At 35.1% G+C, this 230,968-nt stretch overlaps 1 protein-coding gene and 1 pseudogene across 1 annotated transcript; one reads left to right on the forward strand and one right to left on the reverse strand.

Annotated features, from left to right (window-relative positions):
- The first annotated feature begins 26,365 nt into the window (after positions 1-26,365).
- Positions 26,366-223,626, forward strand: SLC4A10 (solute carrier family 4 member 10). Its single transcript, XM_046658900.1, has 26 exons — positions 26,366-26,446; positions 52,451-52,532; positions 79,050-79,196; positions 91,876-92,014; positions 102,629-102,789; positions 110,084-110,272; positions 119,539-119,630; positions 120,607-120,696; positions 125,728-125,885; positions 128,933-129,020; positions 138,400-138,546; positions 143,436-143,536; positions 147,052-147,226; positions 147,815-147,948; positions 148,355-148,600; positions 183,174-183,279; positions 188,427-188,588; positions 190,047-190,160; positions 191,225-191,386; positions 198,829-199,080; positions 200,315-200,383; positions 205,712-205,885; positions 206,641-206,763; positions 214,936-215,003; positions 217,456-217,572; positions 223,273-223,626. Exons 1-26 carry the CDS (start codon positions 26,366-26,368, stop codon positions 223,337-223,339), a joined length of 3,444 nt encoding a protein of 1,147 aa, XP_046514856.1. The 3' UTR covers positions 223,340-223,626.
- Positions 169,813-170,454, reverse strand: LOC124238213 (ribulose-phosphate 3-epimerase-like; annotated as a pseudogene).
- Positions 223,627-230,968: the final 7,342 nt, after the last annotated feature.

Below are 230,968 nucleotides of genomic sequence, written 5' to 3' on the forward strand. Positions count from 1 at the left end.
GTTAGCTATGTGACTTCAGGAGAGGCTCCTAATCTCTTTGGTTTTCCCTTTTCCTTGTCTATAAAGTAAGAGGACTTGACTAGATCTTTTCTAAGCTCCTTCTTAACTCCCAAAGAATTCTATACTTCTATAACTTCATGGACTCTTTTTTCTTATATTTTATTTTACATTTCTGCATTTTGTTTATTTAAACATAAAATAGTGATTTTTCTGTTCCAGTTCACTTTTACCAAAAATTATGAAAAATGTATAAAGCATGTGCTGTTTATTTAAAAAATTTATTTCAAAATAAACACCATGTATCTTGGCTTTGCTGTCCTATGCTTGTATGCTTATTTTTTTTATTATTATTGAGTCAACATTGGTTCAAAACATATAGATTTCAGGTGTACATCATTATAATTCGACTTCTGTTTAGACTGCATTATATTCACCACCAGTAGTCTAGTTTCCATCTTCCCCATATAAATGACCCCATTCGATGCCTATTTTTTTGGTCACAAGTATTTGAATCCCTCTGTGAAACAATGTATTTTTTTAGAATTTTTATTCAAAATTAGAATTCTGCTTTTTAAGTAAACAGTCTGAGAAAACACCCTTTGTGCTAAACCTCTAGACTAGAACCTGAGGGCCAGAGAGATTTCAAGAGTTCCATGAATCACTTGAAATTGTAAGCACAACACTTTGTGGATGTATGTGCCTTGTATACTTGTGTGGTCAGGGAGCTCTCAGATTGATCAAAGGAGCCCATAATCCCCGCAAATTTAAGAACTACTTACTACATTAGGTAGATCAGCAAAAAGGTGTTAGTTTAAGATTCTTGGTAGCCTTTATGATATAGCCGTGGGATCAGGGTAGATAGGAATGATCAGCCATGTCTCCTCTGAGAAGGGTATGGGCTCTGTCATTAACCATGGATGCAAATACTGACATGCCGTTTAAAACATGTCATTCATATTCATATTGCCTTTTTGTTGGTCTTTTGTTGGTTTATATGTCAAACCTCTTATTTCCTTATTTTCTACTTTAAGTGTTATGTCAAATACACACATATGGTGATGTTGGGTTATCTTTGCTATCTAAGAAATTTACTTTGCAGCTGATACAGATTTTTAAAACCATGTTATAAATTAAATGAAATTGTTTAATATAGAAGCTAAAGCATTTAAGTTTTATGAAGAACTGTATTGAAATAAATTGAGTGTAACAAAATGGGATGGGCTGTTTCTCTACTTTGGAGGGCTTAATTATATCTATAAATATTGATGTGTGTATATATATATATATATGTGATATAGTATATATTTTATTTAAAATACTGGTATATGAAATTGACCTTAATTCAAAATTTCTGATGATTAGTTGTACCTTGGGTTGCTTCACAGAAAAATATTCTGATATGTTTGAAAAATGCAGGACTGCTGTGTTTTTGCACTCATGTTTGTAGTTTTATGTAAATGGTGCCCTCTGGAGTTGTGCTGTATGATGACCCTGGGTAAATGTTATATATGTCTCCTTTTAGCCTATTAAAGCCTGTGAGAAGCCCTGCAGTAGCAGTTTTAATTTTCTTTATTTGATTGGACAACTTAAAAAAGTCATATCTTAAAATTTGGTAAAGCCAGTGCTCTGCAGAACACCAGGAAATCAATACAAATGGATTTAACCAGATATCTTATTCTTGAGATACAGAATGTTACATAACTTGAAATATTCTGTTCAGTTTAAATGGTATGGGCAGACACCCAGACACTTTCCCCTGAGTCACTGTAAAGTTTTGGTCAAGTAGTGGTAGGTAACATTTATTGAGCACTTACAGTGTACAAGTGACTATCCTAGATATGTCATAGATGCTATTACTAAGTTTATTTTATATATGACTTTATTTTATATATATATATAAACTGATAAACAGAGAAATCAGGTGACTTGACAAGATTTGGTACGGTTAGCTAATGCTAGAGTCATAAATGAACGTGGGTGGTTTCACTATTGAACATGCAACATAATCCATTTGTTTTGTCCCCCAAATCTTTGGTTCTTATCATGGTAATAGACTGCTACTTTTAGAAGAGGTCACAATGCAGGGAGGGCAAAGAGTATGTCCTGAAATCCCATAGTCCTCCCTTTCCTCCATTTGCCCTACACATGGGATCTCTCAATTTCCAAGAGTTTAGATGGGAGGTCTTTTTGTTTGTTATCTTCACCCATCTCATTTTCTTGGTTTTCTCTTTTCCACTGTGCATTTTAAAATATTAACTTCTGACAGATTCATCTTTCCTTATAATCTGATTTCCTTTCAGCCCAACTGAATTCCTTTGAGGACCCAAATCTGTTCTAATCTGGATGATTGGCTTGGGTAATGAATCTGGAGAAGTTGGGAAGTGACTGAGTACAAAATGGAAATAGAGCATTTCATTCAAGCTCTGAATACTTCTGAATACCTTCTAAGATATGGAGAAAGTAGTTTACTATTTAAAAACTTGCTCATTTTGCCATTTATAGAGAGGAAATACTGTACACATGCAGCCAGATGCTCATCAGTTCCCCTCAGATGTGACTTTAAATCAATGTAGAAAAAGTTGTTTTGATTAGTGCCAAAATGAAGGATTACACAGACATTTAAAAAATTTTTATTGAGGTATACACACAATAAAGTGTATGAATCTTGAGTACAAAAGGTGAATGTCCAGCATATACATCCTGAGTAACCACCACTCTGATGAAGATATACAACTTTCCCAACACCCAAGAAGATTCCCTTATGCCCCTTCCCAGTCAGTGCCCTCTCCTACCCAGAAGTACCCATTATTCCAATATAATCACCATAGATTAGTTTTACCTGATCTTAAGCTTCATATGTGTTGAGTCATATGACATCATATATATGAACTCTTTAGTGTCTTCATATTTATGAACTCTTTGGTGTCTGACTTCTTTTGCTTATCAGGTATGTGAGATTCTTCCATGTTCTTGCGTGTAGCAGTTCACTCTTTTTTTTTCTTTGCAGTATTCCATTATATGAATATACCACAATTTATTTATTTATATTATTATTGATGAACATTGGATTATTTCAATTTTGGCTATTATGAGTAATACTGATGTGAATATTCTTACACATTTCTTTTTTATAGACATATAAAGTTCTTTCTCTTGGGTATATAATTAAGAGTGAAATCGTTGGGTCATAGAGTATGCATACATTTTGCTTTAGTACTTATTACCCAACAATTTTCCAAAGTGATTTCATCAGTTTGCATTCCCACCAGTAGTATATGAGAGTTCTAATTGCTCAACATACTCATTAACTCTTGGTATTTTCAGTCTTAAATTTTAGCCATTCTGGTGAGTGTTTACTGACATAGATATTTCATGCACAGGGAAGAATTCAAGACTTGTCTATCTTTAGTTTCTTTTGCTGTTCAACAAATATTTGTTTCAAGCTTATTCACAGTGCTCAAATGTACTTAGTTCAAGCTCACAGTATGAAGTAAGTCATGTTTTGCTTAATGGAGCATAAAATCGTTTATTCAGTACATATTTACTAACACTTGCTAAATACTTAGCTGTGTGCTGAGTTCTGGGAAGGATCAAAATGTAAAAGTAAATGCTTAGTCCTTACCTTAATGATTATGAAGTCTGTGTAGGGGGGTAAAAACAATGCACATAAAATGAAAAATCCAAATGACATGACGCCATTGTAAGTGCTAAATTGAATGTGGTAGACTGTAAGTAGTATAGGAAGAAGGAATTGATATTGGTGTTTCTTAGGTTACCTTTAAAAGCTCTCTTCTTCCTCAGCTTCCCATGTTAAATCTATCACTAAGTGCTATCAGTTCTGCTTTCTATCTATCTGGAATCTCTTTGCTTATTCTACTCTAACTGCAGGTCAACATTTTTATTTGTTTCTGTGTATTATATTAAAACTGCCTTGTAAGTGGTCTCTCCACCTTCATTTCGAGTCCTCTTTTATCCATTCTCCTATTAGAATGTTCTTCCTAAAGACTGGGTCTTATCACTTGAAGTCACTCTCCCACTTAAGATTCTTTAATGGTTTTCTGTTGGTTTTTGGGCAAAATCAGAACTCTTTAGCATCTCACCTAAGACTGTATCATACTCTAGCCCTGGCCAATATTTCAAGCCTCATATATTGCCACCTCTCTCAGGTATACATGCAAATTTCATATGCCCATTTTTCTGAACCCACTAGGATATTTTGTGCTTTTGCCTTTGGTGTTTCCCTTTGTCTTTCTTTTCCTTAAAGATTTGGGTAAAGGTTCACTTCTCCTAGAAAGTCGTTTATGATCTACCATCTATGTCTGGCTTAAATGCCCCTTCTCTGTGCTCTATGCATTTATAACTTCATGCATTCTGCTCACAGAGTATTGTAATTACTGGTTCATTTATTCATTTTATCTACTAGACCGTGACCTACTTGAGAGCAAGGCTGTTGTTGTTCATATTTAATAGATGGTCAGTAAATAAGTAGATCAGCTGGAAATTTGGCCACTTATGGTATAGGATTTTTATAGATGAATGAGATGGGATAAAGTATTTCCAAGAGGTGGAACATATTGCAAAAGCGTGGAGATAAGAATTAACATTGTGTTTGGGGGGATAGGAGAAATAAGTGGAGGGGTATATAGGAAATATGGCCTGTTTTGGAAGTATTTGACTAGAGTGGATAGTTTACGTTGAAAGATACTGGAATAGAGGCTGAAAAGGTGCGATGAGGTCCGATATGGAGGGCCTTGAGAGTCTGGTAGAGAGGTTTAAGTTTGATATGGATGCAAGAGGGAGTAATTATAGGTTTTTGCATGGGGAAAAATATGATGAAAGCAAGTTTTAAAGAATATTATTTTAAGAGCAATTAAACTTTCAGAGGATTTTTTAGATTTTTAGAGGAGAGATTAGAGCCAGGGAGATCAAATAGAAGGCTTTCAGGGTAACCTAGATGAGATGATGAAAACTTAGACAATGGTATGGCTGTGTAGATACAGAGGAAGAGACAGATACAAGCAATATATATATATTTTTAAAGATTTTATTTTTCCTTTTTCTCCCAAAGCCCCCCGGTACATAGTTGTGTATTTTTAGTTGTGGGTCCCTTCTAGTTGTGGCATGTGGGATGCCGTCTCAGCGTGGCTTAATGAGCAGTGCCATGTCTGTGCCCAGGATTCGAACTGGCAAAACCCTGGGCTGCCAAAGCAGAGTGCACAAACTTAAACACTCGGCCACGGGGCCAGCCCCGATACAAGTAATATTTTAAAGGACAAATTGATATGAGTAAAATAGACTGGGACATAACTTCATTTCTCTTTAGCTCTCCTTAGTTCTGTAGGAAGCCAGGAGTATTGACTTACTCATTTTTTTTCTTTTTTCCCAAGGAAGGTTCACCCTGAGCTAACATCTGTTGTCAATCTTCCTCTTTCTGCTTGAGGAAGATTTGCCCTGAGCTGACACGTGTGCCAGTCTTCCTCTATTTTCCATGTGGGTAGCCACCACAGTATGGTCACTAGTGAGTGGTGTAGGTCCTTGCCTGGGAACCGAACCCGGGCGGCCAGAGTGGAGCATGCTGAACTTAACCAATAGGCCATGGGGCCAGACCAGGCTTACTCAGTTTTACTTAAAGAATATAAAATTGCAGCCTTCTCTCTCCCTCATCTTGTTTGAAGTCAATGCTACTTATATCAAGTCCTCATTATCATTTACTAACCACCCAAATCCCTTTATAACTATCATAGAGAACATATCGGTCTCACAATCTTCCTTTCCTACAGTTGGCTGCTAACATTCATGCTCATGACTCATATTCCTTATTGTCATCACTTCACATTAGCCATGCACTGTTAAAGACTTAATCATCATGTGGCATTAATCCACTGAGAATTAGAGGTTCATAGAATTCTGAAACTGGAAAGGACCATACGGTTCCTATTCATTTTGGGGTTGAGAATCTGAGGCCAGAAATATTAAGTGACTTATCTAGTGTGACACAACTAGTTAGTCCTAAGTCTTCTGAATTTTAATCCAGTATGCTTTCCATTAATTATATCATAATGTATTTTCTAACCCCAAATTTCTGTGTTCTAAAACATGGTTAGCTTTTTCTTAGATCAAAAGCCTGGTTACTTTGCTCCTTGTATTCCTATGCTCACTCAATAAGCTCCTCATCTTTAGCTGGATTCCTGTCTTCAGGAGCTACTTTGCTCCATTAAACACCTTCTCACTACGTATGACTGCTTGGTTTTGGTCTGGAGCACATTTATAGCTATTTTAATACTCTCCTTACTAAGCTTTCTCATTTTGAAAATCTTTTGATATGATCACTGTGGCTCTTTCTTTGTCTTCTTAATTTTTGTGTTTCTATTTCTGGAATGATGAACTAATTGGTGAAAAAAGATTATGGAAATATGCTGACATGAACCACTACAATTTCATACCATTGGTTCTTAGTGTTGTCATACCCATCACTATCTCTACTTTGAGCTGATCTTTCTATTTTTCTCTCTTTTTATTAAAGTATAGTATACACATAGAAAAATATGCTTTTGCTTTTGACTTTTGAGAAAATGAAGAGCTTCAGGAACAATCAGACTTGTCCTTTTTTCTTGACCTTATATGTTACCTTGTCCTTTGTCCATTTTCCCAAAATGTATTTTGTAAAAAACTAGTCCTACTAAATAGTCTGTGGAAAACAGAATTCCACGTCAAATATATTTTGGAAGTATTCGTTTTATATTCTTTTCTTGAATTTAACAAGCTCGATAACAAAGTCTCTAACCAATCTAATAGCAAAGACAGTTTTATAATTTTATTTAATCCAGTGATTTTCAAACTTGTCTATGGAACCATTTTTGTTCTAACATTTATTAATGTCCTCAGTCCTAGTGTATCATAATGTGAGTGGGTGTAGACGGTGTTTTTAGAGCTCTGTACTTGTAAGAATGGTAGGTACTATAGGGAAAAGTAAATTGTTAAAAGGATCTTGAATGGGAAGACAAATGAATTCAGTTTTTAGTTTTTAAGATTGAGACGACATATGCATGAAACTTTACAGGATTTAAGTTCAGTGAGATGCTGTTTTGCTCATCTAATTCTGCTTACAAACCACCCAAAAATTAATGGCTTAAGCCAACAATCATTTTATTTGCTCATGATTCTGCAATCTGTACTGGGCTCATCTGGATGGCTCTTCAGCTGTTTTTGAGGGTTCTCATCTGCAGTTGGTTAGGGCTTGGGCTCAACTAAGACGCTGGTGGCTGTGTTCTTTTCTCTTTCTCCGTGTAGTCTTAGGACATCTCTGCTTCCACACAGTGTATCCTGTAGGGTGGACAGACTTTTTACATGGCAGTTTGTTGGTTCCCAATAGTGCAAAAGTGGAAGTTGCCAGGACTACTGAAGGTGTCGGCTCAGAATTGGCACAGCGTAATTTATGCTGCATTTTATCGCTTAAAGGAAATCACATCCCCAGCTCAGATTCAAGGTGAGGAGACTACAGAAAGATGTGAATACAGAGTGATATGTTTGATTGGGGGCCAACAGGCAGCAGAGACCACAGATACCATGTAGCAAATGGGATAGAAAGTAGATCCACTTGAGAAAGAGGTTTTAAATTTTCCTATCCAGTTGTCTGTTTCCCACACTAGAATATTGAGACAAGGACTGTACTTGGTTTACTATTACGTTCCTAGCCCTTTGTACTGTGTGAGGTACTTAGGAGGAATTCAATAAACTTTTGTTTAATAAATGAATATATATAAAGAGAAAAGCAGAGGATTGAATACTGAACCTACAGAGATGATTCACAGCGTGGGGTATATATGGAGACTAATCAGAGAACCAGCCAAAGGGAGGGTTTCAAAGGAAAGGATGGTAGATGGTAATATTCATTGTAGCAGAGAAGTCAAGGAGAATTAAGGTAGAGAAAAGCCTCTAGGCTTTTATTAGCATTCCTTGAAGCTGCAAATATCATTCTTTATTCTGTCTTCTTTTGTTGGTTGGTCAAAATGTTTCAGAGATTTCTCAGGTTTTTAAATCTCTAATTTAACCAAATTTTATGCTTTTTTAAAGCACTTTACAGTATAATGGTTCCAGTGAATCTGTTATGGTAATTAGGCTGAAAGAGGAATAATGCTTGACAAGTAACTAAAACATTTTGTGAATTGTTATCATTTTGTAAAATCTTTAATAATACGTAGGGAAAATAAGAACTTGTAAAATCAGAAAAGAATAGACTCTACAGTTACAATCAGAAGTAGAAAAGCACATCCATTTTTTTTATTGTGGTAAAATATACATAAGATAAAATGTAACTCCTCATTTTTCCCTCCTCACCTCAATCCTTGGTAGTCACCATTCTACTTTCTTTCTTTATAAATTTGACTACTCTAGGTTCCTCGTATAAGTGGAATCATACAGTGTTCTTCCCTTTGTGTTTGGCTTATTTGATTTAGCATAGTGTTTTTCAAGGTTTGCCAGTGTTGAAGAATGTATCAGAACTCCATTTCTTTATAAGGCTGAGTAGTATTCCATAGTATGTATATACCACAGCTTGTTTATACATTCGCCTGTTGGTATACATTTGGATTGTTTCCACCTGTTGGTTATTGTGGCTTTTTTTTCTGCATGAAAATAGTAATTTTGCATTTTTTTCCTTCCTGGAAGTCTGAGTTCTCCATATTCTCTTTTCTAGTTCTGCTCATTCAGAAAATTTTCTGGAAAAGTGCCCTGGAGAGAACAGTGAAAGACATAGTCCCAGTGGTAGGTAGAAAGCAGGGCCATGCTTTCCCATGATTGGAGAAAGGCTTGAACAAACACTTGAAAGAAGAGGGTGGTGTTTGTTTGAGCATAGGGTTTTTGTTTTTTTTTTTGAGGAAGATCAGCCCTGAACTAATATCTGCTGCCAATCTTCCTCTTTTTGCTGAGGAAGATTGGCCCCGAGCTAACATGTCTGCCCATCTTCCTCCATTTTGTATGTGGGACGCCTTCCATAGCATGGCTTGATAAGCAGTGTATAGGTCTGCACCTGGCATCTGAACCAGGCTGCCCAAGTGGAGTGTGGGAACTTATCCACTACGCCACTGACCAGGCCCCTGGGATAGGGTTTTTATAAAAGGAAGGGGAAAGAATTTTGGCCCTTAGGTAGCTGTGTGACCTTGGACAATGTACTTAATCTATCAGAGCCTCGGTTTCCTCAACTGTAAATTATAGAAATAATATCCATCTCACAGGTTTGTTGCAGGGATTGAATGGAAGTACTTGACTCATAAGAGGTTAATAAGTAAAATGAAATTTTACTTAGTAAGTTCTATATGTGTGTCTTTGTTCTCACATCATGGATGTGGATTTTCACAAATATAGGCCAAAAGCCTGTGATGATATAACTTAAAATATGGGTTTGTTGTCTAATAATTAAGGGGGCTGGGTAAAGTGTAGCCAGAAATGGGTAGTCATCTTCCAGAGATGCTGATTCTGAGGTCCCAAAAGAGGCCAGTTAAGGAGTCACATGCTATGCATGTTAAAATGCTGTAGGAAGAGAAGATAAGCAATAGGTTCACATATGGACCCCATAGAAAGGCATAAGGGGAGACAGCCTAATTGCAGGCATTGACTTGCAACTGAGCTGCTTATCACCTGGGCAACTCAATTTTGCTAGATCCAGGGCGATTACCAGCAGAAGTTTATTTATTCAGTTATGGTTAATGATTCTTCTAAGCAACACTGGGTAGGTCAGTTAAAAACTAATAATAGCTACCATTTATTGAGTGTTTACTATGTTCAAGACTCTGTGTGAAGTGTGTTACCTATGCAATCTCATATAATCCTCGCAATTATTCTGTGAGGTATGTACCATTACCAATCCTATTTTATAGATGATGAAATTGAGGTTTGGGGAGATTAAGTAGTTTGTCCAAGATTACACAACTAGTGAATGGTGAAGTTGGTATTTGATCTCAAGCATTTTGACTTAACTGTGCTTTTAAATACTACACAAAAATTAATTTTTCCTTTTCTTTTTATATCCTGATAACCATCATTCAAGGTTATTTGAATTAATTCCAATTACATTTACACAGAATTTATCAAGAACTTTCTCAGTTACTATTGTAAAAGGTATAATCAAGAAAGTTAAAATGAGAGAAGAATCAATATTTTACTTAATGTTAATTTTCTCTTTGACTAGGAAAACTAGTTTAAAGAACTTTCTACATTTCTACCAAGAGAGGCACTATACATCAGAATGATTCAAGGTCAAAGATGTTGCCTGGAGACAATGTTATGAAGTCATTAAATATTGTATTTTTCAAGTAATGCTTTTATTATTAAGAAGTTTCTTTTGCTGGAAATTGCACCAGAGCAAAGATATTTTCTTCCGTTTCATTCATCCAGTAAATCTTTATTAAATATCTACTGGAGATTATGTACTGTAAAGGTTTGCAGTATTAAGACAGGCACAGTCTTGCCTTCATGGAGGTCGTAGTCTGGTGGTGAGAGTGAACAAGCAGTACTATAGATAGTAAAGTACAAGGTCCTGGGGGCAGAGCAGTTAGCCCCCAACAGGAAGGTGGAGAAAGGAACTCTAGAGGAGAGAGAATGCACTTGAAGCTGAACTGCCAAAGGTTCAGTGGGTAATGATTAAAAATAGAATAAATATAATTAAAAACCAAATGACAAACTTGGAAAAAGATTTACAGCATATATGATACTCAAGGGTTCATATTTTTAGTATATAAACCACTTTTACAAACAATCTTAAAATCAAACCCCTTAGACTAGGATTTGAGAGAGGAAGTTTACAAAGCATGTTGTCCATGTCCTTGTGGAAGAATAAAGAATGAAGGCAATATTCAGAAGAATTGCAAGTGGCCTCAGTAGTAAGAGAAGTAACATTTAGTATAAAATTGAGATATATTTTTCAAATATGAATTTATTAAAGATTGAAAGATTGATAATAACCAGTATTGATAAGGCAAGGATAAGGAAAAGACACACTACCATTTACTTACAGGTAGAGATTAAATAGTTTCATTCTTCTTAGAGGACACTTTGACAACATGTATTGGGAGCGTTAATTTCTTCTGTCAGAGAAATTTTGCTTCCAGTAGTTCACTTAAAGGAAACAAATAATTAGAAGTCTGAGCAAAGTTGTATGTAGGAGCAATATTGCAGCACTGTGTATAGTAGCAAAATACCAGAAATCATGTTGGTTAATTAATTAGGTACATCCTTGTGATAGATTGATGTCTTGCCATTAGCGTTAGGTTGTAGAAGACTTTTTTTTTTTAAGAGTAAATTTTTTTTTTTTAAGATTTTATTTTTTCCTTTTTCTCCCCAAAGCCCCCCAGTACATAGTTGTATATTCTTCGTTGTGGGTCCTTCTAGTTGTGGTATGTGGGACGCTGCCTCAGCGTGGCTTGATGAGCAGTGCCATGTCCGCGCCCAGGATTCGAACCAACGAAACACTGGGCTGCCTGCAGCGGAGCCCGTGAACTTAACCACTCGGCCACGGGGCCAGCCCCAGGTTGTAAAAGACTTTTTAAAAAAACATGAGAAAATGTGCATGATGAATTCTTAAGTGAAAAAAACGGTTACGAAAATATGTATATATTTTGATTCTCTGTGTGTATTTAAATATTGGAGGGATATACATCAAAATATTTGCAATGGCTGTTCTCAATGTGTCAAAACTGCAGGTAAATGTTTCTTCTCTGTGCTCTTTTGTTTCCCATGTTTTCTCTAAAAAACAAGTATATTTTAGCAATTAGGAAAAAATAAACAGTAATGTTTTTAAAATAATATCTTGGATTTATAAATTGGAATGATCATATTAAACCAATTTAGCAAGTGTCATTTCACTTAGGTAATTAAGTGAATTATAATAATTTAAAACTTTAATATAGCCTTTCATGATTTCACTGGTTTTTCTTTCTAATCTATACTTTTTCCAAAGAAAATGTCTTGTAGACGTTTGTTAAACAATGTCTACATGTTAAGAATTACGGTAAGCAGTGTTCATCTTTCCCCCAATGTAATTATCTTTTATTGTTCATAAAAAAAAACAGAGTAATTATATTTTATTCAGTGATCAGAATAAAAAGAAATGGGCTTAAATTATAGTAAGAGAATTATTTATAAACAAACTTTTGAAAATTTTTGTGTTCAAAGTACACACTAAACAGTGTTACCAAGGAAAAGCTCTCTATTCTCTATCTTGTCTAAAAATACAATAGGAAAAATCATCTGTTTTGGGAGGCTTAGCTGTTAATCTTCACTGAGGCAGATTAATTTTGTAATTTTACAGTCTTGAAGAAAGAATATGTTCTTCATTTTTTTGTATCTAGAATAATGAAAAGTATATCCCAAAATAATGATTATAAAGTAATTGACCTAAATAGAGTCTCTAAGGACATCTCTTGTGTAGAGTCTGAAATGCATTGTTACTCACAGAGGTTTGATAGTTAAGACTACAACTATTACGTTATTTCACTTATTTTTCTAAATTTATGAGGTAAAACTTTTATAATCAAAACTATATTTCAAAAAATTGTGATTTGGAACTATTTCTTTAATGTTAAGGAAAATAATTTTTTTATTGGATAGGAACTGACTAAAGTATCTCTTTTGGTGCTTTTATGTCTTTTCTTTAGTCTTCTACTCACAACTAAAGAATAACTTGTATTCACAATGTTGTTAATGTAATTTAGTAGTTGGCTTCATAATCAGGAATGAACAAAGGGAAAATTATGAAAATAAGTAAAGTGCCGTCCTACCAGAGAGTGTTGATTTTAGAGTAATTAAGATTTAGAAATCATAGTCTTTTAAAAGCAAGATCTTTCCAGATGTTATTGTCTATTTTTTATCAATATTTTTGGGCACCAAAGTTTTCTGCTAGTTAAGTCAACTCTTTAAAACAAGTCAACTATGCAGTAAGTACAGCAGGCCCTTGGGAAAACCGTACAGTAAAACACATCTTTGGACCTTTCACCTTTTCTTTTGGTGCATTTCCACTGAGATTCTTGCTTCAGATTCTTTTTGGCATGCTCTGCCCTGAGAACCCCATGGTCCCAGACTACTTAAAACTTTCTTGTTCTCCAAAGAAAGTAGTGGATTCATGGCATATATTAATATTCAAAATGAATTTAAAAGTTCCATCTAAGTAACATAATTTCTTAATCCAGTAAAATACGGAATGATAGCTGATGCTGAGAATTTCAGGCACTGTTTGCATCCATCTTGTTCTAATCCATCTTGCTCTGTCCCCAAGACTAGGTGTCCTTTTATACTATGGCAGGTGCTATTTATACACTAAAAGGTCTGAGATCAACACTATAGAATAAATTTCCTTAAACTGGAATTTGGAAGAGGTGATGACCACATTAACATAGATATTAACTTTATTTTCCTCTGAATATTGACTATATATATGTGTGTATGTGTATGGAGAAACTATATAAAATATCTTTTAAATTGTGCTTTATTTTCTGTAATCAGATATGATACAATGAGATAGAAGTATAAACTTTCACTGTACCTAGAACAAATAAAAAGCACATTTATACAGATTTAACCCAACAGTTTATTCCTTTAAAAAAAGAGAAAATTTTGAATTTGTTAAAGCAAATTAGAGACTATGTTCCTATGGATATATAATTAATATTGTCATGACTTGAAAAAAATAAATATTTTAGAGCACTTATGCACTCACTTCTATGATTTTAAAGAATCATAAAATATGTTTCCAGCCGTCAGAAGGTTTATAATCTCAGTGAGGAGAAAGCCTTTCATTCTTGCGTTCAGCAAATAATTATTGAATATTTATATATACAAATTAAAAATCTTTTGAGAAGTTTACAGGCTTAGGAGAGATAAAACGTGTACATGAGTATTATGAAACAAGTTGAGAAATGGTGAACTGGCATAATGGGAGTTCAAATAAAATGTCATGTGTTTGGAGGCCACATGTGTAAAAGAAAGCTGTCAATGTGAAGCAGCATATACTAAATGCCAAATGACTGAGATTAATGACACAGAGCTTTGGAAGAAGGAATAGTCACCGAGGTACAGGACAGTTAAGGAAAATTTCCCTTATGGGGTATGTCAGAAGTGACTAAAGTGGAGCCATTTTAAATGGAGTCGGAGCTGCCTTTCCAGAGAAACTGGCTTTGCTGTCTTGAACCTTGTTCTGGGTCAAACCTTTGGACTGGGCCAAAATGACAACTGTTTTATAAGAATTGTTTGAGAAGTCAGCAGGAGAACAAACATCCTGGTCATAAACGCTGAGGATTATGGACTTTCTGAAGACAGAACCAATAGTCAATCAATGTTTAGCCAAGACTAACTGCCTCCAACTCCAATTAAAATTCTCTGCAATACAACCTCGCTTCTTTGCCCTTAAAAGCCCCTGACTTTTACTCCCTGGCGGGACACTATTTGGGTTTCTGCCAGATTCTCTGCTCCCTGAATTGCAATTCTTTGATCTTAAATAAATGCTTTGCCGCTTAAACTGGTTTCTGTTTTTGTAGGTTGGCAGGTAAGACTTAAATTCTCTTTAAAAAAAATAAAAAATCTATGTGGAGCCTGTAGAGAGGACACTCCAGAAGAGTGTAACATTGTAAACATGTGGTTCCACACATTGAAATGCAATTTTGCCTTTTCATAAATTAGCGTTTTTCAGACACTTTAAAAAATTTCATGTAGGTATGTAGAACTATAAAATTATATAATTATTCAAAGGAAAATATGTAAGAATAATAAAATATTGTGGTACATTTTCCTATGGGCTAAAATTTTGCACATTGAACATATTTGACTCCTTTCATTGTGAGAAAAATATTCCTTGTCTGTATTATGATAGAATTTTATTATAGCACTTTGCACCCCGAGTAGTTGAATATAAGGTAGTGAGAGTGTCCTATGAGAATTAAACCTTAAAGCCAACACTTAATACATAAAGATATGAAATATTGTGTTAAGGGGACCAAAGAACTCCCAAACCTGAAAAAGTTTATTAAAACCATTTTGAGTATTACCATTGCTAAAGAAAGACTGTTCAATCAGAAGGAGGAATAGTCAGCAGCTAGGAGAGCATGGACAGAGGAAGGTCATTGGGGCAAATGCTGATAATATCCGTCAAGTCCAGTGTAGGAAGTTGAGTGCTCAACTTATCTGACACCTCTAATGACCTATCTAGATATAGTTGGGATATCTTTACTTTAAGCAATCAAATATTTGAATCTTGTAACTAACTCATTTAGATTGGATGGTATACTCACTAAACAAACTTCTAATTACAAGTTGGCTTTCCATGGTGATGTACTGAAGAGACAGTACCTCAGCATTCATTTATAATAAATTAATAAAAATCTGTAAACAAACAAAATTGTGTTTCTTAGCGTGCAAGTTCAAGAGAAATACTCAAAACTTGACACATTCACTAAGGTAATGCCAATCTTTGAGGACTCTTGAGAGACAGCTAGTTTTTCTGGGTGGGTGACAGCCCCTTCCTTTTATTATTCACTGTGATTTTGTGATTTAAAATAAGAAATATATGTTTGGTTTCCTTCGCTATTTATGGCACAGAGCTTCTAAAGCCCTTGGAATTTCCTAAGTGAGGAGAGCCAGGAAGATGTCTTTTGTTATGTCAATGAGGTATCTGTTGGATCCCACATAAGGGTGGGGGCTGGTTTGCCAGGAGAACCAACCACGTGATTAGAGGGTTGGAACTTTCATGCCAACCCACCATGACCACCAGGGAGGGGAGAGGGGCTGGAGGTTGAATCAGTCTCTGATGGCCAGTGATTTAATCAATCAGAACTACATAATGAAGCCCCTAGAAAAACTGCAAAGAATGGGGTTCAGAGAACTTTTGGGTTGGTGAAAATGTGGAGATTTAGAGAGTGGTGCACCTGGAGACGGCATGGAAGCTCCGCACCCTTTCCCCATACCTTGCTCTATGCATCCCTTCCATCTGGCTGTTCCTGAGTTATATCCTTTTAAAATAAACCAGTAGTCTAGTAAGTTAAATGTTTCTCTGAGCTCTGTGAGCCACTCTAGCAGGTGAATCAAATCCAAGGAGAGGGTTGTAGGATCTTCTGATTTATAGCCAGTCCGTCAGAAGCACAGGTGGCAACCTGGACTGGAGATTGTAGGCTGAAGCAGGGGGTGGATGTGGGGGGTGGGGGGCTGAGGAGGGCAATCTTGTTGGACTGAACACTTAACCTGTGGAATCCGATGCTATCTCCAGGTGGATAGTGTCACAACTAAGTGGAATCGTAGGATACCCAGTTGGTCTTTGAGAATTGTTTGATGAGATGTGGAAACCACCCCTTCCCCCACATCGGAATGGGTGCTTGAAACCCCTTACTCATTTTTCTATGTTCTTCCATAGTTTCGCTTAGAATGCGTGCGACTTTGAGACACGTCATTTATTACATATGACCTGATATCATAGCTGCTTAGTATGAATAAATAAATCAAAATCGTGGGGTTGGGGGAACATTGAATTTAGAAATTAACTGTGAAAAACTTCCACAAGGGTTCAGACTGCTCAACTTCCATGAAACTTATATGTACAACTCATAGGTTTGCACTATTCTTATGTGTGCACAGGTTTTTTTTTCCCCGAACATATTTCAATTTGCCTAAGGTCAGAGACCATATTTTACCTCTTATAGACCTAGTAGGTTAAAGCAGCACAGCAAAAAAATGAATAAAATTCAGAAACTACATTTGCATTTAAGGAATAGAGCCTTTCTGTTTCTGTGTATACTTTTTTATAGAAAGGTATTTATATTAAAAGGAAAAGAAACAAAAACATCGGAAGGACAAAGGCTTTAATGGAGAAATACAGAGGCGTAGCAAGCTGTTTTGTTTGTGGCTGTGGCCAGATTAATTCAGATTCTTGTTTATGTTCTGTGAAAGAAGTATGTTTGATATGAGTTTCCTAGTTCACCTAATTAATTTAAAACAGGATTTAAAATCTTCTTAACCTAATTTAAAACTTGAAAGGTAACCATCAGTCAAGAGAAAATGTTTGCAGAATTTTCTTTGAAAGGAATATTAACATCTTGTTCTGTCAGTATTTTATGCTTCTAATACAGGTAATTATTTTAGTTTAAAATTACTGCCAGATGTAAATGATATTGAAATAGATTATTTAAAAGATCTTAGTATGTCGACATTGAATAATTTTTATGTCTCTGTGTGCTGTACTCAAAGTCGTTATGGTCTTTACACTAGATTTTAATAATCCATTTAATTCTCCATGTGTCTATACACAAAAAGGAGCGAATGTGAAATTATGAGTAAGCAAAAATATTTGTGTGTATGAATATGATGTAGCAATTACTTTCTGTTCTCAAAATAATGACATATCTGGAGTTCAATAAAATAAAGACAATAAATATTCTAACTTTCAAATACAGAGAAATTAAGAATCCTAAGGTCAATTGAGTAGAGAAGAGATTGTTTTTCTTCCTTCCCTTATTTCTGTGTTTCTGAAGTTGTCTGTCCTGTACCACAGAGTGAAATTAATTTTTATCACACCTGTACTCAGCATTTCTTTTGAATATTATTTACAAAATGACTCTTGTTGCTGATGTTTCATTTATACCGCTTAATTTACTCTTATATACAGTGGTTGTTCTTGGAGAGAAAAAGAGTAGTGTCAGTGATTTTTAAATTTTGTTTTCTTGATGTTTTGTGTCTAGTCTCATTTTCATCCTCTAGGAGGTATGATTTGGAGACAAATCCTCTTTGGTTATCCCCTCAAGCTAAAATCCCAGTGATAATAACTGTTAGCAATTTAATGTGGTTCCTTGAAGACTTTTGCCTACACATTTATAACCATTTTTGTTTAAAAAACACTTATTTTAACATTTAGAATTTTTCCAATATTTTGCTATTATAAAGATTTTTGCTATAAACACTATTGCGCTTATATCTTTTTACTCTCCTTTTTTAGGACATTTTTATAGAATATGTTCCCGAGTTAATATTTTTAAAATTATTACAGCTCTATTTATAGTCAGATTTGAGGAGTACTCTTTCATTAAATCTAAGAGCTTCTTAATAGGCTAATTCCTGTATTCTACAACCATAAACACTAAAGAGAACAGGAATTCAACAGAACAAATATTCTGTAACAGCAAATTAGATGGCCACTTGACATTTATCTTATTTCCCTTATTTGAGTCATCTTTGAACTTCTCTTCTATTTGCCATAAGAGTACCAGTTTTGAAACAACCATCCCAGAAAGAAAGGTGTATTTTGCTGGCCTGAAAAATAACAGTTGGACTTGATTCTTGCATTGATTCCATAAATATTTTCAAGTGCATATTAAGTTCAGGGAATTGTATTAGGTGCAATGTGAAAATGAATCATACACAGGTTTTTGTCTTAAGGAGGTTAATAATTGAGAATGAGAGATAAGGCCATGTGTAACTCTAAAAGAAAGCCCTAGTGTTTCAGAGAAGTCAGGAAGGAAAGTTGAGGATTAAAGAGCCGTGAGAGAGGTAAGACCAAAAGCATGTGATCAGGGCAAGTTTCGTGGAGGATGTGTTTTATTAAATTTTGATAGATAGATAGGATCTCTATGGAGATGAGGGAGAAAGGCATGCATTCTAACAACAACAACATTTGTTCAGTACTTACTAGGTTCTAGGTAGGCACTGTGTGAATTAAGCACTTTATATTTTTAATTCATCTAATCCTCAAGGAACACTATGTAGATAGGTGGTGTAATTATCTCCACTTTACTAATAGGGAAACTGAGGTCCATAGAAGTTTTGTAACTTGTAAAATATTCTACAGTTAATGAGTGACAGTACCAAGATTGGAACCGCGATCAATATGTAATAGTGTGAGCAAAGCTAAAGGCCGGAATAATCGTACAGAATGATCATTGGGAATGGTGAGCTTTTGGGTTTAGGCAGAGTATCAGACAACTGAAGGAGAGTATTATAGTTAATAAGAATGGAAAGGTCTGTCGGGGTTGGACCATGGAAGTCATCAAACACTAGAGTAGGACATTTGTAGAGAGTTTTTGACTAGGTGATAACACAGTAGTTTCAGATAGGTTGAAAATAATAAAGACTAAGAAGTGGTAGGTTGAAAATAATAAAGACTAAAAAGTGGTTGCTGGATTTGGTAACTAGCTGGGCATTAATATAGCAATCACATTTCTTCAGGATTCTGAGACAATTGCTGCCAAAATTGGGAATAATGAGGACAGAGAGATGACCTTGGAAGTAGTAAAGGGAAAGGAACTGGTCATCTTCCATTATGTACTTTCCCCCCTACCTTTAGCTTATCAACTTTTTAAATTATCCATTGATTCTTCTCTCCACTGGGCCAATAATAATAATAATAATAATAAATCTTATTTATTGAGCTTATATATTGATACACTGTGGTGATTGCCTTATGCGTATTCTCTTATTTAACCTTCAAAATAACTTTATGAGATAGGTAACATTGTTAACTGTATTTTACCGTGAGGAAACTGAGTAAAGAAGCTTAAGCAACTTGCTCGTGGTCACTAATTGGTGAATCCAAGATTTCATCAAAGTTTGTCTGATTCTAAAGCAGCTGTGATATGAAAGTTGTGTTATATACCTGAATTTTTTTTAAACATATTCTGCTCAACTAGATCTGGAGTATCTACATTACCATCCTCAGATCTTGAAAACTCTGCTTAATTATGTAATTATTTCTGATTGTTTCATAATCTTATTTTATACAGTTGTTTTTCCTTTAATCTTTTTATTTTTGGGTACAATAACAAGCCCATAACTATATTTTTCTTGTAATGACAGTAGCAAATATTTCTCCAGTAATTACTCTCTGCCTGGCACTGCTTTAACTGCTTCACATGTATTAATTACATTTAATCCTTGCAACAATTCTAGGAGGATTATCATCATTTTACATATAAGGAAACTGAGGCAGAGGGCACGTAGAGATCCCAAGGTCAGAGAACCAGGATTTGAACTCGATAGTCTGCCTCCATAGCCAGTGCTTTCAGCCAGGGACCTGAGTCCTTCTGACAAATAAAGGATAAGTTTTGAGGAGTTTTTATTTTCTTGTAGTCTTTTTTTTGCTGTTAAAAATCATATTTATTTATGATCTGTGACCCTGTCTACATTAGAATTTAAAAGGACAAACCTGTTTGCAGTTTTCCTTAACTATCACTTTAAATACAATTTTAGCATTGCCAAAATTGCATTTTAATAATAGCTGAATCTATCAGAAAACTTCACGCAATAGATCATTATATGAATGATTTTTTTAACAGTGAAAACTTTTAAAGATCAAGCACATTGCAAATTTTTGTGTCCCCCCCGCCCCCATTTACTTAGCCCTGGAATGAATGGTGCTTGAAGAAAACAAATTTACACAAAAAATATTGTCTTTACACATGGCATTTTGAAGCCTTAGTGGTCCTCCTTGGTTGAAGGTATATCTGATAACTATTTGAAAGATTTCCTCAAGCTCAAAAATCTGTCTTTCTGTTTGTATATTTGTGTATTTCATATTTTGTATGAGTAAAGTAGCATTGTGATGGGTGAGTGATTTGCTTCTCTAGGTTCATTCATTCCACAGATGTCACAGAGAAAAAATAAAGACTAAGTTCACATTTACAATTACATTGGTTTTAAATTAGTCTCCTTTGCCATTGTTTAGTAATTTCTATTCAAAATGTTGTTTTGTTTTACAATCCTAGGTGTATTTTTTAAGGAACAGTGTCATAACTTTGTCAATAAACATAGAAACAAGGAAAGTATTTATTCTAGGTTTTTGCTATTGTTGTTGTTAGAAAACTTATAAAGATAACTCTGGTTTAATTATCCTTAATTTAAACCTTCGTCTTAATCAATTTTCCTTTATTTTCATATTAATTTATTGTGACTTTATTCGACATAAAGTCTGTGTGATAATACTTGTTTTTTGTCAAGACAGTGAAGAAACTATTTCTTCTGGAGAATGGAAATGGATATAACCCTTCTGTAGGGTAATTTGGCAGTTCTTACCCAAAGGCTCCAAAATGTTCATATCCTTTGAACCAGTAAGTCTACTTATTGGACTTTATCCTAAGGAAATACTGGAGGATATGTGTAAGGCTGTGTGCACAAAGATGTTTATTACACTATTATTTATAATATTTAAAAATGAAAAAACTGAAATGTCTAAGAATAGAGGGTTAGTTAAAGTATGGTACCTCTATTTGATAGAATACCACCATTTGTCCACTAAACGTTGTTACAGAAAATACTTATTGACTTAGGGAAATGTTCATAGTATAATACTAGGTATAGATGAATAGTTTAATATAATTTTTAAGTGTATATTGATTAAAAACTAGAAGTGAAATATCAGTAATTGTTTCTCTGTATAATGAAATTTCATGAGCGATCCCCCCACCTTGTTGATCTTGTGGTTTTCTTCTAAGTTGTCTGTATAGATATGAAGTACTTTTGTAATTGGTATAATTATTATTATTTTTTTTAAAGATTTTATTTTTCCTTTTCCTCCCCACAACCCCCCAGTACATAGTTGTATATTTTAGTTGTGAGTCCTTCTAGTTGTGGCATGTGGGATGCTGCCTCAGCATGGCTTGATGAGTGTTGATGGGTCCACACGCGCCCAGGATCTGAACCAGCGAAATCCTGGGCCACTGAAGTGGAGTGTGCGAACTTAACCACTCGGCCATGGGGCTGCCCTTGGTATAATTATTAAAATACAAAATCAGCATTAGCTAATAAATTGCTACATGTTTTATTTCCCTCTATTGTGTGATTCACTGTACAGATTTGCTAATAGAACTAGCAGAATGATGATGAAATTAGAAAAAATGCAATTTATTAATAACTTGAGGGAAAAAGACATATTATGCAACTCTAGTGTTTATACAGATAAAGGTGCTTTTTTAATGTACAAATGCTTCATCTGAACTGACCCTTTGTGTTGTGGCTCTCCACATCATATACCCTATCTGGCAGCAGTGAGTATCAAAATAGCTAGGATTTCAGTGGGAATGGTCAGTTTCCTCACCATCTTGCTCTATATACTTAGTGACCTATGCTCTCAAGTTCAAGCAATGTTCCTTGTAAAAGTGAAATAAGACAGTTTTCACGACTTCTCAAAAAAGAGAAGCGGTAGGTACTCTGCAGTGCTCTCAGTGATTCCCATTGTCCTGTGGTTTATAGAAATTAGTTTAGATCAAACCACAATGACTAGTTAGACAAATAGTGATACAAAGTCATGTCATACAAATTCTTTCGTTTTTTTCATATAACATTGAATGGTATGAGAGCTAATTTGCCAAAAACAATCTGTACCAGTGTTAACCCAATATAAATAGTGTGAAAATAAACAATTACACACATATAATTAATGATATGCAAGACACATAAAGAATTATTTTTTAAAGTATAGATAATCTAATAAAAGTAGATTTGAGTATTTTTGTGAAATTAGAGCAAAAATATGAATAAAACAGACTGAAATTTGAGGCATAATTTTTAGTACAAAGAAGCAGCACATGAAAAACAGGTGTAGTTGTTCAACTCTTAAAATATTCCTCAGAAACTATTTCCTATTTTTATTAGAAAAACATGAACTCTGAAGGTATATGTTTGTAAGATAAGTCATATTGGGGGCCATCTTTTAAAATTTAATAGTTTGTTTATTTTTTCAGTGTATATTTTACATAGTTGAGATTGTACTACATAAATATATTGGGATCTTATTTTTCACTTAATATTCTATTATGATATACATTTTCCTTTGTCGTTAACATCTTTCACTCATAATATTCAGTGGTTACGTGGTGTTCCATATTTGTTGTATCATAATTTAATTAACCTTTCTCTTACTCCTATTTTTTCTTTTCTAATAATATAGCACCAAACATTTTTGTGTATAAACCTTAATCCTTTTGACAAATTCTCCAAACTAGAAATACTGGAAAGGATTGAATATTTTTAAGGGTCTTAATATATACTGCCAAATTACTTTGAAAAGTTGAACTGATTTACACTTTTTAAAGCAGTAGTATATAAGACAAAGTTATACACATTGTGAGAGGATACAGAAGGAATGTAAGATGAGTCTTCTCACACTTTTATGGCTATTTTATAAAAACTAAGCATATGCACATGAAAAGGATAAATAACAATACCACAGAGCATGTGATGAAAATATGTTGATTGTCAAAAAGAAATCTGTAGTAATGTAGGAGGTTAGGAATCAATCTTGATATTTCTCTCTCCCTTACTTCTTACATTCAATCCCCAAACCCTATCCCTTTTAAGGAAAAAAATGTATCTGGAATCTATCCATTTCTCTCCATTCTACTGCCACCATTTTGGTTCCAGGCCACCATTATCCCCTGCCCAAAATTATATAACTTGTCTATCTTCTTCCAGTTTTGTTATACTCAATTGATTCTCCACGGTAGCCAGTATAATCTAAAGCTGCAAAACTGAGGGGCCAGCCCAGTGGTGTAGTGGTTAAGTTCATGCACTCCACTTCAGCAGCCCAGGATTCATATGTTCAGATCCCGGGCATGGCCCTACACACTGCTCATCAAGCCATGCTGTTGTGGTGTCCCACATACAAAGTAGAGGAAGATTGGCACAGGTGATAGCTCAAGGTCAATCTTCCTCAAGCAAAAAGAGGAGGATTGGCAACAGATGTTAGCTCAGGGCCAATCTTCCTCACAAAAAAGACAGAAAAAAACTCCTGCAAAACTGATTATGTTGATGGCTTCTCATTCCCCTAAAGATGAAGCTCAAAATCTTTAAATGGCTTCTGAGGCTTCCTGTAGTTGGACTTTGGTTTACTCTTCTAGCCTCATCTCTCCACTCTGTCCTACTTTCGCTTTATGGTCTAACCATGCTATATTTACCATTCCTTGAATGTGACCTACTCAGGATCTTCTCAGTTTTAACAATAAGTCCTTAGGGCGATCCCTTCTGATTCTGCGATTAGGGTCAGATGCCCTGTTATCACTCTCATATCTCCTCTTAATTCTTCTGTCATAACAAAACATTCTTGTCTAATTATCCACTTTTGTGATAGCATATTTTGTATTGTCATGGAATCTCTAGCACCTATACAGTATCTGACACATAGAAGATGTTTAATATTTTATACATGAAAGAATGAATATAGAAAGGGAGACAGTGTAGTTTAGGAGGGCTTTATTAAGAAACAGGTCTTCAGGAATGAGCACCTATTTTGATTACAATAAGAGTAGATACTGCATAGATAAATCGTATTTCCCTACATATGATTTTTCATCCTTTGTGTCTTTGTTTGTGTACAGCCAAAATACCCAACCCTTTGTCTGAACTTCTGCAGTTAGAGGCAGTAATTTCTTTAAAGGGATAGTGTGGATCAGGCCCTTAAACAAGCCCAATTTCTTATTTTATTTTTTACAAATAAAAATTGTATATTTTTAAGGTGTAATAACTTTTTTTCAAAACCCTATGAATAGCAGTAAGCATTGTCCGACATAGTACCAGAAGGTGAGAGGGTGATGCAAAAAGACCAGGTAGGGTTCTGCTCTGCTGTACACAGGGTCGCTAGGAGAGGGAAGTGACTCAACAGCACTAACAACAAAAACTTTTCCCCCAGATTTCTTGAGATATAATTTAGGATGTACAATGTGTTGGTTTGATACACTTACAACAAAATGATTATCAGTGTAGCACAACTTTCAAGTATATAATACAATATTATTAACTGTAATCACTATGCTGTACGTTAGATCTCCAAAACATATTCATCTTATAACTGGATGTTTGTACTTTTTGAGCAACATCTTCTCTTTTCCCCGACCCACCCAGCTTCTTAAAGAAGACCCATCTTTAAGACTCATTTTGACTAGTCTTCATGGCAATACATATTATGCTCATCAAATGTTGTGAGTGGGAGAAGAGAAATTATACTGATTTGTTATTAGTCTACATTTATCTAAAACATTTTGTGTATAGCACTTTAGCTATCATTAAATTTCATTTAGTTTATTTCACAGGTATATAAATAAAGTGTTCATAGGTTTTTAAATAAAGTGTTCATTAATTCATGCTCTACATAATGTAAGGACTGTCTTAAGGTAATGTGTTGCACTTGCTGTCCTAATTTTGAATTCAATTAAATTGATTATAATTTTAGTCTATTTTTGTTTTATTTCTAAAATACAATTTTTTGTCACATGGTGAAGAGAAACTATTTCCATTTATAATTTTAGAGGATATTTATTCTCTATTACTAGACTACTTTATCAGTCTTAAAATTTACTGATTCTACTATGTTGTGGTAAAAGAAAGCATTATAAGAACCTTGATGAACACAAATAAGACAATGAAAATCACAATAAAATGCCAATAACTTACATAGGTTTCATTCCTATATTGAACCGTGCAGTTTTGGAATTTGTTAATAGCACATTATCTTTTTGCATGTTAAACTCTTTAGAAGAAGATATTAAATAGAAATATAAAATGTATTTTGATTTGAAGAATATTGGTCTGAAGAATATAAAATAAAAATGAAGTTCCATGGGGCCAGCTTGGTGGTGTAGTGGTTAGGTTCATGCATTCTGCTTCAGTGGCCCAGGGTTCCCAGGTTCGGATCCCAGGCGCGGAGCTACACACTGCTCATCAAGCCATGCTGTGGCAGCATCCCACATACAAAATTATATGCATTTACCTATTTATCTATCTACTGTTAGACACAATTATCAAAGATTTCCAGAATAAAAATTCTTCATTTTTAGGGACTTCTAATTTTTGATGGGTTGGATGTGTGATGATACACATCATTTGGAGGGAAGATTCCTTTAAAAGAGAATACAATTTTGCTTGTTAAGTCATTATACTAAAGCTTAGTCATGTATGCAGAAAACTGCCTAATAATTAAGAGTTGACATTTTAACATGGTATTTGCAACAGACACATTGGATGCTTAATTAAACAGAACATTGCTTATTTTTAAAAGACTGAGAAAAAAACCCCAAACTGTCCTTGGCAAGTGAAATCTTTATAGTAGCAGAAGAGGTAAACCTAAAGGATGTGGCTCATTCTCTGTTTGGATGATGCAGACTTGCTCTAAGCAGTAAGCTTACTGTTTTCAGACAGCATTAGCAGCTTCAGCAAATATAACTGTGTCATCCTCCCTTAATACAGGGTGTTTGTCACTGCAAAGGGGAGATGATAAACAGTATATGAGATTTGATATCCACATGATGGCTTAAACAGATACTGATGGACAGATCTGCTGTTTGATGTTTTCTTCACTACCCTTGAAGATGCTGAGACATAGAGATGGCTGTGATTATCTTTTGTAAGACAGGAAATGCAATCTTTAGGGGTTTCTGGAAATAGGAAGGTCATGCAGTCTGGAACCTGTGAGCCTTTTCAATCTCTAAGTCATCAGGTATGACCTCATAAATTATGATGATACTGTGATTGTAGAGTTATTGCTTTTTCTAGTTCTTAGTCATTTAGAATATATTAATCAACGTAATGATTTATTATCAGATTTCCTTCGGATGTTTGAACAAGTAATATGTATAGTAACAGACACTAGCTAAACAATATGAATTTTAGAAATGTATATGTGTGTGTGTTTGAGTTTGCATTGACTTCAGTTTTTTGTTGGGGGAGGAAGTGGGGAGTAAGGAAAGAGATTCTTTGTATGTGATTAAAAGCAAGGTTTAGAGCTCTACGGATTTTTTTTCAGATTAAGTCTGAATACAGTCAAACTGCATCTTTTATTTTGAATGATAAAAATAGCATAAATTGTTCAAACTGATAAGGGTACATCATAGCTAGCTGCTTATAGATAGTGACATATTAAAAAAAATTTTATCTGGAATTTCTTAAGCATAAAAATAGATGTTGCTACCATTATAGTGTGCAACCACACAGCAATGCAAGTTTGATGGGTACAATCTTGTTTATCAGCCTGAGCTATAAGCTAATTTCCTGAAATTTATATTTCAATATCTGAACTGTTTTAAAGGCATTAGTTTTAGTCACTTCTTATCCATTGCAGTAATGATGCTCTTGGTCGTCTTAATGTAGATATCTGCTAAGGCAATGCTTTTAAGATGAAAGCAGACAATAAATCTGTTTGTTTGATCTTTTACATAGAAAGCTTGTGACATTTAAGCTTGTTTAAGGTTTTTTGACCCGTAGATACTCCTCATTTGCTTACTTTCATTTTCAAAATGAAAAGACTTGACTACATTATACATGTTAATTACAAAGAGGAGAGAATCATCACAGCAAAGAATTTGAATTTATATATCCATTTTATCCTAAAACTCTGGATTTATTTTAAACCATTTTTACCTATCAAATTGTAATGCATTTAACTTCGGTTTGTTATATGTATCCTCAGAGTTACATGCTTGAGTAAGAAACTGTGCCTGTGTTTGACATTCAGGTTTTGAAGGAAATATATTTTATTTTATTTTTTTATATTGCACATATTTCTGCCTCAATTTTAGAGGACAGATACTTGACCAGGGATTCCATATTAAATGAGCAAAAAGAGATAAAATATTGCAGCATTTCTCCACAGAAAGATAGTTTTGTCTTCATGATTCTGTAGCATGATAAGGATTTAATGCCTCATCAGGGTGAAAGGATACAGTAATAAAAATAAATATGTTTATCAAAAGGCTGAAGTGGAAGTCTGAAACAGTGATTTAATTCAGTTAAGGGGTCAGTTTCTCCTTTTTAATTAAAAACACGTTGAAAAAATTATACCTACTGATATTGGCTATAATTTATATGTTATTCAGGCTACTTAGCCAGCTTATATTCTTATTAGTAGGGAAGATTGCCATATTCTTAAGCTTGCTTAGTTTTGGAATGATTTGAATATACCTTTTAGTTGCTACAAAACCTGTTTAATCTGTTAGAATTTATTTCCAGTATTTGCATGTATTAGTCACCATGAGTACATTCTGTTTCTTGGCATTGCTTTGGGATTCCTCTAGGTATTGGTTTCACAGCGTTCTGCTATTTTTCACTGTATTTATGACCTTTCAAAAGAACCAAACCATAAAGATTTTAGTGACACTTAAATGAAGATCTCTCAATAATTTTGTAAGGTGGAAAAATTTACTCTCTTAGGATTGTCATTTCTTTACAAATTGGAGAGAAATTTCTCTCTGTTGCTGTGTCAGAATACATTACATTAAAAAGTAAAGATTGGTTAGAATGTTGCAGACATTTAAATGTAATATCAACCTTTTTTCCTGTGTAGCAAGATGGTTTTGACCTTTTGAATGGTGAAATTGATTATTTATCTGCCCAGTAACAATTGGTCATCTTCTTTTTACAATGGTTGCCTCTGTCTGTACTATTTTACACATGTATTTCATTATACTTCATAAAGGTTTCTAAAGGTAAGCTGTTTATAAGCAACTATTTGAGTAATTGTTCTATTTAGTAAGCATTATGTGAAAGCTGATCATTTGCATGATACTGTAATTGGTGTTGTGAGGAATATGGAAAAGAAAAAGTTGTTTTCTGCTTTTAAGGAGATTATGAGAAAATGTGCATAATAAGCTGTGCTCATATTTTGAGTTGACTTTTCAACCAGTTTTAACTTAATTTACAAACTGATGAATCCTAGGACGAGTTACATGTAACTTTTTCTTCTCATGTAGATTTCTTGGTATTAGAGAAATAAAAGGTTGAGTCAAACTGTATAATCGAGCATTTCATAATTATGACAACTGCATTAAATTCTTTTATAATGCATAATTTGTTGTACTAGGGCATTATATACTGTGAATCAATATAATAACTTTGTTGTATAAGCCATAATTGCCAATTTATTTTGAGAGTGAAGGTGGATGTAGGCCATTGGCCGGAGGCAGAGCAGGGACCTCAAGAATCAGCTCAGAGCAGAGATGTGACCAATCTAGTCTTATTCCAGGTTAGACGTAGGTAATTATGTATTATGGAAGGGGGTTTTGTCTTCATAGGGATTGAACTTTGGAAATAAGACTATAGCAAGTTTGGAAGTGTTTGAGGCTGACTAGGTCATTTGGGGAGTCCTTTAGGGGAATAGCATTCACCTCAGGCTCTGAGACAGGGAGCAACTAACATGGAAATAAGCCTTAGCCAGCTGGCTGTTGGATATCCAGGCACTACACTCTTCTCTTTCATAGCAGCCTGCTGGCTGAAAGCAGCCAGGAGGTGGGTAGAGTCAACGCAAAACCCTTGTCTCCCCAGAATCCTAGTCTGTTGCATGCTGCCCAATAGTGCCTCCAAAGTGCATGTTTTCTTGTAGTAAATCAAGAGGAAACTGGTTTTCAAAAGCTGGCTGCAGTAAGAGGTATACAGTATAGTGGTTAAGTGTCTGGACTGCCGCATTCAAGGGGTTCATATTAGCTATATCACTTATCAGATAGAAAGTCCTGGGCAAGTTATTTAAGCTTTCTGGGTATCAGGTTCCTCATTTGTAATATGTGGATAATAATTGTGCCTACGTCAAAAAGTGGTTGTGAAGATCAAATGAGTTAATGTATATAAAGTATTTGTAAGAGTACCTGGTATATACCAAGCACATTAGTGTCAACATTATTTGTTGATGGACATTGTTAGACACATTCTAAGACCTAGGATGGGCTATTGGCAGGTGTTTGTAATGGTAATCATATAGTTTAGTTTTGTTCCCTCTCCCTCATTCTCCTTATCAACTAAGAAATTCAGTCAAAAACATATGGCACACTGAAATAAAGATGGGTATAAAAATGCAAAGAAAAAACTTGCTACATCCAATTAAAGTCTAATATTTACTGACTATTGGAATTGTGACTTGATGAAAAATTCTGTGTTTAAAGTTTTGCATCTGCTTAGTAGGCTGATTTAAACTTCTATTAGGATTCCATGTGTATAGATCCTTTGCTTCCGAATGTTATACCAGCTACTTCATTCATGACAGAAAGGTTACTGGGCCTTTGGGCAAATTTAACAGTAATGTCAGGTCTTTTTTATTTATAATTGAAGATTAAAGTTAAGGAGTAAAACTCAAGTTTTAAATAAAATGATAAAGACAAGATACATAGCTTAGATTTAATGATCTATTTTTTTAATCGTTAGAAACATTCAGGACAAAAAACTTCGCTGAAAGTTAAACACAACTTGTTTTAATAATTTTATTTATTAATTAATATTTTTATTCTCAATGAAAGACTAAAGTGAAATATATTCATAACACAATAATGTATGTGAATAGAACAATTCAAGTTCGTATTTGAGAGAATATAATATTTTGCATCACTGGTGATTATTTAATGTAAAAACATCTATTTGCTTAAAAATTGTCAAGCTCCTAAATACGAGGAGTAATCTGACATCTGGATGAAATATAAATGCTTAAGCGTTACATTTTGTGACATCTTTGCATTTTAGTTCTCTTGAGCAGTTTTCTCCTTGTGCAGCTGATTCTCAAAAGTTGGCATGGGGTCAATCAAATCTCAGCATAGTGCAATTTGTTAAAACAACATATGAGCAAACATACAAAACCCTACATTGTTCTAGCAAGCACAGTACAGGCTAAGGATATAAAGACCAATAGGTCCTTGCCTTCAGGAAGTTGCAGGTGGTAAGTCATAACCACTAAAAGCAAGTAACTATAATAGAATGTGAAAGGTAGTGAGTGCTATTGAGATTCAAAAGGGATGTGAAAGTAGCATAAATTTTCTGCTGTGAGTTCAGCGGGCACAATATTTCAAGCTGAGTGGGAAGAGGAGAGAAGAGGCTAGATGGGGAGTTAAGGAAGTATGGAAAAGCTAGCATTGAGGTAGACTTTGAAAGCTGGCCTGGACAGGGGAAAGATCATTTCGGGTAGAGGAAACAATGTGAGCAAAGGCAAGGAGGCAGAAAGCAAATAATATGTTTGACTGGTAAGGAATAATAGTTCATTCTGGCTATAGTCTAGTGGGGTAGTTCAGACTATCATAGGAAAGGTTTGTTGGGACCAGATAGTGTAGAGTCTTCAATGTTAGATTATGATTTCTAACTGAGAACATTTCTGTGCTGATCTCCTTATTCTTGGGAGAAAATAAAATCAAAACAAAAGAGCAGTACCTATATTTTGCAGTCATTTTCAGAGCTCTAACCCTCTTGAGACTTTGAAAATGAAAATTAAATTCCTGAGTAGATTTACTAGTTAGTTGACAAGGTAGGGGGTAGAAGCAAAATGAAGGATTTTAATAAAATTCTCTATCAAAATTGCACGTGAGAGCATTTCTCAGTCTATCCACAACCACTCAAAAGTCCCAGATTTCAGATCCTAGGAGACCTCCTGCTTGTCCCTGATGTAAACTCTATTTTATTGGTAGGTAATCTGATTTAGCTTTGCCTTTGTTTTTGACATTTCCTAGACCAAGGACAATCTAGAGGGATCATTTTAATACAATGAATACGCATGCCACTGTGGTGAATATTTGGATAATAAGAACTTTGTCTTAGGGAAAATTGGAAATAGAAATTGCTATTTATAATCATGGAAGTCGCAAAGTTATTTTAGCTTTGCTCTTTGTTCATTTAGAAATGAGAAAATAAATTGTCATTGCTAATACTTTTAATATCACCTTTAAATCTTCTCCTTTGTGTACTGGAAGCATTTCAGTATTGCCTGGGGTTAGGAAAAAAGCTGGGTAACATCCAAGAGCAGACTTCTATTAGATATGACAGCTGGGATGTGACTTTTGTTATCCAACCCAGGAAGATGATAATAGTGCATGGGAATTGTGAAAACATTCTAATTGAGTACTCTCATTTAGTATATCATCGATATAAAGTATGTCGGAAGTAAAACTCATGGAATTCCACAAGTGTGAGTAGAAATGAAGCCAGACACAGTTGCTCTTCTGGCTCTATATTTAGGGCAATAGCAGACCCATATAGTTGAGAATACTCTGTTTCTTCCTGTAGAAGTCTGCAGTATTTGAAAACTCTCTTTTCTGTAAGTTCTTGTGAGGTTGCTCTTATTAATCCTTGTGACTCTACGTTGTCTTGGAAGGTGCCATACATATGGTAGGGGCCCAACAAATTTTCAGCACTTATTTTAGAATCATAGATCTATTTCTGGAAGAAACCTTGAAAGCCATTGGGCTTTGGGTTGCTTTAAGACTTTTAAACATTTTTTTTCTCAAAAAGCAGCTAAAAGACATTTAGTGAAGTGATCTTTTGCCCCACCCCACACCTTTTGTTTTATTTTATTTTATTTTTATTCTTTTTAGATTGGCAACTGAGTTAACAACTCTTGCCAATCTTCTTCTTCTTTTTTTTCCCTTTTCTTCTTCTTTTTCCCAAAGCTCCCCAGTACATAGTTGTAGGTCCTTCTTGTGCTATGTGAGATGCTGCCTAAGCATGACTTGATGAGCAGTGCCATGTTCGCGCCCAGGATCCCAGCCAGTGAAACCCTGGGCCGCCGAAGCCGAGTGCATGAACTTAACCACTTGGCCAAGGGGCCGGCACCCCTCCCCTTTTAAAAAATAATACGGGAATATAAATAAGAATAAGTTAAAAAGATTGAATATTCCTTTATCAAACTCCTCTTTTTAAAAGGCAACGGACCCTGGTTTCTTTTTCTTTTTTTTTTTTTTTTTGAGGAAGATTAGCTCTGAACTAACTAGTGCCAATCCTCCTCTTTTTGCTGAGGAAGACTGGCCCTGAGTTAACATCCATGCCCATCTTCCTCTACTTTATACGTGGGATGCCTACCACAGCATGGTGTGCCAAGCCGTGCCATGTCAGCACCTGGGATCCGAACTGGCGAACTTCAGGCCGCCAAGAAGTGGAAAGTGCGCCCTTAACCGCTGCACCACCAGGCCAGCCCAAAACCCTGGTTTCAATGAAGTACCTTGCAAAATGTGCTGCATATAAATGTATACCATTTATACCTATCCATTTCTTTTCCTTTTTTTTCAAATTTAATTCAATCTCATAAGAATTTGTTGAGTCTATTATATTGTTTGGAGGGAGGTAGTATAGCACAATAGTTAAGAGCTAGAGTTTTAGAGTTGGACTCCCTTGTTAGGCTCCCGTATCTTCCATTTTACTGCTGTGTTGATTTTAGGAACGTTATGTAATCTCTCTTTTCCTCATTATTGTCATCTGTAAAATGGGGATGCTAAAATACTAATCTCTAGAGTTGTAATGAGAATCAATTAAATTAATGAATTAATACAAGTAAGGTATTTGAAACAGTGCCATATAGTATATTCTAAATGCCAAATTGAGACAAAAGACATCAAGGTAAACTGAAAGTGCTGTGGAAGACTTCATTGACGAGGTGTGACTTGACTTTCATTTTGTTCCTTCTTTCTGGTTTCTCTTCCATTACAAAAAATATACGTAAATTTATTAGTGCAGTTCCTGCCATAGGTGCTCAATAAATTATAGTTATTATTATTATCATAATCTTTCTGATAGTTTTTTCTCAGTCTCTTCTAATTAATGCAATGTACTGTTTGAAAACCATGAATCTAATCTATACTCGTGACTTAAATTACCCACCAATGATTCTTAATTGTGACTATGCATCAAAATCGAATGTTTACCTTTTTTTTTGAGGAAGATTTGCCCTGAGCTAACATCTGTGCCTGTCTTCCTCTATTATATACTTGGGATGTTGCCACAGCATGGCTTGATGAGCGGTGTGTACGTCCACTCCCGGGATCTGAACCTGCAAACCCTGGGCTGCTGAAGTGGAAGGTGCAAAATTAACTACTACACCCCCAGGCCAGCCCCATGTTTAGCTTTTTAAAAACATTGATGCCCCAAGTATCTTAGAGGTACTAAATGGAGCCTCTGGAGGTACTAAAAGCCTGTTGAGATAGAACCCAGGAATCTATATTTACAGAAAGCTTCCCAAGTGAATCTGATGGGCAACCAAAATTGAGAACTTCTGCTTTACATAGGGATGAATTCCAAAATCTATAGCTCAAATCTGTATCTTAACCACTGTCTAGTGTTCCAGACATTGCATCTTGTTAGACACCTCTGCTCATTATCTTATAAATGTCTCAAACTTGCTATGTCCCAAAATAAACTTCTTATTTACTCTTCAAAACCTCTGTGTCTTTCCTAGCATGATGACCTGATAATCATTTTCAATTTTTTTTATCCCAAACTTAGATCCAATTATCACCAAGTTATATAAATTTCTTTATCCTAAGGAGTCTAAATTTTACCCTTCTTTCCATTCCCCATTGTATTGACTTCCTGTGAGTACACCTTAATTTTTCACCTGGACTTTTGTAATCATTTCTTAATTGGTATTTTTCTTCCCATCCGCTATCCCCAAAGCAACCTACTCACCACTCAGCTGCCACAGTACTCTTTCTAAAATGTAAACCAGGAACAGGCATATTTGCCTACTTGAACTCATTCCAAGGTTGTCCATTACCTTTAAATAAGATAATTTTCTGAGTTCCCATGAGTGAGAACATACAGTATTTGTCTTGTTCTGTCTGACTCATTTCACTTAGCTTAAGCCCTCAAGGTCCATCCACGTTGTCACAAATGGTAGGATTTCTTTCTTTCTCATGGCTGAATAATATTCCCTTGTGTTTGTTTTATTTTCGTCCATTGACAGACACTTGAGTTGTTTCCATGTCTTGGATATTGTGAATAATGTGGCAGTGAACATGAGAGTGCAGATGTCTCTTTGAGATAGTGATTTTATTTCCTTTGGATATATACCCAGAAGTGGTATTGCTGGATCATATGGTAGTTTTATTTTAATTTTTTGAGGAATGAGGAAGTGACATTTAAACTTAACTATCTTTAGTCAAACTTAATCTAAATTTTACTAGTCAGAGAGAGACAGGCTTTCTCAAATCTTTTAAAATGCTGTTCTCTGTGCCTATAATGCCTTTGGCCCCTCATTTCTCTTTGTTTTTGCCTGGCTAACTCTTTCTTATGCCTCCAGATTTATTTAGATTAAGCATGGCCTCCTTTTGAAACATTCCCTTATCCCTTCAGAGTGAATTAGGTGTCTTTTCCTTATGTTCTTCCGATTCTTACCTTAACTGAAGCACAATACATGCTGTATTGTAGTCTTTGATTTTCCTGTCTTGACTATGAACTGTTTAAAGGCAAAGGCAGTGTCTTTTATTTCTTTAAAGCCAGCACTAATACAATGCCTGGCACATGGTAACTACTTAATACATTTTTGTTGAATAAAAAAATGGAGAATGAGTATGAAATATTCATGTAAAAATATGGCCTAGGTCACTTTGGATACCATGAAGAATTCATATTAGCTGAGGTGTATAAGTAGGGTTGGACCAGACTCTGAACTGTTTTAGAGCTAAATTAAGGAATTTTATTCTATTTATTCATTTATTTCTTTATTAATTAATTTATTTTTTTGGTGAAGAAGATTGGCCCTGAGCTAACATCTGTTGCCAATCTTCTTCTTTTTGCTTGAGAAAGATTGTCGCTGAGCTCACATCTGTGCCAGTCTTCCTCTATTTTGTATGTGGGATGCCACCACAGCATGGCTTGATGAGCAGTGTGTAGGTCCACACCTGGGATCTGAACCTGGGAACCCTGGGTCATCAAAGCAGAGCACATGAACCCAACCACTATGCCACTGGGCCTGCCCCAAGGAATTTTAGATTTTTAAGCTTACCTAATATACCTTTGCAGTGTAGCATATTGATTAAGAGCATTAACATGCCTTCAAGCCCGGTCTCCACCTCATAGTAGCTGAGGGTTACTGGGAAAGTTTCTTAGCCTCTTTAAGTCTCAGAATACTCATGTTTTTTGAAGATTTTTAATGAGTAAATGTGTGTGAAGTTCTAGCACTGTGCCTGGCACATTGTAAGCCTTACAATGAATATTAGTTCTTATTACTGCAATTATACGCAACACTCAGAAAAATCAGACTAACAGTTTCAGAATGTAGAGTTAGAGTTGTCCAATGATTGGCTGTTCAGATGGCAATCAGAAAACCAAAATTTTAGTTCTAGTTCTAGCTCTACTATTGGCTTATTGTAAAGTTCGAATGTATCTTAATTTCCTCATACAAAAAATTACAGTGAAAGTAGTAGTGCTAATGAGTTCCTCATCAAGATGTTGTAATCATTTGAGCTATCTTAAAAAAAAACTATCAAGTTAAAAAGAATGGGAATTTATTTCCTTTGAAGTCACTGATACCACCATGCTTTTGTACAGCTATGCCATTTGCCTAGAATGCTCTTCTTCTTATTTACCTTGGTAATCCCATTTGCCCTTTAAGACTCAGTGAAGCATCAGTTAGTGGGATTGGGTGGTTATTTATATATCCCTTAGAATACTAAACCTACTTCTGGTATGACATTCACCACGTATAACATTTGAAAAGATACATGTATATTTTCCCTCTTAGAATGTGAAATCCTAGAAGGGAAGTGTGTCTTTTAATTTAGTACCCCCACTGCCTAGTACAGATTCTGACACATGTTAAGATTAGTAAATATTGACTCAATAAATAGATTATGTTATAGAAATTTAAGAGTGCTGAAGTATGCTTTAGAGCAACAAAAGAACTGGAGATTAGAAAAATGTGTTGACAATTATAGTGGACTATAATAACAACAGAATAAATATTAGTAATAAAATAGTAGTAATAAGAATATATTACTCTGGTTGATATGCTGTGAAAATATACTACAGTTAAAGATGAAATAAAATCAGGAGACATTAGTTAAAACTATCAGGTAGAATACAAACAGCTATTTTTCCTTTCTCCCAAAATCCTATTAAAAAGACAATTAAGGGTATTTTTTAACCTTTTTTCTCTACCAAAACTAAAGGAAGGTGTGAAGAATAGGAGAGGAAAAAGACAGTGATAAAATTTTCTGAGCAAAAAGCAGAGGAAAATGTCAAGTGACTTGGCTGAGAAAACGGAATTGTAAACTGGCAGTGGCAAAAGCTGAGAACGAACCCAATTTATACTGGAGGATCCTGAAAGGCATCAGGTATCTCTGAAAGAGAAAATCAAGCTACTAAAGTAACGAGGACTGTGTTAAAATTCAATCACATTTCCGGATCCTCTTCCTCCTTCACTTCAGCCAATCAGGCAAATATCCTACCTTTACTCCAGCAGTAGACTGGAGTTTTAGTCTCTGGAGAGGGTTGAACAGAATCTCTTTGGACTGAGTAAACCAGCTATGGTTGAAGTCAGAAAGCACCATATTAAAAACAGCCCGATTCAGTGAGAATGCTGTGGTCCCAACTTTCTTCCTCCATTTTGCTCCCATAAAGCTGGCAGCCAGACCTTCATCCACCAGACAGGATACTGGAGGATCCAACTGGAATCTAACAAGCTCAAAAGGAACTTACTGGACATATTGACATCAGAGTTCTCCAAAGAAACTGTCAAACCAAATTACTTTACAGTATGCTCAAAGTTGACAAGCCCTATCCACATAGTCAGGATTTCTGGTTAGTTTTTTAGTTTCATATTCTTACGTATGAGTACTTGACCAAAATCATGTGACTTCTGAGGGAACCTTCTAACACAGAAGAGGCCAACTATTTTTTGGATTTGACATCAAATCAAAGGCAACAGAAGAGAAAATAAACAAATGGGGCTACATCAACTAAAAGCTTCTGCACAGCAGAGGAAACCATCACCAAAATGAAAAAGCAACCTACTGAATGGGGGAAAATATTTGCAAATCATATATCTGATACAGGGTTAATATACAAAATACATAAAGAGCTCCTATAACTCAATAGCAAGAACTCAAACAACCCAATTAAAAAATGGGCAGAGGCTCTGAACAGACGTTTTTCCAAAGAAGATATACAGATGGCCAACAGACATGAAAAGATACTCAACATCACTAATTATCAGGGAAATGCAAATTGAATCACACTGAGATATCACCTCACACATGTTAGAATGGCTATTATCAAAGTGTTGGCGAAGTTGTGGAGAAAAGGGAACCCTTGTGCACTCTTGGCAGGACCGTAAATCAGTGCAGTCCCTATGGAAAACAGTATAGAGGTTCCTCGAAAAATTAAAAATAGAACTACTATATGATCCAGCAATTCCTTTTCTGGGTATTTATCTGAAGAAAACCAAAACACTAACTCGAAAAGGTATATGCACCACCTTGTTCACTGTAGCATAGCCAAGATATGGAAAAAACATAAGTGTTTATCAACAGATGAATGGATAAAGAAAATGTGATACACACACACACACACACACACACACACACACACAGAGGAATATTATTCAGCCATAAAAAAGAATGAAATCTTGCCATTTGCAACAATATAGGTTGACTTTGAGGACATTATGGTAAGTGAAAGAAGTCAAACAGAGAAAGACATATAATCTCACTTAATATGTGGAAACTAAACAGAAAAACAAACAAAAGACCAAGTTCATAGATAGGGAGAACAAAGAATAGATTGGTGGTTGCCAGGGGTGGGGGGTGGAAGAAATGAATGAAGAGAATCAAAAGATACAAATTTCTAGTTATAAAATAAATGTCACAGGATGTAATGTGTAGAATGGCGATATAGTTAATAATACTGTACTGCATATTTGAAAGTTACTAAAGAGTAGATCTTAAAAGTTCTCATCACAAGAAAAGGAAATTCTGCAACTAAGTGTACTGACAAATGTTAACTAGACTTATTGTAGTGATCATTTTGCAATATATACCAGTATCGAATCATTATGTTGTATACTTGAACTATTGGGAGCAAAGAGCATAATGGGAAAAGAAAACTTTGCAAATTCTATTATTAATAATTTTAGAGAGATAAGATCAGATATTTCACCCATTAAACAAAATGATGGTGCTATTATACAGGAATATTGAGAGAACAAATAAGAGTTCTTGGAAATTAAAAATATGATAGCAGAAATGAAAAACTAAACAGAAAATATGAAACATAAAGATGAAATAATCTTTAAGAAAATTGAGAGGAAAGTAGAAAACAGGACAGAAAGAATACGAAAGTTAGAAGACACAAGGTCTGATATCTGAGATAGTTCTAGAAAGAGAGAACAGGAAAAAAGAGAGGAGAAGAAATAGTTCAAAATAACTTTTAAATACTATGAAACGAGGACATGTGTTTCAAGATTTAAAGGGCACACCAAGTCCTCAGCATAATAAATAAGAGTAGTCACACTGAGGAACATCATCATAAAATTTCCGAGACTGAGATTAAAGAGATCCCCAAAGCTTTCAGAAAGAGAATCAACAAATGTCTGTTAAGAATGACAAAGAAAAATAGAGAGAAGACAGAAATTACCAATATTAGGGATGAAAGAGGGAATGTTATTATAAACCCTTCAGACATTTTAAGGTTGATAAGAGAATACTAGGAAAAACTCTGCGTGGGTAAATTTGTCAACTTAGAAGAAATGGATCAATTCTATGAAAATAACATATTACCAAAACTCACCCAGAATGAAATAGATCAACTAAATAATCCTATAACATTTAAATAAATTGAATTTATAGTTAGAAACATTTCAAAGGTAGAAATAATACAGGCTCAGATGTTTTCACTGGAGAATTCTACAAAAAAATTAAGGAAGAAGTGATAATTTCTTCCAGAAAACAGAAGTGGGAGGAACACTTTCCAACACATTTTATGAAGGCACAATTACCATACTGCCAAAATCATACAAAGGCAGAACAAGAAAAGAAAATGTACAGACCAATATCTCTCATGAACATAGATGCAGATATCCTCAACAAAACATTATCAAATTGAGCCCATCAATTTATAAAAAGAATACTACATCATGACCAAATGGATTTTATCCTGAAAGTGCAAGGCTGGTTTAATATTTTCAAACCAATCAAAGTAATCCACAACATTAACAGTTCAAATAAGGTAAACCACACGATCATTTCATTGATGCAGAAAAAGCATTTGACAAAATTCCACATTCATCCTGCAAAAAAAACCTTGCAGAAAACTAGGAAGAGAAGGAAACTTCTTCAACCTGAAAGGGCATCACTCAAAACCTGCAGTTAACATGATACTTAATTGTGAGAGACTGAATGCTCTACCCTTAAGATGAGGAACGGAGCAAAGATGTGAAGTCTCACCACTTCTATTCAATGTTGTACTACAAGACCTAGCAAATGCAAGAGGCGTGAAAAGAAAGAAAACCATACAGACTGAAAAAGAAGAAATAAAACTGTCCCTATGCACAGACATGATTGTTTATTTAGAAAATCCCAAAAACTCTAATCAACAAACAAAACTCATAAAACTAATTACTTTGGCAAGGTTTCTGGAAACAAACTCAACACATAGATATCAACACGCAAAACAGCGTGGTTAAAAAGGGATAGTATAAAGGAGTTTCTTGGAAAAATGGAACTATTCTGTATTTTGATTGTGGTAGTGGCTCCAGGATCTAAATATGTGATTAAACTCAAAGAACTATACCCCCAATTTTTATTTTTTTATTTTTATTTTGTGTGTGTATGTGCGGAAGACTGGCCCTGAGCTAAACAATTTCTTTAAAATTATTAAATTGTAGAACACTTCATAATCTTTACTTACGTGGTGCAAAATATGTGAGTCACACAAAGATCTTTGTTGTGCAGGTGAACCCTCACTTTCCAGCTTCATTTTTATACTTTCAGTGGGTACCTTGTGCTCTAATAATCATATCAAACAATTGGAATTTCCTAATTAACACTAACTTTTTCCTATGCCTTTGTGTGTGCTCATCTCCCTGCCTCATTTCCCATCCTCCTCACTGTTTCAAAAACCTTATTCTTCAAAACTTAGCCTGGCTCAGCTTCTCTCTGAAGATTTACTGAAGCAAGAAACATGAGTTTTTGAATTAAACAGATCAAAGTCGAAATCCTGTTTCTGCACTTTACTAGTTCTATAGTTTTGGGAAAATTAGTTAATTATGAAGCCTCAGTTTCCCATTTGTGAAGTGGGGATAATATGCTGTAGAGTCTAGTGAGATGACGTTTGAAAAGCACCTAACATTGTCCATGGCTGTTATTGTTAGTAACCGTCTTAGTCTGTTTGGGCAACTGAAGGCTGATTATTTGCCTAAAATGAGAAAAGCTTATCTTCAACGTCATATTAATTCTTTTCTTGATATGGTGTGTGTTTTCCAAACTTAGACTGTTTGCTTTCACGAACTTCAGAAGGTGGAGGAATCTGAAGTAGAGAAGAAATGGAAGCTGTGTTGTGTGATTAATTGAGATTTTGGCTTAATCTTTTAGGATCTGAGTTTTCTCACCTTTAAAATAAGGATCATAGATTAGATGATTTTAAGGAGTCCTCTCAGCAGCCATATGCGAAGTCCAATATTCTAATATTTCTATTTTTAAAATTTTAAGCCATTATCATTCTCTCTTTTTTCACATACTAACAAATAGCTATCGGTGGCATATACCTGTTTTTCTCATTCTATTTTCTCTCATAATGTTGATCCTGTCTTTTAAACATTTTTAACCTGTTTTTCTCACAGGTCCAATATCTTCATCCCTTCTCATTTTTAAATCTCTGCTCTTGTGTAGCTATTTCTGCATCAAAGTCTATCTTCTTTAGCCTGTTGTCTTAACTTCTTCCTTTAAGATTTCTTTATTTCATTAGAAAAGTATGTTCTACCATTCAATTGCATTTTACACGAGTACTTTTAAATACGTAGTCAGTTGTATCCAGTGTTTGATGCAGTAGGAACCAAAGATAGTAATTTATTTATCCTCTATATGCTTCTGTTAAATTTTCTAACATGTAATCTTTATAAATACAGCTATTGAAAAATTATTTGTATTAGTGAGAAATTAGATAAAAATCTAAGTGGCCAATACTACGGGAAGCATTAAGCAAACTATATAAGATCCAACTGGATGAAATATTATGTAACAATTAGAAAGTATAATTTTGAGAAGTATAAATATAAAAATGTTTGTTTTCTCCCTAGTCAGGATAGACTAAGGTATGCTGCAGCAATAACTCCAAAATCTCAGTGGCTTAATAGAATGAACATTTATTTCTTGTTCATACTGCATTTCTAGAGTGGGTCAGGGCTGAAATTGGGAAATTCTGTTCCACACAGTCGCTCAGGAATTCAAACTGACAGCGGCTCGATGATTTTATAGCTGCACCACCTGGACACCTGATTTTGGTCACTGCACTTGGGAAGAGAGGAGTCCGGAGCAAAGCCATTCTTCTGTACTTTGGCCCTGATGTGACACACGATATTACTTTTGCTTAGAACCTTTTGGTCAACACTAGTTACTGCAAGAGTCTGGGAAACGTATAATACTCTTCTTGTAGTCCAGGAAAAGATAGAGGACCACATGATATTGTAAGCACTAGTAATAACCACACTTTAAGATTAAAAGAATCAAAATACATAACTATGTTCACATATATTCTTATTGACATGGATTAGAGGAAAATATAGGAAATTCTAAGGTTTCAGAAAGAGGGCTTGAATGTCATTTAATGTTTTCTATATAAAATTTCTGTTATTGTTAATGTTATATATGCAACATGTAAAAATTGGGAGAAAAATGGCTAAGTTTTTGAGAAAATGAGGCAGTATGTGACACAGTAGAAAGAAACGTGAATTTTAAATTCGTATAACATTTGATTCCCATCCTAATCCTGCCTAATGTTAGTTGAGCAAATTATACTCGTGAACAAATCGTTTAGCCTTTCTTAACTGAGCTTTAAATTCCTCATCCTTGAAGTGGAGATAAATATGTCTACTTTCTAGAACTGTTGAGAGGATTATATAAGATAAAGTATATTTACTTGACTAACACTAATATAGAACTCCTAGGTACTGTTCTAAACACATTAACAACATGTAACTCATTTAATGTTCATAATAACCATATGAAGTAAATAAAATAATTCCCATTTTGCATATGAGGAAATTGAGGCACAAAGAGTTTGCTCAAAGTCGCAGGGCTAAGTAAGTAGTAAGTGTCTGAACTGGATATGAACCCAAGTAAGTAGTAAGTGTCTGAACTGGATATGAACCCAAGCGGTCTGGTTTCACAGATTTTCTTAGCCACCACTCTGCTTCCTCTCATAGACCTTAGCTCTGTGCCTATTGATAGTATGAATTTAAAAAATGAGAGCTATTTATAGCTGTGATGCAAAGTATAAATTAGTTTTGTCTGTTTCAGTTAAATATAAGTAGAGAAGCAGATTAATTACATATATTTCTAATAATTGGAGCTTGGTTCTTCAAAGAAGTAGAAGAAATCCTCACATCTCAATTATACACAAATTTAATTTAAATAATAGATAGTCTTTGGGCTTGTGCAGGGACTAAATAATTGAGGAAATTTAAGAAGTTATGCATCAGGAGAGTTATATATGTTTTTATTCATCCCTTTCTTTTTTCTCATTTCCCATTTCAAATCCAATTCCATTTTTTTCCATGTTTAGGGTAGTCTTTATTTTATTTTTCTTTATCCCTTGGATTTTGAGACAATTAGAAAATTTAAGAGCACAGTTTTTTTTTGTTTGTTTGGTTTTATTCTTTTTTAGATTTAAAGGGGAAAGTAAATACAATGGCCCTTCTCCACTCACTCTCCCACATTTTTGGCATTTGTGCAATTCGGAAAATCGTTGGCGTAAAGTTGGTATTAAATGCAATAGTCAATTTTTTAGTAAATTGCTTGGCTACTCAGATTTCTACTACTTTATCAGTAATATGATAAAACATCAGTAATAAGCAATCATTAAAGTTAAAGAAAAAAATCACTGAACTTGTTGCTTACTTTACTTTTTAAATTAATATTTAAACACTACAGTTTTCATACCTCATGTGTATACCTGAAATGTCTCTTTTCACTACTTGTTTACTCATCATTGAAGTTCATCTTCTAATGTTTTATTTTTCTTCCTCCTCAATACCGTTTTAGTTATTTAAAAACATTTTGGAATTTTCCTACTTATTTAATCAATAATGTCTTATAAATATTATTTTATTATTTGCCCTAACTGGTTTGATTTGTTGGTTTTAGTTATATCAGGAAAATTCTTTCTATCTTCAGTTTGCAAATTATTGAATGTTCAAATCCAATTCACCTATAACTCATACAGACACTATGGGTTTATTTCAGTTTAAATAATTTATATAATTGACTGCTGTGTATGTAGGCCAACTCAGAGCTGTCCTAATTTGTGATGAGAAGGCTAAATACTTGGACAGTACTCTAATTTTCTAGATTCTTACAAAGTTGCAAAGAAGAAACCTTTATTCCTGATGGAAAAGGTAGAAATCACTAAATTTATTTTAAAATATTTTTGCAAACTTCTGTCCCCTTTCTGTAATTGATACTTATGTCTCCTACAAGTTTAAATTGTATTAGTAAAAATATCAAGATTTTGAGTGGAGATATTAGTAAAAAATCAAGATTTTGAATGGAGAACGGTATTGATATACGGGGGGATTATAAATGTTATTATCTTAGACTAAAGCACAGATGGATCCTTGAATACAGGCAAAGAATGACCCTTACACTGAAGTAGAAAAAAACTTAATATAAGAAAAATTTAAGTATTGTACAACTAGAAAAGATCTTAGGGATCATGAAGTTGATTTGTAAACTCATCTTATTTTTATTTTACTTATATTTGTTTATATCCTCTGTTTCTTGGCTCAGCATTCCTTCTGCATCTCAGACATCCTTTGTGGGATCTTTTTATTTCTTCCTGAAGTACATACTTAGAAATTCATTTAGGAAGGATGGCTTGGTGATAAATGCTCTCAGTTTCTGTTTGGCAAAAATGTCTTCCTTGAGTGATAGCTTTGCTGGGTATATACTTCTAACAATTGTTTTTCCTTAGTATCCTGAAGATGTTTTACTGTTTCCTGGCTTCTATTTTTATTTTATCATTCCTTTATACGTAATCTTTTTTTTCCTTGCTGCTTTAAAATATGTCATTCTGTAGTTTCACATGATATGTGTGGGTGTGAATTATCTTTTAATTATCCTGTTTGTGACTCACTGTGATTCTTGAATCCAAGGATTCATCTCTACTATCAATTGCAGAAATTTTTCACCTGTTATTTTCAAACAGTACTTCTCCCTTGTTCTCTCTATTCTCAGCTTCTATAACTTCAATTACGTATATGTTAGACTTTCTCTTATTATCTTCCATTTTTTAAATGATCTGTTTCATACTTTTCATGTCCTTGTTGTTCTGTGCTACATTCTGTGCAATTTTTCCAGATCTTGTTCTCAGTTTCCTAATTCTTATATCTTCTGTCTAGTCTACTGTTTCACCCATCTATAGAGTGTTTAATTTAAAAAATAATCTCTCCCTCTCTCTCTATTTTTTCTAATTCCTAGAAGTTCTACTTTTTCACATCAAGATTTTTTATCTTGTCTAAGATTTGAGGAGAATTTTTCCCCAGCCATTTGGATTGTAAGGAGAGTCAAATGAGTAGCTTGACAGTTTAGCATCAAGTCAATCTTGCTCCAGCTTCCAGGCTTCCACTAATGTCTTTCACCCTTATTCAAAAAGCTAGGTTTTTGTCTTGATACTTATGACCAAACTACCACTTTGTCCCCTTGTCTGCCTGGCCAGGATATATTGATCTTTTAAAAATCAGGTCATGTGTCTCTTTTAATGGAGTCTTTACTGAGTTTTTTGGAGAAAAATAATAATCTTTATAGTTGAGTGTTACCTGTATGAATTTCTTTCACAATACCATTGTGTGTTGTACTTAACATGAATTCTATAAGCTTGTTGAGAGAAGGAACCATGTCTTATTGATTTTTGTGGTTCCAATACTGCAAATAATAATATAAATAGCAATAATAATAATTGGCATTTATTGAGAACTTAGTACATGCCTGGGAATTTTGAGAACTTACACGTCTTAGTCAGTCACTCAAGACACAGAGAGATTACATAAAATGCCAAAGTCACACAGCTAGGGATTAATTGAAACAGGGCTTGAATCCGGGTGGTACATGGCCCCCTAGAGAAACTTTCAGCGTCTATCCAACACTGCCTTTCTGTTGACCTCCTAAATGGAGCATCAGCAGGAGAGCGATAGGTCATACTGGCAAGAACTTGGACTTGAGCACCAAACAAGCTCATGGGGATGTGGCAGATGCTTAGTGAAGGACACAGTGGGACAAATCAAGGAAAACCGACAAGACAGATGGAGCCTTGTATGGCATTTATGAGAAAGCAGCGTGAAGACAGTAAAGACAGCCTGAGGCATGTAAGGAAATCTAGCAGTAGTTAATACCATTGTCTGGGTACACAATTGGGTTCGTGGGCAGAACTGAGGCTTTAGAAGGACTCTTAAGAACCAGGTAGGAATCAAGTCTGGAGTTCAAAACAAACAGACAAATCTGGAAGATCAGGTAGGGAAACAAGGTGATAACTCAATCACGCAGGTATCACTACTGTTTAAAATACTTTTGGCTAATTAAAACTGTTTTTAACTTCTCACGTTTTAAACCATCAGATGTTGGACCCACTAGGAGAGATAGTATTCTTTAGTCACTGTGGCAGTAATAAGTACAATACTGTTTGTTGTGATGAAATTAATTCTGAGCCAGAAATAGCCTAGCCTTGGAAGACTTTCACTCCTGAACCTGACTCTGGACTATTTCATTTCAACAGATGAACTTCCCAGACCTAACTGTGTAGTCTCTCAAGTGGTCTTTAATGTTTGCATGGGCGGAGTTTTCCAAGTAAATGAATAAGAAAAATCTTGAAATTTTTACAGAACGATTTAGTTTATGCGTTCTTAGCCCTGTTCCTTTGACAGAGGATTTTCCTCTCCAATTCTTATTCTCAGTTCTATTTTTTTCTTATATGTGTAAAGATGCAATAACACATTTACTTTACATAAGTAAATGAAACCTAATTGCCGCCTCCCCGATTAGATACTTTAGAAAGGAAGTTGACTGCTTCTTTAATAAAAATACATAGAGAAGGAGAAAGAGTGATTTACTGGGCTATTTTAGAATAAATATGTTTCATATAATTTAATTAAAACAGTATATAAGATAGATTTAGTTCATATTACCATGAGATGGTATAGTCTATATTTTAGAGTAGATACTAGATTTTAAATACCTAATTTCAAAGTATATGCTAGTAAAATTAGATGGGTTCATTTATTTTATGAAAATATGATATGATAAGTGAAATTTAAAGTTAAGCTTCACTTGTGCTTAGATTCCAGTTCAGCTAGTATTTATTGAACTCTTTTGTGTTAATCTCTGAGCTGATGCTTTCACATATATTATCCTATTTAATACAGCATAATACAATTAGAGATTAAACAGTTTACCTTTTTATATTTGTGTCATACTTTAGCTTACATGGTAATGAAAGAAATTAAATGCCCCCAGAGTAAATACAGATGCATATGTTGAAAATTAACATTGGATCTAAATGTTAATGTTCAATTTTCTTTATATCATAATTTAAGAAAACCAAGACGTTAAAATTTTGCATCTGTTATTTAATGAAACAATTGCAACACATTATTAAAGAAGAGTATGAAAATAATATGATATGTGAGATGTTGCAAGTTTGGAAAATACATGTTTTAATGTTAGTGAAGAGAGTAAAATCAACCTTAGTTTTCTGTGAAGACTTTTAACATTAATGAGGATTGACAAGTTTTGAGCCTATGGAAATAATAAACACTTAGAAAACTAGCTCTCTGGTCATGTTTATAAAACATATGTGTCTATATATTTCTATTACTCCTTAAAACAACTAGAAAACGTTTCATTCATATTAACCAAGAGAGACCTTGTACACTGAATTGAAGGGTCACTTCTGCATGGAGCTTCGTGAGTAAAAATATACACATACATTCCTTGAGTTATGGGGAATATTCTTTGCAAGTCTTAAATATTTATATTTGATTGCTCTTCACTCCCTTTCACATATCCAGAAGTTTATTCTATACCTTCTTTTTCATGTCTTTCAGAAACTAATCGTTCTTGAGTTAATCATGCTATTGAGAGTTCTTTGATGAACTCTCTTCCCTACCATTTTTTTCTCTTCTCTTCATTCAACAGTATTTTAAAAAATATTTATTTTGTATATTTTAGGTTTATTTTTATTTCCCCCATTCCAATGTGGTTTATTTTCATTTTTTAATTTTTTTGGTGAGGAAGATTGTCCCTGACCTAACATCTGTGCCAATCTCCCTCTATTTTGTATGTGGGACACCACCACAGCGTGGCTTGATGAGTGGTGTATAGGTCCACGCCTGGCGATCCGAATCTGTGAACCTTGGGCCACCAATGCAGAGCGTGTGAACTTAACCACTACACCACTGGACTGGCCCCTCAGCAATATTTTTATGATAGATATTTCTTAGTCAAAGTCATGTGTGTAGGTTCCCATTTGAATTATATGCCCATCTCCAAAAAATTTGATGTCATGGATTTTTAGTCATTAAAACAAATGTGACACATATGTGTGGATTAGGGTCGCAGCAGGAAACAGATGGTCACTCTACAAAGATGACAGAAAGAGCTTAATGAAGGGACTATTTTAAAAATGTAGGCAAGATAAAGGGATATCAATTAGCTTTAGTGAAATCCCAGGAAACTGCAACAGTCAGAAACTGTCACTCCTCCTAGGCCTAAAGGATCAAGGTGTAGGAACAGTTAATGCAAAGTGGCAAGACCTATAGCCCTAGAAGAGTCACATGACAAGAGCTCTGATCTTTGATAGAGAACACAGCCATTCCCAAACTACGACCCAACAGGGCCCATGTCTCCTACTTTCTGGTCCTCTGTCATTATCTCTCATTGGCTGAACTCAGTTGGACGCTAGAAGACAAAGGAATGTGGTGATGCAGACCACAAAGACAGAACATGGTGGAGAAGAGTGGAAAGTGGATCTGTAAGGGCTAGTGGAGAATATACAACACATGATACTATTCTAATACCTAATAAAAAAGACATTAAAAGTGGTTGCTTTTTAAAAAATTTATATGATAAATAGTTCTAGGGAAGAAAGAATTCTAAATTGGAAATGAACTGTTTTCTCCTCTATTAATCTATTCTCAAATGATATGAGAATTATCAAAAAGACATGAAAAAGTTTGAATTTTCCTACTTATGGAAATAGTGTTAGATTTTGGTTTGTATAACTAGAAAAGTTTATTTCACTGAAGTCTGTATTCAAGAGTTATGATAAATGAAAAAAATACGTTATTTACATATTCATAGAGAGCTTAATTGTATTTATAAACAATTCTAGAAGAAATTGTTGATATTTTTATTTGAGTATTTTAACACTTACATGTGCTGGCCCATATTAGTTGCTCTTTCATAAAAGAGTATATTGGTTCAAGGTCACTTCAAACATGAGAACTGAGCTAGAAAGCTCTTTTTTCTGCTATTTCTTTTTAATAAGTTTAGTAAAATAAAACAACAAAACTCTTCCTTTCAAAAACTTTTTTTGGAGGTAGATATACTCCCAATTTACATTTATATACATTTGTATCCAAAACACAAATGTCTAAATGTTTAGAAGTAATCAAATTGTAGAAAACCATAGAATGCATTTGGGTTATGCCAATTGCATGGAGTTTCCCTTTAAAATAACTGAATACAAATCAGTTTAGTCATATGCAGGGGTTAACTAGAGAGGATCATAGATAATAGTATTTTTTCGTTCCTTCCTGGAAAGGCATGGGAGATATGTGCTTCAGTGGAACTAGGAAGAGCAAACCATTACTCTCCTGGTGGAAGGAAGAACAAACCCATTTTTTAGCCTGAAGTAAATTTAATGGATAGTGACTAGCATTTTAAATGAAATAGAATACCCTAGAACAGAAAATATTAGAATGCATTGCTTATAGTAAGGGTAAATTTTGGTTTGTGAAACTTTTGTTTTGATTACATATATATGAATATGTGACTTCTTGGGATATAGAATATATTTCTTACTATGGGTCATATCCCCCCAAATTTTAAAACATTGTCCTTTGCTATTTAATGGAATCAATCATTTTATGAATGTTTACTCAATGAGGTGGCAAGGGTAAATTGTATTGGGAGGCAATGTAGTATATTTATATGTTTTCTCCCTACACAGTGATAAAATTTGTTCCTAAATGGTAATTAAGGCACATTAATGTATAGAATAAAATGTATAATAAAAACCTTACCAGTCTATTTGGAATTACCACATAGACTGGCACCTAGTCCCATATGTCCCTCTGCATTCCCTTCATCACATCCCGTGTTTACTTGCTCTTGGTAATAAGGAGGAAGGGAAATACTCCATTAAAAAGTCTTCAAAAATATTGAAATGATCTTTTGAACTATAATCAAAGTAGAGGAATTTCAGTATGTGTATTAGTATTAATTTTTATCTCGGGCATTTTCAGATTGAGAGATCATACATTTGATGTCTTTATGGAATATCCAGAGAGTATTTAAAGAGGATAATGTATATGAAACCTGAAAATTGGTCACTTACATTGAATCACATTTGCATTCTAGCTTCTAGTTCTTTTTTCTTTCAAAGCAACGTTCAAACTAGGTCACTTCTGTTTGCAACTTGTATAGTAATTAAATAATCAACTATTTCCTATTTAAATTCCGCTTCTACTTCTGCTGCAAAATTTTGTTTTATCTCAATATCTTAACATTAGCTATTCAATACAATTATCTTTTGTTTATGGACAGTATACATGCTTTTTAAAAATAAGCAGATAAGCCATTTTATATAAGTTGAAAATTGATTCAGGTCCTTGAAATCAAAATTAAATATTATATAGGAGAATACAGCTTATATTCTATATAAAGTTTTCCATTTTGCATTTGTTTTGAAAGACTACCATTGTGAGATATAGTGGAATAGTGCTCCTTCTGGCCTTTGAACATGGATGCATGACTTAGCCTTGGGCATTCCTCCTAACAACACCCCTGAGGGCAGAGATACATTCCAATGTGACACATATTTGAATGTATTTGCATACAGGATAGATTTGACTTGTAAATGTATCAAGAACAGACTCTAAATAGGCTGAAACTTGGATTTTTTTGGTTTAGGGAAATTATATAAATCCCATCTTTAGTTTTTTCTATTGTTATTATTGCTCAAACCAACAGATTTTTAAAACTGCCCAACAGAAGAGCAATGAACTCTGAATCCTGTATTCACTTTCATTTTTTTCTCTCATTCATAGTGTAGATTTCTTTAACTCTGATTTCAAACACTTTGCCCTGACCTGACTCAGCACATGTTCTCAGAAAGACACAGGACTACAGACTATAAAACATGTCCTTCTTCTGTATGTTTTGCTGCATGTGAAGCACATGACAGCCAGTCTTTCTAGGTTGAAGTATGTCTCTAATCCTGCAGTTGAAATTACTGATTTTTAAAACATGGAGACTAAATCTTTATCGTGATTATGTTCAGGAATTAAAAAGCTTTCAAAGAAGACACAAATCTTTTACTTTTTTAAAGTCTTATACTAGAATAGGCTTAGAAATAGATCTTGGAAGACTCATTCATCTTTAGTCTACCTTCCCATTTCTCCTTTTGTGCTCAGTGTTCACTTTTAAGGCAATTTTTATGTATGTGTTAACAATCAGATAAAAGTTGGAAATAATTTGTATTTCCCTTCATTCAGTATTTTGTGTTTTGTCTATTTCTGCATAGTAAATGGATTATACTCACCCCTTCCCCCATTGTCTTATTGAGTACCAAATCAGTCAGTGTATTGTTTTGAGCATGTAGGATGTCCAGAAGACAACGTCTGCCCAGCCATTCCAAATAGGTAAAAAAGTGTATGTGTATATATATATAGCAGTTTATGTATATATATACAAACTGAATGAAGGTTTAATGCACATGATTGTAATTTATAGTTTAGTTTGAATAAAATGCATTATACTGAAGCAAAGTAATTAGAGTTGTAGTTTACCTAATAATTGTTACTAATTGCTATCAGGAGATTAGATCCCCCCCCGCCCCATTTTTAATGGAGTGGAATTATTTCACCCTGCCATAGCATTAGTGGTGTTAATGCTAATGATTTTCATATTTTCCTTGTGTAGTTCAAAATGTTATCTTGTTAACAAGAATTCTCTATCAGAGATAAGAATGCGTGTTACTAAATTGACAGGATAACTGTTTGTTTTCTGTTTTTCCTCTCACCAACAAATGATGCCAACTGGAATGTTTGACTGCCTTCCATTTCATGGAAAATCAAATGACATTCCTCCACTGAATAAGTGGTCAAATTAATTTTAGTCTCCTCCTTTTTAAACTAACACTTGATAATCATATAGAATAATCATGTACAAATAGGTTGAAGTGGCTGAATTAAACCCCTAAACTATTAGATCCTATTAAAGTTTAGTTTCTGAAATTAAGAGAATAAATGTGCTATCATGTCATCTTCTTTCTTCCCATTCTACAGAGAAACGATGAAGAGGCAGTTGTGGATAGAGGTGGAACTCGTTCTATTCTCAAAACACACTTTGAGAAAGAAGATTTAGAAGGTAAGACATTTTTTCCTCTGGGATAGCTGTTGGTATGCTTTTCTAAAGCATTTCAAAGAGAAATACAAAATTTGTCACGATGTGGAGAATTGCAGAAGCTGATATTAGAGTAATGATGGTGGTGATGGGTGGTGGAAATGATTGTTTTGGTGCAGTCCAGAATGCCAAAGGGCAGGCCTAAGCAATGAGAAGTGGTCATTCATCCAACAGACATCTATTGAACCTCTGCTATATTCCAGGCACTGTGTTGTGTGCCAGTCTTTCAATAACCCTTGCTTCAAGGAATTATTATTGATTGGGGAATGCAAAGAAAAAAATTATAACAGACCAGCATCTTAGGTACTATGTGAGAGAGGAGACTAGACAGGAGGGGCATCTAAGCCAGCCTATATTGTCAGAGTAGGATGTCACTGGAAGAGAGTTAAAGATAATTGGTGTTCTAGTTCTACTCAGATATATATGAGAGAGAGGTGGAGGCACCATTTGTCTGTGTTCTCTTCAATAGGAAGAAGGTCAGATAATTCAACAGGGAGGTAGTATGGTCTAGTAGTTAAGTGCACAGGCTCTCAAACCAAACTGTACTGAGTTCAAATACCAGTTCTGCCCCTTATTTGCTACAGAAACTTCAGCCAGTTAGTTAACTTCTCTGCACCTCAGTTTTCTCAACTGTTAAAATAAGTATAATAATTGAATATATTTCCTAAAGATTTTATGAAAATGAAGGGAAAAATACTTAGAATAGTAGCTGGCATAAGAATTACAAAAGTATTGACAATTATTATTACACCAAAGTTTAATGTACACACACTACTAGTTCATTTTTATTTTATTTATTTATTATTTATTTGTTTATTTTTTGGTGAGGAAGATTGGCCCTGAGCTAGCATCTCTGTTGCCAATCTTCCTCTTTTTGTTTGAGGAAGATTGTCACTGAGCTAACATCTGTGCCAGTCTTTCTCTATTTTGTATGTGGGACGCTGCCTCAGCATGGCTTGGTGAGCTGTGCTTAGGTCCGTGCCCAGGATCCAAACCTGCGAACCCTGGGCCACAGAAGGAGAGCATGTGAACTTAGCCACTACATCACTGGGCCAGCCCCTCATTTTTATTTTTTAACCAGAAATTATTACTAGTGAGACACAAGATATATGAAATTTTCATCTTTTGAGTGAAAAGAGAAACCTAAGTAGTCTTAAGTAAAACTAATCAGATAGCTCCCAATAATCTACTGAAACTGAGAAGTAAGGATTTATTCCCCTTAGGAATTGTATTGTAACTGCTTAAATTACAATTAAATTCATTGTGCTTAGGTCTTGTCTTTAGCTAAAACAATTAAATAACAGGAGAATTAATATAATATTTAGAGATGACTTTCAACAACTATACCTACTCTGTTTGTGCCTGACATTTTGCTTGGTGCAGAGAAAATACCAAGATCTGGAAAGGTACTTATTGGGTGGGCGTAGTGACTCACTGTGCTATCCATATTCATTACACAAATTGAAGGGAGCACAAACTTGAAACACGTAATTGATAATGGATAATATAGAGATGATTTCCTCTTGGGTTTGAAATGCCATTATATTACTCTTTTCTTCAGCAGTATATTTAACCTTCCTTCTCGTGTTGGGCCATGACTTAAGCTATGCTTGTATTTATTAAACACACACGAGAAAACCTAATAAATCTAGAAGTTAGCCTAAAAATAGACTCAATTCCAGGGAAAAGCCATGTTGGGTTTAAAGATTATGATAGTTGATCCAGACACAGATAATTGGAAGTTAACTGTTAATAATTTATAAATAATTACAGCAAAATATTGAGTGGTCCCTTTGGATGGAAAATATGTAATACAAAAATAAGATTTAATAAGGTCATTTTAATTATATATCAACATGTATGACATATATTTTCTTTTACTGGGCGTGGTTGGGGAATATGGGTGACAGTGTATGATGCTATTTAAAAGACATTTCTGATTGGCAAAACACAGTCGGTTAAGCCAGATTTTGTTCTGTTTTTTGATGTTATAGTGGGTATTTTAATTCCAGAAGTGAATAATTGTGGCTAAATCACTGGTGATTGAAATTAACGTCATAGAATGCAAATGTAACATTACATTTTAGTTTTTTGTTTAGTTTTTTTTTTGGTGAGAAAGATTGTCCCTGAGCTAACATCTGTGCCAATCTTCCTCTATTTTGTATGTGGGATGCTGCCACAACATGGCTTGATGAGTGGTGTGTAGGTCCGAGCCCAGGATCCAAAACCAAAAACCCTGGGCTGCTGAAGTGGAGTTCGTGAACTTAACAACTATGTCCCTGGGCTGGCCCCTACATTTTAGAATTCTGAAGGGAAATAGGAAAATTCTTATTTATATTGACTTTCTAAATGTTTGTTTTGCTCCCAGATCATGCTAAGTAGATAAACATCCTAACATTTGAGGATGCTATGGAGGATTCTGCTGTGATGGATGCAAAGAATTAATAGATCTATTAGTGGTTTCCAGATTGATTACTCTGACTCAGAAAATAATGCAGGGGCCATGTGATGGATGTCATGGTTCAGGAACAATCAACTGGCAGCAGAATATAAAATGAATAAGTGGGGGAGCACCAGTTGGAAAGATAACATTACTGAGAGTAATGGCGGTGGTAATTTCTCCTTTTATTTAATTAAAGGAAAAGACCAGGGCTCTACTTTTTAAGAGCTTCTTTAGTAATGCAGATAAGACACACCAATAGATATTTATTTTAAATGAAATAGAGTCGGGAATTGATATTGAAGACAAACACACATTTTATAAACTCTTCTTTCAATTAAAATTTTAAATTTGAAAACTATTGTTTCTCAGGACTTATGTGTATATACTTAGCTAGTAGAATTACTGGTATAATTTAACATCCTGAGTACAGCTTATAGAAATGCCAGGTGGTTATAGTTAGTCTACCTCAGGATTCTGAGTAGAGCAAAAATTGTGAGGTTAACCAGTTTTTATTTATGGAGTCCCACATCCACGTGGGATTAGTACTATCTTAAGTATAAGATTATAAAAGGAGAAATGCATTAATACCTTTGAAATTCTTTATTCTACTTGCCCTTTAATATATGTGTAGTGGATAGAGTGGCCAGATAAAATACACAATGCTCAGTTATATTTGAATTTTAGATAAATGATGAATAACTTTTTAGTATAGGTATGCCATGCAATATTTTATTTATCATTTTTTATTTGCTAAATCTGGCAACCCTAGTAGTGGGTGTTCCAATGAACCACCAATAGCCCCTCTTAAGGACTGAGGCACTTATTTCTCCATTTCTCCAGTCGCCATGGGTGTTGCCTCTGTTGTCTCACCCCTGAGTTCTTCCCTAGAAATTACCTTTAGCTGGAGGGAGCTGCCTCTTGCCTATGGGAGTTACCTCCCCTGTGGCATATTGAATTCAATGAACGATCAGTGAAGGAATATAAAGGCTCAGTCCTCTTGCTTCAGTTTGGTACAAACCTGAAGGGCTGTCTCAGCTTCAAAACCTCCTGTGGAGTCACCTGAGGCCTTTATTGCAACTGTACCGTAATTCAACTTCTTCCTCTGCCAAATGCTGCTGCCTGTATTTCCTCAAAGGTGTTATTCTGACAGCTTTCTCCAACAAATCTCAGAGTGTGTTTCCTGGGGAATCTCACCCACTCATTGATCATTTTGCTGGTCCCTGAGCAGTACCAATAGACATACTTGGTAACTGGCCAGACCTTCACGTTGATTTCTTAAGCTCTGCAGTTAAGAACCATTGTAGTGGGTGAGAAGGCTCTGAAACTACTTGCCCTGGCCATAATGGTGAATGAAATCAGTATTGCATCTGACAGGAAATGGCAGAGATTAGTGCCCTTTAAAGACCTGAAGTATGCACCAATCTGGCCACTTGTCAAATTCTAAAGGATGGTAATGGTCTACGGCAAACTCAGCCAAATGGTAGGGTAGATTGCAGCTGCTGTATCAGATGTGGAGTTTTTTAGAGCAGGTTGACACGGCCTCAGGTACATGTTATGCAGCTCTTGATCTGGCAAATGCATTTTTTTCTGTTACTTTCAAGAAGGAGTACCAGAAGTCAACATTCCTTTGGGGAGTACAGCAAGGTACGTTTATGGTCTTGCTCCAGTGCTGTTTAACTCTCCTACCCTCTGTCCCAGGGTAGAGTCCGAAGGGATTTGGACTGGATGGATGTTCTGCAGAACATCACATTGTTTCACTACTGTGAATAAATGAACAAGGAGTGGCAAGTATTAGGTTTGGCCTGCTGGTGCAGTGGTTAAATTCGCAGGCTCTTCCGCGGCCCAGGGTTTGCTGGTTCTGATCCTGGGTGTGGACCTACACACTGCTTATCAAGCCATGCTGTGGCGGGCGTCCCACATATAAAGTAGACGAAGATGGGCATGGATGTTAGCTCAGGGCCAGTCTTCCTTAGCAAAAAAAGAGGATTGGCAGTGGATGTTAGCTCAGGGGTAATCTTCCTCAAAAAAAAAAAAAAAAAAGAAGTGGCAAGTATGTTGGAGGTCATGATAAGACAGATGCATTTCAGAGTCTGTTTCCCGATAAATCTGATAAAAAGAACATGAAAGAGTGTGCAATGCTGTACTGAGTCTAAACTCTAGGGTGGGATCAGTTTCCACATGGGCCCAATAAAATAACCAAGTGCCCCTTGAGTTATTCTTATTCACCTTGATTCTCTCTTCATTGTTCACCCTTGTTCAGTTTTTCTCAGAATGGATGCCTGTACTTTAAAATTTAATGAATTTTTTCAGATATGACCATTGTATCTTCTGCAGGTGTAAGAGTAAATTAATGACAAGTCACTAAAAATAGGAGGTCCTATTAATAATTAGATGATAATAAAGAGAAGAAAATTCAATGGCTAAATATGATATGCTATTATTTTAGCTATTTTGACTGAACTGATCAATTTCCAGTCAAGGAAATACTCTCAAACAACTGAATTGTTTTTTGCTAAAATTTTGTTTAAACACTTTTTTTTGTGATACAAAATGCATAACATAAAATCTGCCATATTAACCATTTCTGAGCATACAGTTCAGTAGTGTTAAGTATGTTCTCATTGTTGTGTAACCAACCTCCAGAACTTTTTCATCTTTGAAAAATGAAACTCTGTACACATTAAACAACAACTGTCCATTTCCTCCTCCCCCTAGGCCCTAGCAACCACCATTCTACCTTCTGTTTCTATGAATTTGGCTATGCTAGATACCTCATATAAGTGGAAGCTTGCAGTATTTTTCTTCTTCGGACTGGCTTATTTCACTTAGCATAATGTCCTCAAGTTTCATCCATTTTGTAGCATGTGTTAGAATTTCCTTTTTAAGGCTGACTTCCATTGTATGTATATACTACATTTTGTTTATCCATTCATCTGTCGATGGACATAGTGCTTCCATCTCTTGGTTATTGCAAATAGTATCATTATGAACATGGGTGTGCAAATATCTCTTCGAAATCCTGCTTTCAATTCTCTTGAATATTTCCCATAGGTGGAATTGCTGGATCATAAGGAAATCCTATTTTTAATTTTTAGAGGAACTGCCATACTGTTTTCCAGAGACGATGCGCAATTTTACATTCTCACCAACAGTGCACAAGCATCTCAATTTCTCCACATCCTCACCAACACTTGTGATTTTTTTTTAATAGTAGCCATCCTAATGGATGTGAAGTGATATCTCATTGTGGTTTTGATTTGTGTTTTCCTAATAATTAGCAATGTTAACTCTCATATGCTTTTTGGCCATTTGGGTATCATCTTTGGAGAAATGTCTATGCAAGTCCTCTGCCTGTTGTTTAATTGGTTGTGTTGTTGTTGTTATTGAGTTGTAGGAGTTCTTTATATATTCTGGATATTGACCCCTTATCAGGTGTATGATTTGCATATATTTTCTCCACACTCATAGCTTGCCTTTTCACTCTGTTGATTGTGTCTTTTGATACACAGAAAATGTTAATTTTGATGTAGTACAATTTGTTTAGTTTTACTTGTGTTGCCTGTGCTTTTGGTGTCATATCCAGGAAATCCTTGCCAAATCCAATGTGTTAAAGTGTTCCCTGTGTTTCCTTCTAATTTATAGTTTTGATTCTTATGTTTAGGTCTTTGATCCTTTCTGAGTTAATTTTTGCAGTGTGGTATAGAATGCTTGCACTTTTACCCTTCATACCCCTTTGTTGCCTAACCTTACACGTGTGATAGCTGACATTCCTCCCTGCCAGTTAAATTTCTCCCCAATCACTGATTTAGGGAGAGAGGGATTGTTATTTTCCATGTTTTTAGCAAGTATTTCTAACGTAATACCTGCTAGTTTTCTACAGTCTGAGAACATAGAAGAAGCAATAAAACCTCAGGAATATTATTAAAGACTTTCTGTTTAAAACCTTTTAGATTGCCGCATTCCAGATTGCTGCCATCTCATCTCTTCCACTTGCTGGTGTTTTCCCTCCACACAGAAATAGAATGCCCCTTCTGCCCATTCATTAGCATAAACTGATCCCTCCTGGCAGAAAAATTATCTTCTTCCTCAACACCTTTCTTTCTGAGTTTACATCTTTTCTTATATTTTTGTTACATATGTATTTTCTTATCTTTTTTATTTGATTATAAGCTTGTTGAGGGACAAAGCTTCATCGGACACCTATTTGCATTCTCCCATGATATCCAACACTTTTTTTTAAACTAGATAGGTACTAAAAAATGTGTTGCATTAAATCTCACATATATAATTCAATAATATGTCACTAATCATGTAAGAAGTTAAATTTTTATAGTGTGATTAGGTTCATAATTAATAGTCATCAAATATTTAATTACCTGTCAAATATTTAACATGTAAATACAGGAGTTTCTAATTACGTTGCACTGTATTCAGATAAATAAATCTAGTTACATTTTAATCTGATTTTCAGGAATTCATAAATTTAAAACTTTAATGGAAAAGTTAAACTAATGTTTAAATCTTGGCCTACAAATTAAATAAAAAAGACATTTCTTTTGTCTTTTATTGCTTTTAGCAGATAGTAAAATGCTTTTAAGTCAAGAATTAAATAGAGAAAATTATACCTCAATCTCGATATTCTTTTGCTCATTCCATTTTAGAAAAAAAATTGGTTTACTAGTTTATTTCCTTTAGGGGTGACTTAATATATTATGGACCCAAAGTCCAAAAATAATGTAAATAAAGCACCTAGCATAAAGCTATCATATGACATAATTCTATCAATGATAGTACCCTCCCACACCTCAGTCAAAAATGTTTTTCAGTAAAAAACCATAGATAATGAGTGCTGATCCTATAATTATGATACAATATTCTGTAACCAAAGTAAAAAATAATTTGAAAAAAATAAAGACAATAAAAAGCAAAAAATTAGGCCTAGATCTTTTCTTTGTAATCTTTTATCTCCAAAAATTGGCATTAGAAGGAAAAAGTGAATTCTTCTGGCAGAAACCAAGGTTTGCTTCATAGAGCCAGATATGGGCTTTGAAGGGTGAGTGGCAGTTCTGAAGGCCGAGAAGGCAGGATCTGATATATTCTGGAATGACAAATATGGTGTGGCTAAAGCACGGGTGGTAAAGAGTGACTGGAGATGAAGTTTAAATAATAGCATGAGGTAGATCAGATAGTGGAGAATGAACTAATCCTAGAAGTTACTCAGTGAGGTAAGTACTATTATTATCTCCATTTTATAGATAAAGAAACTAAAGCACAAAAGATTGACTTGCCCAGGGCGCATGACTAGCAAGTGGGAGAGCAGGGATTCAAACCCACAAGGGTCTGGGCTTTTAACAACTGTATTATAGAATTAAAGATAATGCTGAACCTTGTTTTTAAGGTGACTGAATGGGGCAAGATGATTAGTAACTGGAAGACTTGGACATATGTACTCACTTGATCATGACTATTTAAAAAAAGTTGACACTGTCCTATTATGAAGCAATAAGCAATTCCATAATTAGTACCCATATCACAATAGTTTTCCAAATGATTTTGCAAAAATTTGAGAAATTTCTAGTTAGCAAATTCCCATTAGACAGACTCATTCCCACAAATAGGAAAGCCTCTTTCCCACTGGAGACTAGTTTTGTTAAAACTTCATGTTCTCTTATTTTAAATTCTCATCTCCACTGCATCAAAAAATGAATAATTTTATTGTTTCCTTATTCCAAATGTCTTTTCTTTGATAAGGAATCATTTTTTCTGCTATGGTTGGTTGACTAACTTTTGTGCAATTTAGTATTGTTGATATAGGCTCAGTGTCAATTAATGAGGCAATTCTAGGTGGTATTTGGCCTGTTGGTAATAATTAGTGGAGTTAATTAGTTATACAAGATCCATTTGAAATTGTACATTTTGCTTGCCAAACAGTTGACATATCTGAGGATGGGAATTAGGCAGATAGACTAACACTGAAGATTTCAGAAAAAAATAGCTGATAGTAAATTTCATTCCCTTATTGAGCTATCTTTGCCACCTGTGCACATTTCATAATGAACTGTTCTGTTTTTCCTTGGGTATCCTAAGAACCAAATAAGAGAATATTCTTTTAAAGTCTTTAGTAGTGGAATTTACTTTTATTCCTAAAATTAACTCTCAGGTGAGCTATACATCATGTTCCGTATTTCCTTATTTTAACTGTGTCCCTTAATTTTTGTGTGTGAGCTATATAAATTTATTTTGATATATAATTTACTTATGATATTTTGTCTATTTGAAGTGAGTGGTAACTTGATAGTTATTTATATTGTAATTATATTTTATTTATATTGTAATTTCAAAGTGAATTTGAAAGATCTAAAGTATTTTTCTAAATTTGGTCATGGTTTGTTAAATCAATTGTAAGTAGTTATAGACATGTGTTTGCATGACGATAGTAATATATATTCTAATGTGTATCTGTGCCTAAGAAAGCCTACAAATTTATGGTTTCGTAATTTAGGGGTCCTGTTTATACATTTTGCATCCCTAGCTTAGGATGTCAGTTTTTTAGGCAGCCAATTTTAGAACAAGAACCTGTATTATTCATTTCCCTTAGCCATTCCTTATAAGTCAGGCTCCATTTAATACTATTCTCTACCTATCAAAGCCACAGAACAGTAGAGTATTTAGGGTATTTGCTCTTTAATGTAACTTAAGACGTGTTCTCTGTGAAAACTGTGTTTGAGTGTGTATGTATACATCACATTTTCAATCAATAACTATTTCAGAGATATAATAGATGAAAAGAAATTCCTTTTCATTACATTAAATGTAATCCTATAAATATTAAAAGAGGGAATTTGACAGCAAAGAAATTATTCCTTTAATCCTTAAATTTCTTGAAACATATTTAATACTATGAAGACAAACCACAAATGACCAAAGCTGCTATGTACTACATAGGTTTATATTAATGTTATACTTTTGTTTTGAGTTTTCCAGATATCTTAGACTTAAGTGTGTTCATTATTTAGTTATACAGTTTAATAGTCTGAGAGTAGTACTATGAAGGTGACATTATGAAGGAGATCAATTTCGTCTACTACTTGATTCAATTCTTAGATCTCTATTTCAGCTGCTGATCTTCCCCCCTAGAGCTACCCTACTTTAACGCTCCTGGGCTGCGTGTGATCATAGCCTCCACAGGTTATCACCTTTCTACAGGATCCTCTCACAATATAAGCAGGGGTAGGCTAACAGTTAATTAGGACTTTTCTCGGGAAGTTGTCATCATTTATCAAAATTTAATTAAGTGCTAATGGGGTACAAGCAGTCAGCCAGTTTCTGTTTTATGCTCTTCATTCTTGAAGGAGGTTTAGATACTGGAGCTGTCAATAGGGCTCTTGAGTTCTAGATCCCGTTGGGAAAAAATTACAGTGGCCACTTTGAACGTAAATATTTACATTTAGAATATCAATTGATATAAATACTGATAATAATGGATAAATGTTAGATAATAATCGAAAGAAATGATGTTCTTAACTTTTTGGGTAGTACACACTATAGTTTTAGCCTTATTAGTACCACTGGAACCTTAATAGAATTAACTCCTTTTTGAGCACCAGTATTCTGCGACTACTTTTCTGAATGTTCTCTTTTATATTTTCTCCCATAGACCTTGTTTACTCCCCCATTCTGCTTCCCTCTTTGCTGTCTATCTAGTCATTCCTACTCCCATAGTGGGTCAGAACTGCTAAAAGCACAATGAAAAAACTCAGATTCTCTTTCCTTCCTTTCTCTATCATTTCCACCCTTTAGTGAGCTTCAGGTGGAAAGATAATAAAGGAAACCAAAATGATTGAAATCAAGATTAGAAGAAAGTAAAATTTTAATTTTCTGCTTGTAAATTAAGCTTTCGTCTCTGCAGCAGGAAGATTATGAATACATTCTTTTTGACTACTTTCAAAACTGCTTCTGAATTACCTTAGGAGCATTTGTAATAAAAGTGTTACAGTCTTATTAGCAAAAGGATTTCAAATTTCCAGCTAAATTATTTAGAATTATACCTATTTTTTTCTCTGCATAACTCAATCTTTTCTTGTAATGATAAATTGCCATGATTTAATTCAATGATAATATAGCACAAAAGCATTTTTTTGACATCATCGTGATTAATACAAAACTAGTGTCAGCAACACCAGTGCAGTTAATAAGTATATCAATCATGAAAATGAAAGTCAAGTTTAGTAAGTTGAGATATTGACTGTTAATGCAAATGGCTTATTTTTCTCATGCTATCTCACTTTAATTTTCTCTTAAGGTTTTTAATCTACATTCTGTCTATTAAAACAGTACTGTTAACTGCTAACTACAGTGGCCCTCTGTCCTCAGCCCTTTTGAAACTTTTGACTATGCCTTAGTTTGTGGATTGCTCTTCTTTCATCTTTCTTTGATCATGTCTTCTTTCTTTTTTTTCTATTTTATCCACTCGCCCCTCTTATTCTGCCTGACATTTCCATATTTTCCCCCAAATAAAGTAGTTTTATTGTCTTAAAAATTATTAAAATAACGTGAATTCAGATAGAAAAGTCCAATAGAAAAAGCATAAAGAAGGCAAACAAAACAACAACCCCCAAAATCCAGCACCTACAAGTAATACTATTAATATTCTGAATAGAATAATAGTGGAATTAATATTATGAACAGAATGTTATTTGTGTGTCATAGACACATGATTATAATTAAATCACATATAGTAAATGGGATTATGGTACATTTTTATTCTTTAACTATTCTATTTTCATCGAAAAATTAATATAATTCCATGTAAATATAGATATTATTTGTTTTAATTGCTGCTTAGCATGTCATTGCATGGTTGTACCATGCTTTATTTAACGAATCTCTTATCAATGGACATTTTGATTATTTCTCACTTTTCTCTTTTAAACAAAACTGCTATGAACATTACTTTATATGTATCTCTGTCCACTTGACCTTCCTAATGTAATTCTCAGAAAGAGAATCACTGGATCAAAAGGTTATAAAGTTAGAATTTTGATACATGTTTTTAAATATAAAAACAGAATGATTGTACCAAAATACATCCCCATTAATATAACATGAGAAGTTGCAGCTGTTTCTTAAACCTTTGAAAATTCTCATCTATCTTTTATTATTTGTTTATTTATTTATTTTAAAGATTGGCACCTGAGCTCACATCTGCTGGCAATCTTCTTTTTTCTTCTTCTTCTTCTTCTTCTCCCAAAGCCCCGCATTACGTTTTTGTATATTCTAGTTGTGAGTGCCTCTGGTTGTGCTACATGGGATGCCGCTTTAGCATGGCCTGATGAGCAGTGCCATGTCCATGCCCAGGATCCGAACTAGGGAAACCATGCGCCGCCAAAGCAAGCATGCAAACTTAACCACTCAGCCGCGGGGCCGGCCCCTCATCTATCTTTTAAATATTGGTTCCTCTTTATAGCTGTACTTGATTTTTTTTTTCCTTCTTATTATTCACAATCTCCCTAGATGATTCACTTCCTGGAATGTTATTTCCATCTATAAGTGCTGTGGGAGTTGGTATGGATGTTCTCAAATACTCCAGACGTGTCCTGCGGACCTTCACACATTGAATGTAGCAAAGGTAGACACACTGAAGAAGAAGGATGTGATCTCAGTAGACATACAAATATTAGTTGAGGAAAATGCTGAGGGAATACTTAGAAAGAAGATGACTGCTGACTTACAGTGTTTGAAAGATTGTTATACAGAAGATGAAATATACTATCATTTATGTTACATGGAAATAGTAGAGTTTCATATGAGGAAAAAAGAAGTATTAAGTTGTTAAAATTGCCCTATTAGATATGGCTACATAGCAATGTTAAGTTTTAGAAATGTTGAGTTAACTTCAACTCCTGTTTATTTCACATGTTAAAATGAGGGGTTTCAATCAAGTGATCTCTAAAGAAATTTCCATCTCTAAATTCTATGGTCTTTAGATGAACTTCTAGAGTATGTTTTAAAATACAAAGTCTTTGTTAACTGCTTAATATTTAAATACCTTGACGTTTTTCAGTTCTCTGACTGACAAGAAAAGTTCATTAGTTTTAAATTTGAAAAGGGCTGCTCATTCTTTATAAATGAAAGATTTAAAAAATGTCCCATAAATTATTCATACCTCTTGAAAACCACAGAAACTTATTCTATAGCTTTCTTGAGGAATAAAGCAATTTTAGGTAGAGATGTGGCAAAAAATACCATCAAATATAAAATTCTTTTTGTGGAAAGGCCATGTCTGATTTCATCATCTTGAGGTGTAAATTAGGTCATATTTGGTTAATATTCAAAATATAATCACTCAGAGGTAGTACCTGGGTGGATATACTGGAAGTATGGTATTTCTCCTGCAATTCTCCTCTCAAGCTTCCCTAGGTTTATTTAGACTAAATGGTCGAATCAATCCTTAATATCTCTAGCTCATTGCCACCCACAGTGAGAATGAATGGGACTTCATATTCATTCATTCCTCCAACTCCCTATTGAGTGCCTATTTTTAAGTGCTAGACGCTATTCCGTGTACTAGTAACACAGCAGTGAAAAAAAAAGACACTTTATCACCTTTTTCTAGATTTCCCAGTCATACAAGATATGCCCCTCAAGTTTAATCTCAACAAATGTTTAACACTAGACAGCCTAGCTTATCTGTCTCAGTTTCTTCTACCACCAGTACAAGTCTGGTGGCATCCAGGGAGTTGAGGCGATGCAAGTTGCACTCGAGTTATGTGACTGCTCACCATCATTTGGTGTAAGGCCCTGTCCACTAACGCTGTGGATCCTTCCTGGGTTATCTGTACAGTCTTGTCAAGTTAGCCACACAACCTCCTCCTCCGCATACACGTATTCCAAAACCTGCCTAGAGCCTTAAGTGTTATACTTCTCAGTGACCCAAGTCTTTCATTTTCCTCAGTGTAAGGGCACACATGCGAACCCTTTCCTCCATCAAGGTAGGTTCCTTGTACCTAAGGGATTTTGTTAGAAAGGCCTTTAGTATCAGTCACGACATGGGCCTAGAACCAGCCAGACACACACATGCATGCACACATACATGCATGCATGCTGTAATCTAGTGGCTGCTGTTGAGTTTGGGAAATGGGCCAAACTCTCCTGGAAATATCGCCCAGCAATGATGTTTCCTCTCAATGGGCATTAGTAGTAGGGGGCTGTGATCCATTCCTGCTTGTCCTCATTTAGGGCACTATATTCCTTCAGAAATGGTTTAATGACTTTAAATCTCAAAGTAAAGGGATTTGGGTTCAGCATCCCTTCTTCCTGAAAGGCTCTTTGGATTCTATGTAAATCTGAGGAGGAAAATGGGTGCAGGAGAGAGGATGACCCTAATTTCACTTTTCAACATCATTTTAGCTCTATGCTTTTGCCTCACCCAAAAGAATTATTTCACTCTCTTCACTCAGAGGTGAGTACTTACTCAATATCCACATGGTGACAGAACTACACAAGTGGGTCTTTCTAGAAAGTGAAGTCAGCCTTATTAAGGTAAATTGATCAGATTACTTCTGAGTATAGAGAATTGTCAGCAACTTAAAACAAAAAAGAAATGAAAATTAGGAACGCCTATCTTTTTGTCTCCACCAGGCACCAAGCAGTGGTGTTCTGATAACCCTGCTGCTTTCCTCCCTGATCATCATAGCCTTGATTTGTAGCATCTGCAAATTTTTATGGTTAAATACTTTCTCTATGGCTGATTTCACATCGTCTAGGTGTTTCCACTGTACACAGAGTTAGGAAGAGATGTGTACAACTGGCTCTGGTGAACTGTGTAAGCTTGCTCTGGCACACCACTGCTGCCAAGTTATATATGGCAGAATACGAGTCATTGTTTTCACCTAACATTTCCTGTAAAAAAAGCTGAAAAATAAGAAACATAGCTTCTATATGTTTGTATAAATCCATGTTTATTATGAGTGTTTGAGGAATTAACAGTTCTGTTTACTTCCTGATAAAAACAGGTTAAGTATGCCAGCATTTGTCTCTGGACACTGTGTTCCTGTGACTCTTTACAAGGCGTGCTATCTATTTTTTACTTGCCAATACAAATCCTAGCTTCCTTAAGTTTCTCTCTCCTTCTGTCAGCCAGTTTTTAAAATTTTCTAGTTTACTACAGCATAAAATGCCACGAAAAAGGGTCTGGATTTGTTGTCATTCATTTATTTATGCAAGATATAGTTCTTGAGCTTTCAATATACCAGGTACTGAGAATATAAACATGATTAGACAGACCACATTACTGCCTTATAGAGCCTATCATAGGCATTATATATTTTATTTTACAATTAGTTATTTAATTGAAATATTGAAAAGTTTTATAAGGAAGTATAAGGTGCTAAGAGAGTGTATACTGGTGGTTATATGTGATAAAATTAGGCAGATGTGGTAGATCTGATTACGTTGTGGTATAGGAGTTCCCAGAGGCAATAGAGGGAAAAACCAATGCACAAGCACTCTCCAAGCCTTTGTTTGTGTGACATTTGCTAATGTCCTATAGGTCAAAACAAGTCACATGGCCAAGCCCAGATTCAAGGGTTGGAGGGATAGATTCCACCTCCTGGTGGGAGAAGCTGCTAAAATATTGTGGCCATTATAAAAAATCTACCGTATTATCTGTTTCTTATTTGTAAACATTTATACAGAAATGCCAAGTGTTTTTTATCTTTGCTTTCAGATGTTTCAGTTGTTTTATATCAGTTTCATAGTTGAATTCCTTCAACTTTCATCATGGAAGTCACCTGTTTTTCTTCTCAACAAATCTTCAGTTTTTTCAAGCAAGCCGTTCTGTTCTTAATTCTCAGAATGAGCCACTTTCCACATGTGCATACATCTTTCAGATTAATACAATACATAACTAAATCTGGAAAACTTTATAGTTTTACATTTTTGCTCATTTCCTAACCTAGCTTCCTGAAGCAAAGTGGCAGGGCTGTTCAGAAATCATAATTTAATTAAAATGGGTTAGGCAGATGGGGAGTAATACCTTCTTTTTTGCATTCATTTTTTAAGTATCCCAGAACATATGTAGATTTATTTTCTCCCTCTTCCTTGCAAAATAAAACAATAAAACATGTTTTTTTAAAAATAATAGTGAAATTCAAGCTTTTGTGGTTATAAAAATACATGCTCTAGCTCACCTTATTTTTTCCCCTGCTCTAAGATGCACCTCACCTTATCTCCCAAAATTCCTCTTCTGTTTCTGTGCATTTTTTCTCCTTTTTCTAGATTTCCCACTCATCTGCGAATCCAAAATCTACTTATTGTTTAAGACTCAAGTCAAGTCCTACCTTCTCCACGGCACTTTCCCTGATTACGGTTATCCTTGATTTCACTCTCCTGTGAACTTCTACAGCATTTAATGGCTGGTACCAAACAAAAACATTAGTTTTACTATAGATTGGTATTGTTTGTTGCTTTTTATTTGTATTCTAATTTGTATTATTGGCTACTGTTTTCTTTGTTGGACTTGAGTCCTCAACAGTTGGACGGTTACCTTTTTAAGTGCAGGGATCATTTCCTATAAGCATTCCTTATTATCCTGTTTCTTGACTGATCTGAACACGGTAAACACCTTTGAGCACTGTAAACACCCAACACCAAGCTGTCTTACAGACAATCAATCAAAATTGGGACGTCTCCAGTCTTTTTTTTTAGAAAAATGCATGTTTTTAGGATTCATTCATCTATTCAAGAAATGTTGAGGCTTAAACATGTTGAGACTTTTTATGTTCCAAGATGAAAAATAACACTGCTATCTCAAGATACAAAGTAATTTGGTTGCTATGTTTTGCTCAAGACAGTGTTATAAACATATAAGAAACAGTATTTTTGAAAATATGCCACAGTACCTTTTAACCTAGTAAATCTCAGACTATGGCTGTTTTGATGAGCAGCATTAGCACTTTCAAGATTTCTATTTTCTGTCTGGAATAGTCACAGTCAGGTGGCCCTGTGATTCGTGATGATTACAAATAAAGCCCTAGGGTCGGGCGACTGTGACCAGCACTGGTTTGACACTTTGTTTTCCTTTCAGCAAAACAACACAAGAAACAACAGTGCAGTAGCCTAATAGTATCTCTTTGCTACACACACACTCTCACTCATGCCCTCTTGGTCTCTTTTCTTTCTCTGTATTGCTCTCCCTCAGCAGAGAATTTCTGTTGGACCTAGAGTTCTTTGATATATTATGATAAATGATAACTTGTGTTTTCTGACTCTGTTAGAGTCTCCATGGAATTAAAGATCACATGCTTATTCAGCTTAATGTACTTGACCTTTTCCCATGATTGACACATCTAAATGGCTGTAGCAACTCAGTAATTATGCACCAGCTGTGTTATATTCGTTTCAGGGAAAAAACACACAATTCTCTTCAAGAGTAGATACCTTGACCCCTTCCCTGCCAACTAAATAAAGGAGAGTAGTTTATTAGTATTATTATTAATCATAGTAGGATTCCTTTCTATCCCAAATGCATCTCTTTCTTCCCTACATTCTGTAAACATCAGTATAGTATGACCACAGCCACATCAAGAGTTGTTTTAGTACTGGTACCTCTTACAGAATGAAAATGCTTACAATAATTCTGGACCTGCTCAACAAGATAGTATCTACACAATTTAAGTGCCAAAAATCCAGGATTTGTTAGCAAGATTTATAATCAGAAAGCAATGTTACCTTTAATGAACCATTTGTTTTCCTAATGGAGAAATTGTGTTTTCTCTTGACTGATGTACAGGTAAATTCTGAATAAATTCTTACATTCTGTGCTTATCTCAAAAACGTCTTTTTTTAATAGCACTGTTCTATTCTCACTAATATTTTGAAAATATATTCATATATAAATGGTTCTGTATTTTTATTAATTTGGTGGGGAGGGCATTGTTTTTGTTTTTTGTTCTTTTGCTGAGGAAGATTCACCCTGAGCTAACATCTGTTGCCAATCTTCCTCTATTTTGTATGTGAGCCACCATCACAGCATGGCCCCTGATGGATGAATGGTGTAGGTCTGCACCCAGGAACTGAAGCCAGGCCGCTGAAGTGAAGTGTGCTGAACTTAACCACTAGGCTACCAGCGCTGGCACAATTTTGGGTTTTTTAACATGATATAAAGTTAATTCTTGTTGACCATTTTGACTAATTTAAGAAATGTCCATTTGAAAAGATTCTGTCTTTTAACTAAATTTTTGGCCTTTATTTATCATAAAATAATATTATCCCCTTTGTAATATTAAAAAATAATTCAGATTAGATTTAATAATTGTGAAGTCATTTCAGAACAAAGACATTTATCATTAAGTTTCTGAATTCTTTGTCTCCTTAAGTGATGTCTGCCAGGATGGAAAATTAAATTTTGGAAATAATATTGTAGGAAAAATTTATGGTAATATTAACCTGGAAATGTTATTTGTTGTTTTCCACAGGATCTGAGGTGCTTCTCTAGTTCCTTATGCCAGGCTTATTATAGTTGGGACTAGAAAAGATAGCAATATAGAGAGAAGCAGGAAAACAATGAAATGGGACAGGAAAATTTTATTTTGCTTTCTATTCCTTTAAGCCACTGTAGGTGAGCAGTAGGAAAGAGAAAGGGAACTAACAAGTATGAGTCTGTATAACAGGAATGACATTCAAAATTTTATATCTATTATATTATCTCATATAATCTTTGTAGAAAATCTCCTAAATCCATTGATAAGTTTTTAATATCTACATTTATTTATTTTGTTCTACAAGCAAACATGAGGTTTCTGGATTGGGGCAGGCTATTATTATCACTTACAGCAATAACCACATTGGCTCTCCATGCCCCATTCCTCCCCTTCGGGATAATGCTGAGAACTAGATGGCTATATGCACTTGAGGGGAGCCCTAAAACTATGATTTGGGAGTTTATATAGGAATTACTATACAATGGTCTTCTCTCCTCCTGAGAGAGAGAGGGAAATCTTATTTCCTTTATATATGCAAATCTCAGGGAAGAGAAGGGGAAGGTCCCTTGTTTAAACCCTTTGGAATACAAACCAGTAAGTATCTCTGAGCCATTATTATCTTTTGGAATGTAAACACATAAATCTGGAGATAAGTGTCTACATCTCTTTGAAGGTCTCTACCCATTTAGTCAAGTTCAACTTCCAAAGCTCGTCTTTTAACACGGATTTCGATTTTCTTAGCTTTAGAAGTTGCTAACCATACAGAAACATAAAAATATTTTCTCTGTAGTTCCATAGTCACAAATTGTGGCAGTTTCAGTGCTATTGCTATGAAATTTGTGGCTATAGCTTTGTTTCCATTCTTAAGTTTCTTTCTTTTTTTATTTTTTTTTGAGGAAGATTAGCCCTGAGCTAACTGCTGCCAGTCCTCCTCTTTTTGCTGAGGAAGACTGGCCCTGAGCTAACATTCATTTCTATCTTTCTCTACTCTCTATGTGGGACGCCACCACAGCATGGCTTGCAAGCAGTGCCATGTCTACACCCTGGATCCAAACAGGTGAACCCCGGGCTGCCGAAGCAGAATGTGTGCACTTAACTGCTGCACCACTGGGCCGGCCCCCATTCTTAAGTTTCTTAATGCCTTTAGTAGCATAATGTATTATTATGTCTGTTATCTATATACTTTACTTAAAACTATCATCTCTATTTATGCAGAAGATTTATATACTCAGTAAAAGTTTATTGAGCACCAAGAACTATCAAGCACTGTTCTAAATACTTGGAATACATCAATGAGAAAATCACAGACCCCCGCTCTTTTTAAATTTAAAAACTTCTGGGAGAAACTAAAAATTAAATGCTAAACATAATAAGTAGATTATGTGGTATGTAAGTGCTATAGAAAAAATAAAATTAGAGGTGAATGAGGGGTATGAAAGGTCAGAGAAGGTAGGATATAACATTAAATAGGTATTTATTGTAGGTTCCCTGAAAAGGTGGAATATGAGCAAAGACTTGAAGGAGGTCAGGAATTATCCAAGCTGGAGGAATATTTCAGGCAGTGACAAAAGACAGTGGAAAGTTCCCAGGGTGGCAGTGAGAATAGCAAGGAGGCCAGTGTGGCCAGAGTGAGGTGGAGTGAAGGGAGATCAGCAGGAGAGGAGATCAGAGAGCCAACAGGAATGGGGTGTGCAGATCACAGGGTGCCTTGTAGAGCATTGGAAAAACCTTGGCCTCTTCTCTGAGTGAAATGGGATAACATCAGATGGTTCAGCTGAGGAATGATATGATCTAACTTGTGTTTTAAGAGGACTACACTGCTGCTGTGTTTAGAGCAGACTGTAGAGTCTAAAGGTAAACTCAAGAAGGCGTGTTTAGGACGCTATTGCGGTAATGCAGCCTGGGTGTGGTGTAGCCAGCCCTGATCAGAGGGATGAGGTGAAATAATAAGTGGACAAATTCTGGATATATTTTGAAAGTCGTCACAACAGATTTCCTGATGAATTGGTTGTGGGCTTAAGAGAAAGAGAGGAGTCTAAAATGATTCCAAGGTTTTTGATCTGAGCAACTAGACAAATGTTTTGTCATCAACTGAGATGAATAAGATTGTGGGGGAGCAGTTTATTGGAGGGGGTTGGGTTGGGGAAGGTTACAACATGTTGATTTTGAGACGTCTTTTAGACATGCAGTAGAGCTATCAGGTAAGCAGTTGGATATCTCAGTTTGGAATGTGGGAAAGAAGTTAGAGCTGGAGAGACAAAATAGGGATCTGTCCACACATAGCTGGTATTCGGGTAACATTTAGGTTTTGTGGGGCCTGAAGCTTATGCAGTTTTGAGGGTTCTGTAAGAAAAAGAATTCAAAATTTAAATAAAAATTAGGTACAAAGGTGAATATTTATTTAGAATGAGAAAAAATCAAAACAAGTACTTATTTGGAAGCTAAAAAATAGCACAAAATCATAACATTTAGACAAATAGCATACTATTTTTAATTAACTGCCTGACATAGCTCTGTAATATGTTTTTCCCTACATTTTGACCTCTAATGTCAAAGATTTTAAAAATATCTTCTGTTGAGAATATGGAAAATTAACTCAGTCTTTATCATGATTAATTAAAATTTATTTTTATTAATGGTAATCTAGAAAGATTTCTTTCATCTTTACAACTTATTTATAATTTCATGAACATTTTCAGGGTTGTTTTAAAATTTAAACAAACTTCTATCAAGCTTCTTGCATATATGACCTGTAAGATCTGGAAGAATTTTCCAGAGATGAACTGGCTCTATACAATTGAAACCTTGCTTCTTCTCCACTTCCTACATACTTCCAATGCTAGGCAGATGGTGATGCCTCTGCATGCTGTGACACCACTTCAGCCCTGAACCTTTGTGCCACAATGTCAGGTGAGTTTGTCACAGTGGGTACTAGGAGTATTCCCAGAAGCTATTCCAACTCCAGGATAGCTAACAATAACTTGCTCACATATGGAAGTGCCTGTGAATCACATAAATATGTTCCATTAAACCCAACCTAAATGTATCTCCAACTCTAGTTACTCTGAATTTCCCAAAATATCCACAGACCCTCAAGTGCCCCCATCATGAAGGTATCTTACATTCACAAATTTTCCTAAAATATGGGAACACAGTGCTAGCCCTCTCCCCACTCACAGGTAATCTGCTCACTGGCACAAATACTCCCTTATTTGCTTATACTTTTGCTTCTGCTTCCTCATAAAAGAAATTTCTCCATAGCTACTTAGTGCTATGAGTAGCTATGAGTCTTAAGTTTTTTTAAAAATTAAAAGACTTTATTTTTTAGAACAGTTTTAGGTTTGCAGAAATTGCACAGAAAGCACAGAGAGTTCCCGTATGCCCCCTCCTCCCTGTACACAGTTTCCCCTATTATTAACATTTTGCATCACTGCAGTACATTTTTTATAATTGGTGAACAAATATTAATAGATTATTATTAAGTAAAGTTCACAGTTTACATTAGGGTTCACTCTTTGTTGTGTATCTTTCTATGGGTTTTGACAAATGTATAATATTACATGTCCACCATCACAGCATCATACAGGATAGTATCATTTCTCTGAAAATGCTCTGTGCTCCATCTATTCATCCCTCCCCCCTGCCCCTGAACCCCTGGCAACGTTTGATGTTTTTACTGTCTCTATAGTTTTACCGTTTCCAGAATGTCGTATAGTTGGAATCTTGTAGTAGCTTTTTTAGTGGCTTCTTCCACTTAGCAATATGCATTTAAGTTTCCTCCATGTCTTTCCATGGTTGATATCTCATTTCTTTTTATTGTTGAATATTACTCCATTGTATGGATGTACCACAGTTTGTTCATTTATCTGTTAAAGGACATCTTGATTGTTTCCCATTTTTTGACAATTGTGACTAAAGTTGCTATAAACATTTGTGTGCAGGTTTTAGTATGAATATTGGTTTTCAACTCATTGGAGCAAAAACCTAGTGAGTGAATTAGGTATTTATAATACATCCAGATGCATACCTTACACCTTTCATAAAAATTAACTCAGAATGGATCATTGACCTGAATGTAAAACACAGGAGATAACCTAGCAGAAAATCTAGGTGACCTTGAGTTTGGTGATGACTTTTTAGATACAATACCAAAAAACATAGCCCATGAAAGAAAAATTGATAAATTGGACTTCTTTAAAATTAAAACTTCTGCTCTGTGAAAGACACTGTCACAAGAATGAAAAGACAAGCTAAAGAGTGGGAGAAAATTCTTCAAAACACCTATCTGATGAAGGACTTATATCCAAAATATATAAAGAAGACCTAAAATTCAACAATAAGAAAACAAACAATCCAAATACAAAATAAGAAAAAAATATGGACACTTCACCAAAGAAGATAGACAGATGATAAATAAGCATATGAAAAGATGCTGCACATCAAATATAATCAGGAAATTGTAAATTAAAACAATGAGATACCACTACATACCCATTACAGTGGCTAAAATCCAAAACACTGACAATAGCAAATGTTGACAAGGATATAGAGCAACAGGAACTCTCATTCATTGCTGGTTGAAATGCAAAATGGTACAGCCACTTTGGGAGACAGTCTGGCAGTTTCTTACAAAGGTAAACATAAGCTTACCATATGATCCCGTAATTAAACTCATAGTTATTTACCCAAATGAGTCTTGACTTTTTAACCATCCCTGGAAGATTCTGCCTCAGGAACTTCCTTCAGCTTGGTCTTTCTTGTATTTAACGTCCTCAAGACATCAGTTCAACTGTGTGTCTTGGCATCTTTTCTCATCTGATGATGTTTGGATATAGTTTCAGATTGTTTATTTTAGCCTTGATTTGGCAGCTTCTTAGGATGTTACTTCTGGCAATTGCCCATCAGATCCACATTCTACAAACAAAGGCAATATTCATTATACCCAGCCAGGTCCTCTGGACTTGCCAGCCAGGTCCATCATGCCCCTTTGTCCATCTGGGAAAGCTTATCTTAATCAGTAATTGTTAGAAAGCTTTGCAATCTTTAAGGTTTAGTTCAAGTACCACTTCTCTGTAAAGCCTTTATTTGCAACTCTAGAACATATTCACTGTCTAAACTTGCTCGTTTTTTATTCATTGCCCCATCCACTGAAAATGCTCTCAAGAAGGTGACAGATAAGTATTAACTTCCAACTGTGATGGCTAATTTTTAGTCTTAATCTTGTTTGACTCCTTTATCACATATAAACTAGTAACTGCCCCCTTTTTGAAACTCTCCTCCTTTGGTTTCTTTTTTAATAATTTTGATTGTGAAATGAAGCATACATTCAGAAAAGTGCAGAAAGCTTATATAAAAAGTTTAATAAATATTTCTAAAGCAAAAACTTGTATCAAGAAACAGAGCATTTCTAGCATCCTGGAAGCTCCTCATGTGCTTTTCCCCAATCACAGCTCCTACTCTCCTTTATTCCAGAGGTAAAAACTATCTGACTTTCATATTGATCTGTTCCTGTGTATGCATCCCTGAACAATACATTTTAGTTTTTCTGTTTTTAAAGCTTTATAAAGGGAAGTATACTTTTTTCCTGCTTAATAGTATGTTTGTGAGGTTCACCCATGTTGTTGTGCATATCTGTAGTTTTTTCACGGTTGTTGTGTATGTCCCATTGTGTGAATGCAACCTACTTCATTTATACATTCTGTTGATGGATTTTGGGGTTGTTTCCAATGTTTTGTTTTTATAAGCAGTGCTGCTGTAGACATTCTTATATACGTTTCATGCATATATACATCTGCATGTATTTCTTTAGGGTCTAGGGAAACTGCTGGGTCATAAAGTATGTATATTTTCAATTTCGCTAGAAAAGGCCCCACTGTTTCAAAGGAGCTCCCCTAGTAGTATACTCCTACTAGTACTGCATGAGAAACTGGTCAGCGTCACACAAAGACACAGAATTGTCAACCATTTCAATTGTTGCTGAGGTGGTGGGAATATAGAGATATCTCATGGTTTGAATTTCCATTTCCCTGAGACTAATGGAATCGAGGACAAATGTTTCCTACACTTATTAGCCATTTGGATTTTTGCTTTTACTAAGTGCCTGTTCAAGTTTGCCTATTTTCCTATTCGGTTTTCATCTTTTTTCTTAGGACTTGTAGGATTTCTTTTTATATTTACTTTATTGGTCCTTTGTTTGTTGTATGTGTTGCAAATATATTTTCATGCTTTGTGGCGCCCCCCCCCCCACTCTTTCATAATGAAGAGAAGTTCCTGATTTCAATGTAATAAAATTTATTAATCATTTACTTTATGGTTATTGCTGTTTAAGAAATTGTTTCCTAACTTGGCATTAAGAAGACAGTCTCCAGAGAGAGTAGAGATAAGAAGCAGTTGTTTAATCTCTCATGTTTAATTGGAAGTCTGTGACTTCATTTTTTTATTGTTGTTAAGCCTTTGGTTTCTCTTTTTCTGACTCTTAAATGCTAGTTTTATGCAAGGCTCCATCTCAGTTATCTTTCTTGCTCTGCATATTCTCTGATTGCTAGCCTTCAACATATTAGAGTAGAAGATTGCAATTTGAATTCTCCCTCCTTGAGCTTTCTCAAAAATTTATTGGTTATTTTTCTTTCAGGTTTTTCCTCGTACATTTTAGAGTGTTTGTTCAAGTTCTGTTGAAATAATGATGTTGGAAATTTGCGATTATGTTGATGCATAAGTCAATGCATGTCTGTTTTAGGGGGGTTCACATATTCATCTCACTGATTCTGATACGTTCGTCCAGGAGATACCCAGCACAACATATCACACTTGTGAATACCACTTTTTACATAAGTTGGGGAGGACTGAAACCTACTAATTTATAAGAATAAAATAGCATTTTACTTATATTTGTATCCCTGATACTGAGCACAATGCCAATCAATAAGATATTCATAATTTCAGTAAACGTTTGTTAGGCATCTGCTATATGCCAGGCGCTAAAGATAAAAAATGACTAACACATAGGCCTTTCCTAGAGAAGATTCATAAGAAGAAAGCTACTTATAAGTAAATAATTACAATCAAGAGTTCTTGTGCTTTTATGTATATGATTGAGTACTAAAGGGTCCAAAAGGAAGAAGTGCTCAACTATATTTAGAGTAAGAAGGTATAGACAAATTTTATAGATGGTGTAATCCTTGAGCTGAGACTTGGAAGATAAGTAGATATCATCAGATTGTCCAGAGAGACAAAGGCATTTCATGCAGTTGGAAGAATAAGAACAGCATTAAGTAAAAGCAGAGAGACTTGAGACTATCTGGCTAACCAGGGATGAAGGAGCACACACTGGCTTGTAGTATGTGAGGCAGAGTATATTTAGAAGCCTGGCTGGAGAAATATGCCGCGGTCAGATATTGTTTGGCCTAATAGAGTACTAAAAACTCTATCTTACAGACTACAGAGCAATCAAGAAGTTTAAAGCAGGGGAGTAATATAGTCAGATTCGCATTTTTTGATTTAAAAAAAGCCATCAAAATTCAGGATAGATAAGAGATAAGAAAAGATTGGAGTTAGAAAAAAGCAGTAAGGAAAATTTCTAATAGTCCTGGTGAGAGACGATGAGGATCCAACTGACAGTAGCACCAGGGATACTGCAGAGGGAATGGATTTAAGAGATGTAAAGGATGGCCTGGTGATAAATTAGATGGGCTTTGAGATGACCTGGATAGATAGTGCATTTACTGAGATAGGTTATAGATAGTTGATACTTGAGGCCAAAAAAAAAAGGATGAGCTTCATGGACATGTTGAGTTTGACATGCCTGTGGGAGGGATGTCCAAGTAGTATGTCTAATAGGTGGATGGATACAGAGGTCTGCAGTCCAAGAGCTGGATCTGGCATCAAGATGTAGGTCTCAGAGCCTGCAATATATATGTGTTACTTGAAAACATGAGGTCAAAGACAGAGCCCTGGGGATCTCCAACCTTGGATGGGTACATAGCAGAAGAACCTGTGAAGGAAACATATAAATAAAACAAAGGATGAGGAGAAGGACCAAGAGAAAGTAAAGTCATAGAGAAGAGAGAGTGGTCAATGGTATCAAGTGCCACAGAAAGAAACAGTAGAACTGAAAAAACTCCATGGGATTCAGAATAACTAGGGACTTTGGTGAAGATTTTATTAGAGAAGTGATTGTTTCACACACTTAACTGTGAAGGAAAGGGAACTGGGAAGGGAACTAATGCAATTAGTTGAGGGTAGGGAGAAAGTAGAACAAATTTTTTTTTTAATGAGAAGAGTATAATTATAAACTATGAGGAATAGACACGGAGAGATTATTAAGATAGTTAATAAATTGATGGTGGTTATAAAATGTATAACCAAATAACTGATATTGTAAATGTTTGTGATATAGTGCCAAAATACAGTGCCAAGCCCCAAGCTTTACATAACATAAACATTCAAAAACTGTTTGCTGGATTGAATTGAACTGAGTTTCCATTAATATGTAAATCATCATCTTCCGTGTTCTGGGAATAATTTAGAGTTTAATTTGTGCGTTTACTTTTGATGAAGGTCATCGGACACTATTTATTGGAGTTCATGTGCCCCTGGGAGGAAGAAAAAGCCATCGACGTCACAGGCATCGTGGTCATAAACACAGAAAGAGAGACAGAGAGAGAGATTCGGGGTTAGAGGATGGAAGGGAGTCTCCTTCCTTTGGTAAGAATCTTTCTCCTTGTTTTTATTAAATTTATGACTATAATAATATCATACTTGTTTTTACAATCCATAATTAGCAGTAATACCTCATATTAATAAAATTGTTAATACTTTTGTAAAACATGTTGGGTTGGGCAGATTGGGGAGAAGTGGGAAAGAGAAAGCTTCAACTTTATTTTCTTTTGTGTCCTGCTTTGTGAAGGTGAAAATTGGCTTAAATTGTGATTTAGGAAATACACTCAAGTAGTAAAATTTAATTGTATAAACTCTTGATAATTTATACAAAGTCATTTCTCTAAGTAGTTTGAAAATCCAGGGGGAAATGCCTTTATTAAGTTCCCAGTTACACTATTGCCGATGCTGCCCAAATTTAACTCTTCCAACATGAACACTCTACTATTTTCAATGTTCTTCCTTTGAAAATATATACAGAATGTCAAAGTATAGCGTTTCGGTAGTTGTTAACAATTCCCGAGTGCCGTGAGAGCCTATGTACCTGACATGACCAAGAAGCTGGCTTTTAGTTCCTTGGCCTTCCCGTCTCCTATGACCCTGTCCCTCACTGCACCTAGCTCACTTACTCGTCCGTGATCACTCCACCTCTGAAGTCACTAATGCATTCTCCTTGGTCTCTGGCCACAGCCTCTCTCTTTCTCGCTTGCTTGTGCAACTACTTAATCTCTCTCTTTTTTTTTTCTGTCCATGTTATCATCTTTTTCTTTCTTTCCTTATCTTACTCTGATTTTATAGCCTATAATTTTAGTAATACTTTTGTTAATGTTCTAATTACCTTAGGTTCCCTGTTTTAGTTTTATTCATACCTTCACCTCCACTTAAAAAACCCACAGTTATGTTGGGGTTCCTCCATGTCCATGCTTTCTCCTTGCCTCCCCAATGGGCATGCTGTACTGGACATAGTCATTCAACAGAGCAGATTGTAACTATTTAAATTCATGACTCAAGTGGACATTTAACACCTCCTCCCAATTCTGTTGCATTTCTTTGAATTTTAAAATAATTATTTCTCAACCTTCTTCATCATTCTCCAACATCCCCTTTCTCACCATCACTTAGCAGATACTTTCTACTTCAGAGGGAAAATACGTCATCAGAAACAACTCATTCAACTTCCCACCTATTAAACATACACACCTATGTGCCTACATCTGCAATTATCTTCCTATCTCTTGATATAATATGGGAATTTTCTTTTCAGTTATGTTTATTTCCTGTTCCCTCCCACCTGGAAATTTACACAATTTATAATCTAGTTGGCCTTTCCTCTCAACTGGATTATTCTCATCGTCTTTTCAATACGATGGAGTCTCTCCCATTTTAAACAGTCCCCGGTCTCCCTTCCACTCAGCTTCTCCCTTTAGTGATTCAGTTGTATTCAGACATAAAGTAAGTTAATGGCATATAAAGTTTGGAGTAACAATTTTACATTTAATACTTTATAAATATTACTTTACTCAATATCTGTGTTTGATAAGTGTTGCAGAGAAGTCTGCAGTCTATGTTCTTTTCAGTTTTTAAGGTCATGTCTTTTAAGCCTGAATGTTTATAGACATTTTTCTGTGTCACTTTAATTAAGAAAACTTGCTAAGATAGGCCTAATGGTGAGTGTATTAAAAAGCCTCTCCAATGTGCACACAATGATATTTTTCTACTTGGAGAACATTTTCCTATTTTACCTGATTCTGTTCCATTTACTTTGTTCTCTTCTTTGTGAATATTAATTATCTGCATGTAGAATTTATGAGATCAGCTGTTTGTCCTTTTCCTTTGTAGTTTAGTCTCTCATATTATTCATTTGATGGTTGGCAGTATCAATTCTTCATTTTACTACTTCTATTGTGGATTTTGACTTTCTGGTTGCATTTTCAGTTTTCTTGAAGTTCTTTTTTATCTCATCCTATTTTCTGTACCTTTCCTCCTGTCCTTTCCTAGTTCGTTTTTGTTTTTCTGCTTGATAGAACCTCTGTTGTTAAAGCCTATTGATGATCCCCAGCTATTTCTGGACATTTTCTTTTGATCCTGAAGTAGATAATTTTCAGAGGTATGATCTTCCTTTGGGCTGTTGAGGTTATTTTGACGCTTCATTGATTTGTGGTATTTTTACAGACTTCTAATTCTTTTTTCTTAGAAGAGGCATTGCCATCAGTGTGCACCTTGTCTTCATCACTTTGTATAGTTATGGGCATTAAACTTCCCTAAAAACCATGTACTTCTGTCAGAGGTAGAATGATTGTCGATGGCGATTGTGTAAAGAAAAGTACTCTGGGTATCCTGCACCTCATGATGGAGGATGGTTGTCTCCAAGTTAGTTAGCAGAGACTGGAAATGTGAATGTGTCCCCCACATTTTCAGGTGTTTTTTGTTTCATGAGGTGGAGTCTGGGAATGTAATAAAAAGACAGTTGGGTAGATTTTTGTCATTTAAGCTCTATCTGCTTATGTTAGTATAGACTCCCTCTTAGACCCTGGGAATCGATTATATGTTAGACTAAGCTTTAATGGTTACTTTGACTTTTTATCATCTTCTAGTATTTGAGAAAATATATTCACATCATCTTAGAAACGTTTAGTAAACAAACAAAAATAAATTTGTTCCCTCTGCCTCTGTCATATCCTTCTTTTTTTCCATAGGTGGGTGCATTATGTCAGTTTTTCTAGAACAGTGGTTCTCAACATTGATTACACCTGGGAATTTTAAGAACCTATTGATGGCCAAGCCCCATACCAATCAGAATCACTGTGGTTGGGCTCCAAGCACAAGTATTTCTTAAAGTATCTCAGGTGGTTCTAATGTGCAGCCAAGGTTGAGATCCACTGTTCTAGAAACGTTGCTATTCAAAGTGTGGTCCATAAGTCAGCAATATTAGCATCACCTCTGACCTTGTTAGAAATGCAGAATCTCAGGCCCCACTCCAGACCTCTTGAATCAGAATCTGTATATTAACAGTATCCTTAGGTAACTTATTAGCATGGTAGAATCATATGAGGAGCTTTAAAAAAATATTGATGCTGGGCCCCACCCTCAAACATTAGTTAATATTGAGTATTTCCTTTGGCACTGGTGTTTTAAAAAAGTATCCCAGGTGATTTAATATCTGGCTAGAATCAAGAGCCATTGATACTAAAGCTTCTGCCTCTTTAATTGGTGAAACTTGAAAATATGTACGGTGGCCCAGATTCACCTTCTGATGTGCCAGCCACTATTTTTGGATGCCACCTACCTCCTTTCTCCCCCAACCATCTGAGTATCTTTGTTGACATTTAGACCTAAGGTCTGTTTTATCAGAGACCAATGTTTGGCACCTTGGTGGTCTCTAAGCAGTAGAGCTTCCTAGATTTCACTTTTTTCAGTTTCTTCAGGACTAATCATCTGCCTTTATTCCTATTCCACAATCAGTTGAGTTGCCTTGATAATCAAGTACTCAGTCACGTGCTGAGACTGAAACCATGTTATAAACACCATCCCATTTGATTTGGGCTTTGATATTCTGCATAGTGAGGATATATGAGATTACTACGTTGAAGGCTTCAAAGAAAATTGCTGACCACTTAAGAATAATTTTTACTTCGAAGGATTTCAGAGAAAATCTTTTGAAGACATTCCTACAGCTGCCTGAAAATTCTTCAGAATTCAAGTTCCAAAGAGGTGTAAGATAGAGGAGAATGTGAGGAAGCCTCAGGTCCCTCTGCTGGGAACCTGGAGGCTTTATATTGTAAATTGGAGTAGGGCTTTGTGAAGACGTGCAACAATTTGGGTGTATATTTCTGGAGCAAGCATCAACTTAAAAAGATTTTGGGGGAGATGTTTGAATTTTGGCACTCTTAAAAAGCTTTGCCAATCCAATATATAAGAAACATTAGCAGAATCCCACTTCATTGTATGACCCAATCGTGTAAGGCAGTGTTGTTAGGGACCTGGTTGGGTTAGTGCTGCATCCAGGGAAAAGTGAACAAGCCTTTACTGTAGACAAAAAAGATTATGCTTATGTCACAGACCTGCAATGGCTGGTTCTAGTCCACCAGATGTGATGATTGGAATCTGATTTCTAGGTGAGTCCAAGATAGACCGAGCTTTTCAGCTGTGTGGTAGTGGTGGTGGTGATGCTTTGATTATACAAAAAACTTTTGATAACTGCAAATAAGTTCAACCTACTTTTATTACTGCACTTAATAAACGTGATAGTTTGTATAAGGATGTGGTGATTCAGGGCCAGCCCTGTCACCTAGTGGTTAAGTTTGGCATGCTCTGTTTCAACAGTCAGGGTTTGGTTCCCAGGTGTGGACCTACACCCCTCATTGATAGCCATGCTGTGGTAGCAACCCACATACAAAACAGAGGAAGATTGGTATAGGTGTTAGCTCAGGGTGAGTGTTCCTCAGCAAAAACAGAAAAAAAGAATGTGATGATAAATTAATTCTCCTTCCTATTACAATCAATTCCCTGATAACAAAAAACTGCTACAGTTTGCATCTTGTTATTTTTAATGCCATCTTTCATTCACCTTGTATAATTTGAAATTATATTTTCAACTGGGAACATGGATGAGTTGTTTAAAAATAAGTTTGAGGCATAAACTTGAAGTCAGAAAATATGGAAGATAAAGGGAGAAATTCAGAACACTTTAATGTTGATTTGTTTCTCAGCCTCCCAACAAAGAATGTAACAGGAAAGATGACAGGAGTTTGTCAATTACAATTAATCTATAAGCAGTAGAAATAAATCTAAAAAACATAGACTATTAAATTTTTTTAAATGTGGTACACAAATGTACTGTATAAATTAATACAACCCTCGAATTGTATACACACAGGAAAAATGAAGCAAATGTAGAAAACATGACTTCAAAAAGCTATTTTTTTGATGGACAGTGGTTTTCTGTTCCTGTTTAACTCCCAGTTGGTTGATGTGTAAGAATACCAGTACTTTTTAAAAAAATTATTTTATTATAAAATATAACACGTTTAAACATAGAAACATAAATGTATAATTCAATGAATTATCACAAAGAAACATCTGTGTAACTACCATCTCAGCTAGCACTCCAGAAACCTCCTTTGTGCTCACTCCCAGTCACTACTCTCTCTCTCTTCCCTAAAAGGATCTTTAGCCTGTCTTCTTACACCGAGTGTTTTGCCTGTTTTTGAACTTTATGTAAATGAACTCACACAAGAGGTATTTGTTTGTCTCTTGCTCTGTTGCTCAATATTGTGTTTGTGGGATTCACCAATGCTTTTGGCTGTAACATTAGTTTATTCATTTTTATTTTTGTATAGTATTAATTTGCTTATATATACCATGCATTCTACTATTGATGGACATTTGAATCGTTTACAGTTTGAAGCTACTGTGAATTATGTTTCCAAGAACATTTTTGTATATGTCTCGGTGCACATATTTGCTTCTCATACATAGGAATGAAATCATTTATTTCTAAGTCATAGGGCATGCATATTTTCAACATGAGTAGGTAGTGCCAAGCAATTTTCAAAAGTAGGGTAGATATTTACAATCCCACCAGCAAAGTATGAAAGTTTATGTTGTTTTACATTCTTATCAACACTTGGCAATTTTATTCTTTTAATGTTAGCCATTCTGGTAAGATGTGTAATGGTGTTGTTTAATTTACATTTCTTGACTACTAATGAGGTTGAGCAACTTTGCATGTGCTTTTTGGCCATTTGGATAGCCTCTTCTATTTCAAGTCTTGTGCTTGTGGTTGTTTTTTTTTTTTTACTGAATTGTTATTTTCTTATTGATTTGTAGAAGCTCTTTATGTATTATGGATATAAGTCGTTTGTTGCTTTTACATGTTAAACATACAAGTCGTTTGTTGCTTTTACATGTTAAACATACAATTTTAAGGTGCCTAGACTTGAAAAAAATGGTCATGGAATAACACATTTTGAACATCTGCTGTATTGAAACATAATCTGAATCCTTCTTTAAGAGGTTAAAGGTGTGTTGATAAGATGATCATGAAAAGACTTTTGTGAGCATAATCTAATACCTATAAAATAATTTCTGCTTTAAAGAATGAAAAGCCACATACAGGGAGCTCTGTGTTATTTTTGAACCCAAATATAATGCCTCTTGTCCTTGAATAGCTTATCTTACTTTACTAGATCATTATTTCCTATACTATTGCTGTTATCATTGTGTCTTAGAGAAGTCTTATAAATACCTGATACCCTACCTTGAACTTTCAAATTCTCTTTATTCATAGTTGTGAGGGTCTTATTTCCTCATGTTTATTTTATGACTAGTATTATAAAGCATGAGGGGAAACACTAGAAAGTCTTAAATGTAAGGTTGACTCTATAGATCAAGTTGGGAAGAACTGACATTTTGATAATATTGAGTCTTTCTATCCATGAACATGGATGCCCTAGTTTTTAAGCTCCTTTATTATTTGCATTGCATTTTGAGACTGAATAATATCAGTGCCTTTTCGACTAGGCTATTGTGAGAATAGAAGAGATAGTATATGAAAACGCCTGATCCATAGAAGAAATTAATAAATTAAAATCTATTTTGTCGTTTTTCTCTCTTTTTATGATTTCACCATAGTCCATTGCTATTTCAGTAAAATATAGAGTTTAAAGGTTAATGACTCACTTATGAATTTAAAAGAATTATGATAATTTGTAAGATTCTTGTAACTGTTTCATTGAATGAACACTAGTTTTGGGATTTAATCATAAAATAACTCTGTTTCTGTCTTGCACCATCCCTTTGTATTTATTTAGTGGGTCTAATTGTTATTCTGCTTCTGAATGAAAACTCGGAGGGGTTCCATAGCTTTTCTAGTCACTCTTGGGTAACTCAAAGTCCTCGAATCAGTAATTAAAATATTTAATCTCAAGTAATAGTGAAAACTTTGAACTAGTTTTAACCATATGCTTTTTTCCCTTTTTCTTGCCCAGGCCTACTACAGTTGAAGAGAGAGGATATAGTTGCCTTTTTCCCCCCTACTTTGAACTTCTTCTCCTCCTTCTATATACTCCAAAATCTTCCTAACTGCAGTTTCTGATCCCTTCAGATTTGGAGCATAGCAAATGAAGAGAACTAAGCTGGATGGGGCAGCAAAGTTCTTACTTAACTGGTTCTATTGCAAGCTGATGTCACACTCTCTGGGCTTAGCAAAAATTTGAATTTACTCATTCTGTCCTGGGGGCATCTCTCATCTGTACTCTCTTCTGCCTTACTACTACTCATCTCCTAGGCATTCCGCTGTAGTGATAGATTCTTTCTGCCAAAGCCTTGTCATTGCTCCATGGCAGCCTCTTGGATAGGATCTAAGATGATCCAACATTACACATTCTCTCTCTCTCTATCTCTATTTCTAATCTCCTAGTTATGTGTGTGGCCTAAATATGATTCACAGAAAACACACACACACTCCTTGCTTTGGTAAGTACTGAGAGTGCATGTTATTCAAAGCAGCAATCTCCACCATCAGCAGCTAGGCAGACTTTATGTTTCTTAGGCAGGAATCATACCCTAGTCCATTTCAGGGAACATATCAAGCTCTTCTGATGTCCTTGGAGCTCTATTCATTTGGCTTGAGGGAGGGGTGGACACTCCTGCTCCCCTTCCTCTATAGGGGAGTAAGTAGACTTGGGACTCACATTACAGCTTTCTCTGAAGAAATCTTCTCCAGAATGTGTCTACTGTTTTCACTCATGACCCTTTTATAGCCTTAGCTTGGGTAAGGAGTTAGAGCTAGATCACTAGGTTTTCATGCATCCCGTTTGGAAAGAAATACTTATTGGTTCTTGATGCTTCAGCTGAAACATTCATTTTATCAATCTGTTACCCTTTAACAAAATTAACTAATTAGCATTAGTAATAATAAATATATTATTTCAATTATATAAATGAATTAAAATAGAGAAATCCAAATGAACAGATTGTATATGACATTCAAATAATATGAGCAAAATTTTAAAGTTCAAACGAAGATGGAAAATATTATTCAGCTGCAAAGAGACTGGAGATATGAATTTGAAACAGAACTGTTAAACTTGTCATCGTTTCACGATTTTGTAAGATAGATTATCTGAATATTGATTTATCTGAAGTGAAACAAGGATAAAGAGGAAGAAAATTGTCTCTAATTCAGAAACACCTATGGTAAACATTTTGTGAATCTTCTCCCATGAGCTAAATGTCATAGTACATGAGGATTGTGGTCTTCATGACAGTAAGACCACATATGTAAAATGGAAATTTCCCACTTCACTTCTGTTGTTATACTTATGTTATAAGAAATATATTTTTCAACATATTTGTTGACTGTTCTTCAGAAAGGGCCTGAAAAATAAAGAGCTTTTGGACAAGGCATGAAGAAAGATGAGTATTTTCATTTATTATTAGGAAAAATGTATTTATGACCTTGGTTAATTAGTGTGTAATTAAAGCAATATGAGTAACATAGCTAATAATGAACAGATGAAAGTTTGCTAATGAACTTGCTGTTTCCAATTATGATTCTTTTGGTGGCTTTCCTCACATAGTATAACTATTAAATTTGATTTTCTTAACTAACCATTTGTTGAAAATATGATCTATATTCCCAATGGAAAAAGCTTATTTATTTCTGATTTTAAAAGTAATACATGTTCTTTGGAATTTCAGTGCTTTGGAACATTAGGTTAGCTAAATCCTGTTGCTCTTTGTTCTCATCTTCAATTCTAAAGCCTCTGACATTATTGACTTCCTGTTCTTTCTAAAGTCCTATTCCACCTTGGCCCTGTTATATTACTCTCTGCATCAGCTGAAAGGTCTCCGAAGGCAGAGATTTTTTTCTATTTATCAGTCTAATTCACTGCTTAGAATAGTATCTGACCAATGGAAGATGCTCATTAGATATTTGTTTAATGTAGCCATCTTTTTACATATCTGGCTATTCCTCTTTTGATTCTTTTGTTGACTCCTCTTCCTCTTCCCAAATCTTAAACCTTATTATTCCCCCAGTGTTGAGTTTTCTTTCTTTATTCTTTCATTTCTGAATCCTCATCCATTGTAATCATGTGACTTCTCTAGTTAAATGCTACATCTCTACTTCTGACCCCATCCTCTTTTCCAGAATCAAATCTCCAGCTGCCTTATGACCATCTTCATGTTTGCCCCATCATCACCTCAAACTCAGCATCTAAAAGTTGTCTTTTGAACCCTCAGCCTACCATCCTAGCTCCTCATTCTGACAACCCTATTTTAATTAATGGTACTATTATTTTCTCATTCTCCCTGCTTCAAATCCTAAATCTCTCTGTTAGACAGGCCTATATTATCATTATAACATCACTATTACCATTACCATCAACATTAATCATCATCAATAATATTTATATAGTGCTTTATAATTTGAAAAGTATTTTTGCATGCATAATTTCCTCTCTTGGGACTTGGTTCTGTCTCCTTCCAGGAGACTAATTCTGGCAGGTGGAAATATTTTCTATTTAAAATATTTAATTTATTATTGCACAATAAATTTTAAACTACAATTGAGATAAGTGTAAAAAGGAGAAGTTTATAGTGCTATGAATTAGGATAACAGGTGCCTGAATTAGTTGTTTGCATATGAATGTATTTATATGTGTGTTTGTGTGTGTGTTGTGCAAATCTGATAAGGTAGGCTTGCTGAAGTATATTACATTGAAATAGACACTGAAAAATATATAGGAGGGCTAGAGGAAACACTTATGTGCAATGACTCTGAAGTGGGAAGGAGCATGGTATTTTTAAGAATCTGAAAGAACGCTAATGTACCTGGAATGGAATAGCGAGGGAAAGAGTGGCAGAAGAGAAGGCTAATGAGGTGGGGAGGGGCTAGGGCGCCACCACAAACATTTATTTATACAGAAAGTATGGCATATTATATTTTATATTATATGTATATTTTTCACCTTTGACCTCTGAAATCCTCTCAGTTGTGACTTAGTTATAACCTAATCCTTTAAATAACTCATTAATTAGTTTATTTTCACAATTAAAATATTTAATATTATAGATTTAAGTAATCACTCTATGATTATTTATTTTTAACTTATTATATTTAACTTATTACTGCTTGTTACTAATTATTTTGTGTTTTAAAATATTTGAAAATACCAGATTGGGATAACATTGAATTAAGATAGTTTTCCACTCTTGAGCCTTCCCATTAACATACATTTATTCATTTATTTAGGTCTACATTTATATCACTCAATAAAGTTTTATAATTTTCATCACAAATGTATTGCATAATTTTATTGGATTTATTCCTAGATAACCTTATATCTTTGCTTCTAAAGTAAATGGAATTTTTCCTACTAGATTTTCTAATAATTTTTACTATAGAACAGGAATGGTAAGCTGTCTTTTGTTGCTGATCTAGTAGTCTTTTGTCTTTTGTCAGCATCCATAAAACTGTCAGGATAAATGCTGACACCTTTCACAGTTCTTGACAGTTTTGGCAATGAGGGATGCTGAAAGAGACATGGCTTTTTGAAGGAAGAAGTGTGGAGGACTTATAGCTGATTAATGGGATCATTAATGGGATTTGAGAGAAGTCCATTGGTATCGGTAGCAAATTTGTTAATCAAATTGTGTAGTCAGCAAGGCAATAAATGTTCCTCCACTTTATTGCCTATTAATGAGGAGGAATCGGTATGGTACTTGCAGGGTGAGAACCAGGAAGTAGTTTTAAAGACAGCTGCCTGAATGATTGGTACTAACTCTCCTTTAGGCAGGGGGATTTCCTTGACAATCTGGCAGTCAGTCTTAGGGAAGAAACAAACTCAAGGGGAAACCATAGATGAAGCATTGACTAATATTGGGCTCTCACTGCTCCAGATTGGGTTTTCAATGCTAATATAAGTGACCTGGTGAAGAATGAAAAACTCAACCAAGGAATTTTAGATAAATTCTTGTGGTCAGCCTGTAGCCCTGGAAGAGTCCTTTAGCCCTTACGTTGAAACTAGGCAAGAACTTAAAAATTTTTATCTTGGCAGTAGGACAGCAGATATCTCTAATCTGAGGTTATGGTGTTGCTGTTCCAGTCTGACTGATGGATTCTAGACACACCATTGTGACCCTGGAAACTAATCTGTTATGTATTCAGCCTTCTGAACCATTTGCAGTCAGACAATCATGCTCTTTTTATCCCTAGAGCCACTCAACAATTGGCTGATAGTCAAGGTATCCTACGGATCTTCCACATTCCTTACTATCCACAGGCGTCTGGTATTGCTAAGTGTTGGAAGAGCTCTTCAAAAATCAAAATAAAAAGATTTGTGACTCTGCCTTCCTCATTTCCTGCTGGTCCGCTTGTTAGGAAAGCAGCTTGGTCACTGAGTGTGGCTTTCCCCAGAAAGGGATCATCTCCTCTCAGCCACTTTATGGATAATGATTAGGACAAAAGAGTTTATATAGCTTATTTTGAATATCCAGGATTCCACCATGACCATTTTTGGGTATGATGCATCATTCTTTCTCCTTATTGCATCCTCAGGCCAGCCAAAAAGGGGCCTCAGGAATTCATACTTAATTCTGGCTTAGGCACCTGGATACTCCTATTGGTTGACATGGTCTTAAATCATAAGTATAATAACCACTTGTTTGAGTCCACTGCTTGCCAAGTCTCCCTACAGTGGTCCAAATCAACTAAAGTGGGGGACATAATGGGTCTCTGTAAATTTTATAAAAATGTCCTCTTCTCCCTTGCTTCTGACCCTTCCCAACAAAAGGTCTGGGTGTGAGTAGGAAATGATTAGAAAAAAGGTGAAGTAATAGCTACTGGAATGGGGCACACTCAACGGTATAGAGATGGGAGTGAAATTACTGATCTTTCAGCACTTGCCCTGGTGTCTTCCTCATAAAGAAAAACACCTGGATGTGGCTCTCCCAAACTGTGGCAAGCAGTTCTATTCATAATCACCCCAAACTGGAAATAACCTAAATATCCTTCAACCAGAGAATGGATAAGTAAACTGTGATACATTGCTACAGTGGACTATTACCTAGCAGTGAAAAGAATGAACTACCGATACACTCAATGACACAGATAAATCTCAAAATCTAAAAAGCGTTGTGTAAGTGAAGAAATACAGTCTCAAAAGGTTACATACTGTAAGTTTCCATTTATATGACATTCTGGAAAAAGCAAGACTATAGCAGTGGAGACCAGATTGGTGATTGCCAGAGATTAGAGGAGGGACTCAGGTGTGACTACAAAGAAGCATCACTAGGCGGTTCTTTGATGAGTTATATTCAGCATCATTTTGGTATAAGTGAATTTCATCATAGTCTGCTCTTCTAAATAGTACCATAAAATATAGCATATATATGATGAGAGAAAATGTGTATATGTGTGTGTGAGAAATAGAAATAGTTTCCATAATGTGTGTTATAAATAATCCAAAATAATCACATTTGATTTGATTTTTGATAATGTATATACATTAAATGTTTACATTTTACATATTTATGCTTACAAATTATGCTAGACTTAATGTAATGCTAAATTTAGTTATAATTTCCCGAGCCTACTCTGGGAGAGTGTTGCGGGCAGGTGGGGGGAGGAGGTGTGAGTTTAGAGTGGTGATGAAATGGATGACTGGGACATTTTAAGCTTGAAGTCGTGGTAATGCATGTTCATGGCTCTGATTTTCCATAGATACCCCATCACAGCGGGTACAGTTTATTCTTGGAACTGAGGATGATGATGAGGAACACATTCCTCATGACCTTTTCACAGAACTGGATGAGATTTGCTGGCGTGAAGGTGAGGATGCCGAGTGGCGAGAAACAGCCAGGTGAGGATTTTTGTTGAAGGGTGAAGGTATACTAAAGAATTTTCATGCTATTAGCAAAAGAGATTTCTAATGCCATGATTTTGCAAGCATCCACGAGTGCTGCTGATTTCTGAAATTGCTCATCTGGCCTGGGCATATCCTATAATAGGATATGGGTCAGAATGAAATCTGAAGGCAGTAATTATAGTAAACAGTGATGCAGAGCCAGCAACAGCTGCAGTCTTAGAGATAAACAGTAGCATAATTTGTGTGTCATCAGGAAAACAATAGAAATCTAAAAGTAATTTATTTCTGTCTTTTCAGCAGCTGGCTTGTGCCCAAACTAGTGATATTATATGATAATTTGAGTGTGGGGCTTTTTTAAAGAAAGGGCAAACATCATGATAAGAGGCTTTGGAGATAGTCCTGGATTTCATGTACTATTTGGTGAAGATAAAACTATTTTGTAATGTGTTTCTAGGATATATGTACATTTAAACATAGAGGTTTTTCAAAATAACTTCTTAAAAATTACTTTTTCTGTCATTTGTAATTTTTCTGTATTGCCATATAATTGATGAATTGCTATAAAAGAGTAATAAGCTAAATTTTGCATTTGCTTTTCATTTATTCCTTCTTGCTCATTTGCTCATTTATTTAACAAACATTTATGGAATATACATTATGTGCCAGGTGCAACAGAAATAGAACAATAACATCAACAAAATCTTAGATCTTGCCTTTAACAATCTCATGGTCTGATGTGGGATTTAGACAAGCAAACAAAGTTGTAAATACTGTATAATGAATGCTGGGATACAGATGTGCACAGGGTTTTCATTTACCCGCCGCTTCCCAAAGTTTAATGTGACTACAAATCACCTGGGATCTTGTTGAAATGTGAATTCAGTAGGCTTCAGGCATGGAGCCTCAGATCCTGCATTTCTAATAAGCTTCCAGGTGATGTCACACCGATGTGTTTGGTTTGAGGACCACATTTTGAGTAGCAAGGATCTAAACCACAAGGGTAAGGAACAGGGGATCAAGATAGCTTTCCTGGAGGAGGTGATTCCCGAGCTGACCCTTGGAGTTAGCTAGGAAGAAAAGCAGAAAGGCAGGATTCTAGGAAGAGGGAGCAGGATGTGCCTGAACACCTCCACTGACACAGGTTTGACTGTTTTGTTAGGCTATTCCTTCCATGGCCACACAGCTCTAATTGTTAGAAATTCTTTCTGTAGGTCGAACAGATTTATCAGTGGCTCTCAGGTTGCAGTAGCCTTCCGAACGCCACAGTACTCCACCAGGTCATATTAAACTTGTGGCAGCATTTAATCACTGCCTTAATTCTACTCCGAGTTAGTGTGGAATTAAATGTCAATCATGATAATATTATGAATAACATTGGTTTAGTTAATTCCTGTTTGATTTATTTTGAGTCGTCGTCATAGCTCTCTTTTATTTAAAAAATACTTAGTAAACAGAAGAAAATCAAAATTGCTATCACCTAGTTCATCTCTGTTAACATTAAAAAAAACTGTCAATATCTAAAATTCAAAAAGTATAGAAAGATAGAAAAGCAACAGTATTCTTCTACTCTTGTTCACAGTACCTGTCTTCAAAGGTAATCACTGTTAATAGTTTCTTGTGTATCTTTTCATAAAAATTTTAATGCCTAGATCTGCATGTAAATGTACACCCTTTTAAAAATTTATACAATAGGGGTTTTACATAGTGTTCATGCCTTACTTTTTTCACTTAATAATATGTTTGGACTGTTTCCCATATTATCTGATAACCTTTTTAATGACTGATATCTTTTTAATGACTGCATTGCATTTAATTATATGGATGAACTTTTGTTTATTTAGCCAGTTTTGATAGAGATTTAGGTTGTTCTTTTTTTTTTTTTTGCTATAAACCATTGCTACAGTGATCATTTACACATAGGTTTTGGCATTATTTTGTAGGTATTTATGTAAAGTGAATTTCTTTTTTTTTTTTTAAAGATTTTATTTTTTTCATTTTTCTCCCCAAAGCCCCCCGGTACATAGTTGTATATATTCTTCATTGTGGGTCCTTCTAGTTGTGGCATGTGGGACGCTGCCTTAGCATGGTTTGATGAGCAGTGCCATGTCTGCGCCCAGGATTTGAACCAACGACACACTGGGCCACCTGCAGTGGAGTGCGCAAACTTAACCACTCAGACACAGGGCCAGCCCCTGTAGGGTGAATTTCTAACAGTGAAACTTATGTACCGAGAGCAGACTTTTTTCCTTTGATAGATGTTGCAAAATTGCCTTCATAAAATGTTTAGGTAATTTACACTTCCATGAACAGTGTATGAGAGTGATTGTTTCCCCCAAACCCTTGCCACACTAAATCATCAAACTTTTAAAATTTTTTGCCAATTTTATGAATGAAAAGTAAGTCACATTGTTTGAATTGACATTTCCTTATTTATTAGTAAGACTCAACATCTTTTCATATGTTTTAATTTTATTCTTGTGAGAAAACTGCTCATTTTCTTTACCTGTTTTATGGCAAATTGTTCATTATTTTCTCTATTTGCCTTTTTTTTTTTTTTGAAGATTGGCCCTGAGCTAACATCTGTGCCAATCTTCCTCTATTTAGTATGTGGGATGCCAACACAGCATGGCTTGATGAGCTGAGTGTAGGTCCACACCCAGGATCTGAACCTGCAAACTCCAGGCCACCGAAGCAGAGCGTGCAAACAACCACTACGCCACCAGACCAGCCCCATGCAATATTTCAAATATAGCACTAAATTTGAGATAGTTTTCATATAACCTGGTAAATTTTAAGATTAAGAATCTTCTACCTTATTTGTTTCTTCCAACTGCATCAAAAACTAAGTACTTTGGAGTTTCTTAAATACATAATACATGTACTCATCTTCTTTATTTGATGACAGAAAAACAATATATGATCATATTCTCCACAAATTAGTGATATAACTTTTGCTCTTTCATGATTAAAGAGTTGTTGATGAGAATTTAAAGTGAAAACTACCCTGTTTAAAGCTAGCAGCATCAGTCTCCAACTGGTTATGAGAAATGGGTGTTTTTGGATGACTTGAAGGAAGGAGATGTAGTAGTTATGATGACTAGACTACTCTGGCTACTTAGAGTTTCTTTAATCTATTGCTGAGAAATACTTTTTGGAAGCATGTCCTTTTTCTTTTTTGCTGAGGAACAGTTATGTTCCTGTATCTGTTGCCAATTTTCCTCCTTTTTCTTTTGCTTGAGGAAGATTAGCCCTGAGCTAACGTCTGTGCCAATCTTCCTCCACTTTATCTGTGGGTTACAACAACAGCATGGCTGATGAGTGGTGTAGGTCCACGTCCGGGATCCTAACCTGTGAACCTGGGCTGCTGAAGCGCCGAACTGAACTACTATGCCATGGGCTGGGCCCTCAAAGCATTTCTTTTGTATTTCTTTACTCTCATCCTACATAATAGAGCTGAGAAGTAAGATTGGAATATGTGTTTTGGCACGAGTAACTCCCTTATTCTTAAAATTTTTGGTGATTTTTCACCTTCCAGATCAAATAGTGATCTCTTCCTTTTAATGGGTAACTTCCTTGTAACTTGCCCATTTCCATAAAGCCAGGAGGTGCCAGAGCAATACTAGAGTCACAGTGAAGCAGGTAGGATTTTATCATGCTCTAACGGATTAACTTGAACAACATTTTTATCCCAAACCATCAAAATGTACTACTGTTTATTTATAAAGAATGAAATAGATGATCCAGTTATTTATTAGCATTCTTCAATATTATTCGATAAAGCCCGTGTTCTTAGCCATGCTTCTGGAACCTTATGCATGGTGCAGCTGCTTGAGGTTCCTGGAGACATCTGATGAGCAATCAAAATAGTAACAGACATTGAAGAGGAGGGTAGATGAATTTTGGCTGAGATACAATACGTCAGGGAAGAACAGAACATATTTATTGAAGACTTGTAAATGTAGGGGCTTTTAAAGTGGCAGGAGTAATTTTGTTCTGGTTGCCCTCGTTCACCTAAAAAGGCTAATTTTAGTTAATTCATGATTCCATTTGATTTTTCAAATGAAATTTAATTCTAATAAGTTATTAGCATGACCATTCGAAGTACTTCCTTTTTTTGATTGCTATTCCAGGGGGGATTAAGAATTTTCTACCCTAATAGTAGAAATAAAAAGGATATTTTATCAGCACACTGCACCTGTCACATATCACATCTTGAATAATTCATGCCCACTGTTGCTGCCAAGTAAAACTTGAGCAAAGTTTTAGATTTTGAAGCTAAATTTTTGAATCATAATTATTTAATAAATGTTTGTGAAAACCAGCTGTTCACTTTTAAAAACCCTAAAAGAAGCCATATGACAAGGGCTAATGAAAGCAACACAATTACAATGTCCTGCTTATAAATAGCTTAGAACGTTATTAATAGAAAAGTGTGCAAAGATACCACAGCTGTGCAATTGTGGAGACAATGTGCTTGACTCGCTGTGGTTGCCCTTTAAAAGTGCTTCCCACAAAGGAGCTCAGAAGAGGCCAAGCAGCGGGTAGCAGTTAGGCCTCTGATACTTACATGGTAGTGTGGAAAAGGATTATTCCATCAGAACAATTTCATTGATGCTGTGAAGGCATTTGATATTCAAAATTAGTAAAAGTTCAAGTCACCGGTATTTTTCAGCGCAGTATGAGATGTGAAGATAATATGGATTGAGAACAGCTAACGTCAGTAAACTCTAGGTTTGGATATATTTCATTTCCCCTTAAAATAGGCACTTTATGATTACATATGTTATTCTCTAGCCCTCATGTTCCCCCTCCACCCTCCGTATCCCCAACTCTACCCAAAAGAGAATGTTTTCATTTGAGAATTGATGACTTCTCCCAAGGCTATAATTTTGGATAATATAGTAACTCCATTGCTTCCTATTTGGATAGAATTAGACAATAAAATTCTTAGAAAAGCTAAACTGAATTAGTGGGAATAGGATAAACAGAAAGAGTTAAATTCTATGGGAAATATCTATTTCTAATTTGCAGAAGAATTTTATTTTGTAGATTTTTAATGTGAGTGCTGTAGAGGAGATTATCATCAACTTAATCCTGAAAGAATTCATGAAACACCTATATTATGTTGTTGTTTTTTAGTAGAAAGAGATTCCAATGTGTTAATCATGGATGAAAACGGATCTAGACAGATGGAAGGAAATGAAAATAATCTGTTCACAGTTTAAATCCACCCCTTCCCCATAGAAAATGACATGCAAGTTGACCTACAATTTTGATTTTTTTCTTTGTCCATCACTTCTCATTCATGCCTGTGAGACTCTTGTTTGCTTTGGTTTGCTGTTCAAACAAATGTCAGCTGATTTTATTGGGAAACTGGAATAAATTGCAGCACTTTAGGACATTAACTGTAATTAGGCATTTTGCAACTAACAGTATATTCAGTGACTACAAATCTTGAAGCGGGATTTGGTGTGTTCCCAGACCTGTTAATTTCTATCTCTGAAGTATGACGTGGAATGAAAAAACAGAAAACGGAGATATACTTACGTATTTATATATATATTATTTTTAATGTAGTATTTAAAAAATATTCATTTAAATATCTCAAAGCTTTTGGCATCATTCTGGAGCTGGCACAAAGCTCTGAATCTTGAAATGTTTAGTAACTTAATATTTGTAATTATAGGTTCCCTTTTATGGAAAGTATCTTCTGCTTTCTCCTCTAATGCTCATAAAACCTGTGGTTGTATCAAACCATCCATGCATATAGATTATATTTGGTCATCTTAACTACCAAACTACTTGGAACACCTAGATACTTCATTCTTTTTTTCTAGAAGACTAAGCTCCCAATTTGAAGTAACTTGTTCCAAAAGAAGGTATATACCTTTTGGATTTGTTTTTAAAATGTCTTTTCAGATTGACGTACAGATCAATGGAACAGAATAGGGAACTGAGAAAGACCAACACAAGTACAGCTACTGAGTTTTGACAAAGGGCAAAAGCTACTACATGAAGGAAGAACTGTGTTTTCAACAAATAGTACTGGAACAATGAGACATCTATGATAAAAAAATTAACCTTAATCTAAACCTCACAGTATACACAAAAGTTAATTGAAAATAAATCATAAATCTAAATGTAAAAGATACAGCTATGAAAATTTTAGCGGAAATATAGTAGAAAATCTTCAGGACTTATGGCTACATAATGAGTTTTTAGACATGATACAAAAGCACAATCCTTGAAATAAAATGTTCATAAGTTGGACTTTGCCTGAATTAAAAATTTTTGTGCTGTGAAAGATCCTGTTAAGAGGATGAAAAGAGAACCTACAGACAGGGAGAAAATATTTTCAAACCATATATTTGACAAAGTATTATGTCTGGAATATATAAAGAACTCTCAAAGTTTAACAGTATGAAAACAAACAGATCAGTTAGAAAAATGGGCAAATACTCAAACAGAATTTTCACTAAAGAGGAGCTACATATGGCAAATAAACACATAAAAAGATATTCAACATCATTAGTCATTAAGGAAATTCAAATTAAAAGCTCTATGAGATATCACTGCACACCTAGAAGAATAGCTAAAATGAAAAGGTAGTCATAATAGCAAATGCTGGTGAGGATGTGGAGACAATGGATCTCTCATCCATCGCTGGAAGGAATGTGAAATGATAGAGCTACTCTAGAAAACAGTTGACAGTATCTTGCAAAACTAAATATACATTTACTATATGACCCAGCAATCACAGTCTTGGGCATTTATCCCAGAGAAATGAAAGCTTATGTTCACACAAAAACCTCTACATGAATGTTTATAGCAGCTTTGTTTGTAGTAGCCAAAACTGCAAACAACCCAAATATCTTTCAGTGGGTGGATGATTAAACAAAGTCTGGTACATCCATACAATGGAATACAACTCAGCAATAAAAAGTAACAAACTACTGATATATACATCAACTTGAATGGATCTCAAGGGCATTATGCTTAGTGAAAAATCTCAAAAGGTTGCAAACTATATGATTCCATTTATAGAACATCCTCAAAATGAAAAAAACTACAGTGATGAAGAACAGGTTAGTGATTGCCAGGGGACAGAAACAGTGTGAGGACTGAGCATGTAAAGGTGTAGCATGAGGGAGTTCCTTTGTGGTGATGGAACAGTTTTGCGTCTTGATTGTGGTGTGGTTACTGAATCTGTACATGGGATAAAAATGTGTAGAACTACACACACACACACACACACACCCCACATCTTCTCAGGTTCTTAAAATTTGAATTTTTACTTTCAAATCAGCCGAGATAAAATGACGTAGATGCTTTGTTACTTATTTAATCATCTTCACTGTTAGCTGGAAGAAAAATTTAATTATAAATTTCCTTATAAGAAAGGGTTTAATCATCTTATGTAGATCCAGAAACCCATGAGTATTTTAAAATAAATTTATTATTAGTGTTATTGCAGCTTACCAACAATATTATTGTATGGGTTAGTTTATAGATTTATACTTAATTAAGAAAATATAATTTTTTGTAACACATAAACACTCTTCTCAGGATTTCTTACCTGAGGAAAATTTTTAAATACTCCATTTTGAAGCAATTTCACATATAGGGATGACAGAAAGTACTATAGCTCCAGAAATATTAAGTGAGGACATTTTCCAATTAAGAGAAATCTACCGTTGATCAAACATTATTATAACCCTTTGTAACCCTGAGTCTTCTTTACTACCCAATAGACTGGAAACTAGATTTAAAATCTAACCAAGGTTCTTCAGTCAACGTAATACCAGCATGAGTGTGGCTGTATGACTCCCTTCTTTTGACCTTTTTGTCTGAAAACCACATCATATGTGAGTAGTATATAAGGTGATAGAAGATTCAATAAAAGTTATATCCATTATCTTGGTGCCATCTCTGTGGATAATGTAAAAACAGAAGAAGAGAACAGAGAACATTTTTCAACTTGAGATTTGTTCCAGACAAGGATGAAAATCAAATGTTAAATCAGTTGTTGCTACTATAGGCATTAGCATAAGACATTCAAACTGAAAAAGTCCATAAATTCAACTGAAGTAATTGTATTATGGTGGAAAATGGGCACAGACTCTGGAGAAAAACAAGAACAACTTGGAATTGAATCTGGTTTGACAAAGTCACTGCTTGGTGATCTTGGACAAGGTTTTAATGTGTTGAATTTGTCTCATCAGTTCACAGATGAGAAGATTGTGGCCTGGAGAAATTAAAAGACTTTGCCCTGGTCACATGACGATTTAGCTATAGAGTAGGGACAAAACCTAGATTTCTTTCTATTCCCAGCTAGTCCAAGACACTTCCCACAATACTATCCTATCTCAAAATGTCCAGCAAGAAATTCATCCTTTGAGATATTCACGTTCATAATGTGACCATGACCTCACTCTCCTACCCGGCAAGAAATACTAATTTATTATATTTGTTAAAATCATATTCACTGTAATCATTAATTCTAATTAGGATTTTGATGCTGGTATGAATAGCTAAAGTTGTGATCTGTATCAGTTGGGATAGGCTAAATTATGTTAGAAAAAATATCTTACGATCTCAATAACCTAAAATCACAAATGCTTATTTGTGGCTCGTGATACATGTCCATCATGGAGGCTTTGCATATCTGTTCATTGTAGTTACTGAAAGACCCCCGCTGGTAGAGCAGCCTCCATCTTGAACATTGCTGATGGCCACATCAGGGAAAAGAGAGCTCTGGAGAGTCTTATCCTGGCAATTAAATACGTCAGCCTGGAAATGATACACATAATTTCTCCTCACAATTCATTGTTCAGAACTAGTCAACAGTCACATGACCTTACCCACTTAAAAGAGCTAAGCAGTGATATCTTACTTTTTACTAGGAAAAGAGGGAGAACTAGTTAGAGTTGATGAATGATACTAATGACCATCACTGATTTATGAAGTATTATGGCCCTGTTAAGGGCTGAACAACTTTAAGAATCACTAATATGAAAAACTCCCAACTGTGTAGACAAAATAGTCTATAAAATTGCCAGCACTGAAGCAATACTGTCAGTGATTTGGGGCTTAAATGTAAGTGTTTTCAACCTTCAAGTGTTCTGTAAGTTTATGATAGGCATAGTGAACTATCTGAGAACTCTCGGCAGGCACAGCTCTTCTTCCCTACTGGTTTCCTTTTCACTTCCTGACAGCTTTTTGCTCCCTAAACACTGAGGACAGATCCACAGCTTTCTTTATTCTTCTTGGAACTCTAAACATTAATCATTCTGACTAGTCCTTTTGTTTAGTTATTTTTGGCTGATCCGCTGATTCCTTAAGTAGTTACTGCAACGTATTTTTCCTCTGGTGGAGTTGGATCATTTGACTATGTAAAACACTAATATAATATCACATAGAGAATTTGAGTAATACTGCATGGAGAGGGGAAGTTAGGGCAAAAATGACTAAGGAGAGGAGGAATGAGGAAAATGGTAGCGAATGAAAGGAGGGAAGGTGGTTTACCCTAGGATTCATTAGAAATGGTGGAATTAAACTGGTCATCTATTAAGACTAGAGAGCAAGTCCCTCAAAGAATAAGAGCTTTAGTGTTTGTGCCAGAGCAGCAAAATCACTGGTTTCCCTTTATTCCTTTATCGTACTTGGAAACACTGTGAGTTATTGCTATTCATTTCACTCTAAGAATGTAGTGGTCTCCCATTTGGCGCTGTCATCTCAGGGTTCTCCTATTCTCCATCCCTGGCAGGAAGGCCCAGGGAATAGGGGCTGAACCAAGTTCTCATAGATTTAGTCCATAGGAAGTGATTAAAATCACTAGATTTCATTCAAACAGGCCTAATAAGTATTTTTTTCTATAAAACAGGCCCCAAATTATACTAGCCTCCCTAAAAATCAAATGGAAAAATTATCAAGAGACTCAAATGTTAAATTTTAAGAACTCCTACTAAAGAAAAATGAGTATTCATTCATTTTCTTTTGCATCTTTTTCAATTACCATTATCTTTCCATGAAGTAGACTCTCTTTATTAGTTCTACAGCAGATTCACTGTGACCACTGATTAAACAATTATTTTTTAGTTTTTTGAGGAAGATTAAGCTCTGAACTAACTGCTGCCAATCCTCCTCTTTTCACTGAGGAAGACTGGCCCTGAGCTAACATCCGTGCCCATCTTCCTCTACTTTATATGAGGGACACCTACCACAGCATGGCGCGCCAAGCTGTGCCATGTCCGCACCCAGGCTCCGAACCGGCGAACCCCGGGCTGCCGAAGCAGAACGTGTGCACTTAACACTGCACCACCAGGCCGGCCCCTAAACATTTATTTTAAAGTATTGTTTCAGAGCTAGGCAAACTAATATAAATAATACATGAATTTTTCTTTGTTTTCAATATATCTTTCAATGACACCAAAAAATGCTTGTTAAGTGGAATTAAAATGAAAGAAACCAAATGACTTGGGCTAGCTTTTATTTACTCCCCAAACCAAGAAGCAATGTATCTTTCTATTTATACTTTTTATTATTGGGATAAAGGATCATTCATCTACAATATAATATTCAATGTGCCAATAATATTTATTTTTGTAGGTGGTTGAAGTTTGAAGAAGATGTGGAAGACGGAGGAGAAAGGTGGAGCAAGCCTTATGTGGCTACTCTTTCACTGCACAGCTTGTTTGAGTTAAGAAGCTGTATTCTGAATGGAACTGTGTTACTGGACATGCACGCCAACACTTTAGAAGAAATTGCAGGTATATCGTTTTTTCCCCTTAGTCTATTTCACTCGAATAGGTACAGCTGATTTTTGTTATTCCCTTTTCCTTATAATTCTATACATTTGCAACTTTTGAAAAACTCTCATGGTCAGCTTATGAAGCCAAAGAATAATTTTCTCCTACTCCCTAATTTAAGGTAAAAGAAGTGGAATCTCAGAGAAATGTGGTCTAAATTGTCAGTGGCCAGTCTAGAACAAGAATCTAGAGATCCTGACTCCTATTTAGCATGTCTTATTTTTCACTGTCATATTTAATTAGATTGTCACCATTAGAAAACTGAAGGAAAGAACTCATAAAGCTAGAGACTGATTATTTCAATATGCAAATACATGAAGTAACCAAATGAAAAAATTTCAATAAATAGGAGAAATGTTAGTTTAGAATGACTATTTTTTTTGAACTGAATTAAAACTCTTGAATTACAGAGGACACCAAGTGATGCAGTTGAGATTAATTTGTAATTTAATACTATGACTAGTCCTGGGATGAATGATTTGTATTAGAAGTCTGTTGTGGCTATATAACACAGGCAGCTATATTTAGGAAGCATCTTACTGTTACTCTAGAAACAGAGGCAAAGAATTCCTTTATCTTTTGATCTGGAAGACAAACACATTTTAGTAAAAACAAAATAATACAAAAAACACAGAAATGAATTTTGAGAGAGTATAAATGAAATGGTTAATGGAGGTTTTAAAAATAAAAACAAAGCAAGGATTCAGGCAGTTTTTAGAAATTTCTAGGTTGGAAAAAAAATAATAAAAGCAGTTCCATGTAGAATTTATTTGTGAAGTAGAAAGACTTAAGGGAGACTTCAATGTCTTAATTATATTATAGAGATGGAAAAAAACCAAACAAACCCAAACTCTGTGTGTTTTTTGATCACATAAGTGAGAGACAATTGTATTAGGAAAATAACACACCTAATTTAATCTTCAGAACAGCCTCATGAAGTGTCATTCCCATTTTTCAATGAGAAAATAGAAACTGAAACTTTCATGGCCTTTAAACCCTGTGTTCCTTCTGTTAACTACAACTACTCTCTGAAGACAGAGACGGCTTGAAGTGGCTGTTGCTCAAATTTTAATGGCAGTTTTATTACTTTAAATATCATGTATTTGACAATTATATTTGGTCATTGGTACTGCTAGGAATGGATACACTGCAATACGTGTGAAAATAAAAGTAAGTATGGAAAGATATCTTAGCTCACAGTATTAAGCAAAGACGAAAAAACGAGAAAGATAAGCCTTCTCCTTCTAAGTTTCATACAACACCTGTGAAGAGGTTATTCTTTAAAACGCATAGCTAGAGCCTAAAAGACCATATAAAGTTAAATACAGTATACTTTTCAGAAGAACGCAGGGTATAGTAACAAGTCAGTCTAAATCAAGACTTAAAGAAAAGGGTAAACTCAGAAATTATCAAGCTTCCTGAGAATGCTGGAATAGTCGCTATCCAACTCAATTTCTCAGCTTTACGTTATGGGATCTTGCTGGTACCCAATAAACATTTTTATATTTTAATTAGGCATCCAATGGCTGGGCTTTTCATAGTCCTTGCAGTTTAGGAAGCTCTTTTTAGTAATTCTACACTATCTTTTTGATACTCGAAGCAAACTTGGGGCTTAGTATTATGATTGTTATCCTTACTTCATAAATAAAGAAACTGAGATTCAGAAGTTTAAAGGTCTTGCCCAAAATAAGCAGTTTATTTCTGCTACTTATGTCAGTGCTGGCATTACCTTTGAAAATGGATTAATCCAAATTAGTTTGGGTTTGGCTATATATAATGAAGTTGTCAAAGTCCTCAACCTGGCAAAATCAGCCTCATAAAATACCCTTCATAGTTTCACCAGGCTTTAAATTTTTCAAAGCATGTAATTTCTAATGCTTTCTTTAGGAATTTATTCCTACCTGGAAATCGCCTATTAATTTGACTAAAACTCTGTTGTTCATTTTATCGCCTTAGCTCTGTATTATTGTTTAAATTTATGCCTCCTTTTCCTAACCTTGTTCCCTTCCCCAAGCTCAATTCTGTAGAATACGTGAAGATTGTTAGCTGTGTTAAATCTAGCTTTTTAAAGCAAATTACATTTTCTAAGTCTATCCTTATGAATGAAATTAGTTTGATGGACGTCTCGGTACCCTAGATAGCTTTTTAGTATTCTTTGTGCTCTTCTAATTAGTCTGTATCTTTCTGTCTCCAAAGTAGCCCAATTTGAATGTCTCATTTTCAGTTTAGAGTGCTCTGGAAAATGACATTCAGAAGATGTCAGTAGTTTAGAGCTAATACCACATAGGAAAATATGATTATGAATACTTGTGTTAATCATTATTACCTCAGATTCCTTTTCAATTATTAATGAAAAGAGATTCTCCCTCCTAGAGTAATTTTAATTTGACATTTAATCCAAAGGTATTTATTTCTCCCTTTAATAAAATCTCATTAAAACATTTTCTCCCTATAGCTTGTAATTATTTTCTTGTTGTTTACTTACTACTGTTTTCACTTTGTGACAATTGAACTGTATTGCTAACTGTGTAATAAATAAGTATGCTTTACGTTTGTAAGATTTCTAACTTTGTGAAGTATTTTCACATGCAATGTTATATTTTATTATCACAGCAACCTTATGAAGTAGGAAGGAGGCTATTTCCCCCATTTTATAAACAGATAAACAGAAAGTAGTGTCTCACAGGTGACACTTGCAGAGAGGGGAATAATTTCTTTTGATTAACCTATAATCATAATCATAAGTTTTGTTATATTCTATTTCATGATAATTTGTGACCATAGTGATTAGCAATAAGTCCTGGAACTTTTTCTTCACCTTTTTTTATTGTATTTTTCTATGTGTTAGGCAGTTACTAACACATTAGTCACTAGTTTTAATTTTCCAAAAGCTGGATATAACAGTTCATCTTAAAGGCTCTAAACCCTAGTACTTTGTGAATGCGCAGACTCTGCAGCATTAATGTTTTCTAGACATTTCCTAGTAGAGGAATATGACGCAGATATTGTTTTAGAATGATTGAGGATTTTTATATCAATGTTCTGATATATTTTTAATAGACTCTCAGATAATTCTTTAAAGAGATTTTTGTAGACTCAGCAGGAGAAAATCCCATTTGTATCTGGCAGGTCTGTCAAGAATTTCTGGTATAATTAAAATAGGATTTTCTTTTGGATAAAGTTAATTTAAAAATGTCTGTTTCCCAATGTTTCAGGGAACTCAGAATGAATTTGAACTTCTTCTTCAAAATTTTACTTAACCTTTTCAAATCCAAAATTCTCCAGATATATTTTCTTACCACAATTATTCTGATATGGAGATTAATTGTATTAAAAGTGCTTCTTAATTTATATTCATATAAATTACAGGCAATTTTACGGTCTATGTTAATCTCTTTGAAATTCAGCACTGTAAAGATTAACAATGGAAATATTCTCTCTGCAGTGTGTATTCTTTAACCTAATTCTCTCAATGACAGTAAGAAATTAAAACCAAGCCAAAGTTAATACCATGGACAGATTGTCAATCATAGCTCTCAGCTCATTAAAACAACTTTCATTTATTTAAAATCTTTCATTGAAGGAAAAACTCATAGTTTGTTTCGCTGAATGTAATCTGCAGACTTGGGAGTAAGGGAATAGCCGTATATTTTTTAAGATGCCTATATTATTCCATTCTTGGTCTGGAAAGTAAGTATTCTATGGTAGTGTGCATTTTTAGTACACACACTCCTGTTAGTGCTGTCAACCACACTGTAGAATTTAGACCCCTCCTATTCCTCACTCCTCCCCGGCATCTTTTAAAGTTAAGGCAATGGGTTTTTAAGATAAAGCATTTATACGATAATCTTTAAAGAGGCAGAGATTTATGTAGAATCTGTAAAATCTCGTGGTCTCTAGAAGCTTTCATTCAGTAGTCAAGATGGATTGATCATGATAAAATAATTGAATATTAGGATGAAAAATAATTTTTCATTTTCTGAGGCCTTTTTACACAAATGCTACTAGTTTTTCTAGAACCTGCGTAGTGCTAGGAGAGGGTGACCTATTTATCTTTTTCTTCCTGCTTCTCTTGTCGTTCAGATCCTGGCATTGTGCTTTGGCAGGCTAGCCTGTATTATTTAGGTATCACAGCCTGCTGAGATTGTAGGACTTGACTGTAGGCCCAAAGCCATTGTGGTCCATTATCCTTTCCTACTTTTCAAGGTTCATACTAGTCTATATTATAGTGGTGAAGAGAACAATGTAAGTGATTAGTGAATCAGACTCCCTTTGGTACCTAAGTCTCACCTCAGTATAAGTTATATTCTTGGGCAAGATGATTAACTTTTCTAGTTCATTAAGGTATTATTTGATGCAGCTATACCTCAGAGGAGTTTACTGTGTATTTCTGTGTGACTAAAGAGCGGATGAGTGGGTTTTTTTTTCCTATTTATTTTCTCTTATGTAACTGTTTCAAATAAAGACCTTATCTCTGAAAAACTGTGAAGCTGGTGACTTATGGGTTTTGGTAGTGCTCAAGCCTGAAAAGAGTGCTTTGATAGGAATTAAAAACTATGTGCATGGTTTATTGTATATTCATTTTGATTCTGATTAGAATACTGCACTGAAGGTACATATCATGGCTTACAAATGAAATTGTCTTTCATTTGGTATCCTTTTGTTGTTTTAATAACCTACTTTACAACTCCTACTGTAAAGCATGTAATGCATATTTAAATGTACATTTTTCCACCTTAGCAAGGCTTCAGTGTAAAGTCATGTATGTTGACAATTTATCATTTCCCTTGTTTCAGATTAATCCAGGGGTTTTATAACTACTGTTCTCCAAAGAACTGAGATATAGATTGAAATATTCTACACTATCGTACATTTTTGGAATTGGAAGAGACTTTGGAGATAATTATAGTGGACATTGTGGCTGACTCCCAAACATGCGTTCTATCTCTTTCCATTGTAAACAACAAAGTGATAGAGCAAAGATTGACAAATTATACTCTGTGTGCAAATATAGCACACTCCCTGATTTTGTCAGATTTATGAATTAAGAATGGTAATTACATTGTACATGACTGAAAATAGTAGAAAGAAGATTAATATTTTGTGACATGAAAAATATGTGAAATTCAAATTTCGATGTTCATAAAAAAGTTTTATTAAAACACAACCACATCATTTGTGTACATGTTGTCCCTGGCTACTTTCATCCTATAAAGGCAGAGTTGAGTAGTTGTGGTTTACCCCGTTGAGTATGATGTAGGCCCACAAAGCCTAAAATATATATCATCTGGCCCATTACAAAAAAAGTTTGTCTGCCTCTGGTTTAGAGAAGTGCCTCCAAACCAGAAGTGACCTTACGTGAAGGGCAGTTCTTGATTAATCTAAGCCAATCACATAGGTCTCATGTCCCTTGTCAGTGATTGGCTCAGCATAGATGAGGCTATGTCAGTTGAATTTAAGAGAATTTTCCTGGAAAGGGGAAAAATAACTTTTAAGAGAAAATCACAAAAAGGCGAAGAATCTATGGATATGAACAGAGATATGTATTTCCTTGTTGCTGCTGGGAGCCACCTTATGACCATAAGAAAAATCAACCTGATGGGGAAGCTGACAGAATCACAGAGAAATAGAATTAAATCCAGCCTTACCTTGATCTTTCTGTTATGTGAGCCAATGAAATTCATCATTTCAGATAGTTTAATTTGGGTTTTCTGTTATTAATAAACCCAACTTTGCTTCCACTTGATATACTATTATAAAATATAGATAAATGTATTAAAACCACCATAAAATTCAAACCAGGAACCCGTAATGTACTTAATGAAAATCGCAAAGAAAATCTTGTACTGGGATATATTTACTGAAGGCCTTAATATTCTAATCAGTGCGTTAGGTGCCTATGTCCTTAGTCCTGTCAACAATATATGAGATAGATATTATCTCCATCTCACAAATAAGAACCCTGAGCTTATTCGGCTTTACAAGGCCACACAGCTAGAATGTCGTACAGCGACCCACGTCTGTTTCCCTAGTGCATTTCTCTTTCACACTGAAGGAAAACATTGTTTGTAAGGGAGAATTCTGCTAATTTTCAAATCTTCAGTGTACTCAGCAGGGTAGTGGAAGGCAATTCATTGTGATCTACTTGCTTTGCATAAGGAGTTAGTGCCTCAAAAAATCAAAAAGAGTTACTATTTGATGATCTGAAAGGAGATTAACTACACTGAGGTTCGTTGAGTGATCTTTGTATTACTAAGAAACTCAAAATGCCTTTAGTCATCTACTTATTTTATAGGCGTTTCTGACACTATATATGGTAAATATCATTCTGCTTAATTATAGCCTTCTGAAATCTCACCTTTTATTCTTTGTTTTATGGTTATAGAAGACCTTTTTAATATAAATACTTTTTTTCATAGATTGGCAGCTGAGCTAACAACTGTTGCCAATCTTTTTTTTTCCTGCTTTTTCTCCCCAAATCCCCCCAGTACATAGTTGCATATTTTAGTTTTGGGTCCTTCTAGTTGTGGCGTATGGGGCACTGCCTCAGCATGGCCTGATGAACAGTGCCATGTCTGCCCTCAGGATCCGAACCGGTGAAACCCTGGGGCGCCGAAGCAGTGTGCGCGAACTTAAACACTTGGTCACAGGAGCCAGCCCCTATAAAAACATTTTTAAGGAAAGTTTGAGAGGACTGACTTTATATCATTGTGAAAGAGTTGTGTTTAGTCTCTAAATGCAACTGACTACATAGCTGCCTAAGCCCCCTTGCATCAGATTTTTACAGATAGATATTTGTTCACTTAAAGAGGAAACATGGAAATTATTCTTTACTAGAAGAAGGGAGAAAAACCATATTGAAATAAAATATGAAACCGCTTTCCAATTTTAAACATACTAATTATATTGGTATTACCTCTGCTAGATTCCTTCCCATCAGTGTGAATAATGGAGAACATAAAGCGCTTGGTTCTCAGTATAACTATGTCCATTTGAAAAATAATAATCCATAAGATCATTGTATATTTAAAATTGAATCATTTATAAAGAAAATTTTCTCAAGTCTTTTTTGTGCAACAGTTCTACAAAGAAAGATAAACTTTCGTCTGTAAGATCATACTTAGAGGTTTTTAAAGGAATTCATTCCTATCTTAAGATGAGTAATATTACCTAGGGTATGAGTATTTAAACCTAGTGGTTCAGTGCTGGCACACCACAGGAAAGCTGTGCTAATCTTCCTGCCTTCCCTTTTCAGATATGGTCCTTGACCAACAAGTGAGCTCAGGTCAGCTCAATGAGGACATACGCCACAGGGTCCATGAGGCACTGATGAAACAGCATCACCACCAAAATCAAAAAAAACTCACCAATAGAATTCCCATTGTTCGTTCCTTTGCTGATATTGGCAAGAAACAATCAGAACCAAATTCCATGGATAAAAATGGTAAATGTTTCTTTATTGTACTCTTTCTGTTTATTATGTGTCTGAAATATCAAAGTGCTTCTAAATCCTTTAAAACATATTTTATTTGAAAATGGTCTATTGAAATTTAGATTGTTTTGGTAGAATTGTTTCTTTTCATTTACATACAGAGCCTTGTTATCAAGCATCAAACTGCAGAAATTTTAACAAAGAATTTAAATTTCTTGAAAGGCTCATGAAAGAATGCAAGGAAAACTTTTATATAATAATAAGTTATAGACTCAAATGCAGCAAACATAAACTGAGCATCAGTTGCACCCCAAACAAGGTCCTAGTCTTTGTCGCATAGCTTGAGAATGTAATGCCATGCTTTTGATTTATGAACTTTTGGTTAAAATAAATATTGATTACCGTTTCGTGTCTGTGGAAAAAAAGATACTGGTTTCATGTAGCTCATAGTCAACAAATTTCATTAGAGATTACGATTGAAAAGGCAAGCTAGTGCATTGCTTGTGGCTCTACATATATTAAGCCTAATTTCCAGTTCATGGGCTCATTACTGTTTGCAGTGCCGCACCTTCAACATCCATGGAGCTACCACACTTAGCGTCTTCACACACCAATATAGAGGACACCAACTGTTATTCTCTAGCAATCATGACTTACTCCTTATGGTTTATGCTTCAGACTGTTTTATTCTTCCTATTTTGTTCTCTGGTTGCAGCCATTTGACCATTATTTACACTAAGGAAGTTGCTTAGGAATCTCTTGTTATCATCCATCCTTTCCATTAGTCTTGTGAAGTAAAATGAAGTTATCATGAGGGTGATATGAATTTTTTAAACTTCCATCAGCTATACAAGTTCCCAGTTTTAAAAGATAAGAAATAATGAAAAGTAATTTAAAATGCTCTACTGGAAAGACTCTTATTTCCACAAATGGGCTAAAGCATGGATGTTGGGATGTCCTATGTGATTTCAACCCTATTTTCAAAAGCTTCAGATATGCCTTAAATACAAATGCATTTAAATAAATTTTCTCCAGACTTTCCTTTATATGGGATTTTTACCAGTTTTCATACTCCTGAATCAAATATACAAAAACAAATAGAAGAAATGCATTAATAAATCAATGAAGATGCTTAGATATACTATTGTCTCAGAACATAGAACCAGTTCTTAATGGCAAAATGATTTTTGAAATACTCATTTCATTTTTAAAGACCTTTCAATGACTGAATGTAAGTCATTGTTATATGGAAGAGTCTGTAGTTGTGCATATATTGAGTTCAATAAAAGTATTACGAGCACTTTATGGTACATAGCAACTTGTATTTGTAAATTCCACTGAACATTTTGAGAATTTGTAACTTGCTTTGAATCATATCATATATTTAAAATATATTCATATTCTAAATCACAGTTTGCTTTAAAATGTTATACATGAAAATGACAAAATGAAGCTTTTATTTTCTGAGACTTATAAATGTAATACTTTTATTATGCTTACAATACTAGTATTTATTTGGTATTGATTATATTAAGAAAATAGACTCGGATATTTACTAATTTTGACTATGGACTTCTGTCTATATGATTCAAAGACCTTATTAAAATATTCCCTTGAACTAACTTTCTATAAATACAAGCACATTTAAAAAAGGCAAACTTCTACCTTTATTTCATTACTTTTACAGGAAATCACACAGTAAAATATATGGCTGTAAGAAGGATATGTGTTTATTCAAAGATGCAAGGATCTTGGGTTGTGAACTAGCCATAATTTATATCTCAAATTTCGTTGAGGACAATGTTTATTATAGAATAATTTTATTACCTTTTGTTTTTGGAAGGAGGAGGGTACTGAATTTACTGGATGGATCATTTATTATAATATCTTGTAGACCTAGACACACTATTCATTACTGCTTTAAAGTTCTGTTAAACATAAGAAGAAATGATAGAGTTATAGCCTTGAATCACAAGTCCACGTATACATACATATAGATACAAAGTTTTCTGAGAGCCTGCTTTCTGTCTTATTCAGGCAACTACTTAGTTTTTCAGAAAACTAAGATGTGAGTAGTTCTGAAGTGATTCTGTCACCATCTGTACAATCAGCCTTTATCTGAACACATACAAATCCTTTGGAGGCGTACATTAGAGTAATAAAAACTTGGAAACATTTCTAATAAGATTCATATATCCAATTAAGTATTATTGTCGAGTATGCTGTCAGAAGCGGTTTTCTCTGCCTAGGCTATAACACCTCCTTGTGACTCTGTTTTGCCTCCTCACACACTTTGCATAATTATGTGTGTCGAGAATTCTGAAAATATGTATAGACTTCACCAATTTAGAAATAAATCTCCTATCCAGAAGTGAAAAAAAGTGTGAAAGACCTTTATTACTAAGGTTCTCAATCTACTTATGATCTCAAAAAACTGACAAACTCTAGATAAACAAACAAATCAAAATTCATAGCCATGAATATAGATTCGACATTCTGTTTCAAAATATGCAGTAGAGATTTAATTTTTTTGTGCAGTAGTACAGAGAGATGCAAAAGGATTTCAAGACATCCAAAAGGGTAAAAATAGTATTCTTCTTATTTAAAAAAAAATCTCTTCAGTAAAGTATTCCATGTAAAAAGATTGACATTTTTCTTTTAAGATTATAGAATAGGAACTAGAGTGAGGATTTTCTAGAAACTTGAAAACAGAAAACATTTTCCTTCCTAAGCATAGGGATAGAAATAAGCCCCTTCTTGTTTAAAATACTTTCTTTTAGAGGCAAAACAGTTGAAATTCCTTCAAAAACAAACTGATGCTTACATAAAGTATTCAAAAAAGTCATAAGTCATATAGAATAAGATTTCTACTCCCTTAATTGACTTCATTGAGCATGCTGCCTTGGTAGTAGTCCAAAGGGTTAAACGTTCAGACACTTCAATCTGAATTTCCAGTGTGGATCTTCCCCCGTTTATAGGTTAGGTTTACAAGATAGTGATTTCCTTGCTCTTCTCTTCCCCAAGTCTGTGCTATTTTGTTTATAACTTTTTAGTGATTTGTGATAATTTGTCAATCTCACCTCCAAAGACACTATCTTTACTTTTTTGTATAATTTTTTTCTTGCTGTTCTGCACATTCTCTTAAGGGCTAAGATGCAGGATGCTATGGATTCACCATGCATTTTTAATGCCACCATGCTGTGTTTAACTTTCACTTTTCATTAAGCATCAAAACTGTGAGAATTAAATGTCTGATTCTGATGTTTCAATAAAAAGTGACAGTTACATTTGGCAAAACAACAGTAAAAAATAATAGAAAGAATAATATCTTCTTTAACATTAGAACCCTGAAAAGGATATGGTAGAAAGTACTCAAAATAAATATATCAAGAATATTTAAATAATTGCTTGAAACTAGAAGGACTTTCTAAAAATAAAAATAAGACTTCTGTGTTAAGTGATCTAGAAAGCAACATTTATTAGTATTTATATTCATCCTTTAGGTTATACATTCAGTTACATTTTGAGACATTTGGATTGCAAATCTACTTTAAAGTATTGTTACCCTGTTATAACCTTTATATTTAAAAAAATAATTTAGAATTCTTAGTCTCCTTGTGTCTAGGGTGTCTTCATTCCACTCTGTACTTTACTATTAATTCTAACTCCATTCCTTTTCCTTCACATATCTTCCCTCCCTCCTATTCTGAATACTGTCCAGTTGTACCTTTTATTTAGGATTTCAAAAGGAGTCCCAGAGCAGAAGTCTCTGGCTTACTTTCAAAACCACAGGTTATTGGAGAACATTTAGATTTGGAAGGATGAGATATTAGTTGGTTCTTTAGGCCTGCATAGATTCCAGCCCTTAAAATAATGTACACATATGTGTTGTGAATGATTTTTATTTATGGCTTTTGGAAATAAGTTTTATTGCTGTATAATCACCTCCTTTACAAATACTGTACTTTTTATTTTCAGATGTATAATGTTTTCATGTGTGTTTAGATATTTATATGCTTTCTTAGTTTTTAAATACTGTGGTCTCATAAATAAGATACCAAGAGTTTAAGAATTATCCCTTGTGATGTTCAACCTTTGAAGAAAAAAAAGCTAGAATAATAATTCTTGGAATTACTTGAGAGAAAACATTAAAATATTCATAGATGACAGAATTAAACATTGTATAATAAAGGTATTTTCTGTTGTTCCAAAAAATCAAGATGACGTTGTTGACACAACTGATGGGTCTGTTCAGAGGCTGTATTTTTAGTACTGAGTTTTGGAATGTCAAGACTAGATCTTAACAGCAAAAATATTTCTAGTATGATGTGTTTAAATTTGTTATTTCTTGTATTACATTACTTATTTTCAGGCATACTAATTTTTCTCCAAGTTTAGTTGTGTGCATACTTTTCATGTTTTTGAAGTATAGCTCACCTAATCAGCATTTTCTAAATATTTAGCCTTTCTTTCTCCATGTTTTCTATTCCCATGAATAAATGTATTGCTACACATGTATGTAACTTTGTCATTCATCTTTCTATTTCTTTATTTTGCTCTGTCTTGTGTCTGTCTCTAACAGGCTCATCTCATCTCTGTACCTCCCTCATCTCCTACCCTTTGGGTACTCTAAATGCGTTGAAGGTTTCTGAGGTAGTGTAAACCAGCTTGGTTTCTAGGTTAACAGTAATGTACCTCCATGTCTTCATCCCAGTTTCCTTCTATTACACATGATTTTCAGTGGAGTAAACAGAAGCAAATAATGATACACTTGAGTGATATATTATTCTATTGATTTGAATTTGGCCAAATAGAAATTTAAAAGCCGCTGTTTTATGACACTTATGTACATAATTTATTTTAAAAAGAAGAAAACTATAGGTAAAGACTTAAATGAGTTAATATAATACTTAATAGATTTTTTGAGAAGATATTTTACAGTTGTGTTTTAATAGTGAGATGCTTTAACGATACTGACTTGACTTAAAGTCAAAAAATAGTAGTTTTGACATAATCTCATGTTCTTCCCCCACAACTTTATGATGAGGGAAATGACTATGCCAGTCTCAAAATGGACTTAGTGAAGAATTGGTAGAGTAGCAGGCAGAAAGGCACAGCTTCCATTTTCTAGTTAGTAGTCATTTGAATTATTCTCAGTTTTTTCCTATGCTTGCCCCACATCTTTTATGATTTACCTTAGAGAAATGCATGGTCTATAATAATGTTTTATCTGACTTATGTATTATCCCTACATGGAGGTCCAGAGGAAAATGAGTTCATGACTAAAGGAAAGTTAATTCAAACAGTTGCTAATATGAATACTACATAAGATGCACTTTAATTGGTAAGATGTATAACACGTATTAGAATTTTGGATTTAAGATGGTGAACTCTTTGAGTTTAAAAGGTGGGAAAAATAAAAATATGTGGTAAATTATAAGGATGATGTTAGGTTTCTCAAATGTTTACATTTAAATAGTCACAGACACTTCCCAGTTAATACTAATGATGCCCACATTTCATCAGTTTTTGAATAATTTATCCAGAATGTAGTAGAATTACTGAGTTAATAAATGTCCTTTTTTTTTGGATAGTCATCTTCATGCCTCAAAATTATTTAGATGTTATATTAACAGATGTGACTAAACATTACAATGACATTTATTTGTAGGATATATTAATATGGACAGAGATCAGTGGGCAAAGTAAAGGTAATATAAAGAAATAGAAAAAAACATGTATGATCACAAGCATTGTGGAATAGTGATTAGAAAAAACATTGTAAACAATTCACACTCATAAAGTTTCCACACATGTATGTGAGTGCTATATCCTAACTTTGTACTGTTTTTTCCTGGAGGGGGAAATATCCTAGCAAATGCTTTGTTATTCTGTTAGGACATACATTCACTTCTAGTTGAAGGTAAAATCCTCTACCTGAAAACTGCCATTGTATGAAGTGCTATTGTTTTAGCATCAGTGAAAAAATAAGGGATGCCCTTTCAAAACCTAAAGGTACTCATTCTTATATAGTAGTATTTGAGTTAATGAAAGTCATTTTGAAATCCAAGCTCATCACCTTCTTTTGAAAGGCAGTAATAATTGGTATAAACTAAAGAAATCAGTGTTTAGACAGATAAAGATTATAGTTGATAACGGAATTGTAAAAATTATTTTAATTTATGAGATTTCTAGTAGTTCAATAGACTATAATTCATGTGTGGATTTTAGTGTTACATAGATAGATAGATAGAGATATAGAGCAAATAAAATTTTGAACTTTATTTAAAGCCTTCTATTTTTTTCAAAATAACCGAAACCATCCTTGTCAGTTTAATTTTTAAATAATAATACTTGTACATTTTTCTGTATCCTGCCAAGTTTTCAGATACTGCCTTGAAGATATACACATTTAATGTGTACTGTTTCATTTTTAACGAATTGATGTACATGCTGAGAAATAAGATTTGGAGTACTCTTTAAACTTCGCAGGACTTTTGATGTGATTAAATATATTTAATTACTAATACTTACTGCCTTTTTTGTTTTTTGGTGCAAATCTTCCTCTTGTTTTCCTTGAGGAAGATTAGCCCTAAGCTAACATCTATGCCAGTCTTCCTTTATTTTGTGTGTGGGCCATTGGCACAGCACAGCTTGATAAGTGGTGTAGGTCTGCACCCAGGATCCAAACCTGTGGACCTGGGCCACCGAAGTGGAGCATGCTGGACTTTAACCATTATGCCACAGGGCTGGCCCCTAGGGCTATTTTTTAAATTATTACCTCTGAAATATAAGAGATATCAAATTTGTGGTTTATATTCCTATATCATAGGCTGGTAGTTTTTATGCTATTTTTCCTGCATTAGCAAACATTTTATGCACGTATCTAGAATCTAGAACTAGTGAGGAATTTGCTATCATCTAGTATGTCTAATGCTAATTAAATACCCTCCACTAGGTCATTATCCATATCAATTAAAATATTCATAGAAAATAGTTTTCAAATATCTTTCTGATTATCAACCTTATGAGGTAATAGTTTGTAAGATGAAATAGTTCATCTTAGATCAAGAATAACATAGAACAATGAATCTAAAAGTATATTAATATTTCCAAGAGGAAATCCAAGTGCCAATGTTTTAAACATATTGCATGAGCTGAAGGTAATTTATAAAATGTTCTGCTTTTAAAAAATATATATGAAAACATAGCTATTCGATTCTTCAAATTTTAAATTACAGCATATTTTCTATCCAATTAAATCTCTTCAAAGTTGATGATTTTTGCATTGGGTTGACTCTCTTTTGTATGTGTTTGCTGATTTAATTAAATAATTGTTCTTCTGTGTAGTTTTATACCACATGAAATAAATTATTATAAGAAAGCAGATATATGTTTATTTAGTTTTTCCATGCCTTGAATTTCACCACTCAATTTTAAGAACATTCAGTAAATTTAGGTTTAAATATATCTAATGTTCTAACTCATGAAAATATGGAGAAATGATGTGAAACTGGTGATTGAAGACATCTGTTAGTTGCACAAATGCATTATGTAAAAGGTTTTTTTTTAATTACAGTTATTATTTTGAGAATGATAAATTAAATGGCTGCTAATGAACAGTTCACAGTCATAGCTGCACATTGCAGTTAGAAATGGGAGAATGAAATAATGGCTGCAGCTTAAGTCTGTCATTTCTCTAAAGTTTATATACTCCTTGGAATATGCTGTAATCAGAATTTGTGTACATGGTTTGAGATGAATTTGCTTTAAAAATTTATTTTAAAGTCTTAGCCAAATTATTATTTTACTTTGTTTAATGAAAGCAGAGAAATATTTGAGTTCTAAAAGAATCTTAAGCCCATTACTGTCTGGCAATATAACAATTTTAAACCATAAAAAATTGTACCTATTAATAAATGACGCTTGCCTCAGAGGCTTAATAGTTCCAAAATCAAGATTATAGCAATATTTAAAAAGTAAATTATGAGTGTTTTAAATCACACAGTAATTTCTAGGTAACAAAGAATAAGTGAGATTTCAGGAGTGAGTTTAAACAAAAGGTTTTATTATATTTACACTAGTAGTTTAGAGAAGTTCAGATAAGTACAGACTGCAGTAATTGGAGAAGATGAGACTCAAGGAGAACATTGAATAAAGTTGGAATTTAGATTGATAGGGAAAAGAGCCAGGCAGAGAGAAGAGGGAATATTCCTGTCTAAGACTGATGAGAGTGAGAGCAGTATTTTAGAGTCACTGAGTTATATCATGAACATAGGCAAGGCTTCAGAGCTGGGTTTTCATTACTCATTTCACAGCAAAAGTAACAAGTGAAGGTAGGGACAGGTTAGGGAAGAGAGGAGATAAGTGAAATTAAGCAAACCTCGTTAATATTTATCATTTATTTGCTAAATACGAATAGATTTTAGATAAGTTGAGATTGAGAAGAATGTTTCATATTTAGTGAATAATGTAATGTAATTACCTTTTTCTAGCCTTTTTCACGTTCCCAGCTCTACTGTCCACTTAATTGATATTATAATCTCCCCTATAAGGGGGAAAAGACTACACAATAACCACCTTACTGCTTAGTGTTAATGGAAAACTAATACAATTCAGGTTCATTGAGCTTTTCTCATGCAGACCAATATCGGTATGCTTACACAATTGAGTAATGACCAGCGTAAAATCATATTCACGGTGTTCATACTCTGTGAGGTAAAAGTATTTCTAACTGAACCTCTCATACAGAAATCTGTAAAAGTTATTGTCAAAGAATGTCTTCTCACTGGTTTGTTTTTTTTTCAGATGCAATAGAAGCTAAAAATATGCTGTGTATGTTTCAGATAAATATTTGCCCTTTTTAAGAAACTTTACATTTTAAATTCTTCAGTCTGAGCTTAAATTGTAATAGACATCTATCTTGTCTATATATATATATGTTAATTTTGAGTGAAATTTAGAAATCCATGATGTTTCAAAATCAGGATTAGATTTAAATATTTTTGTAGGTGATCTTTCTTCATAGAGAATAACCTTATTTATAGTTTTAATCTGAGAATTGGTTTACGTTTTCTTGACTGAATTCTCCCATTTCTATCTGTAACTGATAAATAAGAATATTTGTATTGATATAGCTCTGTTTATATTGACCCTTCATGCTTACCTCATACACTCATTAAGACACCTTTGTTAGTCTGGTTTAATTCATATTTCACTCAACGTGTCTAGAATTATGTAAGTAATTGTTTGTATTCTGTAATAACAATCTCTTTTAGCAGGTCAGGTTGTTTCTCCTCAGTCTGCTCCAGCCTGTGTGGAAAATAAAAATGATGTGAGCAGAGAAAACAGCACTGTTGACTTTAGTAAGGTAAGCTTTTCTCCCTCTCATTTAAGTAAGCTGCTGAACTATTACTGGAAGTTACTACCCATTTTAAGAGGTGTTGACACAATTTTTGCATGCACGTTTTTTTATTTCTTAGCCACAGCTTGATATTGTTATAGACGATGTTAGCATTTAAGTTCACATGTAATGTTTTGCTTATTCACAAAACCAAACCTGTAAGTTTTATGCGTAGTCTTCCGGTTTCAGCCACTTGGTATAATGTAATTCTTCCAGAAAAAGAATAACTGCACTTCACAGAGAATTTAATAGAAGTTTATTATTTGAAAATTTTGCTAGTTTTTTTCAAAATCATTTTCCCTCTATTTGTGGAAAAGCAAATTATTTAATATAAAGTTTCATTGTTGTAATTCAGAAAAAGGCGTTAGACTAAGGAAACACTAGAAGAATATAGTAAGACTGAGCAGCGTTTTGAATAAAAAATAATAAAGACTGATTCTGTTGAGGGATACATCTAACTGGAGACAATTCAAATGAAACCATTTACTTGAATCTATTCTAAGAAAATAACGAGTCTGTGAAAATAGTGTGATTTTGGTTAGCAAATTCCTGACATTGTGCTGTTGTAGGCTATGGCAAACTTCACGCTTGAACAGGAAAGAGTTTCGATATTGACCAAATATAGACAGAATCAACAATTCTCTTTATCTGAGTGGCTGAAACAGTAGTAACTCAGAGTGATTTTTTTCTGTAAAGCACTTAGCGCTGGCAATGAGTCTAACAGTGGGAGGAGGTGGGAATGGGAGGCAGCAGTGGAGGAAGTTGCCTGCATTGAACTTCTGAAAAGATTAATAGCAATCAGCTCCTTGTTGCTGTTTCAGAATCCCTCTGCCAATGCCTAAATGGTCTAGGTCTAGTCATGTGCATGCTCTCCCTCTGGTGCCTGGCGGAGTCTCCGTGGGAGCACGGTGTACCAGCTTAAGTCTGTTAATTATGCGTGCAGGGACTGGGAGGCCAACAAAAGGGGCATACTAGTCCATGTGGGATGAAACAAAGGCATGAAAAAGGACCTCCACACCAGCAAGAGAGAGAGGTGAGGGCATACTCTGGCTATGTTTCTACAGTGGTTCAAAGCTCATTTCACTGTATGGAGGCATGTGATTCAAATATTAAGCCAGGTCAAATGTATTCCATCTGCCACTCCAGCAAATATCCTTTTAAAGCATTACATCTTCATTCATCCGTTAGTTGGAATAGAATTGTCGCAACAAACTGCCATTTATTTAATTTCTGATATTCTTTATTTGAAACAATATCCTAAAAGCAATGACATAAGAAATTGCTTGCTTATTTATGAAGGCATTAACAGCGTAACAAGGGCATATTTAACATTTTCAAAAACAGTGATAATAAATCACATCTTTTCAAATAAATTGCCTTTCAATTTTTTTTAAGGCTATGATCCTTTGACACTGAATTTTATATCTCCAGATCATTTTGCTTTTAGTTGTCTGACCTATCTTTGCAGCCTTCAAAAATGCTTCATCACATTTGGAAGAAAATAAATATTGCCAATTGGAGACAGTAGTCTTATCTTCAGGTCCTCCAAAACAGAACTATAGAAGAGCGAAAAGTAGATTTTCTCTCCTTTAATCCTTTTCTTCCTTATTACATTTCCAATCGTTGGTCCATTCCATCTGTACTCAGTGCCCTCTACTCAGTGCCAACCATCTGTATTCCTAAGTCTCTTGTCCACAGCATGGCACATTGGAAAGAACATGGCTTTGAAGAAAGAGCATGAGACTTTGAGTCCTAACTCTAACATTTATAAGCTGTCCGATCTTTGAGAAGTCCTCTGAACTTCAGCTTTCTCATTTGTAAAATAAGAATAATAATGCCTACTTATAATTTTGTTGCAAAGAATAAATAAGATATGCAGAGAGAGTCTGGCAGAGTGCTGGGCATACAGTTAGGTGTTTGATAAAAGATGGCTACTATGATTATTGTTGTTATTAACATTAGTGGAAATAGTAGTGTCAAAAATAAATATTAGAGTAGAATTTAATATGTTTTTGTCTCCACTGGATCTCTAGTGCCTTGAACAGTGTTTGGTATGTATTTGTTGAATGAGTCCTGTGAGATTCAAAATAATTTAAGCCTTTAGTTCTGGAACTTTTTTGAAAAACCAAGTAATACTTCTTACTTTATAACCTGGCAGGGCAGAGTAGTAGGGTTCGGAAAGAACAAACATGATCTATCATTATGGAAATGAATTTTAATGCCAGATTTTACAGTCCATGAGTTAAGAGTTTTTAGCCTAATGATTTCAGTTTGGTAATGATTTTATCAAAGCTCAGCAAGTCTCTAGGTAACTTTTTCCATTTAAATATTTTAAGTTTTAATATGTAGATTCCAAACCCTGGTAGAATTTTGATAAGTTAAGGAAAGAAGAAAAAGTCTGTATTCATTTCATGTGACTTGATTCTATATTCTATCTACATTCAATCTACATATTTTTAACCCTTCCAATGGATGGGCCCATCAAACTTACTCATTTAAGGACTTTTTTTGAATATAATCTGTCGGGTTTTCGCTTCCTATAATGCTTTTAAAAAATAGATGTGTCAAAACACTTTGTCTCTTTATTTTTCAAACTGACACATAGAAGATGGCTATTTTAATATTTCTCAAATGCTGGTGGTCTTTCTTTTATTTCAAATGACCCAAAGAAGCCTTCACATTATTTTCTACGTAGAAAGAACTTTCTTCTGCATCTATCTTTAGTATGTGAAACATATTACAGAGTTAGATTATTAAATCCTAGAACTGTAGGAAACCTTAGAAATCTCCTCATTTAGAAGGCGAGAAAGCTGAATCCCAGAGAGATTCAGAGAGCTGCTCAAGATCACTGGCTGATTAGTGTCACAACACCATTTCTCCCCAGAGAATCCCTATTAATTTTCTTGTACTTTCTATAATGGGCTTAAGACAAACTTTCTCCCTAAAGTTCCATCTGTATTCCCTTCACATCTCAGTGTGTAGCTTGTCCAGACACTTCCACTTCCACCGCGGTCTTCTGTCTAACCCTGTTCCCTAAAGATATAACTGTTTCTCACCCACAGCTTTAGTACCAAATGCCCAGAATAAGCATCTTTCCCTTCTTAGCATAAAGGTCTGAAGAACCTAGAAGCATCAGTGTAAATACAGATCCATAAGAGTATAGTTTGATTTCTTCAAGGTCCTGTTCAGAGGACCAGAAAATTCCAGAAGTTTTTTATGTTCATTCCAAGTGTTTCAGTCCACTTAAGGATTGTCTTAGGGATGTAATTCAACCTAGTTCCTCAGAGCCGTTTTAGGTATTTGTAATTTTATAAAAGGTTAAATTGTGGTCCTTAAATGTGATCTTTTGTTATTGTAAAAGGTAGTTAGATTGACAAATAAGATTCTTTGTGAATTGTATATTAACACAAATATAAAAATTGTGTTGTTATAACACAAATACAAAATTATAACACAGAAACAAAAATTATATTATTCCTGAGGGGCCACCTCCCAAAATTTAACTACTCCAAGAATAATATAATGTAATGAGTATAATATAATGGCTACTCCAGATATATGTTATTTAACTATTAAGTGGTTACATCTTAAATCAAAACTTGAATTTGCTAATCCTGAAATTAAGTTCTGTATATTTTAATGCTTTTTCTAAATAACAGATATCAATCAATGATATATTAGATATTGTATAATGCAAAAAAATCATGTATAAGGAACATATATTTCCTTTTATAAAATTACACTATTTTAGCATATTACATACTCCTTGATTTAATTAAATTGCATCTTAAAGCAGTTATTTGTATAATTGCCACCTGCCTGAGGCAAAGACTTCAATAGTCAAGGCCATGGCATTTGTCAAGCAATAAATGAGCTTATAGAAAGTTTTCCAGGTGGAATTTAAACTTCTTATTAAAGTTATGACAGGTATTACCAATATAACTCATATTGTTTGTCAATCATAAATTTTCTTAAAAAGCTATTTTCTCTTTTTGAATTTTATTCCAGTGTATTAAGCTTGTATAATAGTTATTTTCATGGGGAGACAAACTTAATTGTTTACTCTTTTATGCTCTGAAAGACTTATGAAGATTTATTATGTTTTTCTCACAGGGCTAGTAGTGTGTAGATAATCTTTTATTCCCTTCTTGAGAATTTACGTGTGATAGTGAAATTGTAAAGCATTACTAATTTAAAGCATTTTCAATGTGTGCATTTCTCCTAGCTAGAAATATAAATGCGAAAATATGATAATAATTCCCATGAAATTTAACCTTATATTATTAAGGTAAATAAATAAGTTTCCTACCTATAAATTGAAAGGCTAGATTCTATAAAAAGGAAGATATTTGCCATGTAATATCTCAATGTATGTGTTTTATGAGTTTACAAGTTTATATTTGGAAGTATATTTATAAGTTAAAACTCTTGGAATTTGTAATATGTGTCATAATTTTTTACAGGCAGTTTTGCTTTGTTACATAATTTTTCTTTTTCTTTAAAACAGAGCATTGGTTCTGTTTGATATTTTTAGTGAAGTGCTGCAGATTATTTTTATATTTAATCCCTGTGATAAAATGTATACTCCATAGGGGCTGGCCCCGTGGCCGAGTGGTTAAGTTCGCGCGCTCCGCTGCAGGCGGCCCAGTGTTTCGTTGGTTCGAGTCCTGGGCGCGGACATGGCACTGCTCATCAGACCACGCTGAGGCAGCGTCCCACATGCCACAACTAGAAGAATACACAACTATGTACTGGGGGGCTTTGGGGAGAAAAAGGAAAAAAATAAAATCTTAATAAAAAAAAAAAAAATGTATACTCCATAGAATGGATTTTATGTTTTGTGGTACTCTTGTGTTACAGAAAAATTAGGTAGTTACAAATCTTCTAAGTAGCTGTACTGAGGTCTTGATTTCAGAAGGCGACATATTTAACATAGTTACTAAAGTCTGGCTATGGATTTCCTAAGATACTGCTTCTAAAAGTTTTAATTTTTTTCATTTTAAACTTCTTGGAAAAATGTCTCCAATCATTAAACTTGTGAAAGCAATATCTGGCCTAAAAAAATGTTCTCAGCCTCACCTGTATTTGCCAGAGCTCTTTTCTCTCTCTTGGCTAGTCCCACTTTGATCTTTAGCCCCCATTTTATTAACATGAGAACATAAAACTAAATCTTTAAAAAGATTTTCATAAAAAGCAAGTCAAATGAGTTAGAAAAAAGAAGTACGCCTTGTAAAATTGACTTTAAAGTCACTGCTTGGTTTTCACCGATGCCCTGTACATAAAAATTGATATTTATTCTTAAGAATATTTTACATTCATTTTCCAGACTTCACCCTTTACTCTAAGCATTTCTTCTTGTTAATGGTCACTTTTGGTTTGTGTGCATTCATTTCAATCATAGACATCTCATATGAGAAATTCAACTATAGTTTGTCAGCAACTCCAAATGTTAATGATTTTATTCTTGTTTTCTTTGCTCTGCCATGTCTAAATTCTCCAATGAGAAATTAAAATTGAAGAATGATCAAGTGAAGTATAAAGTATGTAGGATATAGAATAACTAGAATAAAGATGAAGACTAGTGTCATAATTTATACTGTCAGGAGGCACATGATTATATTTCCTTTGAAATAGGCATATTTTTTTGTGTTAGTTAATTGAAATGTATTGTGCACAAAATTAAGATAATTTAGTATAAAAATATTTAACTCTATTGGCAAATGCTAACTAAATTATTCGTTTAACTGAGCACATACTCTTTTCTCCCCAAAATTTCAAGATTGATAATGCTGAAGAAGCTTCTTTTTAAAAAATTGAGTTGAGAAACTAGAGTATTTAGCTTACTGGTGATGAATCAGAAAAATACACAAGTAAAGAAAAAAATATTTTTAAAGGATAAATGAGATGTTTATTTAAAAAATCTATTTACAATATATTTATATAAGCTGTATTTGTTTAAACTGTATTTATTGATGGATTACCAAGTATGAAGCACTGTAGCAGGGTATGATTACTAAGTTTTTCCAATTTTGATTTATCTTGTTTTACCTTGTGATGCTCACAGGTTGATCTACATTTTATGAAAAAGATTCCTCCTGGTGCTGAAGCTTCAAACATCTTAGTTGGGGAATTGGAATTCTTGGATCGAACTGTAGTTGCGTTTGTCAGGTTGTCCCCAGCTGTGTTGCTTCAAGGACTGGCTGAAGTCCCAATCCCAACCAGGTAAAAAGTATAAGAGCATCTTTTGCATTTTTCTTAAGCCATCTTTTTGTGGGGAAAAAAACAAGGAGTAAAGATAATTTCCTCAGAGTTTTTTCTGGAAACTAATTTGTGATCCATGAAACTATTGTTTCTTCTTGTTTGTGGAAGAGGGGAAAAAGTATTTTAAAGATTATTCTGTCCTTTCCTCCTTTCCTATGTGTTTTTTAGGTGCGCTCCTCTCTCTGTATACTCTGTTCTATATCACCATATAAATTACCAATTTTGGTAAAAAGTGATCAAGTGTTAGGCTTTTCTCAAAGATTGCATTAGACTGTGGGCTAAAGAGAGAATCCTGTATATGACTGTGGTCAAACTCAGGAAGATCAAAGTTTCCAGGGCTTGGTTTATGCTTGAATGAGTAGGCCATCAAAATACGTTAAGTGCCATCATTAGGATAGTCCCTGCTGGATCTAATGTACTGTAGTCCAATCCTGGGTGCAGTATGCCTGTCATACATACAGTCTGAAGAATCATTGGTAATAGCACCATGGTACTGTGGGTGAATCCAAATCAAAAGTGCAAGTTTGATTTGTTCACCTGAGCTTGTTTTTTATTTAGCAATACACAAAAACTAACGACTTAGGGATAATAAAACTGAATTATGTTTATCATTTATCTCTAGTTTATAGATATAAAACTGCAGGCAAAATTGTGAAAAAAAAAAAGAATATTGACTTCAGCATGTTAGGTTCCTAGCAATTCATCCAGGGGACACTGTTTTCTTCCCTTCTTCCTCCATCAAATGTGATTCCTATGCACAGACAGCCGTGTGTATTTCACTATGATCCTATTGTCATGGTCAAACATATCTATGCAGGGCTCCTTTCCCACATGACTGATGCCCTTTGATGCTGTAACTGTTTCAGATGCTGTTAGTATGTATCCTCTTCTAAACACTGAACACCTTAGGCAGGTTAAAATGATGAAAAGTTTGGGTGCTGTGGCAACTGGGTTTGTAGAATGTGTTTCCTCTGCGGACCTTTAGGCTTAACTTAAGACACAGCAGATTACATCACTCTGTGCTTTGATTACGGACAAGATATTCCAAAAATATGAAATAGTTTAATCAGGAGAGGCCTCCTTTTGTAACAGCTTAGCTTATTGAAATGGGATACAGCGTTCAAGTACCTGTGCCTGAATCTGTGGCAGGAACAGATTTGAAGCAGGAACCTATTTACCATGCGGATTGTAGAAAGAAGTGTCTGTTCATCCTGTTGGAGGGCTACTGAGACTTCTGATAAACATCAATTTTTATTAAAAAGGGAGAAAGGTGAGCTGAGCAGATTAAAGTGGCGTCTGACTGTATCATTAAGGCTGGATTTTTCTATACACAACCTGCAACCTATTCAGAGTTTCTGGGAATTTGGGATTCAGATTTAAAATGTCAAACTTACTAACTGTAGAGGTATTATTTTAGTAGTGTAAAATTCCTTTTCAGTCATCCAAGCGGTGCCTTCTTGTTCCACTGTTTAGGAAGGTGTCTGATGAACTCTGAGTAAATGATAGCTGTTTATGACAATGATAGTTCCTATATTTCAAAGGAAAGAAAAGGAAAATTCCCAGGAGTGGAGAAAAGCCATAATGGGGTTATGTACTCTCACTTTGAAAACTGTCAAGGTTTAGGTGACCTCATTTCATACTGACATGGCAAAATATGTGTAGAGAACAATGGAGGAAAAATTAGGGGCACGGTAGAGCCACTGTAGAAGGAGAGATTAAAAAGACTAGACAGTTTAGTAAGGAAAGGTGAAAAATGGAAGAAGATTAGTTAGACAAATAGAATAAAGAAAGCTATTCGAGGTTCCTAATTATCCTTTCTTAGGAGGACAAAAGGGCATACCATGAATATAACAGCAACACACAGTAGAAATGTCAGAAAATAATCTTTTAGGACTTTATAAATAGCCCATGGAATGGAAACCTGAAAAATAGCAAGATGTACATAGGTTAGGAAATTTCTTAAAATTATTATAGTTGATAAAGCATCTGCCACCACATTAGACTATTGCTATTTTAACTGTGTGGTGGACCTTTCTTTACAGTAAAAATTGACTTGGATTCAGTTACAATAAAATGAAAAATTAATGTCAGACCCTCTAAGACTGTGTATAAATGTGTCATGTAAAAACGTGTACCAATTCTAAAGTTTATAACTAAATGAAGGGTAGAATTATAGTAACTATTTCAGTGCACCTTATAAAGCCACGAGTCTTCATACTTAAGAGCATAAACCATTTAACAAATTATTGTCATAGGATTATATTACCAAATATAGGGCATTTTTCAATTTGCACAATTTCCCTGCAGCATTGACCTTTTCAGCGACAGGACAATTACCAGTTCTCCAAAGTTAGAGCTTGTGTTGATTTCTTCAAAAGCTCCAGTTGTGATAAGTTTGCCAGATTTTCAACCTGATTTAGATGGAATATCACAGTGCACCTGGTATTTTTATTCCTGCAGCACTGGAATTAATAGATCGCTAACTCCCCATTTTCTTCTGCATAACTGATCTTTGATTTCTGACCATAGCTTTTTTTATTTAATGTAAATTTTACGTACACCTATTTTTTTTGATCATATGTTCTCTTTTTGTACTACCATATTACCTTTTTCTCCTTCTACCTAGTTCTACAATTTGCATATTACTGAGTTCTCTTCCTTCTAATTCAGAAAGATTGAATCAGATTTTACTTTTCCCACCTTCCTCTTCTAAAGACTATAGAATCCTTGAAATTCTCAATAACAACTATATAGACTCTACAGGTAACTAAATGGGGAAACACTGAGATCAAAATAACCACGTATTCCCATTGCTCAAGGATCTTAAGCATAAGAGTCAATCATTGTAAAATGGTTCAAAATAATAATAAACCGTGAAAAAATATGGAAATATTTTTACATTAAAGTTCCCATCTTTAGTAATTTCTTTGAAATGAATGATTCTGTACTACTAAAATTATTTTTATGTTTCTGCCTTGAGACATTCATGTTTTTTTTGTTTATTACAGATTTTTGTTCATTCTTCTGGGACCCCTGGGAAAGGGTCAACAGTACCATGAGATTGGCAGATCAATTGCAACCTTAATGACAGATGAGGTATTTATTCAAGTTCATTGGGAACATTTCCCCCTACTAGGTACACCTAACTTTTGGAGTTCCTGTATTCATGATAATCTGCTGTGAATCAGATTTCTCTTTATTGAATCCCCCTTCTTATATGCTTCCACTGTGAAATTTACTTTGGAAAAGTTTGTTTAAAAGGGGTAATAAATTCACACACATGAATATAATGCTTTAAAATCCCCTTTTTCTAAAGAAAATTCATTGTTTAGTGACATTTAGAATATATATTTTTAATATTCCCCTTATAGTATATGTGCTGCCAAAGTGAGCACCATTGTTAATGTCATTGCAAATCTTGTTTGGGGCAAAATATTTTTTTTTCTTTTTATTAAGATTATGATAGTTTACAACCTTGTGAAATTTCAGTTGTACATTATTGTTAGTCGTGTTGTAGGTACACCACTTCACCCTTTGTCCCCTCCCCCCAACCCCCCTTTCCTCTGGTAACCACCAATCAGTTCTCTTTGTCTATATGCTAACTTCCACCTATGAGTGGAGTCATACAGAGTTCGTCTTTCTCTATCTGGCTTATTTCATCTAACATAATACCCTCAAGGTCCATCCATGTTGTTGTGAATGGGACGATTTTGTCCTTTTTTGTGGCTGAGTAGTATTCCATTGCATATATATACCATATCTTCTTTATCCAATCATCAGTTGCTGGGTACTTAGGTTGCTTCCACTTCTTGGCTATTGTAAATAATGCTGCAATGAACATAGAGGTGCTTAGGACTTTTGGAATTGCTGATTTCAAGTTCTTAGGATAGATACCCAGTAGTGGGGTGGCTGGGTCATATGGTATTTCTATTTTTAATTTTTTGAGAAATCTTCATACTGTTTTCCATAGTGGCTGCACCAGTTTGAATTCCCACCAACAGTGTATGAGGGTTCCTTTTTCTCCACAACCTCTCCAACATTTGTCACTTTTTGTTTTGGTTATTTTTGCCATTGTAACAGGTGTAAGGTGATATCTTAGTGTAGTTTTGATTTGCATTTCCCTGATGATTAGTGATGATGAGCATCTTTTCATGTGTCTATTGATCATCTGTATATCTTCTTTGGAGAAATGTCTGTTCATGTCACCTGCCCATTTTTTGATCGGGTTGTTTGATTTTTTGTTGTTGAGCTGTGTGAGTTCTTTATATATTATGGAGATTAACCCTTTGTCAGATAAATAACTTGTAAATATTTTTTCCCAATTAATGGATTGTTTTTTTGTTTCAATCCTGTTTTCCCTTGCCTTGAAGAAGGTCTTTAGTCTGATGAAGTCTCATTTGTTTATTCTTTCTATTGTTTCCCTCCTCTGAGGGGTTATGGTGTCTGAAAAGATTCTTTTGATACTGATGTCAAAGAGTGTACTGCCTATATTCTCTTCTAGAAGACTTATTGTTTCAGGTCTAATCTTTAGGTCTTTGATCCATTTTGAGTTTATTTTTGTGAATGGTGAAAAAGAAAGGTCAATTTTCATTCTTTTACATGTGGCTGTCCAGTTTTTGGGGCAAAATAATTTTAAGGTCTCAAGAAAAAACAATGACAGTTTATCTGAATAGTATAGGTGACACCTAAAAGCCACGCAACATCTATTAACTCTCTTTAGAATTTCCTGAATGAAGGTGTTCTTAACCTGGGAATCTTTGAAACTTTAGAGGAGCTGTAGATGAATTTCAAGGGGCTCATGATGTCTCTGATACAGCATACAAATTTTTCTATGCAAAAATTTGTATGTAGACTTTTTCTGGATTGGAAAAAGCTTTCATCAACTTCTTAAAGAGGTGCATGTCTCAAAAATGTAAGATCATAAAAATAAGACATAAAAGTGGTATCATACAACTGGTTTTTTATATTCCAAAACATCTTATGGAAATCTATTTTTATTGTTTTATTGTTTTTATTGTTAAAGAAGAGCAAATGCAAAAGATCACAGAAGGGGCATATGTTCAAAATTAATAGTAAATAACAAATGGGATTATACATTTTCTAGAATCTCATCTGAATAATTTAATACTGTATTTATTGAAATATATGGCTTCAGATACTTGAAAATCTATAAAAAGAATGAATTAGTATTGTATATAATTTTTGCAAGGCTTGTGAAATCTGAAAATTTGAGCTTGTGTTTGGGGTTTGATATAAATTCTTCTATTATATCTGTTCAACTTATGTTTTATGGTTTTCTATGAATTGGTTATTGATGTTTACACATAGGAAAAGAAAAGCTAGAAGAAAAATATTTTTTTCATCGGTTTCAGAAAGAACCTATGCTGCCATGAAAAATTACCACAAACTGGGTGACTAAAACGAGAATAATTTATTTTCCCACATTTTGGGGCACCAGAAGTCTGAAGTGAAGGTTTCAGCAGGGCCACATTCTCTTTGAAGGCTCTAGGAGAGAATTTTTCCTTTTCTCTTCCAGCTTCTAGTGGCTCCTACTATTATTCCTTGTCTTGTGGCAGCAAAATTCCCATCTCTGCCTCCATCTTCACATTGCCTTCTTCCCTGTGTCTCTGTGTGTCTTCACCTTTTCTGAATGTTATTAGGATACTTGTCATTGGATTTAGGGCCCAGTGTAATCCAGGATGACCTCATCTTGAGGTCCTTACCTGAAGTACATCTCCAACGACACTTATTCCAAATAAGCACATTCTGAGGTGGACATATATTTTGATAGAACACTACTTAATCCACTACAATGAGTAACATATTCTGTTGAGGAAATCTGGAAGAAGACAGGAGAGTGAAAAAAGGGCTTTATGAGGACAAAAATCTTGCTCTAGTAGAACTGTCTATGAGAAGATACAGTATCTTTGCTTTTAGTGTTTCCATATTAATTAACATTTTTCAACTTTTACAGTATTGTAGAATAAATAGCACTGTGATTTGTATTTCACAACTGTCACTTTCATACACATTTGTTTCATGTTATATTATATTTCCACACCTAAGACATAAGGACATTGCATTAAGATATCTCTAGGGCATAGGATGTGTCATATGGTGAGAGGAGCATATTGTGTCATGGGAGGTGCGTATATGCTAGGTATCTCTTTTCCTCATCCTCCCCTTCCTCAATTAGGGGTCAAGATTTTCTCAACTGAAAGATGTTAATTCTAAAGTTCTTTTGACTAATCAAGTGACATAGAACAACAGAGAAACATCCATGTTTTATAAATTTTAGATTTAGAATGAGAGCAAAGAAGGGACTTCCGTCTATTTCCTTGATTAATGAGAACTACCTAATTTGGGAACAAACATCAGCCATCTGTTGAAGGCTTGAACACCAATCCTTTAGACTTGAAAGTTTAGAACTTAGCTTTAGGGCAATTTGTAACTGTGAACAGTCAGATAGAGAAGCAGAAACTCAGCCAGAGTTACTCCATAAAATGAGAGCTGTTAATAATAATAGGATGTGTTAATTACAGTAGCACATTCATTGAATATCAAAAAAATATTTAAATACTTCTGAAAGAGAAAAAAGTTTTTTATTCTTCAAAGCCTAGGTGGAGGAATTGTTCTGCTTATCTAATTGCTTTGAAGGCTATTGAATAATTGTACTCATTAAGAACAAAATTTAATATGTTGATTCATAGAGCTTAGTTTGGTTAAGAAAATGGTGAATTGGATTGCATTATCAAACTGTAAATTCCACGGGAGCAGTTACCACTTAATGTTCGTTTTTTTGCCCTGATTTTGTCAGGTGCTCAAATAAATATTTGTTGACTGAGCTGTTTAGTTTTTTCCTCTCTGTATTGGGAACTCCTTGTAGGTAGACTGTCTTTTCATTTTGTGTTTTCAGGTTTGTCATAGTGTCTGGCCCTCAGTCAATTTCAATAAATTTTTTCTAATGAATTAATGACTGAATGTGCTAGTCATCCTAGCAATACTTTATTTTGAATCAATCCAGTAATCTATTTTCTCCCTTTCTGTTGAGTATTATTAGAGATAAATCATGTGATTTTGTTTATTAGTACTACTACCAAGGTATCGATCCTTTTATATTCTTAAAAATTATTAAGCACTCCAAAGAGCTTCTGTTTATATAGATAATATGTCGATGTTTATCATAATAGAGCTTAAAACTGATAATTTAAAAAATATGTTTATGAATTCATTTAAAATAATAATAAAATCATATATTAACATAAGTAACATTTTTTAATGAAAACAAAAGCAAAAACAATAACAAAAAATTACTAAGAATAGTGACATTGTTTTTCTCTTTCTTGTTCTGGATTTTTTTTTTTTTTCTGAGGAAGATTAGGCCTGAGCTGACATCTGTGCAAATCTTCCTCCACTTTATATGTGGGTTGCTGCCACAGCATGGCTGATGAGTGCTACAGGCCTACACCCAGGAGCCAAATATGTGAACCTGGGCCACCGAATCAGAGTGCATCAAACTTAACCACTGTGCTATGGCGCTGGCCCCTTGATCTGGATTTTTGAGCTAATAATTTTCTGTTTCTGTCTCCTAGATCTTAAGTCAACACTGACTCTTTCTGTTCAATCAGCAAATATGCTGAACATATAGTAGCTACTTAGGAAATACATAGGAAATAAATGTCCAGGTTTTCCCCATCCTTAAAATGAAATGCCTTACTGCTTAACAAAGCAGCTATCTCTGAAGAAGTGTTGATTGAATCTGAATCTCAAGAGCCTTGAAGGAGTAGTCTCTACTTGGTCCTGAATATCTTAGCTTCATTCATCTCCTAATGTACTGCAGTCTGATTTCTGTCACTACCACTCTACTGAAACTGCTTTCAGTAAGGTCACAATTTACAAAATATACCATCCTATGTTCACCACTCATGTCACTTGATCTCTTATTGGCAGTTGACATTATCGAACACCTCTCTTTCTTTTTCTCCCATGGAGAACAACTAAAATTTGTTGTGTGCTTTGACTCTAAATCTTTGAGATTTGTATTATTGCTTACCTTGAGGTCACAAATACATCTTTCTATATTATGTTCAATGAGTTTTATACTTTATCTCTCACATTTAAGTTTTTAATATGCCTAAAATTGCTTTTTGTGTGGGATGTAGGTAGAGTTGCAATTTCATTTTTGTGTAGATAATCACTTGACTTAGTACCATTTATTGATTAACCCATCATTTATTCAGTAGTTAGCAATGCCTGCCTTTCAAAAAACATTATCCACCTCTGTGCCACCACCATCTTAGTTATAGTAACTTTACTATAATGAGTCTTGATCTCCAGTAGGACAAGTCCCTTCCTCACTTTGTTCTTCATTAATTCATTCAACAAATATTTATTGAATGTAGACTATTCATCAGGCACTCTTGCAATTGCTGGGGATATATCAGGGAAAAAAAGAGACAAAAGGCTTCTTTTTCCTTGAGCTAATAGTCTAGTGGAAAGATGGACTAACACATGGATAAGTAAAATATATGACAAGTGCTGTGGAGGAGACCGTGAAAGCAGGGAAGGGAGATAGGGCTGGGATGGGGAGAGTTGCAAGTTAAAATCAGGTGGTCAGGGAAGTCCTTCCTGAGGAGACATTTCAGCAAACAACCTACAGGAGGAGAGGGCACAAGCTATTTAGATATCTGAGGGAACAACTTTCCAAGCAAAAAGATAAACAAGGGCAAATGCTTTGAGATGGGAGTGTGCCAGGAATATCTGGAAAACAGCAAGGAGGACAACATGGCTGGGCAGGAGGGAGAAGGGGAGAGAGAGGGCAGTAGGCGATGAGGTGAGAGAGGTCTGAGTAGGGTATTGTAGGTCATCTAAGGATTTTGAGTTGAGAAGCAAATGGAAAGTTTTGAGTAGAGAAATGATATGATTTATCTTACATTTTAAATGGATTATTTGGCTACTGGATTCAGCCTTTTTGGAGGAGCAAAGGCAAAAGCAGAGAGACCATTTAAGAGGCATTGCAACAATCTAGGCAAGCAATATATTGTGAGAGAAATCAATGCAATTCCCATGAAAATTCAAGCAGGATTTATCAAGGAGCTTGGTAAGCTTATTCTAAGAAATAAATGGAAGAACAAAGGTCCAAACATAGTAAAAGCAGGCTTGAAGAAAACAAATGCATTTGCTGGAATTTCTTTCTTATTCACTGCTACTTTTTCTCAGTCTGCTTTTCTGGATACTTCCTTCTTCCCACCCACTGCATTGATGAGAATTTTGCTCCTTAATTATGTACTCTGGCTCCTACATTATCAGTTTCTTCCTCCCTACTATATCATTTCTGTCACCTTACAAAGATGATCTAGAATCTCCTATCTTTTAAAAAGAGAAAGAAAGGAAGGGAGGAAGAGAGGGAGGGAGAGAGGGAAGGCACTTTCTAATTGTGAGATCTTGGGCAAGTTAACCTCAACTCTCTCTGCCTCAGTTTCCTCATCTTCAAACTAGGAATGATAATAATAGTACATATTTCATGTTGTTATCGTGATGAATATATTTATTTCCTACTATATATTGGAGATAGTGGTAGAAATTAAAGATATGGTCATTGGCCTCATGGAACAAGCCTGAAGTCATCCTGACTCCTCTGTTTCTTTCACGTACAAATCCAGTCTATCAGTAAATCTTCCTGGCTCTACTTTCACAATATCTCCAGAAGCCTACTACCTCTCATTTTCTGAACTATCACCTGGTTTTCACCCTTATCCCTGGCTTTCACTCTTATCACCTGGTCCATGCCACCATTATTATGCTATTATTGCAATAGATTCCTAGGTGTTCTCCCTGCCTTTGCCCCACATCATTCTGTTCTCAACACAACAGCTAGAGCAATCACTCTTCTATTCAAGACCCTCTAATGGTTTCCCATCTCATTCAGAGTAAAAGTCAAAGTTCTTATGATGATCTACAAAGTCCTACAGGATATCCTTCTGCCTCTTCCACCTTACCTCTCAGATGTCATCTCCTGTTACTCTCCCTCTAACTCACCCCTTCCCAGAAACTGGCCTCCTTGCTACTTCTCAAATATGACATGCATGCTGAGAATCTTTGCACTGGCTATTCTTTCTGCCTGGATGCTCTTGCTTCTGATAGCTACATGGCTTGCATCCTTACCTCCTTAGTTTCTTGCTGAAATATCTACTCATTGAAGCCTTCCTTAATCATCCTGTTTAACATTACAGCATCCCCCAGTCATACCCTGTTCCCCTTTCCTACTTCATTTTTCTTCATAGCACTTTCCACCATTCAGCAAAATATATACTCAGTGATATTCCTTGTTTTCTATCTCTCCCCTCCCATTAGAATGTAAGCTCCATGAGGGGATAGATTTTTGTTGGTTTTGTTCACTGCTGTATCCCTAGCACATAAGTAGTTTGAGAAATAGCTATTGAACGAATGTTCAGAGCTTATATTTTAGCAGGAAAAAACAGGCATTAAACAACTAATTCTAATAAATAATTGTAATTACAATGAAAGCTATCTAAAAAAGGACAAGGTGTTAGGACAGTATTAACAATATTTTTAATATTGTTTGAGAGGGGATCAGTGAAGGGTTCTCCTAGAAGTCAGATGTATGTTGAAATCAGAATGTTAGGTTAGCTTGACAAAGAGAAGGGAGAAGGGCAATATAAAGTAATTAAGTTATTGGGGAAGTTGGTGATAGGATATAGTGTTTTTAATTTAAAAATCAAACAAATTTATTTTTAAGTCTGTATCTTTGAGGAGCTTTAAAATAATAGGAAATCAGCTGTTCTGAATGAATTTGGACATTCATCTATCTAAAGCAGGCGTAGGATCATGTGATCTCTTGAAGCAATTTTTTAATCAAATGAGATCAAATCAAGAAAGATTTCAAAAGAGTTGCTATGAGCAGGGAGAGTAGAGTGGCTAAACTCTCATTGGGTTTGAGAACATTTGCAATTCTTAAATGTTCAGATTAGGTCTCATGGCCATGTGAAGATTTTAGAAAAGCACAGATACTCTCCGCCATAAACTCAGTGGCTTATGGCACGGAAATCTATGTTTTCAACATTTAAAAAATCCTTCTCAAACTACAACTAAGCCATTAATATATATCTGATGTCTTCATATTATCCTAAGCAAAGACTGTATATTTATCATGCCAGTGATCTTTTTTGAAATGGTCTTAGTTGGAAAGTAAGAAAAAAGCCTTTGAAAATAATCATTATCACTTCTTCAGTGGTTTAGATTGAGTATCAAACCAGAAACTAAAACAAGTGGTCTAAAGGTAGAATATTCAAAAGCACAATTTTCCTGAAAATTTTGGAATATTTGGTCACTGTAATATAGATCAGCATAAAGAATAATATGGTAGTCCCAAACCTCGAATATTTCTCTATTCATTCCATATTATATGAAATACAAAAACTATCAGAAATATTTATATTATGTTTAGTGTAAATTAGTTTTCCCCCGTTTATCTTTATTTTTACTTTCCCCACTTATTACACTAAGTATACCATTCCTCTGTATGTCAGTCTGGAGAGATTAGGTTTTGCTGCAGGAATGACCAACTAAAATCTCCATGGGTTAAAACAGCAAGGGTTTATTTCTATCATGCTGTGTCCATCACGAGCTGGCAGAGGGGCTCTGCTCATTCTAGTCGCTCAGGTACCCAGGCCTATAGAAGCTCCATCTTGACCTGTGTTTTCTGTCGCTATGGCAGACAAAAGGCAGATAAAAAAAATACCTTCTATTTGAAAGTGACATATGTACACCTCCATAGAACACACCAAATCCAAGTATTGAAGAAGGCAAAGAATGCAATCCTACCATGTGTCTAGAAGAAGAACTGTGGTGTCTGTCAATAGCCCAAATGACTACCACAGCATGTGTGTGTGTGTGTGTGTGTGTGTGTAAATGTAACTCATACTTTGGATGGAAATATACTTTCTACACTGTATAGATATGATATCCAGAAAATACTAATTTGTAACCTTATTATTTAAAAATTGAAACAAAATTAATCTTTTTAACTAGTTTATATATGCCAGGATATAAATATTGCTAAAATTTCTAATATATTCTATAAATTTTTCTCTCTATTTTTAAGCAAGGGCTTCTTTCAGAAAGTTTGATTTACTCACACGTAAATAAACTTTGCCAAGCTTGAATCATCAACTCTAATTTAATGAGCTTCCTTTCATCTTCCTTTCCCTTTCCTTTACTCTTGCCTCCGGAAATTTCAACATTCGTTCCAGCATTCTAAGAAAAATGTATATCTGTGCGCATTCATAGAATAAACTAAATTATAATACTTTTCATGAAAATCTTCTTTAGTTAGAGCCATTTCTTCAAATTGTTATAATCACATGTGAGATAACTAGGAAATGAAAGTACTGAACACGTTAAGATTTTGTAATTGCCTTTTTATCTATAAATGATATTTCTTTTCCTTCTGTAGGTATTTCATGATGTTGCTTACAAAGCTAAAGATCGTAATGACTTGGTGTCAGGAATCGATGAATTTCTGGATCAGGTTACTGTTCTCCCTCCTGGAGAATGGGATCCAAGCATTCGAATAGAGCCTCCCAAAAATGTTCCTTCCCAGGTACGTATATTTGAAAATACTCTTAAGAATCCCATCATTTTGATGTCTTTTAAGTACCTGTACTAAAATAGTCTAACTCATCAAAAGGGTGCAAATGATTTAAATTATAACCTCTAGGAAGGCAGAGGCACGAAGTTACAAAGTCTTCCTTGATCCTATTCAACACAACTCACTGAGAAATTGGTTTTAATGATGCACTACTAAATCAAGCAGTTTCATATACCTGGAAAGATCTTGGACCCACCTTAAAAAATTTTATACCAGAGGAAAATTAAAATTTTTATAAAGATGTAAAATATGGCTTGAGAAAAAGCACATTACTGTCTTTCTATATTCTGATGATACATGACTTTGAAATTGACAAGTATTAGGAAAATTCAAAGGCATGACTTAGTCATATTACATAGAAAACTCTCTATTTCTGCTAATGACATTTATGATTAGGAAAATATTTTTTTCTAATTCTTATATTTGTATTACCTTTGTATGAATGTATAGTATGAAAATTGTAAAAATTCTGCCTATAAAAATCTAAGGTGCATTTTACTCATTATAAAATCAAGAAAGATAGAAAGAAAGACTGTTGCTATTACTTGGGGCCATTTTCTCATTGCAGGCGTGACTTTGTTGAGAGTGGTGGCCAAGTGTTTGTTAAGCCCACTCCTCATGTGGCCGCCTCTATTTCTACTGAATCTGACTCCTACCACTCTCCCAGTGTCATCTCCTCAGCCTTGCCTTTGGCTCTTGTCCCTGTGGACTCTAGCCTGGTCTGACTCTCCTGCCCTAGTTCAAGTGACAGATGGCCTGATTGACCCAGCCTGGACTTAGAAGTTTTTCTGGTTAGCCAGAGGTGGGCAAATGAGCAGGTGTACCAGTCAATCATGAGTGTTTAAAAAAGTCATCTCAGTCCCTCTATCAATTTAAGGTTAATACACTGATGTCTCATTTCTATATTTTCACTCTGAAGTCATTTCATAATTATTAAAGATTATTTGCTTTTCTTTTCTCATTGATTACAATTTTGTGATTCTATAACTGTAGCCGCATAGTTTCAGTTGATCTACTACTAAAAGAAGTTGCTTAGGGAGCAATTTTAAGAGCTATAGATTGTCTTGTTTTTGTACTTGTATACATCTTTCAACTGATAATATTAGGAAAGGCAATAGAATTCTTCCTGAAGTAATATGAGACTCTTGATGCAGCTAAATGTGGCTGAAGGAAAATGTCTAACTACCTGGACTGGTCTCACATAATTCATGGCCACATACCTCAAGTGGGTCCTCCATGTTGCAAGTTTATCATAACTATACTTCCTTAGGTCAATCATTCTCTCTAGATGTCTATTCCACACCTGTTATCTCTTCTCAAACATTTAGCACATCCTTCCTGACCTTCACTCTCAGTTGTTGCCTTGCTTTCTACTTCCTGAGAAATTTGAAATGATCAAAAGAGAACTTCCATAGACTGCCACCACCACACCTATCCACCTGCCAGCATCTGCACCCACATACTCTGCCTTCCCATATATTACTATTGATGAACTATCCAAAGTCAGCCTTCTCCTTGTACACTAGATCCCATCTCTTCACACCTGCTCAAAGACATTACTTTGTCAATTTTCCACTTTCTCCCCTATATCATCTGTTCTTTTGTTCTGTATTATATCATTTTTATTAGCATATAACTTATTGTTAATTTACAATTCTTACAAAAAGAACTCTCAATACTGCTATCACTGCCAGCTACTCACCCATTTCTTTGTTCCTCTTTGCACGAAGTGCCACACAAGAGTTCTCTGTACTACCTGCCTCCAATTCCTCTCCTCCAGTTCTCTCTTAAACCTACTCCAATAAGGCTTTTGCCTCCATACCTCACTAAAATTACTTATATGAAGGCCACCAAGGATCTTCACAATGCTAAATCCCATGGTCAGTTCTAAGTCTGTATTTTATTAAGCCTGTCAGTCAGTAGCATTTGACAAAGTTGATGACTACCTTTTCTTTGATACACTTTCTTTGCATGGCTCCCAAAACACCACACTCTCTTGGTTTTCCTTGTACTTCAGTGGTCATTACTTCTCAGTCTTCTTTGCTGGTTCCTCCTCTTCTCTCTGATTTCTTTATGTTAAAGTGATGCAGGGCTCAGTCCTTAGTCATCTTCTCTCCTCTATCTACACTCATTTTTTTGGTAATATCATCCAATCTTATAGCTTTAAATCCTCTCCCAAATTTATTTTTACCTTGAATTTGAGAGTTATTTATCCAAATGGCTATCCTGTGTCTCCACTTGGGCATCCTATAGATTTCTAAAACTTATCATGTCTAAAATTTGAACTGAATTGTAGTTTGTCTCATTTCTGTACCTATATACATCTTTGCAACTATATTAGAAAAGGCAATAAAGTGCTTGTTGAAGTATATAAGAAGCTCTGATCTTTTCTCAAAATCTGTTCCATCTGTACCTTCCCATCTTGGTAGGTGCTACCTCCATATTTACAGTTGATCAAGCCAAGAACATTTATTTTTTTCCCTTATATCTGACTTCCATTCTGCCAGGAAATACTCTTGGCTTCACCTTCAATATTTATCCAGAATTATACCATTTCTTGTATTGCCACTACCATCACTCTAGTTCCAGCCAACATCATCTTTCTCCTGGATTACTGAAATAGCCTCCTGCTGGTCTCCTTGTTCTACCATTGGCCCCTAGAATCTGTTCTCAACACAGCAGCCAGAGTGACTCCAAGTTAGATCATTCTCCTTTTTTCCTCAAAACCCTGCAGAAGTTCCTCATTTCACTGGAAATAAATGCCAAAGACTTACAATGCCTACTAAACCTACCGGATCTGGCCTCCCTTTACCTCTCACAAGTCATCTCCTTGCACTTTTTTCCTTGCTGACTCCTCTCCAACCATATTGGCCTCCTAGCTCCTCGTTCTTCAAACCCTGCAGTGACATTCTTGCTTTAAGACCGTCCCACTGACTGTTCCTTCTGCCTGGCTATCCCCCATGAGTTATTCTCATGGCTAATTCCTTTTACTCCCTCCACTTTTTCTCAGATGACACTTTCTCTGTGAGCCTGCCTGGCCCCTCTACTTAAAATTGCCACTTTCTCCTCCTCTACCACCCACCCCACACCTCAGACCTCTTTACTCTGCTCTAAATTTTTATTTTTCTATAGTTTTTAATCTTTCTAATGCACTATAGAATTAATTTATTTGTGTGTTTATTTGTTTATTGTGGGCCTTCCTCATTAGAATGTAAGCTCCACAGGTCTGATTTGTCTGCTGGTGTATGTAGCGGGGCCTAGTAACTGATAAAGATTGGCTCTCACTAAGTATTTGTTGATTGAATTAATAAATTGTGTAATTTTAATGGTCAAATATCTACTCACCCATTGATTTGTTTTAAAATATCAAAATACATGTGTTTCTGAACAAAAAATATTTCCTACATTTTCCTCAGAATACTCATTGGTACTGTTCATATACACCTCTCTTTTCAAATACCTTTTTCCCCTATTGTAAGATGAACACTCCTTGAGGAAACAAGTACTTTAGGATGGCTGATATCTTTCATGGTTTGTCATTTGCCTTTCAATGTATAGCTTTTCCATTGTAAAACAATGAGTTAATTGTCCAGTAAGGGATAATTCCCTTGAAGACCAAATAATATCACTTACTTTCTGAGACTTGTGGAAGCTAAGAAATGTTTCCCTAGGTGATTATTGGGTATTGAGGATCACTCTTAAGCTCTAATGTATGTTAACCTATAAAGGCAGTTCCTTCATCAGTTGACAGACATCCTCTCTTTTATCTTTGAACTTCAGTTCATTGTATCTATTCGTATGCCTAAGAAATTGTAAAAATATTAAGCAATGAACTTTCCTATATTTTTTGCATTTCAAAACCTATTTTTCTCATGTTTTAAACCTGTACCATTTTACCTAAATATCTCATTATACATAAGATCGTTTGATTATTCCTTTTTGTTCTTCATGTTTACAGTAAACATGAAGAACATGTTTATATGTTTACTATTTTGGAATGGCAATCAAGTAAAAATTTTAACTGCATCACTTTAAAAAATTTTATTATCCTTTTAAGCACCTTTGAACACGTTGATGTGCTCTAAGATCACCAATAGGTTGGATTTTCTGATTTTTTCAAATCTCTGACACTGACAAAAGTGGGTGGAATATACCTATGGGAAAACATCGCTTACATAAACCTCAGCCAGTTTGTCATTGGCTCAATTTGGAAGCTTCCTTTTGCAATAGTCTTTTGGATCTCCATGAGTCAGAAAGAACCATATTGTAAATCATTCTCTGGGTAGGAAGATATCAGCCAGAATCAAGGAGGGAAATATCCTTTAAAAATAGCTAATGATAATAGTTGATGTTTATTGAAAAGTTTAACTTTGTCAGGCATATAACACCTCTTCATCCCAAGCTGCCCCAACCCTGGTCTCTCTTGTGCCCTTCTCTTCATTTTTCCTCATAGCTCCATCTCTGCCTGACTTTATAGGTTTACTGTTTGTCTCCATTAATAGAATGCTTTTTCTTGCTCACCTTTGCATCTCTAGCATCCATCACAATGAATGGCACACAGTAGGCACTCAATAAATTTTAGTTGAAAGAAGGAATAAATGCCCATCACCTCATTTAATTCTCTCAACCACACTGACAGGTACTGTTGTTGCCACCAATGAACGGAGGAAGGAACTGAAGCTTTAGGAGGCTAGATAACTTCCTAGAAGTCATGCGGCAAATAAGTAACAGAGCCTGGGTTCTTAGCCACTCTGCATATTGCCTCAAGGGAAAAAATTTGTTTTTGTTATTTGCAACTAGCACCTGAAATTAAAAAACAAAAACAAAAAAACTTCCCGCAGGAGAAGAGGAAGATTCCTGCTGTACCAAATGGAACAGCAGCTCATGGGGAAGCAGAGCCCCACGGAGGCCATAGTGGACCTGAACTCCAGCGAACTGGAAGGTTAGTGGAAAGCACTTGTATGGACTTTAGAGACCAAATGATAGACCATTCTTGTGTGTCAGGAATTGCTATTGTGAGAGCTAATTTTTCTTTTATACTTTGAATACCTACTCTTTGGGGATGAAAAATGCCAATTAATTTGATTTCTCTGTAGTTGCTAATGATTGTCATTAAAAACCAGAACAGTGGATACACCATTCCATTTTATCTTACCTAGTCTTTCATTTTGCTGTGCATAAAATGCATTCACAGATTCTTAGAATGAATAAGAAAGCTGTCAGTTGCCCCTTCCAAAACAGCCTGTTGAAAGCTTCAAGTTCAAGATGGAAATAAAAATAAACAACATGAACTCAGTCTTATAGACCCTATCTCATTACATGCAAGTAGGATGTATATAATAGTATTTTTTATTTTTCCGGATGTAATTTGAAAAAGCTATATGATTTATTTTTCTAATCACACGTCTTTGAAGAGATGAAAGCTTCAATTTATTTTTTAAAATGGTTCTTTATGGTTTTTTGACAGCTTGTCTCTCTCCAAGCAATGTGTGAGCAGAAAATCAGAAACCCTTGGGTGGGTCTCTCTTCAGGGAATATGTGCACACAGCCTCCATTATAATTGAAGGCAATTGTAAAGGCTTTGCAGGATTGGTGCTTCTCTCCCCTCAAGGCCATTTCCTGTACTTCTTTCCCTGTGTCCTCTAAGCTGACTTTCCAGTTCCTGACAACTCTGTGCATTTTAATTCTCCTCTGTTCTCTCCCTTTATCTATGTTTTGTCTCTGAGGAAATGTCCTTTAATGTCTTCCTCAGGCTCCATACCTATTTTGAGATGGTTCAACTTTTTCCTTTTCCCTTTTCCCTTTACTGGAAGTGTTACTCCTTCTGTTTGCTTTCATATTTTCAAATGCTGCCTTTTTATTTTTGGTGTTTTTTTTTTCTCTCTCTCAGGTGTAACATACCACATAGCTTAGATTTTTTTTCAAAGTTCACTTTTCCTTACTGCTTCCTAAATCCTCCCAGGTCACCAATATCCGGTATCTTCGCTTCTCCAGAGTTCTTCCACAGATTCTGTTGCTGACATGACTTGAAGTATCCATTACTCATCTGCTCTCCTGGAGTTGCTGGTGTACATCTGGGCTGCTCTTGCACTGTTCTCTGCAATGACCTCCCACTTCCGGATTTAGATTTTTGCTGCTAAAAGCACGTTTATTACACAGTAATATAACACCTATTTAGACTAATGTATGCCCTAATAAGTAATTAATTAAAGGACAATCGTCTAATAGAGAGTGCTATCAAAACTATAAATATTCACTACTAAGTAATATTTCATAACCACCTCAAATTCTAATTTGGGAGTAGGAGGGATATAAATCATAAAGAAATAAATAAATAGACTAGTAGATTAAATCTATTTTGAATTGTGACTTTGACAAGTTAACAAATCATTCAGAAATGATCTCCCAAATTAAAACTATGCATGTGTTCTACCAAACACAGGTAGGGGAACCTAAGATGATCTTTGTGTGTGTGTGAATTCCACAGGTTTTCTTCAAGCCTCTCTTAAGTTTTAAATGTCCTTTTTTTCAATTGAAATTTCATCCTTCTCAACCTCTTCTACTCTGTATCCCTCTGAAGGAAGTAATCGCTAGGAAAACAGTGATTCTGTCACTCACATAATAGTAAGAGAGTTACTAATATGTTACTATCATGTCTATGTCAATCAGATCAGGGCAATTAAAAATAATAGTGTTGAGGGGCCAGCCCCGTGCCACAGGGGTTAAGTTCGCACGTTCTGCTTTGCAGCCCGGGGTTTTCTGGTTCAGATCCTGGGTGTGGACCTATGCACTGCTTGTCAAGACATGCTGTGGTAGGCAGGCGTCCCACATATGGAGTAGAGGAAGATGGGCACAGATGTTAGCTCAGGGCCAGTCTTCTTCAGCAAGAAGAGGAGGATTGGTGGCAGATGTTAGCTCAGGGCTAATCTTCCTCAAAAAATAAATAAAGAAAGAAAGAAAGAAAGAAAGAAAGAAAGAATACTTTATTAAAAACAAAAAATAATACTGTTGGCGCAAAATAATCAATAACGTTTCTGTAGATAAGAAAGATAAGGTGAATTTTACTTCAGCCAGGGTGAGGATTATAATTTGGGAAGGCAGGTTCCACAAAGAAAGAAAGCTTCCTGGAGAAGCATGGTTTTCAGTACAGTCATATCTTTTTAGAACAAAGAACATACTTTAAACATGCCAAAGATGCATATTCATCAAAGTTTCAAAGAAATATTCAGTTGTAAATTAGCAGGTCAACATGACCCGGATGTCCAGAAAGAGACTAATACAGGTGGGCCTTACCAATAGGGCATAGGAGGGGAAGTACGCATTCTTATCTTGAGAGTGCATTCCTGACTTTAATTGTTAAAGGGGATGTACAATTATGTTTGATAGACCATAAATCAGGCTTCTTTACTTCAACTTGAATCAATTGTGAACTCAAATAGTTACCCCATGTACCTCAATATATGAGAATCTTTTGTCGATAGTCAAAATTTTTGGTTATTCTGAAGATGTACATGTTTCAACACAAACCAGAATTTGTTTCTCAAGAAAACAATCATTTTTGAGTTGATTCTTAGATTGCCAAATGAATATTTGTATTTAAAAAATAAATAACAAAAGTTTAACGTTTTTGCATAATCAAAGCATATTCAGCATACTGGCAGTGTATTGGAACATAATAGTGTTTTTTTTAAGCTCCATGTGGGAACTTAATCATAGTCTCATTCATTTGAATATGACATCTTTATTCCATGGAGCACAAAAAGCCTTTAGTAGTCAAGTGTTAAGTCTGCATATTATTATTAAATGTTCAAAGATTGAGAATACCTGTTCATTAATGCTCTCATTTCTAATAGATTAAAAAAAATTTAGTCCTCAAATTTTAGGCAGTATTTCACAATTTGATACCATTTAGATGCCTGCCTGGAACAATATCTGGTGAGGGATTTTTTTTGGCAGAGAGAGTAGGTAACTGGAGCCGTGGTTAAACACTACTGTTTCTCTCTAGGGCAATGTTCACTGTGAGAGTACACAAAAGCCAGTTTGCCCTCCCTTCTTCGCTTCCTGCTACACTAAATGGAATGTAAACAATTAGAAAATGCTGCCAACAGTTGAGGGTAGTAGGCCTGAGTTTAGAAGTAGTTTGATGTAGAAATGGCATGGAAATTAGAGTAATCCTTAAATCTCATTATTTGAATTTTGATTGAGGAACAGTCTGGACCTTGTTTGAGAGAACTGGGGAATTTTTGGTTGTTTACACAATGTTCGGTTAGGAATTGAGGTGACATAGTGGTCAAAGCTTTCCCTGTAGATCGTGGTGATACAACAAAGCAGGTTAATGTGAGTCTCAGCTCTGCTGATGGGAAACATGTACTATGACCTGGCAACAAAGCAGAAGAGCATTTTGGCTTGTGTGTTTTTATATTTGGATTTCACTATTGTGTTTCCCCCCTGTCTTAGGATTTTTGGGGGACTTATTTTAGATATCAAAAGAAAAGCTCCATACTTCTGGAGTGACTTCAGAGATGCTTTCAGCCTGCAGTGCTTAGCATCTTTTCTATTTCTCTACTGCGCCTGTATGTCTCCTGTCATCACATTTGGAGGACTGCTGGGAGAAGCAACTGAAGGTCGTATAGTATGTATTATACTTTTCTCTGAACTTTGAAACAATCAGTTTTTAAGACTGGTAGTTAGATAAGTGAGCATTTAAGTTTTGACTTCTTTATAAGGAAAGATTTGATGTATGCTCTGGCAGATAAACTACATACGAATTTTCTAGATGGCTAGTAGAACTGGTAAGCTGGGAATGGAATGTCTCAGAATAGTTAATTCTTAGTCTTAGCAAGGTTCTGGTCTTATCCCTGACCCCAATCCTAGGCCAGCTTTAGGCTCTGGTTCTTACCTCGCAGGAGGTCCATTTCCCATTTATACAGGCTGTGTTTCTGTCCTGACACTTATCATGCATACAGGTAAACTTTTAGTAAGCAAAAAGAGTGAGATGAGGAAGGTGGAGAGGATACATCCCCATTCACTACCGTTCATACTCTGCTGACTGCCTGCCCCTTTTCTTACCCTCCTACCCTACCCCACATCCTGCCCAAGGTTGCTAGGCTTTTCATAGCAAAGGAAAAAGAATATACCTACATATTTTAAACACTTTCTCCCTAGTTATAAAGTCTGCCTGTACAGCTTAGATAATGGAATCATTTCTGTCTCTACACAGAGTGCAATCGAATCTCTCTTTGGAGCATCCATGACTGGGATAGCCTATTCTCTCTTTGGTGGACAGCCTCTTACCATATTAGGCAGTACAGGACCGGTTTTGGTGTTTGAAAAGATTTTGTTTAAATTTTGCAAGTAAGTGTTATATACTTTTGGCCCTTAGCCCCTTTCTATTTCTCTGCTGTATTTATACTTCTCCCAGCATCCCATTTCAAAGTCTTCTGGGAGAAGTCGAAGTGGCTGATTTGATTCAGTTTGCCATTTTTGTCTCTCCACAGAAATAAAGGAAAAGTAAAAGATTTGTCTATATTGTTATGTAATATTCATAAAAAATGATATTCAGTTCTAAGCACTGAGAAACCCCTTTTAGTTTTGTCCTCTTAGGTATTGCCTTTAGACAAAGTCTTGAGTTTAGATACTCGTGGAATGTGAAGCCTATTTACTTTCACTTCCTGAATTAGACATATTTCCATCTATTTAAAATGGTGGCAAGCTGTTAAATGACCTTCTTTCCACTGTTCTTTCCTTTTCCTCCCCCCAGAGAATATGGGCTGTCATACCTATCTTTAAGAGCTAGTATTGGACTTTGGACTGCAACTCTGTGTATCATCCTTGTGGCCACTGACGCAAGCTCCCTTGTCTGCTACATCACCCGCTTTACTGAAGAAGCCTTTGCTTCTCTCATTTGCATCATCTTCATTTATGAGGCCCTAGAGAAGCTGTTTGAACTCAGTGAAGCATATCCAATCAACATGCACAATGATTTGGAACTACTGACACAATACTCGTAAGTACCAGTTCCCCTGTTGGCTTTTCTTTTTACAAATGTTGCTGTTGTTAGAAGAAATGTGAGGAACTTACTCCGCAGATAGAGTGCCTTAAATTGATTCATGACCTAAATCCTGGACTCTCACAGTTGAACAGGATTTTAAAAGTCATCTAATCAGTCACTCATCTGATACTTGAGTTCTCATTATAACATCTCTCCCAAGAATATCTGTTTGAAGTTCTGTTTGTCAAACATTCCCTATTAAGTAGATAATGGACCAAGGTCAATTTTACAATACAGAGATTTTGCTTTTGCAAAATATATACACTTTCCGTCTTCCTTTAAGGCCTTTTTGACTTACTATAATCCAAAGAAACGTAGTAGTGAAAATATAAGATTTCAGATTTAGAGCAAAAAGGTAAAAGAGACTTGTTGAGTCTAAATTGTATTAGCTTGATGTTTGAAATTAGGACAAAAACATAAATAAAAAAATCGCTAAACTGAAATATAATTTTGCTTTTGGAACTTACTACATTTGTGATGTAAGTACTCAGGTATTACCTACTGAAGTTGGTATTATAGTTTAGGATTAAAGATGGGATTGGATCTACTGTCCTTTCTAGTTTTAGTATGCCAGCAGTTTGGAATTTCCCTAAGGCTGTGTTTGTGGAGTATATGTAGACATTACATTACTCTTTTCTTTGATTTAACTTTAGAATTTTTTGTTGCATTTACGTATAAGTTTTTATACAGCAAATATTTGAAACAATATGTTCTTTATGAGGCAGTTATAACCTGTCTGTCAACAACAAATGCTCTTCTTATAAACTGCTTAGATATGCCTCAAATATTTTGAAGATTTATTGTCTTTATTTACTATTATAAGAAGTTGAAATTAGGCCAAAATGGTGCAATGTTATAATTTTGTTAAGAATGATGTAATGATACAGTGTTCAAAATAACATGATTTTTAGTACTTTGAATTTTTCTTGGTCATTAGAAATATCTTTAACAGTACACGTCTATTTTTGGATAAGAAAAATCAGAGCGGAAATATAAAATAACTTTCCCAAAAAAAGAAAATAATGAGGGTATTGTGAACATGTTTCAGAAGGGGATGAAGAAGGTGTCAGAGTCGCTCAGAAAGCAGGCAAATGGGTATAGCAGTTTGATTAGAATGAGGGATAATATTGATACATGTTTTTTCATTCATCTTTAGTTGAAAAGAGAGCAGCGTCACCTAATTTTCTATCCTTGCTGGGATATATAATTATGTCTGCTTGGGTTTTCAAACCTACTACATGCCAGGCACTATGCTCAGTGCTAGGGAAATCATAAATAATATTCTGTCCTCGATGAATGTCCAGTAGGGAATGTAGACAGACAACACAATGAAATAAGTCCTGTGTTAGGGGATTGGTGCAGAATGCTGTGGTGCCACATCAGAAGAGCACCTAACCCAGATTTGGGGTTTTGAGAAGACTTCCTGAAGGAAGTCTTTAGAAGACCAAAAAATCTGTAAGAGTTAGAAAGGTGCTGAGGAATAAGGCAGGAGAGTGGTTCAGACAGAGGGAATGGCACAGGCCTGGATGCAAGAAATTCATTAATGTTTTGAAATATTTGTCCAAAGTCATATAGATAGTGGTAAAACAAGAAATTAGACTCAAGTTTTACGCCTTTTATGTGATTTTCAGTACACTGATGAATACAAATAAGCTCTCCTAAAGAAACAATATGGAACAAATAAAACATAAAAAAAGAACTATTCTGTTTGAAGTGGTAGGGAGGCACCAAATGTCCACCCTTCTAGCTGTTCCCTGAACCCTCAGTGGCATCTTCTAAGGCACTTCACATTGAGGAACACAGTTTAAAATCCCCTAGTCTGGAAAGGAAAAAGATCAGAAAAGCAAGAACTGAGCCCTAGATAATGGTCACAGCTTGAAGGTAACAGTGAAAAAATGAAGCTAGTAGATAAAAAATAAGAAAGAGGCATGAGAAAAGGAGAAAACCAAGGATAATGTCAGGTTGTAGAAGGCAAGGGACAAGACAGTATCAAGAAATCTTTAGAGAGGACAGTGTGTATAGAGATCAAACAGAATAAGGAAAAGAAATCATTCTTAACTTTAAGAGACAGGATTGGGGGGAGGGGGAGGAAAGACTAAAAGGACTTAAAACATTCAGAAGGGAGTAGCCAGCAAAGAAATGGAGAAATATGTGCAGGCCATTTTGGGGTCACAGAAAGTGAAAAACAGTGTGTGCTGGAGAGGGCAATGAGATCACAAGAATGGTAATTTGTGACAGAAAAAAGCTATGTGTTTGAAAATGAGGACAGAGACAGTAGAAAGAGAGATGATGGAGAGCAAATGGATAAACATGGGATTGAAACCTCCCAGGGATCAAAAGGTGGTGAGATCAAGACAACTTGTGGGGTTAAGTAAGACAAATGCTCAGAGGATAATTTGAAAACAAAAATAGCATTGTTTGTCTGTGATTCTTGCCTGTCATGGAAATCAAGAGGAGAGTGGCATGTGTCCTGACTTTGTCAATGTTTCCATCCTGCTTTTTAAAAAAAAGATCACCACAAGCTTAAGTTAAAGTTTTGCTTTCTCACAGTGTGGGCACCTGAAACCTAATTATTTGAAGGCCAAGCAGGAATGTGTGCTAATCACTGTGTTCCATTGCCTGAATCCCTTCTCAACCAAAATTAAGGAGGTAGAAGGAATGGAAAGACTGATTCACCCCGATGGATAGTGGGGTTTTAGTGTTGCCTGGCCCTGAAACGGGTGTAAGAGAAACACGGAGAATCACAGTCTCCTGGAAAATGTGGTGCTGACCAGAGACCCTTACTGCATTGTCTTCACTTTAGTTTTCCCCCCATGATTCTCTGGCTTCCAGTACCACTCATGTTATGTGCATGAATCTGACCAGGTATTGCCATCACTTGTTCTTTGGAGAAGCAAAACCAATCTTTTTTGCTATGCATATATTTATTAGTGTGCTTTTGGTCATGTGTATTAAAGAAAACTAAAGTTATTCCTAACAATAATGACTACTTTAATGTGTTATATAATCGCACACTTTTTGCACAAAACATTTTCTGTTTCATGACACTTTTGGTAGTTTTCTTGTTCCTGTCGCTGTGACCTTTCCTCATGAATCAGTTTTTGAGTGTCATTATACTCATGCTGACCTAAAGTTTTCTACTGATGTTGCTGGCCTCATGCTTTCATAGGTTTTATGAGAAAAATTCTTAGAAAATGTCATAGCTAGGATGTACTATCTCAGAGATTGCAATCTTTTCGAACTTGATATGCCTATGCTCCCACATATTTTGTTTATGTGCAAGATAGTGAAAAAAGAGGCATCATATTTAGGATCTACATTTCAGATATTCTTTATACTTGGGCCTCCTATGTTCAGATTTCTTTAAATTCAAAGTTTTACCAACCAAATAACAAAATGTCTTTGATTTTTTAAAGACTTTTCGACTTCCTCTGGCATCCTAACCTTACAATATGATAATATGCAGACCTTATATTTGAAGTTAGAAGCTTTCCTATCATTGTGCCAAGAGCAAGTGTCAAGATAATCAATTTAGTTTCAAGAATATATACATTACACCAGATGATCAAGCTGAATATGTCAAGTTAGCAATAAGACATGAGTTTGTGGGAATAACTTTTTCTAGGTTGCTTTGATTTTAAGGAATGGCAAAAATAGAATAAAGCATTCTGCTTACGTAAGGTGAAATGTTCCTTCAGTGTATAGAAATAATCTAAAACTCTCAAAGATGGCTAGCTAAGGAAAGATTAGGGTTGTATTAACCCTTTGCAGTTGGTTGGGTCAAAGCAAAGAACAGGGTCTGACCATTACTTTGGTTTCCAATATATTAGCAGACTAGAGTTAAATAATATTCAATAATTACCAAGCTATTAGAAAGAGTGATCTTGAGGCCAGCCCTGTGGCCCAGTGGTTAAGTTCATGCGCTCGCTTCGGTGGCCCAGGTTTTCCCCAGTTAGGATCCTGGGCGCAGACATGGCACCGCTCGTCAGGCCATGCTGACGTGGCGGCCCACATGCCACAACTAGAACGACCCACAACTAAAATATGCAACTATGTACTGGGGGGATTTGGGGAGAAAAAGCAGAAAGAAAAAAAGGAAGATTGGCAACAGTTGTTAGCTCAGCTGCCAATCTTTAAAAACAAAGAAAGAGTGATCTCACTGTTAGGTTATGGGAAGTTGTTTTTGTTTTTTTCCCTGTCTCTTTGTTGTTTTTTTTCTAACACTGAGCCCTCTACATAACCCAGGACAGTAATCTGTTCTGGATAAATGTTATTACTGACTGACATTATATTCCTAAAGGAATTTTCTCATCTCCTCACTGGATTTGAGCCTCCTTTAAAGTAGAAAACATGTAGCGATTTTACTCCCCATAGACACAGCATAATCCTGTACATACATTAAGTAATACTTAGTGTATACTGATTAACTGAACATGTTGTAGAATGATTGACATCACCTGGCCAATCTTGTTTGACAAGTGAAGACAATTGTGTTCTTTTACAGTATCTTTAACACTACTCTTAAAGATTTCAACTAGAAGTTTTGAATAAACTTAAGATGTTATGAGAATCTTAATGTGGGATAAAAATGTACAAATCTGCATCCATAAAACTAGTTCTGACTGAAAATTTAGACAGGGTGCCAACATAGTGGAGAAGTCATCTGTAAGAATGAAGCGAGGCAGGACTGCATCCTACAGCAGAGCTCTAAAAGTTGGGAAGAGATGCCAGGAGAAAGAGGACGAAAAGGAAGTTATCATAGCTCATTGACCTTTTAGCACTCACCAGTCAAAAGATAAAGAATAAAACTCAGATTTAGAGAAACCCCTGTGTTTTAACTTTTTTTAATTACTTTTTTTACTTCATATACTGTTGACCAAATCTATCTAGAATTGATTGCAACATAACTTTATATTTTCATGTATTTATTTGTGTAATGTGTGTGTAACCCCACTAGATTAATTTCCATAATGCTAGGACCATGAGTATTAGGTACACCTTTGTATACACTGTACTAGCAAAGTGCTTGGTACATATCATAAAATGAACATGTTTGTTCAAATTTTTACATTTCTGAAAATGCTTCTTACAACTGATATGCACGTTTAAAATACAGTTTTATCTCCCTTAAAAAGCTGGTATTAAGAAAGTGGATTATCTGACATCTTAGAATCAAATAAATATAATAGTAGGCACTCAATAAATAATTATTCAATAAATAAACTTCTGCCAACCCACCTCATTCTTGATTCTTAATCCAAACACTTACAATTCTTGTTTTCCCTTCCTGCTTTTGAACTAAATTCTTATTTTAATAATAAAGTCTTATCTCTAGTAGCAATAATATCCAGTATCAGTTTATTATTCACTTGTTTTATCCTCACTGTTCCTAATGGATTATGAGCCTTTTGTGTAGAAGATTAATGTCTCTTCATTTTTCTGCCTCCAGAGCCAGGGGGTTGGTAGGCACCAGTAAGCCTTTAAGTATCTTTAAACAATGTTACTTCTTAGATTCACCTTTAGCCACTATTTTCCTTCTCTATAACTACAGATTTACTGAACTTAAATAGAATTATCTTTCATATTTTCTTGTCAAATAGCTATGAAAGGGAAGAAACTTACTTGAGCATCCAATATTAGAGGAAGAGTGCTAATCAGGAATTGGTGGTTTCTTCTCTAAGATGCATCAAATGGCCAGAAGTCATGTGGTTATGTATCAAATACACAGTGTTTCACTTTGTTGAGATGTGGTGACCGTTCTCAGAGAGTTCATAATCTTTGAAATACTGACCCAATTTCTCTTCACGTCCTGAATTTAAAGAAATATTCCATAATATTAAAAATGGAATATGATGATGTTTTAATTTACATTAAAATACCTCAGCACAGACACTGTAGTAATATGTGTATGTTAGGTTAAGTTACAAGCATAGGCAGCTAGTATTTTAATCAGGAGTCTAAACTCCAGGAGTGGTCAGCTAACATTAAAGCAAAGAACCTAAACTCCAGAAAAGGTTGCTACAAACCCATCTATTAGCCACATCTCGATCAACACTAAGGCTTTGCTGAAATTCAGAAATGGATTTTCATTGGTGAAAGTACTGACTTGTTAAACAGTGTACTGAACTGCACTGGTAAAATTAAAGGTAACTAAATGAACTAAATGAAAATGAAAACACAGCTTATAAAAATTTGTGGGATGCAATGAAAGCAGTGCTTAGAGGGAAACTTATAGCATTAAATGCATATATTAGAAAAGAAGAAATATCTAAAATCTAGTGTCTAAGTTTCAACCTTAGGAAACTAGAAAAAGAAAAGCATATTAATTAAAAAGTAAGGAAAAGAAAAGTAGTTAAAAAATTAAAGCAGAAATCAATGAAATTAAAAATAGGAAATCAATAAAGAAAATCAATGAACCAAAAAAGGTCAATAAAATTGATAAGCCTTTAGCCAGGCTAACTAAGAAAAAAGGAGAAGACACAGATTGCTAATATCAGAAATGAAAGTGGGGACATCAATAAAGATCCCATGGGCACTAAAAAGATGATAAAGTAATACTATGAACAACTCTATGCCCACAAATTGGATAACCTAGATGAAATTGATCAATTCCTTGAAAGGTAATCTGCCAAAACTCACACAAGAAGAAATAGATAATCTGAGTAGGCCTATGTCTATTAAAGAAATTAAATCGATAATTAATAACTTTCCAAGAAAGAAAGCAGCAGGCTCAGATAGGTTCACTGTTGAATTCTAATAAACATTTAAGGAAGAAAGTATACCAATTCTGTATAATCTCCTTCAGAGGATAGAGGCAGCATACTCCCTAAGTCATTCTATAAGGCTAGAATTAGCCTAATACCCAAACCAGACAAAAACATTATAAGAAAAGGAAACTACAGACCAATATCTTTCATAAATGCAATACATGCAAAAATCCCAAACAAAATATTAGAAAATCAAATTCAACAATGTATAAAAAAATGATCACCACAACCAAGTGATATTTATCCCAGGTATGCAAGGTTAGTTCAACATTCAAAAATCAATTAATGTAATTGATCATCAACAGGTTAAAGATGAAAAGTCAGATGGTCATATCAATAAATACAGTAAAAGCATTTGACAAACTCCAACACTCATTCATGATAAAACTCTCTGTAAATTAGGAATAGAGGGGAACTTCCTTAATATTATAAAGAATAGCTACAAAATGCCTACAGCTAATATCATTCTTAATGATGAGAAACTAGAAGTTTTCCCACAAGGATCAGGAACAAGTCAAGGATGTCCCCTCTCACCACTCCTTTTCACCATGATAGTGGAAGTCCTAGCTAATGCAATAAGACAAGAAAAACAAATGAAAGGTATACAGATTGAAAATGAAGAAATAAAATGGTCTTTGTTTGTAAATGACATGATTGTCAATGTAGAAAATCTAGAAGAATTGACAAAAAAACTTTTGGAACTAATTTTGATAAATAAGTGGTTATTCCAAGGTTACACAATACAAGGTTAACATACAAAAGTCAATTGATTTTTCATGTACTAGCAGTGAACAAGAGGAACTTGAAATTAAAAACACAATACCAATTACATTAGCACCCCCAAAAAGAAATACTTAAGTATAAATCTGACAAAATAAGCACAAGATCTGTACGAGGAAAACTACAAAACTCCGATGAAAGAAATCAAAGAAAAACTAAATAAATGGAGAGATAGTCCATGTTCATTGTTAATAAGACTAAATGTTGTCTAGATGTCAGTTCTTCTCATCTTGACCTATAGATTCATTGAAATCCCAATCAAAAGTTGGTTTATAGACATCAACAAACTGATTCTAAAGTTTATATGGAGAGACAAAAGACCAAGAATACCCAACACAATATTGAAGGAGAAGAACAAAGTTGGAGGACTGACAGTACCCGATTTCAAGACTTACTATAAATCTACAGTAATCAAGTCAGTGTGGTATTGGTGAAAGAATAAACAAATAGATCAAGGGAACAGAATAGAGATCCCAGAAATATACCCCCATAAATATAGTCAACTGATCTTTGACGAAGGAGCAAAGGCAGTACAATGGAGCAAAGACAGTCTCTTCAACATCTGATACTGGAACAACTGGATATCCACATGCAAAAAAATGAATCTAGCTACAGACCTTGCACCCTTCACAAAAATTAACTCAAAATGAATCATATCCCTAAATGTAAAATGCAAAACTATAAAACTCCTAGAAGATAATAGGGGAAAACCTAGATGATCTTGGGTTTGGTGATGACTTTTAGATACAACACCAAAGGTATGATCCATGAAAAAAAGAATTTATAAGCTGGACTTAATTAAAATTAAAAATTTTTGCTCTGTGAAAGACAGTGTCAAGAAAAGGCAAGCTACAGACTGGGAGAATCTGTTTGCAAAAGACATATCTGATAAAGGACTGTTATCCAAAATATACAGAGAACTCCTAAAACTCAACACTAATGAAACAGATTTTTTGGGACAGTGAAACTACTCTGTATGATACTATAATCGTGGATACATGCCATTATAAATTTGTCCGAACCCATAGAATATCCAACACCAAGAGTGAATCCTAATGTAAACTACAGACTTTGGGTGATAATGATATCTTAATGTAAATTAATCAAGTATAACAAATGTACCTTTCTGGTGAAGAATGTTGATAAAGGGAGAGGTGATTCATGTCTGGGGACAGGGGTATATGGGAAATCTCTGTATCTTCTGCTCAATATTGCTGTGAAACTAAAATGCTCTAAAAAATAAAATCTATTAAAAAATTATAGGTAATTAAGATACATGATATAAAAATCTAGCAAGTGAGTCGTGTAGCCTCAACTCCTAGAGACAAACCTCAAGAATTAATTCCTAACTGATTTGGTGTCCAGACATTTTTGGTGCCTAATGACAGCTACAACAGTAACAGAATCCTGCTTCTATAATATTGTTACATCATCCTTGAATTAACCTTTTGTGCAAGATGAAGCCCAAGTACCTAAAATAAGAGAATTGGAGCTTCAACGAGCTTAGGAAACAGGTATTAGGAAGTATTTTGCCCATATTTTCAAATAAATATTTGCTTAATATATATGTCTGTATGTACAACTGAAAAAATAATACCCCTCATCTTTGCCTCCCTGAAGCACATTTGGAGCATTATTTGCCTATAGACTGAGAGATCATCCAGCTTCTTAATACTTCTTCCAACTGCTGGAATTTTAAAAGTTCTTTAAGGCACTGTGTCTCAACCACTGATACATATACAATCAGAGAAAACCAGGCAAAGCTTAAACAGGCAACAGAGGTTTTAAAACCAAATATTCATAATAAAAGGTTCTTCCAAAAATTCCACTGGATTTTTATATCCTTACAAACCATTGTAAATAGAAAAGAAAATAAACCATAAAAGTATGTGGATATTTGACAAAACAGGTAGAAATACATAACTATAAAAAGTTGTGAATCATTTCTCTATCAACAACCTAGCGATTTCAGTTTCTAAACATCAATTAAAATAAGTTCACTAAAGTTTTAAGTTTTGAGACTAGTTTGAATTCTAGGGAAAGAAATATTTTTCTCTTCAAAGTCCTTTTAAATATTTCACTTTATATATACTAAAATCTTATAGAGCAGTAAGATCTATTGTACAGAACAAGTTAATGACTTATCACTTACTAATAATAAAGTAAAGCTTAATGAAGAGTAGAACCCACTTTCCTCAATGTTTTGCTTTCTCTGTCAGGTGGTGCGATCTCATTCTGCCATTCAACTTTATCTCACCTGTTGGGCACATTGCCATGAATTCTTTATGAGATTAGTATAATGCCAGTGTTGGCACCTTGTGTATGATTTCATAGTTTCACTCAAGGTATCTGACATTCCTATTGGCAAATTATGCTAGTGGAAATTTTGAGCAAATTATGCTAGTCATGTAAAATGTTGCTACATTATTCAATCATTCATCTCTACTTTGCTGGATATTTTGTGTTATCACTACATTATATTATTAGTCATGCTAAGTGAATGCTTAGAGATAATGCTAGTAACTTGTTTTGGAAGAAGAAACGCTTCCCTTAAACTATAGAAATTAATATGTTAATTACTCTGAACACTATTTCTACTATATATTTATAGAACTAGCCAAATTCAGTTAGCTTAAAAACTATCTTTGTAAATACTCTCCCTGTAAGACTGTTCAAATATTATGTGAAAGGTAAGAGAATGTGTTCTGTAAATGAATGCTCATTGGTAGTCTCAATGAAGTGTGTGTCCAGGCCAGGTCTGCAGCTTTCACTCACTCCACTGTGTTGCTCATCTTTGTTACATAGGTACTTGGGATCTTCTTGGTCTATCAGAACTTGCTCTAAAGATTCGTAGAAGGCAAATTTTATTTCCTCCACAAATTTTTACTTTTGATATCTAAAAAAATGAAACACCCACAGAATGTTTTTTTCAATCATAGAAGTAAGTTTTTAGGGAATAAGAGAGATGGTCCTTCTCACTCTGAAATCATGTCACTGGGTGTTATGGGCTGAATTGTGTTCCCGCAAAATTCATATGCCCTAACCCTCAATTTCTCAGAATGTGACTGTATTTGGAGATGGGGACTTTAAAGAGGCAATTAAGGTTAAATGAGGTCATATGGGTGGATCCTAATCAAATCTGGCTGATGTCCTTTTAAGAAGAGGGAATTTGGAGACACACAGAGACACCAGGAAGCACACATACAGTGAAAACACCATGTGAGGGCACAGGAAGAGGATAGCCATCTGCAAGCCAAGGAGACAGGCCTCAGAGGAAACAAACCCTGCCAGCACTTTGATGTTGGACTTCCAGCTTCCAGAACTGTGAGAAAATAAATTTCTGTTGTTTAAGCTACCAAGTCTATGGTATTTTGGTATGGCAACCCTAGCAAACTAATATACTGGGTAAATGCTTATAGTTTAGTCCTATTTATGTTTCGAGTTTCAAGAGCAAGCTCTTTCAAGTCTTTCCCCCTGTTAACAGCAATTTCATCCTTTCAGCTGTTCAGATTGAAAAAGAAGATGGATTTATTATTGACTACTCTCTCACACACACACCCAGATTTCTCAGCAAATATAATGGCTCTCTATATAGAATTTGAACACTTTTACCACCCCCTCTACCTCATAGTCACTTGTCTAGATGATTACAGTTGCCTTCCAAATTGTGTCCCTGATTTTATACTTATTCTTCCACAGGCTGTTCTCTATGAAGCAGCCAGAATTATTCCCTTAGAACCCAACTCAGATAATGTCACTCTGCTTCTCAAAGCCCACTGATGTCTTCCCATTACCTTCAAGTTGTTGCATGATCTCTTCCCCATTGCCTCTCTTATCTCTTGTCCTACTACTTTACACCTGTGCTCCAGCCACATTGACCTCCTTACCTTTCCTTTATACACAGTTGGCGTGTTTCTGCCCCTCAGCTTTCACACTTGCTATTCTTTTTGCCTGGAATGCCCAGATATCTATGTGGCTTGTTCCTCCGCTTCTTTCAAAATCACCTACTTGAGGGCTTTCTATCTAATTTCAACTCCTTTCTCTCTCACTCTTTCCTATCTAAAAATATCATATGGTTTATTTATCATTTACCTGCAATAAAATATACCCCTTTTAAATGTACCTTAAATGAGTTTTGACAAATGAATAGTACCATAATTGAAATATAGAACATTTTCCAAAATGTTTCCTGGTGCCTTTTAAAAGTCAGTCTCTCATCCCAACCCCCAACCCTTAATAATCACTGATATGATTTCTGTCTTTAAAGTTTAACTTCTCTGAAATTTCACATAAATGAAAATCATAGATTATATAGCCTTTTGTGTCTGGCTTCTTTCACTTACCAGAATGCTTTTGAGATTTACTCATTTTGGTGCGTGCGTCAATTTATTCCTTTTTATTGTTGGGTGGTATTCCACTGTAGAGATGTAACACAAATGGCTATCCAGTCACAAGTTGATGGACATTTGGATTGTTTCTACTCTGAAGCTATTTTGCTTCACATGCAGGTCTTTATTTAGACTATATTTTCATTTTCTCTTGGGTAAATTCCTAGAAACAGGATTGCTGGGTTATATGAAAAGTGATTATTTTAACTTTATAAGAAACTGCCAATGTGGTTCTGCCATTTTGCATTCCCACCAGCAATGTTTGAGAGTTCCCATTGCTCTGCATCCTCACCAGCACATAGTATTGTGCTTATGTGTAGTGGTACCTTTACCTATCAATCTAATTTATTGTCTGTTCTTCTCCTAGAATGAAGGGTTCGTGAGGGATGGTAATTTAGTCTGTTATGATCATTGCTTTCCCAGAGTCCAGATCAGTTCCTGGCACAAAATAGTTGTTCAATGAACATTTGTTGCATAAATGAATGAAATTTTGGATGAATATCACCTCTATTTAGAGCTAAATAACAAATTGAGGCTCCAAAGGGTTTATAGCTTACTCAAGTGAAGAACAGGGGCTAAAATCCAACACATATAACACTTAGTTGAACACTTTCGACACTGTACTACATTATAGACTGCTGGTTTGCCCAAAGTAATTATTATGATTAATATTTAGAATATAGGAGACTTGGAATAAATCTTTATTTTATTTAGTTCTCATAGATATAATCTTCAAGCAGTTTTTATTTTCTAGCAGGAAATAAAAAATGTAAGATTAGAGGGATTTAACACATAAATATTTGAATAATATTGTACTTATAAGGTAAAGTGAATTCTTATTTTAGAGCTTATTAGAGCATAAAAGTGCTTATTTTGATTATAACAATTCCCTATGAATAGGTATTTGACTAGGAGAGAAGAATGTTTAGCTCGAGATGAGTTTTGCTGCATCACATTGAAGCTCCACTTCACCTTGTTATTTTTAAGAAGCTTGGTAATAACTTGGCTGAAAAGGTTAGCAGAGGAGTCTATACCAATGTCCTAGTTGGTGGCCTTGGATAAGGCCCTAAGGTCAGCCTTTTAGAGACCATGTCTTAACCTTCAAAAATGCATAAGAAGTACATGTGAAATACGTAGGGAATAAGAGATCTGGAAGGATACCTACCAAACTTACAATACTTTGAAGACAGAAGAAAAGATTATGAGGAAGAAAGGCTTGTTTTCTCTGTGTATTCCGAAGTGTTCAACTGGCATTGTGTGCATGCGTTATTTTGTAATTTCTTTCTAAGAATAAGTTTTATGGTGGGAAATTCAAGTCCTATGACAAGCCATTGGATAAGCTAATTCGGGCCAGGTGGTACTCATCCAGTCAGTTCCCATGTAACCAAATTTATTTTGCATTTCAGGAAAATGGCAATCTACAAAACTCAAAGGTAGAATAGAGCAAAATCTTTAAGGTATCATAAGTAGATTTGCCATTCTGCCCATGCATTCTCTTACTCACTCGCTTGGCTCATTCCTTCAACATTCATTGATGTTCTCTGTGTTTTATTAGCATTTATAGTATGAAAATGCGTGTGATATGGTCTCCACTCTTAAGGAGCTCAGTAATTATCAAGGGTCTAGAGATGTGCTTTGTACATAGTGGCTGCATATAGAGTATTTGTTGAATCAATAAATGAAGAAAGAGCTAGAGGCAAGGCATAGTCAAATAATTGCAACATGACATAGTAAGTGTTTACACTACTGATATAGTATAAAGGCTCAGGGGAAGAAGTAACAAACTCCACTGGAGAGCTGGAAAGCATTCGTAGAAGAAATAAACCCTAAGGTATCACTCCATCTCTGTTGTACCTGGCTCTTGAGTTTATTACATATGGCATATCTATACTTTTCTCTGTCTTCATTGTATGTGTGAGTTCTGCGTGAGCAGGTCATAATTAGAGTTGAGAGCACTTAGATAGATAGAATGGACTCCTGGGACCAACTGGCAGAGAACCTTAAAAACTGTGATAAGTTTTATCTGACAAAAAGGCCATTAGGGATAATGACAAAGCTCTGGGAAGAATTATGTGATGATAGATTAGAAGGTGATCATAAGAAGTGGAGCAAGGAGCAACAACCCAGGTGTGGAATGTTTAAGTCATGATTATTGACTGAGATAATGGAAATGAGAAGAAAGTGAACAACCTTGGGGAAAAAAAAGAAAGAAAAGCAAAAATTGATAAGTCTTTATTCATTAATTCAACAAGTAATAATGGAATGCCTTCCAATTTATAAGAGCTATAACAACAGTTTTGCATACGTGACTTTATTTAAACCTCACAATAACCTGCTTTACAGATGATCAATCTGAGGCCCCAAGAAGTTAACTAATTTGCTCAATATCACATAGCCAGTGAATGTTAAATGAGGGTCAAACTCAGGTCTGTTTGGTTTTAAAGCCCATGAACTTTCTCCTATGACATATCAAAATAAAGATAATAGTACAGGATTATTATTATTATAACTCCTTAAGGGCAGGGACTGTCATATATTTCTATGAATCCCCCATAGCACTTACATAGTACCCTGTACAAAATAATTTTTTTTTTTTAAAGATTGGCACCTGAGCTAACAACTGTGGCCAATCTTTTTTTTTTTTTTTTTCTGCTTTATCTCCCCAAATCCCCCTGGTACATAGCTGTATATCTTAGTTGCAGGTCCTTCTTGCATATGGGACGCTGCCTCAATGTGGCCTGACGAGCGTGCCATGTCTGCGCCCAGGATCCGAACCAGCGAAACCCTGGGCCACCGCAGCAGAGTGTGCGAACTTAACCACTCGACCACGGGGCCAGCCCCAGTCCTCTGTACAAAATAATTTTTTTAATGTTTTTTTTTTTCTTTTTTGAGGAAGATTTGCCCTGAGCTAACATCTATGCTCATCTTCTTCTACTTCATATGTGGGACGCCTGCAGCAGTGTGGCTTGATAAGTGGTGTCTAGGTCTGCACCTGGGATCCGAACCAGGGAACCCCAGGCTGCCAAAGTGGAGTGTGCAAACTTAACTGCCATGCCACCAGGCTGGCCCCTGTACAAAATAATTTTAAACTGTGAGATCAATGAATTAGCAAACAAGACTGCTTGCTATGTTGCAGACACTTGAGTGTAAAAGGGACAAAAAGATGAGGGTCTCTGCTCTCATGGAGCATATTATCTATTGAAAGAGCTAGACATTAAATATTGCACAAACAAGTGCTTAATTATAGTTGACATAAGTGCTATCACATATAGGTACAAAGTGTCATGAGAGTGAGAAATACTTCCAAAGTTATGTATTTGGAGGCCCAGGAGAAGGTATCGCTATTGGAATGGAGATAGAATTCAAATAAGAAAAAGTTTAAAAAGAATTTATGGGGGCCAGCTTGGTGGTGTAGTGGTTAAGTTCACACGCTCTGCTTTGGCAGCCCAGGGTTCACAGGTTCAGATCCGAGGTGCAGACCTACACACCACTCATCAAGCCATGCTGTGGTGGCATCCTACATACAAAATAGAGGAAGATTGGCACAGATGTTAGCACAGGGCCAATCTTCCTCATCAAAAAAGAAAGAAAGAAAGAAAGAAAGAAAGAAAGGAAAGAAAAGAAAGAAAGAAAGAAAAGAAAGAAAGAAAGAAAGAAAGAAAGAAAGAAAGAAAGAAAGAAAGAAAGAAAGAAAAAGAATTTTTGGAGAGAGTATGTTTTTTACTATTAGTACTGGTGGTGTTTTATGAAGTTCTTTTGCATATTTTTGAAAAGCTATTTTCTTCATAATGTGATATAGCTATATAATTTCCTAAGATGAAAAGTATAATACTTAAAGAATCTCTTCTAAGAATAAAATCCAAAATAAGGGAACAGATGTACATATTCATAAAGGACTGTATTAGTTAATCATCGTAACAGAAACAAATTAAATGTTTAGTAACAAAAGAATGAGTAAGTAAACTAAGTCACATCCCTTAAAAATGATGGTTATGAAGAGTAATGTAGCAACAAGGAAAATGCTTACATTATATTGCTATATGAAAAAGATTAAAAACTGGGGTTGGCCCGGTGGCACAGCAGTTAAGTTTCCATGTTCCATGTCAGTGGCCTGGGTTCGCCAGTTCGGATCCCCAGTGCGGACATGGCACCACTTGGCAAGCCATGCTGTGGTAGGCATCCCACGTACAAAATAGAGGAAGATGGGCATGGATGTTAGCTCAGGGCCAGTCTTCCTCAGCAAAAAGAGGAGGATTGGCAGCAGTTAGTTCAGGGCTAATCTTCCTCAAAAAAAGAAAAAAAGAAGATTAAAAACATTGTATGCTCATAAATATGTTGAAAATATACATAAGAAGAACGACTGAAAGAAATATACCCAAAAATTAGAGTAACTGGTCGAAAGACTATGAGAGATTTCTTTTTCACTTTTTATTGTATAAATATTCTGTGGTGTGGTTTTATTATTTTTGTAATTCAGAATACTTTTTGAAAAAGAAAAACGAATAGGCATAAAAATATATTTGGTTCCTACAGATAGGTCATAATTCTCTGATTTTATGCCTTATATGAATACCTAACCGGCCACCCAGCACTCTGGGGGCTAATTTAGTCAATAAAGAGACTTCAAAAAATGAATCACAGACCAATCCTGTTCAGCGCACACAGGAAGGTACTGATAATAACCACAAAGGGAAAGGAGAGCATCCGCCACCCAGGGACTAAAATTAGTCATAATGGTGAAGGGAGTTCTACCAAATTATGTTTTCCAGAAGACAGCCACAGGCTCTTCTCGTATAAGGAAGACTGATCACCTCCATTAGCCTTGAAACAAATGCAAAGACTTCTGGATGAGGGCATTTAATTATAATGTTTATCTAATCACTCTGTAGCAATTTAAATAAATAAGATGGCTTAGAGCACAGGCTTTTCTTTGGGCAGTCAAGGGTAGTAGAGGCTGTGTTTAGTGAAGAGTGTATTTTAAGCCAAAGAATCCAACACCACAAGTCAAAATTATGGGCGTTTTATATAGGTGTTTTAAAAATGTAAAAAAGAAATGCAGATACTGCCTATTATTTTGCCTTTGGATTGTTGGACTTTCCAGTCTATGAGCTGGTGGTAGCAACAATTGTAGTAACAACAACAACTATGATGATACCTTGCGCCTCATTAGTATTTACTTATGAGGGCTTTTACCTATATTTACTCATTTTAACCTCGTAATAACTCCATGAGGTTGATTACTGTCATTATCCCAACTTTGAGAAAACTGAAATATAGAGAAGTTACATAACTTGTTCAAGATCGCTTGGCTAACTGCTTGGATTTGAATGATATTGGGACTCTGGCTAGAGAGTCCAAAGTCCAATGTCTTAGGCACCAGGCTGTCTAATGCACCTAAAGTTTATTTTTTTTCTTTTTTGCATTAATATTCCCATCTTATGGGCAGAGTCACTAAAAATTATTTTGGATAAAATTAACAGAAGAACTTGTTCCAAACTCATCTTCATATATTTGTGCGTATACACACATCTCCTCACATTGCTGTCTCTAGTTTTCTTTCATTTCTTTTTCTTTACTCTCCTTTTTGTAATTTTGGGTTGGAGTTGTTTGGGCTAAGTTCATCAGTATAAGTGAAAAATCAAGAAAGTGAGATTTTTCTCATTTAATCTTCATTTATTTATGTAGAATACCTGCTTTTGACGTTTAAGAACATAAGATCTAAATACAGAGCCTCCTTTGAGCCACCAAAGGTTGGTACAGAGATCTTTTTCAAATTTTGTGTACAAATGTACAGCCTCTGAGAACTATCTGCTGAGATTTCAAATATCAGAGGTACAGACTCCGGAAAGAACAATGATTTGCTTGGCTGTACATGATATCTGTGATGTATAAATCTTTTAGGTTAAAAAATATATATTTTTCCTCTTTGGAATGGATTTATGAATGATGACTGTTATTAACCAGAAATAGCCCTGATAATGAGGTATGGGTGACGAATGTCCACTTATAGATCCGACTCTCCAAAAACAAGTCTCTTCTATGAGCTTGACATTTTTATACCAAATTTTTCAGTACTTTCAGAAAGTCACTATTGAAATTTAAATATACTTCCGGGAATAGGTAACACATGACACCGTTGTCCTCACTAACACAGTACAATCACTTTGGAAAACGGAGACCATGGCCCTGAGAGAATGATGTACCCAACAAGCAAAGTGAATGGAGAAGTGATGCCAGCCCAGAAGGCAGGTTTAGATAAGGCTGTGAGAAATAAGAATCTGGACAGCTGGGCTGAGGGAGGTGGTGGTGTAGTTGTCATCGTATGAGGGCAGGGCTTCAGGGTGTTTGGGGGAAATATCTTAAAGGAGAGGGGTCTTGAAAAGGGAAGCTGAGAAGACCACACAGTGAAATGTAGATTACTTAATTTGTTCTGGAGCCATCTTACTTTTCTGGCTATGCTGATGGAAATGGCACAGCGTTACATCTACGTGAAGCATATTATAGCTGAAAGAGCAGAGTTTTCAGTGTCAAGCAGACCTGGATTCAAATCTAATCAATATGGCCTTGGATAAGTTACCACTTAGATTCCTCCATCTATAAAATGTAGAAATCAAACTATTAAGCTAGAAAACAAAGTGCCTCCTGCCATGCATACGGTAGCTGTATGCATGTCGTATCTAGATGCATAGATATACAGTAGATAGAGAAAGCATATATGTGTATATATGCACACACATGTACATTTATGCATAGATGTATTCATGCCTCTACTATAGTGCTATCTTTCTCCCTTGTTATGTTACTTCTGCAAGAAACTTTTTGTTTCACATTTAGTTTCCTTTTATCATATATAAATTTCCTTTTACCAAATTTTCACAATATTCAAATAATTTACTGTTAAATGATTGTTGGGCCTTTATTTTCTGAGGTAAATTAGCAAAATGACAAACTTGGAGAATTCTAATCATTAGCTACCCAAAAAGTAAAATGCTTGCCACTTGATAACAGATTTAGACAATATATTACTAATTTACTTTAATAAGAAAGAGACTATTGCTTCTAATGAGTGATAGTAACAGTTTTCTTTTTAGTAGCACTACTATGCAATAGTCATCTGTGTTATCATTATTTGAATTCCTGACATGGCTGGATAAGGATTTGAGGCAGTTCTTCTGTATGTTCAGATGATTTGAATGTGAACCACAGCATATATATGTACCTAGGCAAATGTCTAAAATAATCATTCTAATCTCTGTAGCAGTTTTAATACTTTTTATGATTCCAAAAAGGAGACTTTAGGGAGTATATGCCAGTCTCAAAAATCAGGCACATGTTCACATGGCCCTAAGTTCAGGATCCCTGACCAAGGGATCGGATACCATCTATCAGGAGGACCTTGAAGTTTTGCCTGGCAGATCTTCAAGCAGCTTTCCAAGCCATTTGCTGCTTCCTCACTCACATATGCTTAGTCAGCTGGGATTCCCAGTGGGGAGGAGATGGCAGGTAACATTTTTGTCCCTCCTTGTCACTGCCTTCAGTATACTGTATTCTTAGAACCTTCCTGGGAATCTAAAAACTTCAGCAATAATGAAACTATCTCTTCCTCACAAGTTTGGAGGCCCCAGACCTAACCTTTAAAAGATTTATTTTTACATTTTTTTTCAAATTCTGACAATTGGTGCAGAAAAAAATGTTGCAGATACCTGTCCTTTTTAAAAAAAATTTTTTGCCATATTTATCATATAGCAAGAGTATTTATAAGAATAAAGTAGTTGAAATGTATTTGTTTTCTAAGTATAGTTTGCAACACAGTTATAGATATTTTAGTTTACGGATTAATTCTATACTCTGTCATCTCCTAACCTACCTGGTCTTTCTTGGAATAATAGACTATATATCATTTGGATCAATATCCCTAGTTCCAGAATATTCTCAGTCATCTGGTTCTGCTACAGAATAAAGTTAGACTGGAAATAAGACAATGTTAAGTAAAAGAAACTTTCTTTGCCCACCCCACCTCCCATGGGCTCCGCTTGTAAAAGGAGTGCAACCAGAAATCCTATGCCCTACTAGATCTTTTCCATGGTACCAGCCTGCTGCTGAACTTTAGTTTCTCATTTTTAAATGGGGACAAAATACCTGTCCTACCAGTCTTAGGATTGATTTTTTTATTTAATGAGATTATATCAAAGTACTTTATAACGCACATAACAAACCTATAATGATATGGCTACTTTGTATTGAGCATTCTAGGAACAGTAGTGGAAGCTTTGTATATACTACCGTAGCTCATTTAAGCCTCAACATAAGCCTGCACAATTGTTATAATTACATTTGAAGTATAATGAGTTAATAGACACTCAAAGAGGTTGTGTGATTTTCTGAGGTCAAATAAGTTGAAAGGGGCAGAGGGAAGATCACCTCAGTATTACTTCCAAATAGAAGCTTTACTTTTCTTTCTACTCAGACTAAGGCAAGAGCACTATTTAAGTCTTTAAGAATGGTAGGCGGCATTAAGAAAGTGGGAGGAAGGGTCACTGAATAACCTGCCCCTTCAGCAAAGCTGACAAAGAAAGCACTCTGATAAAATCAATGCTTATATTTTAGAACAGACCACCTGAAAACCCCTGGGCTTCAGACATTTTAAAAATAGTTTTTATGTATTATATAAAGCGAAAGGGAAAAATAGATGTTTTAGATGCAAGAAGAACATGGTATGCCATCCCAGCCAGATCCAAGCTTAGATTTTTCATATGTTCCATTCTACTCATATTATTAAGCATATACACAAATCACAATGACACAAAATAGGAAAAATGTAAGAACTTCCTTTGATTTTAGAAAACAGATGATAAAAAACAGAAAATTCTTTTCAGAAATGCAGAAAAATATTTTTTTTTCATAATAGCTAACATGCCTTCCTTAGGCATTAAGATACGTTTCTGTTTATAATCTTAATACAGCTATATTTTTACTCTGTATAAAAATCAAGTCTCCCAGGAAAAACAGGGTATTTCAACACACTAATCTTTAAATTCCACCACTAAAAATGCAGGTACACACCCCAGTTTCTAACCCCTTAGACTATTTTGCACAATGGGTTTAAGTCATTGGAATGCATAAGTGCTCAACAAAGCAGCCCTGCCTCATACTGTATGATTTGGCAGTCAACATTCTTGTTTTCCAGTAAAACAGAAATTTCAAGAACAGAAACATTGGGCTTCTTGAAGTATCACTGAGGAAGAGAATGTTTCTGAGCAGCTTCTGAGCAAATTTATCTTAACAGGTTGATCACGGATCTGGGGTCTTCACTCCTCAATCATGTTAGCCACATGTTTGCTCAGTTATGGATAGTGTCGTGACCCACTTCACCATCGACCTGTATGTCTAAAGAAGAGAACTGGTCCTCAATCAATGAACCTTTGGCAGCATAACTTTCCTAAATTTCTGCCCTCCAAACCCAGGTTCTACTGGCATTACCAAGGCCATATCTACATTAGCCCATGGTGCCAAATACTCAACCGTAGTTCCTAGTTTGATGGCAAGTCCAGTCTTCATCCTATTCTCCCAAATGTCTTTAATCAAAGCCTCTGGGTTCTTAGTATCCTCAGGATGAAAGGCATATTGATTGGCTCCTACTGCGTCCACAAGCTTTACTCACTGTTCCAGCCTGGACACCATCCCATGTGTGTTAAAGAAAGGATCCTGGTCTAGCTGCTTTTGGAGACTCTACCACAAGGTGACCGAAGGTGGTCACCGTTACATTCAGGTGCAGAAAATTGGCCCTGGAGGCCAGCATCCTGAGGTACTCAGCCCCTAAGTTGTCCAGGTTGCTGTTGAGGCTGGATGGGATAATCTTACAGCTGGATGCCATGGTACTGGTTCCCAAGAGCCAAGTCCCACAATTCCCCTGGCAAGATAAAGGCATCATCCCAATTTGTCCTTGTTTTTTTTTTTTTTTAATGTTTAATGTGTTAGTACTTTAATCTTTAAGCAGTGACTAAATTTTCTTTTGAAGTAATGATTAATTTTCCCCAGTGTAAATCGAAGTAGAGACAAAAGTTGTAGCTTTTAAGAATTTATTTTAGAATCAGTTATGTTTTAAGTTTACTTGCCTACTATTCAAATGAGTCAGAACTAGCATCTTGCTTTGTTTTTGTTTCTTGGATGGGGTAAGATAACAGAAGAGCTGACTTATTTAGTGATTTTGCTAAAATATGCAAATGAATAACCTCAAATCTCCATTTAAGTGCCCTTTGTTAGTAATATAAATGTGGTCAAAGGGCTAGTAAACGTTTTTGTTCTCAACTTCCTTTCAAATAAATTCTATTTCAAATAAAATTCTTCCTTTCAAATAAAATTCTGTTATACTAATTTAATGTATACATCTACTATCATGCTAGTTCTCTCTTATTTTGTTACTCCTACAAAAAATTTGGCATATTTTCCTTATTTCGCATTTTAGTTTCCTTTTATCATCAATAAACTTACTTTTACCAAATTTTCAGAGTATGAAAATGTTTTCCCATCAAAGTTCTATGGTGTTGGACCTTTTTTTCTGAGGTAAAGAAACAGAAAGATCAATTTGGGGGAATTTCCCATCATGGGAACACACCAGCGCTTGCTAGTCAACTGGCCTACAGACACAGGTTGGCAAGTTCCTGTATGTATGGGCAGAACAGTAACAAGACATTTGAAGGCCTGTGAGCTTTGCTTTTTCACCCAATACTTTTCATCTAATCCTGGTACAACTGTGAAACTGGAGCCAGATATTCAGGACAAGACATTGTAGATCAATTGATAGTGTTTTGGAGGCTGCTGTAGGTGTAATCTCTAAGCGTCCACTTGGAAGAGGATCCAAGAGCAATGCGGATACTTTAGGATCTACTTTTTTTAAATAAGTAGTCATCCTATTTCAGACAATAGATATGTTATTGGGAGCTCTACTGTTAATTCTTGGTCCTTAGACCAGTGTCTGGGTACCTTCATTAGGTATGGAAATTTTATTTATATTAGAATTTGTCCCTGGATCCCAACCTAGGACTCAGAAATCAGGTCTTGGAGTAACATGCAGCTCTTATATGCATAACATAGATTAGGCATCTGTGGTGGCTCCAGAACTTCAGGACTCACCTGATCTGTCTTCCATACTGCCTTTTGGTTGATGCCAGATACAGGATCTTTCCTACCACAATTCTCTGCTATGTCCACTGATTCTTCTTGCAAGACCTCTCAGTGATCTGAGTACTTTCCTTTAATGTCATTCCTCAAGAGCTTGAGATACAATTGTTCTAGATATGCCTAGATCTGATCATTTCAATTAACTATATGGACTTTATATAAGGGCTGCATCACCAATATTAACCACAAAAACCACAGCAACAATGGAATAAAAAATCTTTCAAAAGATCCTTGAAAGGCTTCCAAATGTTCTCATTTTAACATTCAGAATACTTACTAGGTCCCTCAAGGTTCAGTCTGCACAGCCTAGGCCTTGCTATCTCACTGTGCCACTCCTCATCTCTTTCCTCACTCCCCTTATGCTTCAGCCACACTAATCTTTCTGTGCATGTGTGCAACCTGACTTAGGTCTTCCCACCTGCTGTTTGCTCTCTCTAGTCCACTACCTCCATCACCCTGCCCACACTTACCTAAATTCTGTTCATTTTTTAAACCTCAGCTTAAGCCTCATTTTCTTAAAGTTTTTCTTGAACACCCAGACTCAAGGTGGCTCTCCTTTTGTTTACCTTCTTAGCAGCCTAGACTTCTTTATAGTACATTGCACAAATGTATTTGTATAATTATGTAATTGACTGTTTAGTATTTCTCTCCTGCATTTAAAGAAAGCCACCAGGATCATGTCTATCTTATTCAATACTATACTTAGCATGGTGTCTTGCATGACACTCATTAACTTTTTTTGTATCATTAACTTTTTATTGAGTTAATTAAGCATTTTCATAATGCCTTCATGACTAAGCTTTCAAAGGATCCTTTTTTCTGTGTTGTCACATGTAGAGAACAACACATATTGTAACCTGGGTTCCCCTGAAAGCAGAGCCTAAGACAAAAGCTTCCTTGAGCCTTAATTGGTCTTAACGAGCAGAAGTGAAGAACAGGGAGAGTGATTGCTATAGACTGAATAGAGTCCCCTCAAAATTCATATTTTGAAGCCCTAACTCCCATTGTGACTGTATTTGGTGATAGAGTCTTAAGAAGGTAATCACTGTTAACTGAGGTCAAAAGAGTGGGGCCCAAATCTGAAAAACTGTGTTTTTATAAGAAGAGGAAGAGAGAAAGATCTCTCTTTCTCTCTCTCTCTGCCATGTGAGGATACAGTGAGAAGGTGGCCATCTGCAAACCAGAAGGAGAGCCTTCACCAGAACCCAACCATGCCAGTGCCCTGACCTTGGACTTGTAGCCTCCAGATATGTGAGAACATAAATTTTTATTGTTTAAGCCACTCAATCTATGGTATTTTGTTATAACAGCTCAAGCAGACTAATGCAATAATATAGAAAAGGAGATAAAAACCATTAAGAAATTGTGTTGTCTAGTTGGTCATAAGTATATGTGACTGATGCTTGATTTGATGGGATCTTAAAGAAGGCTTATGAAATGCAACTTACAACTGTTTGCCCTGGGAATGAAAAGAGGAAGCATATATCCTTCAGCCCCTATCACTCGTTAGTTAAGGATGACAGTAGTGTAAGAGCAAGAGGAAAGAGATACATGGTGCATCCTGAAGAAAGGCACCGAGAGGTTGCACCTGAATGTGACCAGTTGAAGCCTATGCAGAACGGGTCACTACAGCATTGGCTGGAAGAAAAAGTGGGACTGGTAGGATTTGAAGTGGCACACAAAGTGTCTAACACATAGTCCACCACAGAAGTATCATGTATTAAATATACACAAATAATTAGTTTTGTAAAATGGTTTTTAAACAATCTTCATATTTTTAGTATTTCTATAATTCTTATCTACATGGAAAAAGAAACGAGGCAGTTTTTGTAAACTAAAGTGGAAAAATAATTATGGCTGCAAGTAAATGCTGACTCTGAAATTATTTTAGTGATGCTTACAAATAGAATCTTGAAACATCATTTTTCAAGATGCCAAAAGAGATGATAATGATTATTTAAGCATTATTTATCTCAGAATCTAGACAGGATGGATATACCAAGTTAACAACTGAAAAGCAAGTTTAACATGTTTTTTTGTCACAAAGCAATAAGCTTTGAACTATAGTGAAAGCAACATTGAGAAATAACCTGTTTTAAAAGCTGCCAGAGACAGATATTGCCTAAGATGATAACTTTTTTAACATTAGTGATGACATGATAATTTGCCTTCTACTGCTGAAAATAATCCAAATAGCTTGAGCGTACAATTCTAGTCGAGCAGGGTATGATATGTTTAAGAGAAATACTGGAATAGTTTCCCCATGATTGCAAGCTTTTGATTTTTTAAAGAGAAAAGAAGACAAAGCTAGATATAGGCGGGACTTCAAGATAATTTGTACACATGGAAATTAGAAAGTAAATTTAGAGCTGCCACAAGAACCAATTATTTTTTCAAATACATCCTGAAAAATGCAAATAGTATAGAAAGATTATAATTAAAGCACCAGTTCACTCAAAGGCAACACTTTTAACAAAGTTTTTTATTTTTGGTGGTACTTACATATCTCTAAATAATATGCTTATATTACTATTTCTTGGTTTACCAATGTTAAATGCAACGAATGTACTTTTGCTCTCATAAACAATGAGATTTATGGATTTAGCTCTCATGGATTTAGCTCACTTTTGGAGAAATGTCTATTCAAGTCCTTTGCCCATTTTTAGGTTGAGCTATTTATTTTATCACTACTGAGTTGTAGGAACTCCTTATATATTTTGGATATTAATGTCGTATTAGATACAGTTTGCAAATATTTTCTCCCATTCCATAGGTTGTGTTTTCACTCTGTTGATTGTTTCCTTTACTATATAGAATCGTTGTAGTTTGATGTAGTCCCACTCTATTTTTGCTTTTGTTGCCTGTGATTTTGGTGTCATATCCAGGAAATCATTGTTAAGACCAATGTGATAAAGCTTTTCCCCTGTTTCCTTCTAGGAATTTTACAGTTTCACCTCTTATATTTAAATCTTTTATCCATTTGAGTTGATTTTTGTGTACAGCGTAAGATAAGGGTCCAATTTCTTTTGCATGTGGATATCCAATTTTCCCAGCACCATTTGTTGAAGAGACTATCATTTCCCCATTGTGTAGTCTTACCATCCTTGTCAAAGGTCATTTGACTGCATAGGTGAGGGTTCATTTCTGGGCTTTCTATTCTGTTCTATTGATCTATATTTTCGTCTTCATGTGAATGTCGTACTGTTTTGATCACTCTGGCTTTGTAATGTGTTTTGAAAGCAGGAAGTGTGAGGCTTCCAACTTTATTCTTTTCTCTCAAGTTTGTTCTGACTATTCAAGATGTTTTGTGGTTCCATATAAATTCTATGATTATTTTTTCTATTTCTCTGAAAATGCCCTTGGGATTTTGATAGAGATTGCATTGAATTTGTAGATCACTTTGGGTAATATGGGCATTTGACAATATTAAGTATTCCAATCCATGAACACATTTGTGTCTTTCCATTTGTGTCATCTTTAGTTTATTTCAGCAATATTTTGTAATTTTATATGTACAAGTGTTTCACATCTTTGGTAAAGTTTATTCCTAAGTATTGTATTCTTTTTGATGCTATTGAATTGTTTTCTTAATTTCCTTTTTGGATTGTTCATTGCTAGTTTGTAGAAACTTAATTGAGTTTTGTGTGTTGGTTTTTCATCCTGCAACTTTGCTGAATTCTTTAATTACTTCTAACAGTTTTTTATGTTTGGAATCTTTAGAGTTTTCTACATATAAGATCACGTCATCTGCAAACAGAGATGATTTTACTTCTTCCTTTTCAATTTGAATGCCTTTTATTTCTGTTCCTTACCTAATTGCTCTAGCTAGGACTTTCAGTAGTATGTTGAATTGAAATGGCAGGAGTGGGTATCCTTGTGTTTTTCTTGTTCTTCGAGGAAAAACTTTTGGATTTTCTCCATTGATTATGATGTTAACTGTGGCCTTGTCATATATAGCTTTTATTATGTTGAGATATTTTTCTTCTTTTCCTACTTTGATGAGTGTTTTAATCATGACAGGATATGGAATTTGTCAAATGCTTTTAGTATCTCTATTGAGGTGATCATGTGATGTTTATTCTTTGTTCTGTTAATGTAGTGTAACACACTGATTGATATTTGTATGTTGAACCATCCTTCCATTCCAAGGATAAATGCCACTTGGTCATGAAGTATGGTCCTTTTAATATACTAGTGAATTCAATTTGCTCATATTTTGTTGAGGATTTTTGCATATATATTCACCAGAGTTATTGGCTTGTAGTTTTCTTTTCTTGTAGTGTATTTTTCTGGTATTGGTATCAGAGTAATGCTGGTCTCATAAAATGAATTTGGAAGTGCTCCTGCATCTTCAATTTTGTGGAAGAGTTTGAGAAGGATTGGCATCAATTCTTTCTTAAATGTTTGGTGGACTTCGCCAGTGAAGCCATCTGGTCAGGGGCTTTTCTTTTTTGGAAGATTTTTGATTACTGATTCAAACTCCTTACTAGTTATATAGGTCTGTTCAGAATTTCTGTTTCTTCGTGATTTGGTCTTGGTAGATTGCATGTTTCTAGGAACTTATCCATTTCCTCGAGGCTATCCAATTTGTTGGTGAATAATTGCTCATAGTAATTTCTTCTAATCCTTTTAATTTCTGTGGCATCAGTTATAAAGTCTCCTCTTTCATGTCCAATTTTGAGTCTTCTCTTTTTTCTTAGTCTAGCTAAAAGTTTGTCAATTTTGTTGATCTTTTCAAAAAACCAACTCAGTTTCATCGATCTTTTGTATTGTTTTTCTAGTCTCTATTTCATTTATTTCTACTTTAAAGTTTATTATTTCCTTCTTTCTGCTAACTTTGGGCTTAGTTTGTTCTTCTTTTTCTAGTTCCTTCTGGTTTAGAATTAGGTTGTTTGTTTGAGATTTTTCATTTTTCTTAAATGTAGGCATTTGTTGCTATAAACTTCCTTCTCAGTACTGCTTTTGCTGCATCTCATAAGTTTTAGTATATTGTATTTTCATTTTCATTTGCCTCAAGATATTTTCTAATTTCTTTTTTGATATCTTCTTTGACCCATTGGTTGTTCAAGAGTGTGTTGTTAATTTCCACATATTTGTGAATATTCCAGTGTTCCTTCTATTATTGACTTCTGATTTCATTCTGTTGTGATTGGAAAATATACCTGGTATGATTTCAGTCTTCTTAACTTTGTTAAGACTAGTTTTGTGACCTAACATGTGTGGTTAAGAAAGCTGTGTATTCTACTACTGTTAGGTGAAATGTTCTGTATATGCTATTAGGTTCATTTGGTCTATAGTGTTGTTCAATTCCCCTGTTTCTTTATCTACCTTCTGTCTGAATTCTATCCATTATTTAAAGGGAGATATTGAAATCTTATAATATTATTGTAGGACTGTTTATTTTTCCCTTCAATTCTGTTGATGTTTCCTTCATATATTTGGCTGCTATGCTGTTAGGTGTTTATATATTTTTAATTGTTATGTCTTCCTTGTGTATTGACCCTCTTATTATATAATTTCCTTCTTTGTCTCTTTTGACAGTTTTTGACTTAAAGTCTATTTTGTCTGATATAATTAAGCCCTTCCTCTCCCAGCTTTCTTTTGGTTACCATTTGCATTGAATGTCTTTTTCTGTCCTTTAACTTTTACCGTATTTGTGTCCTTCAATTACAGTCTCTTCTAAACAGTATGCTTTTTTAATCCCTTCATCCACTCTATGTCTTTTGATTGGAGAGTTGAATCCATTTACATTTAAGTAGTTATTGATAGGGAAGGACTTACTGTTGTCATTTTTTTAATTGTTTTCTGTCTGTTTTGTAGCATTTTTGTCCCACTTTTCCTCTCTTTCTTTCTTCTTTTATGTTTTGTTGACTTTTGTGTGTGTGTGGTGATGTGCTTTGATTTCTTTCCTATTTTCTTTTGTGTATATTCTACAGGTATTTTCATTGTGGTTACCATGGGGTTTACATAAAACATCTTATAGTTATAACAATCTGTTTTAAGCTGATAATTTAACTTCAATTGCGTACAGTCTTCACTCTTACTTTCTCTGCTTTACACACTTTATGTTATTGATGTTACAAATTACATCTTTTTTTATACTTTTAGATACTAGCTTATACTAGTATACCATACTTTATATAACTTTTAAAATACTTTTGTCCTTAAACTTCTATACCAGAATTAAAAGTGATTTATGCACCACCATTACAGTATTCTGTGTTTGTATAGATATTTACATTTACTAGCAAACTTTATATTTTCATATACTTTTGTTCAGCATCCTTTTGTTTCAACTTGAAGGGTTTCCTTTAGCATTTCTTGTAAGACAGGTGTAGTGGTGATGAAATTCCTCAGTTTTTTTTTTAAATCTTGGAAGATTTTATTTCTCCTTTGTTTTTTGAAGGATGGTTTTGCCAGAAAAGTATTTTTGATTAACAGTTTTTCTTTTTCAGCACTTGGATTACAGGCATACCTCATTTTATTGTGCTTTGCTTTATTACACTTTGCAGATATTGCATTTTTCTAAGACTCCCCCCACCACCAGCAAAAAGATTACAACTTGCTGAAGGTTCAGATGATGATAGCACTTTTTAGCAATAAAGTATTTTTTAATTAAGGTATGAACATTGTCTTTTTTAGACACAGTACTATCACACACTTAATAGACTACAGTATAGTGTAAACATAACTTCTTTATGCACTGGGAAACCAAGAAGTTCATGTGACTCACTTTATTATGATGATCTGAAACCATACCTGCAATATCTCCAAGGTATGCCCGTATATCACCCCACTCTCTTCTGGCCTTCAAAATTCCTGCTGAAAAATCCACTGATAGTCTTATAGAGTTTCTGTTGGACATGGTGAGTTGTTTTCTCTTGCTGCTTTCAAAATTCTCTCTTTGTGTTTAATTTTTGACAGTTTGATTATGATGTGTCATGTGTGCATTTCTTTGGATTCATTATGGTTGGAGTTTGTTGGGCTTCTTAAGTCTAAATGTCCACTTCCTTCCCCAGATTTGGCAAGTCTTTAGCCACTATTTCTTTAAATAGACTTTCTGTCCTTTATTCTCTTTCTTCTTCTTCTGGGACTACCATGATGCATATATTGGTCTTCTTAATGGTATCCCATATGTTCCTTAGGCTTTCTTCACTTTATTATTATTTTTTCTTTTTTGTCTTTTTGGATTGTCCGATTGGATTATTTCAAATGACTTGTCTTCAAATTCACTGATTCTTTCTTCTGCTTGATTGAGACTGATATTGAACCCTCTAGTGAATTTTTCAGTTCAATTATTGTATTCTTCAACTTTCAAAATTTTTTCTTTTGATTCTTTTTAATAGTTTATATCTCTTTGTTGATATTCTAATTTTGTTCATGTGCTGTTTTCTTGAGGCCATAGAGTATCTTTATAAGGGCTATTTTAATTCTTTGTCAGGTAATTCATATACCTCCATTTCTTTAAGATAAATTTCTGGAGATTTATTTTGTTCCTTTATTTGGGCCGTGTTTCCCTGTTTCTTAATATGTCTCATAACTTTGTGTTGGGATTGGTACATTTGAAATAACAGGCACCTCTCCTAGTCTTTGTGGACTGGCTTTGTCCAGACAAAGACCCTTGCTAAGCCACTTGACTAGAGATTCTGGGGGCCTTGTAACCTTTTTCTTGGGGGGAGGAAGAGGATGCAACTTCTCTGAGTCTATGTGTGTAATTTCTCAATTAGAGAGGGTTGCTGGTTTATTTTTCCAGACGTTCACAATCTCTTGCTCCCTCTGGTGTCTGTCTGTGGCACTGCTAGTTCTCTGGTTCTACAATAGCAAGCGCTCTGCTGTCACTTGTTCTGAGGCTACCAGGTATCCACAGTATGCTGGCTCCCCATCAGCACGTGGCATCAGGTGAGACAAATACAAATTCCTTGGGCACTCTTCCACAAAGCTTGAACACCAGACACATGCTCCACTCCTCTCACTCCTTCCAGAGGGAGAAGCCTCAAGTTCTTCATCTTCTCCTGAATGCACTGAACCATCTTAGTCACAGCAATCCACTGTACCCTTCTTCTTTGTTCTCAATGCACCCAGGCATCCAAACTATGATGGGTGCAGCAGTGCCCTGAATGAGACAAGACAGAAACCAGTCCTTCAGGCTGTCCCCTGAAGAGCTGGAATGTAAGATGCAGCCTATACTCTTCTCTTTCTCACCAGTGTAAAAAATATGAGCTAGGGTGTTCTTTACCTCTGCTGAGCTGAGTACCAGCTTGGAGGAGGGGCTGATGCAGCTAAAATGAAATTGCTCTTCTTACCCACTTGAACGTGACTGTTCTCAGCTTTGCATTCATGTAGGGTACTGGAACATCTTAGCTGGATTCTGGGATTCTCATTAGAGTATTTTGATCTGTATATTTTTTGTTAAATTGATGTTTCTATGGGAGAATGAGGGTTAGGGCTTTCTATTTTGCCACCTTGTGATGTCACTCCTTCCCTGATTTGTTCTTGAGCTCTACCACACATTTGTCATTCTGAGAGTTCTTTCACTGCTTTCCTAGGTTAGAACCGCTCTTTTTTTCATCCCACATCTTCCTTTTTATTCATCAATTTGCATTCTAATTAAGGATGCATGCAAGAAAAACTGAAATCTACCAAGAATTAACTTTTTAAATTCTTCCTTACATTTGATTTGATGGTTTGGCTCAATATAGAACTCTAGGTTCAAAATAATTTTTCCTCATAATGTTAATAGCATTAATGAGAGAAAATTCTAATGCCATTCTATGAAGAAGGAGTATGTGTGTATGTAGTAGTGGGGGGAGGATTTCTGGAATCAACTATTCTATAGTCAGACTCTCAATTAGTTCCCATATTTTCAATTCCTCCTCTTACTCTACTTTGTAGACTGTGAGCCCTTCTCTTAGTCCAGACCTTCTTTGGGATTCTACTGGGTAGACTATGTCCTTCTTTTACTACAGTTGGAAGGAGATATATATTTTAGGTAGTTATTAGGAGTGGACTGCCTAGGTTTAACTTCTGACTCTGATTTTTCTAGCTGTGTAACCTTGGTCAAGTTACTTGTGTCTCAATATTTTCATGTGGATAATACTACCTATTATAAGGATTAAATGTAAAAGTATTGCTATTGCATGATTATTCCTCTGTTCTGCTTTTTCAAAGATCCTGCTTTCTTATGCTTTTCATATTCCATTTATTTACATCTCTCTTTTGCTGATGTTTCTCTCATGTTTCTTTTTATATATTTTTTTTTTTGCTTAATGAATTCTAGGTAATGAGAGAAAATAAACATATTTGTTCAGTCCTGTTTCTTAAACCAGAAACCAAATCTGATACTTAATTTTATAAAATACTCAGTAATTCAGTAGTTTAGTGTTATTTGTTATTCAATAATTTAAACTTTTTAAAAACTAAGTTATTCTCTTTATGTGCATATATTATCTTTAATATATTTGCCCAGTGATCTAATGACCCAGGATCAAAATTAGATAGGAATTTGTTTCTTTTGATTTTAGTAATAGTGGCAAACTGTTCTAATGCTGGTTGTAATTAAATTCTCTTTAAAGCATTGGAAGCAAAATGAAAAGAATGTCAGCATATTAAAGACAGCCTAACGTTTTTGTGTTGTATCAAGGTGAAAGCTAACAGTTTTATTGCATTTTGTGAAGGACTGAAAAATGAACCAGAAGATAATGCTGGTGATTATCATCATGATGATAGCAGTCACAATTTCAAAACTGCCTAAATGTGTTAGGCACTTCATATATATCATGTTACTTATTCTTCAAAATAGCTCTACTAGGTAAGCATTTTTATGCCCATTTTACTTATGAGGAAACCAAGATTTAGAGTGCTTAAATAATTTGTCCATGGCCACCCAGCCAGTGAAGGACAGAGCTTTCTGACACAAAGGCCTGTGTTCTATGACACTATGTACAACTAACCTGAGACTTAGGAAGCTGCAGCTTGAATAAGTTGCATTAATGAATGTCTATTACTGCATTTCAAGTGCCTTTGTGTCCCTTTTACTGTAACTCCTCCTTCTGATATCATGGAGGTCATTGCAGCTGCCCAGAGTAGCTAATGCTTCCATATACCATTCCTTTAAAATGCTTGTCACCAACTTTCTCACTGGAACTCTCTGCTTTCTTAGAGGCCCAGCCTCAGGTGACCCCAGCTGGGGAATCCTCTAACCTCCCTTAGTGAGAGCAGGTACCATGCCTGTCTGCATTGCCCAAGTTAAGTAGAGTTCCCTGCAATAATAGACACTTAATACTCAATGAAGAATGAATGAGTGGTGGAAAAGAACAGACTAAATTCCTGATGTAGAAGACAGAAGAGAGACTGTTGCTCAGGCAGAGGGATTTGCCAAGTAGAAACTATAAGATATTTTCCAATAGAAACAATATTAGAAGCGATAGTTAGGTTCTACAGTTCAATTGATATCACTAAAACATCAGTCTAACTAACTTTCAAGTTATGTAATATATGTGGGTTAATCTGGTAACCCAACCACCATTTATATAAAATGCTTCTATAAGAAAATGCTTTCTGAAGGGCAAATATTAGTCTTATGAATAAATTTTTGGAAACACAAAATTTGTAAATTGAAGTTAATATTTAAGACCATTATTTTGTTGGCAATCTTTGCTTGCGTCTTCTCATTATATAGAACATGAAGTTAAAAACTGTTTTATATTATATAAATAATACCACGATGCCCAACTGTTTTTTATTCTCTCTGCTCTTACCCCAACCCGGCATTCATCATGTTACCTTATATGTAGTAGGTAATCAAAAAACTTTTGAGTATTGGTTGTTTGAGTTTTAATAGGACTATCACTTATCACAAAGAATAGTACATCCTGAGATACCTAGGGTTCTTTCTTCAATCTAGCTTTAATTTTGAATTACATAGAAAAATTATAAATGATCTTAAGAATATGAATTAAATAGCTGATTTTAATTGATATGCTTGTACAATATTAATAAAAGTAAATAATAATAATAATTATTATTATAATAATAGATTTGGATTTTTATCATGTTTTCCTCTTGACTTATAATTTAGGGGCAAATGGTCATTGAAAGGTCTAGAAGACATCCTGGTTTGAAAGGCCCCAACAACCCTGTGTTCTAAACTTTGCTTTTAAAAATTTCCTCTGACTGGGAAAGGGAGGGAATGACCTCTCATTCGAAGAAACCCTATAGAGTGGTCCAGATTCCTAGCAATATATCTATCCTGCTTTCTGGAAATACTGTGTCTTTGAGTTTAGGCTGACCTAAATACTTATCTCTCAGATGGAGGAAGGCTGTGACTGGGAAGAAGGATCCATTATACATTTGTTTTGAGTACACTGACAAAAAGATACTTGTTTCACAAAAGGCACTATTTTGCTTTTTCAGGTGTAACTGTGTGGAACCACATAATCCTAGCAATGATACATTGAAGGAATGGAGGAAGTCCAATATTTCTGCCTCTGACATAATTTGGGAGAATCTAACTGTGTCAGTAAGTGAAACATTGAAAAATAAGTCATATCTTGAATCTTATTACTATAACGGCTTTTATTGACATGTTGAGTGAATTATTGCCACTATGGTAAATTGTTTTGAAGGCATACTGTTGTAAAAGTGATAGTTTTGTCTTAATTTTAATTTCATTCATTTCAGGTATTCATCAGTACACTGGGGTTTTCTTTCATTATAAAGTTTTTCTAATATTTAGTAGGCCTGAGTGCTCTAAAAGCACACATATATGGTATTATATGACTAGATTAACTGAAAGCACATTAAATAAGAGTGGTGTTGACCTAAATGAAACCATATGGCAGAATTAAGTCGACCTTCTGTGTAAAGAACCCAGAACGCTTTTACTTTACTCTGTAACACTGCTCCAGCTGTTCAGAACATGCTGAGGGGGAGGGGATGTTTGTTAATATTTTAGTGTAAATATTGAAGTCTTTGGGAAGAACAAAAGTCACTTCTCTCAACAAAATTCTGGCATGTCCCTCAACAAAGGCTTTTTTACTTCCTTTTTTTTTCTTACCTCCCACTTAAGAAAGGGGATGGCAATATATTTTTCACCTATCAAGGTTAAATCCTGTACCTTTTAAAAACTTTTTTGGCTTTCTTCTGTATTGTGATTTATTTTTTTTCTCTCATAGCCGCATTTCTCAGTTCTTAATCTCTTATGTTTGTGTACCTCTTTTTTCATCTATCAAACCTCATAATTGGAAAAATTCAAAGACTATGCTTTTAATAAATATTAAAATGAGTCATCCTAGTTTCTTTTCTATTCTTCCCAGTTACAGACATGGCATTCCAGAGTTTCTACCACTTTACCTACTTGTATAAGCTCAAATCCTATTATAACCATCTGCATAAAACTATATGAATTCTGTTTCATTTTGTGGAACAGATATCATGTTAGTAAGTGAGACAGTTAGAGGAATGTGGAAATCTTTTTTGCTGTACAAATATCATAATACTCTAAACATGATTCTTATAAGAGCACTTGACCTATTGCCTATTTTCTCAATTTTCCCCTTTACATGTTTTCTTTCAGAATCAAAATCAAATGATTTACCCTCCACTTAAAATTCTACCTTGACCTATATTTTACTACCTTTTTTCTTTAGAATAAGCTTTTACTTACTCTTGTTTACTTTTCTTCTGTTATAGTTAACATTTATTCTGTTCCATCTGTTTTTCCCTAGAAAAATAATCTTACCACACCACTTCCTCTCAGAGAGCCATTTAAATTGACCAAGAAAAGAAATGATGAGCTGAGCAAGAAAGAATTCGATAGTTATTCAGTATTTAGACATGAGGTCATGGTTGATATATTCAGCAGTGTATCTTCCATCTATATTTCCCTTTTGTGGACAATAAGGATATTAAGTCTAACAAGTCCCTTGCTTGTGTTCCTCGTTTTGGTGTCCCCTTCAATACAGAAACCCAATAATCCCACCTGTAAATTATTTAAGATGATAATTTACTCTATGTGTTTTATAATCTCTGAATAATGTTAAATATAATATTCGTTTTATCTAATAACAAATCCTGAATAAATACCTTCTAAAAGACTCACAGCACAATTGATCTGGCTAACCATGAGTTAATTTTAGGCATTAGAAGTTTTAGGGTCAAGCTGAGTACAGTGAAAAATATTTTGCAATCAAAGCAAATCTACCACTGTGGTTGTTTTTTTTTTTTTTTTTAAGTTCTGTGCTTGGTGTTAACATTCTGGCAGAAATTTTCATTTTGTTTTTCGTTAGTTAAAAGCAGTATTTGCAATGAATAATTGCTAATCTTGACCAGAAATAGCCTTCATCACCAAAGGGAATGCTACATAATGAAAAAATGTTACAATTGTTAAGTCAGTGAAGACCATTATATTGTTTTTGTCTTAATTGCTGTGCTTGGTTTTTTTCTCAGCATAATTATCAGTATCACCAAAAGCATTTTATTAATAAAGCACTATGCTAATGGCTATTATAACCAGTTTTATAAAAGTAGTGATATAATATTTACTTTATATATTATTCATTTGCTAATTTTTTATTGAATTGTTACATATCTCATGAATTGTAATTTATACCTTGCTAACTCAGTGAGTGCAAAGAACTTAACTTTCTTTGATTCTCCCAAACTGCTATATGCAAAGTGAGTGTTCAATAAACATTTAATGATTGTTTTGAAAAATTGTCTCATATTACAAATTTACTATTTAATGCAAGTATTTTGTTTTGGTTCATTTTGTTTTTCAGCTTTATTGAGGTGTAACTGACAAATAAAAATTATGTAAAGTTATGGTGTACAATACATACCTGTTACCTCACATAGTTACCTTTTTTGGGATGAGAACAATTAAGATCTATTCTCAGAAAATTTCAACTATATAATATAGCACTGTTAACCATAGTTACCATGTTATATATTAGATCTTTAGAATTTATTCATTCCGCATAACTGAAGCTTTCTACCCTTTGACCAATATTTCCTCATTTTCCCCTCTCCCCTCAGCTCTTGGTAACCATCATTCTACTCTCTGCTTCTATGAGTTTGACATTTTTAGGTTCCACATATAAGTGAAATCATGCGGTATTTGTCTTTCTGTGTCCGACTTATTTCACTTAACATAATATCCTCCAGATTCATCCATTTTGTTGCAAAGGACAGGATTTCCTTCTTTTTTAAGGGTGAATGATATTCCATTGTATATTTATACTACATTTTCTTAATCCACAGACATTTAGGTTATTTCCATATCTTGGCTATTGTGAATAATATTTAATTCAAGTCTTTTATATCAGGCTAGAATACTTAGGTTTATACACATATATATATAAGCAGTATGTCAAAATCAGTCATTATAAGCAATTCCTAGGCAAGGTTTAAAATATTCACAAGCAATTAACTAGTGATTGGTTAAGAATTGTCTCAGTGCCAGAATTGCAGATTTAACTTCTATGTATATAAGGGGCAAGACACTAATGCCGACTTTAATATATTATTTTATCAAACTTAATTTTTACCAGCTTATACAATTGTTGAAACTTAGAACACGTTCGAAGAATAATTAATAGAAATGAGTTTGTCAACAAGCATTTTTCTCATTTTTGTAAGTGAAACCATATGTTAGGCTCAAAATAAGAACAGGATTTAGATTTGGTTTTCATTTCTAAATCTCAGGACTTGTTCTGTGTGTGTGTGTGTGTGTCAGAGGTACAGTTAGTAAAAATCAGAAAATAAACATAGAATTTAGTAGGTCACAATTTTTCTAATAACATACTATCCCCCAAGAAGGAGGAAAAAAATAAATATCTATTTCAGATTTGCTTTGAATTACAGTAACTAGGCAAGCTATTGGCAATTTATTATACATTATAAGACAGTTAAATAATCCTTTAAACGACATGTATATTCTTAAGAATTGAGAATAAGACCCAGCCATGTACCAGGAATATTTAGAAGACTTTTATATCTGCACAGAAGAGTGAAGATGATCACAGATCTGTAGATAATGTGTTTACAATGCAGTTTCTAGATCCGCCTTGTATTTTGCCATTCTGCTTAACCGTTGGTTTGCTTAGTAATTACCTTGCTATCATCTCTGGACAGGGGCAAGAGAAGGGACTAAAAAATGCAAGGATTTATTTTTGCTACTTTATTTTTGAAGAGTTTTGAGAGAAGAAAAATTAAAGCTATAATTAAGGCCTGGGGGATTTTTCTTTGGTTTTTCAGTTATCTAAGTTATTGTGCTCTCTATTAGTTAACATAAATAATGGGAATTCAACTTTAGCTAGCAAGGAAGGTATTTGCAGTTAGATTAGAAAAGGGGACAGAATTCTTTTAGATAATTCTAAGGTATACTAACAATATTTCTCAAGAATCCTAGCCGTAGGGGTAGCTGCCCCAAATAGATTTTACTAGTTGGTCGGTTGATTTTGGATAACAATGTAGCTAGCTGTGATTTATTCTAGAATCTTTTGAAGGTATTTATTTTCTGCTGTACAAGGACTCCAGGACCTGAGGTAGACTCTGTGTTGGTGATCAATCCATCAGTTTATATTTTTCTCTAAGATCTTCCCGTACTGTGGCACAATTCAATTTTTGTTCAGGTCCCAAGTGTCTCAACTACTAATGAGGTCACTGTCTCGCTTAAACCATTCTTTTCTCTGTTTTGAAACAAAAAATTAATACTTTAGTAATCTAATCTTTAAAATAAAATAAGAGAAAACAAAACAAGTTTGAAAGAAAATTTTTTATTTCAAAATATTAATGTTTAAAAGGCTCAGTTTTTCTTGGAGAAAGGAAATTTTTTTGACTTTGCTGCCACCTCATGGCTAAGGCAGTAATTGGAAATGATCCGTCGGGGCTTATAAAAATCTATACCAGGAAAAAAAGTCCATGGAGAAGTCATAGTAAATTTGCCTTGCTCATGTAGTAACTTTTTCTTTTTTGTTCTGTTATCTAAGTTTGAGCCCCATCTTTGACTCTGAATTTGATTCCAGTAATAATATATCATAGTTTCCTTCTTGCCTTTCTCACCTTTCTTGGTAGCTTTTGGACTAGATAATTCTACAAAATCACTGTTTTTCTTTAATATGCAATAGTCCCACTATAGGCACCATGTTTGTGTCACACTTTTCCTGCCCCCCCTGCAGTGGTGAAGCCATAACAAATTTCTTCTCTATGCTTCAGTTTCCGCAGACATGAAATAGAAATAATAACATCTACCTATTTTATAGGGTTAAGGTGAAAATTAATTAAGATGAATTTAAATGGTTTGGCGTAGTGTCTGCCTCTAGTAACTACTCACTTATCAAGTATGCCATGTTTTCAATAAATCTGTGTTAGGAACTTAGTAGACATTAGGTTAGGTGCACGTTGATTGGTAAATCGGTTTTATAGGTTTAAATTTAATTTGAAAAAGGCACATTTTTAGAAGTGGTTCATGTTCAAATTTAACATAATATAAATCTTTGCTATTTTTCACTACCTATCCAAATAGAATTCTAAAACATGCTGTGCTGTCTATTAAATCATTGTGGGAGCCGTAGATGAAAAACTTCAGCATCTCAACTGCAATTGGATCTTGAGATGTTAGTTTTCTGGAAGAAATGTGTTCATTTGTTTTATTTCCTCTGGCAGGAATGCAAATCATTGCATGGAGAATATGTTGGACGAGCCTGCGGCCACGATCACCCATATGTTCCAGATGTTCTGTTTTGGTCAGTGATCCTGTTCTTTTCCACAGTTACTCTGTCAGCCACCCTGAAGCAGTTCAAGACCAGCCGCTATTTTCCTACCAAGGTAGTTAGACTACAATTCTCCTGATCAAAACGTACACCAACATAAAGCATGTTATGGGGTCATATGTGTTTTAGGACAAAAGAAAGGGCAATTGCTATTATAAAAGGAGCCACTAAAAGACTTTTGTGTGAGTGGGCTGTCATTTTAGGAGTGGGATGCAGGGAGAGAAGTGAAGAGAAAGCATTTATTTCATGATACAGGTGCTAGTAGCAGTACACATGCTCTCTAGGCTTTTCTCCTAACTTCAAATCCCAAGGGTAAACTTTCACTTTCCCACTTATGCTTCTGGAAATCAAAAGCACACGCTGCATTACTGACTGTCACTTTCTTGCCCAGTGAACAGTGGGAACTATTCCAGCCTGACGGATACCTCATAGGAGCCTCTGTTACATTCTCTAATTGGGAAAGCCCCTGCAAGACTCATTGGAACACTATTCTCTTTTTCGTTTTTAAAGTGTCAGTCCCTCCCCCTAACCCACCACGTTTGCATCTGCATATTTGGAAAGGAAAGTAAACAGAGAAATAGCTTAGTTCAATATTTAACACTGCAAAGTGACACCTATAATGTCTGACTCAGCCAAAAAAAAAAAAAAAGAAAGAAACAAGAAAACAAGCTTTTCAGGGATGAGCTAAAGATTATGATCAAAATTGCTCTCTGGGAAAATGTTTTAAGAACTGTTTCTTCTAGAGAAAACTTCTGTTTTTGTCACCTCTTCCTTCCCTAAGGTGGAAGATTCCTTCTTTCCCCCGAAAGCTTAATCTGAGTAATACAAAATTATTTTTTTGTAAGTTGAAACAGTAATCCGCCTTTTGGGTGTTTGCATGTGTATCATAAAGGTAACCTGGTAGAAGCCGGATCTTGATAATTATATAAGGATTTTTGCTCAAAGATGGCTTTATAAGTGAGAAATGGCTTTAAAAACTGGTTACATAGAATGACTTCTAAATTTGCCCACTCTCTTGTGCACATTCGCTGCTGCCATACTTATATCCCAGATAAACTAAAATATTATGCTTCTTCAATAAAAGTAGATAATTTTATTTTATGGTTCTTCAGGCTTATCATATTAAAGTGTTACCTGTGTGAGAAAAAGTCCTCAAATTCAGGCAAATTCTGGCCATGAAACTTTATTCTGTGTGCTAAACATTCACACACTTGGATTCATAATAAACTTAGATTTTAAATAAATGCTAAAAACAGCACAATCACCATTGTAACTATTCCATAATGCCTCATTCTGGAAAGGTTGAGTGTGTATTCATCTTAATGACAGAGATACATAAATATCCATTCAGGTTCTGACAGAGCTAATGGTAATATTATAAATGTATGCATAAAGTGTAATATTATGATATTATGTCATAAAGTGTTTATACAGTGTGACTCTAGATTATGTTCCTGAGTACTCCTCACTATTTATAGTTCCTTCAAGTGACAAGCGTTTTCATTATTTTTAGGTTCGATCCATAGTGAGTGACTTTGCTGTCTTTCTTACAATTCTGTGTATGGTTTTAATCGACTATGCCATTGGGATCCCATCTCCAAAATTACAAGTACCAAGTGTTTTCAAGGTGAAGTTATCATAGCATTTACTATCTATTTCTCCATCTCTGTAGGTCTAATCTTCATTTAGATAATGGCTGTAACCCTAAGACTTGGGATTTTCATGAAAATATAAACAATATAGATTTAAAAAGCAGTAAATCAAAATCCCACAGCATGACTAAAGTTTTGGTCTAACATTAAAAATCCGTAAGAAGAATCACAGAAACAGAAACCTAGAAGCCGCTTAAAAAATTTCTATCAATTATTCCGCTTGGAATATCTACATACAACACTCCTAAAGGATGAGGAGGCATTTTGAAAATAAGGGAAATATATTATCTTGATGCAGAAGTGTACAGTGGATAGGACTTGGAAAACAGATAAAAGTAGGTCTGGAATAGAATTCTGACCATGTTACTAACTGAGTATGTCACCTTAGGCCAGTTACTTAACCTCTTGAATTTGAGTTTTCTCTTCTGGCAGACAGGGCTGGGGATTTCCTCAAAGAGTTGTTGTCAACATGCATTCTTTTGGGGCTCATCTCAGGCACCAGCCATGTTTAGAATCCTTCCCTGAGCCCCTAATGTGACCAAGTGACTTTTTTGATGTTTTCACATAATGGCCCATGCACACATCTAAAATAAGAGTTACGCATTATCGATGTGCTTTTTGTAAATGTAAATAAATTTGCCAACTGTAAATCGTAAATATTAACATTATTTTGTTTAATATAAGCATTGAGTAAGAACATAGATTTTTGAGCCAGTTTGTCAGAGTTTGAGTCCTATCTCCACCACTTACTAGCTTTGGGACGTTGGGCAATTTACTGGACCTCTCTATGCCTCAGTTTCCTTATCTGTATTTTCTTTAGAGTGTTGTAAAGAAAAAATGGGTTAAAATATTTAAAGCATTTAGAATAGTGCCTGATACCTTATAAATGCTTTGCAAATGTTATTATTTTTATTAATTATGGCTCACTCAGCATATCAGTTTATAATTAGAGCTTTCCTGGTAGCATCTCGACGACTTAATTTGATTAGCTGTTCATTAATCCAGTAAATAACTATATACATTCTTTTATTTTTCACAGCCCACCAGAGATGATCGTGGCTGGTTTGTAACACCTTTAGGTCCAAATCCGTGGTGGACAGTGATAGCTGCTATTATTCCAGCTTTGCTTTGTACTATTCTGATTTTTATGGACCAACAGATTACAGCTGTCATCATCAACAGAAAAGAGCATAAGCTAAAGGTATATTTTAATATTCATTTTAATGTAAATCATTATGAATTAACTGGCATCAATCGACATTCATTATGCTTTGCCTGTATTCTGTAGTCTTTTGTACAGTGAAATATTAAGATAATGTTTTCAGGTTCATAATTTTTATTGTATATATTCATGACACTTTCTCCTATCATGAGCTTAAAATTAATTAATTAATTTTTATTAATTAATTTATAGCACTTGGCTGAGCTCTAAACTCTGAAACTTTACCTCCAGGACTTAAAATAAAAAACATTGCCAAAGTTCTAACTTTCTTTACCATGTTTAATGTATTTTAATGAAATAACAGTCTATTCTGGTGAAGTGCAGGTTCACCAATTTGTCTTACATCTGGGATTCCTCTGTTTCCCTATTTGACCCTATGTCCATTAGATTACCTTCATTACTGAAACAAATTACGTCTTCAGACATTTCTCATTTTCTTTAGTGATTCTTCTGTCTATAATGCATATGACAACAAAACCCAGACATAAATATTATAGTTTGTAAGTGACATCTTTGTTGAGTTTTATTGGAGATTTCAATGACTTCTTTTTTTGTTTTTAACAAAGAGGATAAATATGGATATATCTTATTTATTATATTCTGACCCTGCCGTTTTGCGACTGTGAATAATCAGAGTTGTTCACAGGTATGCAGTTTGTCTTAAATATGTAGTGTGAGCACTGTCACTTACTGGAATATGTTAAATAAAAGCAACAAAACCATTGAATGGTTAAAAATAATCTGAATCAACCCTGTAAAAACAGAACATGAACAATCTTGTTTTGTTCTGGTATTACGGGGTAATTGCCAGCTATCTTCACCTACTCTTTAACGTCTAGGAGAAGATTCATCATCAAAGCAACAGAAATCATGCTTTATAGGATTTTATAAAGTATGTTTGTTAGAAAGATTTTAAAAAATCTCTGATTGCACTGTTTGATGGAAAATACTAATGACGTAAACGTAAGAAAGAACAATTATTTGTAATAAATCTTAATAAAAAGGAATTTTGTGTATATATTGGAGAGATTGTGTGTCTGTCTTAAAACAAAGAGCATTCTTCATTCTCTTTGTAGAAAGTAACTTAAGAGTGCTCAAAACTTTTTTTATAGGGAGTTCATTCAATTCACGTGTTGTTTTTGTCAAATAAAAATTTTAATTATTAAAGATATATTTTACAAAAATATTTTATAAAGTCTTTGGAACTAGGTCAGTGATGTGATGGTAAATGTTTAGCAATCAGTTCTCCGTGTGTAAAAAAGAGAGAGACCCTGATTTGTAATGTTTGCCGATTTTCGTGATATGAATACTCCCACTGTGACCCATTTCAAGCTACCAATGTGACATACTTGGCAGGAAAAATTTTTGAAAATTAAACAATTGGCTCTCATAAGCCTATATGAGCTGGCTCCCAAACACCGCTGAACTACACCATTCAGTGTTGGAAACTAAATCATTTAAAGACCTCAAACAAGGAATTCAGATTTCCGAGTTTTATAGCTTACTTACTTAATATCAAGTATTTTAAAATGTTATTTGCTTTTAAGGTATCAGTCTTCTGCACAAACAAATACCACCACAATTTAATTATTAAAGTTACGTAGTTGATAAAACAAGTGCAAGTATTTTATGTTGAATATTGTTAGTATGCCACTCCCGTAGCAGTAGGAAAACATTATTCCTAGACATTAGTTGATTTTTTAAAACTGAAAACACCTCTATTTTTCTCATTATAAAGCAATATATAATTTTGGTTTAAAAAATTAGACAATATAAAAAGTTTAAAGGTGAAAGTGAAAAACACTATAATTTTATTACCTAGAGATAACATTGTTAACATTTTGATATATACCCAAATATATCTCTTCGTACTACATATGTTGCTTGTATTTTTTTTTCATGTAAGAGCATCATCATGGTAATCATCCCATGTCAACAATGTAAGTCTGTATTATAATTTTTAGTGGCTGTATGTATATTTCATTGTATGACACGTTTTAAAGTGAGCTGAGACTCCTGTTCTAGGAAGAAAGTAAGCTGTATTATCATTGTTTCCTGTTCAAAGGAAGGTTTTTGGATTTTTTGTTAGCCTTTATAGTTAGGCAGAAATCCCACTGATTTCCCTAAAAAATTATCCTTTGTAAAGGTTATCAGCTAAACTGGTACAGGCAGTATTGTTTTCTAAGTATTAATGAAATCATATTAAAACAAAACGTGGAAGTAAGAGAAGATTGGCTGAGGGTGATGTTACCTTTTTGGCTGTTCTGTATCCTTGCTCTTTCCAAGTCTCTTAACCTTTGAAGTCACATAGCACTTGCTGCTTGTTCTTCATGAGCCTATGGTAGGCCCTTGACATTCACAGCCTTTCTAAAGCTCCAAAGCAACAAATATACTGTATTTCCCCCTTTACATATCATGTAGAATAGCTAAAATATAATAAAGCATTCTTTAAGTGGTCCTTTCAAGCACTTGCATTTATAGAATTAAATGCAGAACTAAAGCATTAAATATTTTTGTCATTGAAATGAAGCTGAGGCTGTGTTACCAAAATTTATTACATTATTTGTACATTACCTTTTTATTGTACAAATAAATGACTGTGTAATCAAAAGATCCATAATTTACCCCTTAATAGCCTGCATTCAGTAGACAATAGAGCAAATCTGGCTTAATCATAAACTCTGTTATATTGCCACAAGGAGAAGAGCTGGTCTTTTCTTGGCCGCTGTGTCTGAACACTCCGTCCTCCTCTTTAAATAGGGATATTTGCAAAGCAAGTTCCTTCCAGTGAAGATATATTTTATCTACACCGAACACGTTTTTTTTGGCTATAACTCTTGTCTTCTATAAGCTTCAGTATAGTGTGGTCTGCTGCTGCTGATTTTCCTGTTAACAACAAAAAATCACCTTCTCAGAACATGCTTTACTCAGAGTAACAGTTTTTTCCATAGCTGCTCTCCACGCCTGTTGCTTCACTGAAATGTTTGCACAGTCTCCTGACTTTGACTTGAACCACATTGTCACGAAAAGACTCATGTTTCTTGAATATATCCCCAGACCACAAGTTAACCACATTTTCAGCTTTTACTAATTTTCTTTTCTCACCTGAGAACCCATTTTTGCCTTGGTTGGCACATTCCCTGAAATAGTTTAATGAATCGTGTTTTCTAGTTTCTCTGTCAAGTACCTTGCAGACTCCACATCGTGGGTCTATGTCTGCATCATGTAGCCAGGTCACCTTGGAATTCATTATTTCATTCTTTATCTCCCAAACTTATATTTTAGATCTTGTCACTCTTTCTTCACCTCCATTACCCAAACTAGTAGTTGGTTTCCTTTTAGAGGATGTTTTTCATGCCATTGAAAATGTTTTCATCATTTTTTTGAGTGTTATTATATACACAGCAAAGTTGTATTGAGCTGTAGAGGCGAGGCCCAACTCATTGGCTAAATGACCCACTCCTTCTGCAGAATGAAGAAGCTCAAAATTAGCAAAATCCCAACTCATTGCACTTCTTGATCCTTCGGGTTGCTCAAGAGCCTACTGCAAATGTAAAAATTTGAGAATGCAAATGATCATATATATTATGTATAGATATATATATATATAAATCCATACTCTCTAGGATTTTTTGTTTGTTTGTTTCTTCCCTAGAGAAGTAGACGGGTCTGGATTAACTGAATCCCTTTGAAAAGCATTAAAAATATCTCAGCTTTTTTTTTAAGTACATTCTCTAAAAGTGGAAAGAAAGAGAAATATTATCTTACAGAAAAGAAAGTTTCTGTTAAGATACAACTGTGGGCTTTTCTACATGTTTCTGTAGACAGTTCAGGCTTCTTTTGACATCATTTTTAATAAACAGCAATACAATCCCAGATCACTTGAGTAAATGAATGCATTTGCAACATTCATTTGGCACCGCATTCTCTTGATGATTATGGCATTTGATATGTTCTTTTTTGCCCTCTTTGTCAGCCTGGTTCTTCATGTCAATCTATAGTCTTTTATGTGGTTAACTTGACAGATGCAGGAAATTGCTGCCAAGCTTTGAAATGAATTTTTTCAGCAGTGGCATCTGGGTATCAGATGGTCCTCTTGGCTGGCCTCTTGTCTTGCTGCATGTTGGTTTTAGTGGGGTCTGGTGTAGCATCACCTGTTGCTATGCTCCCTTTTCCTCCCATATGTCCATTTTCCGTGATTCATGGATGAATGTGAGAATAAAAGCTCTGGTTCTGTCTTTATTTCAGAAAAAATCTACAGAAATATGTTAGAAGGTGAAGAGTTCTCTCTCTGACAAAGGGATACTTCCCTTTGGCTGGCATGCCTATCAGCTAATAATTTGGGTACAAAGACCAAGTTTTTAAAGACATTTTAAATGAAAGGCAAGAAGAAGGATGGTGATTAATTAGTAGAAGTGCCAGAACCGCTTTATTTCCTTTGATTCACATTAAACTAAGATGGTCCCATTGTTGTACAACATAATCAGGGGAGAATTGTATTTTTGTTTTTATTATGTACTTGTACTTTACAAAGCTGGCTTTCTCAATTTAAAAAGAAAATTATTCCCCTCTGAAAGCATTATTTTGTTTGCTTCCTACTGTTTACATTTGTATTGCATTTTTAAAACCCTAAATAAGAGCTATAGGAAATCCCTATCATGAGGACTCCCTTCCCATTATTAAGCCATAGTGAACGTGGACCCTGGGAAAGTCCAGGGTGTGCTAAAAGCACAAGCCCAAAGCTCAAGGCCCCCCATCCTCTGACTTCCTCTGATGTTTATCTCATGCCCACTGGCACCTCTTCCATCTTCCATTCTCTCTTAGCAGTACTGTAACTTTGCAAATCAGCTCAGGGGGCACCATTCACACTGTCCTCCTTCAGAGGCAGGGGCTTGAGTGGTTAGGTCCTTTATGGTTCTAGATCCTTCTCACTCCAGAGTGCCTGAGACAAAACACTCCTCTAACTGGTTAGGATGTTGTCCTTTAAAGGGATCAAAATTTGAGTTCCATTCTATTCTATGTAACTCTATCTTCCAAAATGTTCTGGAAAAGGACCAGGGCACCATAGTCTGGCCCTGGTGAAGGTTCTTCCTACACCTTTTTGATTAGGCTGACACCAGGGTGTTTCTCTTCCCACTCTCCAGCTCTTGGTGATGAAAATCTCTCCTGAGTTACTTGCAGAGAAAAGTTCCCAAAGTCATAGTCATGAGGGAAATTGAGTTTAGGCATTTTGGTGAGCTGTAGCATTGCCCCAGCTAAGCTGACCCAAGGAAGAGCATCACAGAATTGGTGACAACACAGGAGGAAAAGGCCCTTACATGGATAGATCCCATTTTCCCCTCAATGTCATCTTCTGAACTTCTATAATTTGACAGGGATAAGAAGAAAGGAAAGGAAGTACAACCGACTTTATGACTGTTTTTCTGAATAAAACAATTAACAAAACAAAATAGTAGAAATAAAACACTACCATGACAAATGTGCCACAAATACTCAGCATGTTTCACAGTCCAGGCTATATGAGCTTTCATATTAACGAGAAACTGCTTGCAGTTTGGTAAAACTGCCTGTTAGAAAGCCAAAATTAGGGGCCGGCCCGGTGGCACAGCAGTTAAGTTTGCACTTTCTGCTTCGGTGGCCCAGGGTTCCCTGGTTCGGGTCCTGGGTGCAGACCTACACGCAGCTTGTCAAACCATGCTGTGGCAGGCATCCCACATATAAAGTAGAGGAAGATGGGCACAGATGTTAGCTCAGGGCTAATCTTCCTCAAAAAAAAAAAACCAAGCCAAAATTATTCTTCTAGAAGAATTGGTTGTTTCTGCTCATCTTCATAATAACAAACTTAACAGTTATATTTGTTTTAAAATTATAATTATTAAATTTGATTCTAAAAGATATTTCAATCATGCATATTTCCTTTTTAAAAAGTCAGTCTATAACTTATTGATTGCTTATTTGTGCCAATGATTGTGCTAAAAACTATGGGGAATACTGAGAAATTATGTGATAAATTACCTGCCTTTAAGAAACATACGTTTATTTATGAGCCTTGAAACAAATAAGTACAAAAGAAAAATATATTGTTCGACTAGTACAATATAATAGTCCCTAACATTTACTGGGTGCTAACTATGTACCAGATATTGTTCTAAATGATTTGCAAAATTACATAATTTAATTCTCACAACAATCCAGCAAGGTGCCTCCTGTTATCATCATCACCATTTTTCAATTAGGGAAATAGAGGCACAATAGGTTAGATAATTTGCCCAAGATCATTGGTTCAGCCAGCATTTTATCCGAAGCCACCTGTCTCTAGAACGTAAACCCTTAATCACTTTATTATACTACTTCTCATGAAGTAGTCATTAAGAGTTGGAATTAAGAGTAGCCATGTCTTTTGCTCCCTCTGAGGAGTTAAACTGTCCATTCCCTACAGGAGATGAGGGAAAGGGTAACACTACTCTTCCCCGTCTTCCATCTCTCTCCTCAGAGACGCCTTATCCAGTCACCTTCTCCAAGAGAGCATCTCCGGTTCCCCACATCGCCACATGCCCCTTGCACCTGTGTTTCCTCATTACATTTCCTGCTTGGGCCTGGAAAGCACTGAAGTTTGCAACACCTGGAGATCAGTGATGGTGGAGCAGGATCACAGAGAGCTAGAAAACACAAGAAATATCATTTTAGGGAGATGCTCAATTTTTCTAGTGTGGAAACTAAAGCAAATGAGAATGTGATAGTACTATATTAGGATCAAAATGAGTATATATAAGGAAGCTTAGGTTCCATGATATTATTTTTCCCAATAAAAGTCACCCATTGAGCTAAAAGGAGGTAATTGGAAGTTGAGTGTTTAAGAAAAGAGTTTATCTTTAGGAGGTCTGATGTGAAGGGCTTATTAGATATTGTCAGGAAGTGGCTTCTGTTCACAATTAGGTCATGCTTAGCTCTGTTGTTGACATAGTCCTTACTCTGTTTTCTCAGCCTGATGCCTGGTATATGGTTGGTGCTTAATAATTTTTTGAATGAATTAATAATGAATAAATAGACATATAAATTGTGAATTAACTTGCCCGTTTAAGGAAACTAAGGGAAATGAGTGTGTTTGATAATCACTTTACTTAAGCAAGAGAAATAGAATGGGAACTAATGTAATATTAACCCAGAAATACACTAAACCTGTTAAAGTATGTAGAAGTCACTATAATCATAATTGCAATAGGAACAACTGCAAATTTCTTTAAGTAGATTATGCATTTTGAGACTGTTACCTTTTTATCTTTAATTTATTTTGCATTTTAGAGTCAGTTATATAAAACTCAAGAGAGTATCTCTTTTCTATTCTTACTGTTCCATAATGGTGGTGACATTTGTCTCTATGCTAAATTCCTGTGAGAATCCTCTTTTCTTTCTTTCAACAGAAAGGTTGTGGGTACCATCTGGATCTATTAATGGTGGCTGTCATGCTTGGTGTGTGCTCCATCATGGGCCTGCCGTGGTTTGTGGCTGCCACTGTCCTCTCCATCACTCATGTCAACAGCCTAAAACTGGAATCAGAATGTTCAGCTCCAGGAGAACAACCCAAATTTCTTGGCATTCGGGAGCAAAGGGTTACTGGGCTTATGATTTTTATTCTTATGGGTTCATCAGTCTTTATGACCAGTATCCTGAAGGTAATGAAATCTGCCTTTATACATTTGAGAGAAGGCAGAATATATTTATTATTGTTTAAGAAATTTTATTTGAATCTAAGCCATCAATTTGCAAATACTGTGTGGCATGTGATGAAAGTGATGAATTTCCTTACCATGTTTATATAACTTCTTAACAGGGGAAATTATGTGCTATATTTTAGAATCTTTAAATACATAAAAATTTTAGTCTGGCAGAGGAAAATTTCATGTGTAAATTATTATTGTAATTTTGAAATGGTGATCTAGTTATGGAAAAAATGTCACACTGACTCATGACATGAATTTACTGCAGACCTACACAAAATAAAGTTTCTATTTTCTTATCAGTGGACAGATATATTTGCAATTAACATTACCTAGTATAAGATAGAGGTGCAGAGATGAGCGACTTTATAGTCATAGCTACGTACACAACTTCGTATTTTAAATGTTCCACAAAACTGCTACATGGACATCATCATTGTATATACTTTTTTTCACATTTAAAACAATTGAATCCATTTTGAAGAGCATTAAAGAGTAATTATTTCTCATATAACTTTGGCAGATATTTCCAAAGTGTGTCATTTGTATTTTAAATTACATCTCATTTTAGTTGTCTATAATTTGAAAATTCCAATTGAATTATTAATCATTTACACAAGTTTACTTGTATTTAATCATTTATGCGAGTACATTTGCAAGAATTAATTTCTATGTTATATAAGTAAGTACAGTGATAGAATGATGCTGTGCTATTCCAATAAAAAGAGAAAAATTGAACAATCCACATGTCTACAAATATCTGGTATAATGTAGGGACAACATCTAAATGTTAACTCCATTCTTCCTCTTTAATCAAAATATCTTACCATGGTGAAATAAAATTCAAATTTTGCTAAAGTAATAATGATAGTTAATAATTATTGTTTATTATGTATCATGTGCATTTTTATAGGTCTTGACCTGTTAAATACCCATAACAACCCTATTATTATCATCCCTTTTAAGATATTGAGAAACTAAGGCACAGAGAGATTAAGTTATTTACCTAAGGTTAGACAGTTAAAGAGTGCTAAAGCTGGGATTTGAATTCATATCTTCTGGCTCTGCCCTACACTGCCTCTAAAATATTTATTTATTTTTCTGTGTTTTTCTTTGGTAAGTGCAAAATAGCACGACCACATGATAACTGAAAATAACTTGTGCCTTTTCTCCAATTATTCTTTTACAGTTTATTCCCATGCCAGTGTTGTATGGAGTGTTTCTTTATATGGGTGCTTCATCTCTAAAAGGAATTCAGGTAAATTCCTTACAGTAACACAGTCACATTTGTGATGACTTATCTTAAGGTCTACTGAGGCTAAGTCATGTGATAGCTAAGAAAATGACATCATCTGGGGAGCAGCTTTCAGGCCACAATTAAATTTCTTCAAACTAGTTCCTAATCCTGGGTACTTTTGTTTGCCATAAGTATATTAAAGCTGTAAAGGGTTTAGACTTTACAACCATTTTAGAAATCTAATAGCAGTACATTTAAAAATATATCCAAATGCTTTTCATCTTTGATACTGTAATCATGTATATGGACATCTATCCATGAGAATAGAAAAAAAACTTTATGCACATGTTCATCGTTATACGTATCATCAAAATATTAGAAACAACCCAATTATCCAACAGCAGTAAAATAATTAAGTAATCTATGGTACATTCATTTAAAATTGATAATTATGATGACCATAAAAGTAATATGGTAAAAATGCTTATGGCATAATGCAGAGTGAAAAAGTAGGAAAACAAGTTGTACCTCCCTGAGAATTATAAAACCGTGAGTCTAGGTGGATTTAAAAAGAAGCTGGAGAAATAAAAACAATTTATTAAGGTCATGAGATCCTGGATGATTTTTTTCCTTTTATGTTTGTTTTTCTGTTCTTATTACAATTGTATTTATAGAATTATTTTGTAAATTAAACTGAAAATAAAGGTATAGGGTAAGGGAGTTTCAAAGTATAAGGGAAACCTTATGATTTAAGTAAGTATTGGTTAAATATAGTTGCTGTATTAATTTTCTATTGCTGCATAACAAATTACTATAAAGCTTAGAGGCTTTAAACAACAAACATTTGTTATCTCACAGTTTCTTGGATCATAAATTTGGGAACAGGTTAACCAGGTTGTTCTGGTTCAAGATGTCTCGTGTGGTTGCTGTCAGGATGTGGACAAGGGCTGCTGTCATCCGAAGGCTTGAATGAGACTGGGGGATCTGGGCCCAGAATGGCTTGTCACAGAGCTGTAGGCAAGAGGCATCAGTTCCTCTCTGGCTGTTGATTGGAAGCCTCAGTTTTTTGCCACATGAGCCTCTCTATGGGACACTTAAGTGTCTTCACGACATGTAAGCTAACTTCCATCAGAGTGAACAGTACGGGAGAGAGCGAGGGTGAAGTCACTGTGCCTTTTGACTTAGTCCCCAAAGTCGTGCATGGTCACTTCCAATTTTTTCTCTTTGTTAGAGGTGCGTCATTTTGTGCAGCTTGCACACAAAGGGAGGGAAATTAGACTCTATCTCTTGAAGAGAATTGTATCAAAGAATTTGTGGACACATTTTAAAACCACCACAAGTGTGTTCTAATAAATCGTTCCAGAGGCTGTTGGCAAATTATTCCTGCTGTGGAACTGTAGAGAGTTGAATAGCATTCCCCCCAAATTCATGTCCACCTGGAATCTCAGTATGTGACCTTATTTGGAAACAGTCTTTGCAGATGTAATTAATTATGAATCTTAAGATGAACTCATCCTGGATTTAGGGTGAATCTTAAATTCAATCACTGGGGTCCTTATAAGAAGAGGAGAGGACACAGAGAAACACAGGGGAGAAGGCCACTGAAGATGGAGGCAGAAATTTGAGTTTTACTGCCACAAGCCAGGGAACGTCAGGAGCCACCAGGAGCTAGGAAGGCAGAGACAGTTTCCTCTCTAGGGCCTTCAGAGGGAGCATGACCCTGTCAACACCTCGCTTTCAGACTTCTGGGCTCCACAACTGCCAGCACATAAATTTCTATTGTTTTAAGCCACCAGATTGTGGTGATGTGTTATGGCAGATCTAGGAAACTAATACCGATTGCCACTTAAATTTGCCTTTGAATAATATTGTTTTATAACTTAACATTATTGATCCAAACACTTAAATTTTCTTGAAAGGATACTAATTTTGAGGGTTATTTTTGTAAAGTATAGTTTATTCTTTGTTGATTAAAAGGAAAATATAAATTGCTCCTTCTTCTGTGACACAGCTAGACTCATTGCTGTTTAAAGACATTTAAAAAAAGTCACCTGACTGAGTATTAGGAATTTGTCAAATTAACATGTGTTAAGTGGAGCACAGGGTGTTGAATGGTGAGCTGAGTTTCCAGAATAGACTACAAGAAAAACTGAAATAGAGAAGTTTATTACACACAGGTCCTGGAGGAAGTACCTGGCACACCTTGAGGGGCCACATGGGGAGGTCAAGGCAGGGTGCAGACAGAGAGCAAGAGAAACAGGATGTGGGGCACATACATGACTTTGCTAGGGTCCATAGGTGGAGTGCTTTGGGGTTCCTAGGTTAAGGCTGGATTGGTCAATTCAAATCAAAAGTGTGGGGGTTTTGGTAAGCCCTTTGGGAGTCGTATGTAAGGGGCACACAGGAGAAGGCCCTGGGAGGCAGGCGAGACTGTTGATCACAAGGGCTGTTGGGGAAGTCACATCAGGGACTTACATGTCCTAGTGACTCTTCCGGCTACTGTCTAGGGCATGCACTTGCATGAGGGGCTAGTGTCAGTTTAAGGTCTCTGCAGGCCGCTTGGCCAAACAAAATGAATTCCAAGGCATCAATACCATGGAGGAGCTTAGCTAAACTCTTGACACTGAGGGACAGGAGGCACAGGAACTCTTTTCCTGAATGAACAACTAACTAGCTTCTGACTTTGGTAGAAGGAAAAGCACTTAGCCCTCAGGAACAGTGCTGGATGTCAGAACTGAGGCAAAACTTCAGTGTGAAGTCACTGTGGGATCACTGAACATCCCAAGTAAATAGTGAGACTCTGTTCATCCTGACACTGTGTAAAATTAACTTGAGAGAGGGAGAATGTTGGGAAGTGTTATGCATTTAAATTTTACTCAAATTAGATTTAATTTGCTCATTTATAATTTCATGTATGAAAAGTCTATTTTGAAAAAATTGGTTTGGTAAGGCAGATAGGGAAGAGTACTGAAGAGGTTTCGTTTATTTGTTTTACTGCGATTTTTTTTTTTTTTTTGCCTTTGGCAAAAGTTCCATGAGTACTAATTTCATCTGTAAGTGAAAAGTATTTATTATTAGGCCCCAGGCTCACATAAATACAACAGCAGCAGTTTAAGAAACAAAGTAAAATCATTTTGATAGGTTTTAACAGATTTTCCCCCCAATTCCACTCACATGATTTTATACCCATGAGGTTTAGAACTAAACAAAAATGTCAAGTTTTAGAAATATTTGGGGTGTGAATCTTTCAAATGAAAATTGAGGAAAACATTATCAAAGGCGCATGAGAAAAATATGAGTTTTAAATAGCACAAATGAAACAGCAGGCAGGGTCTCACACTGAGGAACAGGGTTAGTGAAAATGTAAGTGAGCCCTGAGCTCGGGGTGTTGAAATTCCTATGTGGAATTTTGTGGCTGACTGGGTGGGGAAATGGGATATTGATACTAGGACAAGATCAAAGCTGAAAGCAAATCTCAGAATACATTTATCATGATTATCATTATTTGCGTAGTCATGATTAAGCATGTGCTGAACGCCTGTAATTCAAAGAGCATGTTAATTTGTTACCCTACATGTTGGAAAAATTTATATGTTACCTGATTGTTTGACAATATTAAGAAACTTATTATCTAGGATTCTCACTGTGCAACATGGCAGAAAAAATAGATCACAGTGTTCTCGTGAATGCTGTTTCTGTACTCAGATATATAACCACATCTATATTCATTCCAACACTTCAGGAATCCAAAGTAAAGCAAATGTGCCATTTAAACAATAACAATTGAAGCACCCACACACTGAAGTACACTTATGCAATAACATAGCTTCACAAATGGGGAAATGGTGGCTGGGAAAAATGAGTTCTATAGAAACTGAAACATTCAGTTATAAGCCAGAGGATTTTACTTTATTTCTTCCCTATTCCCACGTCCCCCATACTAAGTTTTATTTGTTTCTTTAATGACATGTGATTTTAAGAGGTATATAGGAGATAGAAATAAAAAGCCCTAATGAAATATTTGTGGACAGTATGGAGAAGGATGAACCAGAAGAGAATTCAGCATTTAGTACTTTGCAGAGAAGTTTTTCAATAACTGTTTTTGGAAGGTCTGAATGAATATGAATAAGTAAATGAACATCGGATGAACTAATCTACATAGGATTCTGCTTTAGATGACTGAGGGAAGAAAGGTCATGCCATGTACACAAAAGGAAAGATGGGTTTATGTTGAGTTTGGGATCCTTATTATACATACAAGCAAGTTTGGGTAAAACGGGATGTTTTGACCCTAACGTTTGATTCTATGGACATTTGTTTTTTGGCATACTAGAGTAATCTTGGAATATTTGATGAGAATTGCTTACAGTTTTAAAAAAAATTAGCTAAGAAATAGAATCTAATATTATTCTTTTGAAAATGCATAATAGATCGTACTGTAGAAATGACATGAACGAGAACTGACAGTGATTGAAACCATCATTTTCTAAAATAATCACTTCTTGTTGGAAACATTGAAATTGCAAAAATTGGCCTGAGAAAAATTAAATAAAATGATCCACATAAAATAAAACTATTTTTAGTTACAATTTTGTTAATAAGTAGAATGTGACTAAGGATTTAAGCTTTTTGTGAAAACTGTTACAAGAAATCTATAGTTAGATTAAACTGTAAAGTTTGAATTGAGAAAATTTGCTTTCTTGATAAAAATGGCCTCGAAGTCAAAGCTATAACAGTAAGATTTTATAATCCAAAAATAATTGTGCTGTCTTTGTGGTAAAAGTTAAGTAGAAATAACATTGATCCTGATGAAAATAATTTTAATAAAATACAATTGAAAAAATATATCAATTGTTTAACAGTGCTGTATAGGAAATTGGTCAAGAAATTGAGTTGAATTAACAAAGTTTGCTCTGAAAAATACTTTATTAAGAATAATTCATTTAGTTCAAATATTTATGGCTAAGATGTTTGTATTTGTAAAGACAGCATCAAAACCTTGTTGGGGATCAAAGTGGCAAGGCCAAAACAAGAGAGTCAAAATAAGGAGGTGAAAACATCCTCCTTAGCAGCTGGATATGGGTCGAGAGCTTAGGAGAGAGAAAGCTGAAGTAGACATCTAGGCCTGGGAGACTTTAGAAAGCATGTGAATTTGAAGCCATGGGTGTGGATGAGCTATTCCAGGAGAGAAAAGGACAGAGAAATACAGTTCAGGCAAATACAGGAAGAGATTGTGATGTGACAATGAAAAAGAAGATGATGATTATGTTTTGTCTCTCAAGGTGCTATTCTGCTTGTCCTACTTTTATTGTTGTATGTAAAAAGGAATTTAGTCTGTTTATCTTTTAGCTCTTTGATAGAATAAAGCTCTTCTGGATGCCAGCAAAACATCAACCAGATTTTATATATCTAAGGCATGTCCCACTTCGAAAAGTCCATCTCTTCACAGTTATTCAGATGAGTTGCCTTGGCCTTTTGTGGATAATAAAAGTTTCAAGAGCTGCCATTGTCTTTCCCATGATGGTATGCAACTTCTAAGTCAACTGTTTTTCCCTTCCTCTGATTTTCTGCCCTCTTTGGAAACACATGAACTGAAATTGGAAAAGTAGAGTCATCTTGAAGAATTATGGGAAACCCTGGTATAAACTTTAGCCACCAAAACTAGTGACTAAGAAAGAGTTTGAGATTATATATGAATTTCAGTGATTTATATTAGTTTTGTCTCTATCATTCTGAGTATTGGTAGCCATTTGAATTAACTGAAGTTGAGTGGAAAAATGTAAACTTTCAAAATTTCACATTAAAGATATACTAGCAAATCTGAAAAGTTAGGGGATTTTTAGAATTAAATTTCATGAACTATTTCAGATAAATTTCAAATACTTCCAAAAATATAGTGAATTTGAATGACTATAAATAATTTTAAATATTATCAGCATAGATAAGAATGGTTTAATGTTTATTTAAAATAATGCAAACTATTAACTACATCTGTTTAAGGAAAAAGTCAAATACATTTTGTAGTTTTTTAATAGCTTCTTTAAATAACCCCTATGATGGATAAAATCAGAGCCTTTATTCTAGGGATGTGGTAAGAAAAGGAAATGAAGGAAGCAAAAGTACAGAGAATATATTTCATACACATATATCTTCAAATTACACTTTAATCTCAGCTCTAGCTGAAATTGACTTGTTTCTACCAAAAACACAAACAAACCAACCTACATCTCTCATTTTTGTTTTTTCCCTGTTTGAAACTATTTTATTATTTACTTCAGGTTTTAGCTCTGGTATTTGTAAGGAAGTTGATGGACTTTTTGTTTACCAAACGAGAACTCAGCTGGTTGGATGATTTAATGCCTGAGAGTAAGAAAAAGAAACTAGAAGATGCTGAAAAAGAAGTAAGTCAGAGCAAAATCAATATCTTATAAAGAAAAGAAAAAGGAATACTTGTACAGCAATAGCTCTTTGCAAAACTAAATTATTGTCTTTATCTTTAGATAGTGATTACTAACAACCACAGGTGGACTAGTTTGGAAGATTAATGTTTAAAATCGTAAAGTTGAAACTTGAAGAGAGAGAGAGTACAAATCTACAAATCTTATATGAGGAAACCAAACCCTAATGAAATATGCTAATACTTTGTACTTCATTATCCTCAAAATTGGAAGGTTTATATTTCCGATTCTTCCCCGTGGATGGCAGAAACTTACTGATGTTTAACTGTTCCCAAATTATGGTCATGTAATGATTGCTTTTTGATTGAATATATGAGAAGAAAAAAAAGAGATGTTATTACTGTTGGTATTTTTCTAGGGAACAAAATTTTAATCAAAAGATTCTAATTCTAATCACAAGATAAAATTAGTTATTCTTGAAATAGGTGAAATGCTTAAAAGGAAAACATGTTGATCTGATTTGCTTTCAAAGTCATTTAAGATTAAGTAAATGTTGTTTGAGGAACTTTTGGGATTGAATTACTTTCATGAACTAATGATTTATCCTACTGTGTTTCATATGTTAAAACAGTTTAAGTTTTATGGCATATTTAAAGTTCATGTGTAAGTCTGAGTCTATTTTGAAGGCTGATAATCATAATAATTTTTAAAGTATATAAAAATGACAAAGAGTATAAATGAAAAAAAATGACCAGCACATCATTTAGCAGAATGATTGACCCAATAGATTATACAACGTAAGAACAAAATTTCCATGTGAGTAGAAATGAAGATGAAAGAGAATATTTGGTGAGAATTTTCCATTATCCTTTCCATTGTTCCTTCTTGTACAAGGTGGTCACTTTCCTATCTACAGCATATTTTCTCAAACCATGGATATAGTCCTCCTTATCCATCATGTGAGCCTGTCTGGCATTCCGTTACTTTTCTGTCGTGTCCCATCACTGACAATGGATTCCCACATTTAGAGATTGATCATGATGATATATCTTAATTCTGTATGAATATTTCAATTTTCCCAAATATTGGAGAAAGCATACTTAGAATCATACTTCTAGGAATATTAATATAACATTAAAGATATATTATACAATTATTATTATTATTTCTTCACTTTTCTGTTTGGTGTAGTCTTATTTAAGTATGAAAGATCTTTTAAAATAATGCGTAAACTGGTATATTTTGATAGTCTCTATTTCTTTTTAGGGCTTTAGTAAAAGATTGCTCTTATCCTCAAATACTATTAAAAAAAATGTGACAGAATTTGGCATAAATTAAATGTAAATAAAATGGGCACCAGGATATAGATATTCTAAAGCCTTAAATTATCCATACTTGATGTAATTTAAATTATTCAGGTTGAAAATAATTTCCAAGATGGTTTAAAATCCAAAGAAGACAATTTTGAATACGAAATTCATTGACCATGAGCTTGCCCTCAGTCTTTCTGATAATGAAACTACTATTAAGTGTACTAAAGCAGTTACTTAAAAATGTAATTTTGCTTTGATTTCCTGTCAAATGTCTTTACTACTTTTGTAGAAAAAAGCTAGCGACAGCCCCAGCCATATAATCATCCCTTCCACAGCATTTTCCTTAGGCCATATCCATACCATGGAACATTCTTGCCCTTCTAGAACTTTGTAAAATGAAAAATATGTATATATATTATGCTTAATATTTTTCTCTTTTATCATGCAAAGAAAATTTCAAATTCTCCCTTTGTATGTCTGTGAGATAGGAGAGAACAAATTTGATAGTTATCATAAATTTATTAGAATCTGCCGTTATCATTGCCCAGAACCATCACATAGCTGCATATAGGTATGGTACTTATATGTATGTGTGCTATATATCCATTTTGGAATTTATTAATCTCAGATAGGCAGGCACCCTATGTAATGAGCTTATAACCTTTTTATGTTATGGATCCACTGTACTCCAATGGATATTTCCTGTTTCCTGATTATGAAGGTGAAGATTTTAGAAGTAATTAAATATTACTGAATTTCCTAGAACTCATGTTTTCTAAAAGGATAATAAAACAGATTAAAGATCTATTGAGGCAAATTTATAGCTGTATCCTTCAGATCTTGACTATGAGAAAAAGTAAGGGAAAATTCTTTGCAATACATTCATCAGGCAGATTTACAGACTCTTAAAAATCTCAAATAGATTAATATGGTGATACTTTCATGTGGTCCTCAGTACATGGAAGGAAACAAGAGAACCCCTAATACAGTGAAGAAATAATCCATAATTGAACATTAAAATATAGTTCCGACCAGTGCAAAAAGAGGTAATTCTCCATCTGACAGCTGGAGAGAGAAAAGAAAGTTTAAAGACCTTTACTTTCTAATTAGGAATTAGTATTAAAAGAGTATGATCAGTATAGAGAGCAGGAGGATTAAAGAAGAATTACTCTAAAACTTCAATTCTGGTTGATTTTCTACTTGGTCACCCAGATCTCTGTATTTCATTTTCTTGAGGTTATGGACTTCACTGAAGGATGTAATCTTCTTACTGTAGCATCTTATATCAAGGCCCAGTCTTCAAAGAAATTATACATTAAGGTGGTAAATGGACAAGTTCTCCAGAAATGTTGCATTTCTGCAATTACTCACATTAATTGAGTAACTTTGTGATCTGGAAAGATGGTAAATAGCAGAAATGTCTCAGCTCCCTGAGACTTGAATTTAAAGTAGGCTCACCTCTTGTCCTTTTGATGATAGTTACAAGCTTGTACCTTTATCCTCCAGGATTTTACTATCAGTAGCCCACTTCTGGTCTCATGGCATTGAGAAAACATTAGTTTGACCTTAAAATTCAATAATGAGTTAAGCAGAATAAATAGCTACACAGGCCAGTCCAAGGTCGCAGAGCTTCTGTTCCAAATTTTCATGTACTTCATGCATATGCATACGCATATGCTTCAGTTTTTAGAAAGAAAGGATTATAATCAGGATAGAAATGAATATTGGAACCCTGACATTTTGCACATTGCTCTGTGTAAAGGGAAGACTGCAGAATCAAATTCTGAATGTCCAAATGTGCTCAGAGTACCAACATGCCTTCCTTCTCACTTAAATATTCTCTAGGACATTATACACATTTGACAAAAGGGCTGCTGTTAAAAGCAGAAAGCCCCAGCAGAATGTTTGCTCCTGGGTAGGGGAGAAGGAGGTTAATGTTAGATAAGTCCTGGAAATTCAACTATGGGCAATGATCATGATATTGACACCTCTTGGTTTATGGGAGCTTCACCCTAGCATACATGGTCTAGGAAAAAACAAAAAGGGAGCAAGTGGGACTTGTGATCTGTGTGAAGCAGAATCATCAGCAAGGCCAAGAAGATGCAAAAGCAATCTAAAAACAAGTGCAATTAAACAAATTACAGAACATGTCTCACTGCTAAGAAAGAGCAGAACTGGTTGTGGATTTGGGAAGCATGGCTTCATTATTATATAGGCAAATGTTATTTCTAACTGAACCTTAGGTTGAGGTAAGCATATTCTTCTTCAAGTGGTGGTTTTCAAAGTGTAGTCCCAGGACCACTGCTGCATCAGCCAGTGCCTGGCCACTTATTACAAACACAAATCCTTGGACTCTACTCCAGACCTATTGAATCAAAACTCTGGGGACCAGGCCAGAAATCTGTGTTAACAAGACCTCCAGCTGATTCTGACGCATGCTAAAATTTGAGAGAAGACCTTTCCTAAAACCACAGAATCTGAATCTCCAGAATATAATTTTCTAAATCCAAGGTTACTCTGTCAGAATTTTTGTATTTTATAAAAATTTAGATAAGTCACTTAGAGACACTGAATCAAATATTCTGATGGAAAACATATGTTGCACCCATCTGTTTATATGAATTCTATATGGACTAGCCCTCTTCCTCATTTTTCCTCTCAGCTTTCATTGTTAAGTGAATAGTTTTATGTATTGGCTCTTCTATCTATTGAACAGTCTAAGAAGTACTTATAAATATAACATTTTATGGGTTTCAAAGGATTTTTTTGTTTTTTGGTGGGTTAATTTTTTGGTGAGGAAGATTGGCCCTGAGTTAACATCTGTGCCAGTCTTCCTCTATTTGGTATGTGCAACACCGCCTCAGCAGGGCTTGATGAGCCGTGTGTACGTCTGCACCTGGGATCTGAATGCATCAACCCTGGGCCGCCAAAGTGGAGCATGCAAACGTAACCACTATGCCACTGGGCCAGCCCCTCGAAGTATTTTTAACATATATATGTAATGCTTGCAGCAATATCTATTCTATTTGTAATCACAGAAGGAAATGATCAGACTTCTTATGTTCTGTAGGTCTTGTTTTCCTCTTGGATAAAATAAAGGGGTTAACATGATTTCTGAAGTCCCTTCCGTTTCTTAAGATCTCTGAATTCTAAAATTCCTAAATATTTTCTCTAATATTCTAAGATCTCTGTGAACATTGGCTCTCTGCTGTTGTACTGTGAGCTATTTGAGCTCCTACATAGATGCAGACTTTCCCTGAGAAATGGATACAGTAACAGATGCTACCTATGTCAGTAAAAGTAGAGCATTTGTTAGGTGTCATGATATATGAATCGTATTTTTTATGCTGTCACAAAATATAATTCAGATTCATGATGTAATTTTGATGAATAACAACCTATTCAGCAAAGCACACCACAATTCGACTCCCATTTTATTTTCCGCTTCTACTCAGCATAGGCCTTTGGCTCCAGCCAGGCTAGTTGTTCATTGTCATGCAAACACATCTTATTTATTCCCACCTTTTATCTTTGGCCCACATTGTATCTTCCTGCCTGGAATTTCTTCCTTTCTACAACCAAGCAAGACTGGCTCACATACCACTTCCTCTACTCCTGTACTTTTTACCATGATCCTTCTTATTCTCTGAGAGTAGGGTTTATATTTTCCTTTTTATTGTTGTATTCAAAGTAACTAGCAGACTTCCTGTCGTGTAGATCGTGCTTAATACATGTTTGTTGAATGGATTCATGGTAGCTCCCGGATTATTCTTGTTATTCTGTGTGCTTAGCACATAATTCATGCTCAGTAAATGTTTGACTGCTGTTGAGTGGATTAGTTTTTTTTAAGCCTCAATTTTCCTGGATATAGCATTATATTACTCTTTTGGATATATTATTCTTTTACTGGATATAGCATTAACTATCTTTTGCTTCTTTCATATCTGAAAAATGCTTTGACTATCTTAAATAAAAGATGGCATTTAAATCACAGTATGAATATTCCTCTAGTCAACTTGGCAAGACCCCTCAAATGTTCTTGAGTAAACTTTAATCATCATCCTTTTAACATCTTCCCCATCTTGTAGAACTCAGCATATTTTTGATGAACCCAATGTAAATGAAGTGCGGAATGTGACCCATTTTCAGGTACTTCTGACTTACAAAGTGATGGATACCCAGTTAGCTTTATGCTCTGTCTGTCTCTCTCTTTCTATACGGTTGAGATAAACTATGTTGTGATTGTCGTGACGGCTAGGTCCTGATTTGACTGCTGCTCCCAAGAGACTCTCAATTTTTGGCTTCCTCACGGTGCTGCCTGGGATGCAGCCGGCCCTCCATCCCCAAGCTCCGGGGCCCACCCAGCTTCCTTCTGGCACTGAAGGCAGCGGCTGCTCTGCCACCCTTCTCTTCAGATAAGCATGGCTTGGAAATGCTATCTTTAGAGGTGATGAGTTTTTGTTTGGATAGAATTATGACTAGTATAAAGCCCACACATGCTAACAAGCCACAGAGTGCAAAATAATTATTGAAAGCAATTTGAAAGAAAAGTGGAAAATCATCTGAGGAAAAAACAAAATTGTTCCCAAAGCTTTGGTCCAATTTTTTACTGTTAGATTGAACCTTGAGCCTTAGCTTTCTGCTGCCCAGTCGCTTAAGCACTGACGGCCCTGTTCTTCTCTTCCAATTTTTTGAATTTTACTCTATTAAACCTTTCTACCTGGCTTCTTGGCATTTTATTCTCAGTTGATCAGAAAACATACTATATACCAAGCTTACCTTTCAGGGGACAACCAAGGAAAGAATTGCATTTTGCTTGTGTCTTGGTTTTATTTAAATAGTGTTTGGGATCACTAAATTTCTTCTCTTTATGTCTCTCCATGTGCATTAAGGTAACCTTTTCTACCTGAAAGGATGCATATGCTCTGCCCATGACCTCAATCATGTGCATATAAGTTAATGTGACATATGTATTATGTTCCATATATAGTGACTAACGCACTTGCAAGGCATGCCTGCTTCTAGGCTGCAGATTAGCTCTGCTCTAATGCGTAAGTGTTAATTCCAAACCAAGGTACTGTCTACTCACCTTAAATTAATTCTAATAGTACTGCCAAATGACAAAGGGACTAAGCATAGACAAGTAATAAGTGTGTCTGATGGGTCTTAAAAGAAAAATTTTCCTTGAAGAACAACACAGTAAGAGAATAGAATTAATTTCCATCATACTAAGGGGTAAAAGACACATGTCATTAGTACTGCAGAGTCTAAATGTAACATAGGGTTTTGGGGGGGGAGGAGGGACTTATAAGCAGAGAAGTAGCAGAGCTCATGAAGTCCCCTAGCCTCTCCATTATTCCACAGCATAGGCTGAGTATAGATTTTCTCTATGCAGCATGGCCAAGGTCCCAGCAGACAGGAGCCTGCCTTGGTTAGCTAAATAGATGTGTACAGAGAACATTGCAAGAGTGAGAATGATACCTGCCCCTACATTGTATTATGTATTTATAAGTTAGCTGAAGAGACTCTAGAGGACAGTTTCTTTAAATAGCAAGAAATACATCAAGGGCTCTTCAGACTAGGCAGCACATAAGTTGAGGGCCAAGATCTGCATACTGAAGACCCCCGGAACAGCCTTGCATGCCAGGAATGATGACATGAGCCAAAGGTCATGTCTTTCTGGAAGGTGATTTAGACCAGCCAAGCTATCTCTCTGCTAATGTACTAAAAAAGGGACAGCGATGAGCCTCCAGGACCATCCCTATTTTCACTCCTCAGTTCCCATTTGGTCAGGGGGTCGCCTAGCTCTTCATCTGTACACATCTTAAAATTCCATTTCTGGAGTTAGAGCCAATAATTCTAACATTTTTAAATGGCCCCAAATAGTTCTCTGAACTTGAGCAATGCTCATTGACCCATTTGATAATAAATGCATCAAGTAGGAGCTATAATCTATAGATAATTAAATTTCTTTTTTGGTACATGGACAAAGATTGATGTTAAAATTATTGAAAACTAAACCAGGACAATTCAACATGGTAGGATAAGATTATCTTCATCCCAAAGATATCGTCTTAAAATGTTATATATGAAGAAATGAATATATGAAGCATTTCCACCCTCTGGGGAAGAGTGGAATATTGTCATTGTAAGAATGAATCAGAGATGTAAAACAAAAGTCTAGGATGCATCTAAGTGGAAAAGCACACCTGTGTTTCAGTCCACTCAGAAACATACCTTTTACTTTCTCTTTCCAAGTCGCTAGAGCAGGGGTTCTCAAAGTGTGGTCCTCAGACCAGCATTATCAGCATCATCTGGAAACTTGTTAGAAATGTAAATTCTTGAGCCCTATTCTAGACCTGCTGAATCAGGTACTCTGGAGGTGGGGTCCAGCAATCCATATTTTTAACAAGCCTTTCAGATGATTCTGATGTAAACTAAAGTTTTAGAACCACTGCTCTAAATACATTCTTCATCTCCTTCTGATAGAGCATTCTGGAAATGTAATTTCAACTTTGTAACAACGAACTGATTACATTAACCATGCTTTTGTTCTCATAAAATTTAGATTAATTTTTTTAAAAAAAATCTGCTTGGAAATGAACGATGTTTTACATTGCGTGACATGAAGGAGATTGTTGTTGGCATTTAAATTACTTTGTGGGATGAGACTCTCATTAATTACTTATGTTCTTGGTAGCTGATGCTTTATTGAAAGGACCTGTGCTAGCATTAATAAATGCAAACAAAGTGGAAGGTTCTGAGGTTAATGAGATAGTGAAACATTAATCTGTGTTTCTTCTTTAATGTAAAATGGAGACTCATCAGGTTCACTTCATATGTTTTACATTTGTCTTTCCAGGAGGAGCAAAGTATGTTAGCTATGGAAGATGAGGGCACAGTACAACTCCCATTGGAAGGGCACTATAGGTAAGATATAAATGTAAAAACACACCAAGTTGAGGAATGGAATGTATTATTATATGCTCTACTGAAGAATTTCGTACTGTGTGGATTCCTAGAGAAGTTTGTTGAAGTTGTGCTAGAGCAGAAGGAATGGAGACTAGGGATTCGATTACCCTCTCCCACTACCAAGTTCTGCCACTAAGAGCTGTGTGACTATGGCCAAGTAGCATAAAATGCAGAGGTGCAGGGAGCTGTTAACTGAAGTCTTTTCTCCTCATATTTTATAATGAATATGAAAACTTTCTTTCATATCCTCTGAAAGTAGCCCCTGAAGACAGGTCGCAATTCAATTCTGGGATAAATGAGCTAGGTATTCACTAAATTGATCACAGATAAAGGCTTGAACTCTGGGAATTTACCCCTTAAAAAAGGCACTTCCAAAGAGGTACTCTATTTCCTGAGTTGAAGGAATCAGTTATACCAGTCACTTTAGGAAATGTTTACGAAACTCTTCAAAATATGCTAATCTTCTTTATGCACAAAGACATAGCAAAAGAAAGCAAACTCCTGTAAATTATAATATAAATTGTTGAAAGTATTTTCCCAAAAACTATATGTATGGTCTCAAAGTGGGATAATTTAAGTCCATCTCAGTAAAAAAGCAGAGAAGACTTTTCTCTGAGGAGAGAATTTGTCGTAATGTTAATAAAATAGGAGAGAATCCTCTGGATCTCTTCATGGTCTGACTTTAAAATCATATTTCCTAGATTTTAAAAATATAATTATCTAACACTTAAGAGTGAACACAAGTATAGAAGCTGTTTTTCTTCCTTTTTTCCACAATGTTTATATTTTAAAATCCTATTGATTATATAGTTGAATCAGCATATTCCTAAGTGTATTTTGTAGAAACCAAGTCTCATTTTGTAGCCCTCTCAAAGGATTCTGTGGTTAAAGAAGTTTGGAAAACATTCCATACTGCATTCTAGTTTGGAGATTCACATATCACATGGCATATTAGAGAATCTAAGTAGTATTGCATTAAAAAAAAAGTTTAATTTTGTTTAGCATTTTCTAAACTCTTTTTTGCTCGCAAGACTCTTCATCATATAATATTATGAAAAACTTGTATTTCACATGCTAATCTTTTGGGAGTTATTTGATCTCATGCTTCCAGTTCTCAAGGGCTGGATGGACTAGAGGAATTAAAGAACACGTGCCAAGATTGGGCAAGGGAGGGAACATGTGGGACCCAGGGTTTCGCTCCAGACTCTTAGTGTTCCTCTTAAAAGTTGGATTTGTTGCACCAGTGAGGGTCATATGAGGTCAGCCTGGGATTTCTGTAGAACACAATTTTTTTTTTTACAGCAGAGTATCTTTCCTACATGTAATAAGAATAATGTTTAATGAAACTTTCTTTGATTTGGCCTGTGATTTATCTCTGCTACCATTTGGTTATGTTTCTAGCCCTGGGAATTTGGAGCAATCTGAATGTCACCTGTAATCAGTGCCATTTTAAAATGTAAAAACAGCACCCAACATAGTACAGGTGCAGATATTACAGGCTCCCCCAGCCATTTGGAAAGACCTCTGCCAAATACACAGGCTGCATTCATTTATCCAACAAATATTTATTGATTGGGTGCTAAGTGCCAGACTCTGTCTAGGTCTTGGGTGAACAGCATGGACAAATGGTCAAGAATCCTTGTCCTCATGAAGCTCATATTCAAGTAGACTGGAGGTAGGGGAAGACATAAGATAAACAAATGAACAAGTAATATAGTATAGTATTTCAGATGGTCAAAAGTACAATAAAAACAAAAGCAAAAAATAAGGATAAGGGTGCTATCAGGGGATGGAATTAGAAATTTTAAATAGAGTGGTCAGTGAAGGCCTGTCTGTGTTGGTGACATTTGAACAAAGGAGGGAAAGGTTTGTACCGTGTGAAGGAACATTACAGCACAAGGCCTGGAGGCAGCAGCAAGCCTATAGTGTTCTAGAATAGTCAGAGGGCGATTGCATGTGGCTGGAGAGGAAACAGCCAGAGGTGTAATGGTAGGAGAAGAAGTTGGAGGGTGGGGGTGAGGTCAGAGCCTTATAGTCCATCTACTTGGCTTTGACTCTGAGTGAGTGGGAGCCACTGCAGAGTCTGAGCAGAGGAGTGAAGTGCTCTGCTGAGCTATAAATGTTAGGGGCCAGAGGCTAAGAATGACCATGCAGACCCTAAGCACTGTAATTTGAAATGAATTAGGAAAACTGTAGCCAAAACTAATTCCATATAACTAGAATCTTTCGTTTAAAGTTTTGTTTTTCACATTTTTTTAATAATTGAGAGAACTATTCAAATTTTCAATTTTTAATTGTCAAAAATTCTATGCAAAGGCATAAGACTGTCCTATATTTAGTTTCTATCACTAGATAACTGCAGTTACTTATTTAATGTTTATTATTTCATTTTGGGTAAACTCCTATCTAGAGATGATCCATCTGTGATCAATATTTCTGATGAAATGTCAAAGACTGCCTTGTGGAGGAATCTTCTGATTACTGCCGATAACTCAAAAGATAAGGAGTCAAGCTTTCCTTCTAAAAGGTTTGAACTCTAAAATAACATGAACTTATACTAATCCCAGTCATTTTATGACGTAAATCCATTAGTGAAAGAATAGTATTAGTTTCCATCGAATTTAAATCTAAAATATTTCAGAAGATTCTTTTAAAAAGTGTGTAGAAATTGTAATTATCACATTTGTTTGTTTTTCAACATCTCTCTTTCAAATTAAAAGCTCTCTCCAAAACTATGACAGTGGGGGGTAAAAGGTGCTGTAAATGAGTCTCAATGCATGCCATTTTTGGACATTGCTTTTGGTCTACTCTTTTGCGGTAGGATTTTACTGTATCCTCTCATCACCACTGCCCAGGACCCCTTAGACATCTGACCACATGTTGCACTCCCCCATTGTCCTGTTTTAAACCCATATGGCACATGCAATGGTGATTTTGTATTTAGTATATTTCCAGTCCCGTATTCCAACCTCCTAAAAATCTTCCCTAACCTCTTTACCCCAAAACTTTCCACTCCAGAAAGTTCTATCCATTCTTACTTCTCTGTGTGTAAACATTACAAACGACTTTTGTAGTTGTGGGTGAATGTTTTAAAATGCATGCTGGGGGGAAGAGTGTCCTTAAATATCAAATCATCGCAGGATTTCCAACTGAATTTTCCAGAATTTATAAATAAGAGTTTAAACTATCCAGTCTTCTTAGATGCTGAGCTGAAGAAAAAGCTCTATGTTATGCTAATATCTCTTCTTATTAAAAGAGTGATTGAGGGATTTGGGACAGTGTTTAATAATTAAGTTCCTTTATTTTCATGACCTTAAATTAACATTTTCTACTTAATTTTTATATTACATTTTTGTTATAAGCTCCCCTTCCTAATCACTCTAGAAGCTGATTCCCCGAAGGTAAGACCCTCTCCCTCAAAGCTATTTCTTGGTTGCATTTCCTTATGTTAAATGGTGTCTTCTAGAAACCTGGTCAACCTATGTTCTGTGTGAGTTTTGGGGAGGCAAAAGGCATGGAGAGTCTCGGGCTTAGTATCAGACCGTTGATGGTGTTCCCATAACTACTCAGCTCTTTAAGAGAATTTGGAACTCGAGTAAACTTTTTCCCCTACATGACTTATGCAAATGCATCGTATATAAATCAACAAGTCTCACAGACCTGTATTTAGTAATGGCATCAAATTTCTATACTGGAAAAAGAAAATTTATCCCTATAATTAAGAAATTGCAAACCTATGAGCTTCCATTTATGCACCACCATGCTTCCAAACCTGCAAGCTTTATCTGGCTTCATGCAAACTATTTGGAAACATGGCTAGAGAAAGAGGCTACATTAGATTTAGAGACTATATCTTTTGTTGCTGGTTTTTGTCACCCCAAAATTGCATGCTGCTTCAGTGTCTTCTCTATCCCAAACAGCATAAACAAGACAAACAGTGGATGTGCAGAAGTCTTCACCCCAGAAGAGCTGGGGATTAGTCACACTTCTCTCTCTCTCAGCAATTTACTCCAAGAGCAGTTAACATAAGTCACTCAGTAGGCTCTCTCAAAGACTTTTGGTTGATGTTTGTTGTCTTTAAAATCTTCATGTATTTTTTGCTTGGCTTGAGCAGGACTGTTTTATTCTAAACACTGCTTTATCTTCCTCTCCCAAAGATCCCTGCTATAGTCTTATAGAGTCATGCTCATAGTCATTCTGTTTTGCTAGAAGTCTTGGAAGAAAATCAGAGTTATGAGAAGTATTTTCACAAACTCATTGAAATATGTGCTTATAGACCCTTTCACATTAAAAAATATGGCATTTCTATGATTTTTTTTTTTAAATGAGAACTCCAGGTCTATGGGTCAAAATAAAATGCCAGCCATGGGAAATATATGGAGAATTTGAGACAGTCAAACTTGTGGATTGCTTTTCTTCCTGTACTGCATAGATCCATAGTCCAAAGTCTTTCTCTATTTTTCTTTGGTTCAAGCAAAAGTTTATATGTCATGATATTTTAGGTATTCCTTAAACAGTAAAGTCAAGTGATGCTTTTCACCGGAAAAACCTAGTTGTTTTGAAAATACTTGTCTAGATGACTTCAGACAGTAGATTAACAATGTAATGTGCTTTAAGCAGGTCCAATTTTAAACAGACTATCCTTTATATTTTGATATAACCACTTGTTTCATATTCTTTGAACATATGTTCCCACTAACATGAGGTTCAAAGTATTGTGGAATGAAACTTTACCCAGCTTTCTTTACCTTTAGATGTGATAAAATCTGTAGATTTCTATGTGAAAAATATCTCTTGGTTAGTGGTTAATGTCTTTCATCTTCATAACAGTAGAAATTATCAGGAAGAGTGTGACTTCCAGAAATTCTAAAACCAACACTAGTAACAGAAATACCCTCCCAAAGCCACTGATATCTCTTGGTATCTTTTGAAGGCATTGAAGTATGATGACCAGGAACTGTAAAAATTTCATCCCTGCTAGAGTGTCTGTTGGTAAAAAAAAAAAAAAAAAAGGCCTAAAGACCAGGTTACCAGGGTCTCTATCTCTTGAGACCTAAGATGGCTTCTGTGCAGTCTCGACACCCCCAACCCCTAGTTGGTTCCACCCTATCCCTTGCTATAGGCCCTTCTCTGATAGGCTACATGCCTTTCAGAGAAGCTTAGATTTCTTAGTGGAGTTTGGAGTAGCAGTTATATTTTCTCCATTATTTCATTCTCTTTTTGTTGTCAAAAATATTTTATCCAGTTTAACAGAAAGGAGGATCTAAGAACTAACTGCAAATTCTGCCACATCTGTAGGATGTCTAATTTGATCCTAGTTTAGCAGTGCTATGCATACATATGACAGGCTCCTCGGCAGCTTATTGAATGGACTGGTGGAAATAGAGCTCTTTAAAAAACCACATTACATCAGAATAGGTGAGCAACTGCTATGTTTTATAAAACTGACACCCAGGGTCAACAGTTCTTGGGAAGGTATCTGGCAACGTTAGGAAAAGCAGCACTTGATTTTGCCCTGGTGGCAGAGGCTAGACTCTGGGACCACCTTCCCGGCTCCCTTCTGTTACCCCACTCCCATCACCTTCTTCTACCCTGGATTCTCCTTTGCTCTGATTTCCTAAGCTTAGGCCTCTCCTAACTGCTTGGTAAATGTTGTTCATAACAACTATTTTGGTGTCATTTAAAAATAGCAGTTTCATAGATTGCCTGGCAGCATGAAGGTAGGGCTCACGTTTTCTTCTCTCTTGAAATATCACTTCCTTGTATTCTCAGTTGTAACTCCTTGAGGACAGGGACACTGTCTCATCCATCTTGTATTCCTTGGTCTTTGCAGAGTACCTGGAATATAATAGATATGCAATATATATTTATTACAATAGCACATAATAGATATGATATACTTTTAATAAATATAATGTATTTTTTACAATGAAAGTTTAGAATTGATTGGTGTCCTAAAAGGTGAATGTAACAAGGAATAAAGCGAGTGTAGCAATAGAGGAAGAAGATTCAAGTCGATAATATTTTTCATAGAAGCCTTGAGCTGGTTATAAAATTTATGCTTTGTAGTTTGCTGAAATCTAATCTGACACCCAAACTGCTGGTTTTAAAGAGGAAAAAAAAAAAGCCAGTCTTTTCATCAGTTATTGTTTTGTAGCCAAACCACCACTATGACCAAAGCAGGACATCATGAGGAATCACATCTGTGAATCAAATCAACATTCTGAATCTCTTTTTTCACTGCTTAGTGATGAATAGTGCCGCTGGGAATTGGCTCATTTATCAAAAGAGCCAATCGTGCATAGCAGAGCATTGTGCACACAGGAATTGTGCACGTGTGGAGACCCATATAACTCTGTCCCCACAGTCTCCTACAGATAGGGTCTGTTATTCCATCTTTCAAAAGATAGAATTCACTGGAGTTGGGAATACCAATCTCAGAATCCTGGCATTTGAGTTACAAGAGAACTTAGGGGCCATCTAACTCAAAACTAATTCACAGATGAGGAAGCCAAGTCCCCAAGAGACTAAACAACTAGCCCAGGGTCATACAGCTCATTCTTAGCTTCTGGGAGCTGAGCATGATCTTCCGACTCCAAGCCCAGGCCTTCCTCCACTGCCCCATGCTGCCCTTTTTCATTGGCTTTATTTGGCAGAAGAGACTGGGAGCCAGGTAGAGCCCAAGAAAAAGTTAATTTAGAAAGTAGGGTAGCAGACACTTGTCATATGAAAGGAACTTAAAGTAGAAAAAAGTGAGTCATGCAGATAGAGGAGTTAAAAATACAGAGTTAAGGCTCTCAACACATCATGTGCACACTGTCATCTCTTCTCATGGAAGGAAAAAAGAAAAGGGAAAAAAGTTGCTTTGCTCTGACCTGTAAGTAGCGTGTGCTGAGAAGTGTGGCAGGCAGAAACCCGGGTGCCATAGACGCTCGCTCACACCAGCGCTCAGCGCTGGCAGCGTGCCACAGATGGCAGAAGCTCCAGCACTTCTTACCTGATGGTGCCGGGTGGTGGTGACAACTGAGAAGGGCTGTTTCTAGTTTGAATTGGAGGAAAAACAATTTAAAAAACACACTCTTAGAATGTGTCTAAGTTGTTGACCACTAAGAAAGCTGCACAGGAGGCCCCATAGTAAAAAGGGGTTTTTAACTGTCACTTTATTACTTGGAGAAGAGTTATAAAACCAAGGATTTCCCCACCATCAACTATTTTATAAATTTATATTAAGGGCTGCAGCTAACAGTAAAAATGTATGGGTTCTTCCAGCTCAGGGCCTCAGAGGCTGGCTAGGGGTTGCCCTTCGTGTCACCAGCAGGGAAGGACACGGAGAGGCCTCCCATGCGGGGGGCTCCGTGCTGAGCTGGAAGTAGTCGGGGAGTGAGCGGTTCTGCCCCTCTGGAAGCATGTACTCTTGGTGTGAGCTTCATGCAGATGAGCACATTATTTGAATTTTCCATGAAAACTGTCAACGTGAGAGTAGGAAAAGTGTACATCAGAAGACTATAGAAAAAAAAAAACACAAAAATGGTAGAGTTGCATTACCAGCTTGCCCATTGAATAAAGTTCATTGGAGAATAGATAAAACATAAGCCGCTTGGGAATGAGTTTATTCTGGAAAGAGTGAGATGAAACATGGTTCCTTTGATGGACAGGGTGAGGGTTTGTCTGTGAAGAGACAGCACAGGTGTGTGGAGGGCAGCGTGTGGGGTGACCACCTCCTCCAGAGCAGTGGAGATGCGTCTGTCCTACTGACCAGGACCCAGTTCTCACCAAAGGTCAGGATACAGTCTATGCACAAAGGATGAGCCACTTGCAGCAGAGCCCAGAAATACCTGCTGTGACATCTTGTTTGTGTCATTTATAGTGTCAGTGCTATCTTAAGATGGGGCGTGAGTGGCATTTTCAACAATCATCAGTGATTCATTTGGCCAGATGAGGATCTTGGTATTAATCTTGCATGCTTTTGGAACTGTTTTAAAAATGTCTGGGTTTTGTTTTCTGGTTTCTGTTTTTGAATTTCCCTCTTTCCGCAGTTCTTTGTTTCTGTCTCACGGAGCGTGGGGGGGTTTAATCGCTGCTATCTATCTATGCTTCGCAGCATGAAAGAGCAGTGCCTGAGGGCCCTTGTGGTGCTTTGGGGTTGATGGGTTTTGTGTCTGAGCAAGCAGATCTCACAGTAGCCATGCTAGATTGAATAATAACTTTCTCCTTTTTTTCCCTGTAGCATTGAAAGCCGAGAAGAGAAGAAAGCTGACTCAGGGAAAGGTGTTGACAGGGAGACTTGTCTATGACTTGATCTTCAATTTATTTTTCCATATACATGAGAAGAGTGCCACAATTATTAATAAAACTGCTTTGATCATGTATTGTAAATTCTGTCCCTAGTCCCAAATCCACCTTCATACTGTAAGTAGTGCAATACTTGTTTCATTTCTGTGTTTAAACTTCTGAGCCGTGAGACACCCTTATGAGCATATACAGTAGCTACTGCAAGAATCTCTGTGTTCCTTGCTGTATGTTAGACATTTGTAAACACTGGATTCTCATTGTCAGTTTACGAGAGCAATAGCTTTCTTAAAGAGATAAGTCATATTTACCTAGTTTGTATTTTCCTACTTTAGCGACCTGAAGATACCTGATAATTTCATTCAGAAGAATTTTGAAAGGTAGTCTTACTTCTTTTTATTTTTTATAGCTTAGCATTAGTGACTTATTTCCAAAGACCCAAATCAAAAAGTTAGTTTGAAAGCATTTTTTAATAATTGTATTTATGCATTTCCTTGATTTAATATGATACATTTAATACTTAAGAATTTATATGTAACTCAAACAAAGTCATTTGAAAAAATATATAGAAACGTGTTCACAACTTGTTTAAAAGAATCAGACACTAATGCAAAGGGTCAAGTAGTATTTGCTTAAAATTCGAGTTGTGGTTACGTGATCAAATACTAGGCTTGTATGAAATGCTTTAGAAAAACTTTGTAAGTTTTGTGAGATGTTCGGTATAAACCTTTACCAGAAATATGCTGTGAAATTTCTCTCCCATTGACAACAAATGTTTTCCAAATAAACCTATCCTACACATACTCGTGGAACGCCACATGGTGAATCATTGTACATGAAATTCCACTCCTGTACAGTTATTCTGCTGCTAACGGTCATGTACTGCTTCATGCTGCTTTTGAATCATGTTCTAATGTTAGACTGACAGGTCTCCAATTGTAATTTTTTTCTGCAGAGCTCTTTTCCACTTTTTAATTTAATTAAATGCATGTTATAGAAAAATGATCTTTTAAGTGAAAATCTCAGATTCTGTTTGAGAAGGTTCTATAGCTATTTCAGTCCATAAGAAATAATCCATCTTTACTAAGCTTATATAAGAGGAAGTAGAGTTAAGAATTTTTGAGCATTACTAAAAATACAGTATTTCATTTCATTTTAGATGAATATGAAGGTAATAAAGATGAAATCTCATAGTGTTCTGGTTTCCTAAGAATGACCAGTGATCATCAACCTTGTACTCTTCGGTGTCCAATTGTACAGTAATTCAGAGCCCTGTGACTTTTCCAAACTATTAATTACATATTCCGTATATGAGTACACATTAAAAATGAAAACAAATCCTCCTGTGATTAAGCTTATGAGAAAAATAAAAAGACAACAAAGCCTTTATTAGGTTCAACATTTTGATACCTTCTGAAAAATTTCCCTAACAATCTTTTAAGGAGCCATTTCTTTTATGGAACATAAGCCTAAAAAATATAAGAAAAATTTGCAGTTAATAAAGTCTGTATTTATAAATGCCAAGGAAAAATGCAGAAGCTTTCCATTCCAAATGTGTTGCCTTTGTATATTTTATAATACAGATACTATACTGTAAGCATTTCCATTGCTTCTTTATTTAGCTTAGCTGTTATGCCAGTCAGTCCCAAAAGCAGCCTCTTAGTGTTTTAATATATTAATAACTGTTCTATTAAAAATGATCATAGTGAATTAAAGCCTTCACATGATCAACTATTTGAATAAGCAATCATATCCAATGAAATTCTGTATTTCTGAGTATTTTTATAGTCCTTTTGTTCTTGTGTGAATTTTAATGCTATCCCTATGTTAATCCTAATATTTTGAAATCATATAAACTATAAGAAAAATGTAGTGTTCTATATTGCCTCCTAATTTCAGATTCCTGGTCAAAATTACTGAATATCTTGAATGTAATTTATTGCAAAGTTTAAGTAATGTGTAAATGTGACTAGGATATTGTTTTTCACAACTAAGAAATGTTATGTGGAAATAAATATTTATCCTAACTAATTTCCTTGAACATTTTAAATTGTGACACAAAGCGTCTTGTCTTTTTTTTTCTTGGTGTTAATCAGAAATCAATGTGGAACATTTTGATTGTTTGAACATAGCATTTAAATTTAGAGACCCCTGATATTAAGAAAACTTGGTGATGTAGACATTCCAAGAGTAGACAATTTGACCTTTATGAACAGAATATTATGAGAGCTATATTAGGATGTATCTCTTCAGTTTCCCAGAGAGCAGTGACTTGGGTGCAAATGGCATTGCTCCCATGACCAGTAAAAGCTTCCAAGGTCATTAGTAGGATTTCCCATTATTAGAACTTCTTAGACTTCTGTTTTTACCCCTTAATGAAAAAGCATTCCCTGAAATTTGTCTCCTCCTTGTTTCCTACAATAGGTCAGATGGGACCATTATTCTTTTGTAGCCATCTGGCAGTACATTGTGGAGGTAATTGCATTCAGAACTCTAATGTTTTGCTTAGTACTTTTCTCTTGATTTGTGAGTTTACTTTGTAATTGCTACCATTTAACAGCTTTTGATATTGGGAAGTTTCTTCCTAAATATAATCTGAATATCTCCTTGGTATAGTTTAAACTCATAGCTTGAAAGAAGCTCTCCACTAATGAATCACAGGCAACTTGTATTTCAACACAATTCCTAGATCTTTTAGGATTTTTCTTGGCTCTTAAAAGTGTGGCTTGTTTTTTTCCTATCTGCACTGATCTGCCACTGTTTCTGTTTAACTGTACCTAGTTTGCTCCTGGGCACTTGACTATTTTACTATCATTGCAAGATTGCTCTCCAAATTTTCCAATATATCTATCTCATATATTCATTCAATGAAATGAAATGAGATCACAAGCATTTGTAAATTTTATGAGAGTAATTTGGATAATATGATGATTCTCTAAATATCTACTTTGAAAGGCTACTTGTAATCAAGACCCTTGAGGAAGCCCAGTAATCAAGGATTACTGGGTAATACCTTATTTTAGAGATCTCTTTGGGTGTTTTTCTTAGAAAGCTGCAAGTCACTGATATAACTGTCACTCCAATTCAGTTTCTATTGGTGTATTGGCTACTACCCTTTGTGCTGGAACTATGAAAATAGGACTGTGATCCTTGCTTCTAAGGGCAGAGTAACACATAGCTATAACATAATGTGATATGTATTGAGTTTGTTGTATGATGAAAGCCATGAATAACTCAAGGATGGAACTTTGAGTAGGGTAGAGTTTGAGGAAAATGTTATATAAGAGGTAGCATATGAATTAGGATGGAAATAGAGAAGGAAACCTACTCCAAGAACTGCAGAAATTCTCAAACACATGTCAGTATTGAAATAAAAACGAAATAAAAAAGTAAAGATATGTGGTGTAACTGGGGCCTGACATATTTGATGTATGGCATATTTGGAACCCAGAGAACAGCCCAATATGGTGAAGTGTTAGGAGAGTAGTGGAGACCAGTAGGAAAAGGTAGAAATACAAATTGGAGACATTATAAATGATGTTAAATTCTATATTAGGACATTTGAACTTTATCCATTGAGAGTTTTGAGTAATGGAGAGGCATGAATTTTTGGAAAGATTAGTCTGGCAGCACAGTAGAGAATATAGCAGAAAAAGTGGAATCATTTCCTTAGGGATCTTTTACCCAGGATGACTATCAGAGGCTCAAACCAAACTCTCTGTGAGTGGTTTATAAACTTTTGTTAAGATTGAAACCAAATAGGCTCAAGCATACTCCTTGGTTACTTAATAAGTAACTCCAGACACATAGCTTTATTATCAATCCTTTCATGTAGAGCATTCCTTTATATAATACGTTTGGGGTTGTATTTGAAAAATGTTCTGGAAAGCACGGTATCAACAGTAATCCTAAGACTATTAAGGAACTCTAAGTGTAGTACAAAATTCAAACAATGGCTGGCTCCTATGAGTTCAGAAGCCACCTTTCACCTGCCCACTTTTTCATCCTACCCATCTCATCCATTCTTACCATAGATTTAGCTTTGTCTCTTGGTACTCTTGCCTTCTGGTGTGTGTAGAGTCATAGATTTCTGCTATGTGACTTGTTTCTTCCATTTGTTTATAAGCTCCTTAAAGGTAGGAATAGTGTTTTATCCCTCGTTTGTAATTCTCCAGAGCCTAGTTCTATGCTCTGCTCTTTATACAAAGGCTGTGGACAGAACCATAAGTAAAACCTACAGTAGTCCCCCCTTATCCATGGTTTTGCTTTTCACTGTTTCAGTTTACCCACAGTCAATTGTAGTCCAAAAATATTAAATGGAAAATTCCAGAAATAAACAATTCATAAGTTTGTTTGTTTGTTTTGAAAAAGATTAGCCCTGAGCTAACTGCTGCCAATCCTCCTCTTTTCCCTGAGGAAGACTGGCTCTGAGCTAACATCCATGCTCATCTTCTTCTACTTTCTATGTGGGATGCCTACCACAGCATGGCGTGCCAAGCGGTGCCATGTCTGCACCCGGGATCCGAACCAACGATCACCGGGACGCCAAAGCGGAACGTGCACACTTAACCGCTGTGCCACCGGGCGGCCCCAATTCATAAGTTTTGAATTGCATGCATTTCTGAGTAGCATGATGAAAGCTTGCACCATCCTGCTCTGTCCCACCCAGGACTTGAATCATCTCTTTGTCCAAAGTATCCACGCTGTATATGCTACCTGCTCATTAGTCACTTAGTAGAGCCCTCTTGGTTATCAGATCCACTGTTGTGGTATCGCAGTGCTTCTGTTCAAGTAATCATCGACATCGTCTGCTCCTGACATCCAATCATTGAAATCTTAATGGCTCAATAATCCTCCTTCTGATGAATCATCAGGCTAATAGTAGCCTAACACTATGTCACAATGCCTACATCATTCATTCATTTCAGTTTATCCCATAGGCATTGTATCATCTCACATCATCATCATCATAAGAAGGGTGAGTACAGTACAGTAAGATATTTTGAGAGGGAGAGAAAGACCACATTTACGTAACTTATTACAGTATATTGTTATAGTTATTTTATTTTATTATTAGTTATTGTTGTTAATCTCTTATTTTGCCTAATTTATAAATTAAACTTTATGATAGATATGTAAGTATAAGAAAAACATAGTGTGTATATATAGGGTTTGGTACTATCTGTGGTTTCGGGCATCCACTGGGGGTCTTGGAACATATCCCCAGTGGATAAGGGGGACTCCTGTATCAGAAGATGCGCTGGTCAGTTTATTAAGAATGATTAAAGATCCAAAAAGGATTCTCACTGACGTGTCAGTATTGGAACAAAAGCAAATGCTTACTGAGCTCCTTCATGTGCCCAGCACCTGTGGACACAGAGACCTAAGGTGACAACCTGTATAATCTATGGAGTTATCAGACCAGGAGAAGAAGCTGAATAGTTGCAAATAGAGGGAGGAAAAAGGGGAAAGGAAGGTGCCAGGCATGGATTCAATGCCAGGGATAGTATATATATAAATCTTCACAGCAATGCAACAATTCTGTGAAGCAGATATTTTTGTACTTCTTTCAAATTAAGAAACTGGGGTTCAAAGAGGCTAAGTAGTGTTTTTTAAAATGTTTCTCACTGTGACTGGTGACCTGAGATTCTAAGCCATGTCCATCTAATCTCGGCTGCCATGCACTGAGTCTCTAGCAGGAGGCGATGTGTGACTGCCCTCCTCCATACCAAGGTATGCATTCTGGCTCATGCAACCAGAATCAGGTTCAGATGAGAAATATTTCTTCTATGTTACATTTTCTTTGTCACTCATCTTCCTGTGAGTAACATTGGAAACCAAACATACCCAATGAAATACCCTTTTTTGCTCACAAGTCATAAATATTATGACTTTGGATAGGAGAAACTTAATGGAATATTTAGGGTTTTGATTGTTTGATGGGTCACACTTCTCACCATACGTGCATTTTAAATAATCTGACAAATTTGAGATGATTGTTAAGATGAAAGATTATGTAGAAAAAGAACTTTGATTGAGTTTGTTGAAGTTTAAAGACTGTAACACCAGAAATGACACCATTCTCAATTTAGCAGTAAGGGAATTATCTTTCTTTTTAATTCAAATTATTGAGTTTAAATATTAATATTGTCACAGATAGGTGACATGCAGAAACATGATAAATTTCTACTGAGCGTGACATTGATCTTACTAATACTGTGGTCTGAGCTTTTCTTATGGGTGGTGACATTATGCTTTATTACCCACATTCATCTCTCATTCTCAACCATCTATATCCCTCAGACATCTTGAATATATACTCCAGATCATTCAGACACTGCTGAAGGAACTGTCTCAAATTTGGCAGAACAAAATTCTCTTACTTTAATCTATAAAAAAGCCATTCTTGTGTTTTGGTATGTTTTTCATTTAGAGCTTATTGGATCTTAAATATCGTACAAATCTAGTAGTTTTATAAATTGGAATCTCACATCAACTTAGAGAAACTTAGAAAAAGCAGCAAATGCCAAGTGGAACTGGTAGCCTCAGTGACCACCTGTGAATAAGACAAGAAACACTCAGAACGACATACAGCCTGACATGATCATTGGTCTTTATGGTGGTGGCCTCCAGTCATCAAGATGCAATGAATTATGTTCTTTCCCTGCTATTTAAGAAACCATTTTTAGCAAGGTTTGCAATAAAAACTGTTCAAAAATAATTTTTAAAGTGATTTTCTGAAAGTCCTGATTAGAACTTAAAAAACAAACTTCTACGTTCATATAAGAGATGTGAACACTTCTCCCTTCCTGTGGGGTCTGCACCCCTAGGCACTGGGGCACTCTAACAGGTGGTTTACAAAAGGAGTCTTAGCCATCCACGTACCTGCTGAGGCTGCGGCTGTCAATGGCAGGGAAGTCTATAGCAGTATGATTAGTTCCTATGTTGCAAACTTTCCCTCAGATTTTTTCTCTAGTTTATTTGCCAATTTCTTTACCTTCCTTTTCAAATAAGCTAATTAAAAACTCTCATTGGAGAGTAAAACTTGTCCTATGTGGTTAAAATGAAATCTACTTTAACTTCAATCACATTATTACCATTTGAAACACTCATTATGTGAAAAATATGTGCTTGGATTTTTTATCACCTTTGGGCTCCAGAGAAAACATTTAGCAAGTTTAGAAACTAAAGGAACAATGAATTCATAGAGTTTTAGTATTTTACAATAGTTGCACAATATCAAGTCAGATATTGTACTATTAGATACCACACAATGGTCTTAATATCTGTATAATATTGGATATTGAACATCTACTATTGTACAAGGATCTTATTAATGCCTGTAGTGTATCTGATGTTGCACAATATCTGGTTTCAATTAAGATAAAAGGAGAATGTCTATTTAATTTGCTGTTATGACTATTAATTCAGTCCTGGATGTGAACATATGATCTATGACTGTTGTTTCTGGATATAGAACTCTGCAAAGATGTGTCGAGCTACTCACGATGATGGAACTATTTAGGAATAGACTTATGACAAGAGCCCTACAGGTTTGAAGGTTGGTTTATGGTTCCAAGGGATGAGTGGGATTTGAGCCTTAATTAAGGTGAAGCTACTCAATGGCATGCTCT

The sequence above is a fragment of the Equus quagga genome, chromosome 4, assembly GCF_021613505.1.
Source record: "Equus quagga isolate Etosha38 chromosome 4, UCLA_HA_Equagga_1.0, whole genome shotgun sequence".
NCBI lineage: Eukaryota > Metazoa > Chordata > Mammalia > Perissodactyla > Equidae > Equus > Equus quagga.

Coding starts and splice junctions, on each gene's coding strand:
- SLC4A10 (XM_046658900.1), top strand. CDS start 26,366: ATGCAATCTTTAGGGGTTTCTGGAAATAGGAAGGTCATGCAGTCTGGA. Junction 147,949..148,354: donor ATTTTGTTTAAATTTTGCAA/GTAAGTGTTATA, acceptor TCCTCCCCCCAG/AGAATATGGGCTGTCATACC. Junction 200,384..205,711: donor CATCTCTAAAAGGAATTCAG/GTAAATTCCTTA, acceptor TTTATCTTTTAG/CTCTTTGATAGAATAAAGCT.